At 47.2% G+C, this 284,838-nt stretch overlaps 6 protein-coding genes and 1 long non-coding RNA gene across 8 annotated transcripts; 4 read left to right on the plus strand and 3 right to left on the minus strand.

The window, feature by feature from the left end:
* The first annotated feature begins 14,452 nt into the window (after positions 1-14,452).
* CDON (cell adhesion associated, oncogene regulated) lies at positions 14,453-132,812 on the plus strand. Its single transcript, XM_058664131.1, has 20 exons — positions 14,453-14,760; positions 54,349-54,481; positions 55,644-55,916; positions 57,255-57,401; positions 58,139-58,282; positions 58,867-59,154; positions 60,909-61,178; positions 67,606-67,959; positions 73,529-73,818; positions 75,225-75,399; positions 78,009-78,140; positions 89,929-90,132; positions 93,341-93,522; positions 93,993-94,098; positions 102,998-103,120; positions 106,872-107,093; positions 109,009-109,289; positions 114,712-114,791; positions 130,211-130,449; positions 132,044-132,812. The coding sequence occupies exons 2-20, from the start codon at positions 54,406-54,408 to the stop codon at positions 132,205-132,207; spliced, it is 3,750 nt and encodes a 1,249-aa protein (XP_058520114.1). The 5' UTR covers positions 14,453-14,760; positions 54,349-54,405; the 3' UTR covers positions 132,208-132,812.
* Positions 132,813-136,541: 3,729 nt separating this feature from the next.
* VSIG10L2 (V-set and immunoglobulin domain containing 10 like 2) lies at positions 136,542-146,664 on the minus strand. Its single transcript, XM_036495918.2, has 10 exons — positions 146,583-146,664; positions 144,271-144,621; positions 143,797-144,072; positions 142,006-142,281; positions 141,270-141,518; positions 140,419-140,676; positions 138,944-139,234; positions 137,950-138,246; positions 137,200-137,322; positions 136,542-136,639 (listed from the first exon to the last, which is right to left on the minus strand). The coding sequence occupies exons 1-10, from the start codon at positions 146,662-146,664 to the stop codon at positions 136,542-136,544; spliced, it is 2,301 nt and encodes a 766-aa protein (XP_036351811.2).
* Positions 146,665-167,760: 21,096 nt separating this feature from the next.
* Positions 167,761-187,361, minus strand: DDX25 (DEAD-box helicase 25). Its single transcript, XM_058662340.1, has 15 exons — positions 187,226-187,361; positions 186,499-186,667; positions 185,927-186,179; positions 185,298-185,364; positions 185,031-185,072; positions 184,452-184,587; positions 183,667-183,759; positions 183,457-183,559; positions 181,249-181,363; positions 180,333-180,500; positions 177,729-177,738; positions 174,531-174,768; positions 173,167-173,329; positions 170,070-170,258; positions 167,761-167,919 (listed from the first exon to the last, which is right to left on the minus strand). The coding sequence occupies exons 1-15, from the start codon at positions 187,359-187,361 to the stop codon at positions 167,858-167,860; spliced, it is 1,944 nt and encodes a 647-aa protein (XP_058518323.1). The 3' UTR covers positions 167,761-167,857.
* Positions 187,362-187,524: 163 nt separating this feature from the next.
* LOC131480245 (tRNA pseudouridine(38/39) synthase-like) lies at positions 187,525-198,359 on the plus strand. 2 transcript variants are annotated; one of them, XM_058664133.1, is made up of 4 exons: positions 187,525-187,768; positions 194,904-195,323; positions 195,434-195,999; positions 197,068-198,359. In XM_058664133.1, the coding sequence occupies exons 2-4, from the start codon at positions 194,949-194,951 to the stop codon at positions 197,570-197,572; spliced, it is 1,446 nt and encodes a 481-aa protein (XP_058520116.1). In that variant the 5' UTR covers positions 187,525-187,768; positions 194,904-194,948; the 3' UTR covers positions 197,573-198,359. The 2 variants fall into 2 exon arrangements, with proteins under 2 accessions (XP_058520116.1, XP_058520115.1); XM_058664132.1 differs by lacking the exon at positions 187,525-187,768 and adding an exon at positions 188,929-189,125.
* On the minus strand, positions 189,692-191,845 carry LOC131480024 (centriolar and ciliogenesis-associated protein HYSL1-like). The gene is given in 3 exon segments (XM_058662341.1): positions 189,692-190,051; positions 190,053-190,399; positions 191,599-191,845. Coding segments are annotated over 3 exon segments (954 nt in total).
* Positions 198,360-216,309: 17,950 nt separating the features above from the next.
* LOC131480124 (cytochrome c oxidase subunit 5B, mitochondrial-like) lies at positions 216,310-216,791 on the plus strand. Its single transcript, XM_058662578.1, has one exon. The coding sequence runs from the start codon at positions 216,330-216,332 to the stop codon at positions 216,717-216,719; it is 390 nt and encodes a 129-aa protein (XP_058518561.1). The 5' UTR covers positions 216,310-216,329; the 3' UTR covers positions 216,720-216,791.
* Positions 216,792-218,717: 1,926 nt separating this feature from the next.
* LOC131480125 (uncharacterized) lies at positions 218,718-220,148 on the plus strand. Its single transcript, XR_009245264.1, has 4 exons — positions 218,718-218,775; positions 218,907-218,930; positions 219,638-219,778; positions 220,060-220,148. It is a non-coding gene; the product is annotated as an uncharacterized LOC131480125 (long non-coding RNA).
* Positions 220,149-284,838: the final 64,690 nt, after the last annotated feature.

The following is a 284,838-nucleotide window of genomic DNA, read 5'->3' on the forward strand; positions in this document are numbered from 1 at the left end:
TTTTCAGTTGGGGCAGGAGTTTTGCCATTGACAGTGAGCGAGTTTTACAGGTGATCTTGAGGGGTAAGGAGTGACTTATCCAGCTCTTGTCTATAACAAAACTGTTCTCACAAGTTTTGATAACAGAAACCAAGATACAGTTCTATGGGGGGAATAAGCTGCAATGTTCTATAGCACCATGAGATGACTAGTCTGCAGCAACCTCTCACATTTTTTAGGAAGAATACAAGAGAGGGTTCAAAGGCTCCAAACACAGGGCAAGGATAGGAGATGGAAATGCCAACTGCCCTGATTGCAACAGCTCACCTGGAATACATGCATTGAATTATCACGCTGTACCCCATAAGTATATATGCTTACTGTGTGTCAATTAGGCAGGAAAGAACGTTCCCGTGGGAGGAGGGGGATGGCATGAGCCAGCTAAAGTCTAAGGCTTTAGAGGAGGCAAAGGAAAGATAGCCGAGCCTGGAGAGATGGAGAGGTCGGCTGGTGCCACCACCCACCAGAGCCTGGCCCTCCCCTGCGTGCTGGGCTGCGGGCCCCCGGAGGGCGCTGGCCCAGGCCCCGTCGGCTGCTCTCCTCACAAAGCCTGGGTTGTGCTCTTGGCAGGGCTGGGCCTCCCTGCCGCTGAGGGCCTGGCCGGGGCCGCCTGCCCCAGGAGCCTCCCTTCCCAGCCTGAGGCCCCAGATTTGTCCGAGTGCCAATACCTAATGAGGAGCTCATTTGAATCCATGCAAAGTACCAGGGAGCAAGCAGACATGCTAATTAAAGTGATTGCTGTTCTTTAATTAAGCAATAATTCCCCCAAAGAGGGCATTCTTATGCAAATTGAGCCCTCTTGGGTGAGGTAAGGGCTCTGGCCAAGCCCTGAGGTCTATTACCAAGGCCCTGAGCTCCGAGGGCAGGGATCCAGAACGCCCCACTGAGCTGGGTGAGAGAGCAGGGGAAATCCTCGCCCGGCGCCTGCTGCCTTTTGTCTCTCCAGGGGGCGGCGGCGAAGCGGTGGGGGCCGGGGACCCTGCACCCCGCTGCTGCTCCTTCCCCTCCGATCCCAGAGCCGCTTTCAGAGCTGCGTGGGCTGGAGAGGTTCGCCGGACAATGTCTAGATTGGCCCACCGCACAATCAGTGTCCCAATTACCAGAGCATCGGCACGGAAGGGCTGGAAAGGGTGGGAACTGAGGGCTCCTGAATGCTCCTAGCGTGGCAGCTCAATGGACTCCATTGAGTGCTGAATAGGATGGCAACGGCCCTGAAATGAGTCATCCACCTGGTAAGGGCGTGGACTGCTGACAGTCACCGTTCACAGTTCTCTTGCCTGTGAGTAGATCTGAATGCACCAGTTACATCTGCGGTCTTTTACAGGGGCTGCTTTTGCCCACAGAGCAGGTAAAAATAGCAAATAAAATGTATTTTTAAGTATTTTTAGTGCTAAATCTAACAGGGAACATGGACACTAACTATCTAGAGTTACTTTAGGCACGCTGCTAAGCACGAACAAGACAAAACCGTGGCAAAGAATCATCAGGTCCAAAAACTTCAACAGGATCTGGCATGGTGGTGCAGCAAATGAAATCTCCACTTGAAGAACTCTGGTTCGAGTCCTAGCTGCTCCACTTCCAACCCAGCTCCCTGGAAATGTGCCTGGGAAGGCAGTGAAAGATTCCTGCCACCCGTGAGGGAGACCCGGATGGAGTTCTAGGCTCCTAGCTTCAGCCTGATTAAACCCTGACGTGGGGTCATTGAAAGTGAACCAGGAGATGGAAGATCTCTCTCCTTTCCTCCCTCCTTTTACTTCTCCTCCTCCTCTCTTTCCATCACTCTTTCAAATAAATAAATCTTTTTACAGGCAGTGTTAAAGTTGAGCAACTGAGACCTAAACAATACTAAACAAACCTGAATTACATGGCGAAAAAAAAAAAAACCAAAGGACTTTGGCATGTTTTCTGTTGCAGGACTGTTGTTGTGTTGTTCTCCATTCCCTCTGGGAACGAGAAAGGCAGGGAGAGCTCAGGAATCAGAACGAAACTGGAAGAAACATGTGCCCACACCCTCCCCCAAGGCTGCCTCCAACACCGCCTGGGCAACCCGGATTCACATTGTGGCAGAGCCCCTGTTAAATGAAAATGCCCAGCGAGCCTGCTGGCTGTCCCCTAGTCTAGTGTCATCATCATAAACTTACCACTGCTGACATTGCTACTCCGACCCCACACCTAACACCATCACTTTAAAAGGCCAGAAAACGCAGTCACCAAATCCCTAGAACTTTGCTTTTTGCTGTGAAACTGCCTGAAGCAAAGCCCCCTGGGCCTCTAGATCAGGTAAGGCGTGACCCCAAGCTTGGAGGGGTGCAGCTCACTCTCTAGCAAATCTACTTTCCCTCTCGGGCATATACTTTTCAGTATGCTAATAAAGCTTAGTCACTTGCCAGTCTTCATTTGCAGGTGTCATTCTTGCATTCTCTCTTATGTTGGTGACAAGCACCTGAATCTACCCATCCCAAGACAGGACAGTCTCCTGAAGGCATTTCTCTGTTCTTGAAGGATTTGGACAGCAGTTGTGTCTTCAATAACTGTACAAGTGGACACCAAATCACACGAACTGATGGTGAGGGCAGCACACAGGAAGTAAGACCCAAGAGCACGTTGGGAAGCTCTAACTTAGTGTCAAATCTGAAAAGTTTCTGGGGGCAACTTTGGTGTTAGAGCAAGGTGACTCCATGAGATGAGGGCCCTGGAGAAGGTTCCAGGGCCTGGCCAATGTCACAGCAAAGCAGTTGAAAGCAGGTATCCACCATTCTTGGACCTGACATTGTCAAGAGGAAGCTGTGCTAGTCAGTTGCCTTTGACAAGAACAGCACTTGCCTAACTGACACCTACTCCTGCTGTTCTAATCCTCACATCTGTCAAAGAGGAAGAACTCTTACTATTCCCATTTTGCAGATAAGGAAATTGAGACAATTTAACTTGTCCAAGGTAACCTACCTACCTATGCAGAGCCAAACTTCAACTGAGGCTGTCTGAAACAGACACTTGTCTCCTCTTATCAGTGGTCTTGGCTACATGAGCTCAATCACAGTCTACAAATACTAAGTGGGAGATTCCAGAAACAACCATTTTGTAAGTTTCACATCGCACACTGTTCTGAGTAGTATGTTGAAATCTCAGGCTGTCTTGTCTTCTTCCTTCCTGCCCCAGATGTGAATCATCCCTTTGTCCAACCCATCAACCTTGTATATGCTAACCAGTTAATAGCTATCTAGGATGTCAGATCAAGTGTCACAGTATTGTAGTGTTGGGCTCAATAGCCTCCACATGGCAGCCTCATCCTATGCCACATTGCCTGTATCACTCGCCTCACTTCATCTTATCATTTGGGCACTGTGTTATCTCACAGCAACTCAAGGAGGGTGAGTAAGATACTTTAAGAGCAGGAACACATACATGTAGCTTTAACTACAATTTATAGTTGTTCTCTTTTGTTGGTATTGTACCTAACTTATAAATAATCCCTAAAGTCAGGCCCCACATCTGTCTGCTGTATCAGCCCCTGAGCTATGTTTCCTTATGAGGCACCTGTCACTCAACTGTGCGGCCCCAGACAGCAGGAGGGGAAGGAGCAGGAGCAGGGAACCGAGTCACCACAACCTGCTCTGCCCATCAGAGAGCACCCTCCGGCAGCAGAGTTCTCAACCTCTGAGGGTGAGGTGGTGATACTTCAGGGCTCTCAGAACGGACTATGCCTCAGGTGGAGCTGGTGCCCTGCTCGGGGTGTCAGAGAGAGAAAGTCAATAAACCAGGCAGCCCAGCTCAGGAGAAAGCCAAGCCTCCTCTTCCCAGAAATCTTGGAGCCCTTTCAATTTTGTGTGCACTCGCTGCAAAACAAATGTTTTGTGTTACAAGGAGATGGAGATAGTATCTCGTCAGCCCTACTAGTTCAGTGCTGCCTCTGCCAACCTCTCACTCTCCATTTGGCAGGCGGAGGGAGTGTGGAGAAAAACAGGACCAGGCTCTGTTTGCAAAACATTTTCATCAGTCAAAAAACTGCCAGGGTTGTGAATATTAAATAAACCCTGACTCATGGAGACATATACCTTGCTTTGCTTTGCTGATCGGTGGGGTAACAGACAGAGTTATATTACTTTAGAAGTGACAGCTCTAACATTCTGCAGGCGGCTCAGAACTGCTCTGACTTTTTCTGAGCAAAGAACAATCCACAAAAATGCTCATGGTGTGCAATGCATAGGAGTCTGTTTACAGGATCACAGACTCAGGCCTTCTCTTCAGCCGAAAGGGACGGGTGAGCTCATCCACTTAATCGCCTTCCACCTCCAGGTGGGGCTGGGTGGCCCAGAGGTCTTCCGCCAGAGGGTTTAGCGAGAGTGTGGCCCAAGTCTGAGCCCTTACAGCAAGTTCCCTAAGGGCCAGCCTCGTTTTTTCCATTGCAGAATTTATAAGTGGGACTGAAATGAGAGCATGGTGTTGCTTTGCCAGGAACAAAGATTTTCAGTGTATTTCAGTCACTAACCTAAGACACCATAATATAAGCCAGGCTCCCCTCCCCAGCTCCAGCTGGTCTGAAGTAAAACAAGTCATCCAAAAACAACAATAGTAACTGTATAGGCAACACTGACATGGAATTTTCTACGGGCAAGTGACTGTTCTAGCTCTCACAGCAGCGATGAAGTAGGTGCGGCTGTTGCTGTCATTTCATGCAGAGCAACTTTCCCAGCTTCCTTATTTGTACCTGAGGCAAAGTTCCCACAAACACTCTTAGCTTCTCTTTGGATCTCAAGTTGTCTTCCCCATTCTGCTCATGAACTGGGTTGCCAAAAATTCCATGGAATTTTATTTTAGTGAAGAAAAATAAAATCCACATATAGTGTTTTTCATGATGTACATTTTACATGAACTTTATGAAGATCCCTTATATTAGCTGAGAGACAGCTTAAATCAGCTTTTTTATGGTTTTCCTTTTTGCTCTTGAGACCCATAGCCTCATTCTTTTCTTTTTTAAAAAAGATTTATTTGTTTTTATTGGAAAGTTGGATATATAGAGAGGAGGAGACAGAGAGGAAAGATCTTCCGTCTGTTGAATCATTCCCTAAGTTGCTGCAACAGCCAGAGCTGCACCAATCCAAAGCCAGAAGCCAGGAGCCAGGAGCCAGGAGCCAGGAGCCTCTTCTGGGTCTCCCATGCAGGTATAAGGTACCAAGGCTTTGGGCCGTTTTTGCTTTCCCAGGTCACAAGCAGGGAGCTGGATAGAAGTGGGGCCGCTGGGATTAGAACCAGTGCATCCATATGGGATTCTGGCACATGCAACGTGAGGCCTTTAGCGACTAGGCTACTGTGCCAGGCCCTCATTGTCTCGTTTTGTACCATGATGAACCTGTGCTTGTTTAATGTGCTGCTTTGCTAATTGTTTCAGCGATACATTGTGGTTAGGTATGTGGATTCTGAAACTCAATGCTTGGGTTTAAGTTCAAATCAAACTCTGTTTCCTTGGACAAATTATCAAATCCCTCTGAGTTTTGGGTTTCTTGTCAAGAAACTGATGATAATAATTATACCTCCTTTATAGGAATAATAAGTGAGAATTCACTGGCTCCTACTAGAAACTATGTTAGTTCATGTACATATTTTATCACCCCAAAAACACAGCACCTAATGGGCAGAGACCAGATGGTTTCCTTCCCCAGTTGCTGAATGAGTGATAAAGAAACAGGAGAAACTTGATAAAGACTTGTTGATACACCTGCATCTTAGGACGCTGGTGATCTTAAAAATGGAGACAGAGATACTCCCATGCAGGAACCATGTTTTTGCATGGAGGTGAGGACTGGACCCCAAGTTCATGGCTCCTGATGGTTAACAAAAAAAAAAAAAAAAAAAGGAAAATCATCTCGCTTTGCAAGAAATCCCACTGACCCAACATTTTGTGTTGGGTTAGTTTGGAGGAACTTAATTCTCAACATCCCTACTCCCATGTCTTCCTTCAGTGGCAAGCTGCACGGCCTTCATCCTGGGAATGTGGGAAGGTGTCCACCACAGGGACTGGAAGTTTGCTCCTGTGCAGAGATCTCCATAGATCCTGGGTCACAAAGCTCCTGTTAGTTGCCCATGGGCCTTGATTCCTCCACTCAGGCCTCTTCGGTCTGAAAACATACTGAAACACCTGTGATGATATTTCTAAGCATTTTCAAACCCACCTGGAGAAGAAGAAACACCTGGTTAGCTAATGTAAAAAACAAAACCAATGATGTTAAGATATCCTGGTCTTTGTACATACATATATGAAGGTACTTCAAAAAGTTGGCAGAAAATGAAATCAAGAGGTAAGTTTATTTTGATGCAAAAATTTTGAATCATGCATAGTTTAAAAATAATACACATTTTTTGGGAAACTTTTTGAAGGCCCTTCTATGCATGGGTTTTAGAACTTTTTGCAGTCAATAGACATTTTTCAATTCCATCTTCCTGGAACTTTCTAAAGTGTTATATGCATATAGGTGTTTTCTTTATGAACAAGCACTTACTTATGCAATGCTTGCCCCGTGCCAAGCTTACTTAATCTTCATGATTGTCACTCTAAATTTATGTTATTTATGGGCAAATATAAATATGTAGCACAAATATTCTATGCATTACTAATATGTAAAATATGGAATTACAAAGCAGTAATATACATATGTTTAATCTTTCATTTCCTGAGAAATGAAAATGAGAACTATTAAGCATATATATATATATAATATATAATGTACGTATATACACGTTTCATTTCTCAGGAAATGAAAGATTGCTCACAATTGAGAAAATAAGAGAAAGTTTTGGTCTGTAGGAAAATTCACAATGAAGATAATGGTACAGATAAAATGTATTAGTCAATTTTTAACTGATTATGTTCTGATTGTAGAAACATAATAAACAGAATCAACTATTTTATCATTGATTATGTCTGGACTAAGTACTTTACAACACTGAATCCTCACAACAATTACAGAAAATAAATATCACCTTTGTTTCATAGGTGAGAAAACTGCTACATAAAGCCTATCAAGTGATTTGCACAAGATGCAAGTGAATTTTAATAGCGTTCTTTGATTTCTGATTTTAGACACATTCACAGTTGATAAAGAATTATGGTTATACAAAGCTGAGGAAGATAGGAATGACTGAGGATGGAATGACTACCACACACCAGGCACTCGACCAAGCGCATCAAGTACCTTAAATCCCCAAAACAGCCTAGCAACCATGGTGTGTTTGGGCTTGTTTTATCACAAGGAAACTTGCTTGAGTTCTCACAGCTTTTTTGGACAATGGACCCAACAGAAAACCTCTAGTCCCTCCAGGATCAGCTTAGCCAGTCACCTCAGGAGTTAGATGTCCTGAGGGGACTTAATATCAAACCTTCAAGCAGCAGCCAAGCCATTCTAAGATGTTGGTGCCTCTCATGCTAGCGCTTTCTAAGTTGCCAGAATTTGCTCCAACCATGCCAGTCCTCAGAGACCTTGCTCATTTTTCCTCCGGGAGACAAAGAAGGGAAATCTTAGCACAATGCGTAAATGATTGGCCCAAATCCACACAACAGACAGGAGGATAATGAGGGAGTTGGAAATAAATTGACTGGACAGGTTTCCCAGTTCACAGCTTTTTCTGAGACTATCCAGCCTCACATAACAGCTTCGTTAGCTGCCTGCCCTTTGCAAATAACCCCAACTCCTTGTCATTCTCTTCCAGGCCCTAAGGCTTGCTTTCCTGTCTGTTATGCTGCACGTAAGTGAATGACGTGCAAGGTGGCATCCGTGTTTATCCAGCCCTGGGCTCCATTGTGGATGCGCTCTTCCCTTTCCTGTAAAATGATCCTTTGTTAGTGCAAAGAAGATACGGAAAGTCATTTTCTCCTGCCTGACCTGCTGTAGGAGTAAATTAATCTAACATCACAAAACCAGGAACCGAGTTAGGTGATCTGTGTGTAATAGGTTTAGGCAGTGAGTCTCTGCAGCTTAGCCCATTCAACACAAAAAGGCCTTAGAAATCCCTTTCCCCGTGAAATCCTGTTGCATGCAATTCAGGAAATGTACAAGACAATAGGAATACAGTCAACCTGTTGGGATTTCTGTTTGAAGGCAAAAACAGATTGCAGAGGAAAATGGTTGATTGCCGACCCTTTCGCCTGGGCAGGAGTTATCCTGACTTAGTTGGTACACAAAGCTTCCAAAAGGTTGGTTCTTTGAATAGCATGTCAACATTAAATTGCATCATAAATGATCAGAACTTCCTGCATAATTAATGGGAACTTTGCTGAGTAAATTTGGAAGTCATCCAAGCAGAGTGACTTTGGTTATTGTTTAGCCCTTGGGATTCAACTCCTTGTGGGCTTTAGTTGCTGTTTTAACTTGGGCTCCTTTCGCTGAGAGTAGCAAGAGTCTCCCAACATTTTATGATTGTTTTCCCTTTGCTTTTTCAGCTTTAAATTGATTCATGCATTAGTCATATTAAATAGAGTCCAAAGCCATGACCATGGGCAAATCTCAGCACTGCTATTTAGTTTGCAAATGTTTAGTAGACTGTGTGCATGTGGTGGTCAGCTGTGCTCACCCTTGTCCACTGGGATGGTTTCTGACTGGTGCCACATCTCTCATTTCTTCACCCGAGAACATTCCTTCTTAAAAATTTTTTTTAAGTTTTATTCATTTTTATTGGAAGTCAGATTTATAGAGAGAAGGAGAGACAAAAGAAAGATTTTCCACCTATTGGTTCATTCCCCAAGTGGCCGCAATGGCCAGAGCTGAGTCAATCTGCAGCCCCCCAAGTGGCCGCAATGGCCAGAGCTGAGTCAATCTGCAGCCAGGAGCCAGGAGCTTCTTTCAGGTCTCCCACCTGCATGCAGGGTTCCAAGGCTTTGGGCTGTCCTCGACTACATAAGCAGGGAGCTGGATGGGAAGTGGAGCAGCCAGGATACAAACCAGCGCCATATGGGATCCTGGTGTGTGCAAGGTGAGGACTTTAGCCACTAGGCTACCATGCAGGGCCCAATCTGAGAATATTCTAAAGGACAGAAGCATCAACTAGAGTTGCTGTCAACTGCAGACAATAGGCTTTGAGTTTCTATAGGATGTGAGACTTCGGTATCAGGTTTCTGTAGAAAATAACATACAACACAAATGTAAAGGTTAATGATCACTACCCAAAGGAAAAACTCTGCTTCACATCCACACAGTTCAACCCCTTCTCTGCACAGCCCCTACTAGGCAGCCATCTGTCCTGAGGCTCCACCTGCTATCCTGCCTTCATGTCTTGGTTCCCCTCCCTCTTCCCACTCCTGCCTAGAAACACTGCTCATTCCTCTACTTTTGTCTGAGTCTTACTTGGCTTCCAGACTTGGGTTAAATCCTTTCTTCTCCTTTTTCCACTTCAATTAAGTTATTCTGAGGTCAGCATTTGTGTAGGCCTTGTTCTGTGTCAGGAACTCTGTTAGGAATTGAACATGTGTTATCTCACTTAAGCCTGGAAAGGTAGATATTTTGCATGCTAATTTTTGTGTGTTTTTTTTTTATAAATAACTCATTTACACACTTTATAAATCAAAATAGCTCAAAAGCTATACATTTTCAGTATCAGTTCCGGGGCCAGCACCAGCACCTGGCTAAAGCCACCACCTGCAATACCCACACCCTACCCAAACTCCAGTTAGAGTCTGGGCTACTCCACTTCTTTTTTTTTTTTTTTTTTTTAAAGATTTATTCATTTTTATTACAGCCAGATATACACAGAGGAGGAGAGACAGAGAGGAAGATCTTCCATCCGATGTTTCACTCCCCAAGTGAGCCGCAACGGGCCGATGCGCGCCGATCCGAAGCCGGGAACCAGGAACCCCCTCCCGGTCTCCCATGCGGGTGCAGGGTCCCAATGCATTGGGCCGTCCTCAACTGCTTTCCCAGGCCACAAGCAGGGAGCTGGATGGGAAGTGGAGCTGCTGGGATTAGAACCGGCGCCCATATGGGATCCCGGGGCTTTCAAGGCGAGGACTTTAGCCGCTAGACCAAGCCGCCGGGCCCAAGGGCTACTCCACTTCTGATCCAGCTTCCTGTTAATGTACCTGGGAAAGCCGAAAATGGCCCCAGTCCTCAGGCTCTATTCTCATTTGGGAGACCCAGAAGAACTAACTGGCTCCTGTCTTTGGACAGGTCCAGCTCCAGCTGTTGTGGTCATTTGGATAGTGAACCAGTACATGAAAGATCTCTCTCTCTCTCTGTAATTCTACCTTTCAAATAAATTTTAAAAATACATCTTTTTTTGAAAGTATCAATTTTGTTTGCATTTTGGTCAACCTTATTATTCACCTTTCTTCATTGGTAATCAGTTTTAAAGATACCCCTGGTATCCTGGCTTTTTATGTAAAAGATTAGTCAATACAATTGAAAGTGTATTTTCTTCCAATTAGAAAAGAGAGCATAATGCTACACTGTCCTGCCCTAGATGCCCTCTCATTCCTGCTCTGTCTTCTTAACATCTTTTTTATTTAACAATATGTCCTTTCCACAGCAGTTCCCTAAAAGCATCCTTTCCCTTTTTTCAGCTGCATAATATTCCACTATATGGCTGACATAGTTTTTCCTATCTTTTTAAAAAAAGACTTATTTATGTATTTGAAGAGAAGAATTACAGTGACAGTGAGAGAGAGGGAGAAGGGTAATTTTCCATCTGTTGGCTTACTCCCCAGTGGTCACAATGCCTGGACAAGGTCTGAGACAGGAATCAAGAGCTTCTTCATGGTCCCCCAGTCTTGCACATGGGTGCAGGAGCCCAGACAGTTGGGCCATCCTCTGGAGATGGGTTGGAAGTGGAGTAGCTGGGATTGAATTGGCATCCATATGGGATGTTGGTGCTTCACATACTGTGCCACATTGCTGATCCATTTTTAAAAAAGATTTATTTATTTTTATTACAAAGTCAGATTTGTAGAGAAACGGAGAGACAGAGAGCAAGATCTACCATCTACTGGTTTACTCTCCAAGTGCCCACAATGGCCACAGCTGTGCCGATCTGAAGCCAGGAGCTAGGAGCTTCTTCCAGGTCTCCCATGCAGGTGCAGGGTTCCAAGACTTTGGGCCATCCTCTGTAGCTTTCCCAGGCCACAAACAGGGAGCTGGAAAGGAAGTGGAGCAGTCAAGATATGCACCCAGCGCCCATATGGGATCCCAGTGCATGTCAGGTGAGGACTTTAGCCACTAGGCTACCACGTTGGGCCAGTGCTGGTCCGTTTTTAAAATTTATTTAATTTTTCTCAAAAAAAATTTATTTTATTTTTCTTGGAAAGTCAGATTTACAGAGAGAAGGAGAGACAGAGAAGATAGTCCGTCTGCTGATTCACTCCCCAAGTGGCCACAATGGCCGGAGCTGAACTTATCTGAAGTCAGGAGCTAGGAACCTCTTCCGGGTCTCCCATGGGAGTGCAGGGTCCCAAGTCTTTGGGCCGTCCTCAACTGCTTTCCCAGGTCACAAGCAGGGAGCAGGATGGGAAGTGGGGCTGCTGGGATTAGAACCAGTGCACACATGGGATTCTGGTGTGTGCAAGGTGAGTACTTTAGCCACTAGGCTACTATACAAGGCCCTACAATTTATTTATTTATTTTTTTTTAAGATTTATTTTATTTTTATTACAAAGTCAGACACACTGAGAGGAGGAGAGACAGAGAGGAAGTGGAGCTGCCGGGACCAGAACCAGCGGCCATATGGGATCAAGGCGAGGACCTTAGCCAACAGGCCACACTGCCAAGCCCTACAATTTATTTTTAAGTAACAAATAATATGTGTGTATATATGTAAGGTACAAAAAGATGTTTTGATCTGTGTACACTTAGTTTTCACCTCATCAACACCATTTTTTTAAAGATTTATTTATTTTATTACAAAGTCAGATATACAGAGAGGAGAGACAGAGAGGAAGATCTTCCGTCCAATGATTCACTCCCCAAGTGAGCGCAGCAGCTGGTGCGTGTCGATCCGAAGCCGGGAACCTGGAACCTCTTCCAGGTCTCCCACGCTGGTGCAGGGTCCCAATGCATTGGGCCCTCCTCGACTGCTTTCCCAGGCCACAAGCAGGGAGCTGGATGGGAAGTGGAGCTGCCGGGATTAGAACCGGTGCCCATATGGGATCCTGGGGCGTTCAAGGCGAGGACTTTAGCTGCTAGGCCAGGCCGCCGGGCCTAACATCATTTTTGAATGTGTAGTTAACTTTGTTTACCTTTGTTTACACTGTTAACTTTAATTACCATGCGGAGCAATAAATCACTAAAAAGTATTCTTCCAGTCTAACCGAAACTGTACGCTTTTATCAACACTTTCTTTTCCCCATCCCCACCAGTCTCTGGAAATCACTTCTTTTTTTCGATTTTCTACTTCTCTGAAGTAAACTTTTTAGACTCCCCATATAAGTTCGGTCATAGAATGTTTGTATTCTTGTGCTTGGCTTATTTAATTTAGCATAATATCCTCTAATTCCTTGTTATGAATGGCAACACTCCCTTTCTGAAAAGGTTATATGGTATTCTGCTGTGAATACCTACAGATCTTTGTCCATCCCTTCGGGCTGCGTCACTTTCATGTCTTGGCTGTTGTGAACGACAGAGATGAGCATAGCAGTTCAGAACTCTACTTCAAAAACATGTTCTCAATTCCTTGCTTAGTTTCTCTATTTATTTATTTGAGAGAGAGGGAGAGTGCTCCCACCTTCTGGTTCATTCCTCCAAAGCATTATCCAGCCAGGACTGAGGCAGGACAGTCAGGAACCAGGAAGGCAATCCAGAGCTCCCAGGTGGGATTCAGCCACACTTCTAAAGCATTTCTCATTAAAATGCAACCAAGAATCGCTTCTCAGCTTTTTGGCTAAGATCACGAGTAAGATGCAAGCAAGCAGCCCCAGCATCCCATTTGGGCCCAGTTTGGTGCTGGCTCCTCCTCTTCAGATCTGGCTTTCTGCTAATGGCTTAGGAAAGCAGTGAGGAATGGCCCAAGTGCTTGGTTCCCTGTACCCACTGGGAGACTGGCAGGAAGCTCCTGGCTCGGGCTGCTCAGCGGCTCAGCCCCAGCCATTGTGGCCGTCTGGAGACTGAACCAGTGGAGAAGGGAGACCTCTCTCTCTCCCCCCCACCCCCCCCCCCCCCCGACTCTGCCTTTCAAATAAAAATAAGTAGGGCCGGAGGCATGGCCTAGCGGCTAAAGCCCTCACCTTGAAAGCCCCGGGATCCCATATGGGCACCGGTTCTAATCCCAGCAGCTCCACTTCCCATCCAGCTCCCTGCTTGTGGCCTGGGAAAGCAGTCGAGGACGGCCTGAGGCCTTGGGACCCTGCACCCGCGTGGGAGACCTGGAAGAGGTTCCAGGTTCCCGGCTTCGGATCGGCCCCCACCGGCCGTTGCGGCTCACTTGGGGAGTGAAACAACGGATGGAAGATCTTCCTCTCTGTCTCTCCTCCTCTCTGTATATCCGGCTTTCCAATAACAATAAAATCTTTAAAAAAAAAAATAAAAATAAGTAAATCTTAAAAAAAAACGGAACAAGAAGGAAAGGGGAGAAACTGGCACGTTTCTGCTTAAGTTCAGTACGGTGTGTTTTTGAACATCAAGTGTTATTAGAGCTCCTTTTATAGTTAAACAAATTGTAATGATCACAGCCATAAAATAATGAGCTGGTAATAATAATAATTAATAATAATTATATAGAAGATGTGATCCTCAAATGCCCAAGGTGGTAGATGTTTTTCAACAAGTACTGTGTTCATGCTTCACAGCCACCGTTTAAATAGAAGCAATTTTCCCTTTTTTCTCTTTGCGTTTCAGTTCAGTGAGACAGAATCACCTGGCCAGGCCCAACGAACTCCTTGCAAAGATCCTGGGCCGAAGGCCAGGCAGGTTTCATTAGCGGACACGGAACCTGCCGGCCTTGAGCAGTCTGGCTAACCTGTCTTGGAGGGAGGGAGAGGGCGGGCGGACGCAGAGGACACGCGACCTGGAAACTCGGCGAAGGGGTGAGAGAGCTTCAGGAAGGGTGCACACACACCGACACCAGGTGAGCGCCGCGAGCAGGGACACCAGTCGGCCGCCTTTCCCGAGGGCCACTCGTGCACCAGCCCAAACGCCGACTCTCAGGGGGAGCGAGTGCACGCGTCAGAAGAATCCCCGAGCCCGGCTCAGCCAACTCGTTCTCACCTGCCCGGAGCCAAAGGACGGCCCCTCCTGTGCTCCCCGAGGGGGGGGAACGCAGGTGTGAGCAGGCGGGTGGGCGGCGGAGAGCGGGCGCTGCTCGGCCCGGCGGCCCCTCGCCCCCCGCCAGGTTGGTACGGCCCATCCCCGCCGCTGATCTGGCAGGCTGCGCGCGCACCTCCCTCGGCCCGCCTCCGGCCGCTGGCGCGTTGACCGCCGGCCGCGGCGGGCGCGCGCCCGGCTGAGGAGGAGCGCGGCTCGGGGGCGCGCCGCGAGACTCCGCCCCCGGCTCCTGTGCCCAGAGCCCGGGAGCCCGGCTCGTGCGGCTCGGAGCGACGAGTTCGGGGAGCCGGCGCCGGCCCCAGCACCCCCGCCCCGGCGTGCGAGGCGCCGCGCCCTCCGGCTGCGCTGCCCGGTGCATGGAGGGGCCCGTTCGGGTCGCAGCCGCCGCCGTAGCCGCCGCCAGCGCGCGGGGGGGGGCATGACCTGGGGCTGGCTTTCGGAGCCGGCTGCCGCGCAGGAGGTCTGGGGGCTTCGGCAGCCCCGCGGAAAGGTGCGGGGGTGGGGATCCCGCAGCTGCGTCGGAGGGAGGGCGAGATGGGGCTTGGGGGCCACGCGGCTGGAGAGCTGGTGGTCCCACGGGCGGCCGGGCCCCTGGGAGCGTGGGGGTCCCCTGGCTCCGCAGCTGACGGATGCCCGCGCAACGGGGGGCTCTGGCGGTCCGCGACCCGGGGACTGGGAGCCACCTGGTGTGGGGAGGAGGCTGGGTGAGGTGTCAGTGACACGGTGCTGCAGTGGCAGACGGTGTGATTTGCCGGGGCAGGTGAGCCGCGGCGTGGCGGGGGAGCAGGGGCGCCGGCGCGTTTTCCCGAGGGAGCGGGGTCCCTCGTCGCTCCCCACCTCCATCCCCGCAGCGCGCCCGCGGGAGATGGTGATTTATGTGTGGGGAGAAGCCAGGGAAATTTCCTGCACAATGTATCTTTCTCTGCCTTCTCAGAGGCTGAGACTTCCCAGCCCCAGGGAGTATATTTTTCCTTCTCCTCTGTAAAGCTTTCTGTGGATTGCATTATCATTTGTTAAATACATTACCGCCCGCTATTTATTGCAGACTGCAACTTCCAGACCTTTGTTGCTTTCTCTCCACATCTAGGAATTTCAGTAATAAATCACCCGCGGAGGGGAGATAGGCTCCCGTGCCCTTCCCTGCATTGTTCTCTCTCTCCCCACCAAATCAGGTGGAATGCCTGCCTTTCCTGCTGGCGACCGCAGAGGGTGGCAGGTGCTGCGGGGCGGGCTGCTTTCCCCTTGGGATCCAGCATTTGGGGGAAACCGCATGAACAGAAAGCCAGCCTTTGTCTCCCAAATCAGACACCTTGGAAAACATAGAGGTTGGACTAAGGTAAAATGAGACTTTGTTCTCAGGCCAGTGGCAGTTGAGATGAAAGTCGGTGAATTCTGGCTCCTTGCTTCCGTGACACCACAGCCCTGGTTTCCATCTGACGTTTGGCGTGGCGCTGGGGCAGTGCCTGCGAGAAGTGGGACCTGGCTGGGGAGGGAAAATGGTTGTATTCTTAGTAATCATTCTAGACACTGGGCTACAGTTCGTAGCCTTTTCTTTTTCGTGGGAGTCTCATTTGTAGTTGAAAATGTACAGTGAGCGTAGTTGAAGTATTAGAATAAGATGAAAAGAAAACCTGCCAAAAATTTCTGGAAATTGAAAAATGAGAGCTTAACTAAAAAAGTACTCAGAGACGCATTGGATACTGGAGTTTCTGTTGTGCACATGTTGAAATAAACTGCCACATACTTGAAGTTATAAGAGAAGGATGGAGAAAACCTGTTTCATTTTGTAAAGACGTGCCCTGGGTGTGTGTTTGGCAGCATGTGGAGCAGAAACATTTATATTTCTATTAAAAAAAAGCCCACTAATGTACATTGTTTAACTTTCATGCAAAAACTCGGATATAGTATTTGGGAAATCTGTCTTTGTTTGAATAGTTTAGTCAATCAGGAAAATCAGTTCCTAGAGGTCCTGTGCTATTGTTTGTGTAGTAACCCACTTGGGATGCTTTGATTGATGGCTGTGTAAAGTACTTCAACAGCCCTGACTCCAGCACCCCAAGCAGTTGCAGCAGCCCTTCTAGCTTGGCGTTGGTTAGCTTCCCAAGGCTTTGCTTTCTTGGCAGGTGCTTTGATTTTGCATGGAAGGAATTGGGGCACTTCAAGATAACACCACCCCTTCCCTGCATCAAGGTGTAGGACAGGGACTTCGAGCAGCTGCACAGTTCAAGGTGCTAGTTCTCTCTCTCTCTCTCTCTTTTTCCCACATTCTGGCACTTTCCTGACTCTAGATGACATCATGTATGGGTTTGCCAAATGGAAGTGAAAGTAGACTTTCTTCTCTAGCAGTGTTTCTTGGGTGCATGTTTCGACTAAAAATTGGTGATTATTCTTCATAAGATGCTAGGGAAGTGATTGCAGGAGTGATGCATTGAAATTAGGGAGAAAAATGAAAAAAAATAGTGAACTGAGAAACTGCTGTTTTATTGTGTAGACACCTGTGATTAGCGATGGGACTATACAGTACAAACACAACACGTAGAACTATAGATGAACTGCCCGCCGCGGAGCCTTTCTTTAGATAGATGCTCTTTCTAGTTCATACAAACTAATTACACTAGAAATGGAACTTGAGGTCTGGTCGCTAAATGTATTGTTTGGGAGGATTGCTTTTACGGTATTTTCACCTCTCTCCTTTGGTGTTTTTCTCAAGAAGTTTTGCTAGCTTGGCTTGAATTATAGAATGTTTTACTTAACTTTTTATGTTGTATGTGAACATTCCATGTGATAGGTCTTTGTTGTGCGGCACAAATTCACTAGAGTATGCAGAGAACTTTTCTTGCTATTGGTTTCTTATTAAAATTAAGGAATGGTGTGTAGAATATACTTAATAGCACTTTGAAACTAAGGGACTGCGATGAAAAGAAAAGCTGGTTTGTTGGTTTTTCTTTCTTTTAATCCTTAAGGTTTCCCCTCATTGTTTGTGCCCTGTTCCCCATTGTCAGGCTTAAAACATACAGTATCATTGTCATCTGTCCCCTGAATAATGGTCCTGAGGTGATATTATTAATGTGGCTTTTTAAAATCAAACTAATTATACTTGCCTAAAAGAGCCACATGTGTGTGATTCTAGCTGCCTGGTGCCTTTTGAGAGCCCTGAGACAAGCTAGTGAATAGAGCTGAAAATTCATTCTGTATTTGATTAAATGGAACAGACTCACTGCTCCTTACCCCAGCAGGGGCTGTGAGATCTCTTGATCCCCGAAGCGGCTCCAAGACCCTGGGAATTCCATTAGCGAGCACCTGAGGAATTTCTGCCCTGCAGTGCCTTTTTTGTATGAGGGTGTGTGAGTGTGTGTGTGTGTGTGTGTGTAGGGAGTGAGCTGAGTGGTGATTGGGGAGGGGGTTGGGAGGCGGGGAGAGGGCTGTATTAGAAGACTCCATATGTTAGCAGATCTAAAATCAAGGCATGACTTAACAGCTTATCTTGTAAGAGAAAACCCAAGCCCAGGGCAGCTTGCTGGTCCATACTTTATTACAAGCAGCAACGTGGGGACGTGTTTGCAAGCTCTGCAGTGAACTCCAGTGTCATCCCAGAGCTGCCTCGCTGCTCTCCCTCTCAGACACAAGCACGTACACGTTGCAGACTTGGTGAGTTCTCTCTGGAAGATCTTCTGATAAATGTGTAAAATGGTGTTACGGTTTGGTCTTGCCTGGAAGGGCTCATGTATTGTTTTAATAACTTTATGAAGTGAGAGTGAAAGTCAAGACTTTTATGTGGAGCAAATTGTTTTTGCGGAGTTGAAATGCTTGTCTGGATAGGCATGTTTTGGTTTATGCTTTTGTTTTGATATGAGTTTATCGTGTTTTTGTTACATTATGATAGCATTTTAATTCAGTGAGGGTGTATCTGCCTTTTCTGTTGTCTTTTTGAAGAATCCTCTCTAATTTCTCGTGCTCTTGAGGCTTTGCCCAAGTAAATGAAAATGCCTCTGCTAAAAACATTGTAAAATCTTTGGTGCAAAGCTTTCCAAGAGGCATGACTGCCCTTCCTCGCCTGCTCCAGTTTTGGGATATGCACCTTTTTTTCCAGAATGTTAACTCCGTTGTCTCTTGCTTACTTTTCAAGAAGACTAGTTCTGATTTGAGGCTGGGGTCGGCGATTGGTTTTCATCTTCCCAGGATGGGGACTCCAGTCCTTTTCAGCTAGTGCAGAGCAGCACAGCAGCATGCTTAAATAGTTAATTTCATAGATTTTTATCCCTGACTAAAATTGTGTTGAGTGCGCAGTTCCTTTCATCCTACTTCCACATAGTCCTGTGTCCGATTCTTGTCCCAATACAATGTGTTTAGCAAATAGAGCAGCCTTTTTGATAATGGATTGGATTGTTTTCCACCTTAAAGCTAGGCGTGCCTCTTACTAGCATGGCCAGATTGAAAGAGCTCTTGAATGAATTGTTGTAAACACACAAGTTAGCTTTGTGCCTGTCTGGGTTCACAGTTGTTTAGTAACTTTGCAGTGAGATGTATTTTGATGAGCAGAGATAATAAAACACTTCCCCAAAGAACATTGCACTCTGCTGTGTATCAGTTGGAATATGAGTAGGGACCTCAATTCTTCAGAGTTGGTGAGAAGCCTTTTAATCTTAATAGGAAAAAAATACAGGTTATATTATTGAGCTTCAGTTAACATCTTCAGCTGGTGTTTTGATGCCGAGAACCATGTGGTTGATTTTGTTTTTATATTTCCCTGATAAAAAGGGAGAATTTGAGAAGAGCGTGCTTACCTCTTGTTATTCAAGTGAGTTGAGACAACAAATCTTGACCTAAACCTTGGATTCTTTATCTGTAAAGTACAGCTGATAACAATAGTATCTTGTTGAGGGGATTAATGCGATAATGAGATTAGAGCACTTGGCACATAGTAAATTTCTCTATACCTGTTAGCTGTTTTAAAAATTATTATTAATTTTGGTATCCATGTTTGTGTGTTACTTTGAGTTATCTCTTTGGAGTACTAAAAAGTGAAGGATTCTTGCAAAGTTTACTGTAGCTAAATGTGGCTGTTGTACTCTCAGCATGTTACAGTGTTCTTAGCTTTGCAATGTGGAAGACACTTGGAAGCAATTTTGCATTTTTTCCCCAAGGGAGGCATAATGTAATGTATGCACTAAGTGCATGGAGCAAACAGCTGAGTGAATTGTTGAACTTGCACATACCTGCGGTAATCATTATTGAGGCAGGAGGAGGGTGCATTTCCTGCACCTGGGAGGTGCCCGAGTTGCCTTTCCCAAGGAGCCTGCTCTCCTCGCAGTAACACTGCGGGGACTGGGCTTGCCATAGACCAGTTTTACCTATACTCAGATTTTATACAAATGAGCCCAAATGGTATGTGCATTTATGTCTGTTCTCTTGTCCTGCTCATTGTTTGCCAGATTTATTTGTGTTATTGTATATAGTACAAACTCAAGCTTTTCCAGTTGTTATGGAGTCTTGTGTGTTTTGGAATTCACAGTTCATTTTATTGGCATGTTTATCGTTGTGGGAAGAAAGGAAATAATACTTCTTCCTAAATTATAGCAAATGAGATCCCAGTGGCTATCTTAAAATGGCCATGACTTCATGATTTATACGTTATATTGGATTGAAAGTAATATAGTTAATTCCAGTTGCAGTTCCATAAACTGAATCCTGTGATAAAGTCATTCATATTTTGCATGTTTTTCCTCCAAAGTATGGGCAAGGGCTTACCTAAGGTAGCCTGAATTCTTCATGTTTAAAATTAAATGTGTCGTCAGCACTTGCAACTGTGTTGATGAGACCACCAGCTAAGCATTCTTTTTTTTTTTTTTTTTTTTGAGTATAAAGTGGAGCACAGTGTTTTTCTTGGAAATAACTGTTCACTAAAAATGGAAGAAAATGGAGCTAGGGTGTCTTCTGCAGGAAGATTTTGGAAAATAGGACTGCACACTTCAGTCAGGAAGAAGAATGTTGGTTATAAACCTTTATCACAGTTGCTGCCATCCTGTGCCTTATGCATTGAGAGCTTCTGTTTGCCTTGCTGGAACTCCTAACATGCTAAATACAGTTGATTCCACAAGCAGTAAGACACAAACACCAGATGGTACAGGTGAGTCAGACGTCTCTGATTTGAAGGAAGCTGTGGTGGAGCCTCTGTGATGGGAGGACCTACTCAGGACGTTCTGGGTGATGGGCTTCACTGCCAGCCATTTGGGTTGGAGAGACATTGCAGTTGTCAGCATTTCAGCTTTAATTCATCCTGCTGTGCACAGCACTCCCTGATAGGGTCAATCTTCACAGCCAGCCACACATAGGGATGGGCTCTCTGAGCTGCCAGAGGGGGATGTGCGGATGAGTTGAAATAGAGATACCCCATTCACCTTTTGTCCTGGAGGGGCACTCAAAGACATAGATTATGTTTCAAAAGAATGAGAGAAAAGGCTGTTTTGAGTGGCCCAGAGCCTGTTAGTTCTGGCCACTGTACTGGTCTTTTTGAGGTTTGCAAAGGATGGTGTGGAGACATTCTCTTCTGTCAGCCAGGTGTTAGGTCACATGACCCTGAAAGGCCTCGGCAGGACTAAGGCTCCTTGACACAGGGTTTTTGGTGATGCTCAACTATACACCCATCACACATGGAATTTAGGAGAGAGAAAATATGTTGTAGTTCAACATAAGTTTTGAAACATAACGTTTCCAAAGCAGTCCCAGTTGAAAGTGGAGACAGTCTCTGCTTGCTGGCCTCTTTCACTTTAAATGTAATCCTTAGTTTATCATGAAGAAGTTAATGTCTGGTATTCTTTCCCTCTTAAAGAGGATACTGGAACTTTCCCAGTAGTCTAAGTGTATCAGTATCAGAAATGACTATGCTGTGTAAATATGGTGTTTGCTAACTGTTCCCACGCATGGGTATGGCTGAGAATTTACTTGAAGCTGTCTCTTGGCCCAATTATATGTATTCATTACTATACCAAGTTAGACGTCAAATACAAATTGACCAGTGCCCCGCTTCTCTCTGCTTTACCTAAACTTTTCTAACTGTGAACAGGGAGATAAATAACTTAGAGGAGAAGACTGATATTGTTGAGTTAGCCAAGCAACAAGATCGTGTTCAGGATGTTTTCTGGGATCCACAGATAATCCAATGGTGTGCACTTCATACATTTTTCTGTGTAGTACTTTATGTCAGTAATTTTATTTGTAGACTCCTGAATCACTGAAGTCTTATTTTAAGTCTGCCGAGTTGAGTTCGTACTGCTGTATGTTTAGGTGTGCAGCTGAGTCCTTAGCAGCAGGTCTCTCGCCTCTTACCTCTCATTACCTTACCCTCCACCCTTTTTTCCAACAATTGGGAGATAAGAAATCTGAACCCTGTTGAGACTTCCTTAGCCACTCCCCACTCACACTGCGCGCTGAGCTTCCTCATTGAGTTTTGTGTGTTTTGCCAGAGTAATCCGCTTTCCGAAACATACATTTGGTTGTCTCACAGCAGCCTTCAAAGCACTTCGAATTCCTCAGCTGTTCACTGAGGAGGAGCCCCGATTTTTCATGGTGTCTACAGGGTCATTCTCCTTCCTTAGCCACTCTGCATTCCTGAATATTCCACATCGAGTCTCTTGCAGCCTGGGAATACATCTTTCATGGCACCGTCGGAGTCAAAATTGTGTGCGTCATTCTCTTCCTGTCCTAGAATAGGCTCCATGATTTCCCCCATGTGGGATTCCTCACTGCATGCTGTGCTCTGCCTCACACACTAAAGGGTCAGACATCCTGAATTGCTTTAAGATGTATTTGAATTTCTTGGCAAGGATGGTGGTGTGGGATTGTCATGTTACTGTTGCAGGTTCGGATTCAGTGGGTCTGCAGTGAAGATTCTCCCTAGCAAGGTCTGAAGTGTTGAGAGCTGGGTGGAGCATCTGGGTAGTAGGATGTTCGAGTGTCTCTGTCTTCTCCAGATCTGAGAATGACTTCAGCACAGAGATCAGTGGCTCTCAATGTCAAGTTCTGGGAGAGAAAACCAAGGGAAGCTTGAAAGAAAAAAAGTTTGATGCTGGAGATTCTAGGGCATCCATTTTCACATTATTATTGAAATGCTTGCCAACTGTTTTGAATATTTTAGCAATTTTGCATGTTTAAAATGTGTATTTTCTGTGCAATGTCATTTGGTACTGACGTCATATATTGTCTGTGTTTTAGATACGCAGTGTTATGGGGACTCGGTACACAGGGACTGCAGTGTGCATTCTGGCTTCTGTCTCATGATGGAAATTTCTGACAGCTACTGGCTTTTTTATGGTATCAAAACAAAATAATTAGTATTCTCTCTTTTACTATAATTTGATATTTATTCAGTGAGTAATTGTACACATTGTCTGGTTGGAAGTAATATTGGCAAGGGGAACGAATGTTTTTAATGGCTAAAATACTACTTTTATCAGGCTGAAATTACTGTAGTGACATCAGAACTTGGCAGTTTCTTTAATTGCAATAAAAAGAAAAATAGCCACATAAGCTGGGGATAAGAGATGTTTTTTGCTCATTTATTTTGACTTTTCTCATGGTTTTGCCTCAAGGCTGTTTTATAACAAAATAACAACACAGTGAATAACAGGCAGTGGGAATTGGGCAAGGAACATGTTTTCCCCTGGAAACTGTTTATCACTCACCTCTATTTCAGGAATTCAAACTGTTCCTCTCTTCCTAGTGACTGAGGGTGAGTGTGGGTGAGGGGAATCCGGGAGGAAGTGGGATTAAGCCTCATTCAACTTGATAACTCATAGCTTGGGACATACTGAAAACGTCTGATAATTGATTGGCTATGAAAATGATCACAGGGTTATAGGTGCTTTGCCTAAAACGCCAGTAAGGAAATGCGAGATTGCGGATCAGAGCGCTTCGCTGGAGTTGGGCTGTCCTCGTTTCATCCGTGCCCTGTTGGTGCGATTCTGAAGGTGACGGTGAATTAACAACACATTTGCCGTCTGGTGTCCCTAACTCTAGACCTTGGGGCTGCTAGATCCGAGGAGACAGTTTTACCAGTTCTTGTTAGGTGATTGAATTTCAGTGTAGACCTGCCTGGCAGGCCTACATTTTTCTTGTGCCTGTGATTTAACCCTGTGTTTGATTTATGCTTAGTTTAAAAGTGAGGCCATTCTGGTGCTTCTTCCGTTAAATCTTGGATGTTCATCTAAAACGAAATGACAGGTTTTGTTCTACATTGAGGAGAACTATAGTAATGTTGTACAATGATGGTTCTGATGGGTTAGAGTAAATTTTAATTCTAATTCTAATATATTCCTCTACCTAACAGCGTATTTTTAAGTCATTATGATTTGAATAGAATTGTTCCAATTTTTAAACCTACATCTGATTCCTATTTTACTTTCTCCAATATTTAAAACGTTTGAGAGAAAGAAAAAGAGCAAGTTGGAGATCGTGAGCTTCCCTCGGCTGGTTCACTCCCCTGATGTTCACACCTGGTGGGTCTAGCTGGTTTCTGAGCCAGGAGCAAGAAACTCAGTCCCGCTCTTCCGGAGTTCCCCGTAGGGGGCGAAGGGACCAGACACCTGCTGTCTGGTATCTTAACTGTCCCCAACCCCAATTTAATGAAAATTAGGCATATTTCCTTTTTTATTGTACAAGTCCTTTTTGAACTTGGAATGAAACAAATCAACCTTCTACTCCAAGTCCCTAATTCTAAGCTCTTTGTTTTAAATTGTTTTGCATTTTAGTTCGATTTCCTTCCTAAGAGAAATTTCAATGGTCATGTTTTGACTGTAGACCTAGAAGGTCTTTTATGTAACTTTCATAATATATTTAATAGCTAAGTTTATTTTTGTAAAATAATCCAGTGGCTAACTAAAGCCAAAATTGAATCATTAAAGATTGGTTATTAACTGTGGCCTGTTAGCTTACCAAACATAATTGTCGTTATTCGTTCGTTCTTTTGTGTTTGAGGATATGTTTTAAAAGAGCTGTTTTCATGGTGGTTAGTCTCACAATAATTTCATTTTCATTCCTATGACAGCAGCCGCAGTGGGGTTTTTAATCATACAATGCAGCTTGTGCAGGGAGTTGATATCAGTGTTTTGCGGCATTGGAACAATTTTAGCCTGGGGGTTTGACTGTGTGTTTATTACTGATGTTCTGAGAGACTTGCAGCTAACCCCCAGAGGGAGTTTCTAAATATGAACCCTAGCAAGTCCAGGCTGATGCATCCCACTACTTTGAAAACAATTTTTAAATTTCTGTTCCCAGATTAGGGAAAAGATAAGACCTTGATTTGCCCCGTAGCACAGAAACTGTAGCACTTTGCCAGATTTGCCAATTGTACACATGTACAGGATACTCCAGACGTGAGTGAGGCCTTTTCTGGTTGTGCAGACTACTCAACAGATTTCCCAAATCAAACGCTACAGGCCTCAACTACCAAGAATGAGAAACTGAGTTTGCAGTTTTTCATATGTACATGTAAGGATTTTTTTTTTTAAATGTTGGAATGTGAATTTTCTGGAAAAAAGAATCTCTTGACATTTAGTGGGCAAACAAGTTCCCATTTGTTTGCAGAGGTTCTTTAGAATCCACTGAGAAATGCTGGCATCTTTGTGTCTGATTCACCTATAGTGAATGTGTGCTGCGTGTGTTCTTGGGCAGTTAACAATAAATAGCATGGTGACAAAAGAGCAGGGATTGCTCTTGCCCAGCAAGGCTGTCTGAGGGCCCTGCAGACTCCTAAGAATGGCGCCTCCAGGGGGGATTGGAAAGCAAAGTCCTGACCTAGTCTGACAGGCCTAGGAGGAGTCGGAGCACACCCAGCCCTGTGCCCCTGCAGAGGAGTAACTGACCATGACAGGGCTCCTTTCGTACACCATTTTATGCCGAGTGCAGGATCATTTTTCTCCTTCCCTTTTGTTTCTGTCCATGATCATTTCCTAAATAACTTTTACTTTCTTGGATATTTTTACCCCCCCTTTTTTTTTGTCCAAGTAGTGTATGAGATGGTAACATGTTCATGAGATAATGAATGAACATTGGTATCAGCTGTCTGGCTCAAGGTCAGGTGCGCTTTAAAATCAGTTGAATGTTGGAGAAAGGTGTTGCTTGGAAGGGGTTTTGCTATTGAGGTGTTTTAGGTTATAAAATAGTTACATTTTTAGATGGTTGTTTTAACCTTTGATATTTCTAAACCACAAAAGCTGCATTCTGCATTGTATTGACCTCGTAGAAAATGTTCAAATCAATTTTGCTTAGGATGGAGTTGACTCCACGGTATCCTATATTTTAAAACGTTTTCATTCTTGTCGTAGCCACCAGGCCTCTTGCTTTCTAGCCTTTCTTTAAAACCACAAGAATACTTGAGTGCTTAGAAATTGTCTAACAGCTGAGTATGAAGTGTCAAAGCCCGAACTAATTGTATGTGAAGTGAGGAAATTAGCAGAGAGTACATTTTAGACACGAGGCTCCTTTTACATCTGTGCTTTGGGTTGTGGATGTTCCAGGGAACCAGTGCTTTCCTAACGTGACCCAGGATGCTGGCATTAAAATTGATGTTTTGCTTCTTGAATATGTCTGAATATGAATTCAAACTTTGCAAATGTAATTCAAGTATTGCTTTTGTCTATCCTTAGCTTTTATTTTTAATCAACGTATAAGGCTGGCTAAGACAAATGTAACCTCTAAAGTAGTTAGGAGGAGTTAATTTACATTATTTTGGTATAAGCTAATGATTGTCAACTGCCTGATACATAGTTCAAAAATGGTTTTGATAATGAGATTGGGAAGGATGGAAAGAAAATAGATATTGCTGAAACTGAAGTTTGTTGGCATGAACTTCGTTGTAATAGCAGCGGAGAGCAGCTCCCAGCAAGAGGTGTGAGGCTGTTTATTTTCACTCTGGAGATGTATAAACTTCACCAGGAAAACTCTGGCCTTGCTGAACCCAAGCAAGTCATTACTTATCTACAATCTGGCAAGCGATTTGATTAAGGTTGACAGAACTCGTATAATATCAGAACCAGACCCTCTTAATGATTGATCAGGCTTGTCTGTAGGTTTTTTTTTTTTTAACTTGAAAAGAGAAAAAAGTGAGCAAGAATGAATCCTAATTCAAAGCTCTGATACCAAGTATAAACCAACTCTGCAACTTAGTTTTTGTATAGCGAACAATAGGTTTCATTTGTATGTTATTTTTAGGGTGTAATTAAGTGATTTAAAAATAATACTTTCAGGTTTGCAGATTAACTTGGCTTTTCAATGATTACACTTACTATTTTAAAGATCTTGTTTCATATCTTAATCTCTTTCTTAACATGACTTTTTCTGAGGTTCTATAGCCTTTGGTATATGTGCTGCTGAAGCGAGCACAGTTCTATAGCCTTTGGAATAGAGGGGTTTTTTTAAGCTCACAAGAAAAAAAATTTCTTCTTCATTCTCTAATGAAGTTGAATTGTTTGGAAGTTTTAACTGTAGTTTAACATAAACCTTCCCCACTTTCTGACTTGAAGAAAATGATTTGGACAATCATAATAGCATATCTGGGCCATTGAGTATTACTGCTGACCTCTCTGTTGGATTTATTGTCCCTTATCTCATTACCAACAGATTGATGCAGTGTGTGACTGGAATGTGCTAAATGTGCTTGGCAGCACCTTAAATCATTACATGGAGTATTGAGTCCAACTCATGATCATTTCTTTAAAAAAAATTATAATGGACTGTGTGGTAGAAGTGGATATAAAATTTGAAGACATCCTCTTAAGAAAATTTAGCATACAGAATTTCTAACTGAATGAAATGGCTGGATCGAAAATGTAGACTTTCTGTAGAAGTGGCATTCTAGATTGGGGTTTTCAGGTAGTAGGTTATCGTGGTTGAGGTCAGGGCGGGGTGTGGAGACAGAGGCTTCGGTTTAAAATAGAGTCCTCTGTAGTCAGTGGTGTGAGCTTCCTGTGCTTAGCACTGCTCCTCAAGGTTCTTGATGCCCTTTTCTGACTTTACTCTCACTCATTAGGATTATTGCTCCCTAGGAACTCAATTGCAGGTTGCCTGTAAATTTTTTGTTTTTAAAAAATGTGTTTGTTTATTTGAAAAATAGAGAACCAGAGAGACAGGGAGAGAAGAATCATCCATTTACTGGTTCATTCCCCAAATAGCTGCAGTGGCCAGGAACTTCATCCAGGTCTCCCGCTTAAGTGCAGAGGTCCAAGCACTTGGGCTATCCTCCACTGCTTTCCCAGGTGCATCAGCAGGGAGCAGGATCAGAAATTGAGCAGCTGGGACTTGAACTGACCACCCATATGGAAGGCCGAAGTTACAGGTGGCTTAACTTATGATGCTTACAATGCCCGCATCTGATGTACCTCCATTTATAGTGAGGCTGTGGTCCTCTTCCCCCTAAAGCATTGTCAGTTGGAAGCATTATGAGTTGAACTTTATTTTCTCTCTCTCTCTTTTTAAAGATTTGTTTGTTTTTATTGGAAAGGTGGATATACAGAGAGAAGGAGAGATGGAGAAAAAAATCTTCCATCTAGTTGGTTCACTCCCCAAGTGGCTGCAGTGGTCAGAGCTGAGCCGATCTGAAGCCAGGAGCCTTGAGCCTCTTCTGGGTCTCCCACGTGGATGCAGGGTCTCAAGGCTTTGGGCCATCCTTGACTGCTTTCCCAGGCCACAAGCAGGGAGCTAGATGAGAAGTGGGACTGCTGGGATTAGAACTGGTGCCCATATGGGATCCTGGAGGTTGCAAGGCAAGGATTTAGTCACTAGGCTATTTTGCCAGACTCTAAACTCGCAGCGAATTCTCCACACATGGTAGTATTTTAGCAGCTCAGCACACTGGCCAGTGTATGATCCCTTATGATCATAGGCTGGTGGGTAGCTGCACAGAGAGAATCTGACCCCATGGCACTAGCTTGGAGAAAGACTGAACTTGAAAATTTCAGATGTGGCTTCCACTGAATACACAGTGTAAAGTAAAAAAAAATAATTTAGCCATCCTAAGTAGGGGACCATCGGTAGTGGGAATAGTGGCTCCTAGAGATGTTGGTTCTTCACGTTTAGTCCTCACTGTTGCCTTGGACAAGCGATTGGTGTTGGCAGGATGCTTCATTGAATGTGAGCAGTTGTTATTGCTACTCGTTGTTGTAATAAATAATTGGATAATTGTATTTACAATAGGATGCTTATCAAAAATGTGATCTAGTTATTGTAAAAGCTTAGAGACTATTGAAACAAAACAGGGATTGAAATTTGGAGAGTCATAAGTGTGGGAGTAAACTAGAATTGATGACACCTTTCTTTTTGGATTGTTTAGGACATGGCTCCTAGCCAAGGGAGCAGTTGGTAGGTGCTGTGATATGGTGACATTTGGACAAATTCCCTTATTTCTAGACACTACCATGACTTTTGTTACTCTCCCTTTCTGTTTTTTTTTTTTTATCTCCCCACATTTAATATAAATATACTTCTATTTAGTACTAGGAAAATAGAATTATTTTATAGGAAATACATATTACTTTTTTTTTAAAAAAAGGTTTATTTATTTTTATTGGAAAGGCAGAGTAACAGAGGAGAGACAAAAGGAGAGATACCTTCCATCCACTGGTTCACTCCCCGTGTAGCTGCAGTGGCTGGAGTTGAGCAGATTTGTGGCCAGGAGCCAGAAGGTTCATCCGGGTCTCCCATGCAGGTGCAGCGTCACAAGACTTTGGGTCATCCTCTACTGTCTTCTCAGGCTATATAAGCAGGGAGCTGGATGGGAAGTGGGCAGCCAGGATGCGAACCTGTGCCCATATGGAATGCCATCACCACAGGCATAGGCCTAGCTAGCTATGCCATAGTACCAGTCCCTATTGACATATTGTTAAAAACAAGAGATTGTTGTTGGATTCTTCTGCTAACATTTCTGTTATTATGGGCATACCTCTTTATTTTGGGGGAATACATTCCAAGACTCACAGTAGATGTCTGAAACCATACAGAGTGCCAAACCCTATGGGTGCCTTTCCCTCCATGCATATGTAGTTATGATAACTTATAAACTAGTTACAATAAGAGAGTAACACCAGTAACTAATCAAAATAGAACAATTACAGCAGTAGACTTTAATAAATTATGTGAGTATGATCTGTCCGAAGAGCCTATGACTTTTTTTCTTATCAAATTAAGAGCGCTTTCACTTACAGGAAGCTCTTTATGGTTCCTTTGGCGTATCCAGATTGCAGGCATCGCTCTTCCTGTGCTCTGAGACCATTACCCAATCAAATAAGGATTACTCGATCCCTGGCACAGGTCGTTTGAGCTCATAACCAAGTTGGCTAATCGGTGCCTTAAGCGGGTAGGGTATGCAGTGTGGATACCCTGAACCTCTTGGGCAGGATGAAGTGGAAGACATGAGAGTTCATCATTGCTATTCATAAATGAGCATGTGACTTAAAATTTGTGGATTACTTATTTCTGGAATTTTCCATTTGATAATTTTGTACTGTGTTTGACCATGGGTAACTAAAAACTGGACAATGAAACCACAAATAAGGAGGGAACTACTGTAATGACTTTCTCTAAGTACAATGTTTACCTTTTTAAAATCCTAGTGCCTTGTAGATATTTTGAATTTGTATTTAAGTTCTGAGTGATTTTTTTTCCCTGCCCTTTTAAATTGTGTACACTAGGGTTACATATGAGCAGACTCTGTAAACACTTAACTGAGACAGGTAGTGTTAAAGGTCAGTGATAAAGTACCATCCCGAGTGTTTCATGAAAAGAATCAGGGTAGAAATGGGGAGACACTTCTCCATTTGATTTGTTTTTTTTTAATCCCACAAAATAGGCATTAATTTTCCTCTGTAGTAATGAGCTCATTTACTTTTATTTATTTTAGATTTAGTTTTTTTTTTTTTTTTTTTTTTTTAAGTACAAAGTTACAGAGGGAGAAGGAGAGACACAGAGAGCTGTTCCTTCTGTTGGTTCACTCCCTAGATGGCTGCCGTGGCGAGGAATGGGACAGGTTGAAGGGGATCCAAAATGCGTATGCTGTCTGTACTGCCTTCCCAGGTCATTAGCACAGAGCTGGATTGGAAGTGGAGCAGGCAGGACACACAACTGGTACGTACGTAGGATTCCAGTGTGGCAGGTGGCAACTTACCTGCTACACTATAATGCTGGTCCCACTTTTAATGTTTTGAGGTTTATGTACTTATATATTTGAAAGCACAAGTGACTGAGGAAGGGGTAAATCTGCCGTTTACTGGTTCACTCCTAGAATGGCTACAGCAGCCATGTCTAAGTCAAGGCAAAGACAGGAGCCAGGGACTTGTCCTTGTTTTCCACACAGGTGCAAGGACCCAAGTACTTGAGCCACTTTCCATTGCCTTCCCTTGCGCTTAGCAGCAAGCTGGTTGGGAAATGGTATAACTGGAGTTTGAACCGGTTTTTGACAATCTTTACATAGTTAATGAGGGCACAAAGGTTCAAGGGCTATAGGGAAGTGGGTAAGACTATCATTTCCACATTTTTTTTCTATACCTGGGGTAAAGAGGAAGGTAAAGGGAGAAACTCCACCCAGTCTCCCACCCATCCCAGGTCCCGGATGTGGGGCATGCTCCGAGGGTCTTGCTCAAGTGGTTTTGATAGTTCAACAGTTATGAATTGCTGCCAATCTCGCCACTCCAAGCACGATGAGGTCGCTGAGGAATCCTCTGATTGACATAGTCCATCTTAGAGTCTCTGTTTGCCCAATTTTTCACTGCCAACATATGGCTGGGGTAGTTGTTCGATTTGTTCTGTCCTCTCTCTTTTCATGGTTAGGGATCTGAGTCTGGCAGTTCAATTGAGGGGATCCCTAAAGAAGTTTTGTCTGAGGTGAACCCAGACCAGGTTCTTGTGTGTACTTGCAAGTATGGGGCCTGGTACAGTGCATCGCCCCAATCAGCTGGTGGTTGCAATTGCTGGGTCGGTTCTGTTTCCAGCCCTATCTTCCACTGGAACCAATAGGTGTTGCAGTCCAGCCTGGTTCTGCCCAGCACACACTCGACCCTCACATAAACCAGTGGGAGCTGCAGCCTAGTTGGAGCAACTCACAATAACCCCCACCAGGCTGCACCCCTATGCTGGTTCCTGTGCTTGCCAGTATGTACAGCAGACGAGTACAGTCTGTCCCACATCCCATTCAGCTCTCATACATGTCAATGGGCATTGAAGCCTAGTTCAACCCAACCAGCTCCACTATCCAGCCCACACACATGCTGTTGGGTGCCCTTCTGTCTAGCCACCCCTACCCCTGTCCTGTGAACTAGCGCTCTTAATCCTCTGTGCCAGAATGCTAAGCCCTGAACTTGTTTTAGCCCCTAATCCATTGCCAGTCACTTTAAAAGTATACCCCCATGTGGGTAGTGCCAAAGACATGAAACTCTCCTGTGAAAAATTTCTTTGTGTATTAATATTTCTTACTGTTGATAAGCAAATTAATATGGCTTCTGTGTAATATATGTGTCCTAACTTCCAAATATTCAAGGCAGCTGTTCTGTGCATTTCGAGTTTGGCTTGCCAGTGCTGCCACCAGCTACAAGAGAATTCATGTCTTCCACGCTTATGTATTTCAGATCTCTTTGTATAATATTCTGTCATGCTTGGCCTTCATTGTTAATATTATCTAAAAATACAAAGGTATGTCTTTGGCTGATATTACAGATGAATATGCCGGGTGAAATAATCACAGTAATTTGTCAGCCACGCAGAAACACAATGAAAAAAATTTTTCCCATTGAATTTTATACTTCCCCGAACTCCATCTGCTAATTAGAGAGATACATGGAAGCATCCTTCCAGGGTGAGAAGTGGCTGTAAATTCTCACGGAAGTGTAACATACAGGGCACCACAGCTGATACATGGCCCTGTCATTACTTACGATGCATGTAGGTTGGGCAGACTTGGGCCTGGGGTGGCCCAGGACTCTACTCTTGCCCCTGTCACTTATGAGCTCTTGACACTAGGCATGGTTATCTGAGCTTTCTGCATTTCAATTTCCTCCTTAGTAAAATGCAAAAAATGCCTTTTCTTAAGGTAGTTTGAGAGTTAGTAATACTGTATGGAGACCCATTAGCTCCCAAACTTAATAAATTGGCAGCTATTATTATTGGTTGGGATAATGTCAAACGTATGTGCATAAATACACAAGTGTATTTATGTATATACACATATGTGTGTGTGTGTATATATATATATATATACATACATACACAAAGCAATTATTCTTTGCCTAGTGGAAGCAAGAGAGGATTGCCATAGATTATCATCCTTATTGGGCAAGATTTTTCATCCTGAGGCAGGTGTTGTGGTGCAGTGCACTAAGCTGCTGGTTGAGATGCCTGCATCCCACATGGAGTGCCACTTTGAATCTTGGCTACTGCATTTCTGCAAGTGCAGCTGGAAAGCTGTGGAGGATGGCCCGAATGCAGGGTCCCTGCCACCCACATGGGAGACCACAGGGCATTCTGAATTCCTGGCTTTGGCCTCGTCCAGCACTGACTGTTGTGGACATTTGGGAGGATGCAAGATCTCTCTTTCACTCTCTCTCTCTCTCTCTCCCTCCCCTTTTCTGTCACTCTGCTTTTCAAATAAATCTTTAGGTGCAGGATGAAAACTTTTTTTCTTTAGAGTCCTATCCCTTCCAGTCCTGTGTAAGTGACCCACAGTCACCACTGGGGATGTGTTTTCATACTCCGGTGCTGAGGCAGGAGAATGACAAAACTTTTTTTAAAAAGATTTATTTATGTTTATTGCAATACAGAGAGGAGGAGAGACAGCGAGGAAGATCTTCGTCCGTTGATTCACTCCCTATATGGCTGTGATGGGCAGAACTGAGCCGATCTGAAGCCAGAAGCTCAGATCCTCTTCTAGGTCTCCCAGGGTCCTAAGACTTTGGGCCATCCTTGACTGCTTTCCCAGGCTACGAACAGGGAGCTGGATGGGAAGCGGGGCTGCTCTAATACGAACTGGCGCCCATATGGGATCCCGGCACATTCAAGGCAGGGACTTTAGTCGATAGGCTACTGTGCTGGGCCCAAGTGACAGAACTTTTGATCAGACAGTTGAATCTTCCTCTGATGACTGATTAAAATAGCTGTATAACATATTTACATATACTATGATATTTATTTGAAATCAAAATGACAGGAAGAGATGAAAAGAAAGAGATTTTCAGTCCACTGCTTCATTCCCCAAATGACCCCAATGGTCTGGACTAGGCCAGGCTAAAACCAGGAGCCAGGATTTTCATCTGGCTTTCTCTATGGGTGTCAGAGGTCCAAGTACTTCCTTACCTTTCCCAGGTACATTAGCGGAACATTCGATGGAAAATGGAGTGCCTGGGACTCTATCTAGCTCCAGTATGGGGTGCTAGTGTTGCAAGTCGTGGCCCAACATGTTGTGCCGCAATGCTGGCCCCTATAACTTTGGTTTTTATGAAGGTGAAGTCATTTATTTATGTAAATACCAAATTGATTCTGATTGGTATTGGCAGCAATGCTCCACTTCGTATGTATATAAATTAAGTTAGCATTGTGGCAGATTACTAAAAGAATATACTTGGTTTTCCTTAGATATTTATCTGCCATATTTAAGGCTTATAAAAAAGAAGCATTGGCAAAAGGTAGGCCAGAGATTGACTTGATGATTTTAAGGTTTACAAAACTCTTTGTGGTTTGACTTAGTTAATTTGTCCAGTATGCCTAAATTACGTTGAAAATATTCTTACTAGCGTAATGTGGAATTTGGATTTAATGCTGTTTACTATTACATGTTTTTTTAACTTCACACGAGTTCATATCATGTTGCAGAGAACATGACTCCATGCAAGAAGCACTTGGTACTTTAGGCTGTAATGCTGATCTGCACCTGAAGCATGTGAAGGTGGGCTCTTGTATTAATTTGGCATAAATGCTTAGGGAAATCCTAAGCATAGAAGCTTGCATACGTGGCTGATTGATGCCTGCAGAGCTACTAAGATCATGAGGCCTGCTCTGTAGCTGCTGAGCCCGTGAGCAGCTATGAGCCAAGTGACAGTGCTTTTGGTAACACTTGTGGAGTCCTCTTTTTTTCTTTTTGTAAATAAACTCTTCATTTTTTTTATAATGTTTCATCATTCTGTTAGTCATCTTGACTTCAGTTCTCAAATTATCTATATAACCATTGGCAGTTAAGTTTTTAAAAATTTATTTGGTCAAGGCCAAATGAAATCAGTGGCCAGGTTGTAGAGCATAAGTGCTGATTCTCTTAGTGTTAGACAATTCTTACAATTTCTCTATTGGTTTATCAGAATATTTGTATGTATACATTTTCTTCTTTCCTTTTTTTGTTTTGTTAAAGATTTATTGACTTGAAAGGCAAAATGACAGGGAGAGAGACAGAGAGGTGGAGAGGTGGAGGATTTCTCTGCACCCCTGACCTGTCATGGAATAAAAAGAATGTCAGTTTAGCAACCCTCAGCTATGAACATTCTTATCTGTAATTCAGTCAAACTTTTACGTTCTTTGAGGCAGTTCCATTGGGGATTCCGTCTTCTCCAGGGGCAGTGTTATATTCAAGGGAATATAACACTTGCACTTCCGAGGCAAGATGAGCCATGGGGGAACCCATAGTTTTTCATGAGATCCATCAGGAAATTCTAGAGACAAGAGCATTACCTCTGTCTGTGGGGGTCTCTGTCACACTTTTTATCTTCTAAGTCCCTGTTCACTGGAGCTGCTTGTTCGCTGTCCTGCAGCAATGGACTTGCTGCACAGAGCTGATAGTAACACACATGGACTACGACTCAGGGTCAATAGCTCCAGAATATTTTTATGTATGTTAAATAAGTAGTTTGTTAAATAGCTTCACACTCCCAGAAAATATTGCTGGGTTTCTCATAATATGATTCTATTAAGTTATCAAAATGTTTAAGCATTTATTTTGTGTAAGGTGCTTCCCAGATGTTGGATGTAAATGAGGAGTGAAATAGATGTGGTCTTTCCTTTCATGGAAATGATAAACCAGTGGTTAGTCTAAGCCCTCTAAAAAAATTAAAAATAAATAAACTTACTTGTATTTAGTTGTTTCTGAATGTTGATGTTTGAATCAATCAACGTTTTTGGTTTTCTATTTGTATGGAGTAAAATAGGAAATATGTACTAAAAGGCCTGTAGAATTGCTTCCTAGAGTTGGACTTGTGAAACTATTTCTTACATTTTTGTGTTGTTCAGTTACAGTTTTGAAAGTGTTTTGAGGGGACCAGTGCAATGGCTCAGTGGCTAAATCCTCACCTTGCACTCACTGGAATCCCATATGGGCGCCGGTTCATGTCCCAGCTTGTCACTTCCCATCCAGCTCCTTGCTGTTGGCCTGGGAAAGCAATAGAGGATGGCCCAAGCCTTGGGACCCTGCCCCTGTGCAGGGAGACCTGGAAGATGCTCCTGTTCACTCTCCAAATGACTACAATGGCCGGACCTGAGTGGGTCTGAAGTCCAGAGCCAGGAGTCAGGAGCTTCCTCCAGTTTTCTACATGGATGCAGGCCCCCAGGACTTGAGCGTCTTCCTCTGATTTTCCAGGTGCATTAGTAAGGTGTTGGATTGAAAGTGGAGCAGCCAGGACTAGAGTCAATCAATGCCTACTTTGAGAGGCTGGCACCAAAGGCGGCAGCTTCACCTTCTGTGCCACAGTGCCTTGTGTCTGTCACTGTGTTCTAAGGGTATGTCTATTGTTGCATGGACTTCAGGAGTCAAGTACCTGAAAAGCCTCCCTTGACTAAAAACTTCTTTCTACATGTTTTATTAGCACTGCTGTTGGCTAATTAGTCCTGTGTTTTATTAGCACCTGGAGGCTGTTCACTCAAAGAATGTCATTCAAATAAACAAAATAGTGTCTGATGTTTTGAAACACCCACACCTGCCTTCTGAGAAAAGGAGATGAGTACGTGGAGTTAGGAAGTGTTTTGATTGTTTCATAAATTCTTGGAAGACCTCATCTTTTCCACGGTGTCCTATGCAGAATTCTGTCCCCACCTCCTGCACAGTTGGCTGTTGCTTTCAGAAAGCAAGCGAATCTTTGGCAAGTGTCCCCCTGCCTTTACCACAATTATGAAGCCTGAGGACTCTGTCTCAAGTCCCATGTTCATACAATGAAAGCATGAACTTCAGGTCTGTGTCTGCTTTGTTTTTTCTCTTTAAAATGTAGCTCTGTTTTCTTTAGGGTCAACACAAACACTCCTTTTTGCTTGCAAACTGAAGTGCTGAAGTTCATTTTTGGAAGCTGGGTTTTGTTGGTTTTGGATGCCTTTGCTGCCCCTCGCCCCAGTTTCCTCTTTCATTCCTGCAGTTGTGTTAGGAGTGTGCCGTAGATGAGGCAAAACTGTAGCGTATGAGGCATTTTTCATTTTAACACAGCAGTTGTAAAATGCTCATCAGAGCTCCCAAACTAGGGAAAAAGCCTGGGATTTTTCCTTTGCCCTCTTGCAGACAGACCCAAAGCCATACTGTTAGTAAATGTTCTGACATTCTCTGAGGAAGGAAATAGATCAGGGTAGACCACCGGCTAGTGATCTTGCTTTAAGTGTCTTACTACAAAATTAGGGTTCCTGACATTGTTTGCACTGTAATTCCAAAAATGTTTGAATTCTATTCCGTACAAAAATGTGGACTATTCAGTGTATTGGGACATGACGTCAAGATGTCTGTTGCCAGATCCTGTTGCTTCTCCTCCCAGCACCTCTTTATTTCTCCTCAGCCTTGACTGTAGGTCTTGCAGTGGTTTGAATATTTTCCCCCAAAGTTCATGTTTGGAAACTTAACTCGCAGTGTTGGGAGGTGGGGCTGTGGAGCAGAGATTAGGTCTGCCCTATGCCCTCCTGCATGGGCTAGCACAGGGTCTCGGGAGTGTGGTTATGGAGGGAGTGGGTTTCTGATTAGGAGGAGTTGGGTTTCTTGGCCTGCCGCCTCCTTCCCTTCCATCATGAATGACAGAGCAGGAGGCGCCCGCCTGAGGCAGTGCCCTGCTCTTTCAGGGCTGCGGGCCAGCGAGTCTGTCCTTGCTAACTTGCCTGGTCGTGTGAGTATTCTGGTCCGTCACGCAGTGCATTTGGACTGGGTGGATGAATGACAACCTGCTCTTTGTGGTCTTGGGCTGCAGGCGGCAATCTTGCTCATAATCTCTTCTTGGAAGTGGGTTGAGTGAAAAGATTTTAGAAAATTAAACTTAGGGAAGAATGTCGTGGGTTGGACCCTGATTCTCAGACCCAAAGTAGGCATATGATGTTATATAAAGAAGAAAGTTGTAAGGATTTTGAAAGTCACTACAAAAACAAAGCAGAAAGCCTTCGTGTTGTGCATAGATGTCAGCAGTGACAAAGCTTTCAAAGAGAACTCCAGCCTGCAAGTGTACACAGTTGTATCACCATGGAAAAGAGTGTTCTACGTGTGTGAGTCATGGCTCTTGTTGTATAACCATAAATGATGAGGATAGTGCCATTTTAAGAACTAGAGCGTCTTGGGCCCGGCGGCGTGGCCTAGCGGCTGAAGTCCTCGCCTTGAAAGCCTCGGGATCCCATATGGGCGCCGGTTCTAATTCCAGCAGCTCCACTTCCCATCCAGCTCCCTGCTTGTGGCCTGGGAAAGCAGTCGAGGACGGCCCAAAGCTTTGGGACCCTGCACCAGCGTGGGAGACCCGGAAGAGGTTCCTGGTTCCTGGCATCAGGATCGACACGCATTGGCCCGTTGCAGCTCACTTGGGGAGTGAATCATCGGATGGAAGATCTTTCTCTCTCCTCCTCTGTGTATATCTGGCTGAAATAAAATGAATAAATCTTTAAAAAAAAAAAGAACTAGAGCGTCTAAACACACACATAGGAATTATGTGTCTAGAGGGTCTGTTACCTTGGAAACTTTTTAAAAAAAGATTTATTTATTTTTATTGGAAAGTCAGATATACAGAGAGAAGGAGATACAGAGAGAATGAGCGTCCATCTGCTGGTTCACTCCCATGCGGCCACAGCGGCTGGAGCTGAGCTGAGCTGATCTGAAGCCAGGAGCCAGGAGCTTCTTCTGGGTCTCCCATGCAGGTGCAGGGTCCCAACTTTGGACTCTCCTCTACTGCTTTCTCAGACCGCAAGCAGGGAGCTGGATGAGAAGTAGGGCTGTCGGGATTAGAACCGGTGTGCACTTATAGGATCCTGGCGTATGCAAGGCAAGAACTTCAGCCATTAGGCTACTGCGCCGGGCCCCATGAAAACTGTTTAATCTCATAATGCTGTTACTATGCCAAGATATTGGAATTCTTTTAGAATTGTCTTCTGTTCTAAAACATTTTTTTAAAAAGAATTATTTATTTTTTATTGAAAGGCAGGTTTACAGAGAAGGAAAAACAGAAGTATCTTCAACCTGCTGGTTTACTCCCCAAGTGGTTGTAATGACCAGAGCTGAGCTGATCCTAAGCTAGGAGCTTCTTCTGGGTCTCGCACTTGCGTACAGGGTCCCAAGGCTTTGGACCATCCTCTGCTGCTTTCCTAGGCTACAAGCTGGGAGCTCGATGGGAAGTGGACCAGCAAGGACATAAACCAGCATCTGTGTATGATCCTGGTGGATGCAAGACTAGGCTACTGCTCTGGGCCCTTCTTTTTTTAAACAGTTTGTTTTCTTTCTTTCTTTCTTTCTTTCTTTCTTTCTTTCTTTCTTTCTTTCTTTCTTTCTTTCTTTCTTTCTTTTTTCTTTTCTTTCTTTCCTTCCTTCCTTCCTTCCTTCTCTCTCTTTTTTTTCCTAAAGATTTATTTTTATTACAAAGTCAGATATACAGAGGAGGAGAAGTAGAGAGGAAGATCTTCGTGCGATGATTCATTCCCCAAGTGAGCACAACAGCCAGTGCTGTGCAGATCCGGAGCCAGGAACCTGGAACTCCCTCCAGGTCCCCCACACGGGTGCAGGATCCCAATGCATTGGGCCGTCCTCAACTGTCTTCCCAGGCCACAAGCAAGGAGCTGGATGGGAAGTGGAGCTGACGGAATTAGAACCGGCGCCCATATGGGATCCCACACGTTCAAGGTGAGGACTTTAGCCGCTAGGCCACGCCACTGGGCCCTCTTTTTTTTTCTTTTGGACTAACCATTAGTGAATAAATCGAGAGTTACTGTTGGGGTAAAGACCATGGGAGGTTAAAAATCAGATGTAATGCAAGTGGTTTTTATGCTTGCTTTATACGTTATGGTTCATGAAAGGCTTGAGAAGTTTTTCAGAGACAAGTGTAATTGGAATAAGATGATTGGTTTCATTGTGTCTCTCTGCTCCATGAATGTCCTTGAATGGTTTTATTTGTCCTGTTCACCATTCCTCAGTGTAATGGCGTTTCTTAGCATTGTCAGTGCAACAAACTTCTTTTTCTAGTAGGCACGTTGGCTCTAATGTCAACGGCAACTTCTGGAGCTGTTCTGATTGCACTAAAACCTCATGCCATGCTGTGCTACATTTGCAAAGATCCTGTGAGCTTAATTGTTTTTCTATTTTCTAATTCACTGGGGCTTTGTTTCCCGATTGTTACTTGGCTTTTAGTTACCCATCACTGATTAAAAGTTTTTTAGGATGCAGTTTTCTTTGTTATAGACCAATGTGTATTTTTACTTTCATTTAGAATTCCCAGTCAGTTTGTGCCAACTAGGTAGTGACCACGTAGTGATCTGTGATTGACTTGTTTGTCAACGTAAGAATGTGCTTGGAGAGCCACTCTTCCATGGTCGGATGGCAGGCTTGAAGCTGTGTCTGACCTAATTTCCAGCACCAGTTTGAACAAAGCAGGGGCATGTTGATACATCCAGTCTCCTTCAGTTGTTTTATGTAGCCAAGTTTAAAGATGGAATCATGTACTTGGAAGCTACTATCAAAATGTTCCAGGTTTCTAGGAAACACATCACTCAACAGGTGACATAATGTAGAAGCTGTGATCCAGCATTCAGCCAGCTTGTTTTCCGAGTTTATTTGCAGCAAGGAGACTTTCCCAAGATTTGTAATGTTTTCTCGTTTGCTCTTTGTTGAATGCTTGAATGTAGATGTCACATATTAAGCTCCTTGAGGTTGTTTTCGCTTGGTTATTACAATGGAATCTAAACCAAACCCCATGAGAGTAAGGTTTGTAACTGCCAGGGAAAATCCCGTATTTAACAATAGTGCAGTGCATCATCTGGCGAGGCCAAAGCAGATCTCTTAATAATATGACCTAACTCTTATATAGAGCACTTCATCAAGTGTTTCCATATTTTCCCTTCTCATCCTCTGCTGAAGTAGGCTACCCAAGTCTGCAGTTTCACAATATTAGTGTGTCTAAGCTTAGCCAGTTTTTTGTTTTTTTTTTTTTTTTTAGCAAATTTCAGAATTCTGCTCTTAGCATTTGTTTTGTGGTTACCATAACATCTGTTATTTTTTCTCCGTGAGCTGACTCCAGGGACAGACTTGAAAATCTAAGGAGTGTTGGAATAGGGACAAGTGCCAACTCCACAGTCCTTGCGGAGTAATCCTCTTGCATCTTGCTGCATTTTGTCTTTTTTTTTTTTTTAAGACTATTTTTGAAAAACTTCACTTTCTTAGGCTGTTGCCATTTGTATGCAGCTGTGCTTTTTAAATATTCATAGTACTCCTGGACAATCCACTGATGGATGCTGCAATTATCTTATCTCTGCAGTTCTTGGCTTCCTGTCCTGTAGAAGCAGGAAGAGATAGTTGCTCAGAAAGAGTAGAACAGGAACACTTGACTTAAAAAAAAACAACACCCACGCAAATATTGTGCATAAAACCTCGCTGGCCCCAGCCTCCTGTTTTCAGTGTGTAATTAGGAACACATTGATTGCATTGCAGCTGGCCGCCCCTCCACTATTGCCTTTTTCTGCTGTGACCTTTGAACCCAGTGCCCTTTCCTGGGGTTAGTCCTAGGCCCTTTTCATTGTGTTGGAGCTGAAGTGGTTCATGTGGAGTTGATTATTTCTTTGCTCATTTGGCCTTTTCGGTGCCATAAGTCCGAGTCACTTCCATTTTCTTGCCCACTTTTGGCGTTGCACAGTGAAAGGAAATGGTTTTGCAGTGGCAGGATCCTTTGCATGCTTGGCTGACTCTGCCAGCTTGGACGGCCGGGGGGGGGGGGGGGCGGAGGGCTGTGAAGTCTGGAGGTGTCAACCTTTTTTTCTTCTTCTATTTTAAATGAAAGTTGGAATGATTGCCTGATTATTAGTACATGCTCAAAAGATACATTTTGCTATCAGCTAAATTTCAAGCGGAGGGGCTTCCCTCTGGCAAGAAAAGTGTGCTGCCTCTCACTGACTGCGGGCCTAGGTGTTGGTTACCCTGCTGCTGTATTTTTAGAAGATTTGTATGTTTCTCCTCTGACTCTGAGCCCTATGGCAGGTCAGAGAAAACATCATTGTCAATTGCACATGACTGTTTCAAGGGATTCTTTAGTTGCTAAAAGAACCCACAGAGCCCCCAGAGATTAGCATGCAAACCATTAAGTTCTGTGCTTTTGCTGCTAGACTTGCACAACACTTTCTTTGCCTCTCCTTTCCTTGCCCCCACCTCTGCCCTCCTATGAATTCCTGAGGGATGGGTGCCAGCTGTTGCTCTCATTCTGGGAGACCCCAGGTGGGTAGCCGGGACCCTGTCACTGCTCTAGAATCATGAAGGAGTGAACAGTTAGGGAACATGCTTTTCCCCCAGAATGTCACATCTTTGAAAGGTTTAACACTTTGAAAAATGACTGACTTTCAAACTCATTTTTTAAAAAAGATTTATTTATTTTTATTGCAAAGTCAGATATACAAAGAGGAGGAGACAGGAGGAGAGACAGAGAGCGATATCTTCAGTCCAATGATCCACTTCCCAAGTGGCCGCAACGGCCAGAGCTGAGCTGAGCCAAAGCCATGAGTCAGGAGCCTCTTCCAGGTCTTCCAAGCAGGTGCAGGGTCCCAAGGCTTTAGGCCATTCTCAGCTGCTTTCCCAGGCCACAAGCAGGGAGCTGGATGGGAAGTGGGGCCGCTGAGGTTAGAACTGGTGCCCATATGGGATCCTGGACGTTCAAAGAGAGGACTTTAGCCTCTAGCTACTGTGCCAGGCTCTCAAATTCATTTGTAAAACGTCTGAGGGCTTGATTCCATTCATGAACTCTCATTATCTTTTCCTTTTCTGAAAATCGTTTTTCTCCCTAAGTGGTATTGATGGTGTTTTTTATCTGGGATGCAGAGTTCTTGCCGAGTTTTTGAGGTGGGCACTTGACACAGCAGTTAAGGTGCTGCTTAGGTTGTCCCCATCCCATAGCCTGGATCTGACTCCAGCTTCCTGCTAATGTGCCCTCTGGGACGCACAACCTGATGGCTTAAATAGCTGGGTGCTTGCCACCTGCTTGGAGATCCAGGTTGAGTACTGGGCTGCTTTGGCTCCAGTCTGGTGCTGGTAGGGAGGTGGGGGAAGGACCCAGTGGGTGGTAGTGCTCTGCCTCTTTATCCGTCTATTTTTCTACCTTTCAAGGAAAAAGAATTAGTTAATCAGTAATTCTTATTTTTTCAAATGTTCTTTTTGTTTTTTTCTTTTAATTCAGCTGGAAGTGCCTTCCCCATTTGAGATTCCCTCTGTCTGCTGTTGCTTTCCGAATCTTGTCCCCTCTCCCCCTCAGTTCTGCCTCCCTGATCTGTAACTCCAGGCTTTTTAATGCTTGTTTGCTGAATTTTGTTCTTAGAGTTCCATAAACCCATTAGCCCCACGTCTTGTATGTATCGTCTTTCCAATCCCTCCACTGCCCTCCACACAGCCCCGAGGAGCCACATGGTGTGCTGCCGCTCCAGACACGCTTCCTTTCTCAGAACATGTGTATCGTCCTGGTCAGAAGCCTGAACGCTGGCCTCAGTTCCTTACAGTCAACGGGTGAGGAAGCCGAGATGCAAACCAGTGGGTAAATGGATTCTGAGGTCGCTCGCTCTTCTAGTCCTGCCAGTTCTGCTGTGTCTTAGATCTGTTGACACCTTAGAATCATGTCACTCTTCGGATTGATACCTGATCCCTGGTACAGGGATCTCTCACAACAGCATTCTGACTGACCCTCTCTTCAGCCCTTCTCCACATGGTCCAGCAGGCAGTTTTCTTCAGAGGCACGGATTTGGCTGTGTGTTGGCTTAATCAAGATTTTGAAGGACTCATTTCAGGATACAAGCCAGACACATTAGCAGAATTTCTTCTTGTTCTTTGGGCTCTGATTTCTACTTGCTTATGTAGCCTTCCCTCTCATTGCAAGTTTGCCCTCCTGTTCTTACCTGTTCCGCAGCAGATACTTCCTTACTCTTTCTGCCTTTGGTTCTGCAAACTCAGAATTCATTCTGCTTAGAATCCTTCCCTTCACATCCCTCTTTCTACCTCCCAAAGCTTGTCCATTTGATGACACCTAGTTCTCATTTCCTCACAGAAGGCTGCAACGCCCCACACCTCTGAAATGAGCGTTTGAGGTTTTGCTGTAACATCTGTACCTGGCTTAATCTGTAGCTGATTTGTCTCTCCCTCATCAAACTCCTTTAATCTCTGAGAATCTTTATTTCCATGAAATTATGACCCTTAGTGAAAGCCATGTCCATTTATTTATTTTTTTTAAAGATTTATCTCTTTTTATGGGAAAGGCAGATTTACAAAGAGGAGAAAAGACGAAGATCTTTCATCCGCTGGTTCACTCCACAAATTGTCACAATGGCTACAGCTGAGCTGATCTGAAGCCAGGAGCTTCCTCTGGGTCTCCCACATGGGTACAGGGTCCCAAGACCTTGGGTCTTTCTCCACTGTTTATCCAGGCCACAAGCAGGGGACTGAATCAGAAGTGGAGCATCCAGGACACAAATCATTGCCTGAATGGGATGCCTGCACTCATAGGCAGATGCTTAGAATTGAGCCATCACACCAACCCCATCTGTTGGTTTTGATGGAATAGAATCATAATGTACTGCATCCTAATTCAGATAGCCAATTTTCTGTTTTCTTTCTTTTCTGTCACATTTATTTTTATTGGAAAGGCAGATTTACAGAAAGATCTTCCTTCTACTGGTTCACTCCACAAATGTCAAGAATAGCCAGAACTGAGCTGATCTAAAGACAGGAGCTTCTCCCAAGCGTCCCACATGGGTGCAGGGTCCCAAGACTTTAGACCATCCTGTACTTATTTGCCAGGACCCAAGTAGGGAACTGGTGGGAAGTGGGACATGAACTGGTGCCCACATGATTCCCCTTTAGGGGGAAGATCAGCTAGTTGAGTTGTCACACCGACCTCAAGAGGGATGAGCCACTATAGCAAAAAGATGCCATCTGAATAGTGATTGTAATAGTAGGTAAGTCTGTATGTATTTTACTTGCCTCTCATGTGGCTGTAAGGCTCATTGTGGGAGATGCTATCTCTTGTTCATGTCTCTTGATCATGGCTGAGTACTCAAGGTGTGACAGTAGCTGACAGAGAGTTGGCCTGCCCTGAGTATATGCTGAATACAATGTGGATTCCTCTGCTTTCAACTCTTACAGCATTTTTACTCTCATTATACTTTAGACATTTTTCATTAGTCAGATATGCTCAGTTCCTCTTTTTCTAGCTCAGCTTCAGTTCCTTTAGTACAGGGATTATAGCTTTCTCATCTTTGTACCCTGCACAGGGTTTTGCCCAAAGCAAATGTCTTATGAGATCATTTCAAAAAGTTAGTGGAAAATGTAAGTTAAGGCCAGGGTTTTAGCAGGTGGAGACATTTATCACAATGGTGAAGACACCACTTGGGACAACTGTTTAATATTAGAGTAGCTAGGTTTGACTCTGGGCTCTGCTTCTGATCTTCATGTTCTGGGCATTCTGAGAGACAGCAGGTATGGGTCCTTGTGTAGCCGTGTGGGAGATCTGGATTGAGTTCTGGGCTCCTGGCTTGACCTGGCCCAGGCCTGGTTGTTGTAGGCATCTGGGGGGTTAACCAAGGGATGGGAGCTCTGTGTCTCTTTCTCTTCTCTTCTCTCTCTCTTCTTTTAATAAAATTTTAAAAAATATTGAATTAATCTTGATAGTGCTTAAATTAGAAGTGTTAAGTAGATACATTTTAGTTTTTGGTTACTGCAAAAAAGAAAAAAAACCTTTTTTCTTTAATGGCTGATAAGGAACATGTTTTGTGTTAAATTGTTTGAAAATGGGATCAGTCTTTTCAAAAAAGGGAATCACTATGTTTTATGCAGAGTAAGATTCGTTTAAAGTGGAAACTAACTGAAAGAATTTCCTATTCTAAAGAACTGTACTGATCCCAAAGCCAAGCTTTTGTGCACAAATTAATCCCAGTTATTCTCTAAGCTTACTAGAAAACTAGAAGGAAGTGTAACATCAGAGCCTCGGGAGAGGTAGTTCAGAAAGACAGCCTTGATCATCTTTATCAAAGCAGAGGCGTTGCTTCAAAAACAAAGTCATGATATCTAGAAATTCAGGAAAGACTTTCCCCAAAGGATTGTTCTGGCAGCGTGTTGAGAAGGGGTTATAAAAGCAGCAAGTTCACAACCTGAACAATAAGTTAAGTAAACGTTAGGGAGGTATTTCCTCTCTCCTGTGATGAGGCATACCTTTCACTCCCTTTGCCCACTGAATTGCTGTTCAGCCTGGGCTTGCACGTCGATTACATATCGATTACATTCTGTTACACACGACAGATTGCTTTCTGGGTAGAAGTGAAGGAAAGGCTTAACGAAAACACCTGAACTTAAGAATTACCAGTTGTTATTCTCAAGTTAGGGCTTATCTAGCAGCCCTCCTGCCAGACATGTTGGGTTAACTCTTAGATTTTTTGCAGCATTGAAGGAAGAATCGTCCTGAAGTGTGGGTTTAATGTACCGCTACACCTGGCTGCCCTCACACCTTATTTCAGTGCTCCACAGACTTTTTCCTGGAAAGACTACCACCAGGTACTATCCTGGAAGCACAGGAACTCTTGCCTATCTTCGCAGCCAGTCACAACAGCTGTGGTGTTGGCTGTTATGTGTAGCTCCATCTGAAGGCATGAGAGAGACAGAAGGACTTTTTCATGAACTCCTTATGAGACCAATGAATTAGATGAACCTTAGTAGTGCTGTTTTTCACATGTGGAATTCAATCCCTGTTTCTCATGGTTTAGGGACACAGAGGTGTCTGCACACCTAGATGGGTAAGGAAAGCAGAAGGTAACGGAGAAAGCAGTTTTGAAATGAGTAGGAAGTTTACAGTTTTGAAAGCCAGCAAATATTCCCATGGAGTGTCAGCAGTTTTTGCATGCAGGTTTATTTTTAAGGGAATACGTGTTATAAATTAGAACCACACAGCATAACAACAGGACTCCTTATGCTACTTTATACTAGATTTGGGGTTGAAAACAGAGATGCTGTGTCCATGGTGTTTTTTGTCATTGGAAACTCAGAATGACAAGACTTGAAAAGTGGTTTGTGATACCTGTGCCTTTCATTCTTTTTTGTAGTTACTTTTGTGCAGGTCTAGAATATTGTTAGAGGAATCCCTAGTAGTTAAAATTGCCTTAAGCCTTATCAAGCATTTTGGTTGAATTCTCAAAGCCATGTCCACAGCATGAGTCTCTGAACCATGGCTAGCAAGGGGCTGTTGCCTTTACATCTGCTGATGGTGGCTGTTAAGTCTAAGGTGGATACGTTGTTGACTCCTTTGGATGACACCTTGATGTTGCTGCTGCTGGGCACTAAAAACGCCGAGGCATACTCTTGGAGGTCCGGGAAAAGCTGGCAACTGGACCCTTCACTGCCAAAAGTGGCTGCGTTTAAAACCTCCTCTCTGCTGTGCCTGTACCCATTGGTCTAAGCTTTCCTGCCCGCTTCTTCCGCCACCCTTCTTCCCACATTTCTTCCCTTACTCTCTGCTTCATCCCGCAGTCTCCTCATCGCCCCCCAGTCTCCTTGTCGCCCCCTAGTAGTCTCTGCGTCGCCCCCCCAGTCTTTCTTCATCGTTGTCTGTTCCGTCCGTCCGTCCTCCCACTAGCTTTTACTCGCTACTTTTATATAGTTCTCCACCAATCACTTCTCCTGGTGGGTCCACTTGGTGCTATCTGATAGGCCAGCAATCGCGGGGGCGGGGCATTAGCCTGTCTCTGTGACTTCCTGTTTGCCTACTGGCGGGACAAATCCCGCCTCCTGGCCCTCGGCCAGCTGCCATCTTGTGACCACCTAACATACACGTGGGGTCGGCCGCTCCCCACACCTTGATAATGCGTATTCAAGGTCTTGAAAACGTACAGATACATAGAAAAGTAGTCTGATTATCTAAAAAGGAATGGGCCATTTTCTGTTGTCTTCCCAGATGCTTTAGCAGGGAGTTATATGAGAAGAGGATCAGTTGGGACAAACTAGTCCCATATGGGATGCTGGTGTCACAGGCAAGCAGCTTAACCAATGTGCCACAACAAATACACTAAGTATTTGTGAAAACTTTTTTTTTGTTAACATTTTTCTACTTGTAGGAGTAACATATTAATTGGGGTGAGTGTTGTGGTATAGTGGGTAAAGCTGCTACCCATGGCACTGCTATTCTATATGGGCACCGATTGGAGTCTTGACTGCTACACTCAGATCCAGCTCCCTGCTAATGCCCCTGGGAAATCAGTGGAGGATGGTCCCTGGCAACCATGTGGGAGTTCTGGATTCCTGGCTTCAACCTGGCCCTGCTCTGGCTGGGGAGTGAATATTTTGTTTAAAATATCACCAGGCATTAACATTGGAACTTTAAAAAATTCTAAGTGAGGAAAATGCTGAAGTTTTAAAACAGAAGTCAGAATTCATGAAATTATTACCAGCAGATATTTGAATACTGTGTGCCCTGGAGCTGAAGTCAGCCAATCTCCTGCACGTGTTATGGTGAGCATGTGTGGTGTGTTGTGGGCGGGTGCGCTCTGGCCACGGCTTTTTTTTTTTTCTTCTCCTCTTCTGGTGTTTTTCCAGACCAGAAGAGAGAGGAGGACAGGAAAACAAGAGTGTAGAGGAATCTAGGATGGTTGTTTCTCTGACAAGGGAAGTTTTCTTATATGTGAAAAAGGGCTGACCTGCGTGTGTGAGAGTTGCAAAGGTGTTGTTTAGCTGTGGTGGACCTGGCCACACAGGATTGTCTGTCGGTGCTGAGAGGGGGAATATGTATATGTGCATGAACATATAGTCTTTTTAATATATTTTATTAATTTTCATCTACATGAAGGGCTGGGCTGGGAATGGAAAGAGTGGGAGCAGTAGCTTGCATCTGCTGGTTCACACCCAGAATGCCCACAGGAGCCAGGTCTGGACCAGGCCTGAGACAGAATCTGGGTCTCCCACTCAGGTGGCGGAGACCCAACCAGGTTGCCATCACCCGCTGCTTCCCAGAATGTATTAGCAGAGAGCTGGATGGAAAGTAAAGTAGTAGGACTCAAAGCAGCACTCCAGTGTGTGGAGCTAGTGTCCCAGGCAGCAGGTTACACTGTCACACCCAGGGTGTGTGTGTGTGTGTGTGTGTGTGTAGTGACCGACTAGTCAAAAAATGGGACACTATAGCTTCAAGTGTCTACTTTTTTTTTTTGTAAGAATAATGGTACTTTTGAAAACAGCACTGATTTGGGCCCGGTGGCATGGCCTAGCAGCTAAAGTCTTCGCGTTGAAAGCCCCGGGATCCCATATGGGCGCCGGTTCTAATCCCGGCAGCTCCACTTCCCATCCAGCTCCCTGCTTGTGGCCTGGGAAAGCAGTTGAGGACAGCCCAATGCATTGGGACCCTGCACCTGCGTGGGAGACCTGGAAGAGGTTCCAGGTTCCCGGCTTCGGGTCGGCGTGCACCGGCCCGTTGCAGCTCACTTGGGGAGTGAATTATTGGAGGGAAGATCTTCCTCTCTGTCTCTCCTCCTCTGTGTATATCTGGCTGTAATAAAATGAATAAATCTTAAAAAAAAAAAAAAAAAAAAACCAAAACAGCGCTGATTGAATGATTTTCCTTCAGTGCTTATGGTTCTGTTGTAACTTCTTTGTGTACCTCTAACCCTCCTTGAGGTCAGTAATGTTTATTTGTGAGGTTACACCTGGGTGCTGTTGATGCTGGCTAAATATGTCAGGCTACTTGACCCAGGGACAACAGAATCATGTTTCTTATTCATGATCATGGTTCACTAACAGACAAAATAGGCCTGCGGTGGATAAAGCTAACCAAGTCAACAGACACTTACTTGTTAAATGCTTTCATAGCCATTGGTTGTTTCCATGTTCTTTCCAAGAGATCATGCGAGGCAACCTAATAGAAACAGACTTCATAGAGGAGATTCCCATGTGCTAATATTTAAGTGGTGATAATGAGCCATGGAACTTCAAAGAACAGCTATCAAATATCGGGAGGTCATGTGCTAGGGTTAAAGTTTACTCTGGAATTTGTTTCCCTGCCTTTTAATAAATAAATACTTGAAGAAGGATTTGGCAAAAGCAAGGCACGTGCCTCTTGTGCCCATTCTGTCAAAGAGGGGTCTCCTGTTAACAAGTTACTGGAATGTTTACTTTGCTCTGACTGCCTCCTAGGGGTGTGTCAGCTCGGCTTGAACCAAGTGAGAATTCACATAAACTTGAAGGGTTTTCATACAGCTGACCTCTTCTGCCCATGAGTGGAGCCAATGGGTGCTCTATCAGGAGCAAGAAAAAAAGTTGAAAGGCCATCCATGACTTGATTCCCATGAACTGGATAGACTTGAGTGTGCGACTTTGGGAATTTGGAGTAGCTTATCAAAGAGATATGCAGATCCTGTTTTTTTCTTTTTTTTTTAATTTATTCATTAATTACATTGTATTATGTGACACAGTTTCATAGGTACTGGGATTCTCCCCACCCCTCCCAAAACCCTCTCCCCAGATCCTGTTATTTTTTATAAGCCATTTTAAGATACCTTGCAATGATTAGGATTACCCTTTCTTTGTGTAAATAAAAATGGATGTGAAATTCTCATTTTTAGAATGTTGACAATGTAGCCACATTGTTTCATTTTTGTTGTATTTAATGGTTACAGTTTCTGTGTCCAGCCTAGACAGCTAGGAATGGGAGTCAAAATGTGCATACTCAGTAACCCAGTCTAGCTTAGTTTCTGGTATGTGGTAGACACTTATTATTTGATAATGTTTAAAATATAACATAATAAGAGTAGATAAATATACTGAGTTCAGATAAGGTAACAGTTCTCATTAAATATGACTTTTTTTTTTAAAGATTTATTTATTTTATTACAAAGTCAGATATACAGAAAGGAGGAGAGACAGAGAGGAAGATCTTCCGTCCGATGATTCACTCCCCAAGTGAGCTGCAACGGCCAGTGCGCGCCGATCCGAAGCCGGGAACCTGGAACCTCTTCCAGGTCTCCCACGCGGGTGCAGGGTCCCAATGCATTGGGCCGTCTTCGACTGCTTTCCCAGGCCACAAGCAGGGAGCTGGATGGGAAGTGGAGCTGCCGGGATTAGAACCGGCGCCCATATGGGATCCCGGGGCGTTCAAGGCGAGGACTTCAGCCGCTAGGCCACGCCACCGGGCCCTAAATATGACTTTTAATGTACTGTTTGGAATTATTATATTAACATCTACTTTTCATTGTAAGAAATACTTAGGAAGTGCCTTCTGCTAAGCATTAGAATTTTCCAAGTTGAATATGTTGTTCTTGCCTTCCAAGAGTACAGAGCTGTGTGACCAGATCAGTCACATGCGTGAGTAATAAATACAGTGAGGGGCATGTGTCCAGGATTGGAGGAGAAAGAATTACTTGCATCTGAAAGATGGCACATTGTTAATTTAATAATTTTTAAAATTTCTCTTGTTTATTTTCTGTCTCCCACTGCAATACGAGCAAAGGTGGGAGTTTTTGTCTGTGCTACTTATTTTATTTAGGTATTTTTAATTGCTTCTTTCCCAAGCTCGTGGGATGGTACCTAGTATATGAGAGGCATTCTGTAAATGTGTTGCAGGAATGAGTGATTTTTGGTAGAAACTGCTAAATTGTGCTCTCTCCCTTCCCAGAGAATTACAGTTTACATTTCTTTTTTTTTATTGGCATTAAGTGATCACTTTATTTTTTTATTATATTTTTGACAATCTTTACATAGTTAATTACGGTAAGAAGGTTCAAGGGCTATAGGGAAGTGGGTAAGACTATTCTTTTCCTATTGTTTCCTTCATGTGTCTGAGGTAAAGGGGGTATTAAGGGAGAAACCCCACCCAGTTTCCCTCCCACCCCAAGTCCTGGATGTGGGGCATGCTCTGAGATCCTTGCTCAAGTGGTTTTGATAGTTCACCAGTTATGAATCACTGCCAATCTCGCCACTCCAGGCACGATGAGGTCATTGAAGAATCTACTGATTGACATAGTCCATCATAGAGTCTCCATTTGCCCAGTATTTCGCTGCCAACATATAGCTGAGGTGGTGGATTGACGTGTTCTGTCTTCTCTCTTTTCTTGGCTAGGGTTCTGAGTCCACCATTTCGATTGGGGAGATCCCAAAAGAAACTTTGAGGTGTTCCCAGACCAGATTCTTGTGTGTTCTAGCAAGCACAGAGCCCACCACAGTGCATCGCCCCAATCAGCTGGTGGTTGCAATTGCTGGGTTGGTTTTGGTTTCAGCCCTGACTTCCACTGGAACCAATGGGTGTTGCAGTCCAGGCTGGTTCCACCCAGCACACACTCGGCCCTCACATAAACCAGTGGGAGCTGCAGCCTAGTCAGAGCAACCCACAATAACCCCCACCAGGCCCGCCCCTACCCTGGTTTGCCAGTGTGTACAGCAAACTAGTACAGTCTGTCCCACACCTCCCGTTTGGCTCTCGTACATGTCATTGGGTATTAAAGCTTAGTTCCATCTAACCAGCTCAACTATCCAGCCCTCACGGGTGTTGTTGAGTGCCTCTCTGTCTAGCCACCCCAGCCCCTGTCCTAGTTTTTGTGCCCTCCCACGGGAGTAGTGACCCAAGAGGGAACAGCCCACTTTTTCCCTCCCAGGTCTCTCAATCCCGGTTTATGCACTCTTCGGTTCTGTGGTTTGACTTGGCAGAATTAGTCCCCAGTGCCAGCTTCTGCCAACTGATGCTGTGGCTAAGCCCAAACAACCCTCATCCACTCTAATATATGCTTGCACCTGTAGGAATAATTAGCCCAGCCTGGCTTTTCCCTGATCTAGTCCACATGAGGCGCACAGGTGTTGTAGCCCTGCTTAGTCTGGTCCATCTCTATCCCAGCCCACGCTCTCCAGTGGGAGTAGCTGTCCGGCAAGGGAACCAGCCCCTTAATCCCCCTGCCAGCTGTGCCCCCTCCGTTCCTCGTTCTCATGCCTGCTGGTTGGGTGCTGCAGTCGCATCCAGTACAGGCAACCTCACCTTGGCATTTCATATTGTGCATACAGTTTACATTTCTTCCAACACTGTTAGGATAGTCATTTTTTTCTTTTTCCTACATTCTTGCTCGTGCTGGGTTTTGTGAGATTTTCTTGATTTTGCTAAATGTGCTGTACTATCTGTGCTTTAAAAAGCACAGAAGCAAGCCTGCCCTTGACAGGCATGCATCTTGCTGCAGTTTCTGCAGAAGGGATAGTCCGCCTGCTTTCTGTGATTCTGCCCTTGCCACCTGTGCTGAACCCAACATCAGAGCCCTGTTCTTTCTCCACTGAAACCACTTCTGTCACTAGAGCTGTGACCTCCATGCTGCCTTTTTCCCAGGGTGTCTCATCTTACTCTGCCCCTCTGGGTTTGAAGCAGGTGATAATTCCCTTCTAGAAACACTGTCACCCCCCTCCCCAAACCCCACCTTCCTGGAGGAAACACTCTTGGAGGCATTCTTGCTGTTTCATTGCTTCTAGCTTCCACGGAGTCTCTACTTGTATTGCTTTTGCTGTTTGGTCTCTAAAGTTGGAATATCTCCAGGCTCTTATCTGGCGTCTCCTTCTCTATCCTCTACATATATCCTTCATAGGGAGACCCTACCTGCGCCAAGCTTTCATATGCCTGTGCTGGCTTCTCCCCTCAGCTACGGACTGCTGTACATACTTGTTGGCTTGAAGGTGTTGGTCAAACTTAGTTTGCTGGGTGGGTTACAACTGATAGCTAATCCTCTGTTCCATGTTCCTCATTTCAGTCAACAAGACCATTAGGCATTTTATTACACCAAAACCCAACAATTATCCTTGACGCCTCCCTGTCTCGCACAGCATATTGACATCTTCAGCAAGTGCTGTTGGTTCTTCCTGTGGAATATGCTCTGATTGCATTTCCTGTTTCCCTGCCTCATCGCTGCCTCACTGGCCGACTGCACCAAGTCCTCATCTGCTCCCCAGAGTGATTCCAGTGTCTCTTGACACTGGTCTTCGTCTTCCATTCTTGCCTGTGTCTCACCAGCCAGTGAGTTTTTGAAAGCTTGAATGAACCGCATCACTTTTCTCCTTTAGTGGTTAGCTTGTACATTCAGAATAAATCTCTCAGCCTTTCCCATGACCTTCAAAAATGATTGTGATCCAGCACAGGCTTTGCCTTGTACTGCTGTTTTCCTGGCTCAGCCCAGTGTCACCATGGACTGTCAAGCCTAGTTCAAACACAGGCCTGTACTTGCTACTCTTTCTGTTTGTATTCTTTCTGTTTGTACCAGAAAAAGGAAAGAAAACTAATGGTACTACCTCATTGGGTTGCTGTGAAGGTTAAGCCATTACATTGAAAGCAATGAAGTGGTACCGGGCACATAGGAAGCACTGGGTAAATGCTGGGTACTATTTTGGTGTTTTCTTTATTGCTATGTGTTTGGAAAAGCCTAGGAGGAGTGCATGTTGGTTGTGTGGAGTTTTAGAGGCACGTGAGGTATAAAAATGGAAATGTACAAGAGAAATCAGTTTGTGGATTGGGAAGTAAGTGATGTATCCTTAAGTGCTTGGGACTTAACATATTTTTTACAAAGCTCTCAGAGTAAGTGGTAGCTGTTATGCTCGCAACGCTGGCTTTTCAGATAAAATATTTCAACAGTTTTGTGGTTTAGATTTTTCTCTTATCCCTTTTTAATGTTTCTGCAGTGATCCAAGGCCTGGTTTTGCTCCGGAAGTCTGCCCTGCCTCCTGTGGTCTGGCGCTATGCATCCAGACCTTGGGCCCTCATGGACATTGCTGTGTGTGACTCTGGGGCTGCTGAGCTCTTCTGCAAGCTCAGGTAGGAGGAAGGAGTGGCAGAGCTGGGGCTGAAGCCTCTCCTCTTCATAACCCAATAAAAACAAAGCTTGAATTAGCTATTTTGCCATTAATAGTGGTTTCTAAAACTTGATCAACTACCATAATTTCAAAACTTGGTTAATTAAGCAATTTAAGACTATCTTATTCCTGCCTTAGATATTACTTGGTCTTCCTGTAAACATGTTTATTACAATTGTGTGTGTGTGTCCCCCAAGGCTAGTACATGGCCTGTGTGCATAGATACAGTAATGTTTATTTAGGCAATTTCAAAGTACTGTCTAGTTATGTTAGATGTAGTAAAGGAAAAATTAAGTTAGCAGTTTCCTTTCTGTTCATGTTTTGTGAAGCAATAACCGCAGAATCAGCCAAGCACTTCTATTCTTCATTCCTGATTAGGTATCCCATAAAAGAGTGTATAACATTTTTTCTTTTTAAATATTTTATTCTGTCAGATTAATATTATTCTTGTTCCCCTTCCCCTTTTGGGAGAATGGAGAGAATTGTTAGTGCTAATTTTAGTGCAAGAACATTCCTACCCCCAGTTCCTGGAGAAATAAAACAAAAGAAATGATTTTAAATAACAAATGAAAGTGTTGAAAATTTACGTCTAAGAAATTGTATTTCATATGGCTTCATAGCTTTCTCTCTGTTTTCTTGAACATGATTTTATACTAGAGGAAACGGATGAGAAAGTACCAGCAAGGCCTTCACTTATAGAATGATGTGCTCTCCTACAGCAAACACCACCAGGAAAAGATGAGAGAATTCTTTTTTTGTTTTAAAGTCATTTTTAGTTTTTCAGGTTGTGAACCTTGAGTTTTTACAAGTCACTTTGTTAAAAAGAATAGTTTGCTATTCTCATGAAAAAATAGTATTGTATATGATTTTTATCCTAACTTGTCAGTTGTACTCTAATGGTTAAGTCCCAGGATAACAATTTGTTTCCCTGCTCCTCCCTTTTTTCCTTCCAAAAGATGAACTTGTGAGAAGTTGCTAGAAGTTACAAATATCAAGAACTGTACCATGTGTCAATGAAAGATTGCATTAGTTACGCAGAGTCAGATGCCAAGTGTTTAATATGCTTTTCTCTCTGTCACTCCCTGTCTTATACCCCTTTGCCCATGGGGAATATTCTCTTGCAGACTTGGCACCGGCCTTTATTTCTGAGCCTGTCTCCGCTGTCCAGAAACTTGGTGGACCTGTGGTGCTTCATTGTTCTGCTAAACCTCTGACTGCGCACATCTCATGGTTGCATAATGGAAGAAGATTAGATAGAAACATGGAGCAGGTTAAGATGCATGAGGGAACCTTGACAATTTTTTCTCTTAACCCCTCACTTTCGGGTTCCTACCAGTGCGTTGCCAACAATAGCGTTGGTGCCATTGTGAGTGGCCCTGCAACAGTCTCTACTGCAGGTGAGTTTCATTTTGTCCCACTTAGAGAGAGATGAACTTTCTGAAGTAACTTTAAGTACTTGTTGTGGTTGGTAGGGAGAACATGGGCTTCATTGTGAGGCATGTTGAGGTATTATCCAGCCTTAACTCAAGCTGTGTGTGTAACTTGGGGAATGTGCTTCAACCTCTGTGAGCCTAGCATAGTGACATCATCAGTGACGAGGGTATGGAAATGATTTTGCTGTTTAATTTGGACATTTTCCTAGTGAATTCTGTACAGTTTGTCTTTGTGAGTGATTAAAAGTCCTTAATATCAATAACAAATACCAAAGCAGTTATCTACTTGATATTGAGTTATTTCATACAGTCTTATATCTTTATTTCAGATGAAATTTTTTATTTGCCTGGATTACTGAGTGATTTTAATTTATTAAATTGAAACCAGGCTAGAGAGGCAGGAAAAAAAACTGACTGTAAAGAAAGGAATGTTGCGTATGAGCTTATGGAAAATCTGGAATGTGTGGGTTTTCTGAGTAGGTTTGAGCCATCTGCCTTTCAAACGGTGATGGCTTACAGTAATGGAAAACGTCTTTGCAAGGGCACCCCTATTTACAGAACAAATCTGGATTCCCCAGGAGCAGTGAGTTTGTCATAACTGAGAAGAGTAAATGTTTTTGTAGAGCTCTGACCCATGGACAGCTCCAAGACACACAGTGCAGTGCTGCATTCCTGGGGCAGGCTGCTGAGAGCTGAGTGCATTGGGAACAGTCAGGGCCCTTCCATGCGGCATCCATCCACATTACCGTAGCTAGAAAATCGGAGCCATCGGCTGCTTTGGTGTTTAATGTCAGAGATGTTGGACTGCATGTGAATAGCTACAAACAGAATAATGAACATTGGGGAAATGAGTTTTGATGCGGGAGTGGATTTGAGAAAGACTGATCTGGGCAGAATGGGTCTGATTGTGCCTTCTGGTTCTGGTGGGTGTTTGAGGAGCAGTCTGCTTGCTCTGGTAGTCCCCTGACTCCTGGAAATGGGGCCCTCACTTACCTCTCAGCCTTCAATCCTACATCTCCACTGCAGCTGTTTCCTGAGCTAGCAAGGTCATTTTGCTCTGTGGGCAGTGCTGCAGATGTTTTTTTTTTTTTTTTATTACAAAGTCAGATATACTGAGAGGAAGAGAGATAGAGAGGAAGTGGAGCTGCCGGGATTAGAACCAGCGGCCATATGGGATCAAGGCGAGGACCTTATCCACTAGGCCACGCTGCCGAACCCCTTGCAGATGTTGTTTTTAATGTTTACCTTTCCTTTGGGAAAAGGAATTCAGAATTGCATCTCTTTAACTGTTTCTTCTTTCAGTTCTTGAGGATTTTGATTCATCCACAAAGCCTGCCATTACAGCAGAGGAAAAAAGCACTGGCTTCATTGCCTGTGGGGTACCAGCCAGTATCCCCAAAGCTGAAGTGCGCTACAAAATCCGGGGCAAGTGGCTGAAACATTCCACAGGTAAGGGAAAGCATCTGTGAAGAGCCAGTGAGTGGCACACTCTGAGCACCTGTCAGTTAAATAACCCTCTGTAAAGTTCTGGGTGCTGGGGACTGAGGCTGTAGAAGTACCTGAGATAGCTTGTCTCCCAGAGGTCAAGTGGAGGAGACTGGAATCCATGGTTAAAAAGGACTGCAATCCCCTACGCCCAAGTGTCCGCTCCCACCAGCCAGCCAGGTCTCCGTTCAGACACCTCTTCCTTAGGAAGACTGCCCTCGCAAACTTGTCTAAAATAATGTGACCTGTTGCCCTCTGGCCCCTTCAGTCACCTTTATGGAATTCATCACACCCGATGCTGTGTTCCTGTACTCCTGTGTGTGTGTGTCTGTGTGTGTGTGTGTGTTTCTTCCCTTTTTCTGCTACTGCATGGCTGCATCGTGTGTGCCTGGCTTGTCGGGGGCAGTACTAGCCACTCAGTGAGCAGTGAGATGGAGGCCTCTCAGGGTCACCTCATCTTTCACTCAGCCTGGTTCCTTCTGTGGTATTAACATGTCTCTGATAGGTTTGCTTTTAATTATGCTAATACGGTTAACTGTTTTTTGAATTTGCCGTAATTGCCCCTTCCTTGTCCATTTGCTGCTAGTCATTGTGTCTAAACCTGAAGCACAGTCTTCCCCTTGGCTAGTTGTCACTGTGTTGAGGTGGCCTTCAAGTGCAGAGGCTTAACTACTTCCTTCCTTCCTCTTTCCCTGCCTCAGGGAATTACTTCATCCTTCCCTCAGGAAATCTCCAAATTCTGAATGTATCCACAGAGGACAAAGGGTCATATAAGTGTGCAGTTTATAATCCTGTCACCCAAGAATTAAAAGTGGAACCTGTTGGCCAAAAGCTGCTTGTGAGTCGTAAGTATTTGGAGGGGAATGGTAACCATGAAAGCATTTCTCATAAAAGGTTGAGAAATTAGATTTTATGATTTTTTCCTGCCTCCTATTGGTATATCATCAGAAAGCCTTATCAGAAAGTAGACATATGAATGCATTGGAGAATAGCAGTACACATATTTTAAAAATACAAAGGTATGGAGATGGCAGTTTTGGTCCAGGTGAGAAAGTGGAATGGAGATAATTTTACCCTTTGCTCAAATACAAAGAAATTATAGAGGAAATTCAGTTTTATGTCAGTGATCTTCAAATTGACAGCTGTGAACTGGGGCAGGAAAGTGAGAGATTGGGGTGCTTTGTCTCAGATACAGTAAAACTCATTGCTGATTCTTAGGTGACAGCATCTTAGGTAGCTAGGTTTCTGAACTTGACACTTCTGCCTTTCCACTTGACTCATGCCGAGGTAACCCTGAGGGACCACACATGTTTTAGTTCTCAGCTTACTCTGTGCTGATTACCACACAGGATTCCACAAAGCTATAGCTCAGGAAGACACCAGCAGCGGGTCCTGACTCATCCATTTTTGTGTTCCTCTCCTTCTGCAGGCTCTGCCACAGATGATATCCACATCCTTCACCCCACTCTTCCTCAGGTGGTAGCTGTCCTCTCTCACAGTGCCGTGACCCTAGAATGTGTGGTGAGCGGGGTCCTGGCCTCACAAGTGCGATGGCTGAAGGACAGGCAGGAGGTTGTGCTGGGTAGGACCTGGAGGAGGTGGCACTCTCACCTGACCACAGACAGCATTGACCCAGCCGACGCCGGGAACTACACCTGCATGGTGGGAAGCCCCTCGGGAGAAGTAAAACACGTGACATACACAGTTGATGTACTTGGTAAGGTGTTACTAAATACTTTTTTTTTGCATCAGGGTATTTTTGTGCTCGTGTTTTTCAAGGAAAGACCTATATGTGAACTAGAAACAAAATAAGAAGTATTTACACCAGTAGCACAGGTTTTGTTTTTCCTAAAAGACTGCTGAACTGCTTTTCACAGTTGATGTTCTTGGGAGCCTTGCCACCAGTGTGCTGATGTAATGCAGAACTTGTTCTCCCACATTCATGATGTGGAGGGAAGGAGCTTGAAATCAGTCAGCTGGAAGATTCCAGGTCGTGTCTGTGTGTGGTGTACAAAAACAGAAACTAAGAGGACCGACTGGTGGCTTCTTTGTCATCTAACAAAGAAGTCTGTTGATTTAATTTTATTTTCTCTTTTGGAATCACCTCTTTCTGGCTCATTAAGTCTGCATTATTTTATCACATTTCCATTTACAGGTTGAGCATCCCTAATTGAAAATGCCTAAAATGCTCTGAGATCTGAAGCTAAATTAGGTTTATTTATTAGACAGGGTATACCTGCACACACATTTCAATCTGTTAGTTCGTTCCCCAAGTGCTTGCAGTCAAGAACCTCTGGTTGGGGCTAAGACTAGCAACTGGGAACTCAGTCCAGGTCTGCCGGGACTGGACTGGTGGGTGGAGGAGCCCAGCTCCTTGGGTGGTCATCATTGCTTCCAGGCTCTGGGTTTAGAGCTAGATGCAGACGTCGGACCTCGACACTTGGGATGTGAGCATCCTAGGTGCTGGACTGCATAGTCACTTGTTGGCACTTTCTGAGTGTTGGTATTACACTGAACAGTTTCCGAGTTTGCAGTATTTCCAGTTATGAATGCCTAACCAATAAAGGCCAAATACTCTGAAGCAATTCTGGTGCTAAGTATTTTGCTTGAATAAAACTCAACCTGTATTCTATATTTGCTTCCTCTCAGAGCTGTTGCATCTTTTTCTGCTAGCTATCTCATTATCAGGTGAAACAGCAAACATGTTTTCCATTATCAAAGATTTTTCTTGAAAATCAGGGAAAAAAAGGGTGGGAACTCATTCATAATAAATAGCTTTTTTTTGGTAAATCATCTACATAATCATCTACATATTTATTTACAGCCTGGCCTGATATAGGTCAGGAACACTGAAGTTAAAATAAATCTGTGTCAAGTAGACTTTAACATCCAGTGATAATCAGGACTGCATTAATACAAGGAATCATTTAACTTAGGAATACACTATAGATGTTGTTAAATGTTCTTTTTCTGAGTAAAAAGTGACTTGATGGTTCTAAAGATATATTATTTTTGGAGGGAGCCTGATGTATACACTTAACCTCAAAGTAGAATTGACTATAAAAATAATTTAATCTCAATCAGTGTTCTTCTGTTTTGGCTTTTGTCTGGTTTGAAATACAGAAAAACTGTTACTTTATTTCAAACTAATCATCTTAAATTAACAAGCGAAGCACAGGTTTATAAATTGTGTGTGTACACGTGTGTGTGTGTGTGGGGGGGGAGTTTAGAGGGTGGAGCGATCTGTAAAAGGAGGCTAACATATTAATTACATATGGTTTATTCTATTAGTGGAAGTTGAATGCATTTCTGATTTTTTCTTAGTGACCACAGCAGATGGAAGAATGTGAATAAACAATACAAGTTGGTTTCTACTAGTTATTGGGGGAGAGAAGATTTTATGTGAGTTGAGTGATAATTTAAAGAGTGCATCTGGAGGGTTCGAGTTTAATTTGTGTGTTTTGTTTTCAGAGCATGCCTCAATTTCTGCAGGCCTGCAGGACCTGACAGTGCTTCTTGGTGCCACAGCTCAGTTTACCTGCAAAGTTCATGGGAATCCTATGCCCAACCGCACCTGGCTTCATAATGCCCATCCCATTCCCCCTTCCCCACGACACACAGCTGTAGGGAATGAATTGAAAATTAGTGGGGTTACCCTGGAAGACACCGGACTGTATCAGTGTGTGGCAGATAATGGGATTGGATTTATGCAATCAACTGGAAGACTTGAAATTCAGAAAGGTAGGCCTTGCGGCCCTGTAATCATTTTTTCTTTATAGATTGGCTTTAGTGATGTAGTTCAAAATGAAACCACTTTTACTGAAGGAAAAAAATGCCACAGTGTTTACATTCCTGGGTAGTGGTAGATAAACATTTACATGAAGAAACAACCTGAATTTTCAGGCTTATTAAAAGTACATCTTAAAAAAGATTTATTTATTGATTTGAAAGGCAGAGTTAGAGAGACAGAGAGAGATCTCACATGCACTGTTTCATTCTCCAAATGGCTGCAGTGCCAGGGCTGGACCAGGCTGAAACCAGGAGTCTACACTTCTACCCACATGGGTGGCTGGGCCCCAGCGCTCAGGCTGTCCTCTGCTGCCTTCCATGTGCATTAGCAGGGAGCCTGATCAGAAATGGAGCGCCAGAACTTGAACTGGTCCTCATAAGGGATGCCAGCATCACAGGTAGTGGCTTCATGTGCTGTACTGTGTCACTCATCCTATAAAAGAATATTTTCTAAGAAACTATCTGTGCAGTATATACTACATAGTTTAAAAATTGTCTGGTGATCTCTTATTCGTGTTTCCCAGCCCAATCCGATTTCTTCTTTAGAATGAACTAGTTTTGTTCATTTTTTGAATGCCTTTGTGAACATACAAGCAGTCATACACTATGTGTGTGTGTTTGCATTTTATAATACATATTTTATAATATAACTGGTGGCAGTATTTGAGAGGCATGCACAAATACATGCACATATACAGAGTTCCCAACTACCTCTACCTGCCGCAGCCAGAACTGGGCCAGGGCTGAAGCTGAGAGCCAGGAGCGCCATCCAGGTATGCCATGTGGATGGCATGGACTTGGCTGCTTAAGCCTGTCAGGGTGTGCATTAGCATGAAGATGGAGCTGAGGGTTGAGTGTAGACACTCTGATAAGGGATGTGGGCATCTTACCTGTGGGCCAAATGTTGCCCTGGACGCTTTCCTTAATATTTTCCGGTTAACACAAATCTTGGCTGTCTTCTCATGTGTACATAAAGGGATATTTTCTTTTCTAATTGAGTGTTTCATATTCCATTGCATTATTGAGTAGTAAAACCTAGCACCTTAGTGGTTGTTTCTAATCTTCTGGTGTTACAAACAGTTCTGTCATGAATGCTTCTACAAAGATCATTTGGCTGTGTATCAGAGAACACATTTCTAGAAATGAATTGCAGAATAAGAACAGATGTGTGGTATTGATTGGTACTATTGTCTTGCCGTGCATAATGGTTGCTTGTTTAACTCCCACCAGCAATGTCATTCTCTTACCTGCTTCCCCAAACCCTTACTAAGGAGGAGTAGCATCAATTTTTAAAAAAATCTTACCCAAAGTAAAAAAGGAAAATGCTTTTCAATCTGTATTTAAATTTTTTAAAAGATTTATTTGTTTTTATTGGAAAGGCAGATGTACAGAGAGGAGGAGAGACAGAGAGGAAGATCCTCCATCAATGGTTCACTCCCCAAGTGGCCGCAACGGCTAAAGCTGAGCCAGTCCGAAGCCAGGAGCCTCTTCCAGGTCTTCCACGCGGGTGCAGGGTCCCAAAGTCGAGGGTCATCCTCTGCTGCTTTCCCAGGCCACAAGCAGTGAGCTGGATAGGAAGTGGAGCTGCCGGGATTAGAACCGATGCCCATATGGGATCCCAGCACATTCAAGGCACTTTAGCCACTAGGCTATTGCGCCTGGTCCTCAATCTGTATTTAATTTTGAATGAATTGGGGCATTTTTTTTTTAGTTTGGGCATTTTTTTTTAGTTTAGCATGTTTTGAAATGTTTTCTTTCCTGTGTTTTGAATTTTCATTCTTTCATATAAAAATTTAGATTATTAACTCCTTTTTCTTATTGATGTAAGAGATCTTTAGATATTAGAGAGATTAATAATTTACCTGTAATGTGTTGTTTTAAATTCCAACAAGTATGAGATAGACTGCATTTTCTAAACTTAGTACAATTAATTTTTTAATAGATTTATTTTTATTGGAAAGGCGGATATACAGAGAGGAGAGACGGAGAGGAAGATCTTCTGTCTGATGGTTCACTCCCCAAGCGACCGCAACAGCTGGAGCTGAGCCAATCTGAAGCCAGGAGCCTCTTCCGGATCTCCCACAAGGGTGCAGGGTCCCAAGGCTTTGGACCGTCCTCCACTGCTTTCCCAGGCCACAAGCAGGGAGCTGGATGGGAAGCAGGGCCACCGGGATTAGAACCGGCGCCCATATGGGATCCCGGTGCGTGCAAGGCGAGGACCATAACCACTACACCATCGCGCCGGGCCCAGTACAATTAATTTTAAAGTTAATAATAAATAGGTGAATTTCAGAATAAAAATTATTATGTACTTGGAAATTTTAAATTATGCTTCCTAAGATTGATTCAAAAAGAAATAATGGAAATTAAAAACACTTGTATAATAATGAAAATGCTACAGATAAAGTTCTGTAAGAGATAGCAAGAATGGGATTAAGTAAAAAACTGATGGTCTTAGATGTCTCTAAAGGAAAGCACAGAACACTGTTATGGTGTAATAGGCCAAGCTTCTACCTATAGTGCTGGCATCCTGGTTCAAGTCCTGGCTGCTTCCAGCTCTGACCAGCTCCCTGCTAGGAAAGCAGTAGAAGATGGTTCAAGTCCTTGGGCGCCTATATCCACATGGGAAACCCGCTAAGAAACTCCTGGCCCTGGTTTCAGAAAGGCTCAGCTCTTGCTGTGGCAGCCATTTGGGGAGTAGACCAGTGGATGGAAGATCTCTCTTTGGCTTCCCTTTTGCTGTAACTCTGCCCTACAAATAAAGTTAAAATGAATCTCAAAAAAAAAGAAAATTAGTAAGACTGAAATATGGTGAGCTGAGTAAAAGTACAGTGGAACAGATGAATGCAGTTCAGAATAAAAAGCCCGTATAAAGGGCAGTGATGGAGTAAATAGAAAGGAAAAGGAAATGGAGAGCGTCAGTGCAGACAGAAGTTAGTCCTTTGAAAAATCTGGTAAAGCGGACACATCTCGGAAGAGGAACAAGAGCAGAGAGGCAGCAATAAGCAGCATTAGGAATAAAAATGGAGTGGAAAGTGCGAGGCTCATAGAGATTCAAATAGTTTTCAAATATAGGCAGCCATGGGCCAATTCTGAGCTTAGTGAGCCAACAAAAATGAAAAGCACAGATGGTCCTGCAGCTATGGAACACACTGCAATAGCAGTTAAAAATCTTCCCACAAAGAAACACCAGGCCTGATGGTCTTGGGGAGGATTCTGCCAGACTTTTAGTAATAGACCTTTCCAGATGCTACACAGACTGTTCCAGAGAAAGGAGAAGATGGAAACTTTCCAGTCAGTATGATCTTGACTCCAGAGTCATGAAGGAATGGTACAGCAAAGGCAACCCAAACGCCAGTCTCAGTTAAGAGCCTAGGCGCAGATTTCTAACCACACTGTTACGCAGCCAGCAGCGTATATAAAGAGAAAATACATCTTACAGGAGTTATCCAGGAATCTGTCTCAAAGGAGGAAGTATGACTGTCTCAGTAAAAGTAAGGAAACACTGGACTGATGCTTAAAAACGAAAATAGAAGGGAGCTTTCTTTAGATCTGTTTGTTTGTTTGAAAGTCAGAAGTTACAGGGAGAGGGAGGGACAGAGAGAGCATGAGTCCATTGGTTCACTCTCCAAATGGCCATGTGACCACGGCCAAGCCCTAAGCCAGGAGCCAGGAGCTGCATTCGTGTTTCCCGGATGGGTGTTAGGAGCTGAAGCACTTGGGCCAGCCACTGCTTTCTCAGATCGTTAGCAGGGAACTGGATCACAAGTAGAGCAGTGGGACTTGGACTGGTTGGTGTCCATTGGAGATGTCGCTGACACAAGGGAAACTTGGCCTGCAGAAAAAAATTTTTTTGACTAAACAGTGCTTTATAAAAACCAGTAAGACACATCATCCCCACGCCCCAGATTTATTTATTGTTGCAGTTCCAAGTGTCCTCTGCAGGCTCCAGTGTACTGTCATTTTCTCCATGTGCTGCTGGCTATGCTGTCCACTGCTGCGTTTAAGCCGCTGAGGAAACCCAGCTCTGACCCATGCACTCCACAGTCAGACCATGGAACCTGCAATTTTCTCCATGGTTGGTGTTCTGAGTCCAGCAGTTCAGTTTGGGGGATTCCCAAAGAAACTTCATCTGAGGTGATTCCTGACTTAGATCTCTAACTCAGATTTCTAATTTACAAAACAGCAGCTGTGAAATCTATCTTCACACTTAAAAATTAAAGGAGAACTTTATTTTAAAATACCAAAGAACTGCCTATTATACAGATTATGACTAACAAAAACTATTTTATGTCAAGAATTGTATATAAAGATGGGCTGAGTTTCAGAATCCTTGCCTATTTCTGTAAGTTGGCACTCTCAAGCCCTGCCACCCAGTAAGGAAGGGAGGAGAGTGAGTGCCCTGTCTTACCTGGCCCTGGAAGCTGGCATCCTCGAGCCCTGAGAGCAGCGCACAGATTGGCAGACAACTGGTGATGGTTCTGATGCTGTGATATCAGTTCTGTCACAGTTCTTCTCCAGGTGAGCGGGCGGCTCGCATGGCTCTGACGCGGCCGGCTTCCCCCACCAGCTGACAGTTCACAAGTGTCACCAGTTTCCTTTGCACTGGACGGCTCAGTGCGCTCTGGTCCAAACTAGCTACACCTTTCCCTCCACTTAATGGTTTTAAGTAGAGTGCCAAATCCTCAACACATTTCTTTGTAACCTCATAGTGTTTATTTTCACCTAAATGACTTAACTTTATCGATCTGGTACCTGCGCTCCAGCTAATTGGAGAAGTGCAAAATTGACTGGAAGCACCCCAGTGTCTGTGTTAATGGCAGTCTGGTCAAACAGACAGGCAGGTCTTGCAAACAGTGTGTGAACAGCCTAAACCGATGGGTCTGTGCTCATTTCTCATCAAATTCATTATAGCAGATTGGACAGGACAGAAACTCTGTCCATTGAGCTGTCTGCACAGGCATTGTGGAGACTGTATGCTCGGGTTAGCATTCTAGCAGATCATTCTTTTGCTGTGTAGTGTTTTGTAAACTGAGGGGGCCAAGGCTGGGTCGGCTAAATGCCACTCCCAGGAGCACCTCAATGGTGACTGATGCGCCGCGTCTGGCCGGGCAGAGCTCGGCGGCGACTTCACAGCCTTAAACTCCATCGGGAGCTTACAGGGACAGTGGTGAAGGTCGCAATGGGACCTCCTCCTCCCTCCACCTCCTTCTCAAAATTAAATCTTAACTCAGGTCATATGGACAAAGACAGGTCCCAGTAGATCCAAGACTTCAGTAGGAAAGAAAAACTAAAAGTACTATTAAAGGAAATATTGGAGAAGACAGGATCTGTGGGCAAAGTCTTTTGGTAAGACCTTATAAGAGGCTAACTTAAAGAGATATTACTTCATTGAAATAGCAATGTCCTGGTTATTAAAAGGTACTTTTAAAAAATGAAAAGAGAAAAATTAAAAGATACCAGCAATGTTCATAGTTAACGCAAAGAGCCACGTTTGGTATATACGGAGACCTCTGAGCCATGACAAGAAAGATGAGAAAGCCCACAGAAAGCTTGAGAGAAAGCGTTTCACAGGAGGAAGATGTGACTGTCACATGCTCCCGTGGTGACATTCAGCTTCATGATTGCTCAGGGAGTGAGGTTGTGATCACGGGGATAGCATTTCATACAGAATCAGAAACTCAGTCACATGAGACCGGTGCAGGTTGATTTTTGTCAGACTTGGGAAGTGGCACTAGAAAAGAAGAAAAACCTGCTGGATAAAATGTCATCTGCATGATCAGTATTCCATTGCAACCTTATTTAAAATGCCAAGAGAACAGCCTGGGTTGCCAATTAATCTGCCACCTGCAATGCCCTCACCACATTGAGTGTCAGTTCTAGTCCTGGTTGCTTCACTTCTGATCTGTCTCTACTAATGTGCCCAAGAAGGCAACTAAAGGTGGCCCAGGTCCCTGGGTCCCTGCTACCCACCTGACCCTGGCTTCAGACTGAACCAGTCCCAGCTCTCCTGGCCATGTGGAGGGTGAACCAGCGGCTACAGTATCATTCTCCATCTTGCTCTCTAACGTTTTTCATGTTAAGGTCTAAGGTTCTACATTGACATATTCAATGTTTACAGTGGTTAAATCTGTGTAATCTCCTTTTCGGAGCATTCTCAACAGTTTTCTTTATACATTCTTTCTGAAGGACAGGAAGTCTATGTAGAAAATGTTTAGGAGCCCACAGCTATGAAAAATTCTTTTTGTTGGCAGTTTTGTGGTAAAAGCTAAAAGTCTGTCTTTGTTCTGATCATTACTGTGGCATTTACACAACAGGTTGAAGTCCTTTCCATTGAAGATACTATAATATTGTTAATTCTTTGTGGATTTTTTAACAGACAATGGATTCAGACCAGTTATAATCACAGCACCAGCAAGCACAGAAGTGGTAGATGGAGACTTTGTTACCTTGTCCTGTAACGCCACTGGAGTGCCAGTTCCGGTCATTCGTTGGTATGACGGCCGTGGACTCATCACCAGCCATCCAGCTCAAGTCCTTAGATCAAAATCCCGAAAATCACACTCAGTCGGGCCCCGGGGCTTGCACCCAGAGCCTGTCTACTTCACCATGTCTCGGGCTGGCTCAAGTTCTCTCTACATTCAAGCAGCTACTCAGGAGCATGCTGGGAAATTTATTTGTGAAGCTACAAATGAGCATGGCTCCACACGGTCAGAAGCATTTCTAACAGTTGGTGAGTTGCCGTTAATGTCTTAGGTGAAAATTTCCCTTCATAGTAGAAGAGAAAGTGATTGAAATTGGTTATTTTAATCAATCTAACAATTTGAAGATATATTTTTTTCTCAATGACAGTGAAATGTAGAACTATATTTTTTTGGTGTTTGCCTTGATGTGAATCAGAGTGATGTTTTTCTAATTCAAGCTTGTAGTCATCATATAGAAAGTTCATTCTGGAGCAAACTGAAAATATGGCTGGTGTTAAGGATTCATGCTTTCACTTTTCTAAAGCCACTGAAAAAAATCATTACAAAATATTTTACGTGAGCTGTTGATAACCAACTCTTTAGATTCTGAAAATTGTCTTTCATGGTAGGGTCATGATAGTACCAACGATGTGTGTGTGTGTGGGCACACATGCCCCCATTTTATCCAAAGTTGTTATTTTTCTGGTGGCATATAAAGTAGTTTTTTGTATTTTACTAATTTCTGATCATAATAACTTAAAATTTCGTATGATTTTTTTAAGTATGGGTAGATAAAATATCAATATTAATTAAACTTAATTCCAATACGACTTTTTAAAATTCAGACCGTACAACAGCAGGCCTTTCGAGTAGCCATCTGCTTTAGTTACTTGGCTTGAAGACCTTGCCAGATTTGTCTTTGAGAGGCCAATTATCAAAGGTAGTTAGTGTTATCTTGATGAAGAGCTGCTAAAATCCCTTCCCTGGATTATCTGCTTGAGTGGGTCATCTTGTGGTCCTCTTCTGCCCAGGTCCTTACGTCCACAGGTCAGGAGGCCACGGGCTGCTCCCCGAGGCTGCAGTGCTTGCTGCTCCTTCTGGACAGATATGAGCCTCCAGAACTCCCTGCTGTAGTTGCTTCACAGTCTGCTTCTTTGGCAGGTGTTTTCACTGACCCTCATGTGTAGCTTGGACCACACTTACCAGGGTGTGGGCACGCTTAAGCCAGATGAGTGGCCACTGGGTAATGGTGAAAGGGTGGATTGAAGTACATGTACATGGCTGTTTCCTTTCCCATGTGTACAAGGTCCCTTTATCCCTGCAAGGAGCTTCAAGAGAAGTGGGGAAAGCCAGGGACTTCCTGTTATGCCTTCATACTACTCCCAGAGTGTGGAGAGGTCAGACTGATCTGGAAGTGAAGCTTGGCAGGCTGTGTAACTTGAGCCAGTTACTGAACTCTGTGCTTGGTTTCTCACCTGAGTAACAGGTATAGTGAAGCGATTACTTTATGTAATTGCAGGGTTTAAGGAGCAGTAGACATAATAGTCATAGCTGATGGAACTAGATATTTTGTTGAACTTCTTCACTTCAAAAATATGAGAGATCTGTTGCTCTTGGAAGTTATATAAGCTGATGTAAGATTGGAAGATCTTTAAGACTTTGCCCTGCTGTAGGGTTTTAGGTCTCAGTGAAAATCCTTTCTGTGTATACTGATCCCGTCCACTAACATCCTGGTTTGGTGGTCCCCACTGACTCTATGACCAGCTCTGTAATTATGAAGATCCACCTGCGTTTATTAGCACTCGGAACAGTGCACAGCAAGCTACTTCTTAGCCTTACTAAATTCTAAAATGTTGCTGTCATTCCTTTGTTTGTTGTGAAGATAGGAACAAGTAAGGTCCCCGAGAGAGATGACTTGCTCCTTCCTTTTGGTTTTGCTGGAGACCTTGAGTTTTTGAAGTCCTGCCTGTACAAACATTTAAACAGTGAGTTACAATGGTACAAGACGATGAGTATAGTCTGGGTTTCCTGAGTAGTTTGTGGTGGGAGATTGTTGCTTTTTTTTTTTTTTTAAAGATTTATTCATTTTATTACAGCCAGATATACACAGAGGAGGAGAGACAGAGAGGAAGATCTTCCGTCTGATGATTCACTCCCCAAGTGAGCCGCAACGGGCCGGTGCTGCGCTGATCCGATGCCGGGAACCAGGAACCTCTTCCTGGTCTCCCACGCGGGTGCAGTGTTCCAATGCATTGGGCTGTCCTCAACTGCTTTCCCAGGCCACAAGCAGGGAGCTGGATGGGAAGTGGAGCTGCCGGGATTAGAACCGGCGCCCATATGGGATCCCGGGGCTTTCAAGGCGAGGACTTTAGCCGCTAGGCCACCGCGCCGGGCCCGAGATTGTTGCTTTGAATGGTCCTAGCAGTGACCTTGTAGACAGATCTGCTTTTATTTCCTTTTTATTTAGTTTCAAGTCAGTCATTAAATTCATTGACATTATTCTTTTTCTTTATTATTTTTTTTAAATATTTTATTATTGGAAAGCCTGATATACAGAGAGGAGGAGAGACAGAGAGGAAGATCTTCCATCCGATGTTTCACTCCCCAACAGAACCGCAACGGCCGGTGCGTGCCGATCCTGATGCCAGGAACCAGGAACCTCCTCCAGGTCTTCCACGCGGGTGCAGGGTCCCAAAGCTTTGGGCCGTCCTCGACTGCTTTCCCAGGCCACAAGTAGGGAGCTGGATGGGAAGTGGAGCTGCCGGGATTAGAACCGGTGCCCATATGGGATCCTGGCATGTTCAAGGCGAGGACTTTAGCCGCTAGGCCACGCCACCGGGCCCAACATTATTTTTTTTCTCAATTTTTATCAATTTCTTCCAATTAAAAAAAAAGACTAGATATCCTACCATTTCACAGCATTGTTTTGATGGTTAATTGGAATAATACACGAGAAACAATTTTTGAAAGTACAGGTAATGCTCCAGTTAGGATGGTTTACCTTAAAAATGTTCAAGTTTTATTTAAATATAATATTTATTTATTTGAAAGCTAGACTTACACAGAGAGAAAGAGCTTCCATCTATAGGTTTACTCCTCAAATTACTACAGTGGCTGGAATCGGGCTGGCTTGAAACTATCCTATGTGATAGGATTGGAGACAGTAGAAGACAGTTTTCTGAATCTCCCCTTTAATGAAAGTGTTGGAGATGGACTGGCATGCTAGCACATCAGGCTCATCTTCTGCCCTGTGACTCTGGAATCCCCTATGGTTGCCAGATTGTGTCTTGGCTGCTCTGTTTCTGATCCAGCTCGCTGCTTGTGCCCTGGGAGAGCAGTTGAGGGTGGCCCAAGTCTTTAGGACCCTGCATCTATGTGGAAACCCAGAGAAAATTCTTGGATCTCAGCTTTGGTTGAGTCTTGCTTTGGACATTGCAGTGATTTGGGAAGTGAATCAGCAGACAGGAGACCTCTGTCTGTAAAATCTGCCTTTCAAATAAAATAAATGAAACGCTAAGAAGTAAAGAAGTGGTACAGTCTCCCTGCTTCCTGAATGACAAGTGGAATTTGGGTGCCCATGTGGCAAGATGTGTTTCTCACACCTGTGTGTAAACTCTTATGCAGCCAAGCGCCAGTTCCTGGCGGGAAGTTGCCCAGGGGAGCCGGAAAACTGCAAAAGATTCATTGGCCCTTTCCACTCCCTTGGCTAGAGTCCGTTTCTCCCCCTTGAGCAGGCTCCACAGCCGCCCCACACCTCCTGTGCACCCGCTGACTCACTAAATAAACACGCCTAGTTCCAGCAGCAATATTTGCAAATTGTCTGTGAGACTTTAGTCAGTTTCCTTCTGCATTATTTCCTCACTAGCTTCTTGTTTGCTCAGATGAAGGTTGCCCCCTGGGACTCCTTTCTCTCTTATAGACTAACGGAGAGCTGACCTTAAACCGCGAGGCCTGTGTCCCATGGTTCTCCACTAAAGCCCAGTAGTCCTGACAACCCGTCTTCTCTTTAGCAAGAATCTGACTTCACGGTGGGAATGAGACTACAGTGTTGTCTTCCTGGCTTCCACCTTCCACCACGGGCATGAGGCCCTTCAGTTGCCAATCTGAACAACTCGTTAGGGCACGTGAGTGCCTTGGCTTTATCGTGTGGGTGGTGTGTCTTCATAAGCTGCTCTTCTGTTTAGAGCAGCCTCACTCACATTCTCCTGACAGTTTTTGTCACTTGGTGCGTCAGAACTCTGGTTTCCTCATTTATAAAGTGGGAGTGATCTTATTCGCCAAAGAATGTTGTTCAGAGAATGAAACGATATCAGATTGTTCAAAACTGTGAGGGGGCTTCAGAAAGTTCTTGGAAGGTTTGTGATCTTCATCCCACAGATTTTTGTGACATCTCTGTACGCAACATTTGGTATAGTCTCATATGCTCAATGTTTTTTAATATATAAATTTATTTTATTTTGGTGATGTTTACATAGTTGAGAAGGATGTATGTCCATGTGGACCACTGATTAGGGTGGGAAGGGCCAAAGAATGGGGGAAAATGGATGAGATAGTTTTTTTTTTTTCTTTCTATATTTTGCGAGGCAGGGGAGAAAGGGAAATGGGCTCTTCCAGCAATACAACCTCATCAATAACCCGGGGTGGGTGGGGGAGGGAATGAGAGAGGGTCCCCAATGTGGAGCATACTCCAAGGGTACTGCTTAAGTAGTTCCAGTAGTTTTGAGATGCTGTTGATTTCATTGACCCAAGATTGAGGAGATCCTTTCAAGGTCCATGATCAATGATTTTCTTTGGAGATCGCAAAGCCCACTCAGTTTTTTGGTGCCTGTTATTTTACTTGCTCTGTGGACCCTGTACACCACTGGTAGTGTTGTGAAGGCTACCAGCTTGCTTTGTCTCTAGTCTGGCAGTTTCTGACTCAGTCCTTGGTTCTCTCCAGAAATTGAGTTTGGAAATCAAGAACTTCCCTTCCTTTGGCTGTGCTGGTCTGATTCCTGTCATTTCTTCCTCTTTCCAGAATGTAGACTATCTGCTGTGTGGTGTAGCTGTCTGACTGTCTACCCAGAAGGTTGATGACTGAATACAGCAGGCCGCATACGATCTCCTGTTTCTTGGGGTTCTAGATAGAGTTGTGCATGAGGCTAGTCGCTTAGGTGGTTGTAATTAGATGGCTGAAACTGGGCTGGGACACATGTGTGAGGCTTTTGTGGGGCTGCACCCCCACCTATGTCTCGCTCTCTTTCTCTCTGTGTACTCTCTATAGTTTGGACACCTATTTATGGTAGTGGCTAGACCCCAAGAGCACAGTTAATGTAGAAGTACAGGGGAGGGCTGCCTGGGGCGTGACTACTGGCAGTGTGAATATAAGGAGGTTATGGTTGAAACTTGCTACTCAGTAGAGAAGGGCCTAAATCTTGACCATTTCCTGACTATCCATGTCACTTTGCTTCCAAAGTATGTTATTCCTTGTGTTTCATTTGCCAACTGAAATTGAAGCATAATGATCATCAACATAAAATCTTCAACAATTAAACTAACATGGCATTGAAAAAGGGAGATTATTAATGTAGAGGAAGGAAAAAGAATTTTAAAAGCCTTTAAACTGCTAAACTATTGCATCATATAGTTGATTTTTTGAAGAACTTATTTGCTCTCCCATCAGTGACAGATTGCTGGAATTTAGATGCTTCCATAAATTATAAATTAAAATGCTGCGGCTTTAACTTTGATATAATTAGCACAATTTGAGCCAAAGTGGGCTGTTAGATCACCAAGAGGGTAGAAGACATTGAAAGGATGAGTATCTTCAAGCCATCTCCCCTCATTCTCTCTCTGCAGTTCCTTTTGAAGCCAATACAAAAGCAGAAACAGCCACCCCTTCAGATGCTGCTCAGAATGATGAGACAAAGGACTCAGAGAGTGTATTGCCAAGCCCGCTGCCAGGCCAGGCGCATCCCAGTGCTGGGGAGTTGCCATCAGAGAAAAATGCCAGTGGTGCCTCCATCCCTGATGCCCCCATCATCCTAAGCCCACCTCAGACTCAGACCCCAGATACATACAACCTGCTGTGGAGGGCAGGGAAGGATGGTGGCCTGCCCATCAACGCCTATTTTGTGAAGTATCGAAAGGTAATGTCTTCTTTTTTTATCTACTTTCTCTCCTCACCCTCTCACTCTGCTTCAGTAAAGAACACTTACTGTCTTCCACATTGTAAACTGGCAGAAAGCGGAATAGGATTGTACCAAAATGATGGTCCGAGAAACCCGCCGTCGTGCTAGGCCGAGCAGAGATAGCCCGCCAATCATGTTGAGTTGTAGGCAGCAAACAAGCAATAAGAATGTGGTGAACAGTATTTTCCCCCAAGATTGGGATTCTTTTTTTTTTTTTTTTAAAGATTTATTTATTTTTATTACAAAGTCAGATATACAGAGAGGAGGAGAGACAGACAGGAAGATCTTCTGTCCTAAGATTCACTCCCCAAGTGACTGCAACGGCCAGTGCTGCGCCGATCCGAAGCCAGCAACCAGGAACCAGGAACCTCTTCCGGGTCTCCCACACGGGTGCAGGGTCCTAAAGCATTGGGCCGTCCTCGACTGCTTTCCCAGGCCACAAGCAGGGAGCTGGATGGGAAGTGGAGCTGCCGGGATTAGAACCGGTGCCCATATGGGATCCTGGCGCGTTCAAGGTGAGGACTTTAGCTGCTCAGCCACGCCACCGGGCCCAAAATTGGGATTCTTGAGTGCAAAACTCCAAAAGCTACTTTTAAAATTGTAATACTTTTCTTTTCTAAGATAGTAGAATACTTTTATGTAGCAACTAAACTAGTTTCTTATTAAAACAATAGTTTGAACTGAGTCCCCTTGTGTAGTGCTGACAGTTGTTTACATTTTGAGTTGTGCTACTATTAGTTGTTCATTTACTTGGTAAACCTTTGGCCTCATTTTTGTCTTTGTGAGTTCTAATTAAGGCAAAATGAAAAGCTCCTTTTTTTAATGAGACTACTCAGTGAATGAAAAGAGATGGTAGATACTTAAATTTGACGTCTTTTTCTTTGCCTTAGATGTGTTGCTGTAAATCATTTAATAGTGATATTGTTAATGACAGAAAAAACTAACATGGTCATATTTAAGACTTTCTCTGTTGTCCTAACCTGATTCTGGATGAGGAATGTGAGTTTTGCTGGTTGTTTATCTGTCCAAAAACTTCCAGGCCGTGTGTACTATGTATTACCAATAGTATTTGTTATTGAGTCCTTATTTTCCCAATAGCCCAGTAAGAAAGGAGCTGTTGTCTCCATTACAATAAAGGAAATGGACTCTAGGGGGCAGAAAACATAATTGAGACCACACATTAATGGTAGATGGTAGAGCCCAGAAAGAATTCCTAAGTAAGAACTACAGGTCTCCGTGTAATTCCTACTATTACGTCTCCTTTATGGCACATCTCAAAACTCCTCTAGAATGGAATGAATTTTTGTTTTTATCACTTTGATCGAAAGGCTTTCTGCCCTCTCTCTCCGATTTCTTTGGAGCAGCTGGACGATGGCGCTGGTGTGGTGGGAAGCTGGCACACGGTTCGAGTCCCAGGAAGTGAAAATGAGCTCCATTTAACTGACTTGGAGCCAGCTAGTCTGTATGAGGTCCTGATGGTGGCACGAAGCGCCGCCGGGGAGGGACAGCCTGCTATGCTCACCTTCCGAACCAGCAAAGGTGAGTGTGATTCTCCTCTGCAGGAATGAGCTGCTTCTCAATGTCAGCTTATTTGTAAAACTCCCTTCTGGCTAGGAAAAGGCCTTTGGTAGAGGAGTTAAAATGCTACTCGGAACTCCCATATCCTGTGACCAAGCATCTGGGTTTGAGTCTCAGCTCTGCTCCAAGCTCAGCTTCCTGCTGAAGCACACCCTGGAAAGCATCAGGTGATGGCCCAAGCCCTCAGGGACCTGCCACCTGCAAGACAAACCTGGATTGAGTTCTCAGTTCCCGGGCATTTGGTGAGTGGGATAGCAGGAGGAAGCTGTCATTTCTAACTCTGTCTCTGCCTCTAAAATAACATTAAAAAAAAAATCTTGTTGGATTCTAGATATTCTTTTTTTTTTTTTAAAATTTATTTATTTGTATAAAAGCAGATAAACAGAGAGGAGAGACAAAGAGGAAGATCTTCCATCCGTTGATTCACTCCCCAAGCAGCCGCAATGGCCAGAGCTAAGCTGATTCGAAACCAAGAGCCAGGTGCCTCCTCCGGGTCTCCCACATGAGTACAGGGTCCCAAGTCTTTGGGCCATCCTTGACTGCTTTCCCAGGCCACAGGGAGGGAGCTGGATGGGAAGTGGGATTGATAGGATTATAACTGGCACCATATGGGATCCTGGCGCGTTCGAGGCAAGGACTTTAGCTGCTAGGCTACCGCACCAGGCCTGGATTCTAGATATTATTATATATGAATTTACTAAGGAAGCCTATTACGATACTTTTTTGGGGAGGTTATATTTGAATGTTTGTATTGTTCCATTCCACCTAATGTCCTACAGACATTTTTGGGAGCTGAAAATGTAGACCTTTAAGAAAGATAATGCAAAGAAAAGAAAAATGGTAAGGAAGGAAAGACAGATACTTAAATATTAAGACAACAGTTAGTTCAGTTCAGCTAATCCTTAGTGAATGCCTTCTCCATGTTAGGCAGTACAGGAAATAGACAAAACTCCTTGCCCTCATAGAGCTAGCATCCTACTTAGGAGGTACTTAAATTTGGATTACTAGGTGCATGAGAAGGTAGTGTGTATGAACCTGAGTAGTAAATGAGGGGATGGATGTGGGAAATGTGTAGGGTTGCAGCTGTGAGAGTTAAAGCAGGTGGAGGGAAGTCATCTGGGAGTAGCTGACATCAGAGCAGGGTGAAGATGGGGAAGCAGAAGCCAAGCCTGAGCCCTATGGGAAAGGCCCTGGGCAAGCAGTGCTCCTAGCAGAGAGAGCAGGTGCAGGCGTGTAGATTTTTGTCCCCTTGTATGTTCCGGTGGGGGCCATTGTCGCAGACATGAAGGAAGTACGAAGGGGTGCTTGGGAACTACAGAGTGGCCAAATCGTGCACGTTCTAGACCTTGCCCAAGGGTACTGGGAGAACTGGAGCATTTGAGCAATCTGGCACTCTGAGCTGCCTGTTTCCCTTCCTGCTGGAGAAGGACAGGAAAATGACAGAACTGCTGTGCGAGGTTTCTCAGGACTGGAGAGGGAGAGAGAGGAGGAAGGATGTGCTGGCTGGGACTGATGAGGGATGTGTAGTTAGAGATGCCCTCTCGGCTCAGCTGTCAGTAAGCAAATCAACTTTAGTGGGTGGAGGTGGAAGTGTGGCCCTGAAATTCCAAAGGGAGTGAATACTGAGAAGAAATGGTCTTTTGTCTTAAGAAACAAAAAGGAAAACAAAACGAAAAGCCAGCTCTGTCTAGTTACTGAATCTGACCAGGAAGATAATGCACATTTTCTATTTTAGTGTTTCTGGCGTTAATTTTCACAAACAGTCCTCAGTTGTTTATAGGGTCTGGACTGTAACTACTGAACAATAGGAAGCTATTTATTTCTTAAAAACCACCTAGTTTTACTTTTTGCCTGCATAAGTACTGAATTTAATATCACAATTATGGCTATAAAGAAACTTAGCAAAAGTTTTTTCATAATGAATTTTTGTTTTATAATTTAGAAAAATATACAATAAAAAATGGAATAATAGTTTGAAAATGTTCATTCTAGTCATCAGGCCTTTTTTTTCAGGTGTGAATTAAAGTTAGTATGATGGACACATTGTAGTATTTCTTCTAAATACTAAATAAAGTTTATAGAAATCAACTTGTTATGTTAACTTAGTGTTTACAGTATAGGATTTAAATTTTTACAATTCTGTTTATTTTAAAGGAAGGGAGAAAGAGTATTAAAGAGAAAAATAATTTTATAACTGCTGATTTACTCCCTACATGCTCACAGCAGCCAGGCTGGGCCAGGGCAAGAAGAGAGGGTAGAGCAGCTTTGTCTGAATCTCCCGTAGGGAGGCAGGGACCCAATTGTCAAGCTGTCACCTGCTGCCTCCTGGGATGTACTTCATCAGGATCTGGAATGGGCCGTGTTGCTGGGACTCAAACCAGGCTCTCTTAGGTGGGATGCGGGTGTCCCAAGTGGTGTCTGTCGCAAGGCCAAACCCTAGATATTAAGTTGAAACAGTAGAGCTGATAATTTTATATCTATCTACCAGTTAAATTTAACAGTACTTTTTAAATAAAAGCTTTCTATATACATAAGCTTAAATTACAGTGTGTGGTTTTTAACCTTTTTAGAGAAAACAGCATCATCCAAAAGCACTCAGGCGTCCTCTCCACCCGTGCGCCTCCCTAAGCTTCCGGTTGATGCAGAGGCTGCACACGGCAGTTTCGGAGTGGTTCTGACAGACTCCTCCAGGCATAGTGGAGGTAAATAGAAGAATCCTTTTTTTTTTTTTTTTTTTTTGTTTTTTGTTTTTTATTTTTCAATATCAATTTATTGATTCATTTTTTTTTTTTTTATATATAATCCATTTTATTGTATTGTTGTTGACAATCTTTACATAGTTAACTATAGTTGAAGGAAAATCAAGAAAGAGAAGGAAGAAAAAAAAAAAAAAAAGGTTCAGGGGGATAGGGAGGTGGGCAATGCTATTATGTCCATATTGTTTCCATCATGTATCTGAGGTAAAAGGGGGTATTGAGGGAGAAGCCCCACCCGGTTTCCCGCCCACCCCAAGTCCCATATGTGGGGCATGCTCTGAGATATGTGCTCAAGTGGAGTTAATAGTTCTCCAGTTATGAGTCACTGCCAGTTTCGCTCGATGAGGTGGTCCACTGATTGATATTGTCCCTCATGAAGTCTCCATTTGTCCCATATTTCGCTGCCAACATGTAGCTGGGATGAATGATTGTCCTATTCTGTCTTCTGTCTTTTCTTGGTTAGAATTCTGAGTCCAGCAGTTCAAGTGGGGAGATCTCCAAAGATACTTTGAGGTATTCCCAGACCAGATTCTTGTATGTTCTAGCAAACACAGGGCCCGGCACAGTCCATCACCCTGATCAGCTGGTGGTTGCAATTGCTGTGTTGGTTCTGTTTTCAGTCCCGAGTTGCACTGGAACCAATGGGTGTTGCAGTCCAGTCTGGTTCGGCCCTTACATCAACCAGTGGTAGCTGCAGCCTAGTCGGGGCGACCCACAATAACCCCCACCAAGCCTGCCCCCTACCCTGGTTTGCCAATTTGTGTAGCAGAAGACCAGTCTGTCCCCCATCCCATTTGGCTCTGGTACTTGTCAATGGGTATTAAAGCTTAGTTCTATCTAATCGACTCAACCATCCAGCCCTCACAGATGTTGTTGAGTGCCTCTGTCTAGCCATCCCAGCCCCCGTCCTAGTTTTCATGCCCTCCCACGGGAATAGTGACCCAAGAAGGGGGAACCCACTTTTTCCCTCCCAGGTCTCTCTGTCCCGGTTTATGCACTCTTTAGGTGGTCCTGTGATTTGACTCGACAGAATTAGTCCCCAGTGCCAGCTTCTGCCAGCTGATGCTGTGGCCCTGATCTTGTCCACATGCAGCGCACAGGTGTTGTAGCCTTGCTTAGTCGTGTCTGTCTCTATCCCAGCCAACACTCTCCAGTGGGAGTGGTTGTCCAGCGAGGGGGCCAGCCCCTTAACCCCCCCGCCAGCTCTGCCCCTCCCTTCCTGGATCTCAAGTGTGCTGGATGGGTGTTGCATTCATATCCAGTACAGGCAACCACGCCCTGGCGTTCCAGAATGTGTACTGGTTTTGTCGCAACCAAACCCGGCCCATTCCACACTCTGTTCTGGTGATCGGATTTGCCAGAGGATGACATGAACTGATTCAGCCTGGCCTGCTCCTGACCCATGCCGAATGCATGCCAGTGGGAAACTTTCCATGGCCTATTCTGGGCTGTTTCCAATCATGCTTCTCGCGCTTACCTGCAGGGACTGTGTCCTGCCAGAGGAGTTGCCCAGGCTCCTCCATCAGAACCCCTCCCAATGCCAGATTTTGCGCTTGCCAGGGGGTTCTTGAGCCAACCCTACTCAGTTCACCTCCTGTCCTAGCAGGAACAGTGGCTTTTCCTGGCTGGCTTTCACCCCATTCTGACTCTTGTTGTTGGATGTTTCAGCCCAGCCATGGATCGTCCATACCCACATACAGCTCACACATGGCTCAGAAGGGGATTGAGACCCAGCCTAGTCAGTCCCACATCTACCCTGTTTCTCCATAACACCAGATGGTGCTGGGATCTGAACCGGCCTGGTGCATCCAATCCCAGCCCACACTAGTGCCTCGGGTGACTGCAACTGTTTCCTAGATAGAACGCAGCCCCCATTCCAGCACATACACCCCTTGGTGGGAACCTCATCCCAGCTGTGGCATCCCAGATTGGGACCATTCCTAGCTGTAAATCACGCACCTGCACGTGGTTGCTCCGAGGACCATTAGGTGCCAGCCTGCTACACAAGCCGGAGCTTATCTTTTACTTGATAGGTGTTCAAAGCTCAGCATTATTAAGGGATTGGAAGTTCTTCAAAGGAAGAGTTACTGGCATTGGGAATCTTTAGGATTGACTCAGATCCCAGAAACAGTGGGGTCACTCTAGAGCTATCTCAGCAGCGATTCAGATGTCCAATACCCCAGAGCTCCCCGGCCGGGCGGCCAGTAGGCACAGCCTGGCGCCAAATGGCGCACTGGCCGCCCGGGCCCAGCCCGCCATGAGCCATGGGCACATGGCGGACTGGGTTCGGGATCCGAGCTAGACGTCCTCTCCCGCAGCCCTCGGCTCGCCTCTGGCAGCCGGAAGTTAAATCCTGCAGGCCCGAGGTTGCGCCCCTCCCCAATCCCGTTCACCCACCACCCAATGAGGGTGTTGGGTGGGTCCCGGACATGCCCAGTCACGGAGGCCTCCCCCCTCGGCGTACTCACCCCAGAAGGAAGCAGGCCGCACCCAGGCATGTCCGGGCCCAGCCCGCCATGAGCCATGGGCACATGGCGGACTGGGTTCGGGATCCGAGCTAGACGTCCTCTCCCGCAGCCCTCGGCTCGCCTCTGGCAGCCGGAAGTTAAATCCTGCAGGCCCGAGGTTGCGCCCCTCCCCAATCCCGTTCACCCACCACCCAATGAGGGTGTTGGGTGGGTCCCGGACATGCCCAGTCACGGAGGCCTCCCCCCTCGGCGTACTCACCCCAGAAGGAAGCAGGCCGCACCCAGGCATGTCCGGGCCCAGCCCGCCATGAGCCATGGGCACATGGCGGACTGGGTTCGGGATCCGAGCTAGACGTCCTCTCCCGCAGCCCTCGGCTCGCCTCTGGCAGCCGGAAGTTAAATCCTGCAGGCCCGAGGTTGCGCCCCTCCCCAATCCCGTTCACCCACCACCCAATGAGGGTGTTGGGTGGGTCCCGGACATGCCCAGTCACGGAGGCCTCCCCCCTCGGCGTACTCACCCCAGAAGGAAGCAGGCCGCACCCAGGCATGTCCGGGCCCAGCCCGCCATGAGCCATGGGCACATGGCGGACTGGGTTCGGGATCCGAGCTAGACGTCCTCTCCCGCAGCCCTCGGCTCGCCTCTGGCAGCCGGAAGTTAAATCCTGCAGGCCCGAGGTTGCGCCCCTCCCCAATCCCGTTCACCCACCACCCAATGAGGGTGTTGGGTGGGTCCCGGACATGCCCAGTCACGGAGGCCTCCCCCCTCGGCGTACTCACCCCAGAAGGAAGCAGGCCGCACCCAGGCATGTCCGGGCCCAGCCCGCCATGAGCCATGGGCACATGGCGGACTGGGTTCGGGATCCGAGCTAGACGTCCTCTCCCGCAGCCCTCGGCTCGCCTCTGGCAGCCGGAAGTTAAATCCTGCAGGCCCGAGGTTGCGCCCCTCCCCAATCCCGTTCACCCACCACCCAATGAGGGTGTTGGGTGGGTCCCGGACATGCCCAGTCACGGAGGCCTCCCCCCTCGGCGTACTCACCCCAGAAGGAAGCAGGCCGCACCCAGGCATGTCCGGGCCCAGCCCGCCATGAGCCATGGGCACATGGCGGACTGGGTTCGGGATCCGAGCTAGACGTCCTCTCCCGCAGCCCTCGGCTCGCCTCTGGCAGCCGGAAGTTAAATCCTGCAGGCCCGAGGTTGCGCCCCTCCCCAATCCCGTTCACCCACCACCCAATGAGGGTGTTGGGTGGGTCCCGGACATGCCCAGTCACGGAGGCCTCCCCCCTCGGCGTACTCACCCCAGAAGGAAGCAGGCCGCACCCAGGCATGTCCGGGCCCAGCCCGCCATGAGCCATGGGCACATGGCGGACTGGGTTCGGGATCCGAGCTAGACGTCCTCTCCCGCAGCCCTCGGCTCGCCTCTGGCAGCCGGAAGTTAAATCCTGCAGGCCCGAGGTTGCGCCCCTCCCCAATCCCGTTCACCCACCACCCAATGAGGGTGTTGGGTGGGTCCCGGACATGCCCAGTCACGGAGGCCTCCCCCCTCGGCGTACTCACCCCAGAAGGAAGCAGGCCGCACCCAGGCATGTCCGGGCCCAGCCCGCCATGAGCCATGGGCACATGGCGGACTGGGTTCGGGATCCGAGCTAGACGTCCTCTCCCGCAGCCCTCGGCTCGCCTCTGGCAGCCGGAAGTTAAATCCTGCAGGCCCGAGGTTGCGCCCCTCCCCAATCCCGTTCACCCACCACCCAATGAGGGTGTTGGGTGGGTCCCGGACATGCCCAGTCACGGAGGCCTCCCCCCTCGGCGTACTCACCCCAGAAGGAAGCAGGCCGCACCCAGGCATGTCCGGGCCCAGCCCGCCATGAGCCATGGGCACATGGCGGACTGGGTTCGGGATCCGAGCTAGACGTCCTCTCCCGCAGCCCTCGGCTCGCCTCTGGCAGCCGGAAGTTAAATCCTGCAGGCCCGAGGTTGCGCCCCTCCCCAATCCCGTTCACCCACCACCCAATGAGGGTGTTGGGTGGGTCCCGGACATGCCCAGTCACGGAGGCCTCCCCCCTCGGCGTACTCACCCCAGAAGGAAGCAGGCCGCACCCAGGCATGTCCGGGCCCAGCCCGCCATGAGCCATGGGCACATGGCGGACTGGGTTCGGGATCCGAGCTAGACGTCCTCTCCCGCAGCCCTCGGCTCGCCTCTGGCAGCCGGAAGTTAAATCCTGCAGGCCCGAGGTTGCGCCCCTCCCCAATCCCGTTCACCCACCACCCAATGAGGGTGTTGGGTGGGTCCCGGACATGCCCAGTCACGGAGGCCTCCCCCCTCGGCGTACTCACCCCAGAAGGAAGCAGGCCGCACCCAGGCATGTCCGGGCCCAGCCCGCCATGAGCCATGGGCACATGGCGGACTGGGTTCGGGATCCGAGCTAGACGTCCTCTCCCGCAGCCCTCGGCTCGCCTCTGGCAGCCGGAAGTTAAATCCTGCAGGCCCGAGGTTGCGCCCCTCCCCAATCCCGTTCACCCACCACCCAATGAGGGTGTTGGGTGGGTCCCGGACATGCCCAGTCACGGAGGCCTCCCCCCTCGGCGTACTCACCCCAGAAGGAAGCAGGCCGCACCCAGGCATGTCCGGGCCCAGCCCGCCATGAGCCATGGGCACATGGCGGACTGGGTTCGGGATCCGAGCTAGACGTCCTCTCCCGCAGCCCTCGGCTCGCCTCTGGCAGCCGGAAGTTAAATCCTGCAGGCCCGAGGTTGCGCCCCTCCCCAATCCCGTTCACCCACCACCCAATGAGGGTGTTGGGTGGGTCCCGGACATGCCCAGTCACGGAGGCCTCCCCCCTCGGCGTACTCACCCCAGAAGGAAGCAGGCCGCACCCAGGCATGTCCGGGCCCAGCCCGCCATGAGCCATGGGCACATGGCGGACTGGGTTCGGGATCCGAGCTAGACGTCCTCTCCCGCAGCCCTCGGCTCGCCTCTGGCAGCCGGAAGTTAAATCCTGCAGGCCCGAGGTTGCGCCCCTCCCCAATCCCGTTCACCCACCACCCAATGAGGGTGTTGGGTGGGTCCCGGACATGCCCAGTCACGGAGGCCTCCCCCCTCGGCGTACTCACCCCAGAAGGAAGCAGGCCGCACCCAGGCATGTCCGGGCCCAGCCCGCCATGAGCCATGGGCACATGGCGGACTGGGTTCGGGATCCGAGCTAGACGTCCTCTCCCGCAGCCCTCGGCTCGCCTCTGGCAGCCGGAAGTTAAATCCTGCAGGCCCGAGGTTGCGCCCCTCCCCAATCCCGTTCACCCACCACCCAATGAGGGTGTTGGGTGGGTCCCGGACATGCCCAGTCACGGAGGCCTCCCCCCTCGGCGTACTCACCCCAGAAGGAAGCAGGCCGCACCCAGGCATGTCCGGGCCCAGCCCGCCATGAGCCATGGGCACATGGCGGACTGGGTTCGGGATCCGAGCTAGACGTCCTCTCCCGCAGCCCTCGGCTCGCCTCTGGCAGCCGGAAGTTAAATCCTGCAGGCCCGAGGTTGCGCCCCTCCCCAATCCCGTTCACCCACCACCCAATGAGGGTGTTGGGTGGGTCCCGGACATGCCCAGTCACGGAGGCCTCCCCCCTCGGCGTACTCACCCCAGAAGGAAGCAGGCCGCACCCAGGCATGTCCGGGCCCAGCCCGCCATGAGCCATGGGCACATGGCGGACTGGGTTCGGGATCCGAGCTAGACGTCCTCTCCCGCAGCCCTCGGCTCGCCTCTGGCAGCCGGAAGTTAAATCCTGCAGGCCCGAGGTTGCGCCCCTCCCCAATCCCGTTCACCCACCACCCAATGAGGGTGTTGGGTGGGTCCCGGACATGCCCAGTCACGGAGGCCTCCCCCCTCGGCGTACTCACCCCAGAAGGAAGCAGGCCGCACCCAGGCATGTCCGGGCCCAGCCCGCCATGAGCCATGGGCACATGGCGGACTGGGTTCGGGATCCGAGCTAGACGTCCTCTCCCGCAGCCCTCGGCTCGCCTCTGGCAGCCGGAAGTTAAATCCTGCAGGCCCGAGGTTGCGCCCCTCCCCAATCCCGTTCACCCACCACCCAATGAGGGTGTTGGGTGGGTCCCGGACATGCCCAGTCACGGAGGCCTCCCCCCTCGGCGTACTCACCCCAGAAGGAAGCAGGCCGCACCCAGGCATGTCCGGGCCCAGCCCGCCATGAGCCATGGGCACATGGCGGACTGGGTTCGGGATCCGAGCTAGACGTCCTCTCCCGCAGCCCTCGGCTCGCCTCTGGCAGCCGGAAGTTAAATCCTGCAGGCCCGAGGTTGCGCCCCTCCCCAATCCCGTTCACCCACCACCCAATGAGGGTGTTGGGTGGGTCCCGGACATGCCCAGTCACGGAGGCCTCCCCCCTCGGCGTACTCACCCCAGAAGGAAGCAGGCCGCACCCAGGCATGTCCGGGCCCAGCCCGCCATGAGCCATGGGCACATGGCGGACTGGGTTCGGGATCCGAGCTAGACGTCCTCTCCCGCAGCCCTCGGCTCGCCTCTGGCAGCCGGAAGTTAAATCCTGCAGGCCCGAGGTTGCGCCCCTCCCCAATCCCGTTCACCCACCACCCAATGAGGGTGTTGGGTGGGTCCCGGACATGCCCAGTCACGGAGGCCTCCCCCCTCGGCGTACTCACCCCAGAAGGAAGCAGGCCGCACCCAGGCATGTCCGGGCCCAGCCCGCCATGAGCCATGGGCACATGGCGGACTGGGTTCGGGATCCGAGCTAGACGTCCTCTCCCGCAGCCCTCGGCTCGCCTCTGGCAGCCGGAAGTTAAATCCTGCAGGCCCGAGGTTGCGCCCCTCCCCAATCCCGTTCACCCACCACCCAATGAGGGTGTTGGGTGGGTCCCGGACATGCCCAGTCACGGAGGCCTCCCCCCTCGGCGTACTCACCCCAGAAGGAAGCAGGCCGCACCCAGGCATGTCCGGGCCCAGCCCGCCATGAGCCATGGGCACATGGCGGACTGGGTTCGGGATCCGAGCTAGACGTCCTCTCCCGCAGCCCTCGGCTCGCCTCTGGCAGCCGGAAGTTAAATCCTGCAGGCCCGAGGTTGCGCCCCTCCCCAATCCCGTTCACCCACCACCCAATGAGGGTGTTGGGTGGGTCCCGGACATGCCCAGTCACGGAGGCCTCCCCCCTCGGCGTACTCACCCCAGAAGGAAGCAGGCCGCACCCAGGCATGTCCGGGCCCAGCCCGCCATGAGCCATGGGCACATGGCGGACTGGGTTCGGGATCCGAGCTAGACGTCCTCTCCCGCAGCCCTCGGCTCGCCTCTGGCAGCCGGAAGTTAAATCCTGCAGGCCCGAGGTTGCGCCCCTCCCCAATCCCGTTCACCCACCACCCAATGAGGGTGTTGGGTGGGTCCCGGACATGCCCAGTCACGGAGGCCTCCCCCCTCGGCGTACTCACCCCAGAAGGAAGCAGGCCGCACCCAGGCATGTCCGGGCCCAGCCCGCCATGAGCCATGGGCACATGGCGGACTGGGTTCGGGATCCGAGCTAGACGTCCTCTCCCGCAGCCCTCCAGAAGAATCCTTTTATTCATTTTGTTTGCTTACAGATGTTTCTGTTCAGATTGGGGGGAAAGTGTAGGTTGGGGTATTTATTAGTCATATATTTTTTCTGTTTTCCGTGTTCTTTAATGTATTGTGTCAACCTAGTGTAAGGTTCTGTATAGTGACCCAGTGTCAGAATTGTTGTTCAACTAACAAATTCAGAGTATTCTGTTGCTTAAGTTTCTAATAATTTATGAAATGGCTTCTTTTTTGTCTCTAACATGGCAACTTGGGTTATAATTTATAATTTTAACTCTGAAAGTCTGACTTTGTTCCTTCTCATGACTTATCAAGATATACCATGCTACCAACAGAAGACTCATTATTTTGCTATAAGATAGGTGTCACGGTCCATGGGATCATTATGTCTAGTTAATCTTTTTTAAGAAATGCCTCGACAGTAACATTTTCAAGACTTTGGTTTAGCATTTGATTGGTGCACCCCAGGCTCTTCTGCTATAGTTAATGTGCTTTCTGTGATTGGACTAATTCATTATGGTACCTGGAGAAGATGTGAAAGTTCATTGCTGCACGTGTAGATTTCAGTTTCATGTTTGAGCTGGCGTCAGACAGCAGCAGTTTGGTGCTTTGAACTTCCTCTTTTCCATGTTGTGAGCCTGTCTTGCTCAGGTGCTTAACCTGGGAGGCTGATTTCACCTGTCTTAAACTAGCACTTGAAAAACAAATTGCTTACTCTGTATTTAATATACCCCAAGATAGATACTATGCTTTATTCTGGAGCAGCACAGATAAGATCACTTCTGCCTTCTAGAGTTGTACAGTGTAGTGGATGACACAGACTGCTAAGCCGTCAGAGGATGATACACACAATGAAACCCATAGCATTATGGATACATACTTACACCCTATCCAGAGAGCAGGCTGTATAGGTGAGCTAGTAGCCATGATTTTGATTCATTATTCTTAAGATTCCATCAGTGGTGATAGGGAATCATGAGAGAAGAGAAAAGTGGGTGGGCCTAGGAAGCTCTTTAGCAGTAGGAGCTACACCTCAAAGGATGAAATGGCTTACCTGGGGAAAGAAACCAGAAACGTCTGGGCAATGCCATGGCCTAGTGCAAGAGACCGATGGCTGATGCTTCATGTCGCCATCAGAGATGTCACTTAGTGTGAGTGGTTGCTATGGGAATGGTGCTTGTGTAGGGCAGCAGAAAGGTATCTTGTATGATACACTTTAAAGTGTACTCTTTCCCTGAAAGCTATAAAAAGCCCTAAATGATTTCATTTTGTTTTTTCCCTGAAGGATTTTAAAGCAGGGGGAACAAAGAGAGCAATGGCAAAAGGTGAGGCTGTGAACAGAATAAGGGTTGACACAGGGTGCGGTGGAGCAGGAGCTGAACAAAGGTGGTGGCTTGGGCTTTGGAATTAGGTATCCTGTATGAAGATACGGAAGTAGCAGGTTTGGGGTGATGATCGTGCCTTCAGTTCTGGAACCCCTGCAGCTGGAGTTACCCAGGCAGAGGTAACCTAGATGGAGAAGGGAAGCATGTCTGCCTGCCCTATTAAGGGGCAGGGAAGTCCTGCTGCTTGTCTAGGATCACCCAGAAAGTAGGAACACTACCAATGTTCAAATCCAGACTTTCTAATTCCAAGAACAGTGTTCTTTGTTTTATACCTCAACGGTCACGTATGCTGTCTTTTAGGTTTTGAAATTATACTCTGTGGAGTTATTTCCCCCAGTAACTTCCTTTTCCTATTTGATCTGTGGTATTAGATGAATTCTCACCTCACCTGAACCAACATATGGAAGCTGTTTGGTTTCTCATGTCAAGGAGTTTAACTAACAATTCTATTCGTTCTGTTTCCATTGCTTTCTAACTTGAAAGGAGTACAGTAAGTATCATAGTTTGCCTGCTTTAAATATGTTTTTTTCCAATAAGCATTTTGCTTTTAAAATACCACCATCTTCTTCATACAAAACCACATTCAGTGTTACGTGTTTGCATTGTGGGTTGAAGAGGTGTGTAGGTGGAAGGGTTCCATGAAGAGGTTGGCATGGCTTAGACCAGGGACTGGGCTGCCTTCATGGCTTCAGAGAAGTGAAAGCCCAGAGTCAGGCCCCTGGTACCAGCTCTGGGAACCATGTGGTTCGCAGACCAAGAGACTGTTGTTTTCCTGAGAACCAGCTCACCTGCCTGAAAGTCTCAGGCGATGGGCACGTTGACCATCGTCAGAACCAGGTGGGAAGCCAAGGAAAGCCACAAGACTGCTGGTCAGCCACAGGAGTTAGGCACATGATTTAGATGGCTGACCTTACTCCTGATACTTACATCTGCTTCAGAGTATAGACCATGAGTTGGTGGGTTAGGGCAAACCCTGTTTGTGACAGTGCCAACTGGAACCTACCAAATCTTTGCTTGCTCTCTAACATCCTTTTTCAGTGTGTTTATGGAGGCCATCTGTTTTCTGCTAACACCTTTCTTATTTTTTTTCTTTAAATACTTATGTTCTTTTTACTTGAAAGGCAGAATTACTAAGAAGAGAGAGAGAGAGATTTTCCCATCTGCTGGTTCACTCCCCAGATGGCTGCAATGGCTGGAGCAGAGTCAGTCTGAAGCCAGGAACCAGGAGCTTCCTGTAGGTCTCCCACATAGATGTAGGGGCCCAATGACCTGAGCCATCCTCAACCACTTTCCCAGGTCATAAGCCGGAAGCTGGATCAGAAGTGGAGCAGTCAGATCATGAACCAACACCCATATGGGAAGGCAGTACTGTGGGTAGAGAGTTAGCCTATTATACCATGGCACTGGCCCTACCTTTCTTAATTTAAATATGTATTCTGCCCTCTTTCATCCTGAGCGGCATCCTCTCTTCTGCTGTTACTACTATTGCTTTTATCCATCAGATTTTGTCTTCAGGGGCAGGCATCGTGGTGCAGCACATTAAGCTACCGCTTGGGATGCCCACATCCTGTATTCGAGTGCTGCTTCTGACTCAGCCTCCCGATGAGGGCAGCAGTGCCTGATGGCTTAATATGTGAGCCCCGTCACCCACCTGACAGAGCTGCATGGAGCACCAAGCTCCTGGCTGCTCTAAGTATTTGGGGATGAACCCTGCTCCCCCGATGAACATATGTAAATAAGTGTTTAAACAGCTTTATTCCTGCTTCTCACTTGCAGTCCATATTTCGGAGTAGCATTCCTGTGGCCTTGAGGTATATTTAGATAGGATACATAGTAATAGTTAATATAATAATTAGTAGATTGCCAAATATGTTGTGTATAGTTTAAGTGGATAAAGAAAAACATTTAAATGAGAGCACATATAATTGTGAAAATATATTGTAAATTATAGCCACATTTATTATTTATTGTAAATGGTAGTGATGATCAGACTGGAAATACTAAATGGTTAATAACTGTCTACATACTGTTTTAGTCTGAATCCAAAACAGAATGATTAAAAATATTGTTAACTTGGTAACTTTTCAGTTTTTGAGTGATTATTATCAAGTTTAGAGATTATTTTACATTTTCTTTTTTTTTTTTTTTAATTACCCGAATTTGGCCAATTCATTCCATGTTAGCTTTGGGCAGAGGATGGGAGGGTAACCATCATAGCGTTCTCTGGCAGGAACCTTTCATAACACGAGGTGTGGAGTCTTTGCCTTTTCGAGTTATTCCTGTCTTTGGGTCACTGAATTGCATGTTTCTGTTTTCAGTTCCAGAGGCCCCTGACCGGCCCACCGTCTCCACCGCGTCAGAGACGTCTGTCTATGTCACCTGGATTCCCCGGGCAAACGGGGGTTCTCCCATCACGGCTTTCAAGGTCGAGTATAAGCGGATGAGGACCAGTGACTGGCTGGTGGCAGCCGAAGATATCCCTCCTTCCAAACTCTCTGTGGAAGTGCGTAGCTTAGAGCCAGGTAGTAATATTCAAATGTTTCCCGGTCTTAACCATCGATGATAACTTTATGTGTATCTAATAATCTTATACTTTTCTGTTAGAAGAACGCATGCTTATTACATAAAGAATAATAAAAAAAGGGAACAGATGCATCTGAAATTCACCCAGCCTGATGAATTTGTTGTGTTTTGGTATATATCTCTTTCCACCTTTTCTCACTTTTTAATGCAATCCAAGATTATGTCATAGAAATCATTTTGTGTCTTCTTTCCTCATGCTATATGTGTTTTATAGTATTTTTTATATTTATTTTTTTTTATTCATTGATTACATTGTATTATGTGATACAGTTTTGTTGGAACTGGGAATCACCCCACCCCTCCCCCGCCCTCCCCCCATGTGGAATGTTCCACCTTGTTGCATATCCACTGATCAAGTACAGTTGAGAGTCCCTCTTTGCAAGCATAAACTAAACATAGAGTCCAACATCTTATAGTCCAATCTAGTTCCTCAGCTTCCTGGGGAGACGCTGTCCGGTCCGAGGGCAGAACCACCAGATTATCAACCCGATCAATTAAAGGCTCCAACGTACCCTCAGCAACAATTAACTTCGTTGTGTAACTAATAGTTATAGTATTGAGTAACCAGTATGTTAAGAACAATTGCAATTTCTTAACCATCTTCTGTGATCACCTCATTGTCAATTCAGTTTTAGTTTATACACAACATATAACATAATATACATAAAATAACATGTTTTACATAACATCATATCCTCTTAAATTAACGCAAACATGTGGTATCTGACTTTTTGGGATTGGCTCATTTCCCTTAGCATTATGGTTTCCAGTTTGGCCCATTTGGCCACAAAGAACTGCATTTTGGTTTTTTTTAATAGCTGAGTAATATTCCATGGAGTAGATGAACCATAGCTTTCTTATCCAGCCTTCTGCTGATGGGCATTTCGGTTGCTTCCATGTTTTTGCAATTACTGATTGTGCTGCTATGAACATAGGGGTGCATGTTGGCTTCTCATAAAACAGGTATTTTGGGTAATGTTTTATAGTATTTTTAAAATTCTTTATAAAGCTATTTAAAAACATTGTTTGAGATGCAGAGAGAGAGAGAGGGAGAGCGCACGCACTCTCCTCCATTGATCACCTTTCCAAGTGTGGCTCACTGCTGGGCTGGGCCAGACCTGAAGGTGGCGGCAGCCAGGAGCATGCCCAGTTCCCCTCTTGGAGGCAGGAGTCCAGCTCCAGGAGCAGCCGTCCACCGCCTCGCAGGGTCTGTGGTAGCAGGAAGCTGTCATCTGCAGCTGGAGCCTGGGTATCAAACAAAACAGTCTGATGTGGGACACAGGTGTCTTACCCAGCTTCTCAAAGCTCTGTGTTTAGTTGCTGTATTTCTGTTATATAGTATACCACAGTGTATGTAACCATTCTTTATTTCTGGGTTTAAGTTATTTATACTCCAAAACAATGGTGTGGTAAACATCTCTGTATGTGTGTGTTTTGTGATGACAGTTTCAAGAAGAAAATTGCTTGTGAACTGATGAACATCAATCCGCTGCTGAATCTAGGCACAGAGCTCAATGTTACAGAAATGAGACAGCTGACCCTGGTTTTAATGTCAGTTCCAGCAGAGGATCCCCCATCCAAAACAAAAACAAAAACAAAAACAAAAAACCAAAAACAACTTAAGGTTCTACAAAAAAATAAAACAGAAAGAGGGAATAAATAACCTCTGAATTTTATTTTTGGGGGTTTCAGGGTCATTTTTGTTTTTGGACTTTGAGTTGCATATTGTTAACAAATGCTTGTGTTTGAGCGGATAGCATGAGGCACGCGAGAATGTGTAGGTTCAGTTGGGAAAAGGTCACAGTTTTAAGCTGGGGTAAAGCTATATAGCATGTTCCAGACTGAAGACTTGTCTTCAGAAGGCCAGGGACTATTTTTAAGCAACAGGAGACTTGCTTTAGGGTTTTAATTTATTCTTTAGATTTGGGTTTTCAAAAATTCACAATTCTGAGTAGTTTTTGAAGTTCTTTTTTTTTTAATAAGATTTTTATTGGAAAGGCGGATATACAGAGAGGAGAGACAGAGAGGAAGATCTTCCGTCCAATGATTCACTCCCCAAGTGACTGCAACAGCTGGAGCTGAGGCAATCCGAAGCCAGGAGCCTCTTCTGGGTCTCCCACAAGGGTGCAGGGTCCCAAGGCTTTGGGCCGTCCTTGACTGCTTTCCCAGGCCACAAGCAGGGAGCTGGATGGGAAGTGGCGCCGCTGGGCCCTGGGTTATATATTAACAACTTCAGGGCCCGGCGTGATGGCGTAGTGGTTAAGGTCCTCACCTTGCACGCACTGGGATCCCATATGGGTGCTGGTTCTAGTCCCGGCAGCTCCACTTCCCATCCAGCTCCCTGCTTGTGGCCTGGGAAAGCAGTCAAGGACGGCCCAAAGCCTTGGGACCCTGCACCCTTGTGGGAGACCCAGAGGAGGTTCCAGGTTCCCGGCTTCGGATCGGCGTGCACTGGCCGTTGCGGCTCACTTGGGGAGTGAGTCGTCGGACGGAGGATCTTCCTCTTTGTCTCTCCTCCTCTCTATATATCTGACTTTGTAATAATAAAAAAAAATATATATATATATATATGTGTATGTGTATATATATATATATATATATATATATATATACACACACACACACACATAACCCAAACTCTTTCTGTGGAGTTCCAGTCTGCTCCCGCTAACCCTGTTCTCAGGGAAGCCAGTGTGGTGTCTGCTGTCACCCCATGGCATTTCCTCATAGGAATGTGTTCACTGTGTTAAACTTAGCTCCAGTTATTTCTTTCCAAGTGAGGAGACTGGTGTGGGGAACAGATTCCTCACTGTCCTTGCTAGGCATGGCTCAGACCAGGGTGGTAAATGGGGTACATGTCTTTTCCTAGCCCTCTGCCTGCTCCCGTGTTGAAGCACCACTCATTCATCTTTCACGGCATTCTTTCCTGTCTTGAAATCTGGAATATGGTGCACTGAACAGCCACTCACTCCCAGCTGCTTATAGTTCACCAGTGGTTGAACTGGATCACTAGCCAGCTGTAGAATTTCTCACTGTTACTATAGATAGGTACTTAAGCACAGGAGGCATATTTTTAATATTCTCTCTTCAGTTTTCCCATCACAACTGTGTTTTAGTTATGGGTATTTGTTTTGTTTTCCCCTCAAGGTTCAACATACAAATTTAGGGTCATCGCTATCAACCATTATGGGGAGAGTTTCCGGAGTTCAGCGTCTCGTCCTTATCAGGTGGCTGGGTTCCCCAATCGGTTTTCCAACCGTCCGATAACTGGACCTCACATTGCTTACACAGAGGCAGTCAGCGACACTCAGATCATGCTAAAGTGGACGGTACGTGAACACTTCTCCATGGAGAAGACTTCCTGAGCTGGTCATGGCAGCAGTCAGTTTAATATTCTCCTGGCATTGTGAGCACATCACGTTTTTGAACTTGTAGTGGAGGGGAAATTGAAGGGCATTAATATTTGTTTGAAAGTATGTATTATAACGATCAGGATTAAAGATAAAATCATTTCCTTGGCTCTTATCCAAGTGTTATTAACTTAACCGCCACTTAGTGCTTTATTCATTTTGAACCAAATGTGCTATTATGCCTTTGAAACCAGCAAGTGGACTTCTCTATTTTGTTTAGTCCTACAGGAAGCTAAGTGCTCTCAATAATTTTGAATTAACTTAAAAGTGGTTATTAAGTATACTTGCAAAATGAAATGAGAAAAATATTACCAGATAAGTAAATCCAACTGGATGTGAGATTAACATTTTTTTTTGTCTTTGATAAATATTCTTTTCTCGTTTTTCAGTACATTCCATCAAGTAACAATAACACTCCCATCCAAGGATTTTATATTTATTACCGACCCACGGATAGTGACAATGACAGTGATTACAAGAGGGACGTGGTAGAAGGTAAGTCCCCGTGCAAGCTGTGATTCATACAAAGAAGGGAGGGGGATTCACAGATAATATGGAAGGCGTCATGGAGGTTGAGGCAGAGTAAAAATTGAAATAGCATTTGCATTATTGCTGTTGAATTTGTCCCAAAGCCATTTTTTTTTCCACGTTAACATATAGTCTTGTGTGTATTTTGATTGCAGAATCCTTTTCAGAGACATATGAAGGTGATGATTTGTCATCAATTTTAACTGGGGAAAAATTTGATTTCTGTTGTGTTTAGGTGACCTGTGACCTGAGTATAAAACCCAGTAGCAACTTCTAGCATGTTGAAAAAGTGGTGTATCATTCAAATAGTTTTGTTGAAGTCTGTACCAGAAAGATTATATCTTTACCATGTATGCCATCCACCTTTAGAGATAGTGAGGAATTGGAATGCATGTAGAGTAAAAAGAAAATCACCAAGGTGGTACACAGTGTTGAAACTGCTTTTGTATTGCATGGAGAGTATAAACCAGTGCATTACATAGGGCTCAGCAGCCCCAGGTGACGCGGCTGGCACTGCCTCTACCCACAGCCATGTCTCTGAGATCTTTCCTGTCCTCACGGTGTGCTCTTCATCCTGGCCTTTGTTTTAGGGGCTTGTGCACACTAAGATTTGTCTATCACAGAGAAGATTCTGCCACCACCTGCTGTGTGCCTCTCAACCTATGTTTCCTCTGTTGTGTGCTAAATGCCCTGTAGGTAAAATTCCCCTAAGTTTCTAACCATACTCTTTGTGTATATTTCATAGAATTCAACAAAAGATGAAACATGGAAGTGTGTTTGAAATTATTTTCTTAAAATTTATCTTCCTTACCAAATGTTAACCTCCTGTTGGGCCCAGGGACTTTTTCCTTTGCTTTCTTCTTGTTCTACAGTGATGAGGTATTCAGGAGTGAATGGATGAATGTGGTCCAAAACAGAACATTTTGTTTAAAAAAATTATGCTTATTTAAATGAGAGAAAGAGAACATCAGTTTCCCTTTATTGACTCACTGACCAAATGCCCCGTTGGCCGGGACTGGACTGCGACCAGGCTCAGGAGCTGGAAACTCAATTCAGGTCTCTCCCATGTGCATGGCAGGTGCCCTACAACTTGAGCCATCACTGCTGCCTCCCCAGATCTGAGTTAGCAGGCATCGGGCTGAGCTGGGCATTGAACCCAGGTGCTCCCAAGTGGGAGGCAGGTGTCTTCTCTGCGGGGCTGCACGTCGTTCTGCCTGTAGTGACCAGAAATAATGGGATTCCTCGTGAGGCTTGGGTGGCAAAAAAGGAAGGCGGGTGAAGCAGCATGACAACTACTCGGAGATATTTGAGAACTGTTGTGTGGAGAAGGAGTTAAGCTGGTGGAGGGAGACCAGGCTGTACGGAAGTAGTTGAAGAGAGGACTTGCTAGCAGAAAACAGCCAAGTACTTGGGCCCCTGCCACTCACATGGGAGATCGTGGAGCTCTTGGCTTCATTGTGGCCCATCCCAGCAGTGTAGTGATTTGGGGAGTAAACCAGTAGGTGCAAAATCTCTCTTGTCTCTCTCCCTTGCTCCCTGTCACTCTGCCGTTCATATAAATAAATTAAAAAAAAAGATAGGAAGAACTTTCTAACAAGGCATCCTGACCTAAACTTTTCACAAAGCAATGGACTCTCCAGCATTTCGAAGGGTTCGGCAGAAGTTGAATGCTTGTTCCTCAGAGGTATCAAGGATGAGCTTGTTGTTCTGAGAGGAACGCTTCGTCCAAGGTCCTTTTTTCACTCCAAATTTCTGATACTTTGAAATAGTGAATGTCCTATTGGATCATGTCAGAAAATTGGCCCAGGGCACATTTATTTTCCATGACTTCTTGACATCAAATAGTGCATACAATTTTTGCTGTAATAGATTACTTCAAATGTGTCATATGCTGCATTTCATTGAATATTGTGACATTACTTTTAATGTTTACCCAATGTATTTTTTCCTTATTTTAAAAATTTTTAATTAGCAAGTAATGTCTATATGTTCTTATGGGATATAGTGCAGTATTAAGTGGAACTACTTTTGTAATGTAATGAAAAATTTATCATCTCAACTTTAATGCTTGGGCATTGCAGGCACTCAATATGGGTCCTTTTAAAATCTTTTAAAGATTTGTTTATTTTTTATTGGAAAGTAAGATTTACAGAGAGAAGGTGAGACAGAGAAAGATCTTCCATCTGCAGTTTCATTCCCTAAGTGGCTGCAAAGACCGGAGCTGAGCCAATCTGAAGCCAGAAGCCAAGAGCTTCTTCCAGGTCTCCCACATGTGTGCAGGGTCCAAAGGCTTTGGACCGTCCTGACTGCTTTCCCAGGTTACAAGCAGGGAGCTGGATGGGAAGTGGAGCAGCCAGGACATGAACGAGCACCCATATGGGATCCGAGCGCATGCAAGGCGAGGACTTTAGCTACTAAGCTACTGCGCCGGGCCCTAGTGTGGGTCTTTAAAAAAATCATTTGTTTATTTGTTTGAGAGGCAGATAGAGAGTCTCTTTTGGTTTACTCTACAACTGCCCATGGAAGCCAGGACCAGGGATGCAGTCTCCCACATGGGTCTCCCATGTAGCTGGGAGAGCCCAACTACTTGAGGCTTCTCTGCTGCCTGCCAGGGTATGCGTTAACGGAAAGCCAGAGTCAGGAGCCAAATGAAACCCAGGCCCTGATGAGATATATGCCTGTTTTCTCTGCTAGGTTGCATACCACTTCTTTTTTTTCATTTTATTGGAAAGTCATATACAGAGAGGAGGAGAGACAGAGAGGAAGATCGTCTGTCCGTTGATTCACTCCCCAAGTGACTGCAACGGTGGTAGCTGAACCAATCCGAGCGCAGGAGCCTGGAACCTCCTTCCGGGTTTCCCAGGCGGATGCAGGGTCCCAAGGCTTTGGGCCATCTTCGACTGCTTTCCCAGGCCACAAGCAGGGAGCTGATTGGGAAGCGGTGCCACTGGAATTAAAACCGGTGCCCATTTGGGATCCTGGTACATTCAAAGCGAGGACTTTAGCTGAGAGGCTACAGCACTGGGCCCTGAATACCACTTCTAATAAATATATTTAAATTTTTTTAAAATTTTACTTTTATTATTTTCCATGAATCATCTTTTTTTTCAATGAAGGCATGATTGCTCCTCTTTTTCTATAATTTTTAATAGTAAAACTATCCTCTGCTCTTAGTGGTCAAGGTAGTAGAGGTCTTGGGAGAGTCAAATGTCTAGACGGAGTCTGAGGAGCCACTGTGGGTCTGCAGGGTTCTCTATCATAAGCTGGGTGCTGATTCCAGATGTGTGTTCAATTTGTGAACATTCATTGAGCTGTACAATTATGTGTGATTTTATGTGTGTATCTTTTATGGCAATAAAAAAGCTATTTACAAAAAGAAATGGTGTGGCCAGCATTGTGGCACAGTAGGTTGAGCTGCCTACAGCACCAGCATCCTGGCTGCTTCGCTTGATGCTTGCTAATGTACGTGTGTAGAACAGTGGAGGGTGGCTGAAACCCTTCGCTCTCATGGCAGTGACTCATGGGAGACCTGGTGGGAGTTCCAGCTTCTTTGCTTTGGCTTGGCCCAGCACTGGCTGTTGGGGCCATTTGGAGGATGAGTCCAAAGGTGGAAGATCTCTGTCTCCTTCTCTCTCTGTAACTCTGCTTTTCAAGGAAAAAAAAAAAGCTTATATAATAAAAAGAAATGGTAATATACATAATTGTTAGTATGTGTTCTATAATTGTTAGTATGTGTTCTGCATTTTGGTCTTATCTAGCTCTTCATTTTAGTTCAGCTAATTTAGAGGCATGGGGCCTAGGTTTTTGCTTTTGGATTTTTAGCTTCTGAATCAGATTTAACAGTTGTTATAAGAGGGTTATAAACAAACCAAGTGTAAACAAAATGAATATCTAGCTGTGTCTGTCTTCGCTATGCCCCTGGCCCCCACCTCTTAGTCTTGCTTTCTAGGAATATCCTCTGTTAGTTTTTAAACTGTTCTCTCCTAGTCAGACCACTTAACTTTTACAAACTTCTGTGATAGTCACGTAGTGTACCACTTGGAATGAGTTTAAGAAAGATTGTGTATTTGATGGTAGTGTCTAAAAATGTGAGTTTTGGCATATGATTCACAGAGAACTTGTTTATACATGTTACACACTGAGAAGTTAGATGTTTAAGTGGGCTTCACTGTGCTGTATAATTTGCTTATTCCTTATTTTCAAGTTTATGCATTTGAAATTCTTCCTGTGGCCTTTGGAAGACTATCTCTGGTCTCCCAAACCTGGGAGCCAAAGCATTCATTCCTTAAAGTTTTCTTTACAAGTTTCAGATTACTTGCATGCATTAACTCAGACTTTAAGCTTTTGAAAAAAGAAAAAACTTAAACTCAACTAAATTGTAAAAGAATATAGTAAGAACAATAATATTTAAATTATCTCATCTTCTGGATTAAGTTACACATTTGGATAAACTATGAGTTTCCAGCATACAGATGCTTTTGTCTGTGATATTTTTATCTTGTAAAGTTGTATCGAGTTCCAGATAAATCAGACTATTGCTTATTTCTGGTCTTTAAATCTGGGCTTTTGGTTTCTCGCAAACCAGATCTCTCAACTAGAGGTAAATTTTTAAGTCTTGAGTATCCTTTGGAAAAATAGTTGCTTGTAAGGCAAAGAGTGTGTGTGGTTGTTTTTGGTTTTAACAAGCATATACTCTGAGCTGTCGTATTCATCAGTGATCAGTAAAAAATTCTCTTTGCTGATATTTGTTGTAATTGTAGCCATTGGAAGAATTAGCATAGTGATGGAATAGTAACCTAGCAAGATAGAAATTATCTAAATTATTTTATGAGTAACCTACCAAAGCCTAGTTTAACTCCAATTTTGCCAGTGTTATGAAAAAAAAAAAAAACAAAACGCTCAAATCTAGTGTAATATTATTCAAGAATTCAAGAGAGTGTTTATAGTTAAGAGGATGTAAGGTCACATTAGGAAGGACCCAGGGTTAGAGAAAAATCAACTCTTTCAGAAAGTTTTGGATTTTTATAAGTAAGTCTGTTTTAGGTTCAGATGGTTTTTTGGAATCCAGATTTTTGGGAGGGTGGGTCTATATATATATATATAAATGGGGCATAGAATTTCTCCCTTCTTGAGATTTTCCGTGACCCTGGATTCTAAAACAAGAGGATTTTCTGATGAAGTGCGGCTCTGTGAATACAGGGTTTTGTGCTGGTGACCTGACAAGGGGTGTGAGCTACTAGACTGAAATGTGTTTTGTGTGGAAAGGAGCCTGGTCCAGCGAGCCAAGCCCATCTGACGGGCGGGTGTAGTTTTGTTTGGTTTTGTTCTCTGCCTTCAATAAATTCTTGAATCAGCTGGTGGCAGAGTTTCTAAGAAAGAGTGGAAACAGTTTGAAGAGATGTTTTCTGAGAGGGGTTGAGAGCACTTGAACAGTTCATTAAATCTGGCAAAAGTGTCCCTGTGTGTGAAAGTTTGTCACGGGTCCATGAAAATAAAAGTGGAGAGTGATTTATACTGGAGTGTTCAGTTTCTGAGCAGCTCTAAATGAAATGCTGGCCGAGTGCCAGGGGTAGCAGTCTTTCTATCAGAGAAACTGGTGTGGTTTGGAGACCCGGACTCCAAAGAAAAGCAACAGCAGAAGTATCTGCGGAGAGGTTTCTGTGGTAGAATTTGCTTTGGGGTAATTCCCTGAAGTTTACTCAGGCCTTAGTGTACTTGACCATTCATATTGTATCCATTGCGGTGGAATTGAATGTTTTGCTAGATCATTTGCTCTCTGGGAAATGTCCCACTTTCAGTTCTTATGCACAGTGGGTTGAATCGCTAGGCTGATAAGAGGGTCACAAGATTTGAGGTTTGTTTTTTTTTTTAACTCATGTCTGAGGAGTTTGGGAGGGGTTCGGGCCTTGGGATGGAGGCAAGTGCCGCTCCTCACAGTGTGGTGGCTGTGGGGGGTGCCCCTGCCGGGTTGGACCCAATGCTGGGGGCTCACGCCAAAGACACTGCCACAAGGCAGTGAACGAGTCCTCGGCCTCCCCCAGGACGGCCAGTGCACCATGTGGTGCCAGGCTCTGCCTGCTGGCCACCCGGCCAGGGAACTCTGGGGTATTGGTTGTCTGAATCGCTGCTTAGGTAGCTGCTTGAGTCAAGGACGCTAAGTCACACTGTCTAAGGCAGAGGCCAGGACAAGTGAGGGACTGAGATAAGCTGAGTCAGAGCAACCACTGGCAGGCGCATGATCTACGGCTAGGAACAGGTCCAGTTGGGGAGGTAAGGGGACACCTTAGCTGGGTTGAGGTTCCCACCAAGGGGCACGTGTGCTGGAATGGGGGCTGCATTCTATCTAGGAGACAGTTGCGGTCTCCCGAGGCACTAGTGTGGGCTGGGATTGGATGCACCGGGCCAGTTCAGAGCCCAACACCATCTGGTGTCATGGAGAACCAGAGGGTAGATGTGGGACTGATTAGGCTGGGTCTCACTCCTCTCTTGAGCCATGTGTGAGCTGTATGTGGGTATGGACGAGCCATGGCTGGGCTGAAACATCCAACAACAAAAACCAGAACGGGGTGAAAGCAAGCCAGGAAAAGCCACTGTTCCTGCTAGGACATGAGGTGAACTGGGTAGGGTTGGCTCAAGGACCCCCTGGCATGTGCAAAATCTGCCACTGGGAGGGGTTCTGATGGAGGAGCCTGGGCAACTCCTCTGCAGGACACAGTCCCTGCAGGTAAGTGCAAGAAGCATGATAGGAAACAGCCCAGAATAGGCCATGGACAGTTTCCCACTGGCATACATTTGGCATGGGTCAAGGGCAGACCAGGCTGAATCAGTTCATGTCACCCACTGGCAAATCCGAGCACCAGAACAGAGTGTGGATCAGGCCGGGACTGGTCGCGACAAAACCAGTGCACATTATGGAACGCTAAGGTGAGGTTGACTGTACTGGATTTGACTGCAGCACCCAACCAGCACACGTGAGATCCAGGAAGGGAGGGGCAGAACCGGCAGGGGGATTAAGGGGCTGGTCTCCTCGCCAGACAGCTACTCCCACTGGAGAGCTCGGGCTGGGATAGAGACAGACCAGACTAAGCAAGGGTACATCACCTGCGCGCCGCATGTGGATTAGACCAGGGAAAAGCCAGGCTAGGCGGATGATTCCTGCTGGTGCAAGCATAAATTAGAGTGGGTGAGGGATGTATGGGCATAGCCGCAGAAGCTGGCACTGGGGACTAATTCTGTCAAGTCAAATCACAGAACCACCTAAAGAGTGCATAAACCGGGACAGAGACCTGGGAGGGAAATAGTGGGTTCCCCCCTCTTGGGTCACTATTCCCGTGGGAGGGCATGAAAACTTAGACGGGGGCTGGGGTGGCTAGATAGAGAGACACTCAACAACACCCGTGAGGGCTGGATGGTTGAGTTGGTTAGATAGAACTAAGCTTTAATACCCATTGACAAGTACAAGAGCCAAATGGGATGTGGGACAGACTGGTCTTCTGCTACAAATACTGGCAAACCAGGGTAGGGGGCGGGCCTGGTGGGAGTTATTGTGGGTCACCCCGACTAGGCTGCAGCTCTCACTGGTTGATGTAAGGGCCGAACCAGACTGGATTGCAACACCCATTGGTTCCAGTGCAACTCGGGACCGAAAACAGAACCAACCCAGCAACTGCAACCACCAGCTGATCGGGGTGATGGACTGTGCCGGGCCCTGTGCTTGCTAGAACATACAAGAATCTGATCTGGGAATACCTCAAAGTTTCTTTGGAGATCTCCCCAATCGAACTGCTGGACTCAGAACTCTAATCAAGAAAAGACAGAAGACAGAGCAGATCAATCATTCATCTCAGCTATATGTTGGCAGCGAAATATGGGGCAAATGGAGACTTTATAATGGGCCATATCAATCAGTGGACGACCTCATCGAGCAAAACTGGCAGCGATTCATAACCGGAGAACTATTAACACCACTCGAGCACATATCTCAGAGCATGCCCCACATCCGGGACTCGAGTGGGCGGGAAACCAGGTGGGGCTTCTCCCTCAATATCCCCCTTTACCTCAGATACATGATGGAAACAATATGGACATAATAGTATTACCCACTTCCCTATACCCCCTGAACCTTTTTTATTCTTTCTTTCTTTTTCTTCTTTAACTGTAATTAACTATGTAAAGATTGTCAACAACAATACAATAAAATAGATTAAAAAAAAAAACTCATGTCTGAGAGTAACACTTATTTTATGAAAGACTCACCACTAGTTGTTTTTAATTAAATAAATGCTATTACCAACATATAAATGCAGCTTTATTTTTTTAAAAGATTTATTTATTTGTATTGGAAAGACGGAGTCACAGGGAGAAGGAGAGACAGAAAGATCTTCCATCTGCTGGTTCACTCCACAGATAGCCATGATAGCCAGAGCAGAGCTGATAGGAAGCCAGGAGCTTCTTCCAGGTCTCCCACACGGGTGCGGAGTCCCAAGGTTTTGGGCCATCCTCTACTGTTTTCCCAGGCCACGAGCTTGGAGCTGGCTAGGAAGTGGAGCAACTAGGAAACAAACAGGCATCCATATGGGATCCCAGAGCACTTACAAGCAAAGGATTAGCCAATTGAGCCATGTGCCCACCTCACAAGTATGATTTTAATTCTGTTTATCTCCTTATTTTTTTCATATCACAGAGAAGAAATGTTATTAATCTATGATGTATTACTGAAGTACTTAGTTAGATTCAATATATTTTTTTATTGCACAAACTAGTAGTTGGTAAAGGATGCTACTCCAACCTCATTCTGAAAAAAAAAATTATATTGGCATTACTGTTTGGGTATGTGTCAAGTGTATCTTTTATTTTTCCCTCCTAGGTTCTAAGCAATGGCATATGATTGGCCACCTGCAGCCAGAAACGTCCTATGATATTAAGATGCAGTGTTTCAATGAAGGAGGAGAAAGCGAATTTAGCAATGTGATGATCTGTGAGACTAAAGGTAGGAGGCGGTGGGAGTTTATGTTTTTCCACTAGACAGTGCTAGTATTCCAAAACCTGGATGATTCCTACTAACTGTTGACATTTTTTTCCCCCAAGAAAATAAATTTCTGCTTTTGACCATTTTCTGGGTATATGCATTTAGATTATCCCAAGAGCATGCAATATGTTGGCTAGAGCACTTATTTAAAATATCATTACTTATGCATGAATCCTGTTAATTTCTTTGGGACTCTAAGTAAATCACTTTCTTAATCTTATTCTCTTTGAAGAGATGAGAAGTATGTGCTGAGTACTTTTTGAGATTGCTGTGAGAAAATTCATATGAACAAAAGTATAGGAACAGTAAGGATAAGTGCTATATATATGTATATATATAAAGATTTATTTATTAATAGTTACAGAAACAGAGAGGGAGGATGGGGGAGATAAAAAGAAAAAGAGAGATCTTCCATCTGCTGATTCATTTCCCAGTTGGTCACAATGGTAGAATCTGGGCCATTCTGAAGCTAGGAGCTTTTTCCCTTTCTCCCATGTGGTTTCAGGGTCCCCAAAACTTGTCTTATTCTCTACTGCTTTCCCAGGCACATTATCAGGTAGCTGGATCAAACACTGATTTGTTCAGGAGTGTGTCTTAGGTGCCTATAAATGCGGTGTGATACCGATATGAAATTAAGCAGAAATGGTCCTAAAACACATAAGAATATAGCCATGCAAGGTATGGAAGAACATAGAGAACATCACTATAACTGTTGTAAATCTAGTAGGGATGGTGAAGCTGTTCTTAGAACAGCATCGTTATGTCTTTTACTGGAGAAGACAAGGTTCTACCTACGGACGTTCAAAACAATGAAAAATCAGTCTTATTTAAAATGTTAACTGTCTTACTGAATGCCTTTTTAAAATATGTTATGCAGTTGCTATTCTGTTTGTGCAGAAGACAGGATGTATGATTTAACCTTCCACAAAATGGCCCCATGTTCTTGTTAGGACAATGGTGCTTTTATCTTCAGTAGCTCAGTGAGGTTTTCAGGAAGACCCAGGTGTTGAAAGCTGGTTTTTCCCACTTCCCTTTGAAGATCAGGGGCTATTATGGTGTTTCCTTCCGGCTTAGATTTCTCTTTGTGTTTGTCATGACATCTCTATCAGGCTCTTAGCTATCTCCAATTATTGATGTTAACATAGGGCTATCGTACCCAGCCTCGACACAAGTCACCTGTCTTCTGCTTTTAACTTGAACAAGAAGTTGGAAGCCAAATCATCAAACTTAGTAGAATTGCAAGTAATTGAAGGATAAAGAGTGATTAATCCTGAAGGCCTTCTGCAAGAGTAACCCTGATTTTTAATGTCTGATATGGAGCACCCACTTTGCCTCAGAGACCTTTAGTGTTTAATTTTAGGGTTATAGTGGCCTTAGAAGAATGTGATCTGGGGCCTGGCACATTGGCTCAATTGACTAACCCTTTGTCTTTGAGCACTGGGATTCCACATGGACGCTGGTTTGTGTCTCAGTTGCTCCACTTCCCATCCAGCTCCCTGTTTGTAGCCTGGAAGAGCAGTAGAGGACAGCCCAAAGCCTTGGAACCCTGCACCTATGTGGGAGACCCAGAAGAAACTCCTTGCTCCTGGCTTCAGATCAGTTTAGCTGGCTGTTGTGGCAATTTATGGAATGATTCAGCGGATGGAAGATCTTTCTGTCTATCCTTCTCCCTATGAATCTACCTTTCCAATAAAAATAAATAAATCTTAAAAATAAAAAAAAAAAACGTGTAATCCAACTGAACCTGAAGTACAACCTTTTTTTGGAGTCTCTGCCAGGTGCTTTTCCAGCTTTCAACTGCAGACAACTCCTTCCTCGAACGTTGGTCCCTTCATTTCTTATTCCCAGTTCTGTTCTCTATAGCTGAGCTTGCTCAACGACTAAACCCTGATTCAATGTGATTTGTTGAATGGAATTTTAGAAGATTACTTCGCTGCTGTGACTTGTTACTGGGAAATCAAGGAGAACTATTAATTATAACTATGATAGCAAAACTGCTCAGACCCTACCATGTACCATGCTATAGTACTTTATTAGGATGAACTCATTTACCCCTTGAATTAGTTCTTTTTCTGCTTCTCGTATACCACAGACTGGGTAAGGTACCAACCATGAAAGCTAAGCCGGCTCGCAGTTCTGGACACTGAGGAGTCTAAGAGATTGGCATCAGCAGTGATGGGGGCTAATTGCTGTGTGTGCCATAGTATAGTAGAAGGGCAAGTGACAGAGAGAGAGGGATCATCACACTTATCAGAAAACTCATTTTTTTTAAAGATGTATTTATTTTATTTGAAAGGCAGAGTTAGAGAATGAGAGAGATCTTCCATCCACTGCTTTACTCCCCAATTGGCTGCAATGGCCAGGGCTGGGCCTAGCTGAAACAATGAGACAGGAGCTTCATTCAGGTCTTCCACATAGCTGCAGGGGCCCAAGGTCTTGGACCATTTTCTGCTGTTTTCCTAGATGCTTTAGGAAGAGCTGATCAGAAGTAAAGCAGATGTGACTTTGAACTGATATTCACCTGAGCTTAGTTGGCTATGCTACAGTGCTGCCCAGAAAACTGAGTTTACCAAAGCACCCTTGAAAAAGGTCCATTCTTGACCTATCACCTCTTTAAAAGCCTGCCACTTAACACTACTACAGTGGCAGCATGAACTTCAGAGACCTTTAAGCCATAAAACTCATGAGCATCTTGGAGTAGAACTCTTATCTTTGTCCATTTTCCCAGTGCACAAGTGTGCAGTTGCAGACCCAGAAGCAGATGAGGTGGAGCTGAGATAGAACCCAGCCCTGCTTCTGGAGCCTGGCTGTTGCTTCTGTGCTCGCTGCTTTTATTGTGACATGTACATTGGAGAGAATGAGATTTGAATCCCACCTGTTTTTGGCTTTTATTATTATCATTACCCTGAATACCTAACGAATTAAGTAAGAGTATTGCATTTACATGGACTCCATAAAAGCCCTTTTTTAACAGTGCTTAATACCATGTGTGAGGTCTTGGGAATTATAATAATTGTAATATAACCGAAATTTACATTTTTAAAAAAGATTTTTTTTTTATTTGAAAGGCAAATTTTACAAAGAGAGGGGAGATAGAGAAGGGATTCCTTCTGCTAGTTCACCCCCCAAATGGCCGTAACTGCCAGAGCTGAGTCTTCCGGGTCTCCCTCCCAAGTGGGTACAGGGGTCCAAGGACTTGGGCCACAGGCAGAGAGCTTGGTTGGAAGTGGAGCAGTCAGGACACAAACTGGCTCGCATATGAGATGTTGGCACCACAGGGTTGAGGATTAGCCTGTTAGCCATGACATTAACCCCCAAAATTACATTTTCTAATGTTGGTCCTCATTTTTTTCCTATGTAGTAGAAACATAAAAGATGTAATTTGAATCTTACTCAGCTCAAATATATCAGATTGAAAGTTTTCATTGCATACTGTTATTTCATCTCTTGAAGGGTCTTCTGCAGGTACAGTTGGCTTGGACCCAGTGCATGTGTTTGCCTGTACTTAAAGATTTCTCTAAACTGGTGGGTCAAGCCTTTGGCACATTGGACTTTTAGACTTTGGAGTCTTCTGTGACCCCCTTGTGGTCAAGGCATCCCTGGAACAAGTATAAACAGACTGGCTTGCACTAATCCAGATCTCCTTCAGAGTAAATCTTTTCAGAGACTGTGTTCACTAGGACATCATGCTTTCTTTTATATTTTGATTTAGTGAAACGAGTTCCTGGAGCATCTGAGTATCCCATCAAATACTTCAGCACCCCTCCAAACTCCTCAGGTGGGGGCGGACACGTCGGGCCTGCCAGCAGCCCCTCCAGGAGCAGTGACATGTTGTACCTGGTGGTAGGCTGTGTGCTGGGCATCATGGTCCTCATTCTCGTGGTTTTCATTGTCATGTGTCTGTGGAAGAACTGTCAGCAGAACACCACACAGAGTGAGTCATTCATGAATACTCCCTTTTTGTGTCCTAAGGATGGGTAGGAAAATATTGGCAGGGTGAATATTGATTTGTAACACTTTGATGTGTTAAAATGCCTTAGTGTGTGCAACACATTCCATAGTCTTCCCTCAGAGGAGGTGACTTGAAGACTTGCACTTGTCAGCCAAAGTAAGTGGAGCATTAGATCCAGTTGTGCAGGAGAAATAAACACCAGTACCCAAACTAAGCAGGTCTTTGAGTAAGTAACTGACTTCATGCGGGGAAGTTCCAGCCCCGTGGGCCACTGAAGCAGGTGCTGACTTGAAGCATGGGCTTGGGATTGCTGTAAGGAGCACCTCCATGCTGGCACACATTTGGCCACAGACAACAGGAGGGCATGAAGACTTTTCTGCTCCTGTCATGGCATGTGTGACCCTTAGACATGAAGACACCACGGTCTTGTCTCTCTGATGCTCACCCACCAGAACTGCTCCCTCATGGCTTCCCCTCCCCCAGACTTCCCAGGTGACAGGTGTGCCTGGGCTGCTGGTGATGACACGGCTGTGAACCTAGAAGCCTGTTGCCCCTTCCTCAGTTCTTTCCACCTCACCTTCCTGCCTTTCCTGTCCCCTCAGCTAATTTATAACAGGATTATTGCATCAAGTAGGGCTTTCTTGTCCTTGGTTTGAGGAAGTTTTTTGGCTTTCCTTTGACCCCAAGAGCAAAGAAATAAAAATAAAGGACCTCGGAGGTGACAGGCAGTTTCAGTGGCTACAGCTGATCTCCCAGATAACCCCCTTGAAGTCAGTAGCTCAGTGAAAAAAAAAACCCTTCTTTGAATGATCCCTTCAAGCCATAGGCAGAGGGGGGGAGTAGGGGGAGGGGTGGTGTCATGATGCAAGGATTGTTGATCGTTTTATTGGGTCAACATGGTTTAGTGGCAATGCTTGTAGTGGCAAGAGAGAGTGCAGAATCATTAAAAGAAAAATATGAATGCAGTGGTCTGAGAACTGTTAATCCAATTAAAGGCATTTTCCTTTTTGGCCTCAGCATTTGTTTAAAGATAGAACCCATTAGAGTAGTGTTGTTTCAGTCATTCATTCACAAGATACTCATGGACTGTTGTCTGTGTGCCAGGCACTGTGCTGGCAGTGGAAAGCAGTGTCAGACAAGATAAACTTGTAGAGTTCTTACCGGTGTGTGTAAGGACGGTACTCATCCATGCAAGGAAGTCCAGCAGGGGAAGAAGCTGTGGAGGGGAGGGGAGACAAAGCTAACCCAGTCTTGGGGAGCCCTGATGCTTTAGCAGCAAATCCTCTGTAGTTTAGATACTGTACTTTCTAAGGGACGTTTGATCATTTTTAAAAACATGTGCTTTTGGGAATCAGAATTGCCAGGCAGTTGTATAAATGCTTTTAATACAGGGCATGAGAGTAGCTTTTTGCCTGAGGTACCCCATAGCCTCCCAAGTTGGCTGTACAAAGGAACTAGATGAAAAGTGAATGCATATACAGCTTGCAAGGGTTGTTTATTGCTCTTTGAGATGTACCACCTAAAGTTAGTCTTTCCTTGTTTCATACAGTATTTTTTCTAGCACTTTGAAGTGTATGGAATTTAAACACTTTTTTTTTTTTTTTTTTTGGTGTTGCCAGTAGTTGGATGGTTTTGGTTTGTGTAGTTTGTTCATTCTCTTTTGAGTAATTTCTGCTTGATTCATTTCTCTTCCCATTAACAGAGTCTAATTAATTCAAAATTCATAGCTCCCTTCACACTGTAAAGAAAGTAGCAGCAGCCGTTTGGTTAAAACATTCTTAGGTTGTTTTATTTTAGTCTCCTGGGAGTTTCTTAAATGATTCACTAATAAAACTTGGTAAGCAAGATGCTTGTCCTTTTCAGTGTCTGACTTGTTGCTCTTATTCTCTTTGAACAGAATATGACCCTCCAGGATACCTCTGCCAGGGGTCCGATATTCATGGGCAGATGGTGGAATATGCCGCTCTCTCGGGGACAAACCCCATCAACAGCAGTGCTCGCTGTGGCTTCCTGGGCAATGGCAGTCTCCCCAACGGCTGCTCCCACCTTCACCATAAGGCCCCGAATGGCGTCAGTGGAATGGTGAACGGGAACCTCAATGGAGGGCTTTATTCCGGGCATACGAACTCTCTCACCAGGACACATGTAGACTTTGAACATCCCCATCATCTGGTAAATGTAAGAGACCTCATTAGAAACTGAACCCTCAGGGTGCCAAGGAGCAGAAACAGGCTCTGCGTACATGCTTTTTTCAGTACAGGGACCGTAGAGGTTCACCTGGGTGGAAAGAGTCCTCTGATCAGAGGACTCTGTATTTTCTGTTCTGGAGTAATAGTTGTATTCATTAATGTGATATCTGTTTAATTTATTTCAAAAGCAGAGAAAGAGAGATCTCCCGCACTCCCGCTCTCCGGTTCACTCCCCAGATGCCCACAACAGTTAGACCTGGGAACTCAGTCTCCCACATGTGGATGGCAAGGATCCAAGGACTTGGGCTATCACCTACTGCTTCTCAGGGCACACACTGAGATCAAAAATAGAAGCAGGACTCACTCCAGGTGTTTCAGGATGTGAGAAAGACCTTCCAAGTGACATGTAAACTACTACACCAAATGCTCTCCCCTGGTGACAGTGGATACCAGTACAGAACAGACTAGACATGAAGCAGAAATCCTGGACTGGACCAGACGAAGGACTTGACCTTTCTTTAGGGCAGAAGCTGAGAACTAAATGCCGAGAATTCAGATAGATGCCATGGTAATGAGAGAGTGGAGATGGTGGCAAAGTAGAAAACTCAAATGCTGTGTGTAAGAAGCGGCTACAAGCCAGCACTTGTGATCTGGGGGCTCTGGTGGATCCAAGTTTTCTGCTATGGCCAGATTTTTACATATCAGGAACTTGGAAGCATTATTCAGGCTGTGCACACCATGTCTACAGCTCACTAAGATGGTGACCGCTGACCTGTCCTTGGTCTCTTAGGTTGGTTTTGCCCATTTTGTTTTATTGTTCTTGAGGCCTGGAAGTTTTTTACATTTGATTATATTAATATTCTTAAACCACAAGGAGCAATACCCTTAAAACTACCTTGTTTCAGAGATAGCCAACTGATAAAAATTTTTAAATGGGAATAGGAGACTAGTGCATTCTTTTTTAAAGATTTATTTATTTTTATTGGAAAGTCAAATATACAGAGAGGAGGAAAGACAGAGAGGAAGATCTTCTCTCCAATGATTTGCTCCCTCTGCAATGGCTAGAGCTGAGCCGATCTGAAGCCGGGAGCCAGGAGCCTCTTCTGGGTCTCCCACACTGGTGCAGGGTCCCAGGGCTTTGGTCCATTCTTGACTGTTTTCCCAGGCCACAGGCAGGGAGTTGGATGGAATGTAGAACAGCTGGGACACGAATCAGTTCCCATATAGGATCACAGCATGTGTAAAGCTGGGACTTAGCTACCACTCCAGGCCCAAGACTATTTCACTTTGAAAACTGTACTTAAAAGGCATCTTCTACTATTGTTTGGATATGCAGATAATTTTTTTTATTTATTTTTTTCCTTTTTTTTATTGTATTTTTGTTGACAATCTTTACATAGTTAATTACGGTGAAAAAAAAAAGGGTCAGAGGGTACAGGGAAGTGGGTAACAGTATTATGTCCATATTGTTTCCATCATGTATCTGAGGTAAAGGGGGATATTGAGGGATAAGCCCCACCCAGTTTCCCACCCAGCCCAAGTCCCGGATGCGGGGCACGCTCCGAGATCCTTGCTCAAATTGTCTTAATAGTTCTCCAGTTATGAACCGCTGCCAGTTTCACTCGATGAGGTTGTCCACTGATTGACACGGTCCATCATAGAGTCCTCATTTGCCCAGTATTACGCTGCCAACATATAGCTGAGGTGGTTGATTGACTTGCTCTGTCCTCTGTCTTTTCCTGGGTAGGGCTCTGAGTCCAGCAGTTCGATTGGGAAGATCTCCAAAGAAACTTTGAGGTATTCCCAGACCAGATTCTTGTATGTTCTAGCAAGCACAGGGCCCGGCACAGTGCATCACCATGATCAGCTGGTAGTTTCAATCGCTGGGTTGGTTCTGTTCTCAGTCCTGATTTCCACTGGAACCAATGGGTGTTGCAGTCCAGCCTGGCCCTGCCCAGCACACACTCGGCCCCCGCATCAACCAGTGAGAGCTGCAGCCTAGTCAGGGCGACCACCAATAACCCCCACCAGGCCCGCCCCCTACCCTGGTTTGCCAGTATGTATAGCAGACTAGTCCAGTCTGTCCCACGTCCTACTTAGCTCTTGTACTTGTCAGTGGGTATTAAAGCTTAGTTCCATCTAACCAACTCAACCATCCAGCCCTCACGGATGTTGTTGAGTGTCTCTCTGTCTAGCCACCCCAGCCCCCGTCTAAGTTTTCATACCCTCCCACGGGAATAGTGACCCAAGAGGGGGGAACCCACTATTTCCCTCCCAGGTCTCTCTCAGTCCCGGTTTATGCACTCTTTAGGTGGTTCTGTGATTTGACTTGACAGAATTAGTCCCCAGTGCCAGCTTCTGCTAGTTGATGCTGCAGTTAAGCCCAAACATCCCTCACCCACTCTAATTTATGCTTGCACCAGCAGGAATCATCCGCCTAGCCTGGCTTTTCCCTGATCTAGTCCACGTGCAGCGCACAGGTGTTGCAGCCTTGCTTAGTCTGGTCTGTCCCCATCCCAGCCAACACTCTCCAGTGGGAGTAGCTGTCTGGCGAGGGGACCAGCCCCTTAATCCCCCTGCCGGTTCTGCCCCTCCCTTCCTGGATCTCACGTGTGCTGGTTGGGTGCTGCAGTCAAATCCAGTACAGTCAACCTCACCTTAGCGTTCCATAATGTGCACTGGTTTTGTCGCGACCAGTCCCGGCCTGATCCACACTCTGTTCTGGTGCTCGGATTTGCCAGTGGGTGACATGACTGATTCAGCCTGGTCTGCCCCTGACCCATGCCAAATGTATGCCAGTGGGAAACTGTCCATGGCCTATTCTGGGCTGTTTCCTGTCATGCTTCTTGCACTTACCTGCAGGGACTGTGTCCTGCAGAGGAGTTGCCCAGGCTCCTCCATCAGAACCCCTCCCAGTGGCAGATTTTGCGCATGCCAGAGGGTCCTTGAGCCAACCCTACCCAGTTCACCTCATGTCCTAGCAGGAACAGTGGCTTTTCCTGGCTTGCTTTCACCCCGTTCTGGTTTTTGTTGTTGGATGTTTCAGCCCAGCCATGGCTCGTCCATACCCACATACAGCTCACACATGGCTCAAGAGAGGAGTGAGACCCAGCCTAATCAGTCCCACATCTACCCTCTGGTTCTCCATGACACCAGATGGTGTTGGGATCTGAACTGGCCCAGTGCATCCAATCCCAGCCCACACTAGTGCCTCGGGAGACCGCAACTGTCTCCTAGATAGAATGCAGCCCCCATTCCAGCACACGTGCCCCTTGGTGGGAACCTCAACCCAGCTAAGGTGTCCCCTTACCTCCCCAACTGGACCTGTTCCTAGCCGTAGATCATGCGCCTGCCAGTGGTTGCTCTGACTCAGCTTGTCTCAGTCCCTCACTTGTCCTGGCCTCTGCCTTAGACAGTGTGACTTAGCGTCCTTGACTCAAGCAGCTACCTAAGCAGCGATTCAGACAACCAATACCCCAGAGTTCCCTGGCCGGGTGGCCAGCAGGCAGAGCCTGGCACCACATGGTGCACTGGCCGTCCTGGGGGAGGCCGAGGACTCGTTCACTGCCTTGTGGCAGTGTCTTTGGCGTGAGCCCCCAGCATTGGGTCCAACTGGCAGGGGCACCCCCCAACAGCCGCCACACTGTGAGGAGCGGCACTTGCCCCCGATCCCAATGCCTGAACCCCTCCCTGCAGATAATTTTTCAGTTGGTCAAATTAATTGCTTGGGGTTTTTTTTGTTTGGTGTTTTGATTGCAGATGAAACTGTTGTAACTCATAGTGACTAAAATCTGAAGATGTACAGTTTTTTTTTTTAGTTCAGCCTTAGTAAAGATTTTTAGAAATATTATCTTTGAAGAATAAAGCTGTCATAAATATTTATGTTCTAAAGGTAGCTATTGACCTAATTTTAGTATTTTGTAGAGTAATTTATTTTTGTGTTGGTGCAAATTACTAAAAAAGAGAAAAATAGTTTCATTATTTTATGTGGAAAGACATGGCTCACATTCAGACTTCCAAACTCTTTGTCGCCATTCCAAGTCCAAACTGCTAACATTGTCCAAGAAAGCTGACGCAGTGGACGTCAGCGTCTGAACAACACATGCTGTTCCACAAGAAGAGAGGAGTAAGACTCACATTTAGGATTTGTACACAGAACTTCGGCTTTCCCTGAACGATGAGTTACTACTGAGATCATAATTGTCTTTTTAGGTCAATAATTTTAGAGGTTATCACCTGTGCTTTTAACCCATTCTTCTTTTTACTCTTGTGGGTGGTAGGAAATAGAAAAGGATGAAAAGTGTGAGTGATGGTAAAAGTGATTAGGTTAATTTTAACGTGTGCGGTGCTTCAGGCACGTGTGTTCTCCTCTAGGTTGTTCTCATTACTTTTGGAGTTGGCCCTCATGGACAGAATATGGCACAGAAACATTGTTTCTCCCTGGAAGAATATTTTCCTTTCTTAATAGTTCCTGTTAGTAGTTGGATCAGGAATGCTGAGAGAAAGTTTTAGTGCTTTTGGTTTGCCGAAATTCTCGCTGTTGTTAGGAGATGAATGGAAATAGAAAGTATTCTAGGAAAAACAGTTGCCTGAACTTTCCCTAACCTTGAAAGTCTGCTTTGGGTTTGGGTGCCGTGTGGCGGCCTGTCACCCTGAGCAAACTCCATTCTGCTGTTTTTCATCTGAAAGCAGAATTCTGACCGACTCTTAAGACCAGTTCGTTTTTAACATCGTGTTTGCCATTGTGTATGTCAAATGGACATTTTACAATGAAGTATGTGTTAGTCTGGGCATTTTTCTCAATTGCTGGGCAGTTTCCACCAAAAGCAACATCAGTATGTTAACGCTGCCCTTCAAGTCATTGCTGGCTGAGAACGTGCTCCATCTGGAAAAATATCACATGTTTTATAACTTAGTGTAGTCAAGTGAACAGACCCAATCGAAATAATTACAGGAAAATGAGGATGGGTTTATCTTGTGACATCATCATGCAAACCAAGTTCATACCCTGTTTCCCCAACTGGCATTACATATTTTTCCATGACTGCAAGAAAAGGAATAGGAGGTTCTGTGTTTTCGAGGTTCTGTATTTTGGAACCTGTTAGATTTGAAACATTGAAGGGAAGTGACTAAATTTCTCCATTTATTTGCCCTTTTCCAGTACAGAAATAGCTGGAAAAACATGGCAGTAAAGTTTCTAGAATATAGTTTAATATTGCGCAGAACTCTAATGAAATTTATTGGTGAATGTGGGCAATAATGATAAGTGTATCGTTGCTTGGGGAATTGGTCAAACTATCCCTGGTACCTAGTTGGCATCAACGCAGCTTCTACATTGGTGATTATTTGGCTACCAGTCTGTGGCATTTCAGCATTTTCTTCTTTTTTTCTTCATTTTCCTTCTGGACTAGGGTGGTGGAATGTATACAGCTGTGCCTCAGATTGACCCTATGGAATGCGTTAATTGTCGAAATTGTCGAAACAACAATAGGTATGTGACTATATAGCTTTTCACAACTCGTGAATAAGCATCTATTGCCTTTTCTTTTTTTCCAGCAAATGTAGTTCTTTAAATTTTTCCTGAGATACGAAGCTCAGAATTTGAAGCCTTAAGTTTAAGATCTGTTACTAAGTTTTTACCCTGTTTTATAACTTCTAGCATTTTATGTCTTGGCTTCTGTAGACAGATGATAACAGTATTGGTTTTGTTTTGTATTGAAATATTGCTAAAAAGTGTGATGTTTCTGAAAATTTAAGTTATCTGTATAGTTGTAATCTTTGTCTATTTTACTCTTATGAGATGTTGTGAGAATGGATGAGAGCATATTTAGGAGTTGGGGGCAGGGTAAACCCTTGTGTATAGTTAAATTTTTTCATAGTAATATTACTGAAAATTTCCTTCTAGAATATCCAATGGTTTCCTTTTTAGTTCTTAATATCTTAAGTAACAAAATCTTGCAATCTTTTCATTGATTTAACCTTAAGCTATATTTACTCACAATATTTCAAAAAGATAGAAATGTTGAGTAATATGTATGTATAAATTTCAGTTGAATATTCAGAAAACTTTTTGCTAACTCTATAAACACGAATTCTCAAGAATCATTAGGTCTTTTGTTACATTTAAACAATGACAAATTGCAGTCCTTTTGCATATTGATAGTATTGGAATACATGGTCTCCTAAGTTCTTCTCAGCTCCAGAAGTACAGGACTGGAGAATTATGTTTTAGCTAATCAAAAAAAAAAAAAAAAAGTGGAGTATGGATTTGAATTTAGATAATTCACTATTGAAATGGAGTTTGGCTGGTAGTTTTAAAAGTTGCTTCCTACACCTGGTAAGAAGTTGGATGGATTTAATCAGAGCAGATGTTGTGGCGTGACTACATTGTGTTCCTCCTGGTTCTTGTGGCTGCCAGCAAATGCCAGTTCTCCCTAGGTATTGGCATGCTGCTGTGACAAACCTCTAGCCTAAGAATGAGTAAACCTCTGCTCTGCTGTTGCCTCACCTGTGATCAGGGAAGGTTCTGTAATGCCTCTGATGTTACTTCCTTATCTGACAAATGGAAAAGTATCCTGCATGAAATACGATTGCTCCCAGCATAATCTGATTGTAGGCTTTGGCAATTTTCCTCCACTCAGGTCTTTATATTGAGTTATCATTTTACTGACAGTGCATGCCATTTGCTGAAAATGATTTAATATCATCTTGCATTCATGGTTGTTTATGTGTGTGCATGGATGAGTGCATACTACCTAAAGATTTTTCTTATATGTAGCTTTTTTTCCCCCATATAAACCATTGCATTCCTATTAATTTTCAGATTGATGATTGCTGTATTTCATGGTTGGGGATTGTACTGCTAGCTGGAATGTAGGTGAACTCTCTTGAGCTTAGGGAAATCAGCTTCTATCTCTCCCTGGCTTACATTTTGTTCCTGCACAAGAATATTGTGTAGGGTATGTCTTTAATTGCTTGCATTTCCTCTGTGGTTAGTCCGTATCTCTCCTGGCTCCCAGAACTGTTACATGATTTGGACACTTACAAACAGATATGTGTTAATGAGGCCCTACTTTAATCTCTGGAAAAATCAGATGATTAAATTTCACTCTGTTAACTCATTGAGAACATGTGTCTCACCTCAAGATCCTACAAAAGGACAACACTGTAATAAACTTTGAATGCTGAGAAGTAGATAATACAAGTGTAGTTAAAAAGATTTGTGGTAAAATTGTCCTAAGAGATAAGCTTAGTTTGGTCCAAGATTTTTCGAAGAACAAAGGTTTTCCACAAGATGTATTTCCACATACTTTTTTTGAAATGTCCTTGTAAATTTGACTTTATACTGACGTACACAAAATTGAATCAACTTTTAGAATGTAGTCATTATTACTAGGGCAAGTTTGCATTCCTTAATGCCAGCCGAAATAATGTGCATATATAAAGAGCTGTGATTTCATTGTTTTGGGGCTGTTCTGCCAGAAAAAAAATTCCTGACCACTAGCTAGGAACTATAATAGGTTTTGAGGTATTTGCTTGTAGAACAAATTAAAGAACAGTTATGGAAGTAAGAAATATAATATTTATATAAGACTAAATATGAGTAAATTTATGTAAGACTAAAGTTCAAAAAGTTCATGGAAAATTGAATTAAAAGATTTATTTTGCTGTAGAAGTGTTTTGAAATCATATGCATGAGGAATCTTAATGTTCATTGAAACTATGTGTTCTGAAAACTAGTTTTTAGAAGAATTTTTGGTACCAAAATAAACTTAGTTTTACATTACATTTTCCCACAAACTCTTTGAAATAGCCTTGTAGTTGAAATAATTGATTCTAAATTTTAATGTGAGTTACAACCACTTGAGGTATTTGTAAAAACACAAATTATTAGATTATACTAAAAAGTTTTTTATTCAACATGTCAGGGGTAAACCAGGGACCTTGCTTTGAGCAACACAAGAACGATTTGGTTGGTTGGTGAAATACAAGGAGAGTGTGATAGGATGTAAAATAGGAAAAGGTATGTCATGAATGTCCTTGAATGTCAGACCTTTGTAGTTTATCTAGTAAAAATTTATTGAGTGCTTGCCATGCACCTATAGTAAGTATTGGCTGAAGCCCAACTTTGATGAAACATGACTGGGAAGTGGGTGTTGTGTCGCACGTTAGTCTGCTGCTTGGATGCCCACATCCTGTAGTGGAATGCCTACACTTCCACTTTAGCTTCTGACCAGTACATTGGGAGACAGAAGATGGCCCAAGCACGTGAGTTCCCCATGTCTATATGAGGGAACTAGATTAAATTCCCACCTCCTGGCTTTGGTCTGTCATAGGTACTTGGGGAATGAATCAGCACATACATTTATTTCTGTTTCAATTATGTAAAATAAAGAAGGATATGAAATTCTCTAAGTAATCGAGAGGAGGAAATGGGTTAAGCAATTAGACACTGTACTAGTAGAACCATCATTGTTGGGAAGCTTTTTTTAATTTCTTTTAAAGATTTATTTATTTTTATTGGACAGTTTCACCGAGAGAAGGAAACACATAGATTTTCTCTCATCTCACTCTTCTGCTTATTGCCTTGACATATCTTCAGAGAATAGTAGAGGTGGGGAGAGGAGAAGGAAATAGAAGTGTGAGAGAGCAGAAGAGAACTTACTCTTTGATTCGTTCAGCAAACGTTTGTTGAAGGTCTCTCGTGGGCCATGCAGCAAGCTCGCTGCTGGGGACATGGAGGTGGGTGCCCGGGCATTGTCGCTGCCTGCGTGGAGCTACAGCCTGGTAAAGGAACACTGTCTTTCTTGTAAGATAACATACATCATAACACTTAGTTAAAACTGGATGCTTTGAAGTAAAGGATAAAGGAAAGACCTCTTCAAGTGTTAAACCCGAGTGGGCAGGGTCCACGGGCCCTCGCTCCTCGATCCTCCGGCAGACACGAGACAGGAGACCAAGAGATGCAATCACGCATGAGGCAAGGTTTATTTCACATGGGCTCGTGGGCGCTCCCACTCGATGGAGTAAGGAGTCGCCCCGAGCCGCACAAGCTGGGACTTTTTATAGGATATGGGAAGCAGGAAGCGGGGTTACAGAAGCAGATGCATAGTTACAGGGATCCCATTGGCACCTTTAAGTCAAGGCTATGATTGGTACAGGAGCTGCCCCTGCTTAAAGCAGTCTTCAAGAATGGCTCAGTGTCTGAGAAATGGAAACTTATCTCTCTTTTGTAAAATAGAAACTTGGGAAACTGAAACTTACTGTTCCAAGCTCTTGGAAAGCACCTAACAGCTCCTAGCTCTCTATCTTGTAAGGTCTTCTGCCGCTCCTTATCTCACAAGGTCTTCTGCCTGCAGGCATCCTATTGACCCTTTTTCTGCTGGAGCTTAATTTGGGCTCTACACAAGCAAGTGACATTTTGCCAGGCTCTGAAGAATCTGTCAAACATGGCATGAGGGAAAGGAACAGTTAAGCTTTCCACTTAGGAGTTCCGTTTGTATGCAGTCCCTAAAGCAGAGTACCTGAATGCTCAGAATTTCAAGAGGTCCCATCTAACCAGGGACCTTGTAAGTGAAGGGATCAGAGCTCAAAGCTGAATAATGCCTGGTCACACAGGACCAGACCAGTGAATGATGGGAACAGGATCACACTATGGGAGAACTCAAGCTTTCAAGGACACTCTAGGGGGCTGGCATTGTGGCATTGCTGATAATTTGGCTGCCTGCGATGCCTGTATCTGCTCCCCACATAGGAGACCCAAATGAAGCTCCTTGCTTCAACCTGGCCCAGCCCTGGGGAGTGAACCAACAGATGGAAGATCTCTTTCTATCTATTTCTTTATCTCTAACTCAACTTTCAAATAGCTAAATGAATCTTAAGCGCCCCCCTCCCCCAATTGGGTAGTTTGGAAGATAAATCAGATAGGATACAAGAGGATACTATGGGATCTTTTAGATGTTAGTTGCAGTTGTCTCAAAAACAGTGATATTTTCGGCGCGCACCGGCCCGTTGCGGCTCACTTGGGGAGTGAATCATCGGACGGAAGATCTTCCTCTCTGTCTCTCCTCCTCTGTGTATATCTGGCTGTAATAAAATGAATAAATCTTTAAAAAAAAACAGTGATATTGACACAGGGAGAAGTCTGAATTTGAGAGATTCAGGATTTAGGAATAGGAGAGGCTGAGAGTTTTTTAAAAGATACAAAAACTGGATTGAAGAGGCCAGTGTAGGGAGGGATTATGGCTAGGTCCAGGAAACCAGGTGTAATCATTGAGCTAGGAAAGACTGCAGGCAACTTACCTCCTATTGTACTCTTGAGGGTCACTCTTAAATTTAGGGGTACCTCATGAAATTGGCCAGTGTTACTTCACAGACAGTCAAGACCCCACGAAGTCTGGCCTAGGCTTCTTCCCTGTGAATTCTTTGTGCACTGTGCCCTGCCAGTCCCTTCTCAGCTGTAAATGTAAATGTATTTCTTGCAGTGGGCCTTGTTTTGAAATGTGTTGAAGGTGACTACTTGTCTGTCTTCTTTTATCTTGAACCTGTTTCAGGTTTTAAGGATAGTAAGCAGTAACTCAGTGAACAGCTCAGAAATGGCCTACTTCATGCAGTTTTACAAAATTAGCAAGACTTCTATGCTGAACAGTTGAGACTACTGGTGCAATTTGGGCCTTTTGCGAGCTACACAGGTTTCCATCAAGCTAGTTAAAAGCTTTCTGCCCACCTCCTCTCTTCTGTCCAGAAGGCAGTGATGCAGTTCTGGATATGTAATCAAATGTGGTTTGTCTGTTGTTCAGCTAGTTTAATGGGAAGGGATTGACATTAAATTGTCTGCTCACCATCGGTCTTGGTCATTGGTAAGAGAGAGAGAGGACACTGATGAAATTCACAGATGGATGAACTAAGAGGTCCCCTCCGGAAGGAATGAGAAATTAACTTTAAGAGTCCTAGAGAGACTGCAAATGGGCAGGAAGTGGCCAACCAAAAGTCAGCCGGGAAAAATGTATGTAATTCATTTGGGGGAAAAAAGTACAAACTACCTGGCTGACAGTCAAAAGAAGAATAAAACTATTGGGAACAGTCCTTTGGAAAACACAGATATTGCCCATAATTTCCATGGTTTTGTGTAATGCTAACTTTACACATGTATGTGTTGCTGGATTTGAGAATGCTCAGTGTTTTTTTCACCAGATTGAAGCCCTCCCCTGATGTCAGATATTCAGGGTACTTCAGAAAGTTCGTGAAAAATAAAATATAAAAATGTTTCTTTGTTGAAAAAAATGTTTAAGCCTGTGCATACAAGGGTTCTTTCAAAAAGTGGACAGTGTATCTTATGAAAAAACTATACACAGATTTCTAAATTTGTTTGCATGAAAATAAACTTGTCTTTTAATTCCATTTTCTACAACTTGAGGTATATTAATTATATGTAGAGATGAATATGAGAGCACTTACTAATAGTAGTTTTTCAGACCTACGGTTTGGTCAATGCAATTTGTTAGGATTGAAACAACCACTTTTCTAACACACCTAAACTTTTTCTTCTGGAGTGTAAAAAAAGAGGAGAGAAAGACAGAAAAAGAGATCTTCCATCTGCTGGTTCACTCAACAAATGGCCACCGTGGCCAGAGCTGAGCTAACATGAAACTGGTAGCTAGAAGCTTCTTCTAGGTCTTCCGTGTGGATGCAGGAACCCGAGGATTTGGACCATCCTTCACTGCTTTCCTAGGCCTTAAGCAGACAGCTGAATTGGAATGAAGCAGCTGGCTCCCATGTGGGAGGTTAGTGCTATGGGGTGGAAGATTAGTGAGCTGTTCCACTGTCTCAGCTCAGTGATGTGCCAGTATTTCAGAATTCAATCTCTTCACTATTTCTGACCACATGGCTGCTTCAGAACCAGCTGCATAGCTAATGAAGGAAACACAGCCTGAGGCCCAGCCTCTCCACTGCCAGTGTCCCAGAGAAAAGGGGCCTTACTTTCCAAACTGATTAATATCTTTCTTAGGGTGTAGTTGTTTATTTCCCCAAATCTGTTGCCTACTTCTGCTGTGCAGGTTGAGGAATTGTGGTCAAACAGTCAGAAAGAAGTGCTTTTGGTCTTGTGTTTATAAGCTTGGGTATACGTCAACTTGCCACACTCACCCAACATTTGTTGTTATGTTTTATGTGACAGTTACTGATAAATCTCCTCTCCCCTCCCTCTAATGCTGGAGCCATTGCATCATCCAACAGATGACAGTGCAGCAGGGTGGAGAGGAGAACCAAGGCCTGGGAGGATGTCATCAGGTCATCATGTCCTGCTGCGTAGTAACTCAGGAATTGCACCATGACCCTGCCCCACTGCAGAGCAAGGGCTGAATCAGCAGAACGGCAGCCCCAGGCTCAAGAGGAGGTAGTGGAGGAGAGCTGGTAGTGAAATGAGCTACCATCAAGATGTAATTATTTTTGGAGTCTCAAGAGCTAATACATGAAAATACTATCACACCACCCGAGAGACTTGAGGGGAGTAAGTAGTTTGCCTTCTAGGGATAATCAAAAGAGGAAATGTATAGGGACTCCTATAATCATCCAATTAGAGTAATTCTGTATATAATCATACTTAACAAATACCCAGCTGTGTAATCAGAAATAGAATACTTCTCTAGAAATATTACAGAGGAGCTGCATAATTTTAGAGAAATATCCAAAATATGTTCATGAAACTGTTAACACATTTTTTTTCTTCCAAGTATAACTCTACACGACTCTTCTAATCTTTGCTATTTTCTAATCTGTGCTATTCAAATTACTGGGTGAAAAAAAGTATTTTTGTGTGTGTGATATGTTGGAATAGAGTCATTTTCTGTCTTGGCGATTGGCCAAACAGGCTTTTCCTGTTTACTAAATGACATCTTGGTAAACTGCTAAGGTCCCAGTCCGCCTAAATTCTTACAAAATAGCACAGATTTTTGTATGTGGTAGAAGGCACAGAGTTCCATTGATTGGGTGTTTATCAACTTTAAAAAGTGGTTTCACTGAGTAAGAGACTGCTCAGTGAAAACATTTACCTTCTGCCAGTAGTAGCTACGTTAGAAAGCTCATTGAGGAGACAGTGCAATTACAGACTGTTTGCATCGTATGAACTCTGAAATGGACCTTATGAGAGCATCTTACCAGTTATTGTGGATTTGCAGGCACTTATCTTTTTTGCTGTAAACTCTTGTAGATCTGGGTCTCTTTACATTTTTACAGAAGTTATTTGTGTAATCATCTGATTATTTGAGAAATTTAAGTTGCAGCACTGTCATTAAAACAGTTGCTGCCACGTGCTAGACCTAATTATCTTCAGGTCAGAGCTTATATACATACATGTTAAAGCCTGTGTCCCTTGTGCTTCTATCTCAACATGGCACACCCAAGTGAAAGCCATTTTTGGTACTGACCTGGAATTAAACTAAGTATAATGTAAACAAATTATTTACCTTTGGTTAGCTAAGTGCTTAATTACTGGTGATTATGACTTAAGAGTTAAGCTAACAGAAAGTTTTACACCCATGTGGGTTGTCATACTGAAATTCAGGTATTAATCACTTTGCAAATCTAATTCAAATTAACGATCTCACTGTCACCCCACTCTGGACATTGAATCCCAGTTCAGAATAAAATTCAACACTGCTCCCACTCACCAGAAAATCAGGAGATTGGCAGTGGAACTCCTCCGGTCTTGATAGTCCTGTGATGTCTGTAAAAGCAGACATGTATTTAGTGTACGTGTCTGCACCTGCCTCGTGCCACCTCGTCAGTACTATCATCATGCCTGGTGCGAAGCCTGTGCTCTTGTTGCCCCGTCTGAGTCACTTTATCATTCTGATAAAATCGCCATGTAGTCAAACACTTGGGCTGCCTTAGACGGCATTCACAAATCTCATCCTGCAATTTTGCTTCAAGTTAATGACAAGAGCAGCAGAAAAGAAACCAGAAGGAATGAAGCACGAGGACTTCAGGCGTCTCCTTGTCTGGTGAGTTGTCCTTCTTCTGTGTCAGCATGAAGAAATTCACTCCTGTTGGCTGCATGTGGGCTGGTTATTGATTTACAATGTTGTGTTTGTAGGCAACTGGCTAGGTTTTCCAGTTTCTGGCAAGCGCCTTGCCAAAAAGTGGAGCATCACATCAGAAGCCTGTGACACAGTGTCCCACCCCTTCTCTGTTGGAGGAGGTTCGTCAGTACCTGACGGTGCTGTCTCCTTGAGCACTCCATCACACACTGAGGACAGTCATTGCCTCACACTGACGACCAGGTTGGACGACCTCAAAGCCACCAGCTGCCAGACCATGCTAGAGACTGGAGGGTCAGTCTTGAACAGGCAAGAGAAGACTGACACTCGGGTGCAAGATGCTAACAGGTAAGCACCTCAGCTCATCCCCCCGAAGTGCATGGGCAGTTACAAACACCAATTAGTTTCATTATTGCTCCCCAATCATTTACTTATTGCTTGAGGAAAAAGGATATTAAAAATGTCTGATGTTTTAATGCTTTTTTTAGTTGTAAGAAAGATTTTTTTTAGTTCCACTGGATGCCATTTACTAGGAGGGCACTTGAAAAAGTTCAGAAAAATGGAATTAAAAGTTTGTTGTAAAAAAAATTGAAAATACATGCATATGAGGCATCCTTCAGAAGGTTCATGAAAAATGTGTATTGTGAGAAAAAAATATGTGGATTGCAAAAATTATTTGCACCAAAATAAACTTCTGTTTTCATTTCAGTTTTCTGTGAACTTTTTGAAACACTGGTATATGTATGTGGTAGTTTAGTTACAGTGTAACGTAAATTAGTACTCTGATCACTTCCCAGGAAGTAGGAATACTTTAGAACATTTGAGTCCCATTTTTCCATTCTCTGGTGTTATTTTTTTATTTTAATTATAAAAATATTTGAAATATTGTACTACAAGGCCTGGTGACATGGCTCAGGAGACTAATTCTCCACCTTCAAGCACTGTCATCCCATATGAACATTGGGTTCATGTCCAGCTCCACCTCCAGTCCAGCTTCTTGCTTATAGCCTGGGAAAGCAGTAGTGGATGGCCCAAGTCCTGGGGACCCTGTGTCTACCGGAGACCCGAAAGAAGCTCCTCGCTCCTGGCTTTGCAGCAACTCAGCTCCAGCCATTGCAGGCATTTGGGAAGTGAGCCAGTGAATGAAAGATCTTTTCTGTCTGTCTCTCCATCTCTCTGTAAACCTGCCTTTCCAATAAAAATAAATAAATCTTAAAAAAAAAAACCATAAACCACAAAAAGTAGTAAGATGTTACACTTTTCTTTGTAGTTAGTATTTATCAGAATTCCTTGCATAATGTTTTGTTGTTGGTACTCATCCCTGTCTGTATTTTCGAACTTCCGCTGTTTCCTGCTCATTTTTCTTCAACTTGAAGGACTTGTTATAGTATTTCTTTCTTTCTTTCATTTTCTCTCTCTCTCTCTCCTTTTTGTTTGTTTGTTTGTTTATTTTTTGTTTTTGAAAGGTGGGAAGAGAGCTCACATCCAGCATTTCATTTCCTAAATGCATACAATGTCAGGGACTGGGCTGGGCTGATGGTGAGAGCTGGGAACTCAGTCCAGTTCTTTCATGTGGGGGTGGGCTTAACCATTTGAGCCATTCCCTGTTACTTTCCAAGGTCTACATTAGTAAGAAGATGGGATTAGGAACAGAGCTGGATTCAAACCCAGGCACTTCTGTGTAGGAAGTTCCTTCGCTGTCATCTTAATCCTAGGTCAAAGTCCTGCCCTCTTTTTTAATAATTCATGTACGCCAACCAGAGGATGACAAATTTATCCAGTTTTTTGTTCTAAATATGACTTGATCTTTTTGAAGGATTTTTTTCCTTCAGATTCATTTTATTTGAAAGGCAGCATTTCAGAGCTTATCTTCTGCCTTTCCAGGTCCTTAGCAGGGAGCTGGTTCAGAACTGGAACAGCCAGTCTTTGAATCAGCACTCTGATGTAGTGTCGTAGCCTGCAGTTTAACCCATAGTGTCACAGCACCACCCCAGGAATTTAGGTTTTTTTTTTCCCCTTTGTAAGAGCTACTCAGGGGGGAGACAAAAATCTTCCATGTACTGGTTTATGCCCCAGATGACTGCAATGGGTAGGGATGTGCCAGGTTGAAGTCAGGAGCCAGGCGCCTCCTCTGGGTCTCCAACATGCGTACAGACACGTGGGCCGTCTCCTGCTGCTTTTCCCAGACCATTAGCAGGGAACTGGATCAAAAGTGAAGCAGCCAGAATATAAACCAGCACCCGTGTAGGATGCCTGATCACACACAGCAGTTTTTCTCAGTATGCCACAATGCTGGCCCCAGGAATTTAAGAATTATTTCCAAGAAATCATGGTAGCTGAATAAATTCATTTGAACAAAGATAGCTCTTAACTTTCAGCATCAAAAACCTGCTAACTCTAATTTGTAATTGTTATTGAATGTACTTTTCAGTGATTGAGATAATGAGTCTGATACACTATGGGAAGTACATTCTCTAACTAGAAACTTAGGGGCTACCTTATTCTCCACAACAGCACACCCGAAACTCATCTCATGGTTAGCCCTCCTACAGCCCAACATTTTCATGTTATGTTGAAACCACTGTTTCCTGGTCTGTGTCCTGAGCTCTGCTGGTGCTGGGACTCTGTTTTGTATGTGCCTGCCGATTTTCAGTGCCTACTATAGAACCTGACATTTGGAAAGTATTCAGCAAATATTTCTTTTGAGTAACAGGTTCTTCTACATAAGGTTATTTACATAGATGGAGCGTAGTCATTAGATTCTCAGGAGTAGTAGTTTGAATCCAGAGAAGTTAGCCACTGCACTTCTGACCTTGCCACATGTTCAGTGTCTGGATTCCACGAATGGAATGTGTTCAGTGGCCAGCAGGGGTTGGGGAGGAACAGAAGGGACTAACAGTGAAGTATAAGACAAACACTGCTAACATGCCCACCCTTGCCAGGATCGTAGAGAAACTGTTGAAGTTCAGGGTTGAACAGCTCAGGATGTTCTGGCCTTGTAGGCTCATGTCCCAGCCAGCCTTGTGCTGACTGAAGCTCCAGGGACATCCAACCCATTACTTCCCTCATGAGAACATGTGGGTCATATTTAAAGCAGACACATATTTTATATTAGATCATTGAATGTTAAAATTACAACCATATTAATATGATAATGCTTTGAGTAAATTTTTCTGTATACATGAATACTTGACATTCTTTGCTTTCAATTCCAGATGATTGGTGTCTGAATTCCAATAACCATAGAGTAAGTAGATTTGTCTATTTGAAATTAAAATTGAAATTATTTGAATTAAAGATTTGTTTACTGACAGATATCTTATTCTCTTTCAGGTTCATATCTGTGTTCATGTTTAGCACTTGGCATTTCCAATAATTTGAATCAACAGAGCTGCTAGTAGGAGTTACATGGACTTCCTTTTATAGATTTTCATAATGTTTCCCCCAAAAAACTTACCACTCCATGAAGTATGAAAATCCAAAGAATTCTTGCTTTTATTTTCTAATGTTGTCTGGCTCCAGCATATTACTGATCTTACAAAGTCAAGTACAACATTCTCCCCAAACCTCTCTTACTAATAATTTTAGAAATAATGACATCTAGTAGGGGTGGAATAGTTTGATCATCAACAGTAAATAATGATAAAGTTTGACAATTTGAAAATATTGCAGAATAACCAGAAGTAGGAAGATACTGAAATGTCTAAGCTTCAAAAACAGCATGTGAGATTTGTGGATTTTTGCCAAGGGGAATTCTCCAAGCTATAGGCAAAGAGCCAACCAGAAGACTGAGTTTTATGCCAACAGAAAATTAGACAAAAATAACAGTTTAAAAAGAGAAAAATATGTATAATGCAAAGAAACAGACAATTGAAATTCTAAAAGGAAAAAAGAAAGCTAATAGAAACAGACCCTGAGATGACCCAGATTGTCACAATTAGCAGCTGTTGCAAATTGTTCAAAAACTTGAAGGATAATAAATGAACATAAGGGGAATTCCAACTGAGAAACAGATTTTTAATAAAAGAAGAAAAATGTCTTAGGCTGAAAAGTGCAGTCACTGGAATGAGATGTTTTCTGGATGAGCCTAACAGCAGATGGGAGGCCACAGAGGAGGAACGCGAGCTACATGAGAAACCAAACGAGGCGATCGTTCTGAAGAACACAAAGAAAGCTTTCAGCTTCTTAGGTGAAGGCAGAAAGTAAAAGCTTGACAGAATCAGCTGAGATACTCAATAAATTCTGGCAATAATGCGATGGGAAATATTGTAAAAAATAATAATAAATCATAAATTGTGAACATCTTGTCTTTACTGTTATCACCACACATAAGAAGAAACATGCCGTGTGATTTCGAAGCTGTGTGTTTTAGATTTTCATAAAGTGTTTTTTCTCTTATGTGGCTGTAGGTTTCTTAGTTTTCTGTCTTCCTCTTTTTTTCTGTCCTTACCACCCAGGGGCTAATGACGGCTTCCTGCTGTGTGATGTGTTTGAAAGTCAGTTGATAACTGACAATGGACCTTAAGGCAAAGCAAGCATAGACAAAAGGTCATCTTCAGAGGTTCCTTTCTTTTTTTTTTTTTAATTATTTATTATTTAACTTCATTAATTACATTGTATTATGTGACACAGTTACATAGATACTTGGGTTCTCCCCCCCCTCCCCAAACCCTCCCACCATGGTGGATTCCTCCACCTTGTTGCATAACCACAGCTCAAGTTCAGTTGAGATTCCCCCATTGCAAGCGTATACCAAACATAGAGTCCAGCATCTTATTGTCCAGTCAAGTTCAACGGTTTCTTAGGTATATCCTCTCTGGCCTGAAGACAGAGCCAGCAGAGTATCATCCCAGTCAATTGAAAGCTCCAACATACCATCAGCAAAAATTTACATCATTATGGAATTAATTGACATAGTAATGAGTAACCAATATGTTAAAAGTAAATGCGAGTTCTTAACCACCTTCTGTGACCACCTCATTGACATTTCAATTTTAGTTTATACACAACATATAACATTCAAAACATAACATGTTATACATAAGATCATATCATCTTAAATTAAGGCAAACATGTGGTATTTAACCTTTTGGGATTGGCTCGTTTCCCTTAGCATTATGGTTTCCAGTTTGGCCCATTTGGCCACAAAGAACTGCATTTTGTTTTTTTTAACAGCGGAGTAGTATTCCATGGAGTAGATGAACCATAGCTTTCTTATCCAATCCTCTGTTGATGGGCATTTTGGTTGCTTCCATGTTTTTGCAATTACTGATTGTGCTGCTGTGAGCATAGGAGTGCATGTTGGTTTCTCATAAAACAAGTGTTCTGGATATATTCCTAGGAGTGCTATTGCTGGATCATACGGTATGTTGAATTTGAGTTGTTTGAATATTCTCCATACTGATTTCCATAGAGGCTGTACCAGCCTGCAGCCCCACCAGCAGTGGAGTAGGGATCCCTTTTCCCCGCAACCTCGCCAACAAGTGTTGTTGGTGCTTTTATTCATGTGGGCCAGTCTTACTGGCGTTAGGTGGTACCTCATTGATGTTTTAATTTGGATTTCCCTTATTGCCAGGGAACTTGAGCATTTTTTCATATGTTTATTTGCCATTTGGGTTTGTTCCTTTGTGAAGTGTTTGCCCATTTCCCGTGCCCATTTCTTGAGTGGCTTGTTTGTTTTGACATTTTGGTTGTTTTGTAGCTCTTTGTATATTCTGGAGATCAGCCCTCTATCACCTATGTCGTGTGCGAAGATCTTCTCCCATTCTGTGGGTTGCCTTTTTACTTTGTTGATTGTTTCTCTAGCTGTACAGAAGCTTCTTAGTTTGATGAGGTCCCAATTGTTTATTTTGGTCTTGATTTCTACTGCATTTGGAGTCTTTTTTAGGAAGTGAGGGCCTACCCCTAAGTGTTGCAGTGTGTTTCCAACATTTTCTTCCAAAAGTTTGAAGGTTTCTGGATGTAGGTTTAGATCTGTTATCCATTTAGATCTGATCTTAGTGTATGGTGAGAGATGTGGATCTATTTTTTTGTTTCTGCAGGCTATTAACCAGTTGTCCCAACAGCATTTATTGAACAGACCTTCCCATTTGCCTGGATTGTCGCTTGTCCTTTTGTCAAAGATTATTTGGCTGTATCTGTGTGGGTTCCTTTCTGGTGTTTCTATTCTGCTCCATTGATCTTCCTCTCTGTCTTTGTGCCAGTACCAGGCTGTTTTGATAACCACTGCCCTATAGTATGTCCAGAGGTCCGGAACTGTGATTCCCCCTGCTAACTTCCTGTTCTTCAGGATGGTTCTAGCTATCCGTGGTTTTTTGTGCTTCCAGATGAACCTTTGGATCATTGTTTCCAGTTCCATGAAGAATGTTTTGGGCAATTTGATTGGGATTGCGTTGAATGTATATATTGCTTTTGGCAGTATAGACATTTTAATGATATTGATTTTACCTATCCAGGAGCATGGGATGTTACTCCATCTTTTGAGGTCTTGTTCAATTTCTTTTTTAAGTAGTTTGTAGTTTTCTTCAAATAAGTCTCCTACATTTTTGGTTAGATTTATTCCCAGATATTTCATACTTTTCTCTGTTATTTTGAATGGTATCTTGCTGGTTAAGTCTTTTTCCATCTTGGGGCAGTTCGCATCAGAGGTTCCTTTCTTAAGTGATTTGCCTATTGGTACATTTTCCATTTGTATTACATTTGAGATTTTTGAATTCTTAACATTTCAAATCATAGCAAATCATTTAATAATGTTTAAGGATCAGTCTTTCTTAAGAATTTGTCAATGAAAAATACCAAATGAGATTTCAAAGTTGAGCTTATTGCCTTGAACCCTCGAGACACAATTCTGTTTCTTTTGGTTTGAACCCTGCAGGTGTTTCACCAAAACCAACAGCACTTTGAGCGGCAGCCCCCTTCCTGTGGTTCCCGTGGTAGCACCTTATCCCCAGGATGGTTTGGAGATGAAAGCCCTGAGTCACATGACGATGCCTGTGTGCCTGGCTTCCGCGGTGCCTGAGGGAAGCAGTGAGGATAGCGTGGCACCAGTTCCTAGCCTGCATGCTTGCTGTCGGGACAGCACTCGTGATGGCAACTCTGCAGAGTTCAACAGAGGTATGGCAATGTGATGGACCTCATTTCCAGATCATCTGCAGTGAGCTAAAACCTGTGAGGGGAGACAGTGCTGTCAGGGCTTTCTAGGATCAGCTCAGATCTACCCTTTCCCCGCCTCCAGAGACAGATAGATTCATTCATTCATTTGAAAGGCAAAGTGGTAGAGAGAGGGATGTAAGGAGATTGAGATCTTCCATCTACAGTTTTACTTCCCACATGGTCACAATGGCCAGGGCTGAGCTTGACTGAAGTCAAGAGTCTGCAGTTTCATCTGGGTCTTCTACGAGGGTGGCAGAAGCCCAAGTGTTTGGATCATCAACTGCTGCTTTCCTAGACCTGTTAGTCAGGGAGCTGTATTGGAAGCAGAGCAACCATTGAGTCAGATTGGTGTTCTGATATGGGATGCTGGCATTGTAGATGGCAGCTTAGCTTACTGCAACACAGTGCCAGTCCCAGCTCATATCTTTCCTAAGAGCTGATCAGGATGGCTTCAGGAAGATAGGACTAGTGCTGGTACTGTGGTTAGGCTTCTGCATGTGGTACCAGTATCCCATATGAGCGCTGCTTTGTATCCTGACTGTTCTAAATCCAATCCTGCTTCCCTTTTATGGCCTTTTATACAGCAGAGGACGGTTCAAGTCCTTGGGATCTTGTACTCATGTGGGAGACCCAGAAGAAACTCCTGGCTCTGAACGTCAGGTTGGCTCAGCTCCAGCTTTGTGGCCACTTTGAGGAGTGGACTAGCAGATGGATGATCCTAGTCTCTGACTCTCCTTTCTGTATAAGTCTTCATTTCAAATAAAAATATTTAAAAGACCAGGCAAAGCAATCTTTGCAATTCTTTTTTTTACTTATACCCTCCACCACAAGCTGTTCATCTCATCACATTTTGCAGGTGTTGTTCGAATAGGCTCTGATTCAGTTTGTACCTGAACATATGACTTGCTGGAAGAATGGATTTTGTAAACATTGGTCTCTTTTTTTTTTTTTAAAGACTTTATTATTATTGGAAAGCCTGATATACAGAGAGGAGGAGAGACAGAGAGGAAGATCTTCCATCCGATATTTCACTCCCCAAGTGAGCCGCAACGGGCCGGTATGCGCCGATCCAAAGCCAGGAACCAGGAACCTCTTCCGGGTCTCCCACACGGGTGCAGGGTCCCAATGCATTGGGCTGTCCTCAGCTGCTTTCCCAGGCCACAAGCAGGGAGCTGGATGGGAAGTGGAGCTGCTGGGATTAGAACCGGCGCCCATATGGGATCCCGGGGCTTTCAAGGATTTTTAGCCGCTAGGCCACGCCGCCGGGCCCCACATTGGTCTCTTTTTAATTAGCCTTAGTTCTGGAGTTGTAGTAGCCTTTCTCTCGTGGTTATTTTGGGACTTTTAAGGAATTTGGTTTCATCCTAGACAAATTGTAAGACTAGTCATGAAAGCACAACTTTTCAGTCTTTTAAGCCTGCTGTCTCCCTCACGCTCACACCAAGCATAACTAGGCTGTACTTTGGCTTATTTTCGTTTCTTCACTGCCCATAATGGTGTTCTTAAAATCAGTCTTTCTCTTCTCACAACACTCCCAAATGTTTCTGCTTTTCAGGAGACAGCTGTGTCCACTCAGAAACAGAGAGTAAAACTTTAAGTTGGAATCCTCTCACTTTGCCACCAGTCTCAGAGGATGGAGCAGAAGAGACAGCCTGGTCTCCCCCTGGCGTTCCTCCAGACAGCCCTTCAGGGGTCCTTCAGCAACCCCAGGGGACCTGAGGATTTGCAAAGGACCGGTCTTCCCACTTCAAGACAGCAACTGCACAGAACCAACTTGGGAATGAACTGTGTGAAGGACATTAATTCAAATCAGAGAAAATCATTATTTATTTTTTTTGTAGTAGTGGTGTCATATGAATGTACCTTAAAATGTGTGCCCTTTGATATTATTTATGCCTTAAATCTTTCCTTTTCTGTCCTTTCTTCCCCCTTGTTTGCATAGTTCTTGGTCATATGCAGAGCTAAGGGGTCATTCCATATTTTCCAGCAGCCTTGGTGACAGTGAGAGTTCCTCCTACCTGGGATCCAGTGTGCTGGCTGATTTTGCCAGGAGCGGGTGGCACTGGCTGTCTGGAGTTTGCAAGCAGATAGACTGTCAGATGGAAAACTATCTTTTCAGTGTTGTGGTAGCAGACTTTGAGAGAACATTTTGAAATCAACCTGTTGTGGCCTCACGTGTGCCATAGCTGATCTGACTGATGAGTTTTCTGAGTGCCTGCCACAAATATGGGCATGTGACCTGTTGGCTTTTCCATCCATGCCCGGGCACAGGTGATGGTCTAGGCAGTGGCCATGTGCAATGTTGTATATGGTCTGATTGGATCACTGCACTTCAAAATTAGATGCATTTATAGAATGGTCATGGTGGAGCTGTTTTGTGATTGTTTCTAAAAGTAGGAGCCAAGTGAGGCTATCCGGCAATGGCCTAAAGAGAAAGATCCATGCTGTAAGAAGAGGGCTCCAGGCCCAAGGTGACGGCAGCTCTTTGTATTCCTTCCTTCAGTCCAGAGTCAGGAGATCACGCTCCGGAAAATAGCCATTTTCTTGCTGCCATGTGAACAATATAGCCTGAAAGATGTGTTGGACAAGACTTAATTTAGAGGAAAGGGATTTTTAAAAAAAATTTTTCATGCAGTGTTTTTCAGAGTATCATCATTGTAAATGGGCACTTAGAGCTTCGATTAGCAGAACTCAACACAGCGCAATTACTGTTGCCTCTGAGTGACAGGGCCTCGCCTTGGGAAGGCTTCTTTTCTCCACATTAAAAAAAAAAAAAAAAAGCAAAACTCCCTCAGTGTGTTGCAGAGCTTGAGTCAAGCTTTCACGGCACACTGGTCCGTTTTGGATCTTGCCTCCATTGGAGGAAAGAAATAGAAAAATTATCCTCTTGATGTAGAGGCGATCAGTTCCAGCACGAGTGTCGACCTCTTACCGTTTCCCGGAAGTCACAGGGGAATGGAATAACGGACGGTTAATCAGCTTTCTGTCTAAGTGCATCAGTATTCCCTTACCTACGTCTATATATTTTATAAATAGAACTTTTGGTGAAGATGTGCTGTTTAAGCTTGGTACTATGCAAGGCTATGTTTCCCAGAACAGTATAGTGACTATACTTTCATAGTCGGGTATTAGAGATGCCGTCGAAGCAAGTTCTACATTCCAGATGTCTGTGCCTGTAGGATACTAGCTGTGGAGGGAGATAGCCACATCCACTACTTCTGTGACAAGCGAAGGACACAGTCCTGGCATGTAGACAGGAACCCATGCCCGATGCTTGCCATTTAAGTTAGAGCAGAGCTGTCACCAAGGGGGTTTTAGAAAGCCGGGAAATGTCCGTACAGAGTCATTTTGATTCAGGAAACATGTGTATCAGCATGAGCCTTAGGTCATAAACTGCTTGTAAAAGATTGAGTTTGATCCTGGGACTTGTCCATAAGGAATCGAAAATGACTTTACCATTAGGGCAATCTCATTGTGGACTGCTTTATTTATATTATTAGTAACGCTGTTTTAAGTGTTATCCCTTTTATTGTATTTTATTTATAAAAATGCCTTTATATATTGAGTTATATAAATATAAATATATATATATATAATTGTGTTTATGTTTAGGAGTTATGAGTTCTCCCTCAGTGTGAGTTGCTCTGAGTTGTAATACCCTGCACAGTCACTCTAAACAGTCCTACCTAATGTTACTTTGTCAGGAAATGAGACTGCCCAGTATGTTATGGGAGAAAGCACTAGCATTGGTTGAGCAACCGCTAAGGACCAGACACAGAGCTTGGGACCAGTTGCTGCTAGCTCAGTCAATCCTGACAACAAATGTTAGGCGTTAAAATCCCCAAGCCATACAGCGAGCCCCTGAGCCTGAAACAGAGCCCAGTGTCTGCAGCTGTAATCTGTGCACCTCCTGTTTTTCCATACTGCTTTCCAGAAATCTTTGTGGTTCACAGTCACCATTTCTGTTGTTTGCCCCTTGGGGCTCCAGCACTATAGGTAGAGGAGCAGTTGCCCTCCAGCCTACATGGGCAGGCCACTCTGCCCTTCTAGGAGTCCACGATTATCCCCATCAGCAACTCTTACCCTTCTCCCTGCCCAGGAATTCATTCAAGTCAGTGATCCTGAAATTGGTCAGGTTCTGTAACATTCCTTCCCATGGTAGAATTCTGGGTGATTTTGTTTGATCATCCAACTTCCGCACTCCACCCACATCCGTTCACTCCTTTTTCTTCTTTCGGACTTTCCTCTTACGCACTGATAAGTCTGGGCATGGGTGCTGCACAGGCTGTGAGTTTCATTGCAATAGCCTATCTCTTTTGAAGTGGTCTTTACAAAAAACTTGTGTTTCTGATTTTTGTCAAATTTGTCAATGAAGACTAATGTGTCCATCCTGGGCTGCACTTGCCAGAGATCTCATTCCAGCTACAGCACTGCCAAGAAGCTAAGTTTAGGATTGGATTTCACCTGTGTTGCTGTCTTTTAAAGCAGTGACTTTGAAATGCATGTTTTGTATCATGAAAAGCATGTTTGATTTTTCTAAAAGTTGTAATATTATGTTTGAAAACTGTACATAGTTGAAATGATGTAGCGTTGACAGGTTTTATTGGGTTGATACTATTTTATATTAAAGAGGATGCTGCTTTCATGTGGAGTAGCCTGTAAGATGGGCTCTTCAGATGCTCCCTGTTTGTACAAAGCTGTTGACGGTTTGGGGTTACGTGGGGGTGGCAAGTGTCTTACTCTGAGACTCTTGGGCCCCTCCACCCTGTTGTGAAATCCCCTATGTACACCCCAGAGCCCAGGGAGTTTAGCCCCTCTTCTGTTCTGACTGCAGAAATGGGACTGTACCAGAGCAAGACCTTGGTCAAGGATCTGATAGAAGTACCTCCAGATGGCCTCCACCTGGTACTTTAGCATTTCTTTGGAAGGGAAAGAACAGGTGGATGGGAGGAGTTGGAGAATGAGGCTAGGTCTGCATCATAGGTCATCTATGTTTACCACTAACCAAGGGCATCATCCAGGAGCTCCAGGGGAGAAACTCAGTCTTCGTAAGTGAAGCGGCTTTATTGAAGCTTTCTCTGATTTAAGAGGCCAACAGATAGCCTCTAGTATGGCGTGTAGTCCTTTTGTACTTGGTTTCCCATGTTTCACTAAGTCGTGCCTTAAACCTTGGCCCCAGTCCTAGAGCTTGGAGGGACACTGAATCCTGTAGTCTAGGAAATCCTGGATCTTTCAGAATGGAGGAGGCCCCTCCGTTCCCTTGGTGTTTCATCCCTTTCCTTGCTGCTGCCAGATATTCCCCATGCCCTCTGGCTGTTCCTCCTCATCAGAGTGCCCTGCCAAGGCAGCTCCAGGGCCTGACTCCTAGTCAGTTGAACAAGCCTTTGTTTGTGCTTCGCCCAGCAGTGCAGATGCACGCACACTCTTGGAGCCAGTGAGTCATGCTGGCAGCGACAGGGTGACTTTGGAACAGCCACAGTGTTCAACAGCCAGCTCCCCCAGGCCGGGAGGTGGGACACGGTACCTGTAATTCTTGTGCTCTAGGTCTTGCCGGCCCAGTCTCCAGCAGTCCATGAGCTTCCCAAACTGCAGCTCAATAAAGGATGTAGTCCACCACACATTCCTGCTTTCCACGCACACAGCCTGGACCCTGCCACCCACCCATGCAAGCTGCAATTTATAGAGTCTGGTACTAGCAAGAATGGGAGACATGGTTTATTTGGGGATCTCCCTACCCACAGACCTGTTTTCTGGAAGCAGCTGCCTGTCATCCGTCCCCGGCACCAGAGACACTTGCCAGTCCTGTTGCTTCTGCTTGCCCTCACATTCCCGGAGAGCCTTTGCTCCAGGTGTGTGTCTCCCTCCTCCCATCTGGGCTGGGACTTCTCTTGTAATCCAGTCACTTAGGGGGTGTGACAGCTGTGCCTGGCACCAGTTGTAAAACCTGGTTATCAGGGTTGAAAGGGGTAGTTAGTGTTTTAGCCATCTTGGTTTGCAGACCCATGTCTGGCAGAAGAGATCTCTCTGCCCTCTGCACCTTGCTCTTTGACTTCTCATGGTGTTGCAGTCACTGTGATGGTGACATTGATGGGAGCATCACTGGATTCTTGCGCAGGGTCTGACCCTGGGGTGGCGACTGCTGTTTCAGTGCCTGCAATGTGGGCCAGGGAGAGAGATGCCATGGGGATGTTCTCCAAGGACAAGAGAAACTGAGCACTGCACAGACCCCAGCCCCGGTCACTGGGATGAAGATGTGTTCACCTGCCCGTGCCTCGCTGCTTCCTGGTGGGCTCCTCCGGTGCTGTCTTGCCTCCCTGAGGATGAAATGAGAGTGAAGTTACCTGAACCTCCCAAGTCTTCCTTCCCCATGAAAGCAAATTCTTGAGCCCAGAATAACGATTCCACACTCACATGGGAACAAGCCACTGACCAAGGCCTGTTGAAAGAAAAAGGGAGCCATTCAGTATTCCATCAACCTGATGTAGATTCCAGGAGTCACCACCCCATTCTCCAGCACTGCTTCCTCAGTGGGCTCCCTATCTAGTCTTGGGCGATGGCTCCAGTTGCCTGAGGAAGCAGCTCAGGGTCCCTATGGGCAATAGCCAGTACTGGAGAGGGAGTCATGATTAAGGAAGAGTCTGGAATCAGGTTGGGTCTCAACCTGGCCACCCTGCAGAGCTAAGCAGCCCCACCCTGAAGATTCCCACTCACAAGGGAAGGTCTCCGGATGCCGGACAGCATACTGGAACAGCAGTAGAGAAGCCACCGTTGCTGCCACTATTCCTGTGCCTGCTGCGGCGAGCACTGCAGGGTAGGCATTGAAGGGGGGGTCCACTAGGGGGAGACAGTGTGGAGTGCCTGGGTTAGAACCACCAATGAACTTGGATAGTAGTGGCTCACAAGGTGCCAAGGAGGTGATGCTGTGCTCAGCTAGTCCTCCCTGCCGCCCAGGTGTGGAACCCACAGTCTGGAGATTAGATCTCCCCTGAGGGTGGTGGGAGGTGCTACACCTGCAGGATAGTTTGCATCCCTAGCCAAAACTATTACTTCTAATGCAGAAGGGCTGAGGTTAGATGTCAGAGCAGGTTGGGGTTGTAGGCAAATGCCCCATAACATAAGGAATTCCCAGGATGGAGAGGCAAGCAACTGGGAGCCCACCTGCACCCAGGAGGTGAGACTGAGGCACAGAGTGGGGCTGGCACCTGTCCTTCCTTCCCTATTGCTTCTGGTACAAACTGCAGTGGAATTCTGGTAAACTGAGGGAATTCTCAGGAGGAGCAGGATCCTAGGCCTGGAACCCCCAGACCTCTCTGAGAAGGAAGGGAGGGAGAAGTAGACACAGCCAGAACACTGCATCACACTGGGGGCTTCAATGGGCAGGAGGAGGAAGAGAGGTGAGGAGGAACCAAGGCCCAGTTTGCTGGAGAAAGGCAAGGCCCTCCCTGGTGCTAGCACCAGCACCTGGTGTCTTCACCGCAGAGGGAAGCCCAGCCGTGTGGTGGTTCAGAGCCAGGATGCGGAAGGCATAGAGGACCCCTGGGTCCAAGCCTCCCAGCCGCCGGCCCCGACTTTGGGGTTCGATGTCACTGGCTGCTGTCTCCCAGGAGGTGGCTGCTGGGCCTGGGACACTGGCCCTCCGCTGCACCAGGAAGCCGGTCAGGTTCCCTGACCCCTCCACTGCCCACTGCAGCTGCACCTCTCTGCGATGGCGTGCGTAGGTCAGGCGGCTGATGGTAACGTTGGGAGGAGCTGGATATCCTAGGCGAGAACGTGGGGGACACACACTGCAGGTGCGCTGACCACCTTTGCATGCTGTGCCCCGGGGGTAGAGTATGGGTGTGAGCAGGTGTGCTCGACTGCAGACCTGGGTGGCTCTGGCTGCCCTCAGTTTTCTCATCTATAAAAGTGAAGGAGGGAGCCCTGTGTGCTAGCTTAGTGGATAAATCCTTGCCTTGTGTGTGCCGGGATCCCATATGGGTGCCAGTTCGTGTCCTGGCTGCTCCACTTCCCTTTCAGCTCTCTCCTTGTGGCCTGGGAAAGCAGTCAAGGACAGCCCAAAACCTTGGGACCCTGTACCCACGTGGGAGAGCCGGAAAAAGTTCCTGACTTTGGCCCAGTTCCGTTGCAGTCACGTGGGGAATAACCTAGCCAATGGAAGATCTTTCTGTCCTTCCTTTTCTCTGTACATCTGCCTTTCCAATAAAACTAAGTAAATTTTTAAAGGGAAAAAAAAAACTGACGGAGATTTTTTTGAACAGCACATTTTATTCAGGAGCGCATCAGCCTCAGTCTCAGCCCTGCCAGCTTCGTGCTTTGCAGGGCCCACCTATGTCAGGGTCCTATCCTGCAGGAGATTCACAGCCAGGGAAGAGCTTCATTGATCTCCCAGCCCTCCTGTCACACACCCCCACACCCCATCCACACACACCTCCCCGCCCTCCTGCGCCCCACTCACTCAGGACCTCCAGCTGCACGTTCTCATGCTGGCTGCCCACGGCGTTGCGGGCCACACACTGGTAGGTGCCCTTGTGGCGTGCTGGGTCAGCGTGTTGGATGTGGAGGCGCAACCAGGCGCCCTCAGTGTGCAGTGCGAATCCAGAAGCGCCCTGTTCCACCTGTTGTAGCTGGGGTCCCAGCCAGAGGAGCTGGGCGGGTGGCATGCCCCGCTGAAGAACGCACTTCAGTATGGCCTCTCCCCCCTCCAACACTGACACCAGGGACTCAGCCACTGCCAGCTGTGGGGCTTCTGCAGGGGAGAGACAGCAGGTGATGCTCGAACAAGAGCCCTGTCTCCTGTTAGTGGGAAGACTGGGGGGAAAGTGGAGGGCACAGCAAATGGAGGGGAGAGGAGACGGGGGCTGTGGGGTTAATTTGTCCTCACATTCAGGCTCCGTTGTATGCCAAGCTCCTGTCCTAACTGTGCTCCTCCGTGGCCCTCCCTGCCCCCACCACCATGCAGGCAGGAGCTCTGCTTGACTCATTCCTGCAAGAATCACCCCTAGTCCCAGCATCTGGCATGGGCCTCCTCCCCACTAATGGCCCACTAACCTCCCGCAGGCTCCAGGTGTAGTGCTGGGCCTGCAGCAGGTGCTCGGGTTTTATGGATGGACTCTTATTAAAGGCCAGACTCTTAGGTGTCAATGAATCTCCTAGCATGGAATTTCCGTTCCTAAGACCGAGTAATAGGGAATAGGCTGCAAACCTCTTCATGGTCCTGACAGCATGCGGATCCCAAGCCCTTGCACAGCAAGGGATAAAGCATTTTGTGAGAGCTGTTTTCGTAAGAGATGACTCCTCCACTTTTCTCACATTTTTTTGCAGTATGTTTTTGCAGGTATTTTTCCTTCAGCTCTCAATAAACAGCCTGACAAACCAAATTCAGATACAGAGAAGAAGCGGACCAAAAACAAATAGGAGACAGAAATCTTTTGACACCTGAAGCTTTAGTGCAAGCCAAGCCCAAAGTCAGGTTCCTTTCTTATGCAAATCAATGCAAATAAGAGACACAATCAGCATCCCACATCATCTAGACCAAGAGTAGTCTACTCAATACCACAGCGGGCAGGCACATGCACTTTGAAATGTGGCAGGTCTGCATGGAGATGTGTATGGTAAATACAAACAAAGCGTTAAATGTTTTGTGAATAACTAAATTCTTACATGTTGAAATAACATACTGGGTATATTGAGTTAGACTGTGTCACCAGTTTCTCCTAACTGCTGGCCTGCAATAGATTTTTATTGCACAACACTGACCCAGACTGACCGACTCCACCTAGTTTATTGATCTAAATAACTTGAATCCCAGGAAGGCTAAGTGAGTCTTGCCTTTCATTCTAGCCCTGCCATCCCCCAGAGCCCCTCAGTCTAGCCCCACAGGGCTGCCTCACCTTCCCCAGCCCTAGCCTTGAGCAGTCAACCCCTACTCACCCAGCTGAAGCTGGCACTGGGGGTCTGGGCTCCTTAGTGGGTGGGTGCCCCGACAGGTGAACTCTCTGCCAGCTAGATCGTCCTGGGCCTGCAGGAGGTGGATGGCTAGCGAGGAGCCGTTGCTGCCCAGAGGTTGTTCTCCGTCAAGCCAGCCCAGCATGGCAGGGGGCTCACCTCCAGGCCACTTGCAGCTCAGCATGATGAACTGGTCTTCCAGCAAGGCTGTGGTCCAGCAGGTGGGGTTCCAGAAAGGTTCCCCTAGAAAGGACCGGCGGCTCAGCACAGCCCTAGGGGAGGAGGCATGGCTGGGCAGGCCCACCTACCCTACTCCTTCACTCATTGATTTCTTGGCTCACTCACTCCTCTGTCACATGTGCCTGAGACATGGAGGCACACAAATTAAACAATTGCTGTATAATTTGATATGTTCTAGAATGTAGAGCAAGACTCTCCAGAGAAGAGCATGTTGCTGTAAGGATTACGTTTAAACTCTGTCCTGACTGATTGATGGGGATTTGCTGGGAAGACAGCAGAGAGAATGGTGAAGGCGTATTTCAGATTGACATGCAGATGAGCAATAGAAACAGAGGGTGCGGTTGTTGGAGCCCACTAACCACGGAAACTAGGAGACAGGGAGTTGTGCCAGGGTTCCAAGCCCAAACTGAGCAGGATGAAGTTTAGCCTGTGGATGGAGAAGCTGGGAGGAAAGAGCCAAGAGCTGGGTGCCACCCTCCTCTTTGTTTCCCAACATATCTTAGAGTTTGAGGTCTACCACCCCGCCCCAGACCCCAACCCCTCTGACTATCCTCTGACCTTCAGCCACACTCTGGCTAGTGTGTGTGTACACTCACAGAGCGTGATCCTGCAGAGGGTGGACAGTGCCAGGGCTGGGTGCTGGCCGGTACAGGTGAAGATGCTGCCATTGGAGAGCTGGGTGGCTGTATGACTCCAGGTGACATGGCTGGGGGCGGCCGGACCGCTGCCCTGTGGCCCTTCCCACTGCAGCTGGGCGGGTGGAAACCCGCCAGGCCAGGTGCAGGGCAAAGTCACAGCCCTGAGGGAGGGGAGCACAGCACAGGAGGGCTGCCCCTCGGGGGGATCTGGGTGGGAAAGTGGGTGAGAAGGGTTGGGAAGGCTCCCCATCCAGTACCTACCAACCCTGACCCAGGTGAGAGCCTAGAGCTTTCAGATGCTCAGAGTGCAACAAAGGAAGAGGAAGTTGGGGGATGGATGGAAGGACTGAGTGTCTGAGGAGCTGGAAAGAAAACGACTGAGCTCACAGTTAAAGAGCAAGTATTTAGAGTCCTTGAGTAGTCCCAGAACCCCACCCAATGCCCCTGGTCACCCAGCCTCGTGGCCTTTCCTCCACCCTTCTCTGTGCCTCAGTTCAACCCTCGGGAACTTGGGAATGATACCGTGGGAGGGGCTGATAGGATCCGAGGCTTTCCTCTCTCCTTGCCTTCCCTACCCCTCGCCTAGCAGCTCCACCAGATTCTGCAGATACCCCACCTAACCCCCATGCCACCATTCATGGGCTGCTGGGGTCTGCCAGAGCACAGACACACAGAGGCCCACCCACACACTCACAGTAGACGGTAAGCTGAACGGTGGTCTGGGTGCGAGTGTCCAGGTGTCTGTTGTGGGCCAGGCAGGTGTACAGGCCTGTGTGGGAGCGGCTGGCACTGGCTATGATGTAGGTGGGCCCGCTGTGGACCTGAGTATCCTCACGGAGCCACACGTAGTGACTAGGAGGGTTGGATGCCGCCAGGCAGCTCAGGGTCACCTCCTCCCTCTCACTAGCCCAAAATCCTTCTTCAGTGAGTCCCAGGGTATCCACAGTAATCACAGGTTTGTCCGGACCATCTGGAGGACAAGGGAGGACCGTCACACCTCCCCACCTCCCCTCATTTGCACAGTCGCATTCAAACTCAGTGTCCCCACCTTCGAAGCTCTTCCAGACCGCAGGAGGGGCCTGCACTCTCTGCCTACGCTCTACCGTCCTGCCAAGAACCCCCTCTCAGCTGCCTCCTCTGCTCTAGCTGGTTTACAATTTCCACAAGCTACCACTGCGGAGAAAAGGCAGGGCACTCTAGCCCTTTCTCCCCAAGGCCTTTAGGGAAGCGTTTGCCGAAAGATGGATATGAAAGTTCCATAAGTGAGATTTCTAGTAGCTAAATCTGAGAAAGTAAGAATAACCAAGCCCAATGAGGCAAAAAAAGAATAAGGAAGGAAAGAAGAAAGGAGGAAAGAAGGAAAGAGGAAAGAAGGAAGCACAGAAGGGAGAGAGGGAGGAAAAGGGACGGAAGAGAGAAATGGAGAGAGGAAGGAAAGAAGGCGGCAAGCCACCAATATGTTGTAAAGGAAACTTGTACCATTTCAGTTTTACCAATAGTCAACTGAGGTCCAATCCCAGAAACGGGCCACAGGTCTGAAGTTGCATGCTGTTCTGAGCAGGCTAAGGAGATCCCATGGCAGCCCCTCTGTGCTGTGTGGAGTGGGAATCATTGCATTGTCCAGGGTATCCATGTTGAATACACTGCCTGCCCCTGAGTCACTGAGTAGCTGTCTGTTATCAGGTATTGTGGTACTGCAGTGTTTGTGTTCAGATAATCCTCACTTAACCTAATAACGGCCTCAAAGTCATTGTTAAGTTTTAACTACACCAAATTCATAAAGTAAACTCTATCATAGGCATTATGTATAGGAAAAAGCATAATGGAATTTAGAACTATCCATGGTTTTAAGTATCCCCTGAGGGTCTTGGAACAGCAGAAAACAGGACACAGCTGTAGAAGTTATCTGATTGCACCTGCATTCAGGATGTTATTATTTCATTAGCTAAGCAACATTAATGTTATTGAGGAGCTAATTATGTTCTTTATTTCACACTAAGTCTTCAAACACAAGTGTGCTTACCCCAACTTCAGTTAGCCATGTCTCAAGTGATTTAAGACATGTGAGTGCTTATCATACTGGACACAAACTGCAGGCCATCCTCTTCTCCATCTTTTCCCCAGGGCTTCTGGCTTTGGCTCTTCAGCCTTGGAACCAAATTGCTGTCTCCTCTTCCCAGTGGGATTTCCTCCTCTCTATCTATTGGCATCCAGTAGGTCACTGGAGTCTCCAGGCTAAATCCAAAAGCAGCCTTTCTGGATTGCCTCAAAAACATGAGTAAAACCATGAATATGAATGTATGCACATTTTCCTTCAGAAAGAGGCCCTTGACCTTAAAAAGATTTAAGAAGCCTGATACTAGACTAGTGTTTGGCACCAATGGGCATAGCACCCTGAGGCTGTTGCCTACTAGAGTCGCTTGGAGGGCTGGGGATTTGGCAGGGGAAAGTAGGTGTCTGTCCTGATGCCTCCCAGTTCACTCACAGATGACGTCCAGAAAGGCGCTGGTACTGCTTAGCCTGTTGACAGTGTTGTGGGCGCTGCACATATACCAGCCCAGGTGTGTCCGGTTGACTGGGTCCAGCCAGAGAAGTGGCTCTGTGATCTCCACCAGGGCCTTCCCAGGGCTTTGAGGTGCCTGATGCTGCCAGGCAAAGGTGACTGGCAGTGTGCCCTCCCGCACTGTGCACGTGGCCACCACGGAGCTGCCCTCCACTGGGGATGGGTCACTGAACTGCACCCAAGGCTTGGATACAGGCACTGTCAGAGAGGGAAAGAACCTGGGTTTGATAATGGCTAGGGACCTGTCTGCCCACCTAGCCCTGAACATCCTTTTCTCCCAACCCCAGGTTTCCTCACCCCCTGGAGGAGGTGGCTCTTTAGGAGCTGGCCCCAGAACATGCAGAAAGAAACAAAGCCCAACACCAAGCTGGATGCCACCCTGGCTGCATGTCTTACCCAGCACAGCCAGGGACAGGTAGGAATAGGTGGCACGGAGCTGGCCGTCTGCTGAGTGCAAGGCCTGGCACAGGAAGTGGCCGTGGGCTCCTTCCCGGAGCTCCTGCAGCACCAGGCTGCTGTTCCTCAGGCTCACCGACCCCAGGGCTGAGGCCGTGGCCTCCACCTTCGTTGCCACTCCGTCTGTGACAGCCACGGGCTGGGGGACTGGGGAGCCCGGTGGGATGAAGCTCCAGAGGACCATCAGCGGGGCAGGCCCGGAGCCACAGGCCAGCTCCACGGAGCCGCCCCGCACTCCTTGGATGGACGTGACCTCCTCTGCAGGGGTTCTGGGACTCAGCCCGGGGTGACCTGGGGAGAGAGACACAGCACTGGAGGTTTGGGCCGCTCGCTCTGGGTTTTCATGCAGAGCTTTGCTAGTTTTTTTCCCTTGTGCCTTTGCTAGGGGGTTGCAGGTAGATTGGCAGGGCTGGAGTTGAGGGCAGGAGACAGAGTCTGAGGGAGCCTGTGGAGTTTCCTGTTGGTATGCGCTAAGGACCCACTGCAGCCCAGAGCATCAGAACAGTTGGAAAGCTCCCTGGTGAAGAAGGAGCAGGGGATGGGCATCTGCACTTTTTAAATTGCAAAAAGAAGTATTATTTGAAAAGCACACACATACACACACACAGAGGGAGATAAAGAGAGAAAAAGAGAGAAGAAAGAAAGAGAGAAGAAGAAGACCATTCACAATCAGAGATTCACTCCTTGGATGTCTGTAACAGCCAGGTCTGGATCAGGTCAAGGTGAGAGCCAGGTTTCCCAGGCGGCAGGAATTTTTTTAAGGATTTATTTTATTATTTTTATTGCAAAGTCAGATATACAGAGAGGAGGAGAGACAGAGAGGAAGATTTTCTGTCCGATGATTCACTCCCCAAACAGCTGAAACAGCCAGAACTGAGCCCATCCAAAGCCAGGAAGTCAGGAGCTTCTTCCGGGTCCCCACTTGGGTGCAGGGGCCCACGGCTTTGGGCCATCCTCAATTGCTTTCCCAGGCAGGGAGCTGGATGGGAAGCAGGGCTGCCGGGAATAGAACCAGCGCCCACATGAGATGGGATCCCGGAGCCGCTAGACTACTGCACCTGGCCTGGTGGCAAGCATGTGAATCATCACCTACTGCCCCTCAGGATCTGTATTAACAGGAAGCTGGAACCAGAAGCAGAGCTGGGAATTGAACCCAAGCACTCCTACATGGACCTGGGGAAATTAGCCAGTGTGTCAGCTACGAGACTACACTCCTGCTTCAAATCTGTATTTTTTGACAAATGCCCCAAGGTCAGTCTGTGGATCAGCCCAAGGGTCTACACAGTCCCTGGCACTTCTGGGTCTGGAGGGTTTTGTGTACGGGTTCTAGAGTCAGATACCCTCTGTTTCAGGCTTGTTATGGCAAGGGAAAGAGGCCGCAGGCTGCATCAGCCCAGCCAGCATTCACTCATTCATCAGCCAGTTTGGAGTGTCACAGGAACAGGTGCAGTGCCCCAGCCCTGCTCTCCACGTACCACCAAGGAGCAGTCAGTGCTCAGGGCTCAGCCTCAGCCCAGACCCCACATCCCCTTGTCCATGAAGTGAGAACTCAGCCCAGTTGCATGCAAATAAGCCCCTGGAAAGACAATCCAGACACAGGAGTGACTCAGACTCCTTTCCTGGATGCCTGCTTCCTGCCAGGGTCCTTGCCCTGGACTGGTCCCATCATGACCTACTAGCCTTCATTCTAACTACCCTGTGAGGTAGTTAACAGCTTCTCATGAGACTGAGAAATAAAGTCCCTTAGCCTAAAACCAGACAGGATGGGTAGAGCCGGGATTGGAGCCCTATCCACCTTTCAAACGGAGCTGTTCTCACCACTACGAGCTGCTCCAGAGACAGTAAACAGGCATGCAGTTGGCGGGAAGAGATCAAAGGCAAGATTCAGGTGTTCCACTGCTCAAGAAGAAAACTACTGCGTAAACCCATTCTTTCCAACCCTGCATGTGTGGGAGGGGCCCAAGCCACCAGAGCCTCTCAACAGAAAATTGAGAGAATCTCCCAACTGCTCTCTGCCCCTCAAAACCAGGGGACTTGCTGAAGCCCAGATCTCACTGTGCCACTCCTGTGCTTCTTAATGCGCAGTGCTGCCACTCTCAGTGTATGCCAGTCCATGTCCAGCAGGTAAGTGACATGAATAGACATCACTGAATGACTATGCAGGTGCGTGAGGAAGATTCTCCAACGAGGAGAGGGACAGAAGCCCTGGGGTGAGAACGGGCTACCTGCTGGGGATTCTGAGTCTCACTCACCTGAGGCCCTTAGAAGAAGAAGGCAGAGGTGCACCAGCCACGGGAGGCTGGACGATCTGTGCCAGGTCCTCTGGCCCAGCATGGCTCCATCTCTCTGACAGCTGCCCACCTGAGGCGCCTGCCTGTCTCTCAAGTCCCCTCTCCCCAGCCTTGGGGGTGCGGTGGGGGTCTAGCTCAGGTTGCCAACCTCAGCCCTTGTGATACCTCTACCCCTGCTCTCCTGTTACCCTCACTGCCCCATTTACGGGTGAATTATTTACCAGATGATTCACTCTATACATAATGTACAATTGAGGAGGGGCAGGACTACCTAGGATAGACCTAGGGGAGTGGCTGGTGAGCTCCCTGCAGTCATTTGAGTGATCTTGTAAATTAGCCCCTGGACATAGGCCTCTAACCTGATCAAGTCAGCCACCTCCCCAACATTCTCCTCAACAGAGGAGTGCTGAACACAGGAACCTGGCATCTAGCCACACCTTCAAGTGTCCTTCGCCCCCTTCTTGTGTTGATCTTAGATTTTGTAGGAAGAAGCAGACAGAATGCCAAAGCCACTGTGGATCCAGGTACACCTAAGGAGATTGATGAATTGTGAAACTTTGGAAAATTTCAGAACTTCTGAGCTTTGCTTCCTTCACAGGTCAGTGAATGAGGTAACACTTAGTGATACAGAGGAGGGGAATAAGAAATAACAAAATGTATGTTAGCATTTGTGGGTGATGGTCATATTCTATTTCTTGACTTGGATAAGTCAATAAATACATTTATTTCTGTATGTCCTTTATACATATTTGATGTAATTTACATGTATATGTGTTTGGTACGATTCATGCACACACATGTATACAGTGTCCAGAAGGTAGTTGTCACACTGCAGTCTCCTAGATATGTTTATCTGGACTCTGGAGTGGGATGAAGCCCAGTGTTCTGCTGCCCAGAGCTTCTTGGTGCTCGCTTCCCCAGTCCCCTCTCCCCTGCCCTCCACCTTCTCTTAGCATGTCCCACTGCTCTAGCTGACTATGAGTGACAGCCTAAGATGGGGTCAGATTTTTCCATCCTTTGGTGGCAGGGTTAGGGGAGGGGAGAGTGAACTGAACCCCAATGAGAAGGGGGATCTGATGTCTGGTGTCAGGTTCATTGGAGCTCAGCCAGGACAGGAGTAACAGAGCTGAGTATCAGGAGGACTCCAGGACTGGAGCGGCACATGCTGTCCCTTGGCCTGTCACCTGTCCCAGCACAGCGGCTGTGCAGGCAGACCCTGTTCCACTTTTCTCAAAGCTCTGGCTAAGACTCCTCCTTATCCCCTTCTCAGAATCTTGAGTCCCCATTCCCTCCTAATTCGGTCAGGAAGATTCTCTCTCTTACTTTGCGTTTCAAGTGATGAAAAATCTTTAAAAAAGCATAGTAACCAGTTCTCCAAGTTATTGGGTAAATGGGATTGGTCAGACTCACAAGCATCTTCCACAAAGAATACATTCAATCAGCAGCTGCTGAAATTCTTTCTCTTTAGGTAGAACTGAACTTGGCTTTTCTGAGCTCTACTGAAGCTTTACAAAATCACTGCAGCCTCTTCTTCAGATGAGAGACATTCAGTATTAGAAAGTGCAAGGGCTCCACTTCTCGTCTCTGCTTCAACAACAGTAACCATTTATCCAACAACCCTCAGGCCTGGCAAGAATCAGGTGTTTCCACCAATTCCATGACAAAACATGGTTATTGACACAAGCAAGCACTAGTTCTTTCTCCTTTCTCTGAGCCTCCTGATTTCTTTCCTATGCCTACTGTCGTCTGCACCATTGCTTGTCCTCCAGTATGTTTCCATCCATTGGGCCCGTGGCTCCTTCAGGCTGACCAGAGAACTGCCAAGCTCCTTCGTTTCAGATAGTAATATGTAGCGTGTTTTCCAGTTACTCTCAGAGTTTCATTTATCTAATTAATATTTATGATCTATTGGGACATGCTTGCTGTAGAGCTTTCTTGGCCTTTATCCTAGATCCCTAAGGCAGGCTGGAAGAGGTGACTCCCTGAGCCACTCCATGTCTCTCGAACAGGTAGTGCTCTGGCTGGAACAAGTGCCCCCTACCCAGCTGGAAAGAACAGCCAGATAGAGGGAGTAAACTTGACCTCTCGTCTTTACTCACATCTTTGCCTTTTTGAGCCAATTTGCAGCTCCTCCTTCATGCTGTGGGTTTCACGCAGCCTCCAGTTCGTTGTAACTGCTTTTGAATTGTGATCCTGAAGGCCCAAGGTTTCAGGGAAGCAGGCTGTGGCAGGGTAGGAACCGCTGGACTAGAATAGAGGAAGCAGATGCTCTTGCAAATAAGTGGCCTTTGCATGTGTGCCTTGCTGGAGGCCAGGCCTGGGCCCTTGGAGACCCCAGCAGGAGATGAGCCAAGGCCAGAGAGGACACGAGTCAGATGTTCCACAGTTCCTTGCTATGCTTCTGTCTGGGATACAGAGGGAGAAGGCAAGAAGGAGAACGGACTGGCAGTGGTTACCTCTCAGTCTCACTGTAAACTGTACCTTGGAGACTAGACAGGAAATGAAGAAGGCCCTGGATGGGAAGCCCAGGAGAGGGGCAGCGACAGATCCAGAGAGGAAAGAAGGGATGAAGACAAAGGCCCGGGATGTGACACTGGAGCTGAAGCAGCTGTGGGGGTGCAGAGAAGGGCGCCTGGCTTCTAGTGCCAGCTATCTGGAGACTAATCTCCCAGCTGCCTTCCCATTCCCAGAGCCCCATCCACAGCCAGCCCTTATGGGGTGCCTTGGGTAAAACGCGCTATTTCCTGGGTCTGTGTTCCCTGACTGCTCATGGTGGAGGAGGCAGCTGGGTGTGTAAGAAAATACAAGTCATTGGGCACGGATGGAGATACGGGGAAGGTAAATCAGAAATCACACCAGGGTTCAGTTCCTGGCTCTGTTGCCCTTTGGCTGAGGGACATTAAGCAAGCCTCTATTAAATGGGGCTAATTATTTATCAAACAATATTACACAATTATTTTAAATTTTATTGTGCATCGTAGTTTTGTGACTGTGCAAGATAATATCTATTATTTAAATGGATACTAAGATATTCAAAGATGCTAGCAATGCTGTCTTTAGCTTACCGTAAAACACTTCAGCAAGCACAGAGCTAGAACTGCTTTAGCCGGGTCTCTCATCTTACATCACCATGGGCATTTTTCCAGGGCAGAAGCAGTACCTGCCCCACATCACAGTTAGTGTTTTCTTAATTTCATGAAAACCAAAATTCACTGAAAAGTACTGGGGAGAAGGGGTGAAAGAAGAAAGGATGTCTTTTGGGGAGCAATTAGAGTGGGCAGGAAGAGATGCTCTGAGTTGAGGAGTAAGTCCCCAGGAAAGGAAGAGGGTGGGCCATGTGGACAATCAGGTCGGCGCTGGGATGGGCCAGGGCTCAGAGGCCTCTCGCTCTGCAGAGCTTCCAAAGTTGAGATAGGTACCTCATAGAGAATAGACATTAGTTTCCCAGGGTTGTGGATGCTGGGAAGTCCAGGACGACTTCGAGGTAGGAATGGAGGCAGCATTGGCAAAGGGAGGTGACCCCATGACAACACCACTCTGCTCCAGCCATGTGTTGTTCATGGCATGACTGAAAAGGCTGGCTGGCCTGGCTGCTGTGGTGAGCCTGAAAGCTAGCCCTGTCTGTGCGCCGCCCAAATCATCACCCTGTCTACTCTGTAGTAGAAATCACAGATTCCATGGTTTTGCTAACTGGGATCCAGCACCAGCTGGAACCATCCAGTGCAGCTGCATGCTGTATTCCCACAATGACCTTTAAATCATTATAATGTCATTATAAGCACATCCTCATGGCCAACACTCCCGCTCCCATGATGCACTCTGACACCATGGAACTTCCAAGACTTTCAAGAAAGGGCATCGAAATGGGCAGTACTCAACCCTGCCCCAAACTCCATCTCTTTTTAATATTAAATTAAGCCCTGACCAGATACCACCCCTTACAAAACCAGACTGTATAAAAAGAAGGTCCCAATCTTTGTAGAGTGCCGTTCTCTCTCCCAAGTTTACTCACATTCCTTCTGAATATGTATTATTGCTTTGTAGCTAAATACATCTTGCTTTTTGCTAATCTTCATCTATGCCTCTCTTCCTTGAATTCCTTCTCATATGGAGAGAAGCTAGACCAAGCCCTGCCAGGCTTCAGCCCATAACTTTAGGTCTGGTCTCTGCTTCTGAGACAGAACCTGGATGCTGTCTACTGTATTTGATTTTAATGACAGAAAGGAAGGGATATTTTTGCACACCAAGGTTTGTGGAGTAAAACTGAAATCCACTACACACTGCTGTCACTTTAAGTATTGTGGTCAGGGTCCTAGGTCTCAGAGTGTGTTGGCTGCTGCTTTCTATGAGTGAAAATCTCAGCATGCCCGAGGTTCCTTCTTTGAACCAGGCCTCCTGGGCCTTGGGCTCCCAGGCATACGGTGAGACTTCTACGAGGCCTGGAGTGATGGTGTAGGGACAGTTTTCTGTGATTGAGGTGCTGGCTGGGGTCTTGGCTGGATCTGATGGGTGAGTGGACAGAAAAGAGGAGCCCAGCCAGGCTGGCCCTTAGCCTCTGACACTGGGCCAGGTACTTGGGGCCTGTAGGAGAAGCCAGTGCTCAGGGAAATCTTTATTGTCTGTCTTCAGGCTGGCGTAGCTTCCACTCCCCTCTCCCACAGCCCCGCCTCAACCTGGCCAAATTCTCCAAGTTCCCTGGCTGGGGTGCAGGAAGGAGCCGGGAGTTTCCAGACTGTCTCTGTGGAGCAGAGGGAGGCTGGCAACTGGAAATTGTTAGCCGTCTCCTTGGTGACCAACGGCCAAATAATTCTGGGAATGGAGGAGGAAGGGGAGTTCTTTGCAGGGCTGGTGGCCAGGAAGAGCAGCCCTTGGCCTCCAGAAAACCTCCATTCCTCATAACCTGTGTCAACTGGGACCCATTAGGAGACAGGAGATACAGCAGTCAGTTAAAAAGAACTTAAGAAAACTTGATCATGATGACCACACTTGAAAAAGCTGGTTGAAAAATAAAATTAAAACATGGGTTCTTTGGGTATAAAAATTTTTGAAATACCTGGTTAGATTAAAAAAAAATTTATTTTCATGATGTTTACATAGTTGAGAAGGATGCATGATCATGTTGACCACTGATGGTGGGAACAGTTGAGGAATAGGGGAAAGTGGATGACACAACTGTTTCCAATTGCTCTTCTTTCTGTATCTGGGGGAAGGAGTGAGAGAAGGGGAGAGGGCTGCTCCCAGAAGCTTAACTGCATCAGTACCCAGGGATGTGGGATGGCTACTCAATGTCATCCCAGGGTCCCCGATGTGGAGCATGTTCCGAGGGTACTGCTTAAGTGGTCTCAATAGTTCTGAAATGCTGGTGATTTTGTTGCTCCTAGGTTGAGGAAAGCCTTCCAATGTCCATTGGCTGACATAGTTCACCTTAGAGTGCCCATTTGCCCAGACACCTGCTGTCAAAGCTTGACTGGGAGAGTTGTCCAATTTGTTCTGCTCTCCATCCTGTACACCGTGGTACTAGATGTTCTCTGCAGGACTCAATGAGCTGTCACATCCCCCATGCGCATCGGGACATGCCATCCATTGCTCTGGCAACAGGGGAGGCCAAGTTCCAATACATGTATTCCAAGGTTATATCACAGATCCTGCTATTTTCCCTGTGGCCAGAGCTTGGAGCCCAGAGGTCCAGTTGCGGGCAGGAGTCCCCAAAGAAACTTGCCTGAAGTGACTCCAGACTTGACTCTTGTGTGTGCCAGCCTGTCCAGGGTCCAGCTCAGTCTGTCACCCACATGAGCCTATACACACACACATAGGTTGCAGTTGTCTGGTCAATTCAGTCCCCAGCCCCATCTCATACACAGACTAATACATGCTGTAGCCCAGCCCAACCCTGCTCACCACATGCTTGGCCCTCACATACACCGAACTGGAGCAGCCCCTCACTCCCCCACCAGGCCTGTCCCTATCCTTGGCTCCTGCACATGCCAGTACGTGCAGCAGACCAGTCTGGTCTGTCTTGCATCCCAGCCTAGCTCAGCCCAGTTGACCCCACCAGCCAGCCCACACTTAAGCTGGCAGGTGCTACCACATGTTGAGCTACAGTATGCATTTCCCATGAACTTGTGGATGATATTACTTTTCTATGAATTTCTACTTAAGTGAGGAGAGGGTAACAAGAGAACATTGAGCTATTACAGAGGTCACAACAGTGGGGACAGCCCTCACTCCTGGACAGAGATTTTGGGAAAGAAAGAGTCCCACACCTCCAAGGAGAGGTCCCAAGGCAGCTAGTGCTGGGGTCCTTCAAGCAGGCTGTAAGGAATGGGCAGATGCTAAAGCTGTAAGTTTTGGAAACATTGCCAAGTGGATTCAACTGCTACACAGCATGAGCCAGCTGCTGCTACTGAGTCAAGTGTGGTTGAGTTGAGCTGCTAGCAGGAAACACTCACAGGAAGAATGTCCAACCTTCCTTTGTGGCTACAGCTTCCGTCTAGTGGCTCCTGTTGGCTGAATCCATCAGGGAGCAGCTGGCAAAGCAGAGGCAGGGTTGGCAGGGCGGGCTCAAGCTCACAATTGCAAAGCTGCATACTACATGGAGGATTTTGGAGGTCTAGAACGAGAAATAAGAACTTTGAAACATTAGTCACTGCAGGGCCTAAAGTTCTGGCCTCCAATCTGGCTGTTCCTAGCAAGAAAATGCAGAATGCATGGTAAGTACTCACCTAATGTTATCTGGCCTTGGCCTAGCTTGACACCCACACATCACAAGGGCAGATGTTGGACAGGCAGTTGCCCCTACTTCTCAGCCTTCTCTTGTTTGTTTTGAAGATATTGTTGATCTTGATAGGCTCTGGCAATTGGAAGGACTTTTCTAATAGCAATAATGAATAATGAAACATGAGGTAAGAGAAGCCTTGGGAAAATATAAAATCACTGTGATCACAGGTAGGTATTTGGCTCAGCTGATACATGCTACCTGGGATGCCTACTGCCCATTATCACAGTGCCCAGACCTGAGCCCTGGCTCCATTTCCTACTGCAGCTTCCTGCTCATGAGGACCCTGGGAGCCAGCAGTAATGGGTCCAGTGGTGGCTGGGTCCCTGCCATCCGAGTGGGAGATCAGGACTGCGTCCCTGGAAGCCAGCTTCAGCCTGTCTCGGCCTCCACTGGGAACGGGGGGAATGAATTGGTGAATGGGAGCACTCTTCCTCTCACTTTATCTGACTCTGTGCCTCTCGATTAAAAAAAAAATAGCTGTGGTCAAATCCTACAAAATAAAGGACAAGATGAACAGATCTACAGGACTAAAATGGAAAACATTGATTAGTGCACAATAAAAATGGGGTTCCAAACCAGTGGGTTCAGATCATAGTTTAATAATTTGTATAGGCACAATTGGCCTGATGGCTTACTGAAAAAACAGGGTAATCATTCTACTTCATAAATTACTAAAATCAGATTTCAAATGGATGAAAAATTTAAAGGTAACTTTTAAAACAATTTCATGAGGAAACTGTGAAACTACACAATCTAGGAATTGAAAATATTTTTCTAAGCAAAATAGAAAGTCAGAAGCTGTAGAGGAGAATATGGAATGTTTACATTTTAGAAAGATAAAAGGTACCAAAGTCAAAAGACAAATAAGTGATTTGATAACATTTCAAAAAAGAGTTTATCTATAATGCATAATGAGATATTATACATCAACAAAACAGAAAAATAGCCTATTAGAAAATGAGCATGGAGTGGGCATTTAGCACAGGAATTAGGATGTTGCCTAGGATACCTGTACCATCCATTACGGTGTCTGGGTTTGAATCCTGGCTCCACCTCTGACTTGGTTGCAGCTTCCTGGTAATGTGCACCCTGCGAAGCAGCAAGCGGTGGCTCCAGTTCTTGGCTCAAGGATTTGGGAAATATGTCCAGCCCACTGGCCTTGGCCGTACATGTCTTGGCTGTTGTGGGCATCTGAGAATACAGGATATCTGTCTTTCTGCTTCTAAGTGTCCCTCTGCTTTTCAAATAAATATTTTTTAAACGGGCAAGGATGTTATGGAAGAGAATAGCCAATCACTAGTAACCTATGGAAAGATGCCCAACTCCACTAGAAACGAAAATGCAATTTTTCAAATACTGCTATATTACTTTTCATTTATTAGACTAGGAAAAGTTAAAAAGAATGATCAGGGGCCAGTGTGTGGCACAGTGGATTGGTTTCATTTGTAAGGCGAGCATTTCATACTGGTGCCAATTCAAGTCCCACTGTTTTGCTTCTGATCCAGCTGCCAGCTAGTGCACCTTGGAAAGCAGCAGATGGCCCTAGCACTTGGGCCCCTGCCACTGATGTGGAAGATACAGACCAAGTCCCAGACTCCTGACTTTGGCTTGGGCAAACTCTGACCAAACGCTAACCATTTTGGCCATTTAGGGAGTGAATCGGAGGATGAAGTTCTCTTGCTGCCTCTCCTTAATTCTACCTTTCAAAAGTGATCATTCCTAGGACTGATGGAATTCAGGAAGAACAGTACTCTTCATTATGACAGGTGGATATGCACACTGTTGACTTGAGAAGGTGATCTGGCAAAATATATGAAAACTAAGAATATTCATCTCTGATTGATGTAACTCCTGGGAACTATATTACACAAAAAAATCAAACTGTAGTATATGAGGATATGCATACAAAAATGTTTGCAAGGGCCAGGCACGATAGCATAATGGTTAAAGTCCTCGCCTTGAACACGCCAGGATCCCATATGGGTGCCAGTTCTAATCCTGTTAGCTCCACTTCCCATCCGGCTCCCTGCTTGTGGCCTGGGAACGCAGGTGAGGACAGCCCAAAGTCTTGGGACCCTGCACCCGTGTGGGAGACCCGGAAAGAAGTTCCTGGCTTCGGCTTTGGATCAGCGCAGCACCGGCCATTGCGCTCACTTGGGGAGTGAATCATCGGATAGAGGATTTTCCTCTCTGTCTCTCCTCCTCTCTGTACATCTGCCTTTCCAATAAAATAAATAAATCTCTTTTAAAAAAAATGTTTAGAAGCCTTTATTTGTATTAAAGAGTTACAGAGGGGAAAAAAGAGAGAGATCTTCTATTTACTAGTTTATTCCCCCAAATGGCTGCAACAGTCAGGTGCTTTTTTTTTTTTAAGGTTTATTTATTTTTATTGGAAAGGCAGACATACGAGAGGAGAAGAGACAGAGAGGAAATCTGTCCAATGATTCACTCCCCAAGGGAATGCAACAGCTGGTACTCACCAGTCCGGAGCCAGGAGCCAGGAGCTTTTCTGGGTCTCCCATGTGGGTGCAGGGTCCCAAGGCTTTGGACCTTTCTCGACTGCTTTCCCAGGCCACAAGCAGGGAGCTGGATGGGAAGTGGGTCTGCTGGGATTAGAACCGGCACCCATTTGGGATCCTGGTGCGTTCAAGGCAAGGACTTTAGCCGCTAGGCTATCGCGCCGGGGCCCAAAGCCAGGTGCTTTATCTGAGTCTCCCAGATGAATGCAAGGCTCAAGCACAGGGGCCATCCTCCACTGCTTTCCTAGGCACATCAGCAGGGAGCTGGATCAGATAGAGCAGCTTGGACTAAAACAGGTGCCTAGATGGAATTTTTTGGCATTGCAGGTGGCAGCTCAATGTACTACAAAACAACAGCTCCCTCTCTTCCACTTTTTTAAAAAAAGATTTATTTATTCTTATTGGAAAGGCAGATTTACAGAGATAAGGAGAGACAGAAAGATCTGGCATCTGCTGGTTTACTTCCCAAATGGCTGCAATGGCTGGAGCTGAGCTGATCTGAAGCCAGGAACCTCTTTTAGATCACCTACATGAGGGCAGGAGTCTAAGGCTTTGGGCCATCCATTGCTGCTTGCCTAGGCCATTAGCAGAGAGCTGGAAGGGAAGTGTAGTAGCTGTGACATAAATTGGCACCCATATGGGATCCTGCCATTTGAAGGGGGAGGATTAGCCAACAGAGCCATTGTGCTGGATCCTCTCCCTCCAAAATATTTTACAATTCTATTTTTAGTGGCAAAAAGACTAGTATTGGTTGAATGATATTTGTACAAACAAAAGGCCTCAAAAGGATGTTGTAGGATCCCTCTTGTATGAAGTACTAGAGCAGTCCCAGAGACAAAAGGGAAAAAAATAATGGTTGCCATGAGCTGAGGAGGAAGGAAAACAGGGAACTGTTTAACTATGAAATTTGTTTTGCCAGAGGAAAAGAATGTAGAGATGGGTTGCACAATAGTGTGTGTCTATGACTATATAAAAAGGATTGAAAACCTGCCATTACATGTATTTTACTATGATTATGCCAAAAAAGAATAAATTAGAGCAATTTTCTTTGGTGTTTTGTTAGGTGAGAAAAGCAACTTGAAGGAGAATCTATGGAGTAGTTGTTAAATAACTAACAGTCTACATAGATAAATGCCTGCTGCGCAATTCGGACCTGCCTGCCTGGTGACTCAAGTGTTTTCCACCCTCCTCAGGGCCTAGAGCTCCACGCAGGAGTGGAGCTGATGAAACTAAATAGCTTGTTCAGCCTTGGGCGGCAAGGCACCCTTTAAATATTGTTAATATGATGCTCCCTACCTTAACTCTCTGACCACACTCTCCTCGCCCCAACAGCAGCCCCCACATAGGGCTCTGCAGCTGTTTCCAATATTCTGCACAAACTTTATTGAAATGAGAAGCCCGGTTTATCATCCCTTGGGTCCCAGCTCCTCCTGATTAGGTACAGATGATCTGACAGCCGATGGGGCCTGAGACAGCGAAGAAAAGACTGCTCTGAACCAGGAGGTGAGATGGGTAGGGGCCTAGGGATCTGGGAAGGATGCAAATGAGGCTCAGCCAACCAGGGGCAGGTGGGGACATTCTCACATTGGAGGGGACAGGTGAGGGCGAGGCACAATAAATTCTTCAAAGGCCATTCGTCTATTCATCTTCTCTATTTTCACTCTCTGGCTCTTAAGCAATCTTGAAAAGGCATCTTCTCACCTCTGATATCCAAATTCAGCCCTGACTTCTCTTTGCTTTCCTTTCTCAGTGATATCAAGAAACCCCTCTCAGTGTAATAAAAAAGAAACAACATCTTTCTCCACAAGTCCACTCTTCCTAGAGCTACAGAATCATCAAAACTTAAAGGTCCAAAGTCTCCAGTTGATGCGTGAACATCCTAAGCTGTGCTTTCCAATAGTGGTAGCATGAAAGCCATATGTGTTATTCAGCTCTTCCTCACTATACCACACTACCTGAAAGAAGTCACTCATGAAGCAAAGAGATTTATCTGGCTCACAGTTTCAGAGGTCTGCACCCAAGATTTGAATGGTGCCATTGGGCCAGTCTGGGTCTGGTAAGGTCAGAGGTTGTTGATGGTAGAGTGTAAGAAGAGAACTGTTCACATGGCAAAGCAGGAAGTAGAGAGGGAGGCTAGGCCCAATTCAGCATTTTTAACCAACCCCCTGTGAGAACTACTTTCCAAAGGCTACAGTTCCCAATGAGCTAAAGACCTCCCAGAAGGCTCACTTCCTAAACACCACAGTTGTATAGGTGGAGTGTTCCTTCCTGTTGAGGAAACATTAACTCATGAGCTGGAGGATTAATAAATTAACTTATTTTTATTTGAAAAAATTACAGAACAAGGATACACCAGAGAGAGCTCTTCCATCCACTGGTTCACTCCGTAGATGGCCGTAACAGCTGCAGTGGGCTGGTCTGAAGCTGTGAGTCTGGGGCTTCTTCTGGATCTCCCACTTGGTGCAGGGACCCAAGAACTTGGGTCATCTTTTGCTGCTTTCCAGGCACATTAAGAAGGAAAACTGTTCCTAGCACAGGTTTCCATTGCTGCCTCCCAACACCGTGATGAATGATGACCTCTTCCCTCTCTCCCCTGCAGGAAGTGAGCAGGATCCCCACCCCTGGATGGGCTTGCTGTCTAGGGGACATGCTCTATCTCCTTAAACATACTAAGCAACTGTCAAGGATTTACAGTCCCAGGCACCCCACCTCTCCATCTGGCTGAGGCCTGGAGACTCCAGGATGGGTAACTAGGCCCAGCATGGAATGGACGGAGGGCAATTTCAGGTAGTTCCCACTCCAGGCATTTGGTCATGCTCCTGTGCAAAGGCTGAGTCTTGGAAGAGACAATGTGGAAACCCCTAAGCCCCCAGACCCACGGGGTGTGCCCCTCACAGCACTGATTTTGCAGGTCAAAAAGAGCCCCACCCCCTCCTGTTCTGATGATCTCAGACACACATAAAAATGGCTGAGCTCAGTGTGAGTGACTGAGAGGTGCACATTGCCTCAGGGTCTCCAGGGCCTCCAGCTGGGTACCACATCTCCCAGGTCCACTTTGACAGAATAAAGTGAACTCATTTATTCAGTTGTTTTAAGTGAGCTAACGCTGGGCACTGCCAGAAGACCAAGACATAAATCTTTCCCAGAACTCTGAGTCACTGCCAAACTTAGATCAAACTTTCTCCATGCCTCTTCAAGATGGAGTTTCCTTCCCTCTAAAAATGAGGCAGGGAAAAGTACTAAAAACCTAGGGGGTGGATGCGAGGGTGTTAGCTGATTCTGGGAATGACAAACTTGTCAACACTTTGGTCTCATAAAAATGCTTCCAGTAAAAAGGGCAAAGTTTCATATCAGAGGTTTTTTTCTTACCATGTTCAGTGGGTGCAGTGGGTATCGCTGATCATTTGGTCTGGTTGTAGGTTAACCATGGCTGGGGAATGAGGGATTTTCTTCTAGGGCCGAAGGCTGCCAGGGGTGGGACGGCTTGTAACATGTCACCTTGTGGGGCCCATGGCCACAGCTGCACAGGCTTCTAAACCAGTGCCTGGAGGTCAGTTTTTTTTTTTTTTAAAGATTTATTCATTTTTATTACAGCCAGATATACACAGAGGAGAGACAGAGAGGAAGATCTTCCGTCCAATGATTCACTCCCCAAGTGAGCGCAACGGGCCGATGCGCGCCGATCCGAAGCCGGGAACCTGGAACCTCTTCCGGGTCTCCCACGCGGGTGCAGTGTCCCAATGCATTGGGCTGTCCTCAACTGCTTTCCCAGGCCACAAGCAGGGAGCTGGATGGGAAGTGGAGCTGCCGGGATTAGAACCGGCGCCCATATGGGATCCCGGGGCTTTCAAGGCGAGGACTCTAGCCGCTAGGCCACGCCGCCGGGCCCGAGTTTTTTTTTTTTTAATTTTAAATTTATTTTATGATACAGCTCCACAGGCGCTGGGATTTCCACTGCCCACCTCCCCAAACTCCCTTCCCTCACTATATTATTATTACTGTATTATTACAATAGTACAGTACTTCAAAAAACAGTCATAAGTCCATTATTTGAGCAGGCCAGTTTTAAATACACTTTGAATTGCCCCAGGTGGAGAAACTTTACCCAGAGGTGTCGGACAGCACGGAGAGAAGGTAACGAGACTGGAGGAGAAACTATTTGCCCTTCCTCCACCAAGATACCTTTGCAAACAGGGTATAGCAGCAAACATGTGAAAGAGGTTGCCCGCAGTCTTCTATATGCTGATGGCTTTTTGTGCCCATGTCTGTCTCTGTGTCCCTTTAATGCATAATTACGACCAAACTCTAGTTACTCCTTACCTCCTCCTTTTCTTTTTCTCAGCTAAGAGTTCTCCTTAGATTTCTGTTCTGAGATTTTGTTACTCCTATGTGGTATGGGCACAGAACTGTGAAATCAGAAATCTGAACATGGACATAAGTCCCAGGAGATTTGTATTTGCATTAAAATGCTCTCAAATGAATGGACTCCAACAGAATTTTCCTACAGTTGTGAAACACTTGTGAGCTCTGAGGCAGCAGGGTGGAAACTGGGCTTAACAGGGAATGAAATCCACTGGAAACAGTCCTTGGCTTCAATTCACCTAGGGTTAAAGTGGCTGACGCTGACCAGTGACAGTGCTACAAGGTTAGACTAACGGGACTTTAGAGCTGTGAGACTCAGGGGGCTGAAGTCACGGCAGGTGAAATGGCTTTATCCATGGCCACAGGGCAGTGCGCAGGTCAGGTGGGATGGGAGCCCAGGCCTCCTGCCCCGAGCTGCAAACATTATTCTGCCTCGCTCTGTTGCTTTTGTGTCTTTGGAAGACAGGCTGATACAAGGGGATATAAACCAACAAAATGTCTTAGTCTACTATCGGGGGTCCCTTCTCCCAGGCAGTTCACTGGAACCCCTCATTTTCAATCCTTCCTGCCAATCCCCTTGGCAATCTTAGCTTTTTGGCCCAGCCCTCTTCGCTGCAACCATGTCTTCCTGACCTTTTAGGCAGAATGAAAAAAATCTAGCATTGAAGAAATTGTCCACAAAGAAACAAGTGAAATAAAGAGCTTATCACTGTCAAGTGGATGCAGTTAAATAAAACTCCAGAGCTTTTTTCTTTTTGGAAAGTGGTAAAATGGATCTAAAATTAATTTAAAGAATCAACTGGTAATGATATTTTATAATGGAAATGGGATAGAACTAAAGCAGTCATGAGGGGGGGAAAAAGTCCTTAAATTTAAAATACATTATGTAGCATTATACAGCAATAATGCTTAAAACTGTAGGATCAGCACAAAAAACTTGAAATTAAGTAGGCACCTAAATACCGCTACAGAAATATGATAAAAGAGTTATTACTATAAGACAGAAAATGCAGACTGTTCAATAAATGGTGTCAGAAATATTAGCTAATCTTTTCTAAAAGGGGACAATGTCAATTTGATATATCTTACCACAAATTGTAAAGTCAAACATTCTTTAAAGGTAAAAACAGCACAATATGGAATGAAACAATCTTTTCTACAGTAGTGCCAATACTATAGACCCAGCAACTACAAAAAGAAAATTCCTGAAATTATGGATACATGTCATCACAAGCTAAATAATTTTGTATAGAAAACATAAATTTAAAAAGCAGAACATAATGGGAGAATACATTTCCAGCAAAAATGGTCAATATACTTATTTTAAAAAATCAATTCATGGGGCCCAGCGCAGTGGCCTAGCGGCTAAAGTCCTCGCCTTGAACGCTCCGGGATCCCATATGGGTGGCGGTTCTAATCCCAGTAGACCCACTTCCCATCCAGCTCCCTACTTTAGGCCTGGGAAAGCAGTCAAGGATGGACCAAAGCTTTGGGACCCTGCACCCGTGTGGGAGACCCGGAAGAGCTTCTGATACCCGGCTTCGGATCGGTGCAGTACCAGCCGTTGCGGTCCCTTGGGGAGTGAATCATTGGACGGAAGATCTTCCTCTCTGTCTCTCCTCCTCTGTGTATATCTGACTTTGCAATAAAAATAAATCAATCTTTAAAAAAATCAATTCGTGCAACTTAATAGAAAGAACATTAAGAGTTCAAGAAGATAAAATGGGCAAACGATATTACAGATATTTTGAAATGAATCACATACCAAAAGAAAAAAGGATGATCATGTTTATACTAAAAGAAATGAGAAGCAACAAGGTGAAGAGGTCCCTTGCTAGTTAGGTGAGCTGAAATCCATGGGGCATGGAAAGAGGCATGCTGGCATTATTTATCAAAAAATCCCCCCAAACATCCAATCATTGCACTTGATACTCAATGTCTCTGATTCTGAAAACTAAGCGTACTGGGCAAAGAGATAGCTACTGCAGTATTTTAACTACAGTCTCGGAAAAACACACACCACACATTCTACAAAGATATATGCGTATGTTCCAGATAGAATAAATCTGGTCAATGATTACTTTTAGCAATAACCCCAAAGACACTATGGGAACATGAAATAAAACACATCTGAATGTTTCAAATAAAAGGATATGGTTAACATATATGCACTGAATATAAATATTCATATTCATATTAATAAAGACTATATAATGAGAATAATGATTATGATAAAGAGGTATTTTGACAACTTTTCTGCCTCTACATTTGTTTGGTCCCATTCTGCATGAACTGACTAAGCTTGGTGGAAAGAGATGGCCAGCCGGGGTAGAATAAAGCTAATATGGGTGCAGTGAAAGGCAATCATTCCGTTTTCTCTTCATTTGTGGAAAATTATCTTCCATGCAAAGCTTCTTCACCAACATTCTTCATGCACATAGTTAGTTTGCACAGGGTCATGGAAACACGAGCAGGATCTCAGAGACTATTTTATTCCAAGCTCTCATGGATTTCAAGGGCCGGAATGAGAACATCCATTGCAAGCAACTGCTCACCTTCTGACTGACTGAACCCACCTCACAAAGCAGCCAGCTCAGTCTATCTATATCACCCAAATCATGCCTGAGGCTGTTACAATGGCCACACCACTGCGCTTCACATGGACAGAGCTTCCTAGTTGGCCACTTCCTTCCAACTAGGGTTTCAAGCTACAAATTACAACCCACATAACCAAAATGGTTCTTTTTAGCAATAAAAAAAAATACTAAGCTCAAGATAGTAGACCATCTTCATACATGAAAAATATATCTCAGGGGCTCGGTGTGGCTAAAGTCTTCACCTTGCATGTGCCGGGATCCCATATGAGCGCCAGTTCTAATCCTGATGCCCCGCTTCCTACAAGCTCCCTGCCTGTGGCCTGGGAAAGCAGTCAAGGACATCCCAAAGCCTGCGTTCTTGTGGGAGACCTGGAAGAAGCTCCTGGCTTTGGATCGGCACAGCTCCAGCCATTGCGACAACTTGGGGAGTGAATCAGCAGATGGAGGATCTTCCTCCCTGTCTCTCCTCCTCTCTGTACATCTGACTTTCCAATTTAAAAAAGTCTTAAAAAGAGAAAAATATATCTGAGAAACTAGAATCCTTCTACTCATTAGAAAAAACAATCATGGACAAAGACGAATTCCTCAAAATCAATGTGTATAGAGTTGCCACTACTCTCTGAAAACCATACAGTTTATTTTAAAAATTCCTTCGTATCTCCACCTTTCTTATCACATTAGAACTTCTGGCTGTTGCCAGCCTCCGAAGCAGAAGGCTGACCAACAGCTAAAGGAGAGTAAGGCCAGTACACGGGCAGCAGGGACCTCCATCATCTGGCTGGATTTGCTGTTATTTTTCTTAGCCAAGAACTAGCCGGCTTCAGGTGTTTTTTGCGTTTTACTAGAAGAAACCAAAACTTTACGGTTTAAGGGGAGTTGGAAAACCCTTATTAAGAATGGAGGATGGAGCTGCAAAGCCATGCACACTTTAAAATGCCTGTCTGCAAAGCAGCAAGAGGAAGCAGAGCAAGCGAGGACAGTCTGAAGACAACGGCTTGAGCAGCATTTCCCAGAGCAGACATGAGACGTCCAGTGAAGGGAAGTGGGGTGGGTTGTGAGGACACAGCCCGGTGGATGCATCCCTCCTGAGGAAGGTACTGAGAATAAGGAATGTACTAGGTGGACACTGGCCAGTCTGGGGCAGTGAGGACAGGAGAGTGGTGGACTGCAGACAGACAGGGCAGCAAAGGGTTTGACTCCTCTCAGGGATTTAAAAAGGATAGAATATGAGTGCATCTTTCTGAAGACTGTGGTATTTCATGGCTGGTGGGTTAACATGATATGGGGCCCTTGGCATCCATGAAGTGGTACAGGTTTGGTGAAGGGGTTAGGATTTCAGAGGATCTGACTAGTTGGTACTCCTCTGGTAAAACTGGGTTGGGCCCAATTGCCAGGCTTCTGTGGACCCTCCCACGAGGAGTGTTCAGGGGCTACCTGAAAACAGAAGGCAAGCACAGAAAAAGGCCTGATTCAGAGGGTAAAGAAGCGCAGGCCTAGATAGAGAGGTCCTGAGTCTGGGGTCAAATCTCAGCTTCCATCCAGCAGCGGGATGCCTCCCTCCTCTTGGGTCCTCTTTCTGATTTTTCTTAAAGGACACTGATCCTCTCAGATCAGAGGACCAAGAACTGAACAAACCAGCCTCTCTCAGCCTGCTGTCTGGAAAGGGACTACTCCCCATCCTGCCCCACACCTCCCGCCATCCTCTAAGATTTTCCATGGTTGATTTTAGGTGCAGTGAGTGCCAGTTTTCATGGTGATCAAGCCTCGCTGAAGGGAATCAACACTTTTTCATAACCAAAAGCAATATTTCTTGAGCAGGAACTGCCAGATATCCCACCAATCTATGAGCACATCATGTGCCTATCTTGCTAGTAATAGTTGCCATAGATCCAGCTCCTAATAGCACCTAACAACACAGCTGCCAGGCTGGGTGTCCACTCAGAATTCCCACTGCAAGTCACAGCCGTGCTCTCCATAATCATGGGTTTCCACATACTAACAACACCGAGCTGGCCAAGAGAAACCCAAATGGATTCAGTTCAGTATTTGGTGCCAAATCACACACAGCTGATTAACCCCACTCACAGACACACAGAGATTATTTGGTTTTTCTTTGCCTTTCCCTCTGCTTCTTCCTCAGGCAGGGACTGAGAGAGCTGATCTTGGCCAGGTTCACATACAGATGTGCAGCTGCTTACAGTCCTGAGCAAGGAGCTGCATCCTGCAAACAGCCTGCAGATGACTGAACTGCTCAACTGGAAGGGGGGGGGGGCTGTTGATACAGCTGGGATGCATGCAGAAGACAGGATGGTTTTGCTGCCTCTTGGCTGGCGAGACCAAGGCACACGAGCAGAGCAGCAAAGAAAAGGCAGAAGAAGGCTCAGTGTTTGCAGACCCTGTGGGAACAGCTGCCAAATGGAAATTAGTGAAGACACTCCGGACGGTCTGACTGCAAAGAGAGCCAGGACAGTGGACGTAAGACACCCCAAGGCCAAGCTGAGTGTGGTTAAAGTCCAACTCAGTTCTCAAATAGGACAGAGCAAAATATCTTGTGGTACTTGCTAAACTTATTCATCATATAATTTGGGTTCAAAAGTACAATGGAAAACATCAAGGGAAATCAGTGAATGAGAAAATAAAAGCTGTCTTAACAAGAACATTCACTGGGTGTCTAGTAGGTGCCGGGCAGCATATTAGGGGCTGAGCACGGAAAGCTGACTGATCTCACCTTCCGTCTAGAGGAAGGACCGCTCAGTGAGGGCGCGCCTGGCACACTGCACCCCGAAACAGGACTTCCCCTTCTGAAGATTCCAGTCTGAGGACCTCCCTGCTTCTAGGCCTCCTTAAGACAAGCCTTTACTGCCTTATTCCCCTGCAGTTCTCTCGTGTAAATGTGGCTCTCTGGGCTCTATTCCCACAGCGTCTGGCTTTGCACACAGAGGGGAGGGAGTTCATTTCTCCCTCTGGTTCTCCAGATCACTCTGATATGGGCTACTTCTGGAGAACTGCCTCGGGGGGACTGGACACATGGGACCTTCCTGTCCTCTTGGAGCAGCTCCTGCACATCTTCTCTGTTAGAAGCTGGAACAGATTCAAAGTCACGCAACCTATCTGCCCCTTCTTCATCACAGCTTGTTACACACTGAGTTACTCTGAGTTGCCACCATTAGGATTCTGAATTGAGGTAATCTTGTTAGCACCAGCCATTTTCCTTTCTCTGGTGTTTAGCATAAATGCGTTCAATATATAATGTGATGCTGAATTAAGGTCCTCAATGATTTTCACTTATTTCTGAGCCCTGATGTTGGGGTTAAAAGACACACACAGGGTGACATGCAAATAGACTATCCAGACAGGGGAGAAATGCTCACGCCCTTAAGGTGACAGGAGCATTTCCTGAGGCCTGGGGGAAGCTGCCCTTGGCCTTGGGCTGCAGGCTCCAGCGTTCTGCGAAGGTGAGGTGAGCTGCTCACCCTGTTTTCTGAAGCATATGCTTTCACTTCTGATAACAAGTATGAGAAATAAAAATAAAGATCTCAATGGGATTTGCAGAAAAATGTCCAGGATTCTTAGATACACTTTTTAAGTTCTTAAAAGTAAAACTTGTTTTCTTAAAATGTTATTTTTTTTTAATAAGGTGAATGGTTTACTCCTTTCACCCTTACTGCCTGCTTTTAAGAAAAGCCTGTAATAGCTCCCACTGGTTTATGTGAGGGCCGAGTGTGTGCTGGGCAGAACCAGACTGGACTGCAATACCCACTGGTTCCAGTGGAAGTCAGGGCTGAAAACAAAACCAACCCAGCAACTGCAACCACCAGCTGATCGTGGCAGTGCACTGTGGCGGGCCCTATACTTGCTAGTACATACAAGAATCTGGTCTGGGAACACCTCAAAGTTTCTTTTGGGGATCTCCCCAATCGAAATGGTGGACTCAGAACCCTAACCAAGAAAAGACGGAAGACAGAACAGGTCAATCCACCACCTCAGCTATATGTTGGCAGCGAAATACTGGACAAATGGAGACTCTATGATGGACTATGTCAATCAGTAGATTCTTTAATGACCTCATCGTGCCTGGAGTGGCGAGACTGGCAGCGATTCATAACTGGTGAACTATCAAAACCACTTGAGCAAGGATCTCAGAGCATGCCCCACATCCGGGACCTGGGGTGGGTGGGAGACTGAGTGGGGCTTCTCCCTTAATATTCCCTTTACCTCAGACACATGAAGGAAACAATAGGGAACTAATAGTCTTACCCACTTCCCTATAGCCCTTGTACCTTTTTACCCTAGTCAACAATGTAAAGATTGTCAAAAATATAATAAAAAATGTATTTAATATTTAAAAAAAGCCTCTAATAAAACCACATTTTCCAGAGACTACAAAATAAGTAATGGAGACTATCATCTTTAATGTGAAGACAGGGAGAAGCACAACAGAAAAGTATTCTGAAATTCTGTATGTTACTTGACATTAAAAATGTAAAATGCCCTCTCTTCTAACTTGTTTCACATTTTTGAAGATTTTAAAGATTTTATTCTCACCTAGGAATGTGTGTGCACCAAGAGAAGAGGGTGAAGGGGTGGAGGCGGCGAGGCATCAAGGGCAGGAAAGGGTGCCGAGACCTGAAGACCTGAGCTTTCCTGGTTGGCCGACTAGCTCAAATTTCCAAACCAGCAACGTTCTCCTGCCACCTAGTGGTACTGTAGGGTCCTCACAGGAGACAGTGCTATAAAAACATAAATCCCAAACCACTCCAGTAGCCCAAGGAGACATTTATCTGTATCAAAAAGATCACGTGCTTCACATCAACCTGGTTTCAGAAAGATCTCAAGTCTCTGAACAAATACCATGACTATGCCATCTTCAAAAGTCTTTTTGTTGAAAGAGCCTCAAACATTGAAAAAAAATTACCTTCAAAACCCACGGGGACATTCTCACTTAAACTAGGATATTTCACAAACAATAAAGTTCTTTCTTTAGTATTCAGTCTCTTCAATCTCATCCATGTCTTCAGGGTCCAGCTGCTTAATATTTTGGTCTGAAAGAACAAAAGACAATAGAAATAGTCTTAGTCTGGATCTAGGGGGAACTTCATGTCACCTAATTTGGAATTTAAGATAGCAAAACCTTTGGAAATAATTGTTCCTGTGACGTCCTGCACAGAAAGCCCTGAGGTGGAACATGAGAAATGTATCAAATAACCCAACGGCTCGACTGGCTAATCCTCCCCTTGCAAGTGCTGGGGTCCCATATGGGCGTGGTTCCTGTTACAGCTGCCCCACTTCCCAACCAGTTTCCTGGTTCACTCCCCAAATGGCTGCAATGGTTGGAGTTAAGCTGATCCGAAGCAGGAGCCAGGAGCTTCTTTTGGGTCTCCCACCTCGGTGCAGTGTCTCAAAGCTTTGAGCCATCCTCTGCTAACTTTCCTAGGCCATGAATAGGAAGCTGTAAATGAAGTGGGGCAGCCGGGACAAGAACTGGCACCCATATGGGATCCCAGTAGGTACAAAGTGAGGATTTAGCTACTGGGCCATTGTGGTGGGTCTAAAATATGTACAGATTTTTTAATAAGAAAAAAGATCTATTTAAAAAAGATCTATTTGGGCCCGGTGCTATAGCCTAGCGGCTAAAGTCCTCCCCTTGAACATGCTGGGATCCCATATGGGCGCCAGTTCTAATCTACTCTACTTCCCATTCAGCTTCCTGCTTGTGGCCTGGGAAAGTGGTCAAGGACGGCCCAAAACGTTGGGACCCTGCACCTGTGTGCGAGATCTGGAGGAAGTTCCTGGCTTCTGGTTTTAGACCGGCGAGTACCGGCTATTGCGGTCACTTGGGGAGTGAATCATCAGACAGAAGATCTTCCTCTCTGTCTCTCCTCCTCTCTGTATATCTGACTTTGTAAAAAAAACACAAATAAACCTTTAAAAAATCTATTTATTTGTATTGGAAAGGCAGATCTATAGAGAGAAGGAGATACAGAGAAAAAGATCTGCCATCTACTGGTTCACTCCTCAAGTGGTTGCAATGGTTGGAGCTGTGATCTGAAGCCAGGAGCCAGGAGCTTTCCCTGGGTCTCCCATGCAGGTTCATGGTCCTACGGCTTTGGACCATCCTCCACTGCTTTTTCAGGCCACAGCAGGGAGCTGGACGGGAAGCGGTGTGCCAGGATATGATCCAGTGCCCATATGGGATCCTGGTGTGTGCAAGGCAAGGACTTTAAGCCACTAGGCTACCATGCCACACCCCAAAATAATTAGATCTTAAAAAAAAAAAAGAAACAAAAAACCAACCCAACCAATACTAACTAAAAGAGCAAAGAATATTGAATGCACCTGCCCTTAGAACACACTTATCTAGATACCTTGGGGGCGCAAAGTGTGGGCAGTGACCGTGATGACACCCTAGGGAGGACTGAGGATCCTACACTGCTGTTCTTTCTCAAGAGCAGGTCCTTGGGATTCTCTAGCAAACAGTCTGGCTCCTCCTGCTAGCCTCACAGAGAGGTGCTTAATGTACTTCTCTGGAGGGTCAGGGGAGGAGCGACTGTCGACATCCCTTTAAAATAAAGAGTTCAGATGGCATCTGTGTGCCAGGCTGCATCTTCCTGGATAGTGCTCACTGCTTCCAACAAAGGCTGAGCACCACTGTCCTTGAAGACAAAGATGCTTCTCCAGGTCTGCTCCCCACACACATTGTGGACTTTAGGGCAGATCCCAAATCACAAAGCTCCATCAGGGTGCACTTGTCCAGTGCAAGGCCCCTGCCCTGTGAAGACGTGGCTGGAAGAGGAGCTGCAGAGCTAGAATTCAGCATCCATCCTGTATGGGAGACTAGGGCAGAGATGAAACGAGTAACAAAAGGGGAAGCTGATCTTAAAGGACCTGATTACGTAGCTTACAGTTCATTATGGGATGAGAAAAGCTGCTTTGGATTCCAGAGGGAGTTGCAGTGTGGACAACTGAACTCACATCACTAGTTCCAGCTGATCTGAATGCTTCTCCTGAGGCACCACATGCCAATTCTGTACTCAGTCACCTCCGACAAGCACCCTGGCCCTGGGAATCCGAATCTCCCTTTGGATGGCATCAGCCTGCCCTTTATTGCGAGCTCCTAGGCCTGAGCTCCCCAATGCCCAACAGCCCTGGTAGCAGCAGAGGCCTGAGCTGAAGCCACAGTGGAAGCACTCACTGAAGTGCTCCTGAATCTTCATCAGCAGGGGCAGTTTATCCACTTCAATCATGTTGAAGGCAAGGCCCTTCTTCCCAAAGCGTCCTGTGCGCCCTATGCGGTGGAGGTACGTCTCATAGTCCGGCTCCTCTAATTGGTTGACAGGGAGATCGAAATTCACAACAATCGTGACCTGCTTCACATCAATCCCTGGAAGAGGAAAAACACCACAGGGTCCTGGGACATTTTCGACAGGACACAGCCATTCAGGGACCATGCTTGCTGAGGGAGTTCTTGTCAAAGATACAATGTATAAATAGAGGCTAGTTTTATAGGACTGAAATCGGTGCTTTGCTCAGAAAGTTGCTTCCATGCTGTGACGCAGGGTGATAGCACCAACAGACTAAACATGCACAAAGTACGCACATGCTTGTGTGAATGGGGGTTTCTGTGTGTGTGTGAGGGATGGATGGTGGGGGAGGGTGTGAGGGAGTGAGGGAAGGAGAGGGAGAGGTCTCTCACCAAGACCACAGAGCAGCCACACTCCCCTCTGCCTCTACTGTGCCAAGTCCCTAGCAGGCCCCTAGGCCTTGCACCCTTGATCCATTATGAGATCCCAGCTTTGCTGCATCCCTTGATCAATGTGCTAGCAAGGTTCTATTCTCTTAAAGTCACTTGAGAGGCAGCGTGACAGAGAGGGAAAGACAGACAGATGAGTGTGGGCAGAGAAGAGTGGAAAAAGGGAAGGAAGAAGAGAGATCTTCCACCTGCTGCTTCTCTCCCTAAATGGCTGCAACCATCAGACCTGGGCCAGGCTGAAGTCAGGAGCTAGTAATTCTGTCTCAGCCTCCCCGACAAGGGGCAGGGGCCCAGTACTTGGGTCATTTTCTGCTGCCTTTCTATGCACCTTAGCAGGGAGCTGGACTGGAAGTAGAGGAGCTGGGGCCAGAACTGCCACTCTGATATGGAATGCTTAACCTGTTACACAACAAGTCAGCCTTGGATCTTTATTAACCTGTGCCTCAACTCCAAACTAGTCTCCCTGTCTCTGAACCCACTCCTCTACTCTCACCTAAGACAATCAATACATCAACGTCCAGGGCAGAATGTGTTTACAACCCACCACTCAAACAATTCAAGACCTCAAAGCACCTAAAGTTTTACCTTCTCCTCCCTTGACTCACAAGTACCACACTTCAGTCACAAGATCTGCCCATTTCTCAAACTACAAATTCTCATCCAAGTGAACCACAACTCTTTGAAGTCTAGTGTTGCCTACAAAGACTTCTCTAACTTGGTGCCTTTCACCCTGCAACACTAGAAAGCTGCCTGGGTAGTGACGCCCTGCCAGCTTCCTCTGCAGCACCCTGGACTCTGTGTAATTTAGGGCAGGGAGGGGAACATTTGGCCTGCAGGCAGTGTAACACCTGTGAAATCACTTGGTTGGTATGTCAAAGCAATGGCAGGTCAGACTCAAAATTCAGTAAATCTATAGCAGGCCTATTACTCTTCTTTTTATTTAAAAATGTATTTTGAAATTCAGAGTTAAAGAGAGGCAGAGAGAGAGGAGGGGGGAGAGGGAGAGAAGTAAGATCTTTCAACATCTTTCAACAGCTGGCTCACTCCTCAGGTATCTATGATGGCCAGTGCTGGACCAGATCAAAGCTAGGTGACATGAGTTTCATCTATCTCCCATGTGGGTGACAGGGGCCCAAACAGTTGGGCCATTTTCCATTGCTTTTCCCAGGCCATTAGCAGGCAGCTGGATTAGAAGTGGGACAGCTGGAACATGCACTGGTGCCTGTGTGGGATGCCAGGATAACAGACAGCACTTATACCTGCTATGCCACAATGCCGGCAGCAGGTTAATATTTAAATTGATTATTTTGCATGGCCCACAGGTGATGTTATAATATTCAATGACCTCTGGCAGAAAACAAGGTATTCAACCTCTACTTTAGGGTCTAAAGAGTTGTGCTGTCCAGTATGGTAACTGATAATTCTATGTGGATATTTAAATTTAAATAATTCAGTCCCTTAATAATGTTAGTCACACTTCACAGCACAGCACACTTTCATCATTTCAAGCAGTTCCATTGGGTGGCACCAGCTGAAACAGGCAGTGGTGAAGGACCAGTGACTTCACCCTTTTTCAGGCTACTCATCAGAGGACAGATTCCCAATACAGAGGGTTCTCAGCCCTACTTGCTGAACTAAGAATGAACTAGGAAATACAATTTAAGTGTGAAAACCAAGCAGGGATATGAGGACAGATGAAAAAAGCAGGAAAGCTTCTCTTGAAAAAAAAAATAAGACTTTTCTCAGTAATTAAAAGTATAAACATTTAAAAAACTCCTCAGAGATATTCAACATCATTAATTATTAGAAGAATGCAAATACACACCGAAACGATACAGAACTACATACCTACTAGAATGATTAAATTACTAAAAGTCATAATACCAGTTGTTGGCAAGGATACAGAGCAACTGGAGCTCTCCGACATTACTGATGGGAATGCAAAAATGATACAACCACTGTGGGAAAGAATTTTTCAGCATCTTAGAAAGCTAAATGTACACTCATCATATGACCTAGGAATCTTACTTGCAGGTATCTACCTAAGAGACAAAAACAGATACGATCCCAAAGACCTGTATATGACTTTTTATTATAGCTTTATTAAAGATAGCTCCAAACTGGAAACAATCCAGATCGCCTTCAATGGTGTAATGCTCCACCTATGGTACATTACAATGGTACATCACACCACTGGTGTACATTACTACTACGAATAGTACAAAGGGACAAATGCTAACACATAAAAACAGCAGCGATGAAACTCAAAATCACTGTGCTATTTGACTTCATTTATAAGGCATCCCAGGAGAGGCAAAAACTTAGAAACAGAAATATCTTCAGCTGTTGCCAATAATTCTGAGAGGAGGAGACCGCAAAACAGCATGAGGAAGTTTGGGGAGTTAATGTTTTGTCCTTTGCATATGGTGATGGCTATGTGACTCTCACAAGGACTTACTGATCTACACACTTAAGAAGAATACATTTTATCCTAAGTAAAATTATATCCCAATACCAGATTTTAAAAACACACACACACCTCGAGCACACACGTTGGTTGTCATAAGAACCTTCTCTTTCCCATCTCGAAACCTCTGGATGATGGAAGCCCACTGTTCCACGGTCAGCTCTCCGCTTAACAAGGACACCTGGTGACCATCCTGCATCGTTTCTACAGTCAGCCATTTGGCATTTCGACGAGTCTGTGTGGAAACACGAGAGCCATTGCACACCCTGTTTTATGAGACTGGCTGCGCTGGCAATGCTCATGTGTCTGGGGCAGTGCACAGGAGGAAGTGAGCTGAGAGCTTCGCTTCTCCCTCCTTCCTTGAGCAGCCTTGCAATGTGCCATGGGACGCTCCCTCTGCCGCTGTGTCTAAGGGTCACAATCTCTCAGTTCGTCATCCGTGAAATGGATATAAACATGTTTCACTTACTTAACATGGTGATAGAATGACAAAATGATTCAATGCAATAACAATAATGACGCTAATGTGTGCCAGGCACCCAAATGAAATCTTTACATGTGCTAGGGTCATGTGCATTCACAACAATGTAATGAAACAGTTACTAGTTTTATATGTTTAAAGACAAGAACAAACGTTCCCAAATTTCAAAATGCCGAGTAGCCTGCCTGAAGTCACCAAGCCGCCCGGGGTGGGCACTTCCCATTCCTTTCCCTTTACCCTGCTCTTCTCCTTCCTCATTTCTCTCCCTTCCCTTCATTTCCCCCCTTTCTTTTCTCTCTTTTTAATTGGAAAGGTTGAGTAACAGAGTGAGAGAGAGAGATTTTGCAGTTCCTGGTTCACTCTCCAAGAGCCTGCAACAGCCAAGGCTGGGCCAGGAACTCCATCTGCTCTGGGTCTTCTACATGGGTAGCAGGGATCCAAACACTTGGGTTATCATCCACTGCCTTCTCAGGCACATTAGCAGAAAGCTGGGACTTGTGCTGGCCTTCTGATATAAGGCTGTCCCAAATGTTGTACTTCAATGCTGGCTCCCACAACTAAGCTTTTATTCTGTGAACACATTTTCAGTGCTGTCTGTAGGCCAGGCAGGTGCTTTAGCCAAAAATTCAAACAGGGTGATAACAACAGTAACATTCTTAAGAATGTTCTGTAAAAGCTTCAATCAACATCAACCTACTAAATGTGGAAGTGTTAGAAGAAACTCCTCTAAATAAGAAGGCTATTTCATATCATATTGTAGATCCCATTTCATTACTGAAACTTTTCAAGTGTCACTCATAAAATACAAATAGCCTCATTTCAGAGCTGCTCTGATAAGTAAACTAGTTAACACATGAAATGGGCTGAAAACACTGCTTCATAAAATGGCATTTATTGTTACTGTTCCCCACGCTCCTGTGCAGGGAAATCTGAACACACGCTCAGCAGGGATTACCTGACAGAAGATGATGGCCTGGCCGATAGTGATACCACCATAAATGTTGCACAGTGCTTGGTATTTGTCTTTCCTGTTCTCGCATAACACGTAATACTGTCTGATGTTGTTCAGGGTCAGCTCCTCTTTACGCAACTTGATAACATTAGGATCAGGAATGATTCGTTCAGCAAACTGCCACACCGAGTCCTCAAAGGTTGCTGAGAAGAGGAGCATCTGACATTCGGAGGGTAAAGCTCTGTCAAAGAGAAGGGTAGACAGCGATCACACAGCTGCTGTGTTGCCATTTTCCTGCCAGCACCTCAGGCCTGCTATCAGCTGCTTTGAGCACACCTGCCCAAGTGAGCACCTGCCTGCCATGGCAAGCTGCATCTTCAAGCAAACAGCCATGTGCCCTGCCCCTCCTTACTGCCAACAACATATATAAATACATGAGTGGAATGCAGAGCTCAGAGCAAAGTTGAGGCATCTGCTTTGCAGGGTTTGAGGTTTCTGGTGCTAGTTTTCTCCTGAGGTGAGGCAGACTCATGGATGCTCTCCATGGTTATAATGTCACACAAAGCTAAAGGGTGACAAGGGAAACAGGCTTAGTATACAAAAAAGAAAGTAAACTGTGTACATTATTTTTATATTGACTACTCATTGTCATAACTTGAAACCTTGGGTTAAATAGAATACAATCTTATTTTCATGTTTTTAAAAGACTTTTCATTTATTTAAGAGGCAGCGAGAAGGCGAGAGTACTCCTATCCCTGGATTCACAATTCAAATGCAAACCCATGATTGGGACTGAGCCAGGCTTAAGCCAGGAGCCAGGAATGGCATCCAGCTCTTCCACGTGGGTGGCAAGAACGCACTGGAGCCATCACCACTGTTTACAAGGTCAGGTCTGCATCAGGAACAAGCTGGAGTTAGGAGCCACAGCCAGCAATCAAAGCCAGGCACCTTAATGTGGGATATGGGTGTCTTAGCCACCAGGCTAAATGCCCAATTATCTCTCCTCTCTCTGTGTACATTTAATGTGACTACTAGAAAATCTAAAATTACACATATGGTTGGACTTACATTTCTACAGAACATCACTAATGTAACTTTGTTTCAAGCTAAAGGAAGAAAAACTGAAAAAAATTGAAGGCTAAATAAACATAGATGTTCTAATTTTTACTTTTCACTGTCTTGAGTCGAAAATGAAAGGGATTTTCTTTGCCTTATTTGACCATTTCATTTTTCCTGGAGTTCTGAATTTTTCATTTACTAACGTGTACATGTAGACTTATTGGTAAGAGCATGACGGTTTTGATGTCTGGTTAGGATTATTTTCAGGAGGACGGCTGGCTGAAACTATGTGTAAACATCACTTGGCTCCCCTACTTTAAGCAGCTAGGTATGCAGAATACTAGACATGTATTTTGTGTAAGGATTTGTCACTAGAGTATACCCTGAATATAAGACATCAAAGAGAAGAATGCATATCACATGGTAGAACCTTTCCGTTCTGCTCCAAAATGCCAGGAACTGGCCAGACTCCAACTGCCACAAAGAAGAAGAGAGATATATCATAGTCGTAGTGCCCTCCAGAGGACAGCCATCCTAAAGGAAGCTTCCCAAGGGACAAGTTCCACTGATGCACACAGAGCTGTCAATTACTACTTAACTCCTCATGAAATGCTAGCCAAGCACGACTAGATGTGCAAAGGTAAGTTCTGCTGTGAAATAGACTGGAGCAAACAAAACTTGGATGATTCACAAATAATGCTGAAAAAGTAAAAAAACACTTGGAGTGAAAAATTCAGAGTGACATCAGACATTCCATCCACAATGTACAGGAAGGAAATAATCAGAGAATACCACCAGATAGAGAGAGCTAAATCACTGTGTTGTTTTAATGACTGAAGGACACACACAACTGCAGCGAAAGATAAACAAACACACACCATGATGTGCCAGGAAAAGTCTGGGGTTGGATGTGATGGGGAAGGGAACAACAAGAGCCTATCTGCAGACAATCTTACACATTTAGGGCAAGAAACACAGCGCTGAAAGTTTTCTTATTTTTCCTTCTCCAAAAGCACCAGTGCCCAGCTGAAGAGTGGGTGTTGAGTTGGCTGGCCATACACAGACATGCCTTATTCTATCATTCCCGAGAGCCCTCTGAACAGAGCACAGTTAACATTTCCTCGTTCAGAGGTTGCAAGTAAAATGTCAAGTGGGTGAACAAATGGGGGAAATGTGGATGAGAGATATCACATCTCTAGCAGGTTAGAGTGCATTCTGATTTTACCAACAGCATGGAAGTGATATCTCAAATCCCAGCACTAACAAAAAAGTTCTTCCCTCTTAACATGCTTTGATTAGCAGAAATAGGGCCTCAAAACATCTTTTTAACTTCTATGAAGTTTTAATAAAACAAAATATAAGACAACATATTTTTCATACCTGATCCAAAAACAAACTAGCCTCTACTCAGTTATCTGCAAATGGAGTAGACAATGCAAGGATAACTTTTTAGCAAATCCGATTCAGGTCATAAAGTGCCATTAAAAAAAAAAAAGCTAAATGCCTTGCAATTTTGTATATAACCTTTTTTCTTAAAAACCAGATTCATGTATTTATTTGAAAAATAGTTGCACAACAAGAGAGAGAGAGAGAGAACGCAAGAGGGAGATATTTCACTTGTTGGTTCACTCCTCAAATAGCTGTGGTGACTGGGGCCAGGTGGGGCCACCTTCTGCTGCTGTCTCAGACACTCCAGCATGGAGCTGGATAAGAACTGGAGCAGTCAGGACATGAATTGGCACTATATGGGATGTTTGCAGCAACCTAACCTACTATGCCACAATACCAACCCCTCAAAAGATTTCTAAAAAGGTGGTACGGTATGCTTATCTTTGATACTGAGCCTTTCACGACTGTTTTTCCATTTCTTTAAAACTTGCAGAACCACCTAATATTTCTAACTCTATAGAAATGAAAGGTGACAGCTTCCTCAGCATAAGCTTGTAAGATGACTGTCACTGTTGCTGGCCACTGCAAAGATTAAAAATGCTGGCTGGGGCCTGGTGGCGTGGCCTAGTGGCTAAAGTCCTTGCCTTGAACACACTGGAATCCCATATGGATGCCAGTTCTAATCCCAGCAGCTCCACTTCCCATCCAGCTCCCTGCTTGTGGCCTGGGAAAGCAGTAGAGAACAACCCAAACCTTTGGGACCCTGCACCTGCGTGGGAGACCAGGAAGAGGTTCCTGGTTCCCGGCTCCCAGATCAGCACAGCACCAGCCGTTGCGCTCACTTGGGGAGTGAACCATCGAATGGAAGAGCTTCTTCTCTTTCTCTCCTCCTCTCTGTATATCTGAGTTTGCAATAGAAATAAATAAATCTTTTAAAAAAATGCTGGCTGGCCATGGCATCATATTTTCAAAGTTTGAGACAAAAAAAATAACCTTCTCCAATTTTGAAATACATTGAATATGATATTAAGGAAAGGCATCTTTAGAGCCTTAGAAATAAGTTTTTAAGAAAACAAAATGAAAAGGTAATTGTAAGGTGATAGATATATTATTAGCTAGATTGCAGAAATCACAATGTATGTCAAAACATCAAACTATATATCTGAATACATATGATTTTTGTCACTTATGCCTCAAAGTTGAAAAAAAATAAAACTAAAGGATAAAATTATAAAATAAATAAATAAAAACATACTGTTGTAAGTGAAATCTTAATTGTTCACACTTAACATTTTTATCAGATAGTATCACATTGGACTAATGCTAGTAAACATTATCTTAGAGCAGATATGTAAGTCAAAATAAATTTTACATTTGGCTGTTTTTAGTTGGATCACCACATGAAAGCAGGTGAGGTAGGCTAGTGGCTACAGTCCTCATCTTGCACGTGCCAGGATCCCATGTGGGCTCCGGTTCGGGTTCCACCTGCTCCACTTCCCATCCAGCTGCCTGCTTGTGGCCTGGGAAAGCAGTAGAGGACATCACAAAGCTTTGGAACCCTGCACCCACGTGGGAGACCTGGAAGAAGCTTCTGGCTTTGGACCAGTTCAGCTCTGGCCACTATAGCCATTTGGGGAGTGAAAGAGTACATGGGAGATCTTTCTGTCTCCTTCTCTTTGTAAATCCAACTTTCCAATACAAACAAATAAATCTTGTTTTTTTTTTTTTTTTTAAAGAAGGCTACAGAGAGATATTATTGAAATTGGAAATAAAACAAGCATCCAACTGTTCCATTAGATAAAAAGGAAACATTTTTAGGGTATAGATAATATCTGAATAGCTCTATTTACCTTCTCTTTGTAAAAAAAGTTTTCCATTTATGTTTTTTTAATAAGCAATAGTGCCTAAAAAATACATACATCTAATATGTAGAACTAGGGTTAAAATAAAGTGTGCATCAGAGTCAGAAACACTGTGAAATACTGATGTTTCCTTCCCTACTGAAAGAAATAACGAGTTTCCTAGAATTGGCATGCACAAATTTTAAGAATGAAAGGATGCACTAAACGTCTAGTAACATGAATTAAAAAAGAAGATGAAAGCATGTCACTGATTACAGAAAATATACTCTAGCATATTGTGGAAATAATCCAAGAAACAGGGTCCAGCAAATATTGAAAACTGTAAAAGAGCAAAGGGCAGCTGTGTCAGAGGCCTGGAAAGCACTCAGGTCAGACAGCTCGAGAAGGAGGGGACTACAGATCTCTGAGAGAAAACAGAAATGCATTAATTTTTAAAATGTAATTGACTTCAGAACTGTCACTGACTTATAACATACTTAATGGAATAGCTCAGGAAAAAACCAAAGATCTCTATATAGTGAAGCTATCTAGATGAAAAAAGGGCAATTATCAAATTATAAGAAAGTCTGTATCAGAAAAAACACAATTATGATAATGCTTAGCAAAGCAGTGAACATAATGACAATACACTACTACTTTATTATTATTTATTGAGAGTATCTGATTAATAACTCCATTATTAATATTAATAAAACAAGACTCTTAACTAAACTCTCACGACACAGTCATGGAGAGGTGATACAGGGAAGATGAATGGGAAGTGGCTGACAGTACCGAAGATCCCAATTCCTACCAACCATAATAGGAAGTCAGCAGTGACTAATATCAGCAATAGCAGTGGAAACACATGATTTAAAAGTGTGAATGCCAGTATCAGAAAAAAGTACTTGGGGGTGGAGCAGGGAACCTTATTTCCTGTTTATAATTCTTATGATACTATTTGAATTTAACATGTTACTTAAAACTAAGTGATACAAATTCCTAAACCATATTGTCTAAATAAGTCTGAGATTGGGATTGGTAACCTAATTTTAAGACCCTTGGGTGATCCCACTAGACAGGACAGGAAAAGGATATGCTTTATTTATGAACCAGGTACCATGTCAGGACCAGACCATCACTCTCCTGGTCCCAGGTGATAGTATTCTCCGCTCTGTCTAGTTATCTATTGGATCCTCCCAATAGTCTTCTCAGGTTTGAACAGAACCTCTTCAGGATTCTGCTTAAAACAGAAAACACTACTAGAAAACTGTGTAGACTCATGTAGATTCCATCTGCAATGTTGTATTATAACGCTAAAGCCAAGAAGGGGAAGATGCTGGAAAACTGTGGAAGTCCAAAGACCCTACGAGCTAGTGAAAACAATGAAGACTTGGATTTGTTTTAGAGGCAGAGGTGGTAAGGAATTAAGCAACAAGGATAGTTAGGAGCAGTAGGCAAACGGCACTGTTCACCAAGACAGAGACCCAGGAAGAAGGGATGGCTCTGTGAATACGAATACTCTGATCTGAGAATCCTTGGGTGTCAATCATCACGTCAGCTTCATCCAGGACAAACACACGGATCTTAGTCAAGTCAATTAATTTTCTCTTAAAACACCAATCTAAGACAGTCCCAGGAGTCCCAATGACAATCTGTTTGGTGATCTCAGTGCCTCTGGGAACTAGGAGAAAACAAGGGTTTTAGGCTTTCCTTCAGATGTAAATTGCCTCACTCCAACAGGGCAACACAACAGAAAATTCATAAGCAAAAGCACAGATTGTAATGATTTTCAAGAGCAAACCCTCAGGGTCATGGTGTTTATGACTTTGTACAGTTTTAGGATAAAATTGCAAATTTCTAGTTTATTTTAATAGACTTGTGTATTTGATTCTAGCTCATGATCATTCAAAAGTCACTTTGTCTTTCAGAAATACTGCACATCTAGGAGAACTACAAATCTTTCCCAAAGAAAAAACAACCTAAATGCACATCAGTTCTTTATATTAAACAAATTACAAAACACTGTGTAAGTAGCCAACAGAATGAATGGTATATAAAAGTCTCCATTTTTTTTCTTAAAAATAAATACTCAGTGAAAACAAGCACATTTACTTGGTTAGAGCAACTCAAAACAAAAGGCAAGAAACAAAGGCCAAGGTCCTGTTAGTAATATTGCTATGCTGAAGTCTGGTGGGATAGGAAGACTCACTCCTATCTTCTAAGTGTTTTGAAGTTTCTCTGTTTAATATGAGAAACACTGAGAAGAAAAAAAACATTCTGCACAAAACAGTCTAGTCTCACACAAATACAATAGAAACAGGTGCTATTAATCTCCCACTTTAGAGAGAGCGATGAGAAAGCTGAGAAGCCACACTGCTGTTAATGGTGAAGCTGCCATTTTTGGGCAGCAATGGCTTACTGGTACATACTTCGATTCCCTCGAATGGCATACATCACTTGAACGTCCAAGCAGAATTTTCCCATCTGCTCAACCACACGACCAGTTTGCAGAGCCAGTTCATAAATAGGATCCAGGCAGAGGCACTATCAGAAAAAGAGGGCAGGAGAAAAGTTTATACCAGCCATTGTTCAAACTTTATAAAAGTTCTACAGGGAGAACTACAGAAATCTAAATGGAGACTTAGGAGCTCCTGGTAATTTGTAAAAAATAACACTGACTTGATATGGAAGAGTGGAAGAGTAGAGCATGCTGTTCCTGGAATTGTGAGTTCAGACTGCTGGTGCTGGAGATCGAAGTCAAACTCTGCACTCTACAGGCAATGGTCCACGAGTGAGCAAAACTCGTGAGCAAGACCAACGCTGAGGCTTGTGAACAAGGGTCCACAGTTGGGCAATGGTCCAAGGCCACAGGCCAGTGTGCTCTGAGACATCCTTGAGACATTCACTTACTGACCTCTACACTTGGGTCACGCTATTGCTTCCTGATCATCAAACACTGGCTGGTTAACAGCAATATGGAATATAACTAGCCACATTTGTGTCACATTCACTGCTGTAATCTGATTCCCAAAGCACCTCAATAAAAGACTGAGGCAGTGAGTCTTCTAGGTTGATCTCCTTCCGCAGAGAAGGAGGCTTCCCTTTGGCTGCCCCCTTTCATAGTTTTTTATCTTTTGTCTGTCTCATTTCCTACTTTCTCAATTATAGGTTGTTCCTCCAACTCCGGTCATGCTACTGTGGGCAGTGGTAAACTGGAGATTTAGGTTGAGTGGTTTAAATTGAATATACTTTAAAAGTTAACACGTTCGAGGTGAGTGCCAAGTAACAGAGGGGAAGGGGCAGGAACATGCAGGAACAGCTAGCCTTTACTTCTTTTCCTCTAAAGTGTTATTCAGACACACACATTCCTAGTCATCCTTTTTGGTGTGGGATTGATGGGATGTGAGAAGGATGTGAGTCAATGAGAGAGAGGGAGCCAAAGTCAGTTATAGCCTGAGCTCAGTCTGCACTGCTTCTGACCACCAAAGGTCTGTCTCCTTCCAGAACAGTCCCTGCTTGATCCACTCCATCTACATTTCCTATCTACCTCCCTACCAACCAACCTCTCAGAAGGATGTTTTATTCCATTCCAACTAAACATGGTGATGCTGGCTGGTGGAAGAAACTGGTGGCATCTAATCATTTATGTGTTTCCATCAGGGATCTGTGATGGAGATGGAAATCAGAATGCCAAAAAAATTTTCCATGCACTTTTAAACATGTGCTCAAGCACAACTTACCCGGAAGAACTTTCACTGATACTACCGAGTGTCAAATATAATGTCACTGAGGTTGTCTACAATGTACAAGGTCTCCCAGGCCTTCTGTGCCCAGAGCTTATCTTGTTCATCATAGGGGGAGCTTGCTAAGAGAGCCCTTGTGCTCCTTACAGCATTTACTTGGTGCATATGGGACCTCAGCTTGTCAAGTGAGTCAGAAAGTGCATCTTGGAGAAGCAGGGACTACCAGATATTTTTCACATGTGAAAACTAGGCTAGCAGAACCATGTTAGTGGGCGTCACACTGTTCAGTCACTCTGCAAATGCAGCAAAGATGCTTCCTACCTAAGCAGCAGCTCCCTTTCCTGCTAAATCGCCGAGGGGGAACAGATGAGCTCTTGGCTCCACAGTTGTATGACAAGCAAATATCACATTCCTGCTTTATTCTAAGAATACTATTAAAAATGTATATTGTGTCACTGAATCTGTATGATAATCCTATAACCATCCATCCATCTATCCATGCATTCATGAACCCAATGTTTAATGAGTGATTTCTACACATTGGGCACAAGATTAGGACTCAAGGGTGAAGAGAACAGCTAAGATCTATTCATTTTGAGGCACTATCATTCGTTGCCTTACAGACAGGGTAAAAGATCCAGATTCACATACTTGCCTGTGACACTGGGCCAATAGGATGAGTGGCTAGTAAGCGGAATTTCTAGTTGGACTGTAAAACTTGTGTTTTCTACCTCGGCCCCATTTGGTTGTCCAGTGCTCTCTGAACTTACAGAAGAATGTCTATCCCAAGCATATCAATGCAGTAATCACAAAATTTCAGTACTATCACCTATCACCAAGACACGATGGCATCCTAAGGAGTCCCCCCACCCCCCGCCGCCAGTCTTTCCTTACCTGTGGGAATAGTTCCAGTGCATTCACTCTGCTTAGCATTGCCAAGACAAAGGCAGCTGTTTTCCCTGTTCCAGACTGGCTCTGGGCTATGAGATTCTGGGGTCTCCAGAAGAGAGGAGACCACTAGACATAAACCAATACAATAATGCAGGCATGAACTGAAAAGAATAAAAATAACCAGGTTAGAATACAACCACACTTGAAACTCACGGATGTGCAAGCATCATGGGGAGTGCCATCTCTTGGATTTTGGAAGGTCTATTAAATCCCATTGCATAGATCCCTCTTAGTAACTCTTCTTTTCTGTCAAAAACAAAACAAAACAAAAAGCCACCTAGAGCCTGGGTTGCTAAGCAGCTTCAGAAATGTACACTTGAAAGGTGAATTCTAAATTAAGCCACTCTGCAACTGAGCTTTAAAAAGTTAGAAACTTTTACTCACACCTCAACTCCTAAACAGTACAATCATGCCTGTACTGCTGAGCCCTTAAACTAAGAGTTTATGCTACAAGCCCAAGCTAAGTATGGTGGTAAGGGTCCAAGGCTGAACTTCGTTTCAAACAAAGCAAAAAAGGAAAAAAAACCTAGTAAGAGAAGTATACCAGTTTTCCTGAAGGGTTATCTTTTCTACATAAGTAGAAAGTAATTTGACATACACTGCTTTTTTTTTTTCCACAAATGGCGTTGATATTTTTCTCATCAATGCTCTTGTATCTGGATTCTGATATGGAGACTAGCAATACGGGCAGTGTCTGTTTTAGTATTCCTCCCTTATCAGTGCAAGAGTAAATTTTGTTTTCTACAACAATGTGTTCATTTTGTTAGGACACTCAGGTATCCTAGTGTTCTTTGAGCTGTAGTTCAGCTGGATGTAATATGTATACGTGATTTAGGAAAAAAAAGGCAGTTCTGATGGTTTTACTATTAGTAGGTTAGCTTTTTCCAGGTTGTGCTTTCCAGCATTTTCTCTTACGAAGAGAGCTAAAAAATACTCACAGTCTCAACTCTTCAAATGTCTTTACTGAATAGAGTGGAGAGCTAGGATCCTTCTGTAAGACTTCAACTCGGTGACTGGATTCTACCAATGACTGACGGATTAATTTGTTTAAGAGCGAATTAGCTGCCAAGTCCACTTCAAAAGTAAAAATAAAAGGAAGGAACATTAATACTACTGAATGGCCATCTAATAACCTGCTTTTCCCGACCTAGTGATTGTTAAGCAAGCAACTGCCTCTATTCCCATCTGTCATCTTAAAGGTTCTAGAAAGAGCGACATAGCATTGAGAATATTTTATTATCTGTTGTAACACCTCAGGTAAACCTATGTCCATTTCCATGAGACTGATTATTCCATGTCGGATGAAAATTTCAATCTATTAGTTATATGCCCCAATTCAACATCTATAAAAGACCCATATACTTCACTTTAAAGTTTTGTGTGTGAGTGTGATATTCCCAACTGAAAAAAAACAGACAAATCCTGTGATTTTCTGGTGGAGACTGATTATTCATTCAGCTGCAAAAATGAGGATAAACTGAAACAGAATGTTAACAGACATGCGCAAACTAATCTACCTATATCATCTTCTTCATTTTCATCGATGTTAAAAGAATCATCTAAAAGGAAGAGAAACAATGACAGTGAAGACAGGGGCATGCAGTCCAACCTTCCTCTGCTCTACACGGTGAACACTGGCAGGAAGAATCCTTTCATGGAGTAGGGAATGATTGGGAAGGGCTTTAAACCAACAGAACCAAGGCATTTCAGTAGGCAGGGGCATGATGAAGGCAATATTTTGACAGTCAGTTAAAGCCAATCTACTTTACTCTAACAGCACTCACCTATGCCTGGGGCTGCGGTATTTCTAACACCATGAAGGTTCTTCTGGGTGTGGATGAGGTTTGAAAACTATTGAAAGACACAAATTTCAACCAATATTAGGAAAGAGACCATCAAGCTGTGAAGAGCGGTGCTTCCTTACAAAGGGGCTGGAAGGGATTCTGAAGACCACCCCAGCACAGCTTTCCTCCCAGTGTTAAGGGCTAGGTCTCCTGGAAGTGTGGAAGAAGATGGAAGTATCCTCGTTTGGCCAAGTTCCTCTGTAACAGGGCTCCAGATTAAATGTGCTAAACACTTGTGGGTCACACCACCACCAAGGAGAGGGCGACTCGGAAAGCAAACTGGTTTAAGAAGGAAGCTAGCTTAATGGCCAAGTTGTGAATAACAATAATATTAATAAGAGAGTCTCCTTAGACTAGCAGCTGTTTTCCCTTCTTGGATTTACAGGTGTCTTCGTTTTTGTCTTTTCAAATCAAGGTCTTAACCCCCACCCCCGGTTCCCCTTCTCCGTGGCCCTCTTCTAGACCCTTCCCACATCTCCCTTCCCCACTTGACACCCCACTCCAAACGCTGGCAGGGCTTGCCCTTTGGTCTGGCCCCCAGCCCGTCTGCCCTCCCCGGTGGCGGTTACATGGCTGTCCAGCCGCTCGCTCTCCGCCGCCCCTGCGTCGCCTGCCCAAAGTAACGACACCACAGCTGCGGCCGCTGCTCCCGCCCCCAGCACGTGCTCCCACCACAGGCGCGAGGCAGAGCCCGGCCCCGCCGGCGGCCAATGTCTTCCGCGGAGGACCGGCCTGGGCGTCCGCGCCCACCACCCGCAGCGCCGCGCGCAGGCGCAGAGGGCGCGGGGAGACCAGACCGAGGGGAGGGGATGCGCGGGCGGGCTGGGGGAGGGGCGAGGCCGGGGGCGGGCAGGGGAAGAGGCAGAGAGCAGGGATGGGTAAGGAAAAGAGGCAGAGAGCAGGGATGGGCAGGGGGATGGGTAGAGAGCAGGGATGGGCAGAGACAGGGAGGGCCAGAGAGCAAGGATGGGCAGAGAGCAGGGATGGGCGGGGGAGGTGATGGGCAGGGAAAGGGGCAGAGAGCAGAGATGGGTAAGGAAAAGAGGCAGAGGGCAGGGATGGGTGGGGATGAGGGACGAGGTCAGGGGCGGAAAGGACCGCGGTCATCCCTGAGGTAATTTGGCTTGTCCCCTGTTCGCACTTCGTAGTAGCGCCTCGGGAGGGGGGTCCGCAGCTGACCTCGGCCAACACTAGCACCGTTTCGGGGCTCTTCGTGCTGCTCTGAGAGTCCTGCTTCCCGTACCTCAGCGTCCCCTGCCCAAGGAGAGTCGGGCGGAGCGCCTGTCTCCCCGCCCGGTTCCGCCTCCACCCTGCAAGAGGTAAGAAAGGCTAGCGAACTGCGAGGACACAGTGGGCGTCGGATCCGACTGATGGAAGCAGAGCTGCCTCAAGTTGCTCTGCTCTTGTGCTTGGCACCTGCGGCGTTCCCACCTCCAGCATTGTGAATCGCGGCCCCTGGTTGCAGCAGCCCGGAGACTTTTCGGCCCAGCCTCTACCTCCTGCGTGCACGGGCACCACCGGGGCTCGATCCTTTGCACTCGCCAGGACCCCGTCTTCTCCCGGGCAGCTGGAGGCTGGGCATGCAGGCCTTCAGGGCCGCGACCTCTCCGTGGTGCTGAAGCCTGCGCTCCAACCCCGCCGCTCCGAGCTCCCCTCCGTCCCGCGGACACCACACTTCCCCTCAGACGCCACGTTTGGGTAATAATAGTAAATGCTTTTGTCTTAACGGCATTTGTCGTTTAACCAGGTACAAAATAGGTTCGGGACCTCCTGTCTCAGCTTTCACTCAAGGGTGGCCGACTTTTAAAATATAACCTCTTGCCTGTTTTAGCGCGGCACTATAACGTCTGCCTTTGTTTTTGTATTGCCACAAGCTCCGGATTCTGCCTGGTCGGAGGCCCAGGAGGATGGCTGGCAGCAGAAACATTTAGGGCTGGCACGGCGTTCGCGCGACTCCATTTCCACCGCCGCGGGACTACGCGTCCCAGGAGGCTCCGCGCGCATGCCGGCGGCACGGAGTGACGACTTCCGGACCTGGCCTGCGGCGTGGACGGCTTCGGCAGGTGAGCGTGGGCTCGGCCGCGGACAGCTCTCTGGGGTCCACGCTGGAGGGGACTCTGGGGCGGGTGGGTGGACGGTGATGCTCCCGCCGCGCAGAGACTTTCATCATTTTAGGAAAGCGGCGGTGTGTGGAACGGGGCACCGCTGAAGGATGTAGTTTTCTTTTGTGCATGTAACTTCCTGAAGTCCGGGCGGAAGTCACTGCGCTCGAGCTCTTTGGCTTCTGACAGTTCAGAGGCCCTGGACCATGGAGTTGAACTCTGTTAAACCTGTTTCTAGACAAAGCTCGAGATCCCCGCACTGGACCGGGAGGTGGGCGGGGGTCGTGAGGTTATCTGCGGAATAGGTGTGTGCGCGGTTGCTTTTCAGCGTGGGCCATCTTGGACATTACCGCCCCTGGTTTCACAGCGCATCACAATAAAGGCTACTGCGGCCTCTGATTATAATGTTCTCGAGATCAAACTTTGTAAATTTTTACTTTCCCAGATTAAGCTTTTAAAATGCAACAATTTAAGATTGAATGGCGGTGCTCGTTCTACAGACGAGGTTTCACGTGCAGATTCCTTTCGTGGTGAAGTGATTACTGCACTGTCGCATCTGCTGGGAGCTCCTACACTTTACAGTGCACTGGGGTGCAAGTGTGCTGTGGACAGCTTGGCTAGAGGCTGTTACCACATGCTGGCCGCTTAATAATAGGCAGTTAGGGAATTGATTATAGGCCCAGATAAAGAGGGTGAAGAATTTGCATGTAAGACATGCAATTTTAAGTTTTCCAAGAAAACAGGAGTAAAAACTAAAGGTACTTTTAAAGCCACTGAAGACCTAGGTGGCTCTCATCTTGCCCTGTGCTCTTCACTGTGTACACAGTACGTGACTTTACAGTGTATCAAGATTTTGACATTTGAAGATATTCAGCTGTTTCCTTGCCCTGAACTATCAAACATTTTTCATTTTTTAACTTATTTGCATGTGAGTGTATTCTACATATATCTTGTAGTCACAGATTGATTCTCCTGTTAAATGCCTAAGCAGTAGAGCTGGCAGAATTAATTATGTAGCTTTAAATATTACAGACAAAATAAATTTTAGCAGGTATTAATGGTTAAGGTCATATATGTTGTTTTTAAAGATTTTCATTACAAAGTCAGATACACAGAGAGGAGGAGAGACAGAGAGGAAGATCTTCCATCTGATGATTCAAGTGATCACAACGGCTGGTCTGTACAGATCTGGAGCCAGGAGCCAGGAGCCAGGAACTTCCTCTGGTTCCCACGCGGGTGCAGGCTTCCAAGGCTTTGGGCTGTCCTGGACTGCTTTGCCAGGTCACAGGGAGCTGGATGGGAAGCGGAGCTGCCAGGATTAGAACCGGCGCCCATATGGGATCCCAGCACGTTCAAGACGAGGATGTTAGCCACTAGGCCACGCCGCCGGGCCCAAGTTCATACATGTTAAAAAAAAAGCTTTCAACAAGCAAACATTCTAAGTCTTAAAATGCTGAAACTGACTTGCCAGATTTTAGATTTTCTTCATTGCATTGTATTAAATACAAATTGCAATATAAGACATGCAGTTGTTATTTTGTTCCGCACGTCTAAACAGGCCAGATTTTGGTATGGTACCTGCATGACTCCAGATGTTAGCATTTTGAAACTCTATTGCAGAGGAGGAAAAACTTTCAAGTGACAAGCATTTCTAAGAGTCTGGTAAGTCATTGTATTCTGGAAGACAACAGTTTGAGGACAAAATACTCAGAAAACTGAAACCAAATGAGTTTGGATTTTTCTATCTACATAGTACTGTTGGGGGATTCACATAGCTACCTGAATTAATACTCCATTAGCAATGGTAATTACCTCTGCTGTTACCTCTTTAGGACTGTGTGTGAAGGGTGGTTTGTGTTCTTCATTCCCATTGGCTGTCATTAATTTGGTGGTGAGAGTACAATGGGAACCAAAAGCAGAATTTTCTTCCAGGTTTGAGATCTTACTTTGGAAAGTTTCTAATAAAAATAGGGTTTAAGTTCATACATTTCCAAAAATTCTTTAATAGATAATGCCCAGCACATATTAAAACACAGAAATAACATCAAACAGCAGGAAGGAAATGTTGCTTACTAATTTGACAGAATAGGAAGGCTGTGCCTGTGTTTTTTCTCTGGAATGATTTCTTTTACAACCTCTGAATTTGAGAGAGGTAATCAGCTCAGAGTGACCAATGATTGGTCAAGTTTGTACCGTAATTTTCTGTGGGTTATTTAAGTCTCTTCCTTCCATTTAAGAGAGATAGTAAGGCCGACTGCCCTGTGAAAGGAGAGACAAGCAAGACAACTCAGGAAGGAGAAGAAAGGGAAGTTTCCTGGGCATGACCCCATTTGCAAGGTCACAGTGAACACCCCAACGGAGGGCGGATCTTTTCTTCTCAGTTGGTACTAAGTAATTGTTTGGAACATAGATATGCTGAGGTTTGGGCTGGGGTTCTGCTCTACAAAGCGTCTGCTCTCGGATGCCCCAGCGTAACTCCTTCCTGTGGTCTTCACCAGGTATTCGCATTGAATCCCAGTCACGTTTATACTCAAAATACCGGGCTACACGGTCTATCTTGCCTCGATTGCGGCTTAACTGGTCCAGTTTGGGGAAGAATGAAAGACTTGGGTCTGTTGGCCACAATCAGGTTTTGTTCATAAGCTGGGGGGCCCATTCCTTCTCTTTGTAGATAGCGAATGAACTGATCTTGAGAGATTCCTTGGTATTCATGTGGTGGATTAAATTTTTGTGAAATATCAACTGGGGATTCCCTGTCTTCTTGGAACTGCAGATTCATCAGCTTCTGTCTTAAGTCACAGAGATACAGATCACTTTCTGTACCTGATTCTGATTCGCTGACCATCGACTCATCTGTAACTAACACCTCCCCATCTGGCTTTCTCCGGAGCACTTTTCTTTTCATCACTGGCTTTCTCAGTCTTTGGGAGACTTCTGAGCCTGTTTCTTTTTTTTTTTTTTTTAATTAATTATTTTGCATTATGTTACAGTTTCATAGGCTCTGGGAATCCCCCGCCCACGCCCCTCCCCCCTGGTGGCTTCCTCTACCTTGATGCAGTATTACAGTTCAAATTCAATCAAGATTCTTTCCTTGTGAACATATACCAAGTATAAAGTCCAGCTATTTATTGTCCAGATGGGTTGAACAGTCTCTTGGGGAGACCATTTCTGGTCCGTTGTTAGAGCTGGCAGACTATCATCCCATTCAACCAAGAGTCCCGACGTAACATCAACAGCAATTTGCAACATTATGGAATTGACATGGTTGTGAGTAACCAGTGTGTTACAAAAAAAAAAAAAGAAAGCAAGTTCTTAACCACAACCTATGATTAGCCCATTGACATTTCAGTTTTAGTTTTATATACAGAACCGACTGCTATATACCTTAAAATGGCTATAAGGTACCATTCAGCTGTCTCGTGTCTATTTCATTTTAGTATTTAGCCATTTGTTGTGTTGAAGTATAATTTTGCTGATCTTGGCAGATTTTAGGGTAATCTAGACTGACTTGTAACTCTAATAAGACATTTGTCAACAATTAAGATGCTGAACATTTTTTTGTTTGTTTGTTTTTGGGGGGGGGTGTGCAGGGAAATCCCCAACACCATGGTGAGGAGTGACTAACCTTTGTATCCCACCCAACGAGGCATGAGCCAATCCACGCCAGCTCTTTCCTGTCAGATTCCAGGCTCTACTTTTTGTTGTTTGTCTATTTATTTTAGGTTTTTTTAGTTTGTATGATTGTTTGCTATGAGGGGTTTTCGGAGCAATCCCGATGGTCATCGTGAGAGAGGGTGGGGGTCCAGAGGTGGAGCCAGGCTCGGACCAGAGAAAGCTCTCCTCCCTGGTCCCGAAGGATGTTTATCGTTCTTCTGTTTCTGTGAACCGCTCAGGGCTTCTGGTTGTCTTTCCAATGACGTTGGCTTCTGCGCGGTAGTGTTTGGACTTCTTCCATCCCCTGCGGAAGCTCCGGTTGAGGGTGGGTGACCTCAGAGTACTCGGCCTCCGAGGGCATCCAATTCCCTGTGGTCTCCTAGGCAGTTGGGATGTAGTCCTTGTTGCTCGTATTAATAGTTTGGTGGTGAAGGTCTGGGAGTCTTCATGGTTGGGATCCAAGCTTCCTCCTTACCACCTTGAGCCTGTTTCTGAAGTGACATGACTTTCTACATGTGGGTACTGCAGTTGCACAGGAAGAGCAGCTGGCTTCCCTGGGGTCACTGAAGCTTTACTGTAGGGATCATACTGAGCAGACTGGGCTTCTCTCCTGACATCTCCCTCACCCTGTCTTGCACAAATATGGGCTAAAGCTGTAGCAGCTGCTAAATTTCATTCTTCTGGATCCATATTGGCCCATGTTTGTCCATCAGGTCCCATGAGTTCCTTCATTGCTTCCCCTACAACGTATGGCCATCTGCAGGAGAGAACATCAGTCAGTTTTCTGGTAACAAACGATCAGTTCCCTCAACTGGAGAATGAATAAGGCAACATTTCAGTAATTCTAATAAGACAGTGATTAATACAGGGTAGTGCTGGCAGTATGGAGGGGGCATTTACTCATCTCTAAGGACTCAATGTGAGTACCCACTCTCTTCCTCTAATTCTTTGCCACCTTTAGTTGCTTTGATAGGATCAGTGAGTTCTGGCATAAGCGAAGTTGAATATCTATTCAGGGCACAGTCCTCAATGTACTTAGTACTTAGTCCTTTCTGTTACTGGCTTTGTACTATGTGCTTTACACTGACTTACATAATCCTTAAAATTCTGAGTGACATGAGGCTGTTAAGGGACAGCTTGCCCAAGGTTCATTAGCGACTACCGAAGCTAGAGTTCTGACTTCAGACTGTGCCCTCATTTGAAAACCGTAAGTCTTTTATCAATCTAAAAAACCACCACAAAAACTATATTGTGCTTACATACATACATATATGTGTGCCTGCACTTAATTTTAATGCATCTGGAGTTGCCCAGATAAATCTGTTAAATCTGTTCATTGTAGTACCCTGTCACTGAAATAATTTTTATTACTCCAGTCAACCAAATATCCACTGTTATTTTCTTACTGGATCTAACATGCATACCTGATTTTTTTTTTAACAGTTGAAAATCAATGTATATTCCTCCAAAACAGGCAGATTTCAGACATTTCAAACATCACTGTATCCCCCCCTTGTTATTGCCAGAGTAATTGTCAGAAACAATATTTCATTTTTCCATTCTCCTTTATCCATAGTTCCACCACTCCATCCCTCTCTGGAAATAGGTTTGCCCAATCACCCATAAATTATATCATATTAACTGGATCTGGAAACACAGGGATGAATATAGAGAAGCTGAAGATCGACCAAACAGTTGGGTCAGCACTGAGGATGGAGGCTGCTGTCATCCAGGAGCTGACCTACTACTTAGTGTTAGAACACACTGTTCCGGCTACAGGAGCTAAAAATGCAGCATGCATACCTGTTGACCACTATTATCCAGTGTTGGTATTTATTCCACATCCATCAAGGCTGTGACAGGCTGAAGCCAGCAGCCTTCCACTGGGTCTCCAACCTAGAGGCAGGAACCCATGTTCTTGGGATATTGTCCTCTGCTTTCCCAGGTGTATTAGTAGGAAGCTGGACTGCCAGGTGGCACCTTAACTTGCTATGCCATAAAGCTTGCTCCTATTTTTCTTTTTAAACTGAAAAACTAATAGACACATAACTTAAGCAGGGACTCCTGTCCTTTCTGTCTCCACCCCGCCATGTTGCACTTAGAGACAGTTTCTGATTTCTGTATAATTTTCTGTTAACATAACTCTTTAAATGTTAAAAGATAACCATGATAACCAAGCTATCTCAGTTCATGAAGATTTCATTTTGTTTAAAGTTACTTAGAATCCCAGTGTGTGGATACACTGTAATTTATAAGATAGTTCTCTATTTATACATATTCAGTTGTTAAAAACATACTACAATAAAAACTGTATAGGTTTTTACATGTCTACACATGGCATGTGTGGGTCAAAGGTTCATAATGTGCTTAATCTTGAGAACTTGCCAAAATCTTACCTCTGATGCTGTGCCAACAGTTCGAGTCTCCCTCTCTTTCAAAAAATGATGTACTATGTAAATGTATCATCTCATATTTCTCATACACTTTATTTCTTTGAGTAAAACTGAATCTTCTTATATCCTTTAAAATTTTTTCTTATTCATTTGCAATCTAGAGAGAGGCAGGAAGTCCAGCAAAAAAGACAAAGGGAGATCACCTACCCTCTGGTTGATTTTTTACTGGCAGAAATGTTTAATTTTTAGATGTCAAACTTTTTTGTTTTCTATAGTGTTTTATTTAGAAATATTTATCTCCAAGATTACAGAAAAATTATAAAACTTGAAATTTAATATCTTACATTTAGACTTTTTTCAATTTAGAGATTTCTTTTTATTTGAAATGCAACAATACAGAGAAAGAGAGATGTCTTTCATCCACTGGTTTTAGTTCCCAACTGGTTGCTGGACCAGGCCAAAGTAGGGAGCCAGAAGCTTCTATGTGGGAACAGGGTCCACTTGAGCCATATTCTGCTTTCCCGGGTATATTAGCAGGGAGCTGGACTGGAAGTGGAGCAGCCAGGACCTGAACCAACCCCCATGTGAGATGCCAGCACTGTAAGCAGCAGCTTTACCTGATACACCACAGCTCTGGCCCACATTTAAACTTTTAATCTACCTGTCATACAGAAACTCAAAAATCAGCCTTCAGAATGGAGGCATATCTTCTGTAACTAAAGGAACTGACATATTATTGAAATACATACCTAGAATTTCAACACTGACATCTATGTGACAAGACATTTGTAAAAAGTACAGAATTCTTACCAGAACAAGTGTTATATTCAGCTTAAAGTGAGTGATGCTTACTTACCTTTTTTCTGCCATCAAAATTGTTTAAAGTGAGAAAATCTTGTCTCCAGGTTCTACTTCCAGTGTTAAATATAATCATTGATACGTTTTTTTCAATTAGGCTAGCTTCTATTGCACCACCTCAGTTTTGTAAGACACCAAAATAATGGCAAGTAACAAAAGCTTGAGTAGGCTTAAGTAGCCCATAAAGAGAAATCTTGAGATACTACACAAATGAGAATGAAATGCTCTAGGGAAAAAGTATCAATATTAGTCCTCTGTCAGCTATTTAAGAACAGGGAAAAAAAGATCTAAACAGATTTTTGATTACTTTGAAAATCTCAGCAATGACAGCTGAATATTTTTCCTTGTGAACTGGCTGGACAGTGGAAAAGAATATCCTGTTGCCAGTTGATTTGTGGTAATTAAGCTAATGCTTGTATCCCTGGGAAAGCAAAACATTCTGCCTTATTTGGCTTTCAGTCTTATATACAATCTGAGAGTGCTGAAATCAACAGAGGAACAGGCAATAAAACTGATATCCTTTGTTCTCTTTTCAGGAGTGTGGACCTGTATGATTTGTTCAAGTGGAATTGTCATTAATTATCATGGCTGAAAATGGCATAGACAGAAGTCAGACTGAGAAACTCCTAAAAAGAATACAAGAACTGGAACAGGAGGTGCAACGACTTAAAAAGGAACAGATCAATAACAAGGACTCAAATGTTAGAGGACACTCTTCTGGAGCTGGAAAGGCTAAGCGGACATTTGATTTCAGTGCTCACAGCCGAAGGCATGTAGCCCTAAGAGTAGCTTATCTCGGCTGGGGATACCAAGGCTTTGCTAGTCAGGAAAACACAACCAACACCATTGAAGAGAAACTGTTTGAGGCACTAACCAAGACTCGACTAGTAGAAAGCAGACAGACATCCAACTATCACCGGTGTGGACGAACGGACAAAGGAGTGAGTGCCTTTGGCCAGGTAAGGGCCAGCATATTGTTTCTTAAAGTGATAGAAGAATATTCTAGACATAATATAAAAGAACAGAAATTTGCATTTGCAGAATACACTATTTTGTTTTAATTTCACAGGTCATTTCTCTTGACCTTCGTTCTCAATTTCCAATGGTCAGAAATTCAGAAGACTGTAATCTGAAAGATGAAACCAGTGATGCTGCTAAGGAGATCCATTATACTCACATCCTCAATCGGGTGCTCCCTCCGGACATCCGTGTCCTGGCCTGGGCCCCTGTAGATCCTGGCTTCAGTGCCAGGTTCAGCTGTCTGGAGCGGACTTATCGCTATTTTTTCCCTCGTGCTGATTTAGATATTGTAACCATGAACTGTGCAGCCCAGAAGTACGTTGGCACGCATGATTTCAGGAATTTGTGTAAAATGGATGTAGCCAATGGAGTTATCAATTTTCAGAGAACTATTCTGTCTGCTCAGGTGAAGTTAGTGGGTCAGAACCTGGGCGAGGAGAGATGGCAAGAACCTTTCCAGTTATGTCAATTTGAAGTGACTGGCCAGGCATTCCTTTACCATCAAGTCCGTTGTATGATGGCTATTCTCTTTTTGATTGGCCAAGGAATGGAGAAACCAGACATCATTGATGAGCTGCTGAATGTAGAGAAAAATCCCCAGAAACCTCAATATAGGTGGGTGAAAAGGCCAAAGAAAACTCCCCCCCCCAAAAGCCTTCTTTCCCATCATTCATGGTTACTTAAATAACTGATTCTTCTTTCAAAAAGCCTTTAATTTGTAGGATATTATGGACGTGTAGAAGGGAGCATTATCTTCTAATTTTTTCCTCATTGTTGGAGCCATTAATGAGGAAATAGGTGTTTGGACCAAACTCCTTAGTAACAGGACATTTAATTCATCTTTTTTTTTTTTTGGTGGTGGTGTTAGTTTCTGAATTTATGTTATGAAGTCTTTTTACAGTTTGCTGAAATTGGTTTATTCAAATTATTCATATTAAAGATTGAGTCTTTCATAGCATTTAGTTGTCATTCTACTATTCTTTTTGTCTGTTAATGCAGAAATAATAGTAAGATTTTCTCTTGAGACTAGGCTGAGCTCAGACAGATGTTAACAATTCATTCCTAAGTTATAAAAATTTAGTCATGAAAATTTTGGATATTCTTAACAAATTTAGAAAAATACCAAGTTGTTTTAAATTTTAAATCAGTTTGAGGGAGCTACCTGAGTAAGCCCAGGTGGTTTGTTACAGCACTGACAATTACCTGATACAAGTCAAGTTTATATCAGGTGAGCCATTATTTGTTGCATTTTCTGTAACAACAGTACGTGGTTCAAGGTTAAGGACTGTTTTTATTTTTTAATTAATTCCAAGAATACTTCTAATCTTTTATTTATCTGGAATGCAGAATACATAGATAGAGCTCTTCTATCTGCTGGTTCATTCCCCACATGGCCACCATGGCCATGTCAGAATCAGATCTTCCATGTGGTGACAAAGGGCTCAGCACTGGGCAGTCTTCTGCTCCTTTCCCCCATGCATTAGCTGAACTATGACTTGAACCCGCAATAAGGTGGTGTCTTCATCTTCTGTGCCAATTCACTGGTACCTTTTTGTAGCTGTTAGATCCTCACTGCTGACCTCAGTGCTCTCCCCCCACCTCAACTCAGTAACCTTGGGTGTTGGAAGAACTGTTTAGTGACTGGTTTGTGTTCTCATACTGTTTTTTTTTTCTTGCCTCTAGTATGGCTGTTGAATTTCCTCTTGTCTTGTATGATTGTAAGTTTGAAAATATCAAGTGGATCTATGACCAGGAGGTTCAACAGTTCAATGTCACCCACCTACAGCAACTATGGGCCAATCATGCTGTCAAAACTCATATGTTATATAGCATGTTACAGGGACTGGACTGTGTTGCAGTATCTTGTGGGACAGGGCCAACAACGGATGGAATGACAGAATGGAGAAATGTTAAGCCCCCCGTCATAAAACACACCAGTGCCTTTATAGAAGGAGTGAAAATGCGCACATATAAGCCCCTCATGGATCGTCCCAAATGCCAAGGATTGGAATCCCGGATCCAGCATTTTGTATGTAGGGGACGCATCGAGGATCCACAATTACTCCACAAGGAAGAAACCAAAGGCAAAAGGGACTGTAATGACACACTAGAGGAAAATGCTATTTTTGAGAATCCAACAAAGAAGATCTGTGTTGATACGCAAATTAAAAGTATTATTTCATCATAGAAAATCCACCAGGATCTAGAAAGCAACAACCAGCCAGTGATGGGAAGACAGAAAAGACATACAAAGGTAGTATTTGCTGCAAGAAGTCCTAAAAATTCATAAGATTTGCCCTTGTGAAATTGAGGGATTTGTTTGTGTCTTCCTGGAAACCTCTGCCTTGTACTCAGATCTTTAGAGCCTGTTCTTACTGGTGTCTAAGGTACAGAAGCTTTTATTACAAAGCCTGTAAATCTACTAGAGGTTGGAAAATTTTCTAGGATGAACCACAGAGTAAATAAATGTTTTTAGGCTCTATGAACCACAAATGGTCTCTGTTGCTTATTCTTCGAAACATCCATTCATGGATGACAGTGTTTTCCATCCATGGTCTAGTAGTTTAAGAACAAGGAGGAGGCCTGGTGAGGTAACCTAGTGGCTAGAGTCCTCACCTTACATCTGCTATGATCCCATATGGGTGCTGATTCATGTTCTGGCTGCTCCACTTCCCATCCATCTTCCTGCTTGTGGCCTGGGAAAGTTGTGGAGGACTGCCCAAAGCCTTGGGTCCCTGTGCTCCCATGGGAGACCTGGAAGAGGCTCCTAGCTCCTGGCTTTGGATTGCCTCAGCTCTGGCCATTGGGGAGTGAACTAGCAGATGGAAGATCTTTCTGTGTTACTTCCTTCTCTGTATATCTGCCATTAAAATAAATAAAATAAAATATAAATCTTTAGGAAAAAAACGAGGAACCAGTTAGGGAAATGGAGCTCTTAGGTGTGTCTGGGGCAGAAGCTGCAGCTTCTTCAGAGATCCCATCGCATGCATTCAGGATTGTCATACAGCACGAAGAGGGAACTGGCTCCAGACTCCACCTGAACCACAAAGTCCTTGCTTAAAACAGACATAGTTTTCTGTTTTCCTTGAGTGTTTGATGCCAGTTAGTTGAATCTGGATGTGGAACCTGTGGACACAGCCAACTGTACTTCAGTGTGACTTGAGGGGGACATGAGTATAGTAAGCAAGGGCTACAGCTGTAAACCTTCCGTAAAAATCTGATGCTAACTTGAGTGGCCACTGAAGAAAGTACAAAATACATATAGAATCCCAACAATTCAAACATTGCTCCAGGAATTCTGTAGTTTGAAAGGAGACAAGACTGAAGGCAGGGGGCCTGGTAGGCTCAGATCTGTAGTCGGAGGAATGGAGGCAGAGGTATCTTAATTGTAGATTAAGACATTAAAAGCAGAGGTTCAACAGTAAGGAGCTCTCAGGTTAATTCCTAGTTTCAGATCTACTAGTGGCCAGTGGCACCCAGATATTGAGATAGGAAAATGAAGTGGGGCTTTCTTTATTCTTGAAGCAAACTTGGTAAGGGACCCTCAAAATACTACTTACAAGCATCAACATATATGAATATTCAAGAGTTCAGATCTCTTTTGAATAATACTGTAACAAAAATCAAGTAAATGAACTCAGACCTTTTGTCTCAGTAATAATTTTCATGATTGCAGCTACCCATATAATTATACCATATGCCTATGAAATTATAAGATTTATTCACCAATGGACAAGTTAGTTTTTTTCTTATCTGTTTAAGAATCCAGGGAGAACAGTATTTTTCTGGTGCAAAACATTTCAAAATCCATGCACATAAAACCTTCAAAAAGTTAATGCAAATTGCCTATTATGAAAGGCTATACGTGGACTTCAGTCTTATTTTCTAATCAAATTAAACTTATTGTGTGATTCAGTTATTCCATGAACTTTGTTCAATTACTCTCCCATGGTTTTGGCTACAAGCTGCTACTCAAAAAACACAACTGGCATATGGATTAATTCAAACAGTACTAACATGCAGATAGCAAACTGATAATGCTAAATGCTGAAGGAGATAAGACTATAAAAATAAGATGTAACAGAAGAGTTCTAACAGTAGGAAGTCAGCATGAAAAAAGGGAGGTGACTGTCCAAGTCGCACGGCCCAGCAGGAAAGGTGCACATACTCCTGTTAAAGATGAATGGTATAAAGTAACCAGATTTTTATTTAGAGTAGCCAGCTGTACTAATAAGGTCTTCTGAATTTTGAATCATAACTGCTTTTTAGGAGCTGGCTAGCCGACACCATGTCCTTCATGTTCCTGAGGTATGAATACTACAACCTTAAATTTTGATGTGAAGGCCCCCTTTAGTGTAATTATTGAGCATTGCAGAAAATCCCTAAACAAGCAAACCAAAGTTATTTTTTCAATTTCTTACCTTTTTTCAATGTTTCTTGATTGGCATTAGTATTTAAAGTAGAAAAAAAACCTAGAAAAGAAGAAAAGAGTTTAACAAATCATTTCTCAATAATTGTATTATTTATGAAAAATTTTGTTTTTATTTATTGCAATGCAGGAAGCTGAAACCGGACCCAGCGTCAGGACTTGGACCTAAGCACTCTAATCTGGCAAGTAGGCATTTTAAGCAGTGTCTTTACCACTGCACCAAACCATCCAGCTTTCATTTCTTTTTGTAGGAATGCAACTTTAGAGCAGTGCCATGTGAGTGGAAAAGCTCTTAAGCCAGACGCTAGTTCAGTCTGTAGAGGCAAAGGAGTTACAGAAGACCCTAGATCTTCATCAAAATCCTTTCAAGGTATTAAGTATAAATAAGGATTTAGTAACCTCAGTTGTTTTTTATTCTTATGTTCTGTTTTACAATTTGCAGGCATTGGGCTTCCTTCTACCGCTCCCCCATCCCCTTCCTCTCTCCCCCATTAGTAACCACATCTTTGATACGGGGTGGGCACTGTAACACAGTGGGCTAAGCCCCTGCTTCAGCTACCTACAACCCATACCCAAGGACAGGTGAGAGTCCCCAGTCTACTACTGAGGATGATGGCGGCAGTACTTGAGCCCTTGCCACCTACGGGAGGGGTCTGGATGGAGGTCCTGGCGCCTGGCTGCAGCCCCATCCAACCCTGACCACTGGCATTCGGGGAAGGGACCAATGAGCTCAAGATTTCTGCCACTTTTCCTTCCAAATAAGCCTAGATGTTTGCAATCAGTAAAATAGACTTTAGTCAGGTCAATGGTGCCTGTTAATTCTTTTGCTTTGCTATAAAGGCCTGGCAATCTTTTCAAACATTAAATATCAGAATCTTAATAGAGAAAAGGCAGCCGACCTACTGAAGAATAACTTATGAAGAAATCAGTTTTTCCGGAGGGCAGTGCAGTACATATCAGATTCTAAACCACATTCCCTTCCAGGATAAGGAGACAAAATGGATAAGAAGGCAAACATGTAGATGAACAGGTGACCACTACTATACTAGGAAATTTTATGACCATAAAGATATTGGTAACACAAATGTCTCTCCGTAGAGATCAGTTAAATAACATGGGAAAATATAATCAAAAGATGTTTATTTTGGTCCAAAAATTTTGAAAATAGTTTTTTCCATAGTGTGCATTTTCCAAGAACTTTTTCAAGTACTCATGTACACAGTACAATCCAGTCCTGACAAGAAATGCTATGCATCCACTAAAACGGCAATGAACATTTACAGCTGCCAGAAGTCAGCTGCCAGTGAGCAACTGATTCAACAGGGCATGTGTTCACACTACTTAAATATATTTTACGAGGCTAATCATGTAAACAGCTGTGGTAACCCAAATGTGAGCAGCGTTTTATCCAATGACTATCAGCAGCTGACGAATTACCACTATTTCCTTCTTTCTACCTCGTTACTGCTGCTTGTATTTATTTGTAAAGACACGTACACATACATGATTTAATTCTTGCCCAATTTCTCTCCATGGAATAAAGTCATGGAAGAGGATGGCAGACACTGCACACAGTTTAACCCGGGACGGATGGACGGTCACACACACACACACGCATTCTAAAAGGAACTCTTAATGTTCTTAACTTATTAGAAATTTTTGTTATCCTAAAGCCGAGTACATTTTTTAAACGTGGGCCTACCTAGAGCGCTTCAGTTTTACCCGCTCCTACGCCACCTCACTGGGCGAACCACCTGTCTTGCAAGGATCTGAAAAGGTAATGGGGTGACCAGGCTGGGTCCCCGCGCCGCCCCCTGTGGGCGCGGCTCTGTCCAGGATCGCCGCCCGGGGACCTCTCGTTCCCGGGCTCCGTCCTCGGCCCTGACGGCCCCTCCGCCCGCGGCGGGCAGCACACATTGTGACCTCGAGGGCCGGACAGCCCGGCCGCACTGCCCAGTGCAGCGGCGCCGCGCCCGGGGGAGACATTCCGGCAAACACACCCGAACGCAAAGGGCCGGTGTGGGGAAAGGGACGGGCTCGGGCTCCCGCAGCAGCGGACGGGCCGCACCCTCACATCCTCCCGGGCGCCACGGCCTGGGCTCGGCCCACTCACCTCACCGAGCCCCCCAAGATTCGCTGAGCGTTCCGCAGCCGCCGAGGGCGCAGCGCATCCCCACGCGCCCAGCCTGCCGTTAACCGTCAGGTCGCCGAGGTTTAAATCCCGAGAGCCAAAGGGCACGCTCGGCACCGCCCACCCTCTCTCTGGCCGAGACCGCGCGTCCTCCACGGCGGCCTGCTGATTGGCGGCTCTCGGACGCGGCGCGCGGGGTTGGAAGGGCCGGGCCCGCTTCGCAGTGGCGCCCGGCGTGTTTAGGGCTCGGAACGGCGAGAGGGGGACGCGATCTTGTGTTAACGGCGTGGGCGCCGGGAGTTTGAGAAGCTGTTTTAACGTTCCATGGGTCACGTCAGTGTCCCAGGCTGGCCTTGCGTGGCTGCAGGGCGGCGGCTTCGGGAGCCTTTCGAGCTCCGTCCCTGCGACCGCGCCCCATTGGAACCTCACACGCCTGGCTGTCCGAGACCCTCGCTGTTTCCCTCCGTGGTTTTCAGGGCTGTGGCAACACCCATAGCTGAGTTTCTGCACGGTTCCTACCTCTTGGCTCCCGTTGCTATAATAGCGCATAACCTGCACCCAGCGTTTTACCCGGGAGCGCTCTCTCGGATCCTTTGCCAGGGACTTACTCTTCCAAGGCAGGGGTGGGGAGGGGTTATGTGTACCTGCAAAAAGCCTAGTGCTTTGGGCGATGTGGAGGTTGAGATCTAGGGAGGCCCGCACAGTTCAGTGGTGGTCTCAGCCATGCAGTGTATCAACACCGTGTCCTCCCCAGTCCTCAGCATCGTGTTTTCCACATTACACAGATAATCATGGGCTGGTCCTCAGGTCATTTACATAGTTTGGTAAATTCATATCCACTCTTTTGCCCCCAAACACTATGGCCTGCTTGCTCTTCTCCCTTGATCTCGGGTCCTGCGCACCGTCTTTTGAAGAATGAATTTTGCTGAAATGCGTATTGAAATATGTGTTTTACTAACATGATGTTATAACCCTAAACTGTGGATAATCACTTGTAAGAAGCTGAACTATTCTTTGTAGCAGCCCTGACCCAGCGGTGCTGAAAATCACAGCGGCAGATGTTAACTCCCCTGTCTCAACTCTGAGGGTCTTTGAACTCCCCTATCTCAACTCTGAGGGTCTTTGAACTCCCCTATCTCAACTCTGAGGGTCTTTGAACTCCCCTATCTCAACTCTGAGGGTCTTTGAACTCCCCTATCTCAACTCTGAGGGTCTTTGAACTCCCCTATCTCAACTCTGAGGGTCTTTGTAACTTCCCTGCCTCAACTCTTCTACTTTGCCCTCCCCAAATGAAAGAACTGTATAAAATCCTGCTTGAAATTTGCTTCGGGGCTCTTGGTTCTTGGTAGCCTTGAGCCCACACGCCTGTGAATAAAACTTTCTTTTGCCTCAGTGAGAGTCATCTGTTTATTGCCGTGACAGCCGGTAACACTTTAAGTCACTTGTAATTTGTTGGAGGGAGGAAATGGAGTAGAGGAGAGAGCAAAAAGAAGTAGGTTGTGAAGATCTGAAGGACTTTACCCCTAGGTCTGGAATTAACCCTAATGCTGCGTTAGTGTATGCGTTCTGGGGAACAAACATCGCTTGTGCAGGTCTGGTTGTCGTAACGCCTGCAAGGTTTCTTTGGCATTGGATCTGCCTGGTCTGTCCAGGGGGAGTAGATGGAATCTTTTTCTCTTGATTGAGTCCTTTAAGGGCACAGGCCCAGTGCCCACAGTCACGGCCTGCAGCCGTGCTCGTGATTTCAGTCCGGGGGACAGCCACACCACCCCCGACAGTGACATCCCGGAAGTTGGCCTAGGTCTGGAGGGGAGTGGATGGGATCTTCCAGCTGTTGCCGTGGACAGTTAGCATCCTCCACACAACCTCCGTTCCTCCTTCCCAGTTAGCTTTTTGTTGTTGTTGTTAAATTAAATTTGGGTCTTTGAGACCCTTTGGTAGACAGTACCTTGAAGGATTTGCCCCTGCCATCTTTCATATCTTCAGTGGAATCTAGTGATTAACTGTTGGGTTTTGGTGGATCATTTATCCCTTTCATTTTTCCTAGATCTTACTTAAAAATCCTCATGGTTTTCTGAAATCTATTGAATTTAGGATGAAACTTTGCCAAAGGCCATATAAAATGAAGTCTATGGAAGAAAATTCTGTTTTTGCAAATCAAATCTTATCTTCCAAAATATTTGTTCTGGAAAGCTTCAAGCGTCTCTCTTTTTTTTAATTTTAAGTTTTAGTAATTTTCATTGGGAAGGTAGCTTTACAGAAAGCAGGTGAGACAGAGAAAGGTATTCCCCTCTGCTGATTCACTTCCCAAATGGCTGCAACGGCTGGAGCTGAGTGAATCCGAAGCCAGGGGCCAGGGGTCAGGGGCCAGGACTGTCCTCCATGTCTGCCACGCAGGTGCAGGCTCCCAAGGCTTTGCGCCACTCTTTGCTCTTTATCTAAGCCAGAAGTAGGGAGCGGGAAGGGAAGTGAAACAACTGAGACACAAACTGGTGCCGCTGCTTGCAGGGCCGAGGGTTAGCTATTGAGCCGTCGTGCTGGCCCCAGCTCTCAAGTATGTATTAAAAAACTGTATAACAGCCTTTGACCTCAATGGACAGGGCCTGCAATGATTAACTTGTGATCATTCTTGTTGCTTCTATATACCACCTACGTACTGCCTCTTTTATTATTTTGAAGCAAGTGTCAGCCATCTGAAATTATTTCAGTATGATTTTAAAAGCTAATCTTTCAAAAGGATATATACATTTGTATATTTAATGTATTTTCTAGATATCAAATATCAGCCATCAAATTATTTTTATATGATTTCTAAAAGCTAATCTTTTTAAAGGATATTTATGTATACTTATGTATTTAATGTGTTTTCCAGATATCAAATATCTAAGGTTCAATATTTTAGTTTTTTTTTTTCTCTCTCAGTTTGCTTGTGTGAAACCTGGTCTGTTTAATCCACACATTGTTTTTGGTTATGGCTCTGTTTCTTTTATTCTATAATTTTCAGCTTTATCTTTTCCCTTATAGTTTGTTGAAGGAACCAGGTTGTTGATCTTTTAGTTTTCTGTAATCTGGACTTTGCTGATTTAAAAAAAAAAAACTTTTATTAATATAAAAAGAACAGATTTGATAGGTAGAGTTCTATCATGACCATACTCTGTCCCCCTATTTCCTCTGATTATTTCTAAGTGGTGTAATTCAGCATAGTTTCTCTACGGTCTCATAGCAACACACCTGTCTTCCATCTGCTCTCATGATTAGGTGTAGTTGTCTTGTTAACCCATTATCGTTTTTACTTATGAATTCAAATAATGACTTGGAAGTGGTCATATTGTCATGCTTAAGTTAGCCACTCCTTTATAACATTTTTGCTGTCTCATTCCTTTGTTGATATTTCCAGACACCTTCAGTTGTGTTTCTCGCATATCTAATTATATCTTGTCAGTGTCATTTTCAGTTTTTCTCTCTTTAAAGTCTTTCCGGCATGCAAGAATAGTATCATATAGAGAATAGCAAAAGGAAAATGAGCTACTTCGTTTTGACCCAGCTGCTCTCTTGTCAGCTTTCTTGTTTGTCCTCTCTTGCCTGTTCTAAGTGCTTGTCTACCTCTTCAATCCCTGCATCATGGATTATACCCTCACCCGCAGGGCCAAACTGTGCTCTGAAAGACAACCAATGATCACAACAGTCACCGCCAGTCATCCTGCCCAGGCTGCAGCCTCTTTATTATCTAGATGTTTGTTAATTCAGTAAATAGTTATTGGAACACTCTTGTTAGGGAATGTGACATATGTCATGATTTGATAACAAGACACAGTGCCAACCTAGTTTGACAGATGTTGACATTGATCCAATGACTACAGAATATTGTAAAATTATAATTGTGTTTGTTGTTAAGGAGAAGCAATATTTAAGTGAAAAAATCTAATAATAGATTTGATTAGCCATAATTGTATGCATTTATGGTTACAGTAGAATACATATTCACAATGTTTGCTGATATAATCAGAATAATAAACATTTCTCCTGTTTGATATACCTTATGGTTGAGCCTTGGCGATCTTCTAGTTGCTCATAAAATCTATGATAGGTTATTATCAACTATGGTGACTTCTTATTTTGTAGCAATCTAACATTTATTTGTTTTTATTCATTATCCAAACTCCCTAATGCCACATTTCCCCTTCCATACTCTAGTCATTATTCTATGCTCAGTGTGAATTTTTTGGCTTCCACATCTGAGGGGGAACATGCAATATTTGTCTTCCTATGATTTCATGTAATATTGAAGGGTAAGAAAGTAAAAGAATGTGGAGGGTAGGTGATGGAACTCTCATTAACTGAACTGGACTGTCCTCATCTTTCTTCTGCCTTTCAACTGTTGTTATTCCCCAAGAACTGATTTTTAAGAATTTCATAGTTTTGCAGAACATAATCATTGATTACATTATTGGTTTTGTAATTATTTCAGATCCACATTTTGAACCCCTACCTCTCCCCTGAGTTTCCAAAATCAATTCCCACTGCGAGCTAAGATTTCCACATGGATATGGACACCTTCTCATCTTTCCAAATGTGCCGTAACTTAAATACCATAGCTCTCCCCCCACCACTTCCAGATTTATCTAGTGATTCCTCTATTTCAACTCATGTTATTTCCCAAGGCTCACAAAGACTTAGGAAATTGGTTTTTAAATTCATCCTCTGTATCTAATAGTCATTAAACTCTGTTGGTTGTCCTCAAGTACCTTTTTACTACACATTACTAGGTTAGCCTGAATTATTTCATTTTTGGGTCTTTTTCAATAACATATTTAATAACATGGGAGGAGTGGCTGGCAAAAGACAAAAGTACAACAAATTTAGCTGGCTTTTATTTGTAATTCTGGAAACAGGCAACTCCACATTCGATAAAATTGCAAGTGCCGAAAGAAGAAGGCTGGCTGTAGAGGCAGCAAAACGTTGAAGAAAGCAGACAGGGACTAATGGGTTGTTTCGAAGCTGATTGCCACACAAGGTTGAGTTCAGCAAACAGTGTGTGCTTCAGCCAGCTGGGTCCCTTCTGACTGACTCTACTTTTGGAATACCTTCTTCACTTGAGTTTTGTGACATGGGCAAGTTACTTAGCCTCTCTGTGACTCTTTTTTTTTTCCCAGTTAAAAATAGGCATGATAATTGGGATATTACAACTTGTAGTTTGCTACATACAGACAGCTTTGAAAAGTTGACAGGAAATTTGCGTTATTTCCATTTTCCATGAACTTTTGTAGCCCATTCATATTTGGGCTTTTGTCCTGTTTCCTGGCACATAATTTTAAATCTTTGGGCACGATCAATGTCTTGAAGACTAGTAAGATGACTGGTGGCTGGCAGCCCCTATGCAACCTCGTGATCTAGAAAGATCAAAGCATAGTTAGAGATTTGGAACTTTCAGCCTTACTCTCTGTTCTCTAAGAAGGAAGTGGAGTTGATCACCGATCATCAGTTCAATCAGTCCATTAAGTCTGACTATTCAATCAGTCATTTCAGTCAGATCTGTGAAACGAAGACTGCACAGAAACCCCAAAGGGCAGGATTCGAGAAGTTTTGAGATAACCGAACACATGGTGGTACTCGGGTCGTGTTTCCAGAGACAGCATGGAAGTTCTGTGCTCCTTCCCATATCCCTTGCTCTTTATATACGATTCACTCATTTATTTATTTATTTGAAAGAGAGAGAAAAATATATATAGAGAGATCTTTCCTAATGGCCTCAACAGTTAGAGCTGGACTGTTCTGAAACCAGGAGTCAGGAGTTTCATCTGCTTCTCGCATGTGACTGCTGGGGTCCAAGCACTTAGGTAATCCTCTGCTGCTTTCCCATGCATATTATCAGGGAGTTGGATTGGAAGTGGAGCAGCTGGGGCTCAAACTGGTGCCCATATGGGATGCCAGCACCACAGGCAGCAGCTTTATCCCTCTACACTACAGTATCATCCCCAGCTGTGGCGAAGCCCAACCAGCCTGCACTTATTCTGGCTCATGCATGTATTGTGGGTGGATACAGTCACTTAGCCCAGCCTGACTCTCCCCTTATCCAGCTCACATGCAGGTCAAAGGAGTTTGTAGCTCTATTCAGCCTGATGTGCACCCAGTCCCAGCTCTCATGCTCACCAGCAGGAGCAGTGGTCCACTAAGGGATTCTCCACAGCTCTCTTCAAGGCTCGCCCCACTCCGGGGCCTTACTTGTGGTGCTGGGTGCTGCCACCCAGTCTAGCATGGCCTGTCTCACCTTGGTATTCTCTGGCAGGTGTTACAGCCTGGCTCAGCCTGATCTGGCTCTAGTCACAGCTCATGCTGGTGGGTGCTACAGCCTAGCCCAGCCCAACCAGGCCCCAGTCCAGGCACTAATGTGAACTGTTTGGTATTGTGGCCCAACCAGCCTGTCCTGTACCCTGTCCTGGTTCTCACATCTGCCAGTGGGTGCTATGAACTGGCCCAGCCCCGCCTGCCCCCAGACCTTAGGCAAATATATTCCAATGTATAGTGTAGCCTTGCCTGGTCTGGGTTGTTCCCAGCCTTAGTTCCCAGCAGGGACTGCATTCTGAAAGAGGAGCTCCCTAAGGTCTCTCAGGTCACTTCCCAGCCACAGATGTCACAAACACCAATGGGTTTGGGCCTGGCAGCGTGGCCTAGTGGCTAAAGTCCTCACCTTGAACGCGCCGGGATCCCATATGGGCGTTGGTTCTATTTTCGGCAGCTCCGCTTCCCATCCAGCCCCCTGCTTGTGGTCTGGGAAAGCAGTTGAGGATGGCCCAATGCTTTTGGACCCTGCACCCGTGTGGGAGACCTGGAGGAAGTTCCTGGCTCCTGGCTCCAGATCGGCATAGCACTAGCCATTGCGCTCACTTGGGGAGTGAATCATGAGAGTCAGTAACTGAGGTGGCCAAGTCCTGCAACATGTACTCCTGGATTAAACCACATGTCTGTGTGATTCTCCCTGAGGTTTGGGATTGAGAACAGTAGTTTGGTTGGGGAGTCCTCACCTGGGAGGTTCTCAGACCTGATTCTTGTGTGCACTGGCTGGTATAGCAGCCTAGCCCAGCCTCACCCCTGCGAATACAATGCTTCTTTCACCTCTTCCACCCAAACGTGAATGTTGGCATTCCTCCAGATTTAGCTGTAGATTTTTTTTTTTTATTTTTTAAAGCTAAATTTTCCCTTTGGGGAAATATTGTGGCATTAAGTTGCCTCTTATGATGTATGCCTATACATTCAGGGTTTGTGTCCTCTCTGTTCTACTTTCTATCCAACACCTTGCTGATGTGTTTGGAAAAGCAGTGGAAAATGCCCCAACTGCTTAGGTCCCTGCAGCAACACAGGAAACCCAGATGGAGGTCCAGGCTCCTGGTTTTGGTCTGGCTCAGCCCTGGTTGTTGACATCATTCAGTGAGCCAGTGGGTGGCAGTCTGTCTCTCTCCCTCTCTCTGTGACTCTGCCTTTCAAGCAAATAATTCTAAAACAATTCTTTCCCTAAAGTGTATTTTTATCCTCATGTGTATACTATCAGATGGCATCTAGATTCTAATATTTGACTTTGATGTATTTTTATATTTCAACCCGACTTATCTCTGGAGCTACATAATCAAGTAATTGCTGCCTGGTTTTCAAAAGTAATATTTTATTTAACATCTCATTAAACTCTCTGGTATAATTTAGTCTAAATTGAACTCCAATCTCCCTTTTGTTTGCCACCCCTCCAATATGCCTCAGGCAGGTTTCCCCATGGTCCACTGATTGTGTTTACTAGAAGCCTGGGAATCTTGCGTGTTAACCTCTCTCTCCATCCTGGTAGATGAAGCATGATGCATACAAACAGTGTTACACGTTGCAGCCTGGACCACAGCACCCACCTCCCAGCAGTGTGTCCCTGTCTCTGCTTTCTCTAATAAGTTCTCCCCACAGCAATGGAAGTACACCATATTCTCCTTTTTTTTTTCTTAACTAAGCTCCAACGTTTACTGTTCTTTATTCCACCTGCTACCTCCTTGCCAGGCTGTTTGGCCCTTGCTTTCAGATCTTTCACGTGTATTAATTCCTCTTTCTGTTAATATTGTAATTCCCAGAGAGCTATCCTCTGGCTATCCCATAATTGCTTTTTTTTTCTTTGACAATTTCAATTTGATTTTTTTATTATACATTTTATGCCTGGCCGCTGGTGGCACTCCAATCGTATCTGGCCACTGCAACACTGCTCAGCCATCTCTGCTGCTTCCCCGTGCCCACTGGTCTCAGATGTCCCTCTGCCTTAGGCCTGTCCTCTCCTGTTTCCCGGGATTGCGCCCTTTCTGCTTCAGCCTGACTAATGATTCTCCATCTGGTTAAACCTGTCCTCACCCTATTCCACTATCTTTTCTCTCCTCAAGTAATCCATTACTCACTTGCACAAACATGAAATGAGAGTAGGAACCAGGCCTATCGCACCCGTAGTTGTTCCCCCAGTTTCTAGGGTGGTGTCTGCTTTGAGAGGTGGGATGCATAAGTGTTTACTGAACGAATGAAGGCTCTGCTTTGCTGCTGAAACGAACCTGCCAGTGAGCTCACTCTGTGGCAATCACAGTATTGTCCAGCAGATGGCGCCAGAGAAAGCATTTCAGGGATGGATGTGCTGGAGGTTGTCCATCCGGGCGCTGCAGGGTGATTCCTGCACTGGACCCTCAAATGTTAGCTTTGTGAAGTAGTGGCGTTAATGCTGAAAAGATCAGTTACCGCGAATGTATGTGAGTTGACTTTTTTCTTCCATTCTTGTATTTTTAAAAAAAATTTATTTAGATTTATTGGAAAGTCAGATACACAGAGAGCAGGAGAGACAGAGAAGGACATATTCCGTCCGATGATTCACTCCCCAAATTTCCGTGACAACTGGAGCTGAGCCGATCTAAAGTCAGGAGCCAGGAGCTTCTTTCAGGTCTCCCACGTGGGTGCAGGGTCCCAAGGCTTTTGGTCATCCTCGACTGCTTTCTCAGGCCATAAACAGGGAGCTGGATGGGAAAGGGAGCAAGTGGGATCTGAACCGGCACCCATATGGGATCCTGGCGCGTTCAAGGCGAGGACTTTTTAGCTGCTAGGCTACTGCATCGGACCCTCCTTTCTGTATTATTTAAAATCTACAGCAGTTATTTTATGTATAAAATTAAGCATAAAATTAAGTACTTGGGTTCTCCCCACCCCTCCCCAAACCCTCCCACCATGTGGATTCCTCCACCTTGTTGCATAACCACAGCTCAAGTTCAGTTGAGATTCCCCCATTGCAAGCGTATACCAAACATAGAGTCCAGCATCTTATTGTCCAGTCAAGTTCAACGGCTTCTTAGGTATACCCTCTCTGGTCTGAAGACAGAGCCAGCAGAGTATCATCCCGATCAATTAAAAGCTCCAACATACCATCAGGAAAAATTTACATCATTATGGAATTAATTGACATAGTAATGAGTAACCAATATGTTAAAAGTAAATGCGAGTTCCCAGCCACCTTCTGTGACCACCTCATTGACATTTCAATTTTAGTTTATACACAACATATAACATTCATAACATAACATGTTATACATAATATCGTATCATCTTAAATTAAGGCAAACATGTGGTATTTAACCTTTTGGGATTGGCTCATTTCCCTTAGCATTATGGTTTACAGTTTGGCCCATTTGGCCACAAAGAACTGCATTTTGTTTTTTTTAATAGCGGAGTAGTATTCCATGGAGTAGATGAACCATAGCTTTCTTATCCAGTCCTCTGCTGATGGGCATTTTGGCTGCTTCCATGTTTTTGCAATTACTGATTGTGCTGCTGTGAGCATAGGAGTGCATGTTGGTTTCTCATAAAACAATTGTTCTGGATATATTCCTAGGAGTGCTATTGCCGGATCATATGGTATGTTGAATTTGAGTTGTTTGAATGTTCTCCATACTGATTTCCATAGAGGCTGTACCAGCCTGCAGCCCCACCAGCAGTGGAGTAGGGTTCCCTTTTCCCCGCAACCTCGCCAACAAGTGTTGTTGGTGCTTTTAGGAATGTTCATTTTTAAAATCAATTTGCAGGGCCCGGTGGCGTGGCCTAGCGGCTAAAGTCCTCGTCTTGAACACGCCGGGATCCCACATGGGCACCGGTTCTAATCCCGGCGGCTCCACTTCCCATCCATCTCCCTGCTTGTGGCCTGGGAAAGCAGTCGAGGACGGCCCAAAGCTTTGGGACCCTGCACCCGCGTGGGAGACCTGGAAGAGGTTCCAGGTTCCCGGCATTGGATTGGGGCGCACCGGCCCGTTGCGGCTCAGTTGGGGAGTGAATCATCGGACGGAAGATCTTCCTCTCTGTCTCTCCTCCTCTCTGTATATCTGGCTTTCCAATAATAATAAATCTTTAAAGAAAAATATAAAATCAATTTGCGGGCTCGGTGGCGTGGCCTAGCGGCTAAAGTCCTTGTCTTGAACGTGCCGAGATCCCATGTGGGCACCGGTTCTATTCCTGGCAGCTCCATTTCGCATCCAGCTCCCTGCTTGTGGCCTGGGAAAGCAGTCAAGGGCGGCCCAAAGCTTTGGGACTCTGCACCCATGGGAGACCTGGAAGAGGTTCCTGGTTCCTGGCTTCGGATCAGCATAGCACCAGCCGTTGCGGTCACTTAGGGGGAGTGAATCATTGGATGGAAGATCTTCCTCTCTGTCTCTCCTCCTCTCTGTATATCCGACTTTCCAATAAAAATAAAATAAATCTTTAAAAAATCAATTTGCACATTTAGAGACACTTTGAGAAGCACTGTCTGTTGGATTTCCATCTTAGCTGAGAACAGGGTGTGAAGTTTGGCAAAAATCTGGGTAAACTGACTTCAAATGACAGTACATGTGAGTGATTGTGTTAGGTAGCTATTGGTTACTTTAACTAAAGTAAGAAAGGCTATTAGGAGGGAAGACTATTTTGTGTGTGTTTTTTTTTTTAAAGATTTATTCATTTTATTACAGCCAGATATACACAGAGGAGGAGAGACAGAGAGGAAGATCTTCCGTCCGATGATTCACTCCCCAACTGAGCTGCAACGGGCCGGTGCGCGCCAATCCGAAGCCGGGAACCTGGAACCTCTTCCAAGTCTCCCACGCGGGTGCAGGGTCCCAATGCATTGGGCCGTCCTCGACTGCTTTCCCAGACCACAAGCAGGGAGCTAGATGGGAAGTGGAGCTGCCGGGATTAGAACCGGTGCCCATATGGGATCCCGGGGCTTTCAAGGCGAGGACTTTAGCCGCTAGGCCACGCCACCTGGCCCTATTTTGTGTTTTTAATGATGTATTTATCTGAAAGGTTGATTAACAGAAAGAGGAGAGGGAAAGAGAGGGAAAAGGCAGAGATCCTTCATCCTCTGGGTCACTCCCCAAATGCCTGCAAGGCCAAGGTCACTGAAATCCAGGAGCCAACAACTTCATTTTGGTTTTCCATGGGGATGCAGGAACACAAGTCTTGGGACCATTACCTGTTGCCTCCAAGGTGTATCAAGAGAGAGCAGGACCAGAAAGGCCATATAGGTAGAAAAGAGTCGTACTTTTACTGCTGCATGCATCTGTTGCTAGTAATAACACCACAGTGGGTTGTGCAGGTATTTGAGAGTAATTGCATTCAGGCTAATGGCTCTCTCTCAGTTCCTCTGAAGTGCAGTCTCCACTGTCCCATAAAAAGGCACCTCTGAGTCTCCTCTTTCCTTCTCCCAGAAGCAGACTCACTTTCTCCCTAGCAGTGTATATTCTGATATATAAAATTTCATGGGCCATTTCCCCCGAAGTGAATGGCTTAGGCAGACATAGGGTCTATGCCTAAGGAGAAGGTCCTCTAAAGCTTAGGGCAGGACAATAGGGACAGCTGGGTGCTGAAGGTCTTAAACGCTGCCATGCCACACCAAACAGGTTTGGTTCTCTTCTTGCACTGAGATAGTCTGGGGGCAAAGAGTGTTGGTGTGCCAAGCCTCTCCTTTTAAAGATCATCACCCATCATTGTGGCGTAGATGTCTTTCCTTAACCTTACTGTTTATTCCAGGGGAAAATGGTATGCATACACTCTTGTATATACACAAGGTTACCAGTCTCTAAACACTGATTTTCAAGTTTTTAGAGAAAAATCAAGAAGGGAAACTTTAATTTGAATACCATATGATCTGTACCAGTTTCTGCTATGCATAAGGACAGCATTGCTTCTTACTACACATGGTGAAAAGAAGTCCTATTTTGTTCACTCTCTTCCTTACAAAGCATGTCCACTGGTCTCAGTTATATAGAAAATTGTAGCCAACACTCCTTTGTCAAGCAATAGTGCTTTTGATGTGTGATAAACCCTTATGGTTTATAAAGATCAGATCTGAAAAAAAGATCAGATCTGGAATAAATTATTAAACTTATTTTTTTCAAAAATGAATATTTCTAACTGTGGTCTTTGAAGGAATAGAGGGAGCAAAATGGTTCTTTACTCTTCAATGGAAAACCAGAAAGTTAGGCATGAGTAGCTGCTGTGACTCCCAGTTTAATGATGATCAAACCATCTTTTCTTAAGCAGAATGTCAGAAAGGGTGGGAACACGTTGTAATGAAGGAAATGGTGGCCCGAACGTCACCTTCTTTGGCTGTGGTGAAGCAGGAAAGAACTCATCAACCCACCCTTGTGGTACTGGGTTCAGCTGGAAGAAGCACATGATTATGTAGAGAGAACAGAGTTGTCTAGAAAAGAAGATCAGGAAAAGAGAGGTAGGGAAGATGAACTAGAGGTTGTCATCAAATCATGAAATGAAATGAAATGTGGGAGGATGAGCAGAAAAGGGGTGGTGTTACCAAATGTCCTCATGCAGGATTTAAGACTTATGTCTCTTTCTGACCAGGCTGTTCTATGACTTGGGTGCCCTTTACCAATTAATTGCAGTGGGGAGAGTTAAACAGTTGCCTTTCTATCCTCCCCGCAAAAGGGACATGTGAGGTTCTTGGCAGAATGTGCCTGGGTGTCAGATCTCGGAAACCAGGCTTGGTCTGGGAATACGTGCCCTTCTAATACTTCCGGATCAGTCTTTATAAGTATTATTGTGAGAAAATTACTTGTGCCTAGGAGCTTGGAATCCAGAAAGGTATTCAGGAACCAACCCTCTCAGCAGAGCCCCTTCCTGGGATTCCCACAGTCCTCTGATGTCTTAGTCCTTCTGAACTGCACAGGCCTAACTCACCCTATCTCAGCTGAGTTCCTTGCTGTTCACCTGTCTGGGAGGAGCCGGTCCGTTCTGAATCAGTGCCTCTGGCTTCAGAGGTCATTTGGAAGGAACTGTTCTTGTTCTCCTGCCCATTCCAACCCACAACTCCAATCAAAGCTTTGGTGGTGATTATCTTCTCAGGCCACATGACTTCATTTTCTTCCTATGCCAAAGTGTTATTTGTAGGACCTGATCCGTTGCCTCATCAGGAAGGGAACCTCTATGAGTGGCCTCTGTTAAACAACCACATGTGAGAATTTCTCTGGTTGCAGTGGCTGTATGGCTCTCAAGAATTTCAGTACCAAATCTTTGATTATCTTATCCTGTATATCCTTGGGCCTTTGCACAGGGAGCACAGCTGAAGGGACACTTAGTTCATTATTATTTGGGGAAACGAAACGATGATTCTTACACAATTTTATTTCATGCAATGAATTTTTCTTTTTCCCGTGTGGCATTGCAGTAAATCTATGTGAATTGACAGTCAATACTATCAGTTTCATGGGTAAGTAATATGAGACTTTTTTCCCGCCAAGGCAAGCCAGAACATGCAGGAATCACACCCAGGATGCTGTGACTTCCCAGTTCCTCTTCTCCAGTCTGACATGTCAATGTCCCAGCAATCTGCAGCCGGGGAGGGAAGTGGAGGACATCAATGGGAACAGCAGACATGGAAAATATCTTGAAAATTGTGATTTGGGGACAGCTTGCAGGAATCTCTCAATCCTGTACTTGTTACTGCCAAATATGGCAGCTTGTGCTATAGTAAGGGTCTAGAGGCAGGAGCCTGCTGGAATATTTCAAGGGTTAAGGGACTGTGGGAGAGGCCTCCTTGGAAGCAGAGGTCCCTGACTCAATTGAATCAGAATTTCTGATGAGTTCTGGTGAAGAAGATGGTTGTTGTTTTTTTGGGCTTTCCCACAATTAATATTATTGCTTTTTATCAAATTCACTAAATCAAGTTCTTGTGCTGAGCATGGAGCAGGAACTGAACTGTGGAAGCAGAGTGAGGGATTTGGAATCTGTCTGTGGATTTCATCTCTAAATTCTTCTTCTTTCACACTTCCGTGCCTTGAGCAACACAGTCCCTCTGCCTTCACATTGTTAAGACATTTCAGAGTGGCGCTGTGTGTCGCGGGCTTGATGGCTTCAAGGTTACTTCGGGGAGCTGGGGCACTCGCTGCCCAGGCCCTGAGGGCCCGTGCACCCCACGGGGCGGCTGCCGTGCGCTCCATGGCTTCTGGAGGGGGTGTCCCGACCGATGAGGAGCAGGCCACCGGGCTGGAGCGGGAGATCATGATGACCGCGCGGAAGGGCCTGGACCCGTATAACTTGTTACCCCCAAAGGCAGCTTCTGGCACCAAGGAAGACCCTAATTTAGTCCCTTCCATCACCAACAAGCGGATAGTGGGCTGCATCTGTGAAGAGGACAACAGTGCTGTCATCTGGTTCTGGCTGCACAAAGGCGAGGCCCAGCGATGCCCTAGCTGTGGAACCCACTATAAGCTGGTGCCTCACCAGTTGGCCCACTGAGTCCCTGCACTAACTGAATCAAAATGTGCTGTAAAGTTTCTTCTTCCAATAAAGGTTAGCCATTGTGTTGGCGCCTCCTCCCACAAAAAAAAAAAAAAAAAAAGACATTTCAAATTAGTCTTACTTTGGTTGCAAAAATACCCAGCACTTCTAAGTCTGGAAAACTTCAAGGGCAATGAAGAGGTGGGAAAATAGAACTTGGTCAGGAACTGACTTGAGTTGATCTTGTAAGAGATGAACAGCCAAGTGTTCAGGCAGATAGGGAAGTTGCAACTGGACTTCAGTTAAATCTGTGATGGTCTTTGTGTTTACCTGTTCCATAACAGAGGCTCAGAGAGATTGAACAAACTGCTTGAAGTTACAAAGTTCAAACCAGAGGATAGCATCATTGCACTTCTACCCCAGGGCAGTGGAGAGTATCTTTATAGTCAGGATTATGCAAGGGATTATACTAGGATGTGCTAAGTGCTAATCTCGGAAGGTGAATACACTTGGATAAACAGATTCATCTTTCCCCAGTACAGGGCAAGATGCCATTGTCCTGGCCTGATGCAAGGTTGAAGGCAGGCGTCTCACCCTATGAGGTTGAAACTCAAGGACCATTAGATTAAAGACTTTTGCACAATTCCCCTGTTCTTCACAGTTTATTAGTATCTAATCATGCTGTGCATTTTCCTATCAAATATTCACAAGGCATTCAGATTGTGAGGGAAGAGAGTGCACATAAGCCAGAAAAGCTGCAGTATCACAAATTGTGTTAAGTATATGGAGAAAAATTGAGCAGGAAAGTATGGTCAGGGAATTCTGTTCTGGTGTAGAGATAAAGACAAGGAGTTGACCTATGGAGCAGCTGGCTACTGATAGTAGAAAAAGCGATGGCATCTTTGGGAACAATTAAGGGAAAAGCAGGGAACTGACGTGGAGCTCTTTTGTAGTCATTGCTAACTTCTGCTGCCTATTCTCTTTCCCGTGGTCAATGTAAATGTATCTATTCTTTCCTCGCTACAAGAGTTAAGTGTCTCTGTCTTGCGTAATTCAAAGTGTGTTTTCTTTGAAAAAAAAAATCATTGACTAGGGTTGGCATTGTGGCACAGCAAGTTAACAGGCTGTACTGGAACCCTGGTTTGAGTCTCAGCTTCTGTGCTTCTGATTCAGTCACCTGCTAACATGCCCAAGAAGAGAGCAGAAAATATACTAGTTACTTGTACTCCTGTCAAACACATGGGAGATCCAAGTGGAATTCCAGGCTCCTGGCACTATTGTGGCCATCTGGAGTGAGTTGTCAGATGTAAGATATCTCTGCTTCTCTCTCTTGCAGCCATGTGGGGAGTGAGCTGGTGGATGGAAGAGCTTTCTCCCACTCTATATTCTTCTCTGCATAAATCTGCCTTTCCAGTAAGAATAAATAAAACTTTTTTTAATTCAATGAATAAAGCATACCAGAAGCTAAGAGGATCACCTTACTCCCTTTTCTCTTGGCTGTCCTAATCACTTATTAGAGAGGGACTAAGCATTCAGATGTAGCAGTACAGCTGGGTGCTCTGGCTTTAGGCCACATGCTGTTCAGGATGTTGTCTGCTGGAGAGCACACCAAAGTGAGTATCCAGGGTGGTGGTGGGACCTGAAATGAACCAAATATTCACTCACAGGTTCTTGGTGACCCCAGATCTATTATGCTTGAAAGGATGTCATGTGGATGTAGATTTGGACACATTTGTAAAGACTTCACAACTAGGAACATGACCCAAGAGAAGAAGAGAAAGATAGCACACTATCATGGATTAATCATTGTCATTAATAAAATGAAATGAAGTGTCTGAGTGGACTGAGTTCTAGTAGATGGAGAAATTCGCAGACAGGATGTACCTGCTTCTGAGAATGTTTTGGAGAGGATTAGGTGCTTTGATCTGAAATTTATGACTGACTTCAGGGGGATGCCTGAGGGCAGGTGATGGGAATAAATATAGCTGGAACCTACTGCTGGGAACCTTCTCAAGAATGGGCTCCAACATGTTCCAATTGTTTCTTCTGGGCATATCCATAATGCTCTTCATGGGTGAGGAGAGGGAAGCAGGAATGGATGATGAGAGAATGTATGGGGGGGGGGGGAAGAAAGCAATTTCTTCACATGGCTTTTAGGGCTGTGTAAAATTATTGATAGAGATATTTTTTTTCTTCTTTTTACAGGAGCCAGAGTCCTGACATTTGAATGTATGGTGTAGTTGACTCATAATTCTGGATAAATAATGCCACTATGAGAGAGGTTATGCTTTGGTTTTTAAAATATTCTCTTTGTTCGCTGATTACACTCCGCCCTCCTCACTCATTCCTCTAGGGTCTTCTTTCTACAGCTATACTTGACGGGGGGGAGGGTCCTTGATTCATTGTTGGGAGTTGTTGGTCACGGCTATCATCAGTCAAGGGAACCCTGACAGAGTTTCAGAGTAGTTCCCACTTCCCTTTTGGGAGGTCTATGGCACTGCAGAACATGTATTTATAGGTGGGATAGCCTTCTGCAAGAAGAATACTTTCCCTAGAGCTGTCTGTAAAGCTTTTCCTCTTTCGGGCCCGGCGGCGTGGCCTAGCGGCTAAAGTCCTCGCCTTGAAAGCCCCGGGATCCCATATGGGCGCCGGTTCTAATCCCGGCAGCTCCACTTCCCATCTAGCTCCCTGCTTGTGGCCTGGGAAAGCAGTCGAGGACGGCCCAAAGCTTTGGGACCCTGCACCCACGTGGGAGACCTGGAAGAGGTTCCAGGTTCCTGGCATCGGATCGGCGTGCACCGGCCGTTGTGGCTCACTTGGGGAGTGAAACATCGGACGGAAGATCTTCCTCTCTGTCTCTCCTCCTCTGTGTATATCTGGCTGTAATAAAATGAATAAATCTTTAAAAAAAAAAAAAGCTTTTCCTCTTTCTTCAGGGGTTCGGTTTTGCAATCATTGTGATCATTTTAATGGAGTCAGTTGTCTTGGGGGCATGAAATCCTGCTGGAAGTTTAATTTGTATTTGACAAACAAGAGTTGTGCCACAAATCACTATTATTATAATGATCGTTACACAGGTAAGCAGGATTACAGAGAGACACAAAGTACCACCACTGGTGCCCACGATACTTGAGAGGAAGCATGGGATAATGGAAGAAGTGGAGAAAGCAGGATTCCCCAGACACAGACTTGGGCATGGGACTACATGGGAGGTAGATGTCTTTGGTTGTGGCTACAGACACATAGATGAGACATAGACACGGCTTTGAGGTTCATTTCTGATGAAATTCTGACAGGTCTTTCCTAGGAAGCTATGAAGATGAAACAAAATGGTCACATTTGCTTTTTGTTTCTTTAGGTCTGTACCTATTTCGTTATACAACACTGACTTGCAAGCCTTGTGAAGCAGGAATGTTCCAGGTGTTCCATGACCTGTTGAGAGAAACCTATTACTACAGCAATGGAAACAGGTGTAATCTTGACATTTCCAAACTAGTCAAGCCAGTGGAACAAGACTATGAACAAGAAGCAGAAACTGAAGATTTTCAGATTGTATCTCTTTGTAGTCTTGCTCTTTCCTTACCCAAATGCGAAATTACAATCTTAGATTTTGTAGTCTAAGGCCTAGACTCTATTCCCATCTCTATTCCAGTAGATCTGTCTACAGAAACTCAGTCTTTCTAGTGTGTGTGCACCCAATAGGGAAAGGTAAGTCATAGGTCACAGAAACCCAGTTGTGCCTCTCAGCTGGATTCTCTAGTCTTTCCTATGTGGTGCTTTTTGACAAACCTACCCTTAATTTCTTTTTTTTTTCTTTTAATTATTTATTGTTTTACTTCATTAATTACATTGTATTATGTGACACAGTTACATAGGTACTTGGGTTCTCCCCACCCCTCCCCAAACCCTCCCACCATGGTGGATTCCTCCGCCTTGTTGCATAACCACAGCTCAAGTTCAGTTGAGATTCCCCCATTGCAAGCGTATACCAAACATAGAGTCCAGAATCTTATTGTCCAGTCAAGTTCAACGGCTTCTTAGGTATACCCTCTCTGGTCTGAAGACAGAGCCAGCAGAGTATCATCCCAGTCAATTGAAAGCTCCAACATACCATCAGCAAAAATTTACATCATTATGGAATTAATTGACATAGTAATGAGTAACCAATATGTTAAAAGTAAATGCGAGTTCCCAGCCACCTTCTGTGACCACCTCATTGACGTTTCAATTTTAGTTTATACACAACATATAACATTCATAACATAACATGTTATACATAATATCATATCATCTTAAATTAAGGCAAACATGTGGTATTTAACCTTTTGGGATTGGCTCATTTCCCTTAGCATTATGGTTTACAGTTTGGCCCATTTGGCCACAAAGAATTGCATTTTGTTTTTTTTAACAGCGGAGTAGTATTCCATGGAGTAGATGAACCATAGCTTTCTTATCCAATCCTCTGTTGATGGGCATTTTGGTTGCTTCCATGTTTTTGCAATTACTGATTGTGCTGCTGTGAGCATAGGAGTGCATGTTGGTTTCTCATAAAACAAGTGTTCCGGATATATTCCTAGGAGTGCTATTGCTGGATCATACGGTATGTTGAATTTGAGTTGTTTGAATATTCTCCATACTGATTTCCGTAGAGGCTGTACCAGTCTGCAGCCCCACCAGCAGTGGAGTAGGGATCCCTTTTCCCCGCAACCTCGCCAACAAGTGTTGTTGGTGCTTTTATTCATGTGGGCCAGTCTTACTGGCGTTAGGTGGTACCTCATTGATGTTTTAATTTGGATTTCCCTTATTGCCAGGGAACTTGAGCATTTTTTCATATGTTTATTTGCCATTTGGGTTTGTTCCTTTGTGAAGTGTTTGCCCATTTCCCGTGCCCATTTCTTGAGTGGCTTGTTTGTTTTGACATTTTGGTTGTTTTGTAGCTCTTTGTATATTCTGGAGATCAGCCCTCTATCACCTATGTCGTGTGCGAAGATCTTCTCCCATTCTGTGGGTTGCCTTTTTACTTTGTTGATTGTTTCTCTAGCTGTACAGAAGCTTCTTAGTTTGATGAGGTCCCAATTGTTTATTTTGGTCTTGATTTCTACTGCATTTGGGGTCTTTTTTAGGAAGTGAGGGCCTACCCCTAAGTGTTGCAGTGTGTTTCCAACATTTTCTTCCAAAAGTTTGAAGGTTTCTGGATGTAGGTTTAGATCTGTTATCCATTTAGATCTGATCTTAGTGTATGGTGAGAGATGTAGATCTATTTTTTTGTTTCTGCAGGCTATTAACCAGTTGTCCCAACAGCATTTATTGAACAGACCTTCCCATTTGCCTGGATTGTCGTTTGTCTTTTTGTCAAAGATTACTTGGCTGTATCTGTGTGGGTTTCCTTCTGGTGTTTCTATTCTGCTCCATTGATCTTCCTCTCTATCTTTGTGCCAGTACCACGCTGTTTTGATAACCACTGCCCTATAGTATGTCCAGAGTTCCGGAACTGTGATTCCCCCTGCTAACTTCCTGTTCTTCAGGATGGTTCTAGCTATCCGTGGTTTTTTGTGCTTCCAGATGAACCTTTGGATCATTGTTTCCAGTTCCATGAAGAATGTTTTGGGCAATTTGATTGGGATTGCGTTGAATGTATATATTGCTTTTGGCAGTATAGACATTTTAATGATATTGATTTTACCTATCCAGGAGCATGGGATGTTACTTCATCTTTTGAGGTCTTGTTCAATTTCTTTTTTAAGTAGTTTGTAGTTTTCTTCAAATAAGTCTCCTACATTTTTGGTTAGATTTATTCCCAGATATTTCATACTTTTCTCTGTTATTTTGAATGGTATCTTGCTGGTTAAGTCTTTTTCCATCTTGTGGCTGTTCGCATACACTATGGCTGTTGATTTTTGTTCATTAATTTTGTACCCTGCCACTCTGCCAAACTCTCGTACAAGTTCTAGCAGTCTCTGTATTGAGTCTCTTGGCTCTTCCACATAAAGAATCATATCATCTGCATATAGTGAGAGTTTGACTTCTTCGTTTCCCATTTGGATTCCTCTTATTTCTTTTTCTTGTCTTATGGCCTCAGTGAGTACCTCTAGGACTATGTTGAATAGTAGCGGAGAAAGTGGACATCCCTGTCTTGTTCCAGATCTCAGTGGGAAGGGTTCCAGCTTTTCTCCATTCAGTATGATACTGGCGTTGGGCTTTTCATATATGGCTTTAATTATGTTGTGGATTTTTCCATCTATGCCTACCTTGGTTAGGGTTTTTAGTAGGAAGTGGTGTTGGATTTTGTCGAAAGCTTTTTCTGCATCTATTGATACTATCATGTGATTCTTGTTTTTCAGTTTTTGGATGTGGTGTATCATACTTACGGATTTCCGAATGTTGAACCATCCCTGCATTCCAGGGATGAATCCTACTTGATCTGGATGAATGATCTGTCTGATGTGTTTTTGAATTCTGTTGGCTAGGATTTTGTTGAGAATCTTAGCATCAATGTTCATCAAAGAGATAGGTCTGTAGTTTTCCTTCTCTGTTTGTTCTCTGTCTGGTTTTGAGATTAAGGTAATGTTGGCTTCACAGAATGAGTTTGGAAGGGTTGCCTCTTTTTCTGTTGCTTTGAAGAGTTTGTAGAGGATTGGGGTCAGTTCTGTTCGGAATGTTTTGTAGAATTCTGTAGTGAAGCCGTCTGGGCCTGGGCTTTTCTTTGTTGGGAGGTCTTTAATCACTGATTCAATCTCTACTTCAGTTATGGGTTTGTTCAGGTCGTTTGTTGCCTCTGGGCTAAGTTTTGGCAGGTGGTAGAAGTCTAAGAACTTTTCCATTTCTTGGTGATCTTCTGATTTGTTGGAGTACAGTGCTTTGTAGTAATTTCTAATTATGTTCTTAATGGTTGCGGTGTCTGTTGTTATGTTGCCTTTTTCATCTTTGATGCTGTTAATTCTTGCCTTCTCTTGTTTTTTCTTTGTCAGTCGGGCCAGTGGGGTGTCTATCTTGTTTATCTTCTCAAAAAACCAGCTTTTTGATTCATTGATTTTGTGTATGGTTTTTTTTTATTTCTATCTGGTTGATTTCCTCCCTTGTTTTGATGATTTCTTGTTTCCTATTGTGTGTGGGGCTCTTCTGCTGTTGTTTTTCCAATTCCTGGAGGTGTGTGTTTAGTTCCTGTATTTGGCGCCTCTCTTGGGCCTTGACATGAGCTCCAATTGCGATGAGTTTACCCCGTAGCACTGCTTTGGCAGTGTCCCACAAATTTTGGAATGTTGTGTCAGAGTTTTCATTGGTTTCCATAAATTTTTTGATCTCATCTTTAATTTCTTCTCTGATCCATTGTTCGTTTAATAGCATATTGTTCAGCCTCCAAGAGTTTCTGTATTTCCTGGGGCATTTTGAATTGCTGATTTCCAGTTTCATTCCGTGGTGGTCTGAGAGGGTACATGGTATGATTCCTATCTTTTTGAAGTTATTTAGGTTTGCTTTGTGTCCTATCATGTGGTCGATCCTGGAGAAGGTGCCATGCACTGCTGAAAAAAATGTATAATCTGTGGCCTTAGGGTAAAAAATTCTATAAATATCTATCATGCCCAGTTGTTCTATTGTTTGTATGAGCTCTGTTGTTTCTTTGTTGAGTTTTTGTTTTGTTGATCTGTCTATTGTTGTTAGTGGGGTGTTAAGATCACCCACTATTATTGTGTGCATATCTATGTCTCCCCTTAAGCCCGTGAGTAATTGCTTCACGTAGCTAGGTGCATTTGAATTTGGTGCATATATGTTCACAATGGTAATTACTTCCTGATGGATCAGTCCCTTCACCAATATATAATGTCCTTCCCTGTCCTTTTTGATGTGTGTCAGATTGAAGTCCACATCATCTGAAATTAAGACAGCTACCCCAGCTTTTTTTTTCTCGTCCATTGGCATGAAATATCTGTTTCCAACCTTTCACTTTCAGCTTCTTCGAATCTCTTCTGGTTAGATGTGTCTCTTGTAGGCAACAGATAGTTGGGTGCTGTTTGATAATCCATTCTGTTAATCTATGCCTTTTGATTGGTGAGTTCAGGCCATTTGTGTTAAGAGTTAAAATTGAGAGGTTGTGATTTTGCCCTGCCATACTTGTTTTTGTGGGTGTTGATATCTGTGTAATTGCCCTTCCTTGTGTGGACTTTAGTGGGGAGACCTTCCTGTTTGCCATCTTTGCTTATGATTCACCTCCTTTTTTTCTGGATTTAGTGCATTTCTTTTTTTCTTTTTTTTTTCTTTTTATTGTATTGTTGTTAACAATCTTTACATAGTTAATTACAGTTAAAGGAAAAAGAAGGAAAAAAAAAAAAGGTTTAGGGGGATAGGAAAGTGGGTAATGCTATTATGTCCATATTGTTTCCATCACGTATCTGAGGTAAAGGGGGATATTGAGGGAGAAGCCCCACCAGGTTTCCCGCCCACCCTAGGTCCCGAATGTGGGGCATGCTCTGACTTGCTGCCAGTTTCGCTCGATGAGGTCGTCCACCAATTGATATGGTCCATCATAAAGTCTCCGTTTGCCCCATAATTTGCTGCCAACATATACCTGAGATAAATGATTGTCCTGTTCTGTCTTCTGTCTTTTCTTGGTTAGAGTTCTGAGTCCAGCAGTTCGATTGGGGAGATCTCCAAAGATACTTTGAGGTATTCCCAGACCAGATTCTTGTATGTTCTAGCAAGCACAGGGCCCGGCACAGTCCATCACCCCGATCAGCTGGTGGTTGCAATTGCTGGGTTGGTTCTGTTTTCAGTCCCGAGTTGCACTGGAACCAATGGGTGTTGCAGTCCAGTCTGGTTCGGCCCTTACATCAACCAGTGGGAGCTGCAGCCTAGTAGGGGCGACCCACAATAACCCCCACCAAGCCCGCCCCCTACCCTGGTTTGCCAGTATGTGTAGCAGAAGACCAATCTGTCCCCCATCCCATTTGGCTCTGGTACTTGTCAATGGGTATTAAAGCTTAGTTCTATCTAACCAACTCAACCATCCAGCCCTCACAGATGTTGTTGAGTGCCTCTCTGTCTAGCCATCCCAGCCCCCGTCCTAGTTTTCATGCCCTCCCACGGGAATAGTGACCCTAGAAGGGGGAACCCACTTTTCCCTCCCAGGTCTCTCTGTCCCGGTTTATGCACTCTTTAGGTGGTCCTGAGATTTGACTCGACAGAATTAGTCCCCAGTGCCAGCTTCTGCCAGCTGATGCTGCAGCCCTGATCTAGTCCACATGCAGCGCACAGGTGTTATAGCCTTGCTTGGTCGGGTCTGTCTCTATCCCAGCCAAAACTCTCCAGTGGGAGTAGCTGACTGGTGAGGGGACCAGCCCCTTAATCCCCCCGCCAGCTCTGCCCCTTCCTTCCTGGATCTCACGTGTGCTGGATGGGTGCTGCATTCACATCCAGTACAGGCAGCCACGCCCTGGCATTCCATAATGTGTACTGGTTGTGTCGCAACCAAACCCGGCCCATCCCACACTCTGTTCTGGCGATCGGATTTGCCAGTGGTTGACATGAACTGATTCAGCCTGGTCTGCTCCTGACCCATGCCGAATGTATGCCAGTGGGAAACTTTCCATGGCCTATTCTGGGCTGTTTCCTATCATGCTTCTTGCACTTACCTGCAGGGACTGTGTCCTGCCAGAGGAGTTGCCCAGGCTCCTCCATCAGAACCCCTCCCAATGCCAGATTTTGCGCTTGCCAGGGGGTTCTTGAGCCAACCCTACTCAGTTCACCTCCTGTCCTAGCAGGAACAGTGGTTTTTCCTGGCTGGCTTTCACCCCATTCTGGTTCTTGGTGTTGGATGTTTTAGCCCAGCCATGGCTCGTCCATACCCACATACAGCTCACACATGGCTCAGAAGAGGAGTGAGACCCATCCTAGTCAGTCCCACATCTACCCTGGTTCTCCATAACACCAGATGGTGTTGGGATCTGAACCGGTCTGGTGCATCCAATCCCAGCCCACACTAGTGCCTAGGGTGACTACAACTGTTTCCTAGATAGAACGCAGCCCCCATTCCAGCACATACACTCCTTGGTGGGAGCCTCATCCCAGTTGTGGTGTCCCCTTACCTCCCCGATTGGGCCTGTTCCTAGCCATAAATCACACACCTGCCCGTGGTTGTTCTGAGGAGCATTAGCTGCAAGCCTCAAGTTCATTTGGGATTCCCTCATTGCCAGCATTCTGTTTCCTCCATTTTGATTGAAGGGATCCCCAAAGAGACTTTGAGGTGTTCAGAGATCAGGTTACTAGCAAGCACAGTGCTTCATGCCCCAAGCACTATGGGTTCAGGAGGGAGCCTCCCAGGCAGCAGGTCAATGAACCAAAAGTCAAAAACTCTCTGGCCTGCCGGAAGTTCAAGTCCTTGGGCCCCAGTCCCACCCTTCCTGGCTCCTCCCCCCAGCTCAAGCCACATGGCGAGCAGTAGGGGAGGCCCAGACCCGCTACACAGACCCCCGGGACTCACCCAGAAAAAGGGTAGCCATCGAGGTTCCGGCAAATCTGGGAGCAGCTCCCCACGTGTACGTGGTAGCTACTGTGTGTTCCCAGGCTTGAGGCGAGGCCATCCCAAGGCCCCCCGGCAGGCAGCGAGGTAGCTGCCTGCCGGGATTTAGTGCATTTCTAAGGAGATTTTGTAGAGCTGGTTTTGTGCTGGCATATTCTACTAATTTCTCTTTGCTGTGAAAGTATTTTATTTCATTCTCAAATATGAATGAGATCTTTGCTGGGTACAGTATTCTTGGTTGACAGTTGTTCTGATTCAGGATTTGGAAGATCTTTGTCCATTCTCTTCTTGCTTGTAAAGTCTCTTCAGAGAAGTCAGCAGTGATCCTGATTGGTTTTCCCCGGTATGTGATCTTTTCTCTGCTTTGTACTTGTCTTAGGATTCTTTCTTTGTCTTCGTTGGAGTGGAACTTGAGCACCATATGTCTGGGTGAAGATCGCTTTGGGTCATATCTGCTGGGAGTCCTCTGACCGTCCTGGATTTGGGCTGGGTTCATGTTCCAAGTGTTTTGAAAGTTTTCCTGTATAATTTCGTCGAGCACCATTTGCATTCCTGACTCTTTTTCCGCTCCTTCAGGAAGGCCAATAATCCTAATATTTGATTTTCTGAGGTTGTCTTTCATTTCTTGTATGGTCTTATTGGCTTTGTTCAGACTTGTCTCCAGCTGTTTCATGAACTGGGTATGTTCGTTTTGTGTGTCTTCCGTTTCAGAGATCCTCTCTTCTGCTGTATTTGTTCTGTTGGTTAGGCTCTCAATTTTGTGCTCTAAGTCAAGGATTTTACTTTTCATTTGTTGTATTTCTGAGGCTATGTGGTTCTTGAATTCCTTGAAGTCCTCCCAATTCTTCTCATTGTCTCTGACATATTTTAACATTATTTTTTTGAATTCCTTGTCTGGTAGATCTTCTATGTCTTCATCTCGCATCTCCGAAATAGACATTGGCTTTTGATCCTTTATTGGTAGGGTGTTGGCACTCTCATCTGGATCATTACCTTTTCTGGTATTTCTTCCCATTGTGTTAGTGTTTCTTTTGTGAGAGACCTAGGCACCAGTGTGCTGAGGGGTCTCCAAGCACTATCCTGTAGAGATCGGAGTCTGCAGGCGTGGAGTAGCAGGGTGTGGGAATTTTCAAGGCACTTTTGGTGCGTCTCCAGAACACTGGACCTCAGGGCGCCACTTCCAGGGCCCAGCGGATTCCAAGCGCACTCTCAGCTCGTCCCCTACAGGTATGCTACCACAGGGCATGGGGGAGTGAAGGCACTCTCTGTGCGCGCCCCCTGTGCACGGGATCACAGGGCTCGGAGGATTCTAGGTGCTTTCTCGGTGTGTCCCCAGTGCCAGGGACTGCAGGGCGTGGAGGTTCCAGGTGCTCTCTGGGAACGCCTCCTGCATGCGGCTCCGCAGTGCTCTCCTGGTGCGTCTCCCAAGCACGGGACTATAGGGCGTGGGGTGTTCCAGGTGCTGTCTGGAAGCGCCTCCTGCGCAGGCCTGCCCACCCCAGCGCTTGCAGGGGACCGACCGCCCCAGCGCTAGCACGGGACTGCCCAGCCCAGAGGCGTGCTTGGGTTCCTGTGGGATAGCACCACCCAGCTGAGTGCCAGACCGCAAAGGCACGGGGGAGTATTCAGTGTGCCTTTTGCCTTTCTCCTCAGCGCACAGGACCACTGTGCCTCACCTCCCAGACACAGTTTTGGCAGTTTCAAGGCACTTGCCCGGTGTCCCTAGATGCTGGAGTCTGGGGGGGGAGGGGCGGGGAGATGAGCACCAAGGGTGTTCAGGCTCTGTGCATGCCCCTGGGGGGCCAACTCCCGGAGCCTCCAACCCACCACTGTCCCCACCCAACTCACTCAAACCTCAGGTTCTTGCAGTCTGCCTCTTCCTCTGGTGGGAACCCTCGCCGCGGCTGCGTCTCCCGGCTACTGCGTCTGTTGCAGGTCCCGGCGGGTGCAGGCGGATGGAACCTGGAGGCTGTGGCTGGTGCAGGTCCCGGCGGGGCTTGGCGACCAGGGTGGGTGGATGCTGGCGGGTCCCGATGACTCCAGGTCCTGATGTCCGCAGCGGGCGCAGGTCCTGGCGGGTCCTGGCGACCAGGGTGAGCAGGTGCCAGCGGGTCCCGATCACCGCTGGTCCTCACGGCCACAGCGTCTGCGGGTCGGTCTGCGGGTTGACTGCAGCTTTCAGTGTCTGCACTCAAAGGTGACTCAGCAGGTCAGGAGCGGAAAGTCGTCTTCCCTGCCCTTTGTTTTGTTTTTCCCTGGTTGCTCTTCCAAGTTGTGTGGATTTTTTGGCTCCACACTGTCCAGGGAACTTCACGTTCTTCTCCCTGTAGTTCTATGCTGCTCCACTTATGCTTTTGTCGCGTTCTAGCCCTCTCTGTGAGCTCCCTCACAGTCTTCCTCCTATGTCGGCCATCTTGCGAGTCTCTCAAGAAATACCCCTACCCTTAATTTCTAAAGCCTAACCTGGGCTAAAATCAAAATTCTGAAGTCTGTTGCGGTGGGAGTAAAGTTATTTTCTGATACAGTTTCTAGGGGAACATGAAGGGAACTTAGACTGCATAGAAATGCGAGGTCAAGAAACCACCAGGTAAGAGGAGAAATATTTGGGAGATAAACGGAAGAGTTATCTGGCAGGGGTTCTAGGAGGAGTTTGGGAAAGTCAGGGTGAAATTAGGATGTATTCTCTAATTTATGTGAAAGGAAGCAAGGATCCAAGTACTTGACATGAGAGTAATACAGCTTGTGAACATTTTTGGAAAATTGCTGACCACTGCTACTACTAATGACCCCATTCTAGGCCATTGTGTTTCCAGCCATCCTTCTTTACTGTCATGGCCAAAGCTCAATATATCAGGACAGCACTTGGCTGGACATTAGCTAGTTACCTTTTGATGTGATAGCTACACAATCCTCAGAAATACTCCAGTATTACTATGCATTTGATGTTCCCATTGGTAAAAGATGATTTTTTTTTCATCTACTGATAAAATTTGCAACAAAAAATGTTGAGTGATAACAGCTTCAGATCTTTACTTGTAATTTTTTAAACAAATGTAACAATCCACGAAGTGACAAAGTTAATTATGGTTTATCATTCATTCACTTTAGATTTACATTTTGCTATGTTAACCCTTCCTTTTATTAGAAACTGTAGACACTATTATATTTGTCTACACACACGAATATAACAACATCTAAGATTTAAGGTCTCTTGAAATGCAAGATTATGATTTAATATTGACTTTGTAATATAATATAGATAAAATAAATTTATAAATTATTCTTAAAAAGGTTGCAATATATGTATGATGGGATTTTCTACAAAGTATTCAGTGTTAGGCTGATTACTATGCTTTAATATCTATCAGAAAAAATAGATGCTATGAGAAATGCTTTCATGCAGGGCTAGTTAATTAGTTTATATGGATAGGATACACTGGTGAAGGCTCTAAAGAGGAAATGATTTTTGGAAAATTACTTTGGTGTGTGGAGCCTAGAACAGTTAAAACAATTAAGTTGTCTATAAAAATTATGTTAAAGAGAAACCATGTTTAGAGAAGAGATACAATGTGGTGAAGAACAAAGGAAGTGGTAGCAGAGTCACAGTCAGAAGCCAATTGACCGACACAACCAATGACTGCGTTTGACTGAAGGTTGATAAAACCTTCAGAGCTGCATCACTTGCAGGCCCTGGCCCTCTCATGTTTCTCATCTTGGAGTTCCATGAGATTTTGATTCCTGTATTGTTCTATGTTGAAATTATCCTGCCCTCTTCTAATTTTTTTGTTCAATATGAGTAAATAACTGTTACTAACAATGAAAAGAAACAACACAGAGCACATGAGAAGTCAAGGAAACAGTGAAGAAAGCAAATCCTGAGTTATTGCCCTTGTTCTAGATTCAGATGCAGAATTCTCTTCTCGGCCAAAGATTGCTCTGGTTATTTATGCACCGACAAAAACAAAATTAATGAATATCAAGGGAAAATAAACTCACTGTATGAAATTATAAACCTACTAACATTGGCAAGAACTAACTTTCATTCGCATGAATACATGTAAAGTCATAGAAATTCAGTAGAAATGTGTTCCATTTATTGATACTCTATGTGGAAACCACATCTCAAAGCTTTTGTTTTGATTTTGAATTTTTCACAAAGTTGTTGGATTGGAACATCTTGAAGTTGGTTGGAGATTTCATCAGGAAGCATTTTATTATTTAGGATTCACCACATTTGATTTTGTTTCTGTATACTGGATTCATAAAATCATAGCTCAAATTTCAAAATTGTGTAATCAGACTATAAAACACACAGACTGGTGTAAGGTGCTGTGATGTTGCTTTTTATGACAAAGAAAAACCAAAGGAACAAAAATTATTTGTAGACTTTTCAACCATGTAGATATAAGTTCAGTTGTGATTTTAAGGCAAATTTTTTGGGCCGGGGTAAGCTGTCCCCTGATACTGACTCAATGGAAACATTCCTAGGAAGGACACTGAGTGGCAACTTCAACGGGTCTTTAGGTCAAAGGCTGAAGATGCCTTCTTGAGACTTCATGGATCGAGGGGCTACATTGTGGCATAGTGAGTTTGCTGCTGCCTGTGACAGCAACATCCCCAAACATCCTGGCTGCTCTACTGTTGATTTATCTTCCTGCTGATATGCCTGGGAAAGCAATGGAAGATGGCCCAAGTGCTTGGACCTCTGCCAACTATGTAGGAGATCCTGATTAAGTTCCAGGCTGCTGGTTTTGTTATGGCCCTTTGGGAAGTTTATTATTGGATAGAAGATCTCTCTCTCTCTCTCTGTCTCTCTCTCGTCACTGTGTGTTCAAATTAATAAAAGCAATTCTTTAACAGAGAATTTCTGGTTGAGTATAGCTTTGTTTGGGATGATTTTGCCAGTTCTGTGGACTTTGATCTGGGACATGTTAGAGGCAGTTGTGCAGTTGATGCACTTCCATACATCTTTGTAGGAATCCAGAACAACCAAGACAGCCAAAGAAAACTGACAAAGAAAAAAAATCATAGTCATTAGGATGACTAAGGTCTCAGAGTTCTCAGAAATCTAAAAATATGCAACTAAAACTTTTCACAAAAATAGAGCTCTGTATTTGTCAGCTTTTCATCATAGAACTTCTCTCCCTTTCTTGTCTTTCCTTCTCTCTGTTACTCTAGCTTTCAAACAGATAAATAAATCATCTTAGAAAAAGAAAGAAAAAGAAATATCTCGGTCAGTCTAATTTTATAATAGACATAGATTTATTTTGGTTTGCAGTTTTGAAGGTTCATACCAGAAAACTGGTGAGCCCCACGGGTCCTGCCTCTGGTGGTGGTGTTCTGGCTGGCCGAGTCCTGCCCTGACCCACATGCAGGAAGCACGGCTGTCTGCTTCGTTATGAAGCCCTGGGGATGTAGTCAGGGCTTCCACACTCTCTGCCTAATTGACGTGAAGCACTTCCCAAAGACCTTACTTTTAACCATCCTAACTGTACTAAGTCTTCATCCGCCTAGTATAATCAGTATCATGGCTTTGGGGTTTAAACTTCTGCATGAGTTAGGAGACAATATTCAAACCAGAGCATGCTCCAACCCAAGGAACAAAGAAACTGTTAGAAATGATAGCCAGGATACTGGAAGAAATTTAGAAATTGATGAGAGGGGACAAGACGCAGCACATCTTGTAAACAGTGATAAAAACAACTATATAGGGATATATATGTATTTTTTTACCATCTCCCTTTCAAGCCCCAAAAGGTGACACTAGGAAAGCTTCACTGACCAACTTCATTCCACAAACATAAATATTAAATATTATAAAACACATTTGATTTAAGCATGAAGTAAAATGATAAGTCTGCAAATGAAGCCCATATACAAATTTTGCAGGAAAACTTAACTAAATACCATGCTTGCTTACAGAAAATTAAAAAAAAAAAGAACCAGAAAAACATTGTTCCAATACAGAGTAAAAGCCAATCTGACATTTAAAATGTTTTAAATGTGAATTAAACTAGGGAAATGCTAGGAACTATGAAAATCAGCATTGACAAAATGAGAAAATATCAGTTATCTTCCTTTTCCTGCTTCCCTAAGAATTCAATCTAAAAGTCTCTGAGAAAGACAGCTCTTGAGTGAGGTTACTGGATAGACTCAGAGCAGAGTATTCAAAGTTCTGGTGGAGTGAGTCTTGCAGACATAAACTTTCGTTCAGGTTGTTTGAACCTAATGATACTGAGGAAGATGTCTGGGTAGAGTGTGGTAACAGTGGAAGTGGGTGAGTATGGGCTGCCAGAGCCTGAGTGGATTGAAAAGTGTGTCATATGGTTCAGTGTCAATTGTCAGAATTTAAAATAGTGTGAAGAGGTCAGCTGATGTCAGGGAGAGCAGTGTCAGCCTGGCGAGGTGTATTGGCACTCAAACAGCATGAGTAGCGACTTGGGAAAGCTCTCTGAGCCTGCAGATTGTGAAGAGGGAACATGTACAAGGGGACATTAATGCTAGCATTGTGGAATAGGAATTATGGAATTATGCAACCCAAGTGAGGTAAGGTTGTGGCACTGGAAATCTGGTTATTGTACAGAAGGGGTTGGCCAAATAAACAAATACACCAAAGATATCTGCAGCCAAATTTCTCATTGTCATGGAAAGAGCATATCAATAAAGAAAGGTTAAAAGGAAATTCTACAATAAATTCTGTGTGTGTGTGTATACAAGCCTTCTGAGGTTTTGGTCATGGAAAAGATCTAGAATAGTGACACTTTAATAGCAATAAGCACAATTAGCACTTCTATTCTGGTGTTTAAACGACCTTTCCCACCAGAAACAGCTTTCATCCTCTGTGGAAGGAAGGCTCTAAGTGAGCCTAAAATATTTGGCTGTGACTGGAATAGTGAGAATTCAAAAAATTCCCATCATTTTTGGACATAATGGGGATTCTTTGAATTGTTCTTATTTCAAAGACACAAAGATAACCCAGAATAAAACTTGAAGGGATATGATGCTCACTAACCACATTTCTTTGTTTTTTAAGAAAGTACTTTATTTTTATTGAAAAGTTAGATTTATAGAGAGGAGAGACAGAGAGAAAGATCTTGTGTCCACTGATTCACTCCCCAAGTGGCTTCAATGGCTAGAGCTGAGCTGATCCAAAGCCAGGAGCCAGAAGCTTATTCCGGGTCTCCCATGTGGGTGCAGGGTCCCAAGGCTTTGGGCCTTCCTTGACTGCTTTCCCAGGATAAATATCCACATCACCTGTTTTTGGATCATTCATCTTTTTCAATTTTATTAGTCAGTAGGAATTCATTCTTGTGCTTCTAAAACATCAAGATCCTGTTTAATTCTTATAAATATACAATAATGCATTTTAATTTTTATTAATTCAGTAATGGAGTGGCTAAGGACAAAAATCACTATGGAAGAAACTGCAGTTTTTATTTTTGTTTTATAATAACCAAAGAAATTCATGTAAAGGCAAAACTTATATTAGTGTCAAATAAACCAAATATGTGCAATGTAGATATTAAAGTCTTACTTCTTATGGAAGATTCAGTGTATTGGATATAAATTTTGTCAACCTGATAGAAATACGCTGTCTCCCTTCAATTCTACTGAGCATTTTTTTTTTTGAGGTATCTTAGGAGGTTTATTCCAATGGGGCAGGAACAGGGTAGAGGTGGTGAAGATCAGGAAAGAAGGGGAGATAGGAGAGAGAGGAAAGAGAGAGGGAGAGACCAGAGAGACCAGAAAGGGAGGGATAAGAGAGACCAGAGAGCGGGCCACACCTGGGGGGGCCTTTTGTCTGCCAGGTTCTACTGAGCATTTTTAAGCCAAAGGGTTTTGGTGAGAAATGGCTTTGACAATTTCTTCCTCGAGGGAAGGTTTGGAATGACTGATGGTGCTTGAAACATCTAAACTTGGCCACTCAACCCCTCGGCTTTATGACTTGGACTTCCAAGATGGATGTTTTAATTTTTTTTTGTAGTAATAATCTGGTTTAATTTTTCTGTAGTTATTCTTTACTATTATATGTGCATAAATTAGCTGGTATATTATGATTTTAAGGTCTGCTTCCCATACTTGGTCTAAGACATAGAAGATATTGAATATGCATAGGAAAATTTTTGCATGCCACTGGTTTGTGGCTCTCGAGGACCAACATTTGTATACACGCCTATAAAAACGCCCAAGCAACTTGAGTTTTGCAGCAGCCTCTCACGCATCGCAGGCACAGTTCTGGTGTTCATGTGGGTAAGCCACCTCAGTTCCCGCAGCAGGACGCAGCCACCTGACATCTCTTCCAGGGAGCGTCCTCTCCCCCTTGCTGGATCCTTTGGCAAGAAGCAGACGGGCCCATGGGTGCAGTGGCTCTTGTGCTGTGAGCAGGAAGCATTCAGGGCCTGGGCGGGGGCATGGGATCTTTGCTGATGGGGAATGACTCTGGAGGGCTCAGCATCCCTGTGCTCCACGCCACAGGAGTTCCCTCCTGGGTACCAGGTGACAACGTAAGGAAGCCTCTGAATTTTAGTAATACAGTAACACCTGTTTAGATAGCCTGTTTGTTCTAGAACTACAAAATTCAATTCAAGAAAATAGGTTCCATGAAAGATTTCTAACTTTTATAAAACTAAAATCGAGTTTTCCCCTGATCAATTGCATTTAAGGCAAAATCCTCCCAAGGCTTCTAAAATAATATCAAAAGGAGTATCTGATTATACAAGAGCAATTTAAAAATTAAATATTTATTTGAAGAACAAGTTTTCATTTGAGCTGCAATGTTAGCAATGCCAGTTTTTAACACAGATCACAAAATGCATGCACAGCAAAAGGACTGGTGCAAGGGGCAAAATAATGCTAAGAATTAGGCTAAATAAGCTGCTGATTTTAACAAAAGGCTTTTGATCACTATACAAAATATAAAATGTATTACGCTACTCTCCACAACAGTCTTTATTGTTGATTATATTTAAAAATTATTTGCATAATTACATATTGAATCACAAACAAGTATTACACAGGAACCCCCTTTTGGAAGGCAATTCCTCGTTGCACTATAGAACATCTAATTACATTGTAATAAGTATCCTTCTTCAGCTACGGATAAAGAAAATAATGATACTACTGTAAATACCAGGAAGGCTACAAAAAAAAAATAAAATAAAATTTCTTTTTCATCTTCCAAGTGGTTTCCATGCAGAGTGAAGCAGTTGACTTGCTGAAGAATGTCCTGGGCCAAAGAGATGCTCTTGGGTGATCAGACTCAAAGCAGTCATGCAACCCTCCTATAGCCTGGAAGCCATCATGTCACTCTTACCAATTCCTTCTCTCCAGAATGCCACTCAAGACACTTAAAAAATGATGAGACTTCTATGATAAATACACATAAAATGAAGACACAAACTGCTCTCAGACACTACTTACTGGTAGTGTCTGTGCTACCTGAAAGCACCTATAAAAAGAGCCTATGCGGCAAGAGATAAGTGTCTAAAGATTCAAAATGAATCAACAGTATTGGATAACAATATAATTCTCAACTCAGAAGCTGCCTCAAGATTAGGTGCATCTTTAGATAATGTAACAGGAAAAAGGCCATGGGTTTTATTAATTGTATCCACTCATGAATCGACCTACGGTCACCAGATGTGTAGACACAATGAGATTTTTGTTGTTGCTTATACTCTTTAATTGAAGTGATGATAAAGGAAATAGATCTATTTAAAACCAAACAGCTACCTCTGCCTAGATTAAGAGGTGGCACCGGGCATGGGGTTCACATTCGGAGTGGCCACTTGTGGTGCCACTTCAATGATCAGGGGATTGTGTATGATCCTGACGGTACGGTTGCCCTTCTCTGCAATTCCAATAATCCATGCTTGGTGAGCTTCACCATATTTGGGGAACTTTATCTCTGCACAGAAACGAACTGCTTGCTCATGTGGTAAACAGAATAGAAGGCCTCCTGTTGTCTCCGGACAGGTCACATGCATGCGGCCAAACATGCTTACATGGGCCTTGCTCACAAAAGCCATCTTAGCCAGCACAGGGAGGTTGTGAATCAAAATGACACCTCGTTCCTTTGCTGCAAGACTAGGTTCTGTGAGAGGCCCCAAACCCTGAAGCCGGTGGAGTCGGTGGCAGCATGGGCATTGATTGTGTGCATGAGTCCTACAGCTGTTCCGTAAAGCCTGGGCAGGTGGCACATCAGCGGCGGACGATGGTCCACAGCTGACCCGCAGGAGAAAGAGTCTTGAATCCAGAAGGATCCCTGGAGGAGGGTGAAGCACTCCCTGGTGAACAAGAGGGCAGCAGCATCTGGCTGGAGGCGTCGGGATTTGGACCTCACACAGAAACTAGTCATGCCACAAGACATCCCAACAGCTGACATCTGTTCTTCACAGAGGTCCTTCTCCCCAGGACAGGTAGAGTCGCAACATGCCTGGATCCCTCGTCTGTACTGGCCGCTCTCACAGCACGCAACGGCATAAGTTGTGCAAGCCAGGGGGACAGGCACCTTCAGCAGCCTGGTGAAGGAGCTGCTGAAGGGTCCAGGGAGGGTTGGCGTGGTGTGGTGCAGTGTGGTGTGTTGTGGTGTGCTGTGGTGCTGTCCCAGTGGGTCAAGCCTCAGCCTGCCAGGCGGATGTCCTGTATGGGTGCTGTTTCAAATCCTGGCTGCTTCCCTGCAGTCAAGCTCCCTGCCGAACCTCCTGGGAGAGCAGCGGAGGATGCTGCCAGGGCTTGTGCCCCTGTGGCCCTGTGCCCCTGTGGGAGATCTGGAGGAAGCTCCTGGTTCCTGGGCTTGTCCTGACCCAGCCACAGCTGTCTCTGGTGGTGGTCCTTGGGGAAGTGAGCCAGCAGATGCAAGAAAGCTTGCTGTCTCTCCCTCTCCGTTCCTGTGTGCTTCCAAGCAAAGAGGGCAGAGGGAGGCAGGAGGGAGGAAGGAAAAGACAGAAAGCTGCCGGCCTCCTGTGAGGGAGCATGCTGTGTGCTGTGTGCTGTGCTGTGGCTCTAGACTGCTTTTGTCAGTCAATGCAGACTGCCTGGGCGTGCGTAGGGCTTCCGGTCATGGGTCTTGTGTTCAGGCTCTAAAAAGAGTGTCCTTGAGAGCGAATGCCTCTCTGAGCTGGGCTGCTTCCCTTGATTTGGCAGGAGAGGCTTGGATGAGCGTCCTGCAGTGAGTGCTGGTGGCCACGAGAGGGCGCGCAAAGCTACCCTTCCCTTTTTTTTTTTAACCAATTTATTTATTTTATTACGAAGTCAGATATACAGAGAGGAGAAGAGACAGAGAGGAAGATCTTCCATCTGATGATTCACTCCCCAACGGAGCCGCAACGGCCGGTGGGCGCCGATCCAAAGCCGGGAACCTGGAACCTCTTCTGGGTCTCCCACGAGGGTGCAGGGTCCCAAAGCTTTGGGCCGTCCTCGACTGCTTTCCCAGGCCACAAGCAGGGAGCTGGATGGGAACTGGAGCTGCCGCCGGGATTAGAACCGGTGCCCATATGGGATCCAGGTGCGTTCAAGGTGAGGACTTTAGCCGCTAGGCTATGGCGCCGGGCCCCAAGCTGCCCTTTCTACCCCTGGTTGGCTCAGGCCTTCTGAGCTCTAGACAGCCCAACCCGAGCCATCCTAGTGTCAGGTGGGGTTCCCGGACAGTATTCTGGGCCACGTGTTGTTGGAAGATCAGGGCTCCAAGGCCGAACAGCCGCTAGGCCACGCTGATGGGCCCCGGCTTCATGTATTTTTGCATGTGTGGGGTGGCGGTTAGGGTGATGTGATACACTACTCGGCCTTCCTCGGCCTAGCTGGGTGGTGTCTGGGCATGTGGGCTCCTAAGCCAGGAGCAGGTGGATGGAGAAGTAGGCACCAGAGGTCAGCAGCCATCTGCAATAGGAAGTCCCAGGCCCCAGGTGCTGCGGAGAGCACCCTGCACCATGCAGCCCTGCTACCCAGCACATCTGATGATGACCGGCGAGCCACCAAGGCCCGCACAAGGGAGGGCTTTCAGGGCCTGTGCTGCCTGCACACGACAGGGTGCACAAAGCTGCCCTTTCTACCTCCAGCTAGCACTTGAGGGGTCAGCCATCCCTGTCATGTGCTTTGGAGGCAGGAATTTGGCCTCACAGCCTCCAGCCAGATGCTGCTGCCCTCTTGTTCACCAGGGATCCTTCTGGATTCAAGACTCTTTCTCCTGCTGGTCAGCTGTGGACCATCGGCCGCCACTGATGTGCCACCTTCCACAAGACATCCCAACAGCTGACGTCTGTTTTTCACAGAGGTCCTTCTCCCCAGGACAGGTAGAGTAGCAACATGCCTGGATCCCTCGTCTGTAGCGGCTGCTCTCACAGCACGCAACGGCATAAGTTGTGCAAGCCAGGGGGACAGGCACCTTCAGCAGCCTGGTGAAGGAGCTGCTGAAGGGTCCAGCAAGGGTTGGTGTGGTGTGGTGTGGTGTGGTGTGGTGTGGTGTGGTGTGTTGGTGCGGGGTATTGTCCGAATGGGTCAAGCCTCAGCCTGAGAGGCGGATGGCCTGTATGGGTAGTGCTTCGAATCCTGGGTGCTTGCCCTGCAGTCCAGCTGCTTGCCGATCCTCCTGGGAGAGCAGCGGAGGATGCTGCCAGGGCTTGTGCCCCTTTGCCGCTGTACCCCTGTGGCCCTGTGGCCCTGTGGCCCTGTGGAAGATCTGGAGGAAGCTCCTGGTTCCTGGGCTTGTCCTGACCCAGCCACAGCTGTCTCTGGTGGTGGTCCTTGGGGAAGTGAGCCAGCAGATGCCAGAAAGCTTGCTGTCTCTCCCTCTCTGTTCCTGTGTGCTTGCAAGAAAAGGGGGCAGAGGGAGGCAGGAGGGAGGAAGGAAAAGACAGAAAGCTGCCAGCCTCCTGTGAGGGAGCATGCTGTGTGCTGTGTGCTGTGCTGTGGCTCTAGACTGCTTTTGTCTGTCAATGCAGAGCCCCAGGGCGTGCGTAGGGCTTCCGGTCATGGGTCTTGTGTGCAAGCTCTAAAAAGAGTGTTCTTGAGAGCGAATGCCTCTCTGAGCTGGAGCTGGGCTGCTTCCCTTGATTTGGCAGGAGAGCCTGGGATGAGCGTCCTGCAGTGAGTGCTGCTGGCCACGAGAGGGCGCGCAAAGCTGCCCTTTTTTTTTTTTTTTTTTTATTAGCAGATTTATTTATTTCATTACAAAGTCAGATATACAGAGAAGAGAAGAGACAGAGAGGAAGATCTTCCATCTGATGATTCACTCCCCAACGGAGCCCCAACGGCCGGTGGGCGCCGATCCAAAGCCGGGAACCTGGAACTTCTTCTGGGTCTCCCATGAGGGTGCAGGGTCCCAAAGCTTTGGGCCGTCCTCGACTGCTTTCCCAGGCCACAAGCAGGGAGCTGGATGGGAAGTGGAGCCGCCGCCGGGATTAGAACCGGTGCCCATATGGGATCCCAGTGCGTTCAAGTTGAGGACTTTAGCCGCTAGGCTACGGCGTCGGGTCCCAAGCTGCCCTTTCTACCCCTGGTCGGCTCAGGCCCTCTGAGCTCTAGACAGCCCAACCCGAGCCATCCTAGCGTCGTGTGGGGGTCCCGGACAGTATTCCGGGGCACGTGTTGTTGGAAGATCAGGGCTCCAATGCTGAACAGCCCACATACCAAGGCCTGGGAGGGGAGGAGGTAGATTGGGGCCTAGCATCAGCGTGGGCCTGTGAGATAGGAAGTGTCAGGGTGCCTTTAATAGCAGGGTACTTAAAGAAGCCTGGGAGGTGGAATACCACGTCAGCGTGCCCACAGGCCCTCTGGGAGCTGGAGTCCTAAGTCAGCGTGCCAACAGGCCCTCTGGGCTCAGGCTTCTTACGTCAGCGTGCCCCAGAGGCCCTCTGGGACTTGGAGTCCTACGTCAGCGTCCCCAGAGGCCCTCTGGGAGTTGGAGTCCTACATCAGCGTCCCCAGAGGCCCTCTGGGAGTTGGAGTCCTACGTCAGCGTCCCCAGATGCCCTCTGCGAGTTGGAGTCCTACGTCAGCGTCCCCAGAGGCCCTCTGGGAGCTGGTGTTACACAAGCCGACTGGGGTTGTACTTTGCCAGATCAGGTCCCGGGAAACCTTACCGCCACCCCCATTCCTCGAAGAACACCCTGAGATGCAGGCTCCGGGAGTTCTTTGGCAAGTGGAGCAGCTCCCCGATGGGCTGCCAAGAGGGCTTCATGGATTTTTTTTTTTATTTCAAAGTCAGATATACAGAGAGGAGGAGAGACAGAGAGGAAGATCTTCCATCTGATGATTCACTCCCAACCGAGCCGCAACGGCCGGTGCTTGCCGATCCAAAGCCGGGAACCTGGAACTTCTTCTGGGTCTCCCACAAGGGTGCAGGGTCCCAAAGCTTTGGGCCGTCCTCGACTGCTTTAACAGGCCACAAGCAGTTAGCTGGATGGGAAGTGGAGCCGCCGCCGGGATTAGAACCGGTGCCCATATGGGATCCCAGTGCGTTCAAGGTGAGGACTTTAGCCGCTAGGCTACGGCGTCGGGTCCCAAGCTGCCCTTTCTACCCCTGGTCGGCTCAGGCCCTCTGAGCTCTAGACAGCCCAACCCGAGCCATCCTAGCGTCGTGTGGGGGTCCCTGACAGTATTCCGGGGCACGTGTTGTTGGAAGATCAGGGCTCCAATGCCGAACAGCCGCTAGGCCATGCTGATGGGCCCCGGCTCCATGTATTTTTGCATGTGTGGGGTGGCGGTTAGGGTGATGTGATACACTACTCGGCCTTCCTCAGCCTAGCTGGGTGGTGTTTGGGCATGTGGGCTGCTAAGCCAGGAGCAGGTGGATGGAGAAGTAGGCACCAGAGGTCAGCAGCCATCTGCAATAGGAAGTCCCAGGCCCTAGCTGCTGCGGAGAGCACCCTGCACCATGCAGCCCTGCTGCCCAGCACATCTGATGATGGCCGGCAAGCCACCAAGCCACCAAGGCCCGCACAAGGGAGGGCTTTCAGGGCCTGTGCTGCCTGCACACGACAGGGTGCACAAAGCTGCCCTTTCTACCTCCAGCTAGCACTTGAGGGGTCAGCCATCCCTGTCATGTGCTTTGGAGGCAGGAATTTGGCCTCACAGCCTCCAGCCAGATGCTGCTGCCCTCTTGTTCACCAGGGAGTACTTCACCCTCCTCCAGGGATCCTTCTGGATTCAAGACTCTTTCTCCTGCTGGTCAGCTGTGGACCGTCGGCTGCCGCTGATGTGCCACCTTCCACAAGACATCCCAACAGCTGACGTCTGTTTTTCACAGAGGTCCTTCTCCCCAGGACAGGTAGAGTAGCAACATGCCTGGATCTCTCGTCTGTAGCGGCTGCTCTCACAGCACGCAATGGCATAAGTTGTGCAAGCCAGGGGGACAGGCACCTTCAACAGCCTGGTGAAGGAGCTGCTGAAGGGTCCAGCAAGGGTTGGTGTGGTGTGGTGTGGTGTGGTGTGGTGTAGTGTGGTGTGTTGGTGCGGGGTATTGTCTGAATGGGTCAAGCCTCAGCCTGAGAGGCGGATGGCCTGTATGGGTAGTGCTTCGAATCCTGGGTGCTTGCCCTGCAGTCCAGCTGCTTGCCGATCCTCCTGGGAGAGCAGCGGAGGATGCTGCCAGGGCTTGTGCCCCTTTGCCGCTGTACCCCTGTGGCCCTGTGGCCCTGTGGGAGATCTGGAGGAAGCTCCTGGTTCCTGGGCTTGTCCTGACCCAGCCACAGCTGTCTCTGGTGGTGGTCCTTGGGGAAGTGAGCCAGCAGATGCAAGAAAGCTTGCTGTCTCTCCCTCTCTGTTCCTGTGTGCTTGCAAGCAAAGGGGGCAGAGGGAGGCAGGAGGGAGGAAGGAAAAGACAGAAAGCTGCCGGCCTCCTGTGAGGGAGCATGCTGTGTGCTGTGTGCTGTGTGCTGTGCTGTGGCTCTAGACTGCTTTTGTCTGTCAATGCAGACCGCCAGGGCGTGCGTAGGGCTTCCGGTCATGGGTCTTGTGTGCAAGCTCTAAAAAGAGTGTCCTTGAGAGCGAATGCCTCTCTGAGCTGGTGGGCTGCTTCCCTTGATTTGGCAGGAGAGCCTGGGATGAGCGTCCTGCAGTGAGTGCTGGTGGCCACGAGAGGGCGCGCAAAGCTGCCCTTTTTTTTTTTTAGCAGATTTATTTATTTCATTACAAAGTCAGATATGCAGAGAAGAGAAGAGACAGAGAGGAAGATCTTCCATCTGATGATTCACTCCCCAACGGAGCTGCAACGGCCGGTGCGTGCCGATCCAAAGCCGGGAACCTGGAACTTCTTCTGGGTCTCCCACGAGGGTGCAGGGTCCCAAAGCTTTGGGCCGTCCTCGACTGCTTTCCCAGGCCACAAGCAGGGAGCTGGATGGGAAGTGGAGCCGCCGCCGGGATTAGAACCGGTGCCCATATGGGATCCCAGTGCGTTCAAGTTGAGGACTTTAGCCGCTAGGCTACGGCGTCGGGTCCCAAGCTGCCCTTTCTACCCCTGGTCGGCTCAGGCCCTCTGAGCTCTAGACAGCCCAACCCGAGCCATCCTAGCGTCGTGTGGGGGTCCCGGACAGTATTCCGGGGCACGTGTTGTTGGAAGATCAGGGCTCCAATGCTGAACAGCCCACATACCAAGGCCTGGGAGGGGAGGAGGTAGATTGGGGCCTAGCATCAGCGTGGGCCTGTGAGATAGGAAGTGTCAGGGTGCCTTTAATAGCAGGGTACTTAAAGAAGCCTGGGAGGTGGAATACCACGTCAGCGTGCCCACAGGCCCTCTGGGAGCTGGAGTCCTAAGTCAGCGTGCCAACAGGCCCTCTGGGCTCAGGCTTCTTACGTCAGCGTGCCCCAGAGGCCCTCTGGGACTTGGAGTCCTACGTCAGCGTCCCCAGAGGCCCTCTGGGAGTTGGAGTCCTACATCAGCGTCCCCAGAGGCCCTCTGGGAGTTGGAGTCCTACGTCAGCGTCCCCAGATGCCCTCTGCGAGTTGGAGTCCTACGTCAGCGTCCCCAGAGGCCCTCTGGGAGCTGGTGTTACACAAGCCGACTGGGGTTGTACTTTGCCAGATCAGGTCCCGGGAAACCTTACCGCCACCCCCATTCCTCGAAGAACACCCTGAGATGCAGGCTCCGGGAGTTCTTTGGCAAGTGGAGCAGCTCCATGATGGGCTGCCAAGAGGGCTTCATGGATTTTTTTTTTTATTTCAAAGTCAGATATACAGAGAGGAGGAGAGACAGAGAGGAAGATCTTCCATCTGATGATTCACTCCCAACCGAGCCGCAACGGCCGGTGCTTGCCGATCCAAAGCCGGGAACCTGGAACTTCTTCTGGGTCTCCCACAAGGGTGCAGGGTCCCAAAGCTTTGGGCCGTCCTCGACTGCTTTAACAGGCCACAAGCAGTTAGCTGGATGGGAAGTGGAGCCGCCGCCGGGATTAGAACCGGTGCCCATATGGGATCCCAGTGCGTTCAAGGTGAGGACTTTAGCCGCTAGGCTACGGCGTCGGGTCCCAAGCTGCCCTTTCTACCCCTGGTCGGCTCAGGCCCTCTGAGCTCTAGACAGCCCAACCCGAGCCATCCTAGCGTCGTGTGGGGGTCCCTGACAGTATTCCGGGGCACGTGTTGTTGGAAGATCAGGGCTCCAATGCCGAACAGCCGCTAGGCCATGCTGATGGGCCCCGGCTCCATGTATTTTTGCATGTGTGGGGTGGCGGTTAGGGTGATGTGATACACTACTCGGCCTTCCTCAGCCTAGCTGGGTGGTGTTTGGGCATGTGGGCTGCTAAGCCAGGAGCAGGTGGATGGAGAAGTAGGCACCAGAGGTCAGCAGCCATCTGCAATAGGAAGTCCCAGGCCCTAGCTGCTGCGGAGAGCACCCTGCACCATGCAGCCCTGCTGCCCAGCACATCTGATGATGGCCGGCGAGCCACCAAGCCACCAAGGCCCGCACAAGGGAGGGCTTTCAGGGCCTGTGCTGCCTGCACACGACAGGGTGCACAAAGCTGCCCTTTCTACCTCCAGCTAGCACTTGAGGGGTCAGCCATCCCTGTCATGTGCTTTGGAGGCAGGAATTTGGCCTCACAGCCTCCAGCCAGATGCTGCTGCCCTCTTGTTCACCAGGGAGTACTTCACCCTCCTCCAGGGATCCTTCTGGATTCAAGACTCTTTCTCCTGCTGGTCAGCTGTGGACCGTCGGCTGCCGCTGATGTGCCACCTTCCACAAGACATCCCAACAGCTGACGTCTGTTTTTCACAGAGGTCCTTCTCCCCAGGACAGGTAGAGTAGCAACATGCCTGGATCTCTCGTCTGTAGCGGCTGCTCTCACAGCACGCAATGGCATAAGTTGTGCAAGCCAGGGGGACAGGCACCTTCAGCAGCCTGGTGAAGGAGCTGCTGAAGGGTCCAGCAAGGGTTGGTGTGGTGTGGTGTGGTGTGGTGTGGTGTAGTGTGGTGTGTTGGTGCGGGGTATTGTCTGAATGGGTCAAGCCTCAGCCTGAGAGGCGGATGGCCTGTATGGGTAGTGCTTCGAATCCTGGGTGCTTGCCCTGCAGTCCAGCTGCTTGCCGATCCTCCTGGGAGAGCAGCGGAGGATGCTGCCAGGGCTTGTGCCCCTTTGCCGCTGTACCCCTGTGGCCCTGTGGCCCTGTGGGAGATCTGGAGGAAGCTCCTGGTTCCTGGGCTTGTCCTGACCCAGCCACAGCTGTCTCTGGTGGTGGTCCTTGGGGAAGTGAGCCAGCAGATGCAAGAAAGCTTGCTGTCTCTCCCTCTCTGTTCCTGTGTGCTTGCAAGCAAAGAGGGCAGAGGGAGGCAGGAGGGAGGAAGGAAAAGACAGAAAGCTGCCGGCCTCCTGCGAGGGAGCATGCTGTGTGCTGTGTGCTGTGTGCTGTGCTGTGGCTCTAGACTGCTTTTGTCTGTCAATGCAGACCGCCAGGGCGTGCGTAGGGCTTCCGGTCATGGGTCTTGTGTGCAAGCTCTAAAAAGAGTGTCCTTGAGAGCGAATGCCTCTCTGAGCTGGTGGGCTGCTTCCCTTGATTTGGCAGGAGAGCCTGGGATGAGCGTCCTGCAGTGAGTGCTGGTGGCCACGAGAGGGCGCGCAAAGCTGCCCTTTTTTTTTTTTTTTTTTTTTTTAGCAGATTTATTTATTTCATTACAAAGTCAGATATGCAGAGAAGAGAAGAGACAGAGAGGAAGATCTTCCATCTGATGATTCACTCCCCAACGGAGCTGCAACGGCCGGTGCGTGCCGATCCAAAGCCGGGAACCTGGAACTTCTTCTGGGTCTCCCACGAGGGTGCAGGGTCCCAAAGCTTTGGGCCGTCCTCGACTGCTTTCCCAGGCCACAAGCAGGGAGCTGGATGGGAAGTGGAGCCGCCGCCGGGATTAGAACCGGTGCCCATATGGGATCCCAGTGCGTTCAAGTTGAGGACTTTAGCCGCTAGGCTACGGCGTCGGGTCCCAAGCTGCCCTTTCTACCCCTGGTCGGCTCAGGCCCTCTGAGCTCTAGACAGCCCAACCCGAGCCATCCTAGCGTCGTGTGGGGGTCCTGGACAGTATTCCGGGGCACGTGTTGTTGGAAGATCAGGGCTCCAATGCTGAACAGCCCACATACCAAGGCCTGGGAGGGGAGGAGGTAGATTGGGGCCTAGCATCAGCGTGGGCCTGTGAGATAGGAAGTGTCAGGGTGCCTTTAATAGCAGGGTACTTAAAGAAGCCTGGGAGGTGGAATACCACGTCAGCGTGCCCACAGGCCCTCTGGGAGCTGGAGTCCTACGTCAGCGTGCCCCAGAGGCCCTCTGGGAGTTGGAGTCCTACGTCAGCGTCCCCAGAGGCCCTCTGGGAGTTGGAGTCCTACGTCAGCGTCCCCAGAGGCCCTCTGGGAGTTGGAGTCCTACGTCAATGTACCCAGAGGCCCTCTGGGAGTTGGAGTCCCACGCCTGTGTCCCCAGAGGCCCTCTGGGAGCTGGTGTTACACAAGCCGACTGGGGTTGTACTTTGCCAGATCAGGTCCCGGGAAACCTTACCGCCACCCCCATTCCTCGAAGAACACCCTGAGATGCAGGCTCCGGGAGTTCTTTGGCAAGTGGAGCAGCTCCCCGATGGGCTGCCAAGAGGGCTTCATGGATTTTTTTTTTTTATTTCAAAGTCAGATATACAGAGAGGAGGAGAGACAGAGAGGAAGATCTTCCATCTGTTGATTCACTCCCCAACTGAGCCCCAACGGCCGGTGCTTGCCGAATCAAAGCCGGGAACCCGGAACCTCTTCTGGGTCTCCCACGAGGGTGCAGGGTCCCAAAGCTTTGGGCCGTCCTCGACTGCTTTCCCAGGCCACAAGCAGGGAGCTGGATGGGAAGTGGAGCCACCGCCGGGATTAGAACCGGTGCCTATATAGGATCCCAGTGCGTTCAAGGTGAGGACTTTAGCCGCTAGGCTACGGCGTCGGGTCCCAAGCTGCCCTTTCTACCTCTGGTCGGCTCAGGCCTTCTGAGCTCTAGACAGCCCAACCCGAGCCATCCTAGCGTCGTGTGGGGGTCCCGGACAGTATTCCGGGGCACGTGTTGTTGGAAGATCAGGGCTCCAAGGCCGAACAGCCGCTAGGCCACGCTGATGGGCCCCGGCTCCATGTATTTTTGCATGTGTGGGGTGGTGGTTAGGGTGATGTGATACACTACTCGGCCTTCCTCGGCCTAGCTGGGTGGTGTTTGGGCATGTGGGCTCCTAAGCCAGGAGCAGGTGGATGGAGAAGTAGGCACCAGAGGTCAGCAGCCATCTGCAATAGGAAGTCCCAGGCCCTAGCTGCTGCGGAGAGCACCCTGCAACATGCAGCCCTGCTGCCCAGCACATCTGATGATGGCCGGCGAGCCACCAAGCCACCAAGGCCCGCACAAGGGAGGGCTTTCAGGGCCTGTGCTGCCTGCACACGACAGGGTGCACAAAGCTGCCCTTTCTACCTCCAGCTAGCACTTGAGGGGTCAGCCATCCCTGTCATGTGCTTTGGAGGCAGGAATTTGGCCTCACAGCCTCCAGCCAGATGCTGCTGCCCTCTTGTTCACCAGGGAGTACTTCACCCTCCTCCAGGGATCGTTCTGGATTCAAGACTCTTTCTCCTGCTGGTCAGCTGTGGACCGTCGGCTGCCGCTGATGTGCCACCTTCCACAAGACATCCCAACAGCTGACGTCTGTTTTTCACAGAGGTCCTTCTCCCCAGGACAGGTAGAGTAGCAACATGCCTGGATCTCTCGTCTGTAGCGGCTGCTCTCACAGCACGCAACGGCATAAGTTGTGCAAGCCAGGGGGACAGGCACCTTCAGCAGCCTGGTGAAGGAGCTGCTGAAGGGTCCAGCAAGGGTTGGTGTGGTGTGGTGTGGTGTGGTGTGGTGTGTTGGTGCGGGGTATTGTCTGAATGGGTCAAGCCTCAGCCTGAGAGGCGGATGGCCCGTATGGGTACTGCTTCGAATCCTGGGTGCTTCCCCTGCAGTCCAGCTCCCTGCCGATCCTCCTGGGAGAGCAGCGGAGGATGCTGCCAGGGCTTGTGCCCCTTTGCCGCTGTACCCCTGTGGCCCTGTGGCCCTGTGGGAGATCTGGAGGAAGCTCCTGGTTCCTGGGCTTGTCCTGACCCAGCCACAGCTGTCTCTGGTGGTGGTCCTTGGGGAAGTGAGCCAGCAGATGCCAGAAAGCTTGCTGTCTCTCCCTCTCTGTTCCTGTGCGCTTCCAAGCAAAGGGGGCAGAGGGAGGCAGGAGGGAGGAAGGAAAAGACAGAAAGCTGCCGGCCTCCTGCGAGGGAGCATGCTGTGTGCTGTGTGCTGTGTGCTGTGCTGTGGCTCTAGACTGCTTTTGTCTGTCAATGCAGACCGCCAGGGCGTGCGTAGGGCTTCCGGTCATGGGTCTTGTGTGCAAGCTCTAAAAAGAGTGTCCTTGAGAGCGAATGCCTCTCTGAGCTGGAGCTGGGCTGCTTCCCTTGATTTGGCAGGAGAGCCTGGGATGAGCGTCCTGCAGTGAGTGCTGGTGGCCACGAGAGGGCGCGCAAAGCTGCCCTTTTTTTTTTTTTTTTTTAGCAGATTTATTTATTTCATTACAAAGTCAGATATGCAGAGAAGAGAAGAGACAGAGAGGAAGATCTTCCATCTGATGATTCACTCCCCAACGGAGCCGCAACGGCCGGTGCGTGCCGATCCAAAGCCGGGAACCTGGAACTTCTTCTGGGTCTCCCATGAGGGTGCAGGGTCCCAAAGCTTTGGGCCGTCCTCGACTGCTTTCCCAGGCCACAAGCAGGGAGCTGGATGGGAAGTGGAGCCGCCGCTGGGATTAGAACCGGTGCCCATATGGGATCCCAGTGCGTTCAAGTTGAGGACTTTAGCCGCTAGGCTACGGCGTCGGGTCCCAAGCTGCCCTTTCTACCCCTGGTCGGCTCAGGCCCTCTGAGCTCTAGACAGCCCAACCCGAGCCATCCTAGCGTCGTGTGGGGGTCCCGGACAGTATTCCGGGGCACGTGTTGTTGGAAGATCAGGGCTCCAATGCTGAACAGCCCACATACCAAGGCCTGGGAGGGGAGGAGGTAGATTGGGGCCTAGCATCAGCGTGGGCCTGTGAGATAGGAAGTGTCAGGGTGCCTTTAATAGCAGGGTACTTAAAGAAGCCTGGGAGGTGGAATACCACGTCAGCGTGCCCACAGGCCCTCTGGGAGCTGGAGTCCTAAGTCAGCGTGCCCACAGGCCCTCTGGGCTCTGGCTTCCTACGTCAGCGTGCCCCAGAGGCCCTCTGGGAGTTGGAGTCCTACGTCAGCGTCCCCAGAGGCCCTCTGGGAGTTGGAGTCCTACGTCAGCGTCCCCAGAGGCCCTCTGGGAGTTGGAGTCCTACGTCAACGTACCCAGAGGCCCTCTGGGAGTTGGAGTCCCACGCCTGCGTCCCCAGAGGCCCTCTGGGAGCTGGTGTTACACAAGCCGACTGGGGTTGTACTTTGCCAGATCAGGTCCCGGGAAACCTTACCGCCACCCCCATTCCTCGAAGAACACCCTGAGATGCAGGCTCCAGGAGTTCTTTGGCAAGTGGAGCAGCTCCCCGATGGGCTGCCAAGAGGGCTTCATGGATTTTTTTTTTTTATTTCAAAGTCAGCTATACAGAGAGGAGGAGAGACAGAGAGGAAGATCTTCCATCTGATGATTCACTCCCCAACGGAGCCCCAACAGCCGGTGCGTGCCGAATCAAAGCCGGGAACCCGGAACCTCTTCTGGGTCTCCCACGAGGGTGCAGGGTCCCAAAGCTTTGGGCCGTCCTCGACTGCTTTCCCAGGCCACAAGCAGGGAGCTGGATGGGAAGTGGAGCCGCCGCCGGGATTAGAACCGGTGCCCATATGGGATCCCAGTGCGTTCAAGGTGAGGACTTTAGCCGCTAGGCTACGGCGTCGGGTCCCAAGCTGCCCTTTCTACCCCTGGTCGGCTCAGGCCTTCTGAGCTCTAGACAGCCCAACCCGAGCCATCCTAGTGTCGTGTGGGGGTCCCGGACAGTATTCCGGGGCACGTGTTGTTGGAAGATCAGGGCTCCAAGGCCGAACAGCCGCTAGGCCACGCTGATGGGCCTCAGCTCCATGTATTTTTGCATGTGTTGGGTGGCGGTTAGGGTGATGTGATACACTACTCGGCCTTCCTCGGCCTAGCTGGGTGGTGTTTGGGCATGTGGGCTCCTAAGCCAGGAGCAGGTGGATGGAGAAGTAGGCACCAGAGGTCAGCAGCCATCTGCAATAGGAAGTCCCAGGCCCCAGCTGCTGCGGAGAGCACCCTGCACCATGCAGCCCTGCTGCCCAGCACATCTGATGATGGCCAGGGAGCCACCAAGGCCCGCACAAGGGAGGGCTTTCAGGGCCTGTGCTGCCTGCACACGACAGGGTGCACAAAGCTGCCCTTTCTACCTCCAGCTAGCACTTGAGGGGCCAGCCATCCCTGTCATGTGCTTTGGAGGCAGGAATTTGGCCTCACAGCCTCCAGCCAGATGCTGCTGCCCTCTTGTTCACCAGGGATCCTTCTGGATTCAAGACTCTTTCTCCTGCTGGTCAGCTGTGGACCATCGGCCGCCGCTGATGTGCCACCTTCCACAAGACATCCCAACAGCTGACGTCTGTTTTTCACAGAGGTCCTTCTCCCCAGGACAGGTAGAGTAGCAACATGCCTGGATCCCTCGTCTGTAGTGGCTGCTCTCACAGCACGCAACGGCATAAGTTGTGCAAGCCAGGGGGACAGGCACCTTCAGCAGCCTGGTGAAGGAGCTGCTGAAGGGTCCAGCAAGGGTTGGTGTGGTGTGGTGTGGTGTGGTGTGGTGTGGTGTTGTGTGGTGTGTTGGTGCGGGGTATTGTCCGAATGGGTCAAGCCTCAGCCTGAGAGGCGGATGGCCTGTATGGGTAGTGCTTCGAATCCTGGGTGCTTGCCCTGCAGTCCAGCTCCCTGCCGATCCTCCTGGGAGAGCAGCGGAGGATGCTGCCAGGGCTTGTGCCCCTTTGCCGCTGTACCCCTGTGGCCCTGTGGCCCTGTGGGAGATCTGGAGGAAGCTCCTGGTTCCTGGGCTTGTCCTGACCCAGCCACGGCTGGCTCTGGTGGTGGTCCTTGGGGAAGTGAGCCAGCAGATGCCAGAAAGCTTGCTGTCTCTCCCTCTCTGTTCCTGAGTGCTTGCAAGAAAAGGGGGCAGAGGGAGGCAGGAAGGAGGAAGGAAAAGACAGAAAGCTGCCGGCCTCCTGCGAGGGAGCATGCTGTGTGCTGTGTGCTGTGCTGTGGCTCTAGACTGCTTTTGTCTGTCAATGCAGAGCCCCAGGGCGTGCGTAGGGCTTCCGGTCATGGGTCTTGTGTGCAAGCTCTAAAAAGAGTGTCCTTGAGAGCGAATGCCTCTCTGAGCTGGAGCTGGGCTGCTTCCCTTGATTTGGCAGGAGAGCCTGGGATGAGCGTCCTGCAGTGAGTGCTGCTGGCCACGAGAGGGCGCGCAAAGCTGCCCTTTTTTTTTTTTTTTTTTTTTAGCAGATTTATTTATTTCATTACAAAGTCAGATATACAGAGAGGAGAAGAGACAGAGAGGAAGATCTTCCATCTGATGATTCACTCCCCAACGGAGCCGCAACGGCCGGTGGGCGCCGATCCAAAGCCGGGAACCTGGAACTTCTTCTGGGTCTCCCACAAGGGTGCAGGGTCCCAAAGCTTTGGGCCGTCCTCGACTGCTTTCCCAGGCTACAAGCAGGGAGCTGGATGGGAAGTGGAGCTGCCGGGAGTAGAACCGGTGCCCATATGGGATCCCAGTGCGTTCAAGGTGAGGACTTTAGCCGCTAGGCTACGGCGCCGGGCCCCAAGCTGCCCTTTCTACCCCTGGTCGGCTCAGGCCCTCTGAGCTCTAGACAGCCCAACCCGAGCCGTCCTAGCGTCGTGTGGGGGTCCCGAACAGTATTCCGGGGCACGTGTTGTTGGAAGATCAGGGCTCCAATGCTGAACAGCCCACATACCAAGGCCTGGGAGGGGAGGAGGTAGATTGGGGCCTAGCATCAGCGTGGGCCTGTGAGATAGGAAGTGTCAGGGTGCCTTTAACAGCAGGGTACTTAAAGAAGCCTGGGAGGTGGAATACCACGTCAGCGTGCCCACAGGCCCTCTGGGAGCTGGAGTCCTACGTCAGCGTGCCCCAGAGGACCTCTGGGAATTGGAGTCCTACGTCAATGTCCCCAGAGGCCCTCTGGGAGTTGGAGTCCTATGTGAGCGTACCCAGAGGCCCTCTGGGAGTTGGAGTCCCATGCCTGCGTCCCCAGAGGCCCTCTGGGAGCTGGTGTTACACAAGCCGACTGGGGTTGTACTTTGCCAGATCAGGTCCCGGGAAACCTTACCGCCACCCCCATTCCTCGAAGAGCACCCTGAGATGCAAGCTCCGGGAGTTCTTTGGCAAGTGGAGCAGCTCCCCGATGGGCTGCCAAGAGGGCTTCATGGATTTTTTTTTTTTAATTCAAAGTCAGATATACAGAGAGGAGGAGAGACAGAGAGGAAGATCTTCCATCTGATGATTCACTCCCCAACGGAGCCCCAACGGCCGGTGCGTGCCGAATCAAAGCCGGGAACCCGGAACCTCTTCTGGGTCTCCCACGAGGGTGCAGGGTCCCAAAGCTTTGGGCCGTCCTCGACTGCTTTCCCAGGCCACAAGCAGGGAGCTGGATGGGAAGTGGAGCTGCCGCCGGGATTAGAACTGGTGCCCATATGGGATCCCAGTGCGTTCAAGTTGAGGACTTTAGCTGCTAGGCTATGGCGTCGGGTCCCAAGCTGCCCTTTCTACCCCTGGTCGGCTCAGGCCTTCTGAGCTCTAGACAGCCCAACCCGAGCCATCCTAGCGTCGTGTGGGGGTCCCGGACAGTATTCCGGGGCATGTGTTGTTGGAAGATCAGGGCTCCAAGGCCGAACAGCCGCTAGGCCATGCTGATGGGCCCCGGCTCCATGTATTTTTGCATGTGTTGGGTGGCGGTTAGGGTGATGTGATACACTACTCGGCCTTCCTCAGCCTAGCTGGGTGGTGTTTGGGCATGTGGGCTCCTAAGCCAGGAGCAGGTGGATGGAGAAGTAGGCACCAGAGGTCAGCAGCCATCTGCAATAGGAAGTCCCAGGCCCCAGCTGCTGCGGAGAGCACCCTGCAACATGCAGCCCTGCTGCCCAGCACATCTGATGATGGCCGGCGAGCCACCAAGGCCCGCACAAGGGAGGGCTTTCAGGGCCTGTGCTGCCTGCACACGACAGGGTGCACAAAGCTGCCCTTTCTACCTCCAGCTAGCACTTGAGGGGTCAGCCATCCCTGTCATGTGCTTTGGAGGCAGGAATTTGGCCTCACAGCCTCCAGCCAGATGCTGCTGCCCTCTTGTTCACCAGGGAGTACTTCACCCTCCTCCAGGGATCCTTCTGGATTCAAGACTCTTTCTCCTGCTGGTCAGCTGTGGACCGTCGGCTGCCGCTGATGTGCCACCTTCCACAAGACATCCCAACAGCTGACGTCTGTTTTTCACAGAGGTCCTTCTCCCCAGGACAGGTAGAGTAGCAACATGCCTGGATCTCTCGTCTGTAGCGGCTGCTCTCACAGCACGCAACGGCATAAGTTGTGCAAGCCAGGGGGACAGGCACCTTCAGCAGCCTGGTGAAGGAGCTGCTGAAGGGTCCAGCAAGGGTTGGTGTGGTGTGGTGTGGTGTGGTGTGGTGTGGTGTGGTGTGGTGTGTTGGTGCGGGGTATTGTCCGAATGGGTCAAGCCTCAGCCTGAGAGGCGGATGGCCCGTATGGGTACTGCTTCGAATCCTGGGTGCTTCCCCTGCAGTCCAGCTCCCTGCCGATCCTCCTGGGAGAGCAGCGGAGGATGCCGAAAGGGTTTGTGCCCCTTTGCCGCTGTACCCCTGTGGCCCTGTGGCCCTGTGGGAGATCTGGAGGAAGCTCCTGGTTCCTGGGCTTGTCCTGACCCAGCCACAGCTGTCTCTGGTGGTGGTCCTTGGGGAAGTGAGCCAGCAGATGCCAGAAAGCTTGCTGTCTCTCCCTCTCTGTTCCTGTGCGCTTCCAAGCAAAGGGGGCAGAGGGAGGCAGGAGGGAGGAAGGAAAAGACAGAAAGCTGCCGGCCTCCTGCGAGGGAGCATGCTGTGTGCTGTGTGCTGTGCTGTGGCTCTAGACTGCTTTTGTCTGTCAATGCAGACCGCCAGGGCGTGCGTAGGGCTTCCGGTCATGGGTCTTGTGTGCAAGCTCTAAAAAGAGTGTCCTTGAGAGCGAATGCCTCTCTGAGCTGGAGCTGGGCTGCTTCCCTTGATTTGGCAGGAGAGCCTGGGATGAGCGTCCTGCAGTGAGTGCTGGTGGCCACGAGAGGGCGCGCAAAGCTGCCCTTTTTTTTTTTTTTTTTTTTTTTTTTTTTTTTTTTTTAGCAGATTTATTTATTTCATTACAAAGTCAGATATGCAGAGAGGAGAAGAGACAGAGAGGAAGATCTTCCATCTGATGATTCACTCCCCAACGGAGGCGCAACGGCCGGTGCGTGCCGATCCAAAGCCGGGAACCTGGAACTTCTTCTGGGTCTCCCACGAGGGTGCAGGGTCCCAAAGCTTTGGGCCGTCCTCGACTGCTTTCCCAGGCCACAAGCAGGGAGCTGGATGGGAAGTGGAGCCGCCGCCGGGATTAGAACCGGTGCCCATATGGGATCCCAGTGCGTTCAAGTTGAGGACTTTAGCCGCTAGGCTACGGCGCCGGGCCCCAAGCTGCCCTTTCTACCCCTGGTCGGCTCAGGCCCTCTGAGCTCTAGACAGCCCAACCCGAGCCATCCTAGCGTCGTGTGGGGGTCCCGGACAGTATTCCGGGGCACGTGTTGTTGGAAGATCAGGGCTCCAATGCTGAACAGCCCACATACCAAGGCCTGGGAGGGGAGGAGGTAGATTGGGGCCTAGCATCAGCGTGGGCCTGTGAGATAGGAAGTGTCAGGGTGCCTTTAATAGCAGGGTACTTAAAGAAGCCTGGGAGGTGGAATACCACGTCAGCGTGCCCACAGGCCCTCTGGGAGCTGGAGTCCTAAGTCAGCGTGCCCACAGGCCCTCTGGGCTCTGGCTTCCTACGTCAGCGTGCCCCAGAGGCCCTCTGGGAGTTGGAGTCCTACGTCAACGTACCCAGAGGCCCTCTGGGAGTTGGAGTCCTACGTCAATGTCCCCAGAGGCCCTCTGGGAGTTGGAGTCCCACGCCTGCGTCCCCAGAGGCCCTCTGGGAGCTGGTGTTACACAAGCCGACTGGGGTTGTACTTTGCCAGATCAGGTCCCGGGAAACCTTACCGCCACCCCCATTCCTCGAAGAACACCCTGAGATGCAGGCTCCGGGAGTTCTTTGGCAAGTGGAACAGCTCCCCGATGGGCTGCCAAGAGGGCTTCATGGATTTTTTTTTTTAATTTCAAAGTTAGCTATACAGAGAGGAGGAGAGACAGAGAGGAAGATCTTCCATCTGATGATTCACTCCCCAACTGAGCCCCAACGGCCGGTGCGTGCCGAATCAAAGCTGGGAACCCGGAACCTCTTCTGGGTCTCCCACGAGGGTACAGGGTCCCAAAGCTTTGGGCCGTCCTCGACTGCTTTCCCAGGCCACAAGCAGGGAGCTGGATGGGAAGTGGAGCCGCCGCTGGGATTAGAACCGGTGCCCATATGGGATCCCAGTGCGTTCAAGGTGAGGACTTTAGCCGCTAGGCTACGGCGTCGGGTCCCAAGCTGCCCTTTCTACCCCTGGTCGGCTCAGGCCTTCTGAGCTCTAGACAGCCCAACCCGAGCCATCCTAGCGTCGTGTGGGGGTCCCGGACAGTATTCCAGGGCACGTGTTGTTGGAAGATCAGGGCTCCAAGGCCGAACAGCCGCTAGGCCACGCTGATGGGCCCCGGCTCCATGTATTTTTGCATGTGTGGGGTGGCGGTTAGGGTGATGTGATACACTACTCGGCCTTCCTCGGCCTAGCTGGGTGGTGTTTGGGCATGTGGGCTCCTAAGCCAGGAGCAGGTGGATGGAGAAGTAGGCACCAGAGGTCAGCAGCCATCTGCAATAGGAAGTCCCAGGCCCCAGCTGCTGCGGAGAGCACCCTGCACCATGCAGCCCTGCTGCCCAGCACATCTGATGATGGCCGGCGAGCCACCAAGGCCCGCACAAGGGAGGGCTTTCAGGGCCTGTGCTGCCTGCACACGACAGGGTGCACAAAGCTGCCCTTTCTACCTCCAGCTAGCACTTGAGGGGTCAGCCATCCCTGTCATGTGCTTTGGAGGCAGGAATTTGGCCTCACAGCCTCCAGCCAGATGCTGCTGCCCTCTTGTTCACCAGGGAGTACTTCACCCTCCTCCAGGGATCCTTCTGGATTCAAGACTCTTTCTCCTGCTGGTCAGCTGTGGACCGTCGGCTGCCGCTGATGTGCCACCTTCCACAAGACATCCCAACAGCTGACGTCTGTTTTTCACAGAGGTCCTTCTCCCCAGGACAGGTAGAGTAGCAACATGCCTGGATCTCTCGTCTGTAGCGGCTGCTCTCACAGCACGCAACGGCATAAGTTGTGCAAGCCAGGGGGACAGGCACCTTCAGCAGCCTGGTGAAGGAGCTGCTGAAGGGTCCAGCAAGGGTTGGTGTGGTGTGGTGTGGTGTGGTGTGGTGTGGTGTGTTGGTGCGGGGTATTGTCTGAATGGGTCAAGCCTCAGCCTGAGAGGCGGATGGCCCGTATGGGTACTGCTTCGAATCCTGGGTGCTTCCCCTGCAGTCCAGCTCCCTGCCGATCCTCCTGGGAGAGCAGCGGAGGATGCTGCCAGGGCTTGTGCCCCTTTGCCGCTGTACCCCTGTGGCCCTGTGGCCCTGTGGGAGATCTGGAGGAAGCTCCTGGTTCCTGGGCTTGTCCTGACCCAGCCACAGCTGTCTCTGGTGGTGGTCCTTGGGGAAGTGAGCCAGCAGATGCCAGAAAGCTTGCTGTCTCTCCCTCTCTGTTCCTGTGCGCTTCCAAGCAAAGGGGGCAGAGGGAGGCAGGAGGGAGGAAGGAAAAGACAGAAAGCTGCCGGCCTCCTGCGAGGGAGCATGCTGTGTGCTGTGTGCTGTGTGCTGTGCTGTGGCTCTAGACTGCTTTTGTCTGTCAATGCAGACCGCCAGGGCGTGCGTAGGGCTTCCGGTCATGGGTCTTGTGTGCAAGCTCTAAAAAGAGTGTCCTTGAGAGCGAATGCCTCTCTGAGCTGGAGCTGGGCTGCTTCCCTTGATTTGGCAGGAGAGCCTGGGATGAGCGTCCTGCAGTGAGTGCTGGTGGCCACGAGAGGGCGCGCAAAGCTGCCCTTTTTTTTTTTTTTTTTTTTTTTTAGCAGATTTATTTATTTCATTACAAAGTCAGATATGCAGAGAAGAGAAGAGACAGAGAGGAAGATCTTCCATCTGATGATTCACTCCCCAACGGAGCCGCAACGGCCGGTGCGTGCCGATCCAAAGCCGGGAACCTGGAACTTCTTCTGGGTCTCCCACGAGGGTGCAGGGTCCCAAAGCTTTGGGCCGTCCTCGACTGCTTTCCCAGGCCACAAGCAGGGAGCTGGATGGGAAGTGGAGCCGCCGCCGGGATTAGAACCGGTGCCCATATGGGATCCCAGTGCGTTCAAGTTGAGGACTTTAGCCGCTAGGCTACGGCGCCGGGCCCCAAGCTGCCCTTTCTATCCCTGGTCGGCTCAGGCCCTCTGAGCTCTAGACAGCCCAACCCGAGCCATCCTAGCGTCGTGTGGGGGTCCCGGACAGTACTCCGGGGCACGTGTTGTTGGAAGATCAGGGCTCCAATGCTGAACAGCCCACATACCAAGGCCTGGGAGGGGAGGAGGTAGATTGGGGCCTAGCATCAGCGTGGGCCTGTGAGATAGGAAGTGTCAGGGTGCCTTTAATAGCAGGGTACTTAAAGAAGCCTGGGAGGTGGAATACCACGTCAGCGTGCCCACAGGCCCTCTGGGAGCTGGAGTCCTAAGTCAGCGTGCCCACAAGCCCTCTGGGCTCTGGTTTCCTACGTCAGCGTGCCCCAGAGGCCCTCTGGGAGTTGGAGTCCTACGTCAACGTACCCAGAGGCCCTCTGGGAGTTGGAGTCGTACGTCAACGTCCCCAGAGGCCCTCTGGGAGTTGGAGTCCCACGCCTGCGTCCCCAGAGGCCCTCTGGGAGCTGGTGTTACACAAGCCGACTGGGGTTGTACTTTGCCAGATCAGGTCCCGGGAAACCTTACCGCCACCCCCATTCCTCGAAGAACACCCTGAGATGCAGGCTCCGGGAGTTCTTTGGCAAGTGGAACAGCTCCCCGATGGGCTGCCAAGAGGGCTTCATGGATTTTTTTTTTTTATTTCAAAGTCAGCTATACAGAGAGGAGGAGAGACAGAGAGGAAGATCTTCCATCTGATGATTCACTCCCCAACTGAGCCCCAACGGCCAGTGCGTGCCGAATCAAAGCCGGGAACCCGGAACCTCTTCTGGGTCTCCCACGAGGGTACAGGGTCCCAAAGCTTTGGGCCGTCCTCGACTGCTTTCCCAGGCCACAAGCAGGGAGCTGGATGGGAAGTGGAGCCGCCGCTGGGATTAGAACCGGTGCCCATATGGGATCCCAGTGCGTTCAAGGTGAGGACTTTAGCCGCTAGGCTACGGCGTCGGGTCCCAAGCTGCCCTTTCTACCCCTGGTCGGCTCAGGCCTTCTGAGCTCTAGACAGCCCAACACGAGCCATCCTAGCGTCGTGTGGGGGTCCTGGACAGTATTCCGGGGCACGTGTTGTTGGAAGATCAGGGCTCCAATGCTGAACAGCCCACATACCAAGGCCTGGGAGGGGAGGAGGTAGATTGGGGCCTAGCATCAGCGCGGGCCTGTGAGATAGGAAGTGTCAGGGTGCCTTCAATAGCAGGGTACTTAAAGAAGCCTGGGAGGTGGAATACCACGTCAGCGTGCCCACAGGCCCTCTGGGAGCTGGAGTCCTAAGTCAGCGTGCCCACAGGCCCTCTGGGCTCTGGCTTCCTACATCAGCGTGACCGACATGCCCTCTGGGCTCTGGCTTCCTACGTCAGCGTGCCCTCTGGGAGGCCCTCTGGGAGTTGGAGTCCTACGTCAGCGTCCCCAGAGGCCCTCTGGGAGTTGGAGTCCTACGTCAGCATCCCCAGAGGCCCTCTGGGAGTTGGAGTCCTACGTCAACGTACCCAGAGGCCCTCTGGGAGTTGGAGTCCCACGCCTGTGTCCCCAGAGGCCCTCTGTGAGCTGGTGTTAGACAAGCCGACTGGGGTTGTACTTTGCCAGATCAGGTCCCTGGAAACCTTACCGCCACCCCCATTCCTCGAAGAACACCCTGAGATGCAGGCTCCGGGAGTTCTTTGGCAAGTGGAGCAGCTCCCCGATGGGCTGCCAAGAGGGCTTCATGGATTTTTTTTTTTATTTCAAAGTCAGCTATACAGAGAGGAGGAGAGACAGAGAGGAAGATCTTCCATCTGATGATTCACTCCCCAACGGAGCCCCAACAGCCGGTGCGTGCCGAATCAAAGCTGGGAACCCGGAACCTCTTCTGGGTCTCCCACGAGGGTGCAGGGTCTCAAAGCTTTGGGCCGTCCTCGACTGCTTTCCCAGGCCACAAGCAGGGAGCTGGATGGGAAGTGGAGCCGCCGCCGGGATTAGAACCGGTGCCCATATGGGATCCCAGTGCGTTCAAGGTGAGGACTTTAGCCGCTAGGCTACGGCGTCGGGTCCCAAGCTGCCCTTTCTACCCCTGGTCGGCTCAGGCCTTCTGAGCTCTAGACAGCCCAACCCGAGCCATCCTAGCGTCGTGTGGGGGTCCCGGACAGTATTCCGGGGCACGTGTTGTTGGAAGATCAGGGCTCCAAGGCCGAACAGCCGCTAGGCCACGCTGATGGGCCCCGGCTCCATGTATTTTTGCATGTGTGGGGTGGCGGTTAGGGTGATGTGATACACTACTCGGCCTTCCTCGGCCTAGCTGGGTGGTGTTTGGGCATGTGGGCTCCTAAGCCAGGAGCAGGTGGATGGAGAAGTAGGCACCAGAGGTCAGCAGCCATCTGCAATAGGAAGTCCCAGGCCCCAGCTGCTGTGGAGAGCACCCTGCAACATGCAGCCCTGCTGCCCAGCACATCTGATGATGACCGGCGAGCCACTAAGGCCCGCACAAGGGAGGACTTTCAGGGCCTGTGCTGCCTGCACACGACAGGGTGCACAAAGCTGCCCTTTCTACCTCCAGCTAGCACTTGAGGGGTCAGCCATCCCTGTCATGTGCTTTGGAGGCAGGAATTTGGCCTCACAGCCTCCAGCCAGATGCTGCTGCCCTCTTGTTCACCAGGGAGTACTTCACCCTCCTCCAGGGATCCTTCTGGATTCAAGACTCTTTCTCCTGCTGGTCAGCTGTGGACCGTCGGCTGCCGCTGATGTGCCACCTTCCACAAGACATCCCAACAGCTGACGTCTGTTTTTCACAGAGGTCCTTCTCCCCAGGACAGGTAGAGTAGCAACATGCCTGGATCTCTCGTCTGTAGCGGCTGCTCTCACAGCACGCAACGGCATAAGTTGTGCAAGCCAGGGGGACAGGCACCTTCAGCAGCCTGGTGAAGGAGCTGCTGAAGGGTCCAGCAAGGGTTGGTGTGGTGTGGTGTGGTGTGGTGTGGTGTGGTGTGTTGGTGCGGGGTATTGTCCGAATGGGTCAAGCCTCAGCCTGAGAGGCGGATGGCCCGTATGGGTACTGCTTCGAATCCTGGGTGCTTCCCCTGCAGTCCAGCTCCCTGCCGATCCTCCTGGGAGAGCAGCGGAGGATGCTGCCAGGGCTTGTGCCCCTTTGCCGCTGTACCCCTGTGGCCCTGTGGCCCTGTGGGAGATCTGGAGGAAGCTCCTGGTTCCTGGGCTTGTCCTGACCCAGCCACAGCTGTCTCTGGTGGTGGTCCTTGGGGAAGTGAGCCAGCAGATGCCAGAAAGCTTGCTGTCTCTCCCTCTCTGTTCCTGTGCGCTTCCAAGCAAAGGGGGCAGAGGGAGGCAGGAAGGAGGAAGGAAAAGACAGAAAGCTGCCGGCCTCCTGCGAGGGAGCATGCTGTGTGCTGTGTGCTGTGCTGTGGCTCTAGACTGCTTTTGTCTGTCAATGCAGACCGCCAGGGCGTGCGTAGGGCTTCCGGTCATGGGTCTTGTGTGCAAGCTCTAAAGAGTGTCCTTGAGAGCGAATGCCTCTCTGAGCTGGAGCTGGGCTGCTTCCCTTGATTTGGCAGGAGAGCCTGGGATGAGCGTCCTGCAGTGAGTGCTGGTGGCCACGAGAGGGCGCGCAAAGCTGCCCTTTTTTTTTTTTTTTTTTTTTAGCAGATTTATTTATTTCATTACAAAGTCAGATATGCAGAGAAGAGAAGAGACAGAGAGGAAGATCTTCCATCTGATGATTCACTCCCCAACGGAGCCGCAACGGCCGGTGCGTGCCGATCCAAAGCCGGGAACCTGGAACTTCTTCTGGGTCTCCCACGAGGGTACAGGGTCCCAAAGCTTTGGGCCGTCCTCGACTGCTTTCCCAGGCCACAAGCAGGGAGCTGGATGGGAAGTGGAGCCGCCGCCGGGATTAGAACCGGTGCCCATATGGGATCCCAGTGCGTTCAAGGTGAGGACTTTAGCCGCTAGGCTACGGCGTCGGGTCCCAAGCTGCCCTTTCTACCCCTGGTCGGCTCAGGCCTTCTGAGCTCTAGACAGCCCAACCCGAGCCATCCTAGCGTCGTGTGGGGGTCCCGGACAGTATTCCGGGGCACGTGTTGTTGGAAGATCAGGGCTCCAAGGCCGAACAGCCGCTAGGCCACGCTGATGGGCCCCGGCTCCATGTATTTTTGCATGTGTGGGGTGGCGGTTAGGGTGATGTGATACACTACTCGGCCTTCCTCGGCCTAGCTGGGTGGTGTTTGGGCATGTGGGCTCCTAAGCCAGGAGCAGGTGGATGGAGAAGTAGGCACCAGAGGTCAGCAGCCATCTGCAATAGGAAGTCCCAGGCCCCAGCTGCTGCGGAGAGCACCCTGCACCATGCAGCCCTGCTGCCCAGCACATCTGATGATGGCCGGCAAGCCACCAAGGCCCGCACAAGGGAGGGCTTTCAGGGCCTGTGCTGCCTGCACACGACAGGGTGCACAAAGCTGCCCTTTCTACCTCCAGCTAGCACTTGAAGGGTCAGCCATCCCTGTCATGTGCTTTGGAGGCAGGAATTTGGCCTCACAGCCTCCAGCCAGATGCTGCTGCCCTCTTGTTCACCAGGGAGTACTTCACCCTCCTCCAGGGATCCTTCTGGATTCAAGACTCTTTCTCCTGCTGGTCAGCTGTGGACCGTCGGCTGCCGCTGATGTGCCACCTTCCACAAGACATCCCAACAGCTGACGTCTGTTTTTCACAGAGGTCCTTCTCCCCAGGACAGGTAGAGTAGCAACATGCCTGGATCTCTCGTCTGTAGCGGCTGCTCTCACAGCACGCAACGGCATAAGTTGTGCAAGCCAGGGGGACAGGCACCTTCAGCAGCCTGGTGAAGGAGCTGCTGAAGGGTCCAGCAAGGGTTGGTGTGGTGTGGTGTGGTGTGGTGTGGTGTGGTGTGTTTGTGCGGGGTATTGTCCGAATGGGTCAAGCCTCAGCCTGAGAGGCGGATGGCCCGTATGGGTACTGCTTCGAATCCTGGGTGCTTCCCCTGCAGTCCAGCTCCCTGCCGATCCTCCTGGGAGAGCAGCGGAGGATGCCGAAAGGGTTTGTGCCCCTTTGCCGCTGTACCCCTGTGGCCCTGTGGCCCTGTGGGAGATCTGGAGGAAGCTCCTGGTTCCTGGGCTTGTCCTGACCCAGCCACAGCTGTCTCTGGTGGTGGTCCTTGGGGAAGTGAGCCAGCAGATGCCAGAAAGCTTGCTGTCTCTCCCTCTCTGTTCCTGTGCGCTTCCAAGCAAAGGGGGCAGAGGGAGGCAGGAGGGAGGAAGGAAAAGACAGAAAGCTGCCTGCCTCCTGCGAGGGAGCATGCTGTGTGCTGTGTGCTGTGTGTTGTGCTGTGACTCTAGACTGCTTTTGTCTGTCAATGCAGACTGCCAGGGCGTGCGTAGGGCTTCCGGTCATGGGTCTTGTGTGCAAGCTCTAAAAAGAGTGTCCTTGAGAGCGAATGCCTCTCTGAGCTGGAGCTGGGCTGCTTCCCTTGATTTGGCAGGAGAGCCTGGGATGAGCGTCCTGCAGTGAGTGCTGGTGGCCACGAGAGGGCGCGCAAAGCTGCCCTTTTTTTTTTTTTTTTTTTTTTTTTTTTTTTTTTTTAGCAGATTTATTTATTTCATTACAAAGTCAGATATGCAGAGAAGAGAAGAGACAGAGAGGAAGATCTTCCATCTGATGATTCACTCCCCAACGGAGCCGCAACGGCCGGTGCGTGCCGATCCAAAGCCGGGAACCTGGAACTTCTTCTGGGTCTCCCACGAGGGTGCAGGGTCCCAAAGCTTTGGGCCGTCCTCGACTGCTTTCCCAGGCCACAAGCAGGGAGCTGGATGGGAAGTGTAGCCGCCGCCGGGATTAGAACCGGTGCCCATATGGGATCCCAGTGCGTTCAAGTTGAGGACTTTAGCCGCTAGGCTACGGCGCCGGGCCCCAAGCTGCCCTTTCTACCCCTGGTCGGCTCAGGCCCTCTGAGCTCTAGACAGCCCAACCCGAGCCATCCTAGCGTCGTGTGGGGGTCCCGGACAGTATTCCGGGGCACGTGTTGTTGGAAGATCAGGGCTCCAATGCTGAACAGCCCACATACCAAGGCCTGGGAGGGGAGGAGGTAGATTGGGGCCTAGCATCAGCGTGGGCCTGTGAGATAGGAAGTGTCAGGGTGCCTTTAATAGCAGGGTACTTAAAGAAGCCTGGGAGGTGGAATACCACGTCAGCGTGCCCACAGGCCCTCTGGGAGCTGGAGTCCTAAGTCAGCGTGCCCACAGACCCTCTGGGCTCTGGCTTCCTACGTCAGCGTGCCCCAGAGGCCCTCTGGGAGTTGGAGTCCTACGTCAACGTACCCAGAGGCCCTCTGGGAGTTGGAGTCCCACGCCTGCGTCCCCAGAGGCCCTCTGGGAGCTGGTGTTACACAAGCCGACTGGGGTTGTACTTTGCCAGATCAGGTCCCGGGAAACCTTACCGCCACCCCCATTCCTCGAAGAACACCCTGAGATGCAGGCTCCGGGAGTTCTTTGGCAAGTGGAACAGCTCCCCGATGGGCTGCCAAGAGGGCTTCATGGATTTTTTTTTTTTATTTCAAAGTCAGCTATACAGAGAGGAGGAGAGACAGAGAGGAAGATCTTCCATCTGATGATTCACTCCCCAACTGAGCCCCAACGGCCAGTGCGTGCCGAATCAAAGCCGGGAACCCGGAACCTCTTCTGGGTCTCCCACGAGGGTACAGGGTCCCAAAGCTTTGGGCCGTCCTCGACTGCTTTCCCAGGCCACAAGCAGGGAGCTGGATGGGAAGTGGAGCCGCCGCTGGGATTAGAACCGGTGCCCATATGGGATCCCAGTGCGTTCAAGGTGAGGACTTTAGCCGCTAGGCTACGGCGTCGGGTCCCAAGCTGCCCTTTCTACCCCTGGTCGGCTCAGGCCTTCTGAGCTCTAGACAGCCCAACACGAGCCATCCTAGCGTCGTGTGGGGGTCCTGGACAGTATTCCGGGGCACGTGTTGTTGGAAGATCAGGGCTCCAATGCTGAACAGCCCACATACCAAGGCCTGGGAGGGGAGGAGGTAGATTGGGGCCTAGCATCAGCGCGGGCCTGTGAGATAGGAAGTGTCAGGGTGCCTTCAATAGCAGGGTACTTAAAGAAGCCTGGGAGATGGAATACCACGTCAGCGTGCCCACAGGCCCTCTGGGAGCTGGAGTCCTAAGTCAGCGTGCCCACAGGCCCTCTGGGCTCTGGCTTCCTACATCAGCGTGACCGGCATGCCCTCTGGGCTCTGGCTTCCTACGTCAGCGTGCCCTCTGGGAGGCCCTCTGGGAGTTGGAGTCCTACGTCAGCGTCCCCAGAGGCCCTCTGGGAGTTGGAGTCCTACGTCAGCATCCCCAGAGGCCCTCTGGGAGTTGGAGTCCTACGTCAACGTACCCAGAGGCCCTCTGGGAGTTGGAGTCCCACGCCTGTGTCCCCAGAGGCCCTCTGTGAGCTGGTGCTAGACAAGCCGACTGGGGTTGTACTTTGCCAGATCAGGTCCCTGGAAACCTTACCGCCACCCCCATTCCTCGAAGAACACCCTGAGATGCAGGCTCCGGGAGTTCTTTGGCAAGTGGAGCAGCTCCCCGATGGGCTGCCAAGAGGGCTTCATGGATTTTTTTTTTTTTATTTCAAAGTCAGATATACAGAGAGGAGGAGAGACAGAGAGGAAGATCTTCCATCTGATGATTCACTCCCCAACTGAGCCCCAACGGCCAGTGCGTGCCGAATCAAAGCCGGGAACCCGGAACCTCTTCTGGGTCTCCCACGAGGGTACAGGGTCCCAAAGCTTTGGGCCGTCCTCGACTGCTTTCCCAGGCCACAAGCAGGGAGCTGGATGGGAAGTGGAGCCGCCGCTGGGATTAGAACCGGTGCCCATATGGGATCCCAGTGCGTTCAAGGTGAGGACTTTAGCCGCTAGGCTACGGCGTCGGGTCCCAAGCTGCCCTTTCTACCCCTGGTCGGCTCAGGCCTTCTGAGCTCTAGACAGCCCAACCCGAGCCATCCTAGCGTCGTGTGGGGGTCCCGGACAGTATTCCGGGGCATGTGTTGTTGGAAGATCAGGGCTCCAAGGCCGAACAGCCGCTAGGCCATGCTGATGGGCCCCGGCTCCATGTATTTTTGCATGTGTGGGGTGGCGGTTAGGGTGATGTGATACACTACTCGGCCTTCCTCGGCCTAGCTGGGTGGTGTTTGGGCATGTGGGCTCCTAAGCCAGGAGCAGGTGGATGGAGAAGTAGGCACCAGAGGTCAGCAGCCATCTGCAATAGGAAGTCCCAGGCCCTAGCTGCTGCGGAGAGCACCCTGCACCATGCAGCCCTGCTGCCCAGCACATCTGATGATGGCCGGCGAGCCACCAAGGCCCGCACAAGGGAGGGCTTTCAGGGCCTGTGCTGCCTGCACACGACAGGGTGCACAAAGCTGCCCTTTCTACCTCCAGCTAGCACTTGAGGGGTCAGCCATCCCTGTCATGTGCTTTGGAGGCAGGAATTTGGCCTCACAGCCTCCAGCCAGATGCTGCTGCCCTCTTGTTCACCAGGGAGTACTTCACCCTCCTCCAGGGATCCTTCTGGATTCAAGACTCTTTCTCCTGCTGGTCAGCTGTGGACCGTCGGCTGCCGCTGATGTGCCACCTTCCACAAGACATCCCAACAGCTGACGTCTGTTTTTCACAGAGGTCCTTCTCCCCAGGACAGGTAGAGTAGCAACATGCCTGGATCTCTTGTCTGTAGCGGCTGCTCTCACAGCACGCAACGGCATAAGTTGTGCAAGCCAGGGGGACAGGCACCTTCAGCAGCCTGGTGAAGGAGCTGCTGAAGGGTCCAGCAAGGGTTGGTGTGGTGTGGTGTGGTGTGGTGTGGTGTGGTGTGGTGTGGTGTGGTGTGTTGGTGCGGGGTATTGTCCGAATGGGTCAAGCCTCAGCCTGAGAGGCGGATGGCCCGTATGGGTACTGCTTCGAATCCTGGGTGCTTCCCCTGCAGTCCAGCTCCCTGCCGATCCTCCTGGGAGAGCAGCGGAGGATGCCGAAAGGGTTTGTGCCCCTTTGCCGCTGTACCCCTGTGGCCCTGTGGCCCTGTGGGAGATCTGGAGGAAGCTCCTGGTTCCTGGGCTTGTCCTGACCCAGCCACAGCTGTCTCTGGTGGTGGTCCTTGGGGAAGTGAGCCAGCAGATGCCAGAAAGCTTGCTGTCTCTCCCTCTCTGTTCCTGTGCGCTTCCAAGCAAAGGGGGCAGAGGGAGGCAGGAGGGAGGAAGGAAAAGACAGAAAGCTGCCGGCCTCCTGTGAGGGAGCATGCTGTGTGCTGTGTGCTGTGTGCTGTGCTGTGGCTCTAGACTGCTTTTGTCTGTCAATGCAGACCGCCAGGGCGTGCGTAGGGCTTCCGGTCATGGGTCTTGTGTGCAAGCTCTAAAAAGAGTGTCCTTGAGAGCGAATGCCTCTCTGAGCTGGAGCTGGGCTGCTTCCCTTGATTTGGCAGGAGAGCCTGGGATGAGCGTCCTGCAGTGAGTGCTGGTGGCCACGAGAGGGCGCGCAAAGCTGCCCTTTTTTTTTTTTTTTTTTTTTTTTTAGCAGATTTATTTATTTCATTACAAAGTCAGATATGCAGAGAAGAGAAGAGACAGAGAGGAAGATCTTCCATCTGATGATTCACTCCCCAACGGAGCCGCAACGGCCGGTGCGTGCCGATCCAAAGCCGGGAACCTGGAACTTCTTCTGGGTCTCCCACGAGGGTGCAGGGTCCCAAAGCTTTGGGCCGTCCTCGACTGCTTTCCCAGGCCACAAGCAGGGAGCTGGATGGGAAGTGGAGCCGCCGCCGGGATTAGAACCGGTGCCCATATGGGATCCCAGTGCGTTCAAGTTGAGGACCTTAGCCGCTAGGCTACGGCGTCGGGTCCCAAGCTGCCCTTTCTACCCCTGGTCGGCTCAGGCCCTCTGAGCTCTAGACAGCCCAACCCGAGCCATCCTAGCGTCGTGTGGGGGTCCCGGACAGTATTCCGGGGCACGTGTTGTTGGAAGATCAGGGCTCCAATGCTGAACAGCCCACATACCAAGGCCTGGGAGGGGAGGAGGTAGATTGGGGCCTAGCATCAGCGTGGGCCTGTGAGATAGGAAGTGTCAGGGTGCCTTTAATAGCAGGGTACTTAAAGAAGCCTGGGAGGTGGAATACCACGTCAGCGTGCCCACAGGCCCTCTGGGAGCTGGAGTCCTAAGTCAGCGTGCCCACAGGCCCTCTGGGCTCTGGCTTCCTACGTCAGCGTGCCCCAGAGGCCCTCTGGGAGTTGGAGTCCTACGTCAGTGTCCCCAGAGGCCCTCTGGGAGTTGGAGTCCTACGTCAGCATCCCCAGAGGCCCTCTGGGAGTTGGAGTCCTACGTCAACATACCCAGAGGCCCTCTGGGAGTTGGAATCCCACGCCTGTGTCCCCAGAGGCCCTGTGTGAGCTGGTGCTAGACAAGCCGACTGGGGTTGTACTTTGCCAGATCAGGTCCCGGGAAACCTTACCGCCACCCCCATTCCTCGAAGAACACCCTGAGATGCAGGCTCCGGGAGTTCTTTGGCAAGTGGAGCAGCTCCCCGATGGGCTGCCAAGAGGGCTTCATGGATTTTTTTTTTTATTTCAAAGTCAGCTATACAGAGAGGAGGAGAGACAGAGAGGAAGATCTTCCATCTGATGATTCACTCCCCAACGGAGCCCCAACAGCCGGTGCGTGCCGAATCAAAGCCGGGAACCCGGAACCTCTTCTGGGTCTCCCACGAGGGTGCAGGGTCTCAAAGCTTTGGGCCGTCCTCGACTGCTTTCCCAGGCCACAAGCAGGGAGCTGGATGGGAAGTGGAGCCGCCGCCGGGATTAGAACCGGTGCCCATATGGGATCCCAGTGCGTTCAAGGTGAGGACTTTAGCCGCTAGGCTACGGCGTCGGGTCCCAAGCTGCCCTTTCTACCCCTGGTCGGCTCAGGCCTTCTGAGCTCTAGACAGCCCAACCCGAGCCATCCTAGCGTCGTGTGGGGGTCCCGGACAGTATTCCGGGGCACGTGTTGTTGGAAGATCAGGGCTCCAAGGCCGAACAGCCGCTAGGCCACGCTGATGGGCCCCGGCTCCATGTATTTTTGCATGTGTGGGGTGGCGGTTAGGGTGATGTGATACACTACTCGGCCTTCCTCGGCCTAGCTGGGTGGTGTTTGGGCATGTGGGCTCCTAAGCCAGGAGCAGGTGGATGGAGAAGTAGGCACCAGAGGTCAGCAGCCATCTGCAATAGGAAGTCCCAGGCCCCAGCTGCTGCGGAGAGCACCCTGCACCATGCAGCCCTGCTGCCCAGCACATCTGATGATGGCCGGCGAGCCACCAAGGCCCGCACAAGGGAGGGCTTTCAGGGCCTGTGCTGCCTGCACACGACAGGGTGCACAAAGCTGCCCTTTCTACCTCCAGCTAGCACTTGAGGGGTCAGCCATCCCTGTCATGTGCTTTGGAGGCAGGAATTTGGCCTCACAGCCTCCAGCCAGATGCTGCTGCCCTCTTGTTCACCAGGGAGTACTTCACCCTCCTCCAGGGATCCTTCTGGATTCAAGACTCTTTCTCCTGCTGGTCAGCTGTGGACCGTCGGCTGCCGCTGATGTGCCACCTTCCACAAGACATCCCAACAGCTGACGTCTGTTTTTCACAGAGGTCCTTCTCCCCAGGACAGGTAGAGTAGCAACATGCCTGGATCTCTCGTCTGTAGCGGCTGCTCTCACAGCACGCAACGGCATAAGTTGTGCAAGCCAGGGGGACAGGCACCTTCAGCAGCCTGGTGAAGGAGCTGCTGAAGGGTCCAGCAAGGGTTGGTGTGGTGTGGTGTGGTGTGGTGTGGTGTGGTGTGTTTGTGCGGGGTATTGTCCGAATGGGTCAAGCCTCAGCCTGAGAGGCGGATGGCCCGTATGGGTACTGCTTCGAATCCTGGGTGCTTCCCCTGCAGTCCAGCTCCCTGCCGATCCTCCTGGGAGAGCAGCGGAGGATGCCGAAAGGGTTTGTGCCCCTTTGCCGCTGTACCCCTGTGGCCCTGTGGCCCTGTGGGAGATCTGGAGGAAGCTCCTGGTTCCTGGGCTTGTCCTGACCCAGCCACAGCTGTCTCTGGTGGTGGTCCTTGGGGAAGTGAGCCAGCAGATGCCAGAAAGCTTGCTGTCTCTCCCTCTCTGTTCCTGTGCGCTTCCAAGCAAAGGGGGCAGAGGGAGGCAGGAGGGAGGAAGGAAAAGACAGAAAGCTGCCTGCCTCCTGCGAGGGAGCATGCTGTGTGCTGTGTGCTGTGTGTTGTGCTGTGACTCTAGACTGCTTTTGTCTGTCAATGCAGACTGCCAGGGCGTGCGTAGGGCTTCCGGTCATGGGTCTTGTGTGCAAGCTCTAAAAAGAGTGTCCTTGAGAGCGAATGCCTCTCTGAGCTGGAGCTGGGCTGCTTCCCTTGATTTGGCAGGAGAGCCTGGGATGAGCGTCCTGCAGTGAGTGCTGGTGGCCACGAGAGGGCGCGCAAAGCTGCCCTTTTTTTTTTTTTTTTTTTTTTTTTTTTTTTTTTTAGCAGATTTATTTATTTCATTACAAAGTCAGATATGCAGAGAAGAGAAGAGACAGAGAGGAAGATCTTCCATCTGATGATTCACTCCCCAACGGAGCCGCAACGGCCGGTGCGTGCCGATCCAAAGCCGGGAACCTGGAACTTCTTCTGGGTCTCCCACGAGGGTGCAGGGTCCCAAAGCTTTGGGCCGTCCTCGACTGCTTTCCCAGGCCACAAGCAGGGAGCTGGATGGGAAGTGGAGCCGCCGCCGGGATTAGAACCGGTGCCCATATGGGATCCCAGTGCGTTCAAGTTGAGGACTTTAGCCGCTAGGCTACGGCGCCGGGCCCCAAGCTGCCCTTTCTACCCCTGGTCGGCTCAGGCCCTCTGAGCTCTAGACAGCCCAACCCGAGCCATCCTAGCGTCGTGTGGGGGTCCCGGACAGTATTCCGGGGCACGTGTTGTTGGAAGATCAGGGCTCCAATGCTGAACAGCCCACATACCAAGGCCTGGGAGGGGAGGAGGTAGATTGGGGCCTAGCATCAGCGTGGGCCTGTGAGATAGGAAGTGTCAGGGTGCCTTTAATAGCAGGGTACTTAAAGAAGCCTGGGAGGTGGAATACCACGTCAGCGTGCCCACAGGCCCTCTGGGAGCTGGAGTCCTAAGTCAGCGTGCCCACAGACCCTCTGGGCTCTGGCTTCCTACGTCAGCGTGCCCCAGAGGCCCTCTGGGAGTTGGAGTCCTACGTCAACGTACCCAGAGGCCCTCTGGGAGTTGGAGTCCCACGCCTGCGTCCCCAGAGGCCCTCTGGGAGCTGGTGTTACACAAGCCGACTGGGGTTGTACTTTGCCAGATCAGGTCCCGGGAAACCTTACCGCCACCCCCATTCCTCGAAGAACACCCTGAGATGCAGGCTCCGGGAGTTCTTTGGCAAGTGGAACAGCTCCCCGATGGGCTGCCAAGAGGGCTTCATGGATTTTTTTTTTTTATTTCAAAGTCAGCTATACAGAGAGGAGGAGAGACAGAGAGGAAGATCTTCCATCTGATGATTCACTCCCCAACTGAGCCCCAACGGCCAGTGCGTGCCGAATCAAAGCCGGGAACCCGGAACCTCTTCTGGGTCTCCCACGAGGGTACAGGGTCCCAAAGCTTTGGGCCGTCCTCGACTGCTTTCCCAGGCCACAAGCAGGGAGCTGGATGGGAAGTGGAGCCGCCGCTGGGATTAGAACCGGTGCCCATATGGGATCCCAGTGCGTTCAAGGTGAGGACTTTAGCCGCTAGGCTACGGCGTCGGGTCCCAAGCTGCCCTTTCTACCCCTGGTCGGCTCAGGCCTTCTGAGCTCTAGACAGCCCAACACGAGCCATCCTAGCGTCGTGTGGGGGTCCTGGACAGTATTCCGGGGCACGTGTTGTTGGAAGATCAGGGCTCCAATGCTGAACAGCCCACATACCAAGGCCTGGGAGGGGAGGAGGTAGATTGGGGCCTAGCATCAGCGCGGGCCTGTGAGATAGGAAGTGTCAGGGTGCCTTCAATAGCAGGGTACTTAAAGAAGCCTGGGAGATGGAATACCACGTCAGCGTGCCCACAGGCCCTCTGGGAGCTGGAGTCCTAAGTCAGCGTGCCCACAGGCCCTCTGGGCTCTGGCTTCCTACATCAGCGTGACCGGCATGCCCTCTGGGCTCTGGCTTCCTACGTCAGCGTGCCCTCTGGGAGGCCCTCTGGGAGTTGGAGTCCTACGTCAGCGTCCCCAGAGGCCCTCTGGGAGTTGGAGTCCTACGTCAGCATCCCCAGAGGCCCTCTGGGAGTTGGAGTCCTACGTCAACGTACCCAGAGGCCCTCTGGGAGTTGGAGTCCCACGCCTGTGTCCCCAGAGGCCCTCTGTGAGCTGGTGCTAGACAAGCCGACTGGGGTTGTACTTTGCCAGATCAGGTCCCTGGAAACCTTACCGCCACCCCCATTCCTCGAAGAACACCCTGAGATGCAGGCTCCGGGAGTTCTTTGGCAAGTGGAGCAGCTCCCCGATGGGCTGCCAAGAGGGCTTCATGGATTTTTTTTTTTTTATTTCAAAGTCAGATATACAGAGAGGAGGAGAGACAGAGAGGAAGATCTTCCATCTGATGATTCACTCCCCAACTGAGCCCCAACGGCCAGTGCGTGCCGAATCAAAGCCGGGAACCCGGAACCTCTTCTGGGTCTCCCACGAGGGTACAGGGTCCCAAAGCTTTGGGCCGTCCTCGACTGCTTTCCCAGGCCACAAGCAGGGAGCTGGATGGGAAGTGGAGCCGCCGCTGGGATTAGAACCGGTGCCCATATGGGATCCCAGTGCGTTCAAGGTGAGGACTTTAGCCGCTAGGCTACGGCGTCGGGTCCCAAGCTGCCCTTTCTACCCCTGGTCGGCTCAGGCCTTCTGAGCTCTAGACAGCCCAACCCGAGCCATCCTAGCGTCGTGTGGGGGTCCCGGACAGTATTCCGGGGCATGTGTTGTTGGAAGATCAGGGCTCCAAGGCCGAACAGCCGCTAGGCCATGCTGATGGGCCCCGGCTCCATGTATTTTTGCATGTGTGGGGTGGCGGTTAGGGTGATGTGATACACTACTCGGCCTTCCTCGGCCTAGCTGGGTGGTGTTTGGGCATGTGGGCTCCTAAGCCAGGAGCAGGTGGATGGAGAAGTAGGCACCAGAGGTCAGCAGCCATCTGCAATAGGAAGTCCCAGGCCCTAGCTGCTGCGGAGAGCACCCTGCACCATGCAGCCCTGCTGCCCAGCACATCTGATGATGGCCGGCGAGCCACCAAGGCCCGCACAAGGGAGGGCTTTCAGGGCCTGTGCTGCCTGCACACGACAGGGTGCACAAAGCTGCCCTTTCTACCTCCAGCTAGCACTTGAGGGGTCAGCCATCCCTGTCATGTGCTTTGGAGGCAGGAATTTGGCCTCACAGCCTCCAGCCAGATGCTGCTGCCCTCTTGTTCACCAGGGAGTACTTCACCCTCCTCCAGGGATCCTTCTGGATTCAAGACTCTTTCTCCTGCTGGTCAGCTGTGGACCGTCGGCTGCCGCTGATGTGCCACCTTCCACAAGACATCCCAACAGCTGACGTCTGTTTTTCACAGAGGTCCTTCTCCCCAGGACAGGTAGAGTAGCAACATGCCTGGATCTCTTGTCTGTAGCGGCTGCTCTCACAGCACGCAACGGCATAAGTTGTGCAAGCCAGGGGGACAGGCACCTTCAGCAGCCTGGTGAAGGAGCTGCTGAAGGGTCCAGCAAGGGTTGGTGTGGTGTGGTGTGGTGTGGTGTGGTGTGGTGTGGTGTGGTGTGGTGTGTTGGTGCGGGGTATTGTCCGAATGGGTCAAGCCTCAGCCTGAGAGGCGGATGGCCCGTATGGGTACTGCTTCGAATCCTGGGTGCTTCCCCTGCAGTCCAGCTCCCTGCCGATCCTCCTGGGAGAGCAGCGGAGGATGCCGAAAGGGTTTGTGCCCCTTTGCCGCTGTACCCCTGTGGCCCTGTGGCCCTGTGGGAGATCTGGAGGAAGCTCCTGGTTCCTGGGCTTGTCCTGACCCAGCCACAGCTGTCTCTGGTGGTGGTCCTTGGGGAAGTGAGCCAGCAGATGCCAGAAAGCTTGCTGTCTCTCCCTCTCTGTTCCTGTGCGCTTCCAAGCAAAGGGGGCAGAGGGAGGCAGGAGGGAGGAAGGAAAAGACAGAAAGCTGCCGGCCTCCTGTGAGGGAGCATGCTGTGTGCTGTGTGCTGTGTGCTGTGCTGTGGCTCTAGACTGCTTTTGTCTGTCAATGCAGACCGCCAGGGCGTGCGTAGGGCTTCCGGTCATGGGTCTTGTGTGCAAGCTCTAAAAAGAGTGTCCTTGAGAGCGAATGCCTCTCTGAGCTGGAGCTGGGCTGCTTCCCTTGATTTGGCAGGAGAGCCTGGGATGAGCGTCCTGCAGTGAGTGCTGGTGGCCACGAGAGGGCGCGCAAAGCTGCCCTTTTTTTTTTTTTTTTTTTTTTTTTAGCAGATTTATTTATTTCATTACAAAGTCAGATATGCAGAGAAGAGAAGAGACAGAGAGGAAGATCTTCCATCTGATGATTCACTCCCCAACGGAGCCGCAACGGCCGGTGCGTGCCGATCCAAAGCCGGGAACCTGGAACTTCTTCTGGGTCTCCCACGAGGGTGCAGGGTCCCAAAGCTTTGGGCCGTCCTCGACTGCTTTCCCAGGCCACAAGCAGGGAGCTGGATGGGAAGTGGAGCCGCCGCCGGGATTAGAACCGGTGCCCATATGGGATCCCAGTGCGTTCAAGTTGAGGACCTTAGCCGCTAGGCTACGGCGTCGGGTCCCAAGCTGCCCTTTCTACCCCTGGTCGGCTCAGGCCCTCTGAGCTCTAGACAGCCCAACCCGAGCCATCCTAGCGTCGTGTGGGGGTCCCGGACAGTATTCCGGGGCACGTGTTGTTGGAAGATCAGGGCTCCAATGCTGAACAGCCCACATACCAAGGCCTGGGAGGGGAGGAGGTAGATTGGGGCCTAGCATCAGCGTGGGCCTGTGAGATAGGAAGTGTCAGGGTGCCTTTAATAGCAGGGTACTTAAAGAAGCCTGGGAGGTGGAATACCACGTCAGCGTGCCCACAGGCCCTCTGGGAGCTGGAGTCCTAAGTCAGCGTGCCCACAGGCCCTCTGGGCTCTGGCTTCCTACGTCAGCGTGCCCCAGAGGCCCTCTGGGAGTTGGAGTCCTACGTCAGTGTCCCCAGAGGCCCTCTGGGAGTTGGAGTCCTACGTCAGCATCCCCAGAGGCCCTCTGGGAGTTGGAGTCCTACGTCAACATACCCAGAGGCCCTCTGGGAGTTGGAATCCCACGCCTGTGTCCCCAGAGGCCCTGTGTGAGCTGGTGCTAGACAAGCCGACTGGGGTTGTACTTTGCCAGATCAGGTCCCGGGAAACCTTACCGCCACCCCCATTCCTCGAAGAACACCCTGAGATGCAGGCTCCGGGAGTTCTTTGGCAAGTGGAGCAGCTCCCCGATGGGCTGCCAAGAGGGCTTCATGGATTTTTTTTTTTATTTCAAAGTCAGCTATACAGAGAGGAGGAGAGACAGAGAGGAAGATCTTCCATCTGATGATTCACTCCCCAACGGAGCCCCAACAGCCGGTGCGTGCCGAATCAAAGCCGGGAACCCGGAACCTCTTCTGGGTCTCCCACGAGGGTGCAGGGTCTCAAAGCTTTGGGCCGTCCTCGACTGCTTTCCCAGGCCACAAGCAGGGAGCTGGATGGGAAGTGGAGCCGCCGCCGGGATTAGAACCGGTGCCCATATGGGATCCCAGTGCGTTCAAGGTGAGGACTTTAGCCGCTAGGCTACGGCGTCGGGTCCCAAGCTGCCCTTTCTACCCCTGGTCGGCTCAGGCCTTCTGAGCTCTAGACAGCCCAACCCGAGCCATCCTAGCGTCGTGTGGGGGTCCCGGACAGTATTCCGGGGCACGTGTTGTTGGAAGATCAGGGCTCCAAGGCCGAACAGCCGCTAGGCCACGCTGATGGGCCCCGGCTCCATGTATTTTTGCATGTGTGGGGTGGCGGTTAGGGTGATGTGATACACTACTCGGCCTTCCTCGGCCTAGCTGGGTGGTGTTTGGGCATGTGGGCTCCTAAGCCAGGAGCAGGTGGATGGAGAAGTAGGCACCAGAGGTCAGCAGCCATCTGCAATAGGAAGTCCCAGGCCCCAGCTGCTGCGGAGAGCACCCTGCACCATGCAGCCCTGCTGCCCAGCACATCTGATGATGGCCGGCGAGCCACCAAGGCCCGCACAAGGGAGGGCTTTCAGGGCCTGTGCTGCCTGCACACGACAGGGTGCACAAAGCTGCCCTTTCTACCTCCAGCTAGCACTTGAGGGGTCAGCCATCCCTGTCATGTGCTTTGGAGGCAGGAATTTGGCCTCACAGCCTCCAGCCAGATGCTGCTGCCCTCTTGTTCACCAGGGAGTACTTCACCCTCCTCCAGGGATCCTTCTGGATTCAAGACTCTTTCTCCTGCTGGTCAGCTGTGGACCGTCGGCTGCCGCTGATGTGCCACCTTCCACAAGACATCCCAACAGCTGACGTCTGTTTTTCACAGAGGTCCTTCTCCCCAGGACAGGTAGAGTAGCAACATGCCTGGATCTCTCGTCTGTAGCGGCTGCTCTCACAGCACGCAACGGCATAAGTTGTGCAAGCCAGGGGGACAGGCACCTTCAGCAGCCTGGTGAAGGAGCTGCTGAAGGGTCCAGCAAGGGTTGGTGTGGTGTGGTGTGGTGTGGTGTGGTGTGGTGTGTTTGTGCGGGGTATTGTCCGAATGGGTCAAGCCTCAGCCTGAGAGGCGGATGGCCCGTATGGGTACTGCTTCGAATCCTGGGTGCTTCCCCTGCAGTCCAGCTCCCTGCCGATCCTCCTGGGAGAGCAGCGGAGGATGCTGCCAGGGCTTGTGCCCCTTTGCCGCTGTACCCCTGTGGCCCTGTGGCCCTGTGGGAGATCTGGAGGAAGCTCCTGGTTCCTGGGCTTGTCCTGACCCAGCCACAGCTGTCTCTGGTGGTGGTCCTTGGGGAAGTGAGCCAGCAGATGCCAGAAAGCTTGCTGTCTCTCCCTCTCTGTTCCTGTGCGCTTCCAAGCAAAGGGGGCAGAGGGAGGCAGGAGGGAGGAAGGAAAAGACAGAAAGCTGCCGGCCTCCTGCGAGGGAGCATGCTGTGTGCTGTGTGCTGTGCTGTGGCTCTAGACTGCTTTTGTCTGTCAATGCAGACCGCCAGGGCGTGCGTAGGGCTTCCGGTCATGGGTCTTGTGTGCAAGCTCTAAAGAGTGTCCTTGAGAGCGAATGCCTCTCTGAGCTGGAGCTGGGCTGCTTCCCTTGATTTGGCAGGAGAGCCTGGGATGAGCGTCCTGCAGTGAGTGCTGGTGGCCACGAGAGGGCGCGCAAAGCTGCCCTTTTTTTTTTTTTTTTTTTTTAGCAGATTTATTTATTTCATTACAAAGTCAGATATGCAGAGAAGAGAAGAGACAGAGAGGAAGATCTTCCATCTGATGATTCACTCCCCAACGGAGCCGCAACGGCCGGTGCGTGCCGATCCAAAGCCGGGAACCTGGAACTTCTTCTGGGTCTCCCACGAGGGTACAGGGTCCCAAAGCTTTGGGCCGTCCTCGACTGCTTTCCCAGGCCACAAGCAGGGAGCTGGATGGGAAGTGGAGCCGCCGCCGGGATTAGAACCGGTGCCCATATGGGATCCCAGTGCGTTCAAGGTGAGGACTTTAGCCGCTAGGCTACGGCGTCGGGTCCCAAGCTGCCCTTTCTACCCCTGGTCGGCTCAGGCCTTCTGAGCTCTAGACAGCCCAACCCGAGCCATCCTAGCGTCGTGTGGGGGTCCCGGACAGTATTCCGGGGCACGTGTTGTTGGAAGATCAGGGCTCCAAGGCCGAACAGCCGCTAGGCCACGCTGATGGGCCCCGGCTCCATGTATTTTTGCATGTGTGGGGTGGCGGTTAGGGTGATGTGATACACTACTCGGCCTTCCTCGGCCTAGCTGGGTGGTGTTTGGGCATGTGGGCTCCTAAGCCAGGAGCAGGTGGATGGAGAAGTAGGCACCAGAGGTCAGCAGCCATCTGCAATAGGAAGTCCCAGGCCCCAGCTGCTGCGGAGAGCACCCTGCACCATGCAGCCCTGCTGCCCAGCACATCTGATGATGGCCGGCAAGCCACCAAGGCCCGCACAAGGGAGGGCTTTCAGGGCCTGTGCTGCCTGCACACGACAGGGTGCACAAAGCTGCCCTTTCTACCTCCAGCTAGCACTTGAGGGGTCAGCCATCCCTGTCATGTGCTTTGGAGGCAGGAATTTGGCCTCACAGCCTCCAGCCAGATGCTGCTGCCCTCTTGTTCACCAGGGAGTACTTCACCCTCCTCCAGGGATCCTTCTGGATTCAAGACTCTTTCTCCTGCTGGTCAGCTGTGGACCGTCGGCTGCCGCTGATGTGCCACCTTCCACAAGACATCCCAACAGCTGACGTCTGTTTTTCACAGAGGTCCTTCTCCCCAGGACAGGTAGAGTAGCAACATGCCTGGATCTCTTGTCTGTAGCGGCTGCTCTCACAGCACGCAACGGCATAAGTTGTGCAAGCCAGGGGGACAGGCACCTTCAGCAGCCTGGTGAAGGAGCTGCTGAAGGGTCCAGCAAGGGTTGGTGTGGTGTGGTGTGGTGTGGTGTGGTGTGGTGTGGTGTGGTGTGGTGTGTTGGTGCGGGGTATTGTCCGAATGGGTCAAGCCTCAGCCTGAGAGGCGGATGGCCCGTATGGGTACTGCTTCGAATCCTGGGTGCTTCCCCTGCAGTCCAGCTCCCTGCCGATCCTCCTGGGAGAGCAGCGGAGGATGCCGAAAGGGTTTGTGCCCCTTTGCCGCTGTACCCCTGTGGCCCTGTGGCCCTGTGGGAGATCTGGAGGAAGCTCCTGGTTCCTGGGCTTGTCCTGACCCAGCCACAGCTGTCTCTGGTGGTGGTCCTTGGGGAAGTGAGCCAGCAGATGCCAGAAAGCTTGCTGTCTCTCCCTCTCTGTTCCTGTGCGCTTCCAAGCAAAGGGGGCAGAGGGAGGCAGGAGGGAGGAAGGAAAAGACAGAAAGCTGCCGGCCTCCTGTGAGGGAGCATGCTGTGTGCTGTGTGCTGTGTGTTGTGCTGTGGCTCTAGACTGCTTTTGTCTGTCAATGCAGACCGCCAGGGCGTGCGTAGGGCTTCCGGTCATGGGTCTTGTGTGCAAGCTCTAAAAAGAGTGTCCTTGAGAGCGAATGCCTCTCTGAGCTGGAGCTGGGCTGCTTCCCTTGATTTGGCAGGAGAGCCTGGGATGAGCGTCCTGCAGTGAGTGCTGGTGGCCACGAGAGGGCGCGCAAAGCTGCCCTTTTTTTTTTTTTTTTTTTTTTTTTAGCAGATTTATTTATTTCATTACAAAGTCAGATATGCAGAGAAGAGAAGAGACAGAGAGGAAGATCTTCCATCTGATGATTCACTCCCCAACGGAGCCGCAACGGCCGGTGCGTGCCGATCCAAAGCCGGGAACCTGGAACTTCTTCTGGGTCTCCCACGAGGGTGCAGGGTCCCAAAGCTTTGGGCCGTCCTCGACTGCTTTCCCAGGCCACAAGCAGGGAGCTGGATGGGAAGTGGAGCCGCCGCCGGGATTAGAACCGGTGCCCATATGGGATCCCAGTGCGTTCAAGTTGAGGACCTTAGCCGCTAGGCTACGGCGTCGGGTCCCAAGCTGCCCTTTCTACCCCTGGTCGGCTCAGGCCCTCTGAGCTCTAGACAGCCCAACCCGAGCCATCCTAGCGTCGTGTGGGGGTCCCGGACAGTATTCCGGGGCACGTGTTGTTGGAAGATCAGGGCTCCAATGCTGAACAGCCCACATACCAAGGCCTGGGAGGGGAGGAGGTAGATTGGGGCCTAGCATCAGCGTGGGCCTGTGAGATAGGAAGTGTCAGGGTGCCTTTAATAGCAGGGTACTTAAAGAAGCCTGGGAGGTGGAATACCACGTCAGCGTGCCCACAGGCCCTCTGGGAGCTGGAGTCCTAAGTCAGCGTGCCCACAGGCCCTCTGGGCTCTGGCTTCCTACGTCAGCGTGCCCCAGAGGCCCTCTGGGAGTTGGAGTCCTATGTCAGTGTCCCCAGAGGCCCTCTGGGAGTTGGAGTCCTACGTCAGCATCCCCAGAGGCCCTCTGGGAGTTGGAGTCCTACGTCAACATACCCAGAGGCCCTCTGGGAGTTGGAGTCCCACGCCTGTGTCCCCAGAGGCCCTGTGTGAGCTGGTGCTAGACAAGCCGACTGGGGTTGTACTTTGCCAGATCAGGTCCCGGGAAACCTTACCGCCACCCCCATTCCTCGAAGAACACCCTGAGATGCAGGCTCCGGGAGTTCTTTGGCAAGTGGAGCAGCTCCCCGATGGGCTGCCAAGAGGGCTTCATGGATTTTTTTTTTTATTTCAAAGTCAGCTATACAGAGAGGAGGAGAGACAGAGAGGAAGATCTTCCATCTGATGATTCACTCCCCAACGGAGCCCCAACAGCCGGTGCGTGCCGAATCAAAGCCGGGAACCCGGAACCTCTTCTGGGTCTCCCACGAGGGTGCAGGGTCTCAAAGCTTTGGGCCGTCCTCGACTGCTTTCCCAGGCCACAAGCAGGGAGCTGGATGGGAAGTGGAGCCGCCGCCGGGATTAGAACCGGTGCCCATATGGGATCCCAGTGCGTTCAAGGTGAGGACTTTAGCCGCTAGGCTACGGCGTCGGGTCCCAAGCTGCCCTTTCTACCCCTGGTCGGCTCAGGCCTTCTGAGCTCTAGACAGCCCAACCCGAGCCATCCTAGCGTCATGTGGGGGTCCCGGACAGTATTCCGGGGCACGTGTTGTTGGAAGATCAGGGCTCCAAGGCCGAACAGCCGCTAGGCCACGCTGATGGGCCCCGGCTCCATGTATTTTTGCATGTGTGGGGTGGCGGTTAGGGTGATGTGATACACTACTCGGCCTTCCTCGGCCTAGCTGGGTGGTGTTTGGGCATGTGGGCTCCTAAGCCAGGAGCAGGTGGATGGAGAAGTAGGCACCAGAGGTCAGCAGCCATCTGCAATAGGAAGTCCCAGGCCCCAGCTGCTGCGGAGAGCACCCTGCACCATGCAGCCCTGCTGCCCAGCACATCTGATGATGGCCGGCGAGCCACCAAGGCCCGCACAAGGGAGGGCTTTCAGGGCCTGTGCTGCCTGCACACGACAGGGTGCACAAAGCTGCCCTTTCTACCTCCAGCTAGCACTTGAGGGGTCAGCCATCCCTGTCATGTGCTTTGGAGGCAGGAATTTGGCCTCACAGCCTCCAGCCAGATGCTGCTGCCCTCTTGTTCACCAGGGAGTACTTCACCCTCCTCCAGGGATCCTTCTGGATTCAAGACTCTTTCTCCTGCTGGTCAGCTGTGGACCGTCGGCTGCCGCTGATGTGCCACCTTCCACAAGACATCCCAACAGCTGACGTCTGTTTTTCACAGAGGTCCTTCTCCCCAGGACAGGTAGAGTAGCAACATGCCTGGATCTCTCGTCTGTAGCGGCTGCTCTCACAGCACGCAACGGCATACGTTGTGCAAGCCAGGGGGACAGGCACCTTCAGCAGCCTGGTGAAGGAGCTGCTGAAGGGTCCAGCAAGGGTTGGTGTGGTGTGGTGTGGTGTGGTGTGGTGTGGTGTGTTTGTGCGGGGTATTGTCCGAATGGGTCAAGCCTCAGCCTGAGAGGCGGATGGCCCGTATGGGTACTGCTTCGAATCCTGGGTGCTTCCCCTGCAGTCCAGCTCCCTGCCGATCCTCCTGGGAGAGCAGCGGAGGATGCTGCCAGGGCTTGTGCCCCTTTGCCGCTGTACCCCTGTGGCCCTGTGGCCCTGTGGGAGATCTGGAGGAAGCTCCTGGTTCCTGGGCTTGTCCTGACCCAGCCACAGCTGTCTCTGGTGGTGGTCCTTGGGGAAGTGAGCCAGCAGATGCCAGAAAGCTTGCTGTCTCTCCCTCTCTGTTCCTGTGCGCTTCCAAGCAAAGGGGGCAGAGGGAGGCAGGAGGGAGGAAGGAAAAGACAGAAAGCTGCCGGCCTCCTGCGAGGGAGCATGCTGTGTGCTGTGTGCTGTGCTGTGGCTCTAGACTGCTTTTGTCTGTCAATGCAGACCGCCAGGGCGTGCGTAGGGCTTCCGGTCATGGGTCTTGTGTGCAAGCTCTAAAGAGTGTCCTTGAGAGCGAATGCCTCTCTGAGCTGGAGCTGGGCTGCTTCCCTTGATTTGGCAGGAGAGCCTGGGATGAGCGTCCTGCAGTGAGTGCTGGTGGCCACGAGAGGGCGCGCAAAGCTGCCCTTTTTTTTTTTTTTTTTTTTAGCAGATTTATTTATTTCATTACAAAGTCAGATATGCAGAGAAGAGAAGAGACAGAGAGGAAGATCTTCCATCTGATGATTCACTCCCCAACGGAGCCGCAACGGCCGGTGCGTGCCGATCCAAAGCCGGGAACCTGGAACTTCTTCTGGGTCTCCCACGAGGGTACAGGGTCCCAAAGCTTTGGGCCGTCCTCGACTGCTTTCCCAGGCCACAAGCAGGGAGCTGGATGGGAAGTGGAGCCGCCGCCGGGATTAGAACCGGTGCCCATATGGGATCCCAGTGCGTTCAAGGTGAGGACCTTAGCCGCTAGGCTACGGCGTCGGGTCCCAAGCTGCCCTTTCTACCCCTGGTCGGCTCAGGCCTTCTGAGCTCTAGACAGCCCAACCCGAGCCATCCTAGCGTCGTGTGGGGGTCCCGGACAGTATTCCGGGGCACGTGTTGTTGGAAGATCAGGGCTCCAAGGCCGAACAGCCGCTAGGCCACGCTGATGGGCCCCGGCTCCATGTATTTTTGCATGTGTGGGGTGGCGGTTAGGGTGATGTGATACACTACTCGGCCTTCCTCGGCCTAGCTGGGTGGTGTTTGGGCATGTGGGCTCCTAAGCCAGGAGCAGGTGGATGGAGAAGTAGGCACCAGAGGTCAGCAGCCATCTGCAATAGGAAGTCCCAGGCCCCAGCTGCTGCGGAGAGCACCCTGCACCATGCAGCCCTGCTGCCCAGCACATCTGATGATGGCCGGCAAGCCACCAAGGCCCGCACAAGGGAGGGCTTTCAGGGCCTGTGCTGCCTGCACACGACAGGGTGCACAAAGCTGCCCTTTCTACCTCCAGCTAGCACTTGAGGGGTCAGCCATCCCTGTCATGTGCTTTGGAGGCAGGAATTTGGCCTCACAGCCTCCAGCCAGATGCTGCTGCCCTCTTGTTCACCAGGGAGTACTTCACCCTCCTCCAGGGATCCTTCTGGATTCAAGACTCTTTCTCCTGCTGGTCAGCTGTGGACCGTCGGCTGCCGCTGATGTGCCACCTTCCACAAGACATCCCAACAGCTGACGTCTGTTTTTCACAGAGGTCCTTCTCCCCAGGACAGGTAGAGTAGCAACATGCCTGGATCTCTTGTCTGTAGCGGCTGCTCTCACAGCACGCAACGGCATAAGTTGTGCAAGCCAGGGGGACAGGCACCTTCAGCAGCCTGGTGAAGGAGCTGCTGAAGGGTCCAGCAAGGGTTGGTGTGGTGTGGTGTGGTGTGGTGTGGTGTGGTGTGGTGTGGTGTGGTGTGTTGGTGCGGGGTATTGTCCAAATGGGTCAAGCCTCAGCCTGAGAGGCGGATGGCCCGTATGGGTACTGCTTCGAATCCTGGGTGCTTCCCCTGCAGTCCAGCTCCCTGCCGATCCTCCTGGGAGAGCAGCGGAGGATGCCGAAAGGGTTTGTGCCCCTTTGCCGCTGTACCCCTGTGGCCCTGTGGCCCTGTGGGAGATCTGGAGGAAGCTCCTGGTTCCTGGGCTTGTCCTGACCCAGCCACAGCTGTCTCTGGTGGTGGTCCTTGGGGAAGTGAGCCAGCAGATGCCAGAAAGCTTGCTGTCTCTCCCTCTCTGTTCCTGTGCGCTTCCAAGCAAAGGGGGCAGAGGGAGGCAGGAGGGAGGAAGGAAAAGACAGAAAGCTGCCGGCCTCCTGTGAGGGAGCATGCTGTGTGCTGTGTGCTGTGTGCTGTGCTGTGGCTCTAGACTGCTTTTGTCTGTCAATGCAGACCGCCAGGGCGTGCGTAGGGCTTCCGGTCATGGGTCTTGTGTGCAAGCTCTAAAAAGAGTGTCCTTGAGAGCGAATGCCTCTCTGAGCTGGAGCTGGGCTGCTTCCCTTGATTTGGCAGGAGAGCCTGGGATGAGCGTCCTGCAGTGAGTGCTGGTGGCCACGAGAGGGCGCGCAAAGCTGCCCTTTTTTTTTTTTTTTTTTTTTTTTAGCAGATTTATTTATTTCATTACAAAGTCAGATATGCAGAGAAGAGAAGAGACAGAGAGGAAGATCTTCCATCTGATGATTCACTCCCCAACGGAGCCGCAACGGCCGGTGCGTGCCGATCCAAAGCCGGGAACCTGGAACTTCTTCTGGGTCTCCCACGAGGGTGCAGGGTCCCAAAGCTTTGAGCCGTCCTC

This window comes from Ochotona princeps, chromosome 4 (genome assembly GCF_030435755.1).
Source record: "Ochotona princeps isolate mOchPri1 chromosome 4, mOchPri1.hap1, whole genome shotgun sequence".
NCBI lineage: Eukaryota > Metazoa > Chordata > Mammalia > Lagomorpha > Ochotonidae > Ochotona > Ochotona princeps.

What these genes read in the sequence shown, in the direction of transcription:
- CDON (XM_058664131.1), top strand. Translation starts at nt 54,406, where the DNA reads ATGCATCCAGACCTTGGGCCCTCATGGACATTGCTGTGTGTGACTCTG. An exon ending in GAGCTCTTCTGCAAGCTCAG is followed by an intron (nt 54,482 to 55,643) that starts GTAGGAGGAAGG and finishes ATTCTCTTGCAG; the next exon opens with ACTTGGCACCGGCCTTTATT. An exon ending in TGCAACAGTCTCTACTGCAG is followed by an intron (nt 55,917 to 57,254) that starts GTGAGTTTCATT and finishes TTCTTCTTTCAG; the next exon opens with TTCTTGAGGATTTTGATTCA.
- VSIG10L2 (XM_036495918.2), bottom strand. Translation starts at nt 146,664, where the DNA reads ATGCTGGGCCAGAGGACCTGGCACAGATCGTCCAGCCTCCCGTGGCTG. An exon ending in CCTCTGCAGGATCACGCTCT is followed by an intron (nt 140,677 to 141,269) that starts GTGAGTGTACAC and finishes GGTCCTTTCTAG; the next exon opens with GGGAACCTTTCTGGAACCCC. An exon ending in CCAGTGCCAGCTTCAGCTGG is followed by an intron (nt 139,235 to 140,418) that starts GTGAGTAGGGGT and finishes TCTCCCCTGCAG; the next exon opens with AAGCCCCACAGCTGGCAGTG.
- DDX25 (XM_058662340.1), bottom strand. Translation starts at nt 187,361, where the DNA reads ATGCGCGCGGAGCCTCCTGGGACGCGTAGTCCCGCGGCGGTGGAAATG. An exon ending in CCCATGATGCTTGCACATCC is followed by an intron (nt 183,560 to 183,666) that starts GTGAGTTTCAAG and finishes TCTCTTCTGGAG; the next exon opens with ACCCCAGAATCTCATAGCCC. An exon ending in AACCAACGTGTGTGCTCGAG is followed by an intron (nt 170,259 to 173,166) that starts GTGTGTGTGTGT and finishes TTCCTCTTCCAG; the next exon opens with GGATTGATGTGAAGCAGGTC.
- LOC131480245 (XM_058664133.1), top strand. Translation starts at nt 194,949, where the DNA reads ATGGCTGAAAATGGCATAGACAGAAGTCAGACTGAGAAACTCCTAAAA. An exon ending in GAGTGAGTGCCTTTGGCCAG is followed by an intron (nt 195,324 to 195,433) that starts GTAAGGGCCAGC and finishes TTAATTTCACAG; the next exon opens with GTCATTTCTCTTGACCTTCG. An exon ending in CCCCAGAAACCTCAATATAG is followed by an intron (nt 196,000 to 197,067) that starts GTGGGTGAAAAG and finishes TCTTGCCTCTAG; the next exon opens with TATGGCTGTTGAATTTCCTC.
- LOC131480124 (XM_058662578.1), top strand. Translation starts at nt 216,330, where the DNA reads ATGGCTTCAAGGTTACTTCGGGGAGCTGGGGCACTCGCTGCCCAGGCC.